Here is a 275,060-nt window from a genome sequence, read left to right on the forward strand (position 1 = left end):
GCACAATAACAACAACCATAACACAGCACCTTAACTGATGTGCTAGTAATTACTCACTCACTCACACACACACACACACACACACACACTCATTTACACACTCACTTACGTACTGACTAGGGTTATTTAGCCCTGTCAGTTTGCCTTCTGCGTCTTCTTTGGCAAGTAAAACAAAAATAGATTCAATAAGTTCAACAAAAAGTTGTGCCATGACCCATCATTGCTGTGAAAAGTGATTTTTTTTGGTGCATTCTCCTCTTATACCCAATCATGATTCCCTCACCTGTTAACAATTCATCAGTTCACTGTGGTACACTGTAACTTGACAATGCTATAAAACTTTCATTCATGCAAAGCATAAATACACCCTTGGACATTGTGCTAACGCAGCACAGAATAACAAACATTTACAAACATACATACTTTAGAGTTGCCAATCTTACTTGCATCTTCTTGGGAGAGCTCCCATGTGAACATGTGGAGAACGTCTCACAAACAGTGACCATACTCAGGTTACAAAGGTTAAGATTTCTGTCACTTTCAAAAAGGTAACAGCCTTGCTGACAATAAGTAATGAATGTTATGTGACTAGTTCGACTGCATTACAGTGCTGTTCATTATGCCTTTTGAGTTTAGTCTGTTTCAGCACTTCAAATATGTGTTTTGACCTAAACTCAATGTCAGCAAATTAACATATAGATAGATAGATAGATAGATAGATAGATAGATAGATAGATAGATAGATAGATAGATAGATAGATAGATGATAGATAGATAGATAGATACTTAATCCTGAAAGAAATGAAGAATAAGATAAACTGCTGCGTCTGCAAAGCTTCCAAGAAGACTTACAGCTGTAATTGCTGCCAAAAGGTTTTCTACATAGTGTTGAAATAGATTTCAGTCTTGTATTTGTACTTAAAAAAAAAAAAAAAAAACTCAAAACATGTTTTTGCTTTATCATTATTGGTGATTATGTGTAGATTGATGGCTAAGATGGCAGTGATATGCATTCAAAATCAAATCCACAACACAATAAAGTGTTCAAGGTTCTAAATATTTTTAGAATCCACTGTACATTTATTATTCACCCCAACCTCCCCACCTATTTCCTGTTCAAGGTTGTCAAAATTTCTGTTGTCTAACCAAGCCAGTAATTTCCCCCAATGCATACTTGGCCCTTTGTCCAAGTTATGTCCTTGTAATCATATGGTGTAAATAGGCTAAATAAACTAGAGTTTAAGTCAGTTGCAATTACTTTCATTGGTTACTCTCATGTTCCTGCATTACTAATGCAATTACGATCTCTGCTTTCTGATTGATGGTGCCTGCACAGAGATGGGAAAAAGAGTGCTGTCAGGGTGTGTCTCTCTGTACACAGTGCTGATATATACTCCAAGATGGTGCCGCAGATGGCGACACTGATTAGGAGCTCAGTAGTGCTTTGTTTGTTTTTGTTTGTTTGTTATGGCATGTGTGATCCAAACACACTAAAATACAGCCCAGAAGATCTGCTAAACATCAGGCAGCTCATGCTGATAGTATATATCTATAGTTTTTATACTGCACAGAACTCTGCACCTTTAACCCATAATATGAATTACACATGCTAATTGTTTACAGGTATAAATGTGTGAAGTGTGTGTTAGAGAGACAGTATATGTGTCTGTAAGTGTGTGTGTGTGTGTGTGTGTGTGTGTGTGTTTATTTTTATTTTATTTATTTAACCTTTATTTAACCAGGCAAGTCATTAAGAACTGCTTCTCATTTACAATGGCGGCCTGGCAAAAGGCAAAGCCTCTTGAGGAACAATCATACAAACAGATTTGTTTAAGACTGTCCTTATTGTATTTATCGTGCACTGCTAGCATCTGTATAACCAAAGTCAAATTCCTTGTATGTGTGAGCATACTTGGCCAATAAAGTCTGATTCTGATTATTATAATGAAATATAGATCTGCATTCAATATGATACTTATGTGTCTCCATATTGGTGGGAGTGTCCGTTGTCCCACTTTAAAAATAAAACCATTTCTACACAATTATTTTAATGATTAATTAATGTGGCCTTAAATGATTCTACAGCCTGCCTCACCCAGAACTTTCGGGATCAGAAACTTTTACATGCGTCTCATTGGGCCAAAAAGGAACGTCATTGAAAAGAGAAGAATTTGATTGGGTAAATAAGCTTCATCCCGCCCCTTCTGCTCCTCACTATTGGATAAATTGCATGCTACGGAGCACCAGCGTCATTTCTAAGCTTTGACGTTCGAGCAGCAGCAGCCAGCTGGTAGAAATCGCGTCACTGTGGCCAGCTGATCAGAGACACCGGCGGAGAGAGCAGTACTCTGTGTGTTAGGTGAGTTTTTCTGGTTTCTAAATCGTACTTCGGTTATTATTAGTTTTAGCTCATTTATTTCGGTAAATGTCGTTTTACATAGTTTAAATATCTACAGGTTTTGCCTGTGGGAAAGGCGAGGCAGTTAAACGACTCTGAAGCGAGACTGTACGAGGTGGGGCGTTGGTTTAAATATAAACGGTTTATAAACGTGTCAGGACTGGTTTCAAAACTGTTAGAACTTAACTAGTTCATCATTTGGTTTAACATTTCTTCTCTTGTGTTATGTTTAAATGTTAAAATCAGCCGAGTAATCGTTACATAATCAGAATCAACCATAGTGCCCAAACTTAGACAAGCACACAGGACAACCACTGCGGCCCGGAGTCTGCGGGTTTAAACCTATATTAAAAATATAAATATAAATAATTTAAATAAAAAACCCTGAGCCCACAAGTTTTCCAAACTAGCTAGACAGCTGGATAAATGGTCCTGTTCACTGGTTCAGGGTCTTTGCTGCATTACAGGTTTTTAGGTCTTATTTCCTTCCCTATTTGTTTAATTCTGAAATCAGATAAATAAGTAGGGGGAAGAACATGCAAAACTCGCCGCAGAGAGTAAGATTTTCATCCACTTATCAGTCATGGGTGTGTCTGAAAAAATAACTCAAGAATACAAAGCAGTGTCCACATACTTTTGGGCATTCTGTGCAGTTTCCTGGTCTTTTTAAACCAGTACATACCAAATTAAAAACTACACGACCTTTGTCAAAGCCTGAGATTGTAAACTATAATTTAACACTATGCTATATTAACTTCTTTTTTCTTCCCTGCTGCTGCTTTAAAATTAGACACTTTAGTCACCTTTTCTGAGACAAGACTCAGCAATTCATCTAATGGTTGAGTGTTTAAACCCCATCATAAAGGCATCTGACGAATGCCAAAAATGTTAGGTCACATTTTTTCATACTGAGCTCCCAACATATTACCCATACAGTTGATCTTTATCGCCGAGTTATATAAATTGTGTTAATTTCATGGTTAAATGACCATCCTTTACTGTTTCAGATGCAGAGATGGTCAGTGCAGGATTTACTTTTTTTTATTTTATTTGACAACAAATTAAATCTCTGTGTATATTAGGCCAGCTGCAGAGTCACACTGTGACATCAGTTTAAAACATGTATAAAAAAAGTGACCATTTACATTAAAGAAGTGCAAGTTCCTATTTGAGATGTGAGCAAACAAGTTTGGAGTGGGAAGGATTTGACCTGTGTATGAGTCATGTATTAATAAAGATCATCTGTATTGATCACAAGGCCCTGAGGTCTTTGGGTACCATAATAGATCTGTACATTCAGCATGACTCGTGGCATTTAGCATAATACTGAAGTTATACTTTAAGTTAAATGATTCACTCACAAAATGTAAATCTTCTGCTTCAGTACCTAACGTGTCAGAACCGAGTCATGATCGTAGCGGCCGTGCTAATATTATAGTTACACAATAACGTGAACTGTACTGCTCCTGTACTGTTGCCAGCGTGTCTGTGTGCTTAGCACGCTTTTCCTGATTTGGATTAGAGACAGCAGTTCAATGTGTCCTTATGTAATTCTCTCCATCCATTTAAAAGAGCAGGGGGAGCAATGCCTTAATGTCTACTTCTTCGGAAGTTATACTATAGATTGTAGGCTATAGTAAAATGTTATGATTAAGTCCTTGGATATTTTAAAATGTATAGCATTTTTAAAGATTATTTGTACAACATCTGTACATTTCAAATAATAATTCAACATTTAAAATACATTTTAATTTTGCCACTGCTTTTGTTTAGGCTGTTGATTTATTCTGGGATTCATTTATGGGATTCATTTAGTTGTTCATTTATATTTTGGGATTTCAAACTGTCACATTTTCTAAGACATAAAGTCCCAAAATATTGGTCTGCCTAACTCTTCATACAGACTTTAAAACGGTAGACACATATGTTAACCTATTTTAGTTTTAAATAACCTTGTCACACTTATTTAATACAATCTTAAATTTAAAAGCCTTTTACTAGCTCTAAATTGGTAAATTACAAGGGCATGTTTAAACAACTAAACCACATTCAAACCAAACCTCATTGGGGCTGTTGTATGTTATAAAGAAAACAAACATCATTCCTTATTCAGTATCATTCAAACAGTTTTTCTGTTCAAATTTCACATTCTACACAGCTCTGTTGAAAGTTGAAACCTCTGATTTTAAGGTATTTTTGGTAATTGATGTCTGGTGGGTTGTGTAATTTTATCTTTGGTTAATCAGTTAGTGATTCAGACTCTGGGAATTCAAAATATGTCCACTGTAGTCCCAGATGAAATGAAGTAAAGCTCGATAGCTTGTTCTGCTTTAGCAAATTCCACCTTGAAATACCAAGGCTTTAATGTCAAAATGGGTGCCCTCTAGTATGCTCTGCACATGTTCTTGTTCTGCTGTGTGGGTGTGGTTCTTCACTCCATTTATAAGTAGTGTGATCTGGCATAAACCATATTTTCTGCCCTAAAGCTCCAACTCGACCTCAAAGAATGGTGAGATTAAAATGTGCACTTTTTACTGATTTTTGGCAAATTACTTCTATGGGGCTATGGGAGGTGCACTGACAAATTTTGATAAATTTTACTAAGATGCCTGTAAATCTAAATTTTACTTAATATTAATTAAAATTAATATTACGGTCATTAGCCATTGCTTCTGTTTGTGGGTTTCAGATTTCAGGGATTTAGGTGGGTCAAATGAGGCCTCAAATCTTGGCATAGCTAGTTGGGTAAAGTTTGCACAAATGTTATGGACCAATTTGTTGGTTCAGGCGCTAAAGCAAAAGGCTTCTTGCCATTAAGCTGTGGATAAGAGAGAACCTGCTATGTTGATCCTGGCACACTGAGTTGTTGAACAGTACAAGCAGCTCAAAAATATTTGCTTATAACGGGCTAGGCAGTATTCTGGAGAAACAGACCCTTGCCTTCTGGAAAGGTTTTCCATAGGATCTTGGAATCTATCTGGGAGTCTCTATGGAATTTACAGACAAAAGAGCATTTGTAAGGTCAGACACTTTTTAGCACAACAGTCTGGCTTACAATCAACATTTCAGTTCATTCCAGAGGTGTTTCAGATTCAGGTCACAGCTCTGTGCAGGTCACTGCAGTTTGAGTGGCAAACGTGTATACCTTTTGTGTTATAGGTGGGTTATTAGAGCCTCTCTGTAGATTGTAACAACACTTTACAAAAAAGTAAAGAATTTTTTTTTTTTTTTATTATTATTTTTTTTTAAACCAATATACAATATTTAGCCTCACTTCAAGTTTATTTTTGTTTGGTTTTTTTAAGGCATTTAATTGTATTGCACTTTTAATCAGATGGAATTTTCCAATTAAAAGTTAGGTATAGCCAAAAAGTCCCAGCTAGATTGCTGGTTGTGGCACAATACTGGACTATTTCTGGCTTAAACTCCTATTCTTAGCTTGTCCATGCCCACTTTGTAAAGCAATAAGTATGGCATATAAATGTGGACAGAAAAAAAAATTGCAACACGTAATGTAAACAGTAGTCCTTGTATTTACATCCTTCAGTTTATTTATTCATCCTGTAGGTAGTTGGTTGGGCTCAACACGTAAGTAGAGAAAAGAAATGCAGTAGTGGCTAGAAAATTGGAGGTTTTATTGGTGTTATGTTTACAGTGGAACAGTCTAGGACCTATTCAAATAACTCCATTACAACCTGACCTGGTCACCAGACCATGCAGTCAGATTTTAGTCTGTTTCTCCAGCTTTACCTCAGACCAGCTAGAGAGGCTGTTTAGGGACAGGTGGCTCTGTTTCTTTTGCTCGGAAAGGAAGTTTGTAATCAGCTAGTCTGATCTGATAATGAATGAATGAGCTCAGACGGTCTGTGGAAGTTGGTGAGTCACTGCTCACATGTTCAAAGCTCCATTTTTGGAAGAGGAAATCCTAGCTAAACTTCCTTGATGCAACAGGATAGCATGTTTTGAACTAAACACCTCATCATTGTGCTGTGTATTTACCTCAGCCACTTGGTTTGTAGCAGTTTATCTATCTGATATTGTTTTTTAAATTCAGCTTCTGTTAAATTGATGCTATGATCTCTTCTAAACTGAACAGAGTGATAAAAGACATCTTGGCTGTTCTGTTTCTCCTCACATGGCAGCAAAAGCGTGAGGCCATAGTTCAGGGTGTGGCTTGGTTTAGAAAAGCATTGATGTGATGTCTCATGGGCTGCATTTGCACTGCATGCTGAAGTGACCCGAATGACGCTGCACTTTTTCCCCCACACATGGCGTGCAACGTGTCGCATAGCAATTTCAAATACAATCAATCTGGTGCAAATTCAGTTTAAGAAATACTAATCAGGCACTTTATATGGCTTGATGGCAAAGTGAATTACTGCTGATAATTACTAAATGGGCTACAGACAACACTTCTACTTATCAGTCATTCAAAACAGGAGGCAGTTCTCAGGTTGGATGTTGGTTGCATATGAATAGCTGGGATTCAGTGTCACCCGTGTAATATCGCTTTGTACCAGTGCTTCCTGGAGTGTCTTTATACTTTAGGAAACCACAAAACTCTTTTTACATAAAATACAACACAAATATTCTTCAATAATGTTACTGGTCAGACCTTCCAAGAACCCTCCAAACTTTCTCTCGGCATCTCTTTACTTGCCAAGAGAAATACTAGGGCATGTTAATACGTACAATAAAAAGTGATGTAGTAGGATTTGTTAGCAGAAGACCAACACTAGTGTGCCATTTCTATTCTCCAAAAAATACTATGGGTCCAGGAGTCACTTAGGGTTGATTTATAAGCATGACTTGACTGTGTGGTGTGGGGTTCTGTAATTAAAGAAGAACCGTTGATAGGCAACGGTTAGAATTGTAAAACTCAATTTCAGTATGCACAAGGAATAAAATGACATCAGTTTACATACACCCTGATTATATATTTTTGCACACTAAGACTGGTTGGCTTTATTGTGGTCACATGTTTGCTTGCTGAACTAAATATTTCAGGTTGGGCATTGCAGACTTGTTCACACCCAAATGCTACAGCAGATCTGTCGATCAGCTGATAATGGGAGCAAAAGGGCAGACGAGTGCAGTTTAAATATGCAGACTCTCTCGATCAGCTACGCTACCCCCCCCCCCCCCCCCCCCACACACACACACACGTACACCTGTTTTTTTTTAGTGTATTTAATATTCATAATGAATTGGGCTCACATGTGGATGAAGGTGCTGTATGGATAAAGATGTACTAAAGTCATTTTGAATGGCTTTTCTGCCTCATTCAGCAGACGTCATTTATGACTCAAAGTCTGATCCGGATAGAGCCGGTCTAATAGGACAGTGTGCATCATTCTTTTTAATGGCGTGCGTTTCGTAAAGCACAAAGGCACGATGCCGTGTGTCACCGGTGTGCTGACGCAGACAGCCTTATCTTGTCCAGTGGCCTCCCTCTGTCTGCATGCTGGCGCTACCATGGCAGGGGGAGGTGTGGGGACACTAAAAGGTATAGACACATTATTAGACATTTTCTTACCAAATAGATCAGTTAAGGGATAGGTTGATTTGCTTAGTGCTTGTTGTAGAGGTTTGATTTATTTGATTTGATGGACTGATAACTGATGCATTTGCAAGAACCACACTTACCACAACAATCAAGTCCCGAAGCATAATTAGCACTGTGATTGTGATGATGGGCAGTTTACTGAGCTTTTGAAAATGTTAATCTGTGACATTTTGCTCTGCATTAATTAAATCTAATGTTCAAGATCGAGCTCAAAGAAAACCAAGATTTTAAATGACATATCTGGTCGTGTTGGTGCTGCACGGCTCTTGTGGACTTGGTTTAATTCTCACTTACTGGAACTGTCCATGTTCTATGTGCCCCTATTGGGTTTTTTAATATGCCAGTAAGCTGCTGTAAACTACATCCAGGGTGTTTTATTTTCACTTAAAGCCCAGTGAAAATGGATAGGCTCTGGACCCATCACAGCCCTAATCAGAATATAGTGTCTAATTTCTTAGACAACACAAAACACACAAAAAAAACCTCTCATTTAAACAACTGTGGTGCTTTTAACCCTTTAGGACTAACACACAACCAGTTACATGTTTTAAGTAAGGTGGGTGTGGTTAAAGGGTAGAGAGTGAGGAATTTTTTAACATGAGCAGAAGGAATCTTTGGAATTCCAGGCATTCACATCTCGCAGTTTGTGAAAGGAAGGAGGTACTTGTACAGGACATTCAGTTCTTGTTTACAGGCTTTGCCTGTTGCTGGGTTCCCAGTATATTAAATACAGCTGTTTCCAAAACTTTGGATACTTTTTGAAACCAGTGTGGGTGTCGGTGAGTAAGATGATGTGGGTTTTTGGAAGCAAAGTGAGTATTTTTTTAGGGACTCTGTATGGTCACTCAAAACACTAAACTACTGTACATGCGTGATGTTTCAGCTTTAGGAATTTAGAAAGTCTTAACATTTCTTCATGCTGCATAGGCACAAGAAGTCACCAGTTCACTGTTAAAGGTCTGTGTAAACAACAAATCATATTTACAAATCATAGTGTCCACACACTTTTGGCCATATAGTAAATCTTTGCTATATGGGGCACAATCTTTCTGGAACAGGAAATGGCCTTCCTCAAACCATTGGCACGAAGTTAAAAGGATATGATTTGACATTGCGCATACACATTGTTGCTGGAAACATTCTCACTCCTATAGCTGTAAGGAAGTTCTAAGCAAACTGAATGAAGTCCCTAGATGGCTGTGCTTCCTCCGATTCATGGTCAAGTCGTTCCTAAGGTGCAAACAATGCAGATGGCCGTATGTGGAAGATATGGGCATGGACATTCCTGGCATAATATCTACTGCGGAGAGCTGCAGGTTTATTCATTTTTATGTCTGTGTATTTTTGCTTGTTTCATTACTCTTTCTCTTCCAGGCAGGTGTGTGACCATCAGCAGGAGAAGATGGATCTTGCATATAAATGTTGGCTAACCTACATCAGTTCTTCTCTGGCAAACTTTATGTTCCTATTTACATGCTAAAGCTGCCAGCTGAAGAGCTGTTGTGGTCAGCTCGGTCCTGCTTCAGCCTGTGGACAGAATCAGAAGCTGCTGGAACACTACAGAAGTGAAAGTGAAAGTAAACAAAAGTGGAATAAAGCAAATGAGTTTATGGGTAAACAATTTATTTTGCAAGTTGTAATATAATTATGAATTACTTTTGTCTGACATACCAGTTGGGTTTGAATATCAGTCAGCCAAGTATTTACACAGACATGGTTGGGGATGTGTGAGGGGTGGCTGAAGCCTTGTGATGGATTGGCTCTCTGTCCAGGGTATTCCTGCTTTGTGTCAAGTGTTTTCCAATGAAAACCGACCCATCATGACTTGGGGGTGGAAAGTGATTGCAAATGCAGAAATAAATGTAATTGCTTTTAAAATTTAATTATGATGGTGTGCAATTACTGTCCAAAGATGATGTGGGTGTTGGATAATTTTGTTTCTTAAATATTAATTTTAACAATCTTTTTACTCAAGTTATGAAATGTGTTAATGTAATAAACAAATATCCAATAAATGGTGTCAATTAGATATGTTCATTCTGCTACGGGCATTTATTAATTTTTTTATACTATTACAATGGATGAACGTTGTTTTGGTCCAGTTACTGAATGTAGCTTCTGTAGCTCTGAACACTTTGACAGATTAGAGCTGTTTCTATGCACATTGTGTGTTGATCTTGCTCTAGTATTTCATTAGTGGACACTTTAATCAAAGTATGCTGTTAACTTTGTTAATTCTCTTAGCACTGGCATTGTGGTGTCCAACACTACTGCATCTATTACACTGATTAGAACAATATTCACTACCATGTTAATGGCATTGCTAAGAATGGTCCCAAATAACCAATCTGGTCAGTGAGGTCCTATGAGATCCCTTTTGATTGATAAATAGGTTACGGGGACAGTGACTGTGTATAATGGTGTGGAAAGTCTTGATAGTCTTCCAGTTGTATAGACTTACAACTTCATTAACTATTTGGGTCTAAACTAAATTGTGAGGACGGGTTAGGAATCGTCTGCTGATTCCACAGTGTAGGTATTTTTTGACTCTTATGCCAACATTTAATGATCATATGTCCCTCTAAGCAGCTGACTGAATATTTTAAAATGAATCCAGCTGGTGTTGAGGCATATTTTTAGAATTTTTACTGCCAAAATGTGTAAAACTGTAATTTGTCAAGAACGAAGATCATAAATTAAATAATTTAAGTCATAGGCTGATCTAAGTTTTTAAAATTTCATCACAACTGTTTATAATGTTACTTAGTAGTGAATATGGCCCCTATGCCTGTATTCACTCCCAAACGTTTGGGCATGCTCCTGATAAGACGGTAAACGGTGTCTGGGTAACTCCTTCCAGACCTGGATCAGGTCATCAGTGATCTGAACAGTCTGCGGTGCAACTTGGCTTCACTTAATTCACCAATACATAACGTCAGAGGAATGTGAGGACCAGGCAATAACATCAATGCCATTGTCATAACCAACTGGTCTAAGGGTGTAAACATGTTTATACGTGACAATTACCTTGTTAATACTATTTTTATGTTTATAAATTATAAAGTAACTGTGCATTAACGTTTGCAAAAAGTAAGACTTTGTAAAAAAAAAAAAAAAAAAAAAAGCAAGTTTTGTGTTTACTTATTCTCACTTCAAAATCATCAAAATACATACTTTTGTCAATGGTGCCCAAACTTCTGCATTCAACCATACAAGGAGGTAAGTGATTAAAGAATAAGCTGTTGCCATAAATGAGAACACATGAACGTTTATATAGCTAACTGTTACACTTGATAATTCGTTTATATTGAAATGTACAGTAGGAACCACCAGGGGGCCGTGTTGCCCTTCAACTCGTCTATGGAAACTGTGTTTGTGCTCCCAAATTCTGTACCACGTTTCTCAAACCATTTTCCAGATGTTCATACAGTGTAAAGGTCTGTTGCCTCCAAAATGTTACACCAAAATCATACATTTACTGCACTTCAAAATGCTAAGCACAGTTATTACCAGTGGCGGCTCCAGCCAAATCTCTCAGGGGGGGCAATTGTTGCGATGATGGCTAAGGTATATAATGGGTAAATTAAAGCTTAAATAATTAAAATCTTAAGTCATCTGTCAGTTTGCCCTCACAAATAATTTTGAACATGGAGAGAGACCAGCTTTACCATTAATCATAAAATGAAGTAAAGCCTTCACACTAACAATTTAATTCAGTCTTCATCAGATAACATTTTATTTTAGGTGCAGCAGATTGGCATCGGGGCTGATGTGCAATGAATAAAGAAGTACAATTAAACAATTGGGGAAATACAATAAGTGCAATCACAATTCACAATTTAAAAATTATATTACTTACTTGTAATATACTTGTAACTTATATGATTTTCCCCCTTTGTAGATACTTGATGTTTAAATTTGGTCTGGGTGGCCCTAATTTATCCTGATTACTACGATGACTGAATGTTATTTCCCTTAATAACACGATGGAGTTGCTCCGAACTGAGGTAATGGTAGTCATGGTGACGAGATCGCGACACCACGTGTGACGCAAGCACGTAAGTGCAAGCCCTCCCGGAACCCATTCAGATTGTATTGCAGCGCCTGCAGTTCGAAAAAAAAAAAGAGCCTTAACATGAGTCTATGAGAGCAATCCGGGGCGATTTTCAATCAGACTGAAATCGCCCTAAAAGGAACACAGCTCGACGCTGATTGGACGATATTCAGAGACAAGACAAACTGTCCAGAACAGTCACAGCTGTGATAGAAAAATTTCTTCCCTTTGGTGGTGCGTCGCCCGATCGCCCTAAGGAACGAGCCGCCGCTTGGTTATTACACTTGGGTAGAAAACACTTTAAAAAAAGCCAAGGGCTAACAATTCAGTTACAAAGACAGAATTAGATTAGGTTATACAATAGTGATCAAATTATTTTTTTTCCTCTTACATTTATTTATTTCCACTAACCGTTTAATCCTGGTAGGAGTTAGTGTAACAAGCCATAAATACACCCTGGACCCCACGGCCATTCATAACAGGGCAACACTCAATCACCTGTTACCTACTTGCAAGTCAGTTTATATTTGTCAGTCCACCTTCTGCTTGTTTAAGAAGACAGGGAAACTGGAATACTCGGAGGAAAGCCAAACGGCCACACAGAAAACGTGCCACTATTATAGGCCACACAGTAGTATGGGTTTCCCATTAAGGTGGGTTCTGGGGACCTCCAGTTACTACTCTTGAGAAGCGTGTTTTCCCTGTGTCTGTGTGGGCTACCCAAAATTAAGTGGTTAGTAATACTACATGTATAATAGTGTGCAATGTGCAGCATATCTTGTACTGGGACATTATGGCTTTTCAAACACATTTAACAGGACCCTATTGAAGTATCGTAATGGTCTACAGTGTCACCTAGTGGTCAAAATGTGTAACATATGGTCTATTTTTAAAGTTTTTACTCGTTTCAGCCACACCCTATGCAAACAGGTGTACACAATTGCTTAAATATAGTAAATTATATGCTTTTTTCTCTATGGCAGCATTTTGGGGAAGGGGCTTTCCGATTTCAGCATGTCTGTAACCCAGTGCATTAGGGGTGGCATCATCATATCAATGCCTCTGGGTGTAGAATAGTCGTCTATCAAGCTTATGGACAGGTGTCCACATTCTTTTAGCTATATGGGTTACATTAGTTACATTACATTAGCAGAAAAACAATACAATGTAAACCCACTGGATAGCAGGGGAGTCCTAACCACTGAATTAATGCGTCCAAATTGCACCAATCAGATGGTGAGCAGGGTACTTTCTCACTGACCACTATAAAGCATTGGAACCCACTTTAACACACAGTTCTCTTTCCTGTAAGCAGTTTTAAATGCAGGATATGGGCTACCTGTCTCTGCCTGTCCTGATATAAACTCTCCGCCTGTCCCAGTATAAACTGCGCTTACTCAAATATTGATGAGGCAGGCTGATGTGCAATCGGCTCTATCTAGAAGAGGTTCTCTTGATTGGATTTAATAAAACGAACTGTATATGTTGCATATAGAAGAGTTCCGAATTGTTAGATCCAGTTCCGAATTTTCTACCCAGAATCAGTGATGGCTATTAATACAGATGCATCATTTGAGAGGAGTACTAGTTTAAACGAGGGTGGCGGCACATCGGATTTTGCGGACACTCAGAAACTTCTTGGTGTGACGGTAACAGATGGGAAAGAGGGACTCGAAAGGAGCTGTTCGGAATCGCGCCGGGCCAGTGTAAAGTCTTCAGGAGGGGATCAGGTCAGTCACACATCTGGTGGTACAGGAGAACCTCAGTCTCCCCCTCTGTCTCCAGAACCGGACGGGAACGCGCCCGAACCCCGCAGCTACATGTGGATCGCCTTGCTCTCCTGTTTCTGCCCAGCTGTGCCCTTTAACATCTTCGCTATCTACTTCTCACATGCTGTAAGTCTGCTTTTAAAATTAATAATACCAATAAACATTAACTTGTTTTAACCACAACTTTGCACATTTGCAACCTTGTAGTTAGAAACATTGTGACAACCTTATTTAGGTTTGCTCCTGGTCATTTATGCACATGCATGTCATGCATTGGGTCTTCAACACATCCTGCCCAAAGAATATGATCACACTATACATTCAGATATGCTCATTAATAAAAAAAAAAATCCACTCATGAGCTTTGTGAATGACAGGACAGATTTGGTACCCCCAATGTTCAGTGCGGGCTGTGGCCTTGTCCTGCCCAATAGTTTTGCAATTTGATGAAGTATCATAATTGTAATTTGAAAATGTACAACAGTGAGCCATCAATGATACAGCATAACAGTGGATGATTTGCATTGAGTTTAAAATCTTAATAATAATAATAATAATTGCATGTTGTAATTGATTTGAAAATGACTACTGGACAAATTACACATGGTTATTGGACAAAAGTCTATATTGCTTTCCAATACAAAGATTGGCTTTTTAAGAGAGCTGTGTGCTGATGGTTGAAATGAAATTGTGGTTGTAATGATAAAAAATCAACTTATGAGCTTTGCAAATGACAGGACACCCCCTCCCAGATTTGGTACCCCCAATGTTCAGTATGTGGCTACGGCCTTGTCCTGCCCGATGTTTTTGCAGTTTAATAAAGTTTCATAATTGTAACTTGAAGATGTACGAAACTAGTGAGCCATCAATGATACAGCATAGCAGTGGATGATTTGCTTTGAGTTTAAAATATTAATTAATTGTTATAATAATTGCACGTTTTAATTAATTTGAAAATTATACATGGTTATTACACATATACGTACATACTGGACATAAGTCTACATTGCATTCCAATATTGACTGGCTTTTTAAGAGAACTGTGTCCTGACTGTTGAAATGAAATTGTGGTTTTGATTATACTGGGCAGATGCATACTTAAATCCCACTACAGTATGCACACACAGATTCTGACATTTGGTTGTGGATACAGAATTATTTTGGTTTTTGCTGAACCTTTGTCCATGCTGAAAGTGGATGGTTGAGAAGTTGCTAAAACCAGATATGTTTAATTTAAGAAGGTAGCTGTGAGTGAAGTTTCTGATGTAGGGATTTGTAACAGCTACTATTTGGCAACATTAACTAAAATGTAGCTTTCAAGATTCAGCTGCATTTCCAGTTTTCCCTCTGCTAACTTATATGATAATCACACTGGTAAAAACTCACATCTCCAGCTGAAAATCTTTCTCTTTCATAATTTGTTGTTTTCTAAATGTTTCCTTCCTTCATTGAGCCAATTTTGATTTTGGAGACCTCTCAATTAAATTAAAAAGCAAATTATTTAGACTACCATGATATGCATAAACCACTTTTTGAGGGCTGGATTCGATTGGTAATGAAGAACAAAATTCACATATGGTAATGTCCTATTTTAAATTCATCTCTAAAGTTGAAACAGTTACTATTGTAGTAAACTACAAGATCTCATGCAACAAAGAAAAATATTAGTGTTTGTTGGCCCCTGCTTGGTGGGCCCTTGCAATCATCCTAACAGCTACTTGCCATTATGGCAAAACATGAACTCAGTACTAGTCATTGGTTTTGTGACCTGTGTGCTTTTCTAGCATTTGTGAGTCATGATAAAAGTGAAGTGGAACTTCATCAAATATACCTAAGTTAGAGAACAGTATGCTCAGTTAAATAAATGTAATATAGTAAATGTACTGGTTACTACTCACCTCTAATCATCACAATCAGTTTAGCCACCTATCATTAGCACTAATTGACTATAACATCACATTTCCTTGAATTTAATATGAAAAATCCTCATCCGCTTTTTAAAAACATGACAAAATTGACACACCAAATGTTTGTCTTGATTTTACCTTGATCAGCCACATTTGATAGGCATAAACTAGAATAACTGTGGTTAAATCTTTTGACGACTGTTCTTTGTAGAATGGAATGCGCTAGAGCTTAAGCAAGTTATTGGTTTTCTGGCATGTACTTGACTTTTTGGTACATCCCACATATTTGGATAGGTTTGAATTCAGGACATTAGGAAAGTCATTACTAACACTAAATTTTAGTCTCGTTTAGCCCAAACATAGAGTGTTTTGGATTATTAAACTGCTGGGTCAGCAAATACTAATGCCCATGGTTTTATAATAGGATGTCCAACAAGCTCATGGTCAGGTGTCTATGTACTTATAGACATATAGTGTATGAAAACCAAAAATTATGTATATAGGCTATAAGCATAAGCAAAGATATGTTTTTAAGACAATTTTGCACCTGGTTTCATTATAAAAGTAGCAAGCAGCAATCATTATAAAGTAGCTTCTAGAACTGTTTAGGTTTGACAGCACTAGAATAGAAAAGGCTACAGAGCCATAGCAAACACTGTAACCATCCCTGTCAGTACAGTTGTTTTAATATGCAAATAACTGAAAGGTTCATGGAACCATAAAGTATAAAAGTATTATAAAAGATGTTGCCATTGGCTGAAGAAATTGTACAAATGGAGTAGCAATTACATTAAAGTTCTCATAGCCAAAATAACCGAACAACACATAAAAAACAAAATGCTACAGAGCCATAGCAAACACCAATCATTCCTGTCAGACAATTTGATTGCATTCCAACTGATTAAAAACCAAACACCCCCCAAACATCCAGTGGATCAAGTGCTTCCTCTAAAGTTGTCTGTGTGGGTGTGTATGTTGCAGTCATGCTCCATGAGACAGACAAATGACTTTGAGGGAGCAAGAAGACTGGGACGACGCTCGCTGCTCTTCAGTATTATAGCCATTGCTTTGGGTTTAGGTATAATCCTTTATCTCGTGATTACAGGTAAATATAAAAAAAAATACCACACATACATGTGTACATGGCCAAAAATATGTGGACACCTATATATCATATTTACATGTGCATGTTGAACAGCTCATTTCAAACCCATGGACAGTAATACTGTATACATTGCTTTCTAAGGTAGCACTTGATTGTTGGTATTTGCTTCCAATCACACAAGAGCACAAGGTTAACATAAGGTTGGGCACTGTTGAGTACAGTTTTAGTCAAAACCACCTTTTGTTGAGTCTTAGATACCTCCAAGACCAAGTCTTAGTCAAGACCATGTTCAAATTAAAGCATGACTAAATCTTTAACTGATTTAGCTTTAAGATCTACTCTTTCATTGGTTCCTGTAAATATGTAAAGAAGTATACAGTCACTGACCACTTTATTATAAACACCATACACCATACAAATACTGGGCTGGACTCTCCCTAGCTTCCAGAACACATAATCCTATGTTCTTTGAGTCCTACAAGATTTAATATTTAGGTCCATGTTGGCATGAAAATATTCCTCACACCATTGCACCACTACCACCAGCCGCCTGAACTTGTAACACAGGGCAGGTCTAGTTTTAAAAAGCCAGTACCCACTGCTGACTCATGAGCGTAATTTTATGTGGTCTTCTGTTGTTGTAGCCCATTCAGCTAAAGGTTCAACATGTTGTGTATTTGGAGACATCTTTCTGCTCACCATGGTAGTAAACAGTGATTCTTTGAGGGAGTGTAGCTTTCTTGACAAATCAGGATCGTCTTCTGTTATGAACAAGGTGTTTCTGCCATACAGATCTCATTGGATCTTTTTGTTCTGTGTAAACTGTAGAGACTTGTTTTAAAAGATCAGGATACCTGGTACCAACAACCATCCAGCAGGGCATCCCACATTTAAACATTTACTTACTTTACTACATTTTTCAAAAGTAGTCAGTCTGACTGTTGTGTGTAATTAAGAGGTGGGAGGAAACCTGTGTGGCACTTACCACCATGTAGCCCATTCCAATACCAGAACCCACTAATTAAATGGGGTGGTCCACACAGTTCTGTCAATGTTGTGTATACACAACCAAATGTCTTAACATTTTATGTCTCCAATGTTTTTTTTTGTTTTTTTTTCTGTTTCCTAGAGAGTTGATTGGGTGGATTACAGATGTAAACTGTGTCCTCAGGACTGAAAACCATGCACTACAATAAAAAATGTCATTCCTCATTGTACTCTGGGCACTATGCAAAATGGTATGGATTTCTCATGCATGCTCTGCCTCTGTTAGATAGCACACATCGGATGCATAGCATGTCTTATTTTAAAGCACTTTTTCTATGTCGAAACAAAATCCGCCAACACAGTTACAAAGTTGTGTATACATGGACATTCTTGGCATCCAGCTGAAAATGCAGTGATATGTATTACTGGTTTGTGGGTGGAGTTTATTTTTCCACATCAGTGAAAAACTCTCAAAGCACATACTATGTACTCTTTTTATTAACGCAAAAATAAGCTGTGTAAGCGACTCTAGGGCGTCTTGTTCCCAGCCCAGAAGAGGTGGGCTTACCTGCACCCTGGAACATTAATGATTCAGTGTTTGCATCAGAAATTCTCATCAGCAGTCTATAAATTATGCTCTTGGGTCGGTCAAAAAACTGCCCTTTGGCCAATTGAGTTGTGATGCTAGGCAGAACTGGCATCTAGTTAGAGGTAAAATGATTAAATATTTATGGCACTGTAAGCAAACATCTCCATAGTCCAAAAGTCCAAATACTTACTAAAAATTCAACATTTACAGAAAATTAAATAGTGGTTGAATGAATGAATAAATGTTCATGTAATAAAAAAATCATATGGTTTGCACTGTACTAGACAAGTATGTATCCACAAATATTGACATCCCTGGCAGTCAGTGAACTGTACCAAACATTTTTAATTGTCATTGATCTTTCATTCAAAATTGGTATAAAAAAAAGCTATTAGACGTAAAATTTAAGTATTTTATTAAATCTGTGTGCCAACATTAAATTTCTTTCTTTCGGTTTTTGTGCTTCCAATGCTGACTAGCATTTTGTTAATAGTTTAAATGAAAGACTAAAAGAATAAGCAATGAAAAAAAAGTAAAAGCTGGTTGTGTTCATGTTTTCCAGGGGTGCCAATATGTGTTGAGAGGACTGTATATGGTTAAAAATAGCTTCAGTGCCTGCAGCAGACACAAATTGGCCATCGTGTCTGCTGGGTGGGGAAATGACCGGACTAAGTGGGTGGGATCTTCAAACGCTATGCAAGGACCCTGGTTAGTAGACCAAGGCTTCTGCACAGGTGTAAAGAAGGGGTCCGCTACTGTAGCCTGATATAAAAACACTGAACGCAATCAGGGATCCACAGCAGCGGAAAACAAACTGACTACGCTAAAATTGGGAGAAAAAGGGAGCAAATGCATAAATAAATAGAAAATAAAAATTGCTTAATTAATTCTAAAACACTAAAGGGAAAAGGTTATGTACAACGAAGAAAATATCTATGATAAAAACACTATTATTTTTACACACCTGATGGGAAAGCACACCACAACATTGCTCCTTTATACCCTACAGCAACGAATCCTTGTCTCCATTGGCTGACATGATCACGTCAAAAGTTAAACTTTTAACTTTATCAATACATAAAGAAACATAATTATTACACTGGCGCGTTCTGTCATTGCGTTTTTAACAGATGCTAATAATGTCCTTGTGAATGCAGCCCGAGTTAAGAAATTTACAGGTGTTTTTACTCTACAGTTTGATTTTTCCCACTTTGTATTTTGATACTTTGTATCGCTAGTCTTTTTGTATTTCCTTCAGCATGTTGCAATTAACTTAAAATAAAAAATGTTAATTCTGTAAACTATTTTTCTTAACTGTTTACATTCAGATAAAGTGTGCATTTGTATTTAAATGGCATTACATTGAAAATGTGCACATTTTATACACATACAAGTTGGGAACTGAAGAGCAAATGATGGTTTCCAGAATGCTGTTGAAAGGGAATGTAATGTTGAAAAGTATATAGATATATAGAAGGTGGCTGGTCCGCATTCTGTGCCATTTAGGCATTGAGTCCATCTTACACTATATATATGATACATATGGAAATGTAGTATAAATACTGTATGCAACATGCTGTAAAAGCACTTGAATGTTTCATTGCATCTGCCTTAGCTTACAAGGTGCAGTGTTCATTCATTTTTGCATGTCTTGAAATAAAGTGAACAATGTCTGGTTTGTTAATGTGTTTTTATTTTAAAGCACCACTGATTTCTCTTCACTGTGATAAATATGGCCACACCTGTTATCAGTTAAAGGTGCAAAAGCTATGTTATCAGTGCCCATGGCATGGGCACTTTCCATATGTGTGAATGTACCACTGATGCAGAGGTGTAGTTTATTGGAATGTCGGCATCAAGTTGATGTCTTTATTCGGGAAGTCCATAGTTATTTCAGCAAGACAAAGCGAGGCCTCATTCTACACATGCTACAGCAGCAGGACCTCACAGACACAGAGTGTGTATGCTTGACTGGCCTGCCTGCAGTCCAAATCTGTCTCCTATTAAAAATGTTTGCCGCTTCATAAGGCGACAAATTCCACCCTCTGCAACAATTAGTGTCCTTAAATCCCAAATCATTACAAAGTCTCATTAACAGAAACACTGCCTCTGTCCCATTTTTTTGTGTTGCAGGCATTAAATTGTAAATTAGTTTATATTTATAAAATACAATAAAGTTGATCAGTAAAAACACTGGAAATAATTTTTTTCTACTGTTGTCAGTTAGATACAGATTTAAGAGAATAAACAAACCACAGACTTAGTTTTTATTGCATTGCAACCTTCCAAATTCCAAACACTTCCATAATATGAATAAAAATCATTAAAATATGTAAACACAAAAAGCATGAATTGTGAATATCACATCTTGTACACTATAATATCAGAATCCAAGAAACCATCCAGAAGGAGATCATTTTAAATGATAGTTTCAAATTTAGAAATGTATAAGCTTGCTGTCTCTCATATTTTAAGCATAATTTTAAAATCCATCAAAAATTGATTGTTCCACTCTTTCGATTGCTACATAAACCCATGAAACCTATAAAAATGCGAATGCAAGGGTGAGAGAGGATGTTAGGCTGATGGTATCAATTAAGCATTCAGGGTTGAGCAACACAAAGAGAGGAAGAGACGAAGGCAAGTCCAGAAATCAATATGCTGTCTCCATAAGTGCACTCCTTTCACGTGTCTGCGCATTTAGTCATTACCAGCTATAATGTGGCCAGTGGCATGGGTAAACCAAGCTTGCTAATAGGATACTACAGATGTATTTGCCTCAGACTGTGTGCTGGAATTGCAGGGTGATTACAAAAACGATTACATTTGAATTGTTATTGTGACTGTAAGAAAGCTTTAAAGATGTTAGTGGTCACTGGGCATGCATTTAAAGCTGGGGAAGGCCTGCTGTAAGAGCAATAGAATGTATCATTTCATGATAGCAAAACTACTTGGCTAAAAAGAATGTGGACAGCATTTGAATCAGTAGGTTTTGCCATTTATGGTCAACATATCTGGTCAGCAAAAAATAAGCATAGACAAACTCTGGGCATAAAGGGGTTTTGGGTTTTACCCTTTCATTAAGAGCTGTTATTGTTATGTGGAAGCATCTAAGAACAATATCTACTCAGCCTTGAATTAAAGAGCTCAAACAGAACAAAAAACAGCTAAATTGCAAAGCTGGTCAAAATGGTCTGTTCCTATTTGTCACACTCACTACCGAGTTCCAAACAGCATCTTGATTGAGAGCTTAAGGAATTAAGTGTTTGTGGCTGAGCAACTGCACACAAACCTAAGATCACAATGCTCAATGTTAAGCATCAGCTGCAGTGGTGCAAAGCACTCAGCTATTGGACACCATTGGAAACATCTAAAAAATGATGTTTCAATTAATCCAAAAGGTCCAATAGGGTTACGGTCAGGGTTTTGTGCAGTTGGTCAGAATCGAGGTGGATCTGGATCCACCAGAAAACACTAGGTACAAGGCAGGGGCCATCACCCCCCTCAGACATAGCCAATCATATCCGTGTAGACATTCAGCAGGCCGAAAGGACCACTGAGATTCAAACCCAGATCTCATTGGTAGTGGGCTAGCATAATAGACCACTGCGTCGCCAACCTTACAGTTTATTTACCATCCTGGTTTTTAATTTTTTGATATTAACTACAGTACATAACAATGGCTCTACTTTTTTCATTTACTGTGATTGCTGCAAGTTGTGAATGCCCAGAGATGAAATGAACTGTGACACTATATGAAGTTCTGCATTGTTGCGTTTTTCAACAACATATCTAAGAGATGTGATGATTTTCATTTCTGGTGCTATAGCGTTTTTGCATTTCTAATAAGCTCAACCACAAATGTTATTCCTGCACACTCTAATATGTAGTATTGTATTAACTTAGTGTGGTTCAGTATTTGAATAATCTATCCAATGTATCTACCTGATCCCGTCCATCCATCTTATAAGTATGTTTACACCCATGGTTTTAGAATGAGTTTTTGGTTTTGCTCATGTGGTGTATAATAGAGACCATTTATTTTGTGATAGCTTAAAAGTACTAGATCTGCATTTTAAGTTCATTCTTTCAATCCTTTGTTGCAGGTCTTCATGACAAAGCAGGTATCATTTCCACAAAACCACAGAGCTGTATAGCTCTAGGAATCGATAAACAATCTCGATTTTCTTTAATGCATATGTGAGCGATCATAAGTGGGGATAATGAGCATATGCCTTAGTGTAAATGGCTCTTCTGATGGAGGCGCAGAGGCTAGTATGGATTCATTTTTGGTTAGGTCTTAGTTTCACAGTAAAACTGTTTATATGAATAAATTCACGCTCATGTAATGTAGTTGTGTAGACATGTTTAATCTTGAGATCAACTGTTACCTTTTTATTACATACATGCCACAGCCAGGAAAAAGTTTTAGACCATGATATTTCCCCCTTTATTTATTAAAGACTGTGTTGTATAAGAGTGCTAAATGGTAAGAAAATTGATTGACACTTGTTAGCCACTTTTATTGCCAACAAGTGCATAAATCAAACATTCTGTATTTCCAGACAAACAATACAAGGTGGACTAAAAGGCTTTTATTGACTTCTGTACTGGTAGACCTGACCGGACCCAACCTTGCCAATTGTGTGTGTGTGTTAATGCCTAATCCAGAATCTAAATCAAATTCCTTTGGTATGGTTTATCAGTTTGGGGTATGATTTTCATTCAAATTCACTCTTGGGCATCTAAATAGATAAAATGGCACTCACTTTGGGATTTACCACTTCAACCAACATTTGGCAATGTACATGGTGTTCCAGCTTTACACATGACTCCTTGGCCTATAAACAAAATGCATTAAGTTCACAACCAACAGTTCCAGTTTGCGCAGCTTAAGTCTTACAAACGGAGCCATTGTTGCATTAGGATGCTTTCACTTTAAAATAACAGCACTTACTGTTTACAGTGGGGAATCTAGCACCAAAGACATTTGACAAACTGACCTGTTTAAAGAGTTATAATGCCAGGGTGTTTTTACTGTAACACACCACTATTGTATGCTGTTATACATTTAGCAACTGTGCCAAACCATAAAATAGGTTCTGTATACTTTGTATACTTTTTAGACATGTTTTACTTTCAGAGAAAGTAAGTGTTTTGTGATTTTTACAGTGATCTTGTCAGTAAGTTACAGACATTACTGAAACATGCTAGCTTTTTAAAGCCTATTGTCAAATTAAGATAAGCATAAATTGCATAAAGGATCAACTAAAGAGTTGTTACAGGGGTGAAATGTAAGAGCAATTCCAGTAAACTACTAATGCACTTTTATACTCATGTCCATCCACAGCCTCTCTTCTCTCTGAATGGAGTCATGGCTAAAAGCCAACATGCAGTTTCAGTGTGAACTGTGGATGATTTAATATATACAAATAAAATAATTATTCACATAAACAAGTAAAGAGAATTTATAAGTAAGTCAATGATGATTGTAAAATATTGAAAGCCTTGCAATTAATACGGTTCCTGCCTACTAGAAACCCATACAGGTGCTGGACAACAATCTAAACTAATAAGCTAATTAGCAGTAGGGCCAGCTTTCACTTTCACCTTCAGAATCCTTTAATGCTTTCACACATGTCCTAAATGATTGGGCAGAATGTTGAAGCATTCCTCAAGAAGCAAGTCTTTAAGTGTAGTTTAAAAGGTTTAATGTTACTGTCTAACTGGCGGCATAGAAAGAGCTTGACATCATAAATGTGGTTATAATTAAACCACTCGAATTATTTTAGCAGCATTTCAGGGCATTATTATATATTATATATAATGAATATCGTCACCTTCCTAAAATAATGGCCTAAGTCATTTTTGGACCAAAATGATATTTTTGCCTAAATCACCTCCTCACCATGCTGTCCACCTCTGGTAAAATCGCCTATGTCCTTAGTTTAACAGATCATGTGATTCTACCCCTGTAATAAAATGGCCTATGTCAAGAGTGTGACTTGGGCAATTTTATTTTGCCTAAGTCAAAAGACAATATGACTTAGGCAATTTTAGATGCTTTTTTAAAATGGCAGCTGCTCTAAACAGAACAAAACTCTACCCAGCCCATGAAGTTATTTCCATTGTGTTCAGTTTTTTGTGTTTCCTGAAAAACCTGAAAAAATTACTTAGGCCATTATTTTAGGAAGGTGACGATATGGAAAAATCATTAGGAAAGTGTGTTTGCACCATAATTGTTGGCTGTTATACAGCAATTCAAGGCTAAAGCTGACTGAACCACCATTATTGATCCTCCACTTGGCAGCAGAAATTGTGGGGTGAAGGCATCCTTCACAAGCATCAAGTTGAGTACACATATGCAGGAAGTTGACTCATCAGAACATAGTTCTTACTCCCCCTCCCTCACCCACCCTGGTTTAGTGCTACACGCACTAAGAAATTATTCTTTGCATATGACTTTAAAACAAATGTGAAATGTGAAGAGCAGCCTGTTTAATTTTGCTGAGACTGGGTCATAGGGCATTTTTGTCTAGTTTTAACATTTAGCACCATCAAACTTCAAAACAACATTTAATTTTCTTTTTTTTTAATTACTGCCAATATTTTTTTATATTATTGGCAGTAATTAAAAAAATTACAATTAATTATTAAAAATTAATAATTTGTATGCATTTTTTTTGGAACGCTGGTAATTGCATTAAAAATGTTTAAACAATCCATATAAAGTGGTAATTGTTGGATCCCGTTTCTAGCTCATACATGAACTTTTCATGTTTCATCACTGCTTTATCCTGATCAGGGTCACGGGGAGTCAAGTCCCTGTAATCACCAAACGCAATGCAGCAACACACCCCGGACAGGATGCCATTCCATCGCAGGGCCTCGTCCATCCCCCACCCCTCAGACAAAGCCAACCATGTCTGAAAGTACACGCCCGACCAGCCGATAGCACTGCTGGGGATACGAACCCTGGATCCCAACGGTAGTGGGCAAGCATAATTTACTGCTGCATTACCTGTGCGCCCGCACTTAAATAGTAATTAACCTAATAAAACTCACTGATGCAGCACTTTGTACATAACTTAATTACTTCCAAATCAAGCTCCTTTTCCATGTAGAATGTGTTCTGTCTACCCCTTGTTCTCACGTTTACATTCACTGCTTTCTCCCCACTCTTCCCCTCCTTCACACTTACTGGAAATGAGCACTGTTGGGAATTCCTGCATTACTGATCTGCTTTCCCACCACACAAATACCACTTCATCTTCATTTACATACACATGAACACAGAGTACTTTGCTCTGTAATCAGTGTCGTCTCTCACCACAGAATTAACCACACAAATGTAATTGTAAAATACTAATATCTACACAGAATGGCCCATGATTATTATTTTATTACTAAAATGGAACCTCTCTTGGTTTTAACACTATTTAAAAAATAATCATTTGCATCAGTGTGATGATGGATCCAGACACTACCTAGAAGCTCTGTTTGGAAGGCAGGACTCCACCCAATCCATTATAGGGCAATCAATTATCCACTCAAATTTAGAAACAATTAAAAGGATCCTATGTACCTGTTGCTTTTAGGGGTAGAAAAGATTGCCTGGAGAAAACTAATATAGGAAGAACATGCCAAATATTTCCCAACATTAATTTGTAGCTTTAAATTCTCTAAGATAACTTGAACTAAGTTTTTATCCAAAGCAGCCTTAGCTACAAATTTGGGTGTATCCCAAATGCAATACTGTTTTGCCAAATACAATAACAAATTACGGCACTACATATGGTGTACATGCTACTATGACATTCTACGCATAGTATGTGGTTTGAGACAGTGTTGTATTAATCTTAGCCAAGTTGCTTTCTAACTGCTAATAAGCAATTGGTCATGTGTAGACAAGATTGGAATTTGAGTATTGAATAGTCACTAGGCAATGCATAAAAACGTGCCAAATTGTCTTTAACAATATTTTTGAGACAAGGAAAAAACAATGTCAGCATATTATGGCACTGCTGTACATATCTGAAACTGAATAAAGAAATAAAGGATTCTTTTCCAAAATATATTCTCTTATTTGGGGTTTTATTTTTATAACCATATGTAAGTGGGTATTCACAACAAACTTATTAATACAGCACACATTAAATGTGCAGAGCTTAAAAATATAACTGATACACTTACATTGTTTACAAGCAGCAGCCAGCACCACTGCTTGGCCTTGGTGAGTATTGTTTTTCTGAACTCAATAACAACAGATAATGCCTTCTGATGTGAGGACAAATTCACCTGAAAATGAGCAAAAACAATATAATCAAAAAAGATAATAAAAAAAAAACAAGAGTGAGAAATTGTATTGCTTACACCACCACCTACTGGACACCGGCATCAACCAGGAAAGATCTCAACAACCCAACCTTAATCTGAGTTGATCCTGAAAGCCCTGAGCCTGAACACTGAGCTGCTGAGTTCCTGGAGACAGAAGTTTGTGGAAAAAGACTTGTAAGTCTGTATGTATAAAAACAGAGTCATTCACTCTGATTACAGCATCAAATACAGTCCTTTATGAATTTAGCAACAACAAACAGAAACGTTAATTACAAAAGATGCCATTTTACAATGCCAATTTACAATTATTTTACAGATTGTAAATCACAAGAAACAGGAAACAGAAAGCCTAGGCGGCAACACACAAACTCACTAGTGTCTGAACAATTATATGCACTGCATAGCTGCAACCTGACCGGGTGATGCTAATAAAAGGGACAGTATGTGTATATGTGAAAGTATTTTACATGTGATGTGCAGAATGTAATGTCACACTGGTGAGATCTTTAAGCCCACTGAAAGCAGCAGATGATGTAAAGCTGTGCTGACCTCCAGCAGCATGGCAAACAGAGCTGTCCTGTGTTCTACCCAGAGTGAGAGCAGCTGTAGAGCAGGTGGGTACAGACAGCAGCCAGTGTACACTGTGATCTCAGAACATAAACTCACATCCAAACCAAAGCACATTTTTACAAATACAGTCAAATTTTACATGGAAATCCACTTGTTCCAACCAATTATCAGATACTGTGATGGACCCTGTACCTGTAGTGTATTTGAATTGCAAGTGATTACTCTCAGAGGTCATACCAAAATATGTAGCTATATATTTTGAGCAGTTTTTCAAGTAATTTTGGCCCAGACATGGCATGTAAATCACTAAAAACCTTACTATTTTTCTATCTTGTTATATCTGCCAATCATATTTGCAAGCTTGATCATTAACAATGCATTTGTAATTTGTATTTGTAGGCCCCCTTAGGTTAGAAATGGTAGTACCCTAGAACCATTTGAGCAAACCCTATCTAAACAAATATCTGGGGTTAATGCTAACTACTCCTACCAGTTACCAATATCAAACCACATGGGCTTACAGGAACAAGGAGTTGTATAGCAACATTGTATATTTACATATTCATAGAAACTGGATAAGTTGATTAGGGTAAAAGAGTGGTCACGTTTTTGTGCTCATTTGGTTGGTAACTAATACCCAACAATTGTTCTATACATAAAACAAGTGTGTGGTTTCCAATGGATCAATTAACACTATGTATTGAAGATAATTTCGTATTGATACTAGTATTTTGGCCTCATGATGGACTGGTGTCTTGTCTGGGGTGTGTTACTGCATTGCGCCTAGTGTTGTTAACGACTGTTGTGTTGTGACCCACTGCAACCCTGACCAGGATGAAGTGGTGCTAAAACATGAAAATGAAATGAAAACAAAATGTAGTTTTGCACAATTGGTCTATTTTCCTTTTGTATTTCTTACCCAGCTGCAAAGGCATGAAACTGGTAAATCTCTTGAGCTAAAAGCCTCCAGTACTGTCCTTGCTGCTAGTGTGTACTTTATGCCTGGAGTCTTCTATCACTATGGTGGCATTAACAATAGATTGACCAGACTGGGCATCAATCACTCTTCCCCTGACAGAAAAATGAACCTGACAAGAAATCAAACCACAAAGTTCAATTAAAAACCACACCTGCATTACAATCAGTAAATTATGCATGTAGTATGACATCATTTCTGCTACATAACACTAATAACTCAAAGTCTTTGAGTGAAGATAAAAATGCATCAATAAAGTATAGCGACGATGGGAATCTTACTTTATGCAGTCTTACGAAACAATTTGGCCACACACTGGTCAGATTCCATTTAATTGATTTCCCAAACAAAACAAGTTAACACATTCTCTATAAGGAGCAAACATTTGCACATTTAAATTCACATTTTCTGCTCAATTGCTGAGTGTAACATATTTGGGAAGAAAATAGTTATGGTTTATGCCCTTAAAATCATTACACTTCAGTTTTACTTTTTCTTCTCTACATTCAGTACATTTCTCCCGTTTCATAAGAAAGTAGAGACCATACCTGCGTCCAAAATCATATACAGTAGTTCCATACTGAACCGTACGCGAGAGCGAGTTGTGTCCAAATACGTATTATTCATTAAACAGTATGCGAAAAGTACCCGGATGACCTACTGCATGGGCAGCCATTTTTGACTATGCAAACACAGCACACTACTGCCCAATTATCTATCACATAATTCAACTTGAGCTAATAGATGGCAGAGAGCAAGAGTCAGCTCTTTAAAAGTGTAAGTAAGTAAAAAACACATGTTCAGCTCGTATAAAACCACCCATCTTACTAATATTTTTTCGTTTCTGAATACTTTGCTTTGCACATACAGAAATAGGGTCAAATTCATGGAAATTATAGTGTAAATTATATGTATGTAAAGTACAAACGCACCTTACGCAAATTCATGAACTATGCTAAAAACGTAAGTCAGGTTCGTGAATCGGAGCATGCGCAGTAAGGCTCTCAATCCGTGTTCGTGTTTTGGTGAATGAGAGCTCTTTTCTTTTTACTTTGTGCTTATAAATGTAAACAGAATAGCATCTATTTTTATTTTAAATTAACAAGGGCACACATATTCAACCACATATGTGGTTTATAATTTTATATTTAATCACCCAGCAAAGACTACGTGGTATGAGTTAGCCGCTTGGTGGTGATACACCATGATGGTAACTTTGTGAGAAAGTAAAGCACCAGAAACAAGAAATCTGACCACTCTAAACAACTGAATTTATCTACAACCCTACTGAGAGCAGCTACTTACAATAATGTATGTATTACAATATTAATATGATGGAGAATTATAAATACAAAGGGCTTATAGAAACAGAAATCACTGCAATTAGCTTATCAGCTAACACTAGCGACTAAGCTAACAAGTACCGTGTTGCTGATCTTGGATATTAACTAGGGTTGCCAACCGTCCCGTAAAATACGGAATCGTTCCGTATTTGGAAACTAAATGTCGCGTTCTGTATTGAACTGATACGGCTTTGTTCCGTATTTTTATCAATGGGAGAGAAATGCTGCAGATTAGACTGTTCAATACTAGAGCTGGGCGGTTCCTGAATCACCCGGGTTAATGATTCGAATCTTTGTACTGAATCAGGAATCACGAGTCCGAAATCTTAATTAACCCGGATCCTACGAGTCCTCTGACTGGCTGCTGCTAAGTATACAAGGCGAGTGAGCCGACTCACCGGAAACACCTCTGACTCAGATGATTTGGCTGAACCGGCTTCACTCCAGTCTATGAAGCTAAGTAATAAGTTAAATATTACAATAAACAGCGATTACACACACTGGTGTTCGTTATGTGGCTGATTTTATGCACATGCTATTATTATTATTATTATTATTATTATTAATCAGTAGTAGTGGTATAGATTAGTAATGCAGCATATTTTCTTGTAAGCAAAAGAACATAATATAGTTATATTATTATTAAAATGCAAATGCTTACAGGCTACTTTAGTACTGTACTGCTTAAGGAGTATCATAGCCCCCATGGTAATTTTAAACCCTTGACCCATTAATATACCCATCTGATTGGTAGGTGAGTCCACCCTCCTCTCCCGCATGGTCAAGATTTCACTTAAAAAAAGTGTCAACTTGTCACTGACAGGAGAAGTGTGAGGTGCCAAGAGAATTAAGAGAGAAGGATTTATTTACAGAAGATGAGTGCATGGAAGACAAGTGACTCAAGTGACTCAAGTGACCCAAGTAAACATTACTGAGTGACTCAGATTAACCAGAGTGCATAAAATGAACTGAATTTACCACCACTATAAATACTTCACTGTTTGAGTAGCGCAGTGGGCAGCGCGCATCGCGCACGTTCTTCTGCCCTAGGTTCGAATCCGGCTTAGGGCGAAACTAAAGTAACACAAGCAGGGCCGGCGCTATGAGGGGCGCTGGGGTGGGCATTGCCCCAACCCTCCCCCAATTTTCTTACTGCCCCCCTAAGCAACGCAGTCCAGAACCGGGCTGCATGTCGGTGTTAAGATGGATTATGTAAAAATGTTGTTTTCACTATTGAGAAAAAATGTTACATGATGTTTATGTTTATTCTTTTACCTAAAATATGGTTCTGATTTATCATTAAAGAATGAAAATAATATATGTTAAACAGCTTAAATTAAACATTTTGATAATGTTCCTATGATGGTGTAAGACCCGTTATATTGTTTACAGGTGCAACCCTAACACCCCCCCCCCCCCTCCGCTCAGGTAAACAGGGTGTTCCTTATTTCCAGTTCTGAAAGTTGGCAACCCTAATATTAACTCACAGCTGTAATGTATTTTGTATAGTTAATGTACTGTCCACAGTGTAGTGTACAAAAAAACCTTTATTGTATATCTTTCATAATAATAATAGTGATGGTGTATGAGTTATTTAAGTTTTAGTCAGTACCTCAGCTGTTAACTAGTTGGCTAGGCTAGGTATTGACACCACACGGCTATTCTAACCTTATTAGTAGGGGTAGGCGGATCGTTTCAAATGTTGATAGTAATACGTTGGTATTGAAATCGGATCGATACCTCTTTTCTTTCTCCGCTATATTCAGTGTGTTTCTCTCGTTTCATAAGAAAGTAGAAACCATGTCTGTACACACACCGGTGTTCTGTCGATTTATCCTACCCATCGATTTGTCCTACTGAGCATGCGCACATCGGTTTTGACTCGTTGCGGGGAACGCCTATAATTCTGTGCTACCTTTGCCTAATTTATTTGTTCTAGCGGTTAGTAACGTATGGTTTCGTTTTAATTCTTTAAAAAGTTTAAAGTTTAAGTGTATGTATATGTAATGCTGTTATTATGTGACTTTAAAAAAAAAAAGCTATATAAAAATATTCAAAGTGCTTAAATGAGCTGTACTTGATTGATTACAGTTAAATAACTGTGTATCTTAATAATGCTGTGTTAACGTTGTATTTAACCACGTTTATACATGCCTTTGGTAATTTTAGATGCGTTTTTCATACATCTAGAAAAGCCAATCATTTTTAAATAACCATCTGCGACCTTAACATTATGACAACACAAAATGTATTAGGTTATTTTTCAGTTTTGTGCTTTATTAGCAGTTCAATATGTACAGTAACGGTTGTTTGAAGTTAAAGTTGAGTTTAAAGTGAATTACTGAATGAATATGTTGAGCATTTATTACGTTTTTTATGTACTCAGTTATTTGTATATGTACAACTATTTTTTGCTGCTCCCCTGTCAGTTTAGTTCTAATTATTTGAGATTAAGATGTTCTTCGGGTTAGAATATTATTTACTACAAAATCAAAATGTACATACATCATACATACATCATACACACATACACATATATATATATATATATATATATATATATATACATACTGTATATACATATAATACTCACTACATAGCCAACACTACATATACACACTACATAGCCAAAAGAACTCGCTTGTAGTTCTACAATTACTGACTGTAGTCCATCTGTTTCTCTGCATGCTTTGTTAGCTCCCTTCATGCTGTTCGTCAATGGTCAGAACCCCCACAGAGCAGGTATTATTTAGGTGGTGGATCATTCTCAGCACTGCAGTGACACTGACATGGTGGTGGTGTGAGTGGATCAGAAACAGCAGTGCTGCTGGAGTTTTAAAATACAGTGTCCACTCACTGTCCACTCTATTAGACACTCCTACCTAGTTGGTCCACCTTGTAGATGTAAAGTCAGAGACGATCGCTCATCTATTGCTGCTGTTTGAGTCGGTCATCTTCTAGACCTTCATCAGTGGTCACAGGACACTGCCCACAGGGTGCTGTAGGCTGGATATTTTTGGTTGGTGGACCAATCTCAGTCCAGCAGTGAGGTGTTTAAAAACTCAGCACTGCTGTGTCTGATCCATTCATACCAGCACAACACACACTAACACCATGTCAGTGTCACTGCAGTGCTGAGAATGATCCACCACCTAAATAATACCTGCTCTGTAGTGGTCCTGTAGGGGGTCTGACCACTGAAGAACAGGGTGAAAGCAGGTTAAAAAGTATGTAGAGAAACAGATGAACTACAGTCAGTAATTTTAGAACTACAGAGTGCTTATACATGATAAGTTTTTCAGGATGAACTCAAGTTCATATGCATGTATAAATAGCTGGAGGTAATATTGTTATTGAATATTTTAAACTAGTTAGAATTTTGCTAAACCAGATTTTGCCACTGTCTCCATTAATTAATAGGAATTATAAAGCCAAGTGAACTTCATGACAGCAGGGCTGAGTGGTGATTTAAGACAATGCAGAGGATTACTGCATAAGTTGCTCCATGCTGCAAGACAGAGCTGACAAGAGCATGATTGAAATGATAGATATTTAGAGCAGCTATATTATACAGATATACAGATATATTTTATCTAATTTTACCTTTATTATTAAAAAGTTATTGTGAACATTATTTACTGATTTGTACAGCATTGTTACCTGTTTTACTCAGGTGCAGTGTGACAGTAGATGGGTACATTTTAATGTGCAGAATATAACAAATCACACCCAAAATACATATGTAAAAAATGTAGACACATCCACCAGAGACTCAGGATGTGTTGTTGTTAATAAACTAGTTTAAAAATTACACAATTATTTGAGATGTATGGGCTGTATAGTGGCTCAGTGGGTAGCTTTGTTGATTCACAGCAAGAAGGTCCTGGGCTCCATTTACAGGTGGATTCTTTCTGTGAGAAGTTTGCATGTTCTCCCCATGTGTATGTGGGGTTTTTTTTCCGGGTGCTCTAGTTTTCTCCCACAGTCCAAAGACATGCAAGTGAGGTAAATTGAAGATACAAAACTGTCTCTGACTGTGTTTGATATTAAATGTGTGAACTAATAAATCTTGTGTAATGAGTAACTACCTGCCCTGTCATGAATGTAACCATGATGTTAAAATCCTAATAAATAAATTAAAAATTAAGATAAATGTCTGAGAGACAGGTCAATAAATCAAGTGTGCTACCTATCATTTGTAATAAAATATAAGCCCATCGAGATGTGCTAACACTATTTATAATAAGACATAGATCTATCGAGATGCGCTGTCTATTGTTTATAATAATATACATACCTATCGAGATGTGCTACCTATAGTTTATAATAAGATACATACCTATCGAGATGTCCTACCTATTGTTTATAATAAGATATAGAGCTATCGAGATGTCCTACCTATTGTTTATAATAAGATACATACCTATCGAGATGTCCTACCTATTGTTTATAATAAGATACATACCTATCGAGATGTCCTACCTATTGTTTATAATAAGATACATACCTATCGAGATGTGCTACCTATAGTTTATAATAAGATACATACCTATCGAGATGTCCTACCTATTGTTTATAATAAGATATAGAGCTATCGAGATGTCCTACCTATTGTTTATAATAAGATACATACCTATCGAGATGTCCTACCTATTGTTTATAATAAGATACATACCTATCGAGATGTCCTACCTATTGTTTATAATAAGATACATACCTATCGAGATGTGCTACCTATAGTTTATAATAAGATACATACCTATCGAGATGTCCTACCTATTGTTTATAATAAGATATAGAGCTATCGAGATGTCCTACCTATTGTTTATAATAAGATACATACCTATCGAGATGTCCTACCTATTGTTTATAATAAGATACATACCTATCGAGATGTCCTACCTATTGTTTATAATAAGATACATACCTATCGAGATGTGCTACCTATAGTTTATAATAAGATACATACCTATCGAGATGTCCTACCTATTGTTTATAATAAGATATAGAGCTATCGAGATGTCCTACCTATTGTTTATAATAAGATACATACCTATCGAGATGTCCTACCTATTGTTTATAATAAGATACATACCTATCGAGATGTCCTACCTATTGTTTATAATAAGATACATACCTATCGAGATGTGCTACCTATAGTTTATAATAAGATACATACCTATCGAGATGTCCTACCTATTGTTTATAATAAGATATAGACCTATCGAGATGTGCTACCTATAGTTTATAATAAGATATAGACCTATCGAGATGTCCTACCTATTGTTTATAATAAGATACATACCTATCGAGATGTCCTACCTATTGTTTATAATAAGATACATACCTATCGAGATGTGCTACCTATAGTTTATAATAAGATACATACCTATCGAGATGTCCTACCTATTGTTTATAATAAGATATAGAGCTATCGAGATGTCCTACCTATTGTTTATAATAAGATACATACCTATCGAGATGTGCTACCTATAGTTTATAATAAGATACATACCTATCGAGATGTGCTACCTATTGTTTATAATAAGATACATACCTATCGAGATGTCCTACCTATTGTTTATAATAAGATACATACCTATCGAGATGTCCTACCTATTGTTTATAATAAGATACATACCTATCGAGATGTGCTACCTATAGTTTATAATAAGATATAGAGCTATCGAGATGTGCTACCTATAGTTTATAATAAGATACATACCTATCGAGATGTCCTACCTATTGTTTATAATAAGATACATACCTATCGAGATGTCCTACCTATTGTTTATAATAAGATATAGAGCTATCGAGATGTCCTACCTATTGTTTATAATAAGATACATACCTATCGAGATGTCCTACCTATTGTTTATAATAAGATATAGAGCTATCGAGATGTCCTACCTATTGTTTATAATAAGATACATACCTATCGAGATGTGCTACCACTAGTTATAATAAGATACCTATAATTTATAATATGATAGACATAATTTTAATAAGAACAGATCGATAAAACTTTAATATTTACTACAGGAATACATTTCGATAGGGTAGGACAAATCGACAGATAGATCTATAAATCTGCGCTACGGTAGGAAGTTTCGATAGGGTAGGACAAATCGACAGATAGATCTATAAATCTGCGCTACGGTAGGAAGTTTCGATAGGGTAGGACAAATCGACAGAACACCGGCAACCTTCTGTTTACTAGTCCAGTACCTTAACCACTGAGCTATCACTGACACATCATTCATTTTATTGTGTATTATAATATTGCGTATTTACATTTAAATGAAATTATTGATTGCAATTCCATATATAAAAATAATAATTTGTGCTCGTTATTTATGACAGTTTTGATTATAAACGGAAATTTGACCAAATGAAGCGTTTTCAGAATGTTTGTGGTGTTTCTGCGCCATCATGTGGATCTTTGCTGAGGTAACTTGTACAGTTGCTAGCTTGGATTAGCTCGTCCTCCGTGGAGGTTTAAACATTAAACAATGTGGCTGCACCGCAACAGCGTCTCAAATACTAAAGAAAATTAAATTCAACACGTTTCCATGTGTTTTGAGCACTGATGAATAACGTGTTTCACTAGAGGAAAAAGCAGTGTTTCACTGTCAAACTGAACAGTGAAGGTGAGCACAAGAAACCGGGTGGTTTTATACAAACTGAACGTGTTTTTACTTCTTAAAATAAGATGTATAAATCACGCATTGAAGACAATATGGCTGTTTTCTTCTTTTGATAGAAACAGTTAAGAGTGCAGTGCTAAAATACCCGTACATGAATGATAAACATGTGCATTTATTATCGACTGAAGTTCCACTTTTCTGGCTTTTAATGTAAAATAAACAAAATACACAGAATTATCAAATAACAAAAATCATTTTTCATACAATCATATACAATAATATAATAACAAAACAAATTTTTTACTGTACTTCTGTGGTACAGTTTTATTCTTCTGTGGTACAGTTTTTTTTCAGAAAATAAAGTAAACAAAAATATTACGGGAGAACAAATGTTTTAAACTTTAAATTCTTTTTTATTTCATTTCACGTAAAATATCCCCCCACAGCTCCTCTCTCTCTCTCACTCTCTCTCTCACTCTCTCTCTCTCTCTCTCACTCTCTGCTACATGTGTCGCTTAGTCACGTGACGGTACCACAACAAAACCCAGCAGATCAGGAGGAGTGAGGTGAGCATGTAAGATGTGAGAGGAGCGGCTCTGTACACACATGGTTTCTACTTTCTAATGAAACGGGAGAAACGTACTGAATGTTGCGGGGAAAAAGTAAAACTGAAGTAAAGACCCGATTCTATTACCAACGTTGGCATCGATACTATCCATATTTGGATCAGTCCGCCCACCCCTACAAATCAGCAGTCTGGATCCCGGCTGTGTGAGATGAGCAGTTTCGTGCTCATGCATTTGACTGGATTTGACTGACATATTTAACCGACAGCATTAATTGAACAATGACTTCTTTGTCAGTTATAGGGTTTCCAGGTTAATCATTAACAAGCTCAAGGCTTTAGAAAAGTATTGCTACATCACTACAGTGAGAATACTACAGTAATAATACTGCTACATTAAAAACGTAAATATAAAGAACACGAAAACAGAACCTTATGAGGGACAAATTCTGTGGTTCCAGTGCTCTTTCTGGTTATGTGCTTTCTGTAGCACATAGCTTGAACGACAGAGGGCGGTGTAGAGCTTCATTACAATGGCACTGTATTTGCAAAGTGGCTCCACAGTTTTCTTGTACATTTTATTACTAGATTTCATTGCATGTATATAAATAAGGTAAATGGGATCATTTGATCTGCTGTGTAGTGAATTTTAAAATATCATCTATACATATTTTTCAACTGCTTCAACTGCTTTATCTTGGCCAGGGTTGTGGTGGGTCCAGTTCCACCATAAACGCTGGGCGCAAGGCAGTCAGGAATACCCTGGATAGGGTGTCGGACGTCAGCAATCCTACACAGTAGCATTAACAGCACATTAAGGTAAAACAACACTAGAACTATTTAAAATGTCAAATGTAAATATAGAAAATATATACTTTTAATGTCATACTAACGTGTGTGTTAGTGTGACAGTACTTTATTTTAGAATAAATTACAGTAACACAATTGTGGTGTGCTTTTTTTTTGTGTGTGTGTGTGTGTGGGGGGGGGGGGGTTAAGTAACTTCCATTTCACTGTCCCAATTTCCTTGCAACTTGCCCCATGCCCCCTCTAACTGAAGCATGTTATAGACTATAACGTGCCCCCTTTGATATATTCAGTTGCAGATGCTTCTTTTCACTCACTAGCAGCAGATTCTCATTGAGTGCTAAATCATGTACAGAAAGTAAGACTATGCCCTCTGTGCATCAGCCACTCTGCAGGGGTCACAATTCTGTGATGGCATAGCTTGACGTTTATGACAGCTGTGTTAATTTTTAAGAAAAATAAAGCCAAATCTTTATTTATATTATATATATTATTTTTTTTAAATCAAGAGGGAAAACCTTTCCAAAAAAGGCCATAAATATAATAAATAATCTACATAATTTAAACCATGCATTGGATGTACATAACATCATTATATACATGTAAATAACTATAGTTATAACTTTATATTCATATTAATCATAGATATATGTTACTGATATTCTTTGTTTTTTGCCCAATGCTACTATTTGCACTTCTGGTAGATGCTAACTACATTTCGTTGTCTTGTACCTGTACTGAGCAATGACAATAAAGTTGAATCTATCTATCTATATAGCAATTAATGTTTTTTTTTTTTTATATTGCTCAACCATTTAGAATTGCAGCAGAACAGAATATAAAACCACAGTGGCAGTGATTTGTGTCAGTTTCAGCTTTGACCCTTAGTTTAGTTGGAAGATGGTGTGATAGATCTCTGTCCCATGTGATATCTTGTTAACTGAGGTGTGAAAGAGAAAAGCACAGTAAGAAACGTAGATGGGAGGAAGATGAGGGACAAACGTGTGATTCCGCTGAAGGACAGTTCAGGCAAGCGTGAGGTTCCAAGAGAGCAGCAGGGGGGCAGAGTCCACTCGTCTATATCCAGAGGGGGGCATGAAGCTAATGCTGAATCAGTCATGTCCCTGGGCAGTCATCCCCATCCTCCTGTCCCTGTGGGTGGGTGAGTCGGTGGACATTGCCTCCCACTGCACATCTCGAAGAAATCAAGGTAAGGACAGATCCAATCTAAAGCAGTAGTCCATAGCTCACTTTACAGAACGGTTTAACATAGTGTAAAATGGTTAAACATTCTAAAGTGACAATTAATCCATGATATCCAAAATAGTAGGGATGCTGTTATGACATACCTGTTTGTTGAAGCACATTACCTATGAAACAGTCAATTAACCAGAGTTACTGTTTACCTGAATGGTTATGCCAATAGCAGGAATGACTAAGAAGCTCTTTTATATAGATAAGTAAAAGGGAATGGTGGGCATGAATTGAAAATCAGGTTTAAAGTTATTTAAACTTTAGTAGACTTTAGTTAACTTTTAGTAGACTTTAAGTAGACTTAATTTAATAAAATACACAACTATAATGTAATTATCTATATGTTTTGAACATGCACATGGTAAAGAAAAGATTATTTCACTCTTTAATGTATTTATTTTCAGTAATAACATTATCCTAAACAGGGGCACAGGGGGTACAGAGCCTACTCTGAAAAACTGTCTGCACAGTGAGAAACCACACAGGACATTGTAACAGTCTATTACTGGACAGGCAATTTATTTTGTATCCAGTTGACTGGCATGCTTTTGGGAGTTTTGGGGAAACCCACTCCCACACACACTCAGGAACTACAGCTAAAATGACTATATACAGGGCTGAGAATGGTCCACCACCTAATTAACATGAGGGCCTATGGGTGTCCCTTTCAAGTGGAGTAAATGGGTGACAAAGTGTACCAGTCAGTCATCATACTACTGACACATGATGCTCTGTGAAGTATCTGTTTCACTTAACTGAAAAACTCAAAACAGCACCAACAGGCAAAACTCTTAATCATATAATTATGTGTCATTTTGAACCAGTCCATTTGTTTATATCCAGTCAAAGTGATTAAGCTCTTAGCTTTTGACCACCTGCCTTGTTTTGTGATCTGTCCTCATGTTTTAATTTGTTTTATTTCAAGATTTGTGTTTTGTCTCATTTTCTTATTTTGTTTTAGGATTGGTAATTGTGCCTTAAGTGTTGTTTTGTCTGCTTAGCTGGAGAACTTGTCAATATAGTATTAGAGTGAGAGAAAGAAACACTCTTTCTCTATCAGAACTAGAATTATGTTTACAGTATAAGAACAGTTATCTAAGATTTAATGGATAGGGTGCCTACATCACATGCTCTTTTCAAGAACATGTATTCCTTTTTTATGGTTTATTGTTTATAGTGGTTTCTCCACACCCATTACAAGAAATGTTCGGTCTCACACTGTTAATCACTAAAGCTGAGCTGCACTTCTGGTCTTTACAGTCCCATAAAGTTTCTATTACACTATCATCAGATTTGTAAAATAATAATGTTGCCTTGTGTCAAACAATAAATGCTTTACACTTGCGGGCACAATGTATTTATGGACTTGTGCTCAGTGATTTGTGATAAGGTAAAACAGACTTCTAACCAAAACTGATTTAGATTTATTTATTTTATGTCTTTTATTGGTTTTAAGCAAAACTATTGTTTTGTCAGTGTCTTCCAATTAATGTCGCCAAAATAAGGTAAGTCTTTTACAATTAAAATCTTTTTTAAAACAAAACCTTTTTTTTTTTTAGCAAGTCCACATTTGTTTTAAACACCAAGCCCAGAAAAAGGTGGCTGCTTCTAGTGCTGCTTGTACAGTATGATGGTTCTGTTAAGCCAATCATGTAACAGACAGACAAGGGGCAGAATTTAGACAATTTGTCTATGCTGGCTAAAGTAGTAGGTAAATTTAATCACAATTGGCTCTGAATGAGAAAACCCACTGATTCAGGGATCCGTATTTTTGTGGTAATAATATTAAAAACTATTACTTTTATACCACAGTTGTTGTACACATCACATTTGAAATAGAAATACGGAATAACGTATTTATTCCAGAAAAACTCCCTGCTCTTGGGTTTTGGCTTTTATGATATTTACATCTCAGTTTTTTTAATATTAGATTAAAAAAATTATAATTTTTTATTTTTAATTGTTACAATTGTTTTTATACCGAGTGCCTTGCTATCCATTTGCTGCTGTAACACTGTGAATTTCCCCACTGAGGGACTAATAAAGTATTATCTTATCTTATCTTATCTTATCTTATCTGATCTGATCTGATCTGATCTTACAAATCAGTGGCTTTGTTGAAGTTTGGTAATCTCTGTAATACAACTTCCATATTTGTATTGTAGAAATGTTTCTACACCACTAGTCAGATTTTACATGAATGAGCTTTACCTGTGGTTAGAACAGAAACAGATCAGACCGAAATGATTTAGGGATGCAAGCTTGTTAAATTTTGTCACAATATCTATTCAGCCTACCTTATGTAGCTCTGGGGGAAAACTCTAACAAATCATTTATCCAATTCTGTTATGCTTCACTGAACCTTTTGCAATGAGGCTTGTTTCACATCCTGGAAAAAAATATGTAATTTCGTTAAGTTTGTTATTAACTTTTGTTAATCATTGAGCATTAACCTTTTGCTGCCAAAATATTTGAAAAAAGTAGACAGCCAGTCTACATACAGAATTAAATCAGTATCACAAGCATTAAATTGTAAATGCAGAGCACAAACTACATATGTTTGTACAGTGTAATAGCATCAAATGATTATATTTTTTAGGTTGTGTCTTATAAAATGTAAGTTGTAAAGGTGTATTTAACATTTGACTATAGGAAAGTATGCTCCTGCCCAATAAATATTAGAGTTCCTGTGTTAGTTAGTAAGTGATAATTGAAATAACTGATTTTAATGTAACATTTTGTCAGAAAATATTTTGGAGTTGCTTAACAACCATGCCAGTATCCTTTAATTGAAGAAAATAATCAGCAAAATTTTAATATTATTTGTTATTCTATATTTTTTTAAATGCAATTTTGTGTTTCACAATGTTCTGTTTTAGAATAATTGTGCTCACAGCTATGTGTACATTTGTAAACATAATGATGGTTTTTACTATTAAGCTGCTTACACACTATAGTGTTTAAAAAAATATTGTGTAAATATAAACAACTTTTCCCTTAGCTTTAATAAAATAGAAGTAGTAACAGTGGGTTATCTTGTAGGTTCATTTTAAACTGAAAATTCAAATATGCAAGATCCGATGGTATGAATGTTTTTTTTTTTAACGTATCATATTTGTTAAAATATTAACAACAATAATAATACAATTTTTCTTTATTATGATTATGATTATTATTATTATTATTATTATTATTATCTGACATGTTCTCTCTGAGTATAGGTTTTACTCTTTTTTTTAATTAATTAATTAATTTATTTATTTTTTGTTTGTTTTCCAGTAACTCCAGACAGAGCACAACTCTTACGGCTTAAGGTTTCTTTGAAAATGTTTAAATATATAAATTAACAACAACAACAATAATAATATACTGGTCGAGTGGATGCTGAAAAGAAACATAGAGCCTAGGAAGCTTGGTTCTATACCCCACCCCCAGCGTTTATTATTATTATTATTATTTTACGTAAATGTATTTTACATATCTTAATTTCACATGTGAAAAAAATATTAATTGAAAGTTTTATGATATAATCCTGTACTGTTTTTATGCCGTTTATATGTAAAAAATTTATAATATTTTATTACTGTTTTAAACTAAAATGATATGCTTTCTTTCATGTTTTAAAAAGAGTTCATGGAAAAATATTAATAGTTTATTTTAAAAGATTTATTTTACGATATAATAATGTACTGTTTAAAATGTATTATTAGTTCAATAAATAATGGTAATAATAATAAAAAATATATAATAATAACAATAATTTCCAAGGCAAGACTAGTTGCTTAGCTCCGCCCACAACACAAGGTGGGACGGTAACTCAGCAGGTGCATTTATCCATTTGAGTTAGCACAGAAGTGCCTTCACTTTAAACTGCGATTCTGACTATTGGTAAAACCCGTGTAAACGTCCCTCCTTACCTTATTTACGCTTTAAACCGCTTTTAGTTGGTCTAAGCCGCGGGGACTCGCTGCCGGCTTGATGTTTACTGACATGGTGTCTCAGTTAACGGCTCTTCAGCAGGAGTTACTAAACGCATTGCTGGACTCGGGACTCACCAAGGAGCTGCTGGTTCAGGCGCTGCATGATCTAGACCCGCGTCCCCCCAGCTTCCCTATCAAAACCGAGAAACCTTTATCTCCTGCCAGCGCAAACGGTGGCAGCGATTCGGATTCGAAGCCGGTGTATCTGACCCTGCAGGGCAGAGGGAGTAAAGTGTCCGGGGATGAGGGCTCAGATTCCGGGGAGGACTTCGACACGCCGCCCATCCTGAGAGAACTGCAGTCGCTTAACACCGAGGAGGCGCATGAACAGCGCGCCATGGTGGAGCGCATGCTGGCGTGAGTCTGCACTATTCATACTTAATTTCAATATAGGCAATTCATTCTACTCATTTAGCTTTAACAACATTCGTAGATTACACATAGGGCCTACCTTTAAATGTATTAACACACTTTTAAGTGACGTGTGTTATGTCAGACTGGGGGATTTCAGGGATTTCTTTTACTTTTCTGATATTTGACTGATGGATTGAACCACATCTTTTCCAAAAAGACTTTCTTTACGTGATAGAAAGTTCTGTAATGTTAGTATTTTGTGGTCTTTTGACATGCTAAAAAGAAATTTGTCTGTGTGGCCAGGTGTAATGCAAAAACAAATTACTTCTAACAATTGACAAGTAACAAGAAAGCCATGCCATAAAGTTAAATTATAATACAGATTTTTCAACATCCCAATTATGGATTTTAGTTTCTGTGCTGTTGGTTCAGCAGATTTTGTCATATTTGTAGAAAACCTACCAAAATGGACAAAAAATAAGTGTTCCAATCAGTGTAGTCACAGGAAGAGTTGCAGAAATCGTTGACATCCCAAGAATTCTATAAGCAACATGTCCCTTACGAGTGTTTTTACATTGTTGACTTTAGCTGAACCGTTACCTTAAGTAAGATCACAGGATTTTGCACAGTGTACCAAGTGCCCCAGTGGGCATAGGAACCAAGGAGGATGGCAGAGACACAGTATTTAAAGTGACCTTTGTGCCACCTCTTTATTGTTGAAATGAAGATTTGAATTAAATTATACAACAATGCTTTATATATAATAACACACTATATAATAATATGCATGTAATTAATGATATTAATATACATTGGTATGTAGGCCTTTAAGCTTTGTGAAACATTGTGGTGGAAGCAGGGTTAATAAACCAACAGAACCATTAACATAAACATGGCATCCAAAAAATTTGTTGTCAGGAATGGTGCACTTTATTGTCTGTCATGAGAACGATACAAAGAACAATTATGTTTATAAAATTAATTATGTTTATCAAATTAATTAACAATTAATATTGTTTAAACAACATATATATATAATAGAATAGAATGCCTTTATTTGTCATATATATATATATATACACGTGTACAGTACAACTAAATTCTTTCTTCGCATATCCCAGCTTGTTTGGAAGCTGGGGTCAGAGCGCTGGGTCAGCCATTGTACGGCCCAACAGTGGCTGCATGGCAGAGCTGGGATTCGAACTCTTAACCTTTCAGTTGATAACCCAAAGCCCTACCTACTAGGCTACCACTGTACCCACTGTAGAAGCTTATCATTTGCAATTTAAATAAAACAAATAATTTTGTTATTACTCTGGCATTACACATCCATACAGATTCTTCATACTGTGCATTTTGTGCATTATCTTTATATACATAAAGATTTCCTCACATCCACTGATCCACTTGTGTACTCAAATCAAGTATTTTAGTTACAGCCCACTAAAGCATCATGAGTGTGAGTTTGGAAACTGGGTCTGTGTAATCTAATTATGGCAAAAGAAAAAGTCTACAATAAAACACAACAAGCAGACGAACTGGTTTAAAAATATCAGTCAGCATAAGGACTCAGAAAACGAGGAAGGTCAAGAATGAGCTGGATTGACAACAATGAAGTTGCATTATCAGGGGCTAATCTGTTACAGATGACATGAGAGAAAGCTGACCCGTCTGTGCAGCCAACCATCGCAAAGCGATAACAGCGTAGTGACATGACATACATAAAAACTCACTAAATATACATTTACTTAAATCTAAAACGTAGAGACATTTTTATCTTTTCCTACATTTGTCTAAATTATCTAATCATTAGTAATTGTCTTTATTGCTTCTTTCTGATTGCAGTTATTACTGTGTCAGAAAAGAAGTAGCTGCTTGTACGTATACTTTAGAATACATATTAGATTGTGAGATGACTCTACAGCATGGCTGAGTAATAATATGTTATAGTATATAATTTAAATATCATGTAGGCATAAATACAAATACATGTTGAGCATTAGGATCATTGTTAAATCATACAACTAGCTAGTTACAATTATTAGAGAATCACAGCTATTGGAGCAAATTTGGCAGATTGGCCAGTGCCTTCACTTCACAGCAAGAAGGGCATGGGTTTGATTCCCAAGCCAGGGATAATATGTACCAGGGTCCTTTCTCTGTGTAGTATGCCTGTTCTTCCTGTGTCTGCATGGGTTTCCTCCGAGTGCTCCTGTTTCCTCCAAAAAGTCCAAAGACATGCAGTCAGACCAAATGGCCCATAAGTGTAAGTGTGTGTGCTTGTATGTGTGCGAGTTTGTCCTGTGATGGGCTGGCAACCTATCTGGACCTTTTGCCCACCTATCAGACCCACCGTGACCTGACCATTTATTAATGGATCAGAATTTATCATCAGTTAAAATGTCATAATTACGACTGGCCTTACTATAGCATTGACTTATAATGACGAAGCAGTCTCAATGTTAGTATTTATAGTCCCGCTGATCTATAGATTTTTGCTCTGTGTTCTCTATATGACAGTGAGGATCCGTGGCGAGCAGCACGCACCATTAAAAGCTACATGCAGCAACACAACATTCCTCAGCGTGAAGTGGTGGATGTGACAGGCTTAAACCAGTCTCATCTTTCTCAACACTTGAATAAAGGAACACCTATGAAAACAACCAAACGTGCAGCACTGTACACCTGGTATGTCCAGAAACAACGAGAAATTGACCGCCGTAAGTATGCATCTTAAATGTGCAAGGATTATTATTATTGTTGTTGTTTTAAAATGAATCAACTACACTAATATTTAAATTTAATTGTATTATACAATACAATGACTAACTATTCATAGTACAATTAGATTTTTTGGTAATATTTAATAACATTGTTCTCATCTAAAAGTTTTTTTAAACAATATTTTAAGAACATACACTGTTAAATTCAAAGAGAAATCAAAATTAAGTTTTATTACAAAACAATATTTTAAATGATTCATGATTTAGTAATAACTCGGTGGTAGGGTGATCAGCGTTTCAATCTCAGTGGTGCCATCGGCTGGCCAGATCATTGGCTGTGTCTGGGTGTGTAGCTTGTGCCGGATAGACGCCCTATCAAGGGTATTCCTTCCTTCTGCCCAATGTACCCTGACCAGGATAAAGAACGATTAATGGAAATTAAATGATACTTGGTGTTAATTCCTTTCTCTGCTGTGCTCTGCCAGTGTCTTACTGTCTTATGTTTTATTTCCACAGAGTTTGACTGTGTTCAGGGCTCCGATCCAAGTGATTCAGGCAGTCAGGATCAGGTCCTGTTTTTTTTCCCAGAATTCCACCATGGTGGGCAGAACTCTGGTGCTGTGACTGGATCACAGGCAGACGATGGCGTGCCGGGTTCCAAGAGAGTGAGACGGAACCGCTTCAAATGGGGGCCAGCTTCTCAGGATATCCTGTACAAGGCCTATGAGAGACAAAAGAACCCCAGCAAAGAGGAGAGAGAGGCACTGGTGGAGGAATGCAACAGGTACACTTGATTTATGCAAACTACCTATTTTAATTGGAATGTCCTGGTGCTGGACTTTCATATTTTGTTGTTGCTTTGGTGTGCTTATGTTCTAACTTAGTAAAGTGTGGGCTTTCATTCATACATTAGCCCTCTCTGTAATAATTCAGGAATTGTACTTGATCTTGATTTGTTGTTGGATCTGTCTTCATGGCATTTTCAATTTGGTTCACACTCCTATATGTATCTCCATTTTACTAAATTGCCTGATCTTTGTGTCCATGAGTCCAAATAGCTTTAGATTTAAATCAGTTTCATTGGGATATTTAGAATGCTCATGGATTTGTGTATGATTTTCTCAGGGCTGAGTGTGTACAGAGGGGAGTATCACCCTCTAAAGCTCATGGTCTCGGCTCCAACCTAGTTACAGAGGTTCGCGTCTATAACTGGTTTGCTAACAGACGTAAGGAGGAGGCTTTCCGACAGAAGCTGGCCATGGATACGTATCCAGTTCATGGTCTGAACCCCTTGCTGTCTTCCACAAACAGCCATCACCACCACAGCAGCCCAGACACAAGTAAGATTTAAGGTTTTCATATTGATATTGTGCCATTACAGCTACACTACATTTGTTCAACAGATTTTAAGTTGTTACATTATTTTGTTCATATTTATTCCATAATTTTTATGTTTTACCACAGCTTTATTCTGGTCATGTTGGGTTGGTTTTTTTTTTGGGTGCAAAAGACAGGATGCCAATCCATTGTAGGGCCACGGCCACCCCCCACCAACAGACATAGCCAATCATGTCTGTATGTAGACCCCTGATAAACCCCTCAAGGTAGATATTAATGCATGTCCCGATAAAATACGGAGGGTCACATTAGGACATCAGGAAGGGCATCTGTCAAAAAACCTAATCAGGTTTACAGACCACAGTGAGTCCTGTGGGTACAGATAGGGAGTAGGTGATACCACACTCAACTGTTTGCCCAGTAGAAAAAACAAGGGCATTCTCTTCCTGCTGCATTGACATACAGCTGATGTGATGAAGGAACCACCACTGACAGCTATCAGTGCCTCTATGCCAGACCTGGGCATTGTATGAGGTCACTGGCAATTAAAAATCAGACGTAAATAAACGTACATTGCACCTATAACAGGATTGTTTTTATTTTGACGGTAGCGCTCTTTCTTTACATTTCCTCAAGTTTTGATTTACGTGTGTGTGAGACGAGTGTGTCCAGCTTTACCGTGATGTGTCGGCGAACGAACTGAGCGTGACTGACAGACACGATAGAGTTTTTAACAAGACATGAACTTCAAAAGTCAGGTGTAAAGCTGTTTAAGGATTACAATTTAAATCTAGGCTTTATATCGCAGTTACGATACTAAACACAGAGAAATACAAGAACTTGAACGATGCAGAGCATCACATCTGAAGCTTTGCTAACTATACTGCAAACCAACATGGACTTTTTATGAAGTTTTACACATCCAGGACTGGAGCAGTTAAGATCAGCTTTGTGATATCCAAATAGCAATAGCACTTTGTGTAAATGTAATGCACATTTTGTTCACATTTGTTTTCAAGAAAGTTGGTTACATAGTGAAATAATGTTGATGTTTTTACTCTGCCTGCTTTTCATTTTTTGATTGGGTCCAGCCCTCCAAAACAGTAACAGTTTCTTATGTGGCCCCTTGGAAAATGTAATTGCCCACCCCTGCTCTATGCCCTCTGCTGGCCATAATGGCATGGCAGGTGGGCACTATTCTGTAACCTGCGCTCCTATCCGTAACCAGTCTTCCTTCTTGTGACAATAGCCTCCACACTTTTAAGAAGGATTTCTACATAGTAACAAGAGTCCTGGTAACTTGGGTTTGATTCTCATGTCTCATGTCACTAGCTGTGAGGAGTTTAGCATGTTGTCTCAAGGTCTGCAAAGGTTTCCACCAGGCACTTTGGTTTTCCTTCACCTCTTAAAACATGCAAAGGTAAACCGGCTGCTCTAAATGAACTCTATATGAGTGAGTGAAGGCGTGAGTGTGTGCTGCTTTGCAATTGATTGGCATCTGGTGTAGCATTCTCATGTGCCAATAGTTTCCAGGGGGTGCCAGATAATGATAAATGACTGTATCGATTCCATTCTATTAAGCCAAAATAACATTATTAGGTTTAACTACCTCTTTGCGATTGGACAGACAAGATTCTTCTGGCATCTGTCAAACCTAGATTTGCCAGACAGTGAAGCATATTTCACCTGTTCAGAATAAATGCATTAACATTTCTCCAGAGTCTAATGGTGATTTGCTTTTTATCTTGCTAGCCAACATTTGGCATGGCTCATAATCTTGGACATGTGTGTTTGTTTGTTTATTAGGATTTTAACGTCATGTTTTACACTTTGGTTACATTCATGACAGGAACAGTAGTTTCTCATCACACAAAGTTCATCAGTTCACACAAGGTTATATTGAACACAGTCATGGACAATTTAGTATCTCCAATTTACCCCACCTGCATGTCTTTGGACTGTGGGAGGAAACCGGAGCACCTGGAGTAAACCCACGCAGACACAGGGAGAACATGCAAACTCCACACAGAAAGGACCCAGACCGCCCCACCTGGGGATTTAGCCACCATGCCACCCCTGGGCGTGTGTGTGGCTGCTCAACCACTGAAAGCCATTTAGCATAAGCACTTTTCTTGGCTTAAGGGCAGATTATAACTACGTACTAAGCATTGCAACTGAGGACAATAAAGTTTTACACACTGTGTGCTTTAACACCCTAAAGTCCTGTTCTGTGAGTTTATGTAAGCCGCACTGTAACAGCACTTACAATTTACCAAGGAAGCTTTAGCTGGGAAGAATTTAAATAAAATGACTCTGGTACAGACCAGCCTCTTGATTACACACACTTAATGGAAAAGCATAAATATTTATTACCTACTGAAGGAGAAAATCTGAAATGTAAAAGGAAAAGCAAATGAGCCAGAGAGCACACCAAACCGACTCGTTACGTATTTGTGTTCCTGTGTGTGTGGATAAGCACAAATTCCTTTCTGGGCCAGCACACACACAGCCACACCTGTAGACACCTTAAAGAGCGGGCACATAAAAGTCTTGCCACATGCTTGGGGTCAGTTCTCGGTTAACTGTGGAAGCAGGGCTTGGCAGACACAAGAAGTCAGCTAATGCAAATAAAGCTCCTGGACAAACATGAATCAGTCTTTTAGGGATACATCAGCTTTAAGAACTAAATTAGTTTAGGCTCTGGGTGACATTTATTTTACCATATTGAGTGGGTAAACAGAGTGTGAACATACGGCTGTGAAACAGCGAGAATTTTGCTGAATGTTTGCAGTTGGATTGTGTTTTTACATCAGCGATATGTGGCATCAAGCACTAAGTACCTACATGTACTGTGTCTTCCACAGCAGTATCTAATCTTACATTGTTGGAAAATGGTACTTGTATTGCTGCCTGATTACAGAGACAGAAATAAGCTCCTTAAGTTACATTGATTTTAGAAATAAAATAAAGTTTAAGGCATTGGGTGACTGCAGTGAGAAAATGAAAGCGAGTTTGAGAAAGGGCTGTAAAAATGTTCACTATTGGTTATAAGGTGTGTTTGTTCGGTACAGACTCTTATCTATTAGCTGATACTAAAGAATGCACTGAACAGTAGATTATATATACACTCCTGGACTGAAACTCATGTCCTCTCTCGCTCTCTCAAACACTGTCTCTTTATTTTGTACTTTCTCTTCTTCCTTTTTCTCACTCCCACAACAGAACTTAGATACAGCCAGCAGGGAAGCAGTGATGTCACATCAACAACCATTGGCCATCTTGGCAATAGCCAGTCAGTGCTGCAGCAGGTGTCTCCGTCTGGCCTGGATTCCTGTCACAGCCTTCTGTCACCTGAAGCCAAGATGGTGAGTAGTGGGTGTAAAACCAGTGATCAAAATATAGTCAGTATCAGGATAATTAAATAAGAAGTAAAGAATAAACTGAGGAGTACAATGCGCAGTGGTAGCTCAGGGGTTTAGGTTCTGGACTAGTAATAAGAAGGGTTGCTGGTTCCATCCCACGTACTTACTGTTGGGCCCCTGAGCAAGGCACTTAACCCCTTAATTGCTTGATTTGTATTTAGTCACAATTGTAAGTTGCTTTGGATAAAGGCTTCCACTAAATGCAGTAAATGTAAAGTTTACATTACAAAAAAGGAAAAAAGACAGAAAGAAAAAGTAAATTGATTAGAAAGACAATGCAGTTATTCAGATGTGAGATTTGTAAAAAAATATACAATACACTGATCAGCCGTAACATTAAAACCACTTCCTTGTTTCTACACTCACTGTCCATGTTATCAGATCCACTTACCATATAGAAGCTCTTTGTAGTTCTACAATTACTGACTGTAGTCCATCTATTTCTCTACATACTTTTTTAGCCTGCTTTCACCCTCTTCTTCAATGCTTAGGCCCCCCACAGGACCACCACAGAGCAGGTATTATTTAGGTGGTGGATCATTCTCTGCACTGCAGTAACAGTTGCTCCACCTTGTAGCTTGCCCACGGGGTGCTGTTGGCTGGATATTTGTGGTTGGTGGACTATTCTCAGTCCAGCAGTGACAGTGAGGTGTTTAAAAACTCCATCAGCATTGCTGTGTCTTATCCACTCATACCAGCATAACACACACTAACACATCACCACCATGTCAGTGTCACTGCAGTGCTGAGAATCATCCACCACCTAAATTATACCTGCTCTGTGGTAGTCCTGAGCATTGAAGAAGAGGGTGAAAGCAGGCTTAAAAAGTATGTAGAGAAATAGATGGACTACTGTCAGTAATTGTAGAACTACAAAGAGCTTCTATATGATAAGTTGAGCTGATAAAATGGACAGTGAGTGTAGAAACAAGGAGGTGGTTTTAATGTTATGGCTGATCAGTGTACTGTATATATATGCAATAACTTTGGCTGACTTGAAAAAAAACCCCCAGAATGAAACAGAAAATTCATGTAATAAATACTAAACCTTAAAAAAGTTATGAAAAAGTATTGAAAGTTTGTGAACAATTTTCTTCACAAATCGGAGTTCATTCTCACTGGTTAGGTTTCACCTGTCATACGATAGCAATTAATCTGGGGAGAGGGGTGATGAAGTAAAACGTGTTGCATGACCTGAGTCACAGAGAACAGCATGTGTGGACAGAGCCCATAACAGCATACTGTTATTACTCAACTTTATGGCTGGCATGAATGTGGCCTCTAATAAACATGATTCATGCTGTGTGTTCTCACCCCTCTTATACACACTTGAGCTCAATGCTTGCAGCTAGACAGGATGTTTGTTCTTTAAGAACTGAGAACCCATGCTATTACTTCCATTATGTTTAAGTGTCTTTTAAATGTATTTACCATGTTTGTGTGTGTGTTCAGATCTCAGCTTCAGGTGGAGTCTTGCCCCCAGTAAGCACTTTGACCAATATTCACAGTCTGTCCCAGTCCTCTCACCATCACCAGCAAGCCCAGAGTCTGATCATGACGTTTGCTGCTCAGAGTGAGTTCATGATCAGTTAATTTCTCTTTGGCTTACAAAAATGTGGCCAAAAGTATGTGGACACCCTTCCTCTTAATTGAGTTCAGGTGTTTCAGTCACACCAGATAAAATTGATGATATAAAATGAATCATATGCTTCCAACATTGTGGCAGCAGTTTGGGAAGATTCTTTTCTGTTTTGAGGTCCATAAAGTCATGCTTTGATAAGGTTACTTTAAAGGAACTTTTCTCTGCCCATATCTTCACTGAACACATTTAAGATTAATTGGAATTTTGATTACGCGTCAGATCATCTCATCTGAAATCAGTGGCTGACCTCACAAATGCGCTGAATGGGCACAAATGGACTTTTTCAATTCAAATGAAGGCTGTTATAGTTCCAAGAGGGTTTGCTAATACCATGTTAATAGATTTGGAATAGGATCCATAAAGCTCATGCTCATATGTCCACATACTTATGGTTATAAAGTGTTCATACGCATTAGCACAGTTTTAAAAAATGTCTAACAGTGCCACCTTTTTTCTTTCAGGCTTGGGTGCCCCCCCATCTCAGAATGTTCCCATCATTAACAGCGTATCTGGCTTGACAGCGCTACAGCCAATGCATTTTTCGCATAGCCCCGGACTCACGCCGCTTACCACCGCACACCCCTCCCAGCAGTCCTACACACACAGTGAGTGTATAGAACAGTGACACACATACACACAAGAAGAGTCCTTAGATACCACTAACTGTCATCAGATGCTCACACATCTATTGGCATCTAAAGTTGATGATTGACTCAGTGTTTGGTTTCCTCCTCAGTGTACTCGCCCAAGCAGGAACCTCCTCAGTACTCACATGTTTCCCGATTCTCCCCCATGGAAACCAGTACAATCTCTTTAGGCTCCAGCAAGCAGGTAATTCTTTAGATGCCTGACTACTTCAGCACCGCTCAAAGTTTTAGATAAAAAAAAGAACACTTCAGATAGCTCATTTAAATTGACAGATATTTGTACTGATCACATAAGTCTTTCCAGATTTGGAAAGGATTTATGTTTATTTTTTTAAATAAACCATGTGAACACAAGATATTTGGAACAACAGCTAATCTGTCATGTATTATTTTCTGCATATTAGAATAATCTGTAATAAAATGCTAAAATAAACTGAAAAATAAATTTTCTTAATTAATTTTCTTAATAAACTTTAATGCTTATTAATTTAATAATAAAAATAAATGTTATTTGTTTTTCCATTTTTAAAATCACTTTATTTTGGTCATGGTCATGGTGGGTCTGGTTTCCTTGGAAGGCAGGAAATAGCCAACGGTGTCTATGTAGGCAGCTGGCTGGCGGTGGTGGTGGGCTAGTGTAATAGATTGCTTTGCCGCTCGAGTGCCTGAAAGGATTTAAATAATTATACATTCTTTAACTGTCTTAATATGGAATATATATATATATATATATATAGTTATAATAGTTATAATAATAGTTTTATAAAGAACTATTAAAGAACTATTGTATAATAAAGATCAAAGAAGATGGTGACATTAATACAACTCTTATTAATAGTACAAAATATGTTAACCAATATACACTACATGACCTGAAAGTGTCTAGAAACCTCCACTAATATTCCAATTCATCCCAAAGGTGTCCAGTGTGGTTGAGTCTAGGCTCTGTTAGACCTCTGGACTTTCTCCACACCAGACTAATCAAAATCATAGTTTTATTGACCTTGCTTTGTGGTCCATAAACCGTTCAAGGGCACAGTCATGCTGAAACAGAAAATGACCTTCACCAAACTGTTGCCTTAAAGTTGGAAGCACAGAATTTCATATAATTGATTGTATACATGTAAGCAATGGGTATCAATAAGGACTTTCAGTCACATAGTGCAGCTATACCTCTATACCCATATACCACCATAACTCTATCAATATATCATTTACACCATCCGCTTATATACAGTGTATCACAAAAGTGAGTACACCCCTCACATTTCTGCAGATATTTAAGTATATCTTTTCATGGGACAACACTGACAAAATGACACTTTGACACAATGAAAAGTAGTCTGTGTGCAGCTTATATAACAGTGTAAATTTATTCTTCCCTCAAAATAACTCAATATACAGCCATTAATGTCTAAACCACCAGCAACAAAAGTGAGTACACCCCTAAGTGAAAGTTCCTGAAGTGTCAATATTTTGTGTGGCCACCATTATTTCCCAGAACTGCCTTAACTCTCCTGGGCATGGAGTTTACCAGAGCTTCACAGGTTGCCACTGGAATGCTTTTCCACTCCTCCATGACGACATCACGGAGCTGGCGGATATTCGAGACTTTGCGCTCCTCCACCTTCCGCTTGAGGATGCCCCAAAGATGTTCTATTGGGTTTAGGTCTGGAGACATGCTTGGCCAGTCCATCACCTTTACCCTCAGCCTCTTCAATAAAGCAGTGGTCGTCTTAGAGGTGTGTTTGGGGTCATTATCATGCTGGAACACTGCCCTGCGACCCAGTTTCCGGAGGGAGGGGATCATGCTCTGCTTCAGTATTTCACAGTACATATTGGAGTTCATGTGTCCCTCAATGAAATGTAACTCCCCAACACCTGCTGCACCCATGCAGCCCCAGACCATGGCATTCCCACCACCATGCTTGACTGTAGGCATGACACACTTATCTTTGTACTCCTCACCTGATTGCCGCCACACATGCTTGAGACCATCTGAACCAAACAAATTAATCTTGGTCTCATCAGACCATAGGACATGGTTCCAGTAATCCATGTCCTTTGTTGTTATGTCTTCAGCAAACTGTTTGCGGGCTTTCTTGTGTAGAGACTTCAGAAGAGGCTTCCTTCTGGGGTGACAGCCATGCAGACCAATTTGATGTAGTGTGCGGCGTATGGTCTGAGCACTGACAGGCTGACCCCCCACCTTTTCAATCTCTGCAGCAATGCTGACAGCACTCCTGCGCCTATCTTTCAAAGACAGCAGCTGGATGTGACGCTGAGCACGTGCACTCAGCTTCTTTGGACGACCAACGCGAGGTCTGTTCTGAGTGGACCCTGCTCTTTTAAAACGCTGGATGATCTTGGCCACTGTGCTGCAGCTCAGTTTCAGGGTGTTGGCAATCTTCTTGTAGCCTTGGCCATCTTCATGTAGCGCAACAATTCGTCTTTTAAGATCCTCAAAGAGTTCTTTGCCATGAGGTGCCATGTTGGAACTTTCAGTGACCAGTATGAGAGAGTGTGAGAGCTGTACTACTAAATTGAACACACCTGCTCCCTATGCACACCTGAGACCTAGTAACACTAACAAATCACATGACATTTTGGAGGGAAAATTACAAGCAGTGCTCAATTTGGACATTTAGGGGTGTAGTCTCTTAGGGGTGTACTCACTTTTGTTGCCGGTGGTTTAGACATTAATGGCTGTATATTGAGTTATTTTGAGGGAAGAATAAATTTACACTGTTATATAAGCTGCACACAGACTACTTTTCATTGTGTCAAAGTGTCATTTTGTCAGTGTTGTCCCATGAAAAGATATACTTAAATATCTGCAGAAATGTGAGGGGTGTACTCACTTTTGTGATACACTGTATATATATTTTACGAGTGCAGGCCACACCCTTAACTGTAGTGAATAAAGAGTTACTATGAGACTGTAAGGCAAGGGAGGGAAACTCTGAGAATGTTGGACTGGAGTTCATGGTGGCTTCCTCTTTGTGTTGGGCAGCCCCTTATCATTTTTTATTTAATTATTTAGAAAAACAAAAAATAAAAGCTGTAAAAGAAATTGGAAAGGTGGGTGCAAGCATTCATCAAGGCAGAAAGAAGGGAATGATGGGTAAATATACAGACATACAGTTGTGTCCCATCCTCTCAAACTTATTTATTGGAGGCTTTTGTTCATCAGATTTATTTTAACGAACACTGCTTACATTTTGAGATTACATAATAATAAACTGTTATCTTTTACCAGGCTGTTCTAACATTGACTTTCTTTCTTCTAGTGTCCATTGCAGGCTTGGTGAGACACATCAGTGAAAGTACTTCCCTGGCAGCTAAGAACAAGAGTGCCTTACTACAATAGCCATGAAGACTTCTTAAGCCAAAGAACTATTAACAAGAGCACTGTGATTTCATCAGATGATAAATGTAGAGTTTTAGTTGACAGTCGTGAGGTGGTGCTGTTAGAAGTAGCTGGAATGTTTGGTGGACTGACACTGCAGCATGATTTTTGCTTTGTTATGAGCAAATCTTTTAGCATTTCCTGCTCTTCAGAATGAGCATGCAGCCTCTTTACTGACCAGTCATGAAATTCACTGTTTTAGCGGGTATCCAGATGCTAACACAGCCTTATGGAGCTTAGTTTAAATCCTCTGTACCACTAATTCAATGTTTGCTAAAATGTCCATATTATATTGGCATTAATAGTCTAAGATGCAACTGTAACTTAAGATTAAGAATGAAATATGGATTCAGATAGAGAATAAGGTCAAGCAAGTTTTTTTTTTCCAAATTACAATTTTTTAATGTAGTATGATTTCAATGACAAATTAGTTCTGTACAATGAAATTTCATATTTGTATATTATTGTATCATTTTTAGGATACAAACTGATCTTCTAAATATTTTTCCTCTGTACATCCAATGTACTTAAACATAATGAACATGGCAAAATGCAACTAATGTAATAATTTCTCAGGGACTGATTTTACACTTAGCTTTTCGTGTAAATTCTGGAATTGTTTTAATCATCCTGTATTTATACTTCTGTAAAACAGTTTGTAAGCTTATCACCTAGTATTGTGTCTTATCTTCAGCATTATAGCACTGATATGTATGGTTGAACGTGTTCGTATATGGAAACGTATGTGAACCTGGGCTTGCTATTCCAAAAGTCAGATCCTCAGCTGGGATGAGGTTGTAGAGGTGTAATGGCGTATATAATGGCACACAAATGTGGGTTAATACAAATATCTGTTCATGAGATTCATACATAGATGGAAAACTATTTCACCAGATCCTAGAATAGCTATAAGCAGGCATAATGCTGGAAAAGGTTTTACTAGCATTTCAATACACTTGATTGTTCAAGCCACAAAAATATAAATTGTCTACAAATTGAGTAAATTTCGCATCATTGTTACAGTCCTAGGAGTCACCATCCTGTAAAGATCAAATCAAGATCACAGGTTGCAATGCTAAAAGAGGTGAAAAACTCAAGGGTAGTAGCAAAAACCTTGCAAGTCTACACAGAGGAATTTACTGTTGAATAAAAATACATAAATAAATAAAATTAGAATACTGCAGTATGTCAAGTAAATAGATATGACACAGAAATGACATTTTCTTGCATAAATGCACAACACTTTTTCACTAATATACGATTTCAACCTCATTTTCACTATTATTAAAGATTATCTTGCTTTTTTTTACTATTATAAAATGCCCTACCACTCTTTTTCAAAGATTATAAAAGCTTATGCTGCTTTTTACTATTATAAAAGGTTCTACCATTTTTCTAAAAGGGTTTGCTTACCGCCCCCTCTTTTTTTAATACTATTTTAAATGGTCCTGTCTTTGTTTCACTGTTAGAAACAATAAGCTCGTGTTATTTTTTACTTTAAGTGCCTCATACTTGAATTATTTTAGCTTTATTTGAGCCATTTATAAAATAATTTAAGTAAGAATATTGGATACGTTATACAGTGCTGCATTGCCGGGATTAGATTCACTTGACTGCCTGTAGTTTAAGGGGGTTTGTGAGAAATTGACCTGGATGGGGGGTATGTTTTTTTAGATCTACCCCATTAGGTCTATTTCCTGTGTCCTGGCCCGCTGGTCAAAGACTGTAAAGAAATCACAGTGTGTCCACTGTTGGAAAAAAAATTTAAAGTCATTTACCTTACATTGAATGGTCCTTTAAGACTGTGATTAATATGTATTTTCTCCCATATGCAAACAGGCACAATTCATTTACTGTAAAAAAGTTTCACAATATTTAAATACAAAGAAATAATCTGGGATCAACTAGAAAAGGTTTTAAAAATAAAAGGACTACACAACACAATAAAAATGTTTTATAAGCACAAATATCATTCATTAACATAGATACACAACAAAAACATTTTACACAAGAGTACTGTAGCCTACAGAATAAAAACAACTGTAAAGACATACATGTTAGTTTTAAGAAATTATTTAGTAGATGAATGTGTTTAAAGTTGATAGTACAATTATAATAAGTGCATTATAGTCTAACATTTTGATTTATTACAGTTGTAATCAAACTTGCTTATGCATTATATTGATTTTTTTTAGTCACAGATTGTCTTAAAACGTTAAAATAGAAACTGTGCAGTCACCAGCAGAGGGCTCTCAGAGAAAAAAAGACAGCCATACTGTATACTGAATAACTGTTTACACACACTGTACACACCCATTTAAACTGGATAAATGTATTTCAGCCCCACCCATTGTAAGCAGATAAACCAAGCGTACAGCAATGTACTCTCCATACACAAATACGGGCAGTCCTGCTGAAAAGATCAATGATGTGGCACTGTTATATGATACCAACTAATCAGATTTCATTTTAAGAGGTGCCCAAGTCAATTGTAATTGAATGTATTCTAAAATAAAAATATATGTGAGCCAGCAAATGATGCTTGCAAATCCTATACAAGCTCACAGGAAAGTTTCCCACGGCCGGGCTGTCACACACAAACCTGAGGTGAAACATGTGCTCTGGCTGTTTTGTATGATTTACCCATGTTTTTGATGTGATGCTCTTTTTTAGGAGTCCATAACCTGGACAAAGTGTGTTTGTAGATTAGAGGTCCTGATATCAGGTAAGGCCTAGTTGCCGATAAAGTACAGTAAGATTAAGAAAACATTTTGTGACTCTTTTAGTTGTTGATGTAATTGGACAACAATGTGATATTATCTCTAATTTAACTTGAAGAAATCCAGGAAAAAGAGGAATCAGGCAAAAATAGCAACAATAAGAAAAACTAAATAAAAATTGTAACTAAAACTAAAATGTTTTTGTACTCTTAATTTCATCATGTCTCCATCTGAACAATGTAGTTGGTTTAAACGTGTATGTGCTAAACAATATGAGATTGTTATGTCTCTGGTGGTGCCATATATTATATTATATTTTATTTCCTTCTCAAATGACATTTCTATGTGCTGGTAAAGCCATAAAGTGAGCCATAAAGTGACTGAAGAATTCTTTCTCTCACTGATGCAGGTGCCGTGTCTAAACAGCAGGTAAACAGCAGGTGACGCTGTTGCATTGGCAATGATCCCATATTGCATTTGGTCTTTCTTCCCTCAGACACAGCCAATTGTTCCTGCAGAGTGCCTGGCCAGGCCAGTGGTACCAGCGGGACTTGAACTCAGTTCTCATCAGTGGTGGGTAAGCGTAGTAGATGTAATATCTTGTAATATGTTGTAATGAGAGTCACCATGTCTTTTATTGCCACTAATTTTGACAATTGTAGGCATGAAAACAGGTACAAGGATCACTGGTGTTGGTTTATAAAGAAAATCTCTCCAGCATTACTTTAGGTAATAATACTTTCCCTCTAACAGGTTTGCTGGCATTGGTAAAAATTAATGTGAAACTGCCAAAAGTTCATGTTACTTCTCTCGCCTCTAAAAACAGATATTGTATGAAATTACAGTGAATTCACCGAGAAAAGAAGAGCTATATTATAATAAACTTCTTCTACAGTCAAGTTCTGCTTGCCCAGAGAGAATAGGTTCCTCATCCTCTGGCCCTTCTTTAGTCCCTAATGCCAGTCTCAGTTTCTGCCAGAAGATCTTTGTATCTTGTCCAGGTTTGGGCCATTTGAGGTAGGTCTTCTTCTTCACCAGCTTACGCATTTGGTAGTAGGGAGACAGCTGGTGGGTTGGAATATCCTCAAGAAATACAAGAATCAGCACATCTTTTTGCTCATCAAACAGTCGAAAGTTAGCCATCTGAATTTCTTTGGAACACCAGGTGCTCCTCAAGTAATTGTTAGTGATTAGGCAAATGGTCTTACGACTGTTGTATATTCCATCCATGATGTTGTCTATGATGGACCTTCCAGGCTCAAAGTCTCTATGATGCAGACACAGTCTCCAGCCCTGTTCACCCTCCAAATTGGGGAGCAGCTCCTCCACAACCCAAGATTCATCCTTGGCATGGTAGGAAATAAAAGCATCATATCCGAATCCTTGTTGTTGATGTATCTGTTTGTTTTTGCTATCATACAGGTAGGCAAGGAATAGGTAGTATGCATACAAAAGTTGCCAGTAAAAAAATTGGTGAATGAAAGAAATCAATATGGTAAATATTATCATTCCAGAGCTGCATACAAAGCAGATGAAGTTTATATCCACTGTACAAGATTCTGTGTTAAGGTCTAACAGGCTTGTGCCTCTGAGGGAAGGTGGGTAGCTACAGGTGTACCTGCTTAGGTAAAGAACCTGAGTGTAGTTACTCTTCAATGCCCAATCAATGAAATAAGCATTGCTACAGTCACCAGTGAAGGTGTTTTTTGTCAAGTCAAGGTATGTCAGACGGGGAAGTGACTGAATCCATGTTTGGTTGATGACATCCAACATATTTTCAGAGGCTTGTAGGACTGCCAGTCTAGAGAGATTTGCATTTAAAAGGAAATCCAATGAATGCACCTTAGTTCTTGAGAGAATGAGTTTAGAAAGCTTTGGAATTGGATGGAAAACTTCTGCAGTAATTGACTTTTCCTCTGAGAATGTATTCTTTGAGAGTTCCAAAAACCAAAGTTTTGGGGTAGAGTTAAATGTATCAGGGTGTAAATAATTAAGATCCATGTTTCCACCATAGAACATTTCCAGAGAGGTTAAACCTTGAAGCAGATTTGATGGTAGTTTACCAATGCCTTTCCTTTGACTGTTAATAGACAAAATTCTGAGAGACTTTAAATGTATGAAAGGTGGTCTCTTTAGGGTATTCTCTAAGTATAAAATCACATTGCTGAACAGGTCTAGTCTTTCCAATTTATGTAAGTCTGAGAACATTGCTGGGTTCCCTATAGTTTTCTTTGTAATTCTGTTTGAAGAGAGCAATAACTCTGTTAGGTTCAGGAGTCCTGCAAATGCATAGTCCTCAATCTCTGAAATACGATTGTCAGAAATGCTCAAGGACTCGAGGCTAGTCAAACCTTTAAAGATTCTATTTGAAAGTGTGCTTACCATATTAAGGCGCATTTCTAAATACTTTAAGGAAGGTAGACTTTTTTCAAAGACACTTCCAACTGTCAGTAATTTATTACTCCCGAGCTTTAGGATTTCAAGGTTTTTCAAATCATTAAAAACACATGATGGAATTTTAAAAATTCTGTTGCTGTACAAGTAAAGGCAATTTAATCTTGTTAAACCGGCAAAGTCCGAACAGGTTAACACTTGAATTCTGTTTCTACTGAGATCTATAAATTCAAGCATTGATAGATTTTGAAAAGAGTTATTAATGTTGGTGATTTTGTTGCGTTGCAGGTGCAGTAACATTAGCTGTTCTAATCCTTCAAATATGGATGCAGAGATATTGGATATTTCATTATCTGACAAGTCAAGTAGTGTAAGAAAGTAGCACGGTTTAAATATGCGATCTGTCAGCATTGCGATATTGTTGCTCATCAGACTTAATTCTCTAAGACTGGGAAAACAAGCATACTGCACAATATCCTCTACATTTATCTGCTGATATTTACTTGATCTGATTTTATACAGTGAAGACCAGGACAAGCTCTGAAATAATGCAAGAATGCTCTTAGTGGGGATTTGCATTCCACTTAAATAAAGCAGTTTTACTGAATTTAGAAATGACTTATCTGTTATATTCCATAGCATGTTTTTATTGTGACCACAGTATGATATATCAAAGTGGACAAGTTCTGGGAATATGTTGTCAGTTATTTGAAATTTGGTCAAAGGATTGATAGAAATTTCTAGTCTTTTTAGTTGCAAAGGTGTCCTTGATAGGTCATATGAGTTGAACACGCTCAAGTTGTTGATTCCAATAAACAGTTCCTCCAGATTTGGTGATAAAAACACTGGTTTAATTCTGGAAATATGTTGAAGCGTATTGTTTGTAAGGTTCAGCACCTTTAAATTTAGAAGGTTGTCAAAAGCATACTGATCAATGTCTTCAATTCTATTGCCATCAAGGCGTAGCACCATTAGGTTACTTAGGCCTCGCAGTAGACCTCTTGAAATTCTTTTTAGCTTGTTGTTGGCCAGGTTAAGATCAATCAGTTTGGGAAAATGTCCAGTGGTACCTTCTTGTATCCATACGATTCTGTTGTCCGATAAGTTTAGATATCTCAAGTTCCACATGTCCTGAAAATGCCCAGTGTTGATTTTTGAAATGGAGTTGTAGGAGACATCTAAATATCTGACCTTGCTGGGTATTGGTGCAGGAACTGTAAAGAAGCCCATGTTGTAGCAAAGAACTTTCAGTTGGCCAGTGTCATTTAACGCACCTTTGGCAGTGCAGTTTGATAATGAAAATGCACCAACCTGGTTATTAAAAATGTGTATAGAAAGAATAAATGTTACCATGGTTACTTTCAAACATCTTTTTTCCAAAAATGATTTCATCCTTAAGCAGCGGAAGCTAGTCACTATTTGATGACTTCCTTCAGTAAAGTCCAACAAATCCAGATTTACTTTGTCCAACCTGTTTAAAAAATAAAGTCAGGCACATGTTTATGTTGTTGCACAAAGTGCATTCAGAACATAAATAATAATGAATGAATAATTAAAGCCACCAAATTGCAATTAAAATATGACTGCATATTATTTTTAATAGAAAAGGCATTTTTGTCTTCCTTTTGGAATTAAGCTACCCCATCACGAGGCTTCTGTGGAACAGTGTGAGAAAGGTCTCGCTATGCTTCTTTGTCAGAGGAGTATTTCTGTGTGAAATGTGGGACCTGAGATAAGCACAGTGCAGTTTATTACTTACTGTTGTAACTGCTGGCTCATCCCTTACGTTTTATTGTTAGTCTCAAAACTTGGTGTGAAATCTTGTGTGGTACACCTATCTAGGAACTATTTGTGACTCCATGAACTTCCTATTTGTAGATTATGGAATCAGTTGTACCTAGAAAAATGTTGCTTTTTTCCATTCAATTGTTGTTTGATCATTTTGAATCTATGAATGTATGAAGCTTTTTTTACACCCACATTAATTGCTACTGGGTGCATTTAATATTCTCACTCATTGGTATATTTTATTAAACCAAAATGTATGAAGAAATGTAAATACTCATCAAGCATTTTTGATCCCTCATGGCCTTCCAGGATGATGATGGTGTTATCATCATCTTAGGAGAGACCACTGCCATCGTGATATACAGTAAATGTTCATTATAATCAGGTAGAATAACTTTGTATTAACTGAATAATTGTATAATACTCTTAGTCACGTCTTACAAAAATTGATGTATTTTTGTTTTGGTCTGTGTTTTTGTTTCCTTTCCCTACCTGTCATAAATTGCTGCTGCCAACAGCTAATAGCAGCTGACTGCCCTGTTGCATCTGCACAGTGTACAGTATTAAGTCTAATTTGACTTAAGGTGTCAGAGGGACATTCCCTATTACCAGCGTATTGAAACCCTCTCAGAACTATGTGATTCTGGGTGCTCGGGTGGCACATTGGTCTTACTCTATTTTATTTACTCTGTTTACTGTACTTACTGTACTTACACTGTGCTGGAGCTGCTGTAACACTTGAATTCCCCCCATGGGGATCAATACAGGAATCTTATCTTATCAGAGCCCATCCACAGAAAAAAAAAACTGTGCAAATATAAATTCTAGCCAAACCGTTCTTCATATTACACCCAAGATCTCCAAACATTAATTCTTGCAAGTTTTACCTGGGTTTCAGCAAGAAAAAAGTGAGGGGAGACCACATTTGTTCCTGTTTTACAACCGAAACAACGGAAGGAACCATAATAAATGAACTGCTCTGCAGTTATCTCAGTTTCTACACTCAGTGAGGAACTCCTTAGTTACAAAGAGGCAAAAGCGTCTAAAATCTGTATACAAGCATTCATACAAATCAGAACAATCTTTAGATAAGTCAATAATAGATAAAGTGTTATCTATTACTAACTTAAATTGATAAAGGATTCTAAAATTGAAAGTCCATCAGAGAGATGTCCTTAATCAGTGCTCTATAGGTATGAGCCAGATTTGAACCATGATGCAAAAAGCTAATTATTTTACTGTAGACATGTAAAAGCTTTAACTGGCAACAACAGCCTTGCATTAAAGAACAAATACTTTTCCCTACTTTTTTAAACGATATTTTTGCTTATGTAAGCCATTAAATACATTTACATTGTTAAGATTTATACTAAGTACAAGTACAAAATTAAAATCTATTATATGCTTGAATTTAATATGCACTTATTGCATATTTAAAAAAAGAAACAGTGCATATTTAAAAGAAAAACAGTGCATATTTAAGAAAATCAGTGTACTGAGTGTACTATTTAAAGGGAAAACAGTAGATTGACTAAACCTTCAGATCAGGTATTTTAAAAATCTAAGTAGACAATTTAATAGTCTCATAATAAAAATAATTTTGACCATATCAGTTGCAAATGTACTGTAAAGAGAAATAACCTGCTTACTTACCTTCCTACTGTTTTTGTTTAACTTTTCTCTTAAGGTTTGTTTAACAGTGAAAATAGGAAGTATATTGAACATTCTTTAAATAAAGCTTTCACAATGATTGAGTCACATCCTGGGGGGCCTAATCCCATGACCAGAGATAACTGTTAAAGCCAAAAGGTTCCTTACATATCATTAGCTTTAAAATGTTATAATAATTACTTTATATTATAAAAAATGTGACATGACTCATTTGTTTTTATGACCTGATTACACCTTAATTTAATCTGTGCATATCAGCATAAGATATTATTTAATACAGCTGGAAAACACACTTCTTCAGAGTAATTTTGACTTCACTTGTCCATAAAGTTTTTGTCTCTGTCAGACACCACCTTTTATACTCTTAATAAATTGGCAACATCCTTTAAAAAAATTTAAAGGTTATAGGTTTTTTGCTTCAAAAATCAACAGAATACAGCTATGACAGTAGACTATCTAGTGACTTACTACAAACAGTAACATAGAATAAAAATATGTAAATGTAAATAATATAACTCAGTACAGTGTTGTCATTTTGTATTGTTTCTTTAACATACACAGTGTTAAACAATGGGTACAATGGGAGCAAAAGAAACATGTGGACCCTGTTTTGATACATTGTCCCTGTATGTTAGTGAATATATGAATTGCCACAATGCTCTGCAATAGATTGACATTCAGTCTATGTTGTATTCCTGCCTTGTGCCCTGTTTGTGTCAGGACCCATCACCTACCTGCTCAGGACCATTGCTCTCATAAACATTTCAATTTCAATTATTTTTTAAAGATTCCACAATGACAAACACATTCCTTTAAAATACAAACAAACAAAAATTTGCAGCATAAAACATGACACACAAGAACAAGCTGATATTAAATCCAAACCTCAGTTTTTAAAAAACAAAAGGGAAACATAATATAAAATGTGAATCAGAACAAAAAGCAGTGATTTGTCAATTTACTTTGGCATGTATTTAAATACAAAATTTAGCATGTTGTAATTACATTACTTTGTCTAGTGGGCTAATTTTACAATAGAAAAAAACTCTGGTTATTTAGCGTGTTAATTCTGACAGATTAATAGCAAATCAGCATTTTCTTCACATTAAAAGACCTCTTCTACAGTCAAGTTCTGCTTGCCCAGAGAGAATAGGTTCCTCATCCTCTGGCCCTTCTTTAGTCCCTAATGCCAGTCTCAGTTTCTGCCAGAAGATCTTTGTATCTTGTCCAGGTTTGGGCCATTTGAGGTAGGTCTTCTTCTTCACCAGCCTACGCATTTGGTAGTAGGGAGACAGCTGATGGGTTGGAATATCCTCAAGAAATACAAGAATCAGCACATCTTTTTGCTCATCAAACAGTCGAAAGTTAGCCATCTGGATCTCTTTGGAACACCAGGTGCTCCTCAAGTAATTGTTAGTGATTAGGCAAATGGTCTTACGACTGTTGTATATTCCATCCATGATGTTGTCTATGATGGACCTTCCAGGCTCAAAGTCTCTATGATGCAGACACAGTCTCCAGCCCTGTTCACCCTCCAAATTGGGGAGCAGCTCCTTTACAACCCAAGATTCATCCTGAGCATGGTAGGAAATAAAAGCATCATACCCGAATCCTTGTTGTTGATGTTTCTGTTTGTTTTTGCTATCATACAAGTAGGCAAGGAATAAGTAGTATGCATACAAAAGTTGCCAGTGAAAAAACTGGTGAATGAAAGAAACCAGTATGGTAAATATTATCATTGCAGAGCTGCATACAAAGCAGATGAAGTTTATATCCACTGTACAAGATTCTGTGTTAAGGTCTAACAGGCTTGTGCCTCTGAGGGAAGGTGGGTAGCTACAGGTGTACCTGCTTAGGTAAAGAACTTGAGTATTGTTACTACTCAATGCCCAATCAATAAAATAAGCATTGCTACACTCACAAGTGAAGGTGTTTTTTGTCAAGTCAAGGTATTTCAGACGGGGAAGTGACTGAATCCATGTTTGGTTGATGACATCCAACATATTTCCAGAGGCTTGTAGGACTGCCAGTCTAGAGAGGTTTGCACTGACAAGAAAATCCAGGGAACTAACCTTAGCTCTTGATATAATTAGCTTGTTTAACTTTGGAATTGGATGGAAAACTTCTGCAGTAATGGACTCTTCATCTAAGAATGTATTCTTTGAGAGTTCCAAAAACCAAAGTTTCGGGGTAGAGTTAAATGTATCAGGGTGTAAATAATTAAGATCCATGTTTCCACCATAGAACATTTCCAGAGAGGTTAAACCTTGAAGCAGGTTTGAAGGTATTTTACCTATGCCTCGTCTTTGACTGTTCATAGACAAAATTCTGAGTGACTTTAAATGAATAAAAGGTGGTGTATGCAGGGTATCTTCTGTGTATGAAATAAAATTGCTAAAAAGATCTAGTCTTAGTAATTTGGGCATGCCTGCAAAGACTGTTGGGGCTCTTATAGTTTTTGCTTTAAGCCTGTTTGAAGAAAGTGATAGATAATTTAGGTTTACAAGTCCTGCAAATGCATACTCTGCAATTTTAGAAATCTGATTATCATCAATGTTTAAGGACGTAAGATTAGACAAACTATGAAAGCTTCCATTAAGGAGTGAGCTTAATTTATTAAATGCTAGCTGCAGCTCCTTCAAAGAATGTAGGCCATTTTCAAAAACATTGGCAATTGTTAATAGTTTATTACTTCCCAGGTAAAGGATTTCAAGATTTTCTAAATCTTTAAAAACACATGAAGGAATTTTTGAAATTCTGTTGCTGTACAAGTAAAGGCAATTCAGCCTTGTTAAATTGGCAAAGTCCGAACAGGTTAACACATTAATTTTGTTTCTACTGAGATCTATAAATTCAAGTGTTGATAGATTTTGAAAATAATTATTGACATTAGTGATTTTATTAAGTTGTAGGCGCAGAACATTTAGCTGGCTTAGTCCTTTAAATATGGATGCAAAGATATTAGATATTTCATTGTCTGACAAGTCAAGTTCCGTCAGGAAAGGGCATGGTTCAAACATATGGTCTGTCAGCACTGAGATGTAGTTTTTCTTCAGACGTATGACATTAACACTGGGCAAGCAAGCATACTGTAGAAGATCCTGTATGTTAACCCTACTGAGATTACATAATTTTATTTTATACAGTGAAGCCCAGGACACGTTCTTAAGTAATGAAACAATGCTCTCCGGTGGTAGGCCACTCAAGTTAAGTGTGGACACAGAATTTAAAAACTCCTTATCTGTGATGTTCCATAATATGGATCTGTTTGAACCACAAGAGGACATGTCAAGGTGATCTAGAGTTTGGAATATGTTGTCAGTTATCTGGAGCTTATTCAATGGATTGTGGGAAATATCTAGTGTTTTTAGAGGCAATGGTGTCCTTGATAGATCATATGAATGGAAAACATGGAAGTTGTTACTGGCAATGTACAGTTCCTCCAAACTTGGTGACAGAAACACTGGTTTGATCCTAGTAATCAGTTTAAGTTTATTGTTTGTGAGGTTCAGCACCTTTAAATTTAAAAGTGTTTTGAAAGCATAATGCTCAATGTCTTCAATTCTGTTACCATCAAGACGCAGAATCTCCAAATTTGTTAGACCCGGTAGTAGACCTTTTGATACTTTTTTGAACTTGTTGTTGGCCAGGTCAAGAAAGGTCAAGTTGGGAAAATGTTTCATGGTACCTTCTTGTATCCATGAGATTTTATTGTCTGATAAATTCAGATGTCTCAAGTTTGGAAGATCGTCAAACTCTTCAGCTCTGATGTTTGAAATAGAGTTGAAGGAGATGACCAAATATCTGGCGTTTTTGGGTATTGATGTAGGAACTGTAAAGAAGCCCATCTTGTAGCAAAGAACTTTCAGCTGGGTCGTGTCATCAAGAGCACCCTTGATGGTGCAGTTTGTTAAAGAGAATGCATTAACATGGACACTTAAGATGCATAAATAGTAAAGAGTCTGTAACATTGTAACCTTTGAACATCCTTTTTCAGAAGTTGGTGTCATTGTTATGCAAGATGAGTTAGTCACCAGGTGATGAATTTTCTTGTCAAATTGTCACCAATCCAGCACCTGGATTAAAAACAGTCACATATAGCCATGCTGTATTATAGTAAAGAAAACAGTAAACACAAATACCCCTATTTAAAATAAGACTATCTGACTAAGTATGCTAGTATTAATGCTAGTAGTAATATTTCTTTACAATGAAGGGAAAGGTTATTTCAAAATAAAAAGTGGCAAATTGAGGAACTAAAACTGTAACATTTCTACGTATATATATATATATATATATATATATATATATATATATATATATATATATATATATATAGGAACTAAAACTGTAACATTTATATATATATATATATAGGAACTAAAACTGTAACATTTATATATATATATATATGTATAATATATATATATATATATATATATATATATATATATATATATATATATATATATATATATATATATATATATATATATATATATAATTGTAAGTGGAGCTGATAAAATGAACAGTGATTGTACATTATTACCATATAGCTTACTTTGGCTAGACTAGTGAAATCACCTTGTTAATACATCTTTTATCAATTCATGCCAATTATAGTTATATACTGAATAGACATGAACAAGTTACCTATACGTCCTTGCTATTTTTCTTCAACTGGGTCATCCAAGGATTTACATTAAAATGAGAAAGTGTGCACAGCTGTCTTCAATGTACAGTGGATAGGTCACAGCATGGTGGGGCATAATTCTGGAAAATCAGAGATGGCAACAGACTTAATAAAAATTCTTTATCAGTAATATTATAGCTTATTTGTAACATGCATTTTGATAAATAAATATAATAAACATCTGATTTCATTTACAGCCTCATTTATATACATAAATAACTCAGTTATATTCTAGGCAACCAAACCTTTAAACTGGGTGAGCATTCGGAAATGTGAATTGTATCCCTTTTCTGTGTGGATACCAGACTTTTATAATAGACATATTATATTTTCTTAAGTACTATACTAAAACATGTGTAATAACCCTTTTTTGTTTTTAAGACTAACACATAATTTTGCAAATTATCAGAGTAAGAAAGTTAGAACTCTACATTCAGGACTAAAGGTATGTCAGGTATTTAATGCTCTATCCCGTTTGTTGCAAAATTCTTAGACTTACTGAGCTTATTTCAAATTCACAGCCTGAAAAATTATCACTTACAAAAACTACAGAGGTTGGCAGACTAGTTCAAATAACAGCATATAACACTTTCTTTTCAACACTTTCATCTTAAAAAACCTGTTTATTACAACTTGTATTAAATCTCACAGCAGCAATAACCAGTTATCTACCAGTTGTAAATATATTGTAAAAAAGACATTAACTGGTCACATACCTTTAGCCTGGTTTCTCATCAACAGATCACCCAATGTTTGTTAAGTGAAAATAAGGAAGTGAGATTTGGTAATGCTGTTCACATGGCTGGTAGTAATTGTGGGAATGGCATGACTTGCCAAACACTCATAAGCACTATTTATTAGCAATATGAAGAGTTACTTAGGAAACTATCTATTAACGGGAACACAAACACACACACATTGAAAACACAAAAATATTCAACCCTCAAAGAGAAAAAAGATTTCTCTATGATTTCAAATGCTTAAGCTTTTCTGTAGAGATGGATTTTGCTTTAAATTAGTCTATAAACAGCAAATAAACTAAGAAAAGAAAATATATAGTATTTTAAAGTAGCAGGATATTTTCTTACTACCCAAAATTTCATCCAGAGGCTTTAGCAGTTTCATCAGGAAAACGAAGAAAACCCCGATGTTACTGCAAATGACTTACAGGATAATCATATGAAGGCTGGGACAAATGTGACAGTGGCAACCATAAGATCATCATTTAACAACCAAGGACTTTATGACCGCACTCCATGATGCACACCACTCTTTATAAAGAGGCTTAAGCAGAGTTGACTGGAATACGCCAGTAGGAATATGGATAGGTCTACAGAGTTCTGGGAAAGTTCTGTGGAGTGACAAATTGAAACTGGAATTGTTTGGCCTTATGGGTCAGCAGTTTGACTGGTGCAAAAAAAGTCAAGGCTTGTGAGCCGCTTGAACCTTTCTGTACAGTCAAGCATGAAGGTGGATTATCGGTGATGTGGGGATATATTTTTGCAGCAGGAGGTGGCAATACCAAGGAATTTTGAGGAGGAATGTTATGTCTTTTGTGGTGAAACTGAACCTTGGTGTTTCCAATGCTACTCTAAAATAATCATTCATTTTCTTTGTTCATTTGCTGTATTATTCAAATGATAAAAACGGGATTTAAATCAAAATCAAGCTTTACACAAAAGGTTTAGAGAATAATTCAGATTGCAACTGTATGTCTTCGAACACAAATACAGAAAGCATTAGCTGAAGCTTTAGTTTACATGGCGATGAAGCAGCGCACACACGTGGACATCTAAAGGCAAAAAGTGAAATAATCAATCGCCGAGCTGCTCGTCGTTGAAAGCTCTGTGATCGATTAATAAGCTCTTGTACTTCTCTCGTGTTGTTAGCCTCAATGGACGCCGTTGAGCTGTTTAAGAGGCTTGGAGCTGGTGCAAAGTTTAATTTAAAACGCTTTGGTAAAGATGCCGAAAGGTTTAAGGTAATGTCTACATTTATGGCAGTATTACTTTTGAATGGTGTTATAAATATAAGTCACTTGTTGGCGTAGTGTTGTTTTTGCATCCGTTTCTGTTAGCGAAGCATGCTAGCTGTGGCTAACGTGTGTTCTGGTGGTGCCTCACATGCAGAACCATCCTATCACCACTCGCGCTTTTTAAACAAATGACATTAAACATTTTTTACAAAATTCTGGACTTAACCCCCTTATAAACAAGAAGAGGCGAAATAAATCCCCCTAATTATTGCAAGGAAGCACCCTTGAAAGAAGACACATGGATATACACCGATCAGCCATAACATTAAAACCACCTCCTTGTTTTTACACTCACTGTCTATTTTATCAGCTCCACTTACCATATAGAAGCACTTTGAAGTTCTACAATTACTGACTGTAGTCCATCTGTTTCTCTACATACTTTTTTTTTGCCTGCTTTCACCCTGTTCTTCAATGGTCAGGACCCCCACAGAGTAGGTATTATTTAGGTGTTGGATCATTCTTAGCACTGCAGTGACAATGACATGGTGATCGTGTGTTAGTGTGTGTTGTGCTGGTATGAGTGGATCAGACACAGCAGTGCTGCTGGAGTTTTTACATACCATTTCCACTCTATTAGACACCCCTGCCTAGTTGGTCAACCTTGTAGATGTAAAGTCAGAGACGATCGCTCATCTATTGCTGCATCGGTGGTCACAGGACGCTGCCCACGGGGCGCTGTTGGCTGGATATTTTTGGTTGGTGGACTATTCTCAGTCCAGCAGTGACAGTGAGGTGTTTGAAAACTCCATCAGCGCTGCTGTGTCTAATCCACTCATACCAGCACAAAACACACTAACACACCACCACCAGTCAGTCACTGCAGTGCTCTGAATGATCCACCACCCAAATAATACCTACTCTGTAGTGGTCCTGTGGGGGTCCTGACCATTGAGCATGCAGAGAAACATGAACTACAGTCAGTTATTGTAGAACTACAAAGTGCTTCTATGTATATGGTAAGTGGAGCTGATAAAATAGACAGTGAGTGTAGAAACAAGGAGGTGGTTTTAATGTTATGGATGATCGGTGTATGGGAGATAGTGTTGGTGTTTATAGGATAAGTTAGTCACATAGACACCTAGGTGTCCAACGAATTGCTTGCCAAATTAATAAATTAAAATATTGCTTAAACATGACACTATACGTAGTAACAGAACTTTAAATAAATATGAATAAATAAACATAGTTAAATTATTTATAGAATAGCAACTAGTACGTCTTTTATTAAAAGTGTTATAAGAGTACAGCTGATCATTGTAGCTGAATACCAACTTAATTTTAAATAAAGAAATCGGGTGGACTTGTTTGAATGAAAAATAAAAGCCAACATTCATTATTTGATAGAAGTAGGAAAACAGGTGCAGTAATTTTAAATTACTTTTCTTTCATCAGTCAATATGACTGCACAACACAAACAGTTGTGATTGCTTGTTTAAGTGGTAGAAATCAAGGACTAGAAGACACGATTTTCAGTAATATTTGCTTTTTTATTAAGTAAGTATAGGAAACAATGTGACTTCACCAGACTACTTTGCAACAGTTAGTAAGCAATTCTACAAAACATTGTACTTATTAATTTATAATAGTTTTCTTTCTTTCCATACCTTTTACCTTTAGGTGGTGAGGTCTCAGAATAAAGAGATCAGTAACCCTTTGATGGAAATTAGCTTCTTTGGCACCAAGACCCAAAAAGAAAAAGCTGCAGAGTCCAGCCATGATGGTGATCAAGATGACTGTGATGAACAAGAAGTTTCAGAGGAAGATCAATCTGGCATCAAAGAAAGACGGAAGCGTACCAGTGTGGATGAATCGGTGAATACACAGAAGAAGAAGAAGAAGAAGAGGAAAGGAAATGAGAGTGAAACGTCAGGTAGGAATGAACTTTTACAACTGTTGGCATAAATACAGTTTAGTATGAATGTGTGGTACAGTGTTGTAGAATCTTTAACTGCCATGTATTGATTCAGATTTACTGTATATAAGATTTGCATTGGGAAGAATTTTGATATCTAGTGCTGAGGGGAAAATCAGGGGAAATTGTTGTAGCTGTTGACAACTATTTAGTTTTTTTTCCACATAGGATGAAGTTTACAAGTTGTGCATTATTAAATTTAGTTCTACATTTTTCTGTTATTACTTTTGTGTACTCTGTATGCCCAGAAGTGTGTGAACACCTGACCATGAGTTTGCTGAATATCCCATTCCACATTCTTGGGCACTAATACAGAGTTTAAAGCACATCTGTTTTTACAATAGTTTTTTGTTGACTGATCACGTGTGCACCCACCAACAAGCCCAAAATGTCACTAGAACTATACATTTAGGTATTTCATAAATTATTCTGACTTGTGCAGCTATCATTTCCACTGTTGTAATGCTTTCTGATTTACTGTAGACAATTCAGAGAATGAAACCGATGACGGTAGTGAGGAAGAGATAGACGAGAGGCAAATTCAGTGGATGTCCTCACATGACAAGGAAACAAATGGACCCAAGGCAAAGACCAAAGACAAGCCCTCTGTGAAAAGATTAAAACAGCTCCACAAAGAGAAGGTAAAATATGTTTTATTGGTGATTAACTTAAGGAGTGATGTCAATGCTATTTTAAGGTTCTAAACTCTCTTGTATGTTTTAACTGTTTCAGATCAATCAAATAAGGCATCAGAACAGGATCAACGTTCATGGCACAGACATCCCTGACCCACTTGGCACATTTGAAGAGCTTCAGCAAGAATATGAGCTTGATCCAAGGATCATTCAGAACATCAAAGCATCTGGCTTCCAGACACCAACACCCATTCAAATGCAGGCCATCCCACTAATGATGCATGTAGGTTCATTTCTTGCACAGTATGTTGTTGCATGGTGCTAATAGTTACTAGCGTAAGATGAAGTAATTTTTCATTTACCTGCTTAAGCTAAAGTTACATTTTGCTGAATTATGATTTATTTTTACTGTGCATTTCAGAGACGGGAAATCCTAGCATGTGCCCCTACAGGATCGGGTAAAACCATCGCCTTCTGTCTGCCCCTGCTGGCTCATCTTCGCCAGCCACTCAACAAGGGTTTCAGGGCACTGATTGTAGCCCCCACCAGAGAGTTGGCCAGCCAGGTGAGACAGCCAGCCTCACTGCACTTTCCCACCCATCAATATAAGTGGTGGGGAGACTAAAATAGATTAGTGTGGCCCTCCGTACAAGGTAAAGCTCTGTGTGAGCCCTTGCTGCTACATATGGAACAGTCAGCGGTCGTACTGTGACCAGAGTGAAGTGTTGCGAGTTGGAAACAACAAGGGAATTGGAACCGACAAGATTGGAAGTTTAATGGGGAAAACCAAATGATTAATTAGCAATATGGGATGGGGTGGAGTGGTACGGGTCCTTTCTGTGTGGAGTTTGCATGCTCTCCTCCGGGAGCTCCAGTTTCCTCCCACAGTCCAAAGACATGCAAGTGAGATGAAGTGGAGATACACAATTGTCCAGGACTGTGTTTTTCCATGAGATTAAAGACTGATGAATCTTGTGTAACGAGTGTAAAACATGACATTAAAATAATAAATAAATAAATCTGGGAAGCTTTGACAAAAACCTCTTTATTTGGTTTTGTCTCTCTAGACACACAGAGAGCTGCTGAAACTTTCTGAACGAGTAGGCTTCAGAGTTCACATGATCAATAAAGGTGGAGATGCAGCTAAGAAATATGGACCCAAGTCAGCCAAGAAGTTTGGTGAGGTTTTTTTTGGACCTTTGTTTCTGTGGAAATGGTTCAGGTTGTTTATCAAATTATTCTCATCTAATTATCCTTCAGACATTCTGGTCACTACACCAAACAGACTTATCTACCTGCTCAACCAGGACCCACCGGCTGTTGATCTAAGCAAGTAAGTTTAATGTCAGTTGTCAATGAAACAAATAGTTGTTAGAGTAAAATCAGAGAGTAGAGTAAGAGTCATCTTACTCTCGCATCTAAGTCATGCACAATATGCCTAGACATGCAGCTCAGAGTTATTGTTTCGGTGCTACAGCAAAGTTTTTCTCCAGATTTGATTTGTGTACATGCTTAGATTTTATGGTGGATTATACAAAGGTTTGTTGTCTGAAAATATCTGACGTCACCATAAAAACAAGATCTAATCATGTCATGTCAAAACATGAATTACATTGTAACGGATCAGTATTTACATTTACATTTTCGGCATTTAGCAGACGCTTTTATCCAAAGCGACTTACAGTATACAGTTTTAAGCAATTGAGGGTTAAGGGCCTTGCTTAAGGGCCCAACAGTGGCAACCTGGCAGTGGTGGGGTTTGAACCGGCAACCTTCTGCTTACTAGTCCAGCTTACTAGTCCTGCTTGCTATTCCTTTTGGGAGCTCAGCGCTATTCCTTTTGGGAGCTCAGCGGCTGGCTGTTTTTAAAGGTGCTGAACTTTTTTTTTATTTACACAGATTTGTACAAACATTTGCTTGTAATTGTGCCATATTTACTCAGTTTGGGTTTAACAACAATTACAACCAATAAGCAGGAATGCTTTCTTCTCCTAAGCCAACCTGTTCCAAATGTAGCTACAATTTCATCACTATGTGTATGGTCAAAGCTGTGTGCAATTTTAGACAGAACTTAGTTTTGAAACCTTGAACTTGTAATCATGAAACACTCACCTGTTACCAATTCTTGTTGTGGAATGTTTCAAAAATTGTAAAACCTGAATATTGATACTGATGAGAATAAAAGGATGAATGATTGCAGCCAAATTTAGAAATGGCCTTCAAGAATGTTTCCTTCAGAGCTCGTACTGACTGGGTTTGACAGTTTTCATTGACCTGAAGCATACAGGCAAAACCACACTGGACAAGCCACTGGAGGTCATTTAGTGGAATTCACCTTTTTTTTGTGAATAAGACTTTTTAGTGTTTGACATTGTGTGTAATAAAGTGTCGATTGCTGGGTAAAAAAAAGTGTTGACTGCAGGGGTGGTAGGTTTAACTCAAGCCTTTGATCAAGTTACAAGTCATAAATGATAACAGAAGTTAGACCTAGTTTCAAATCCAGGATTTAGGTACTATGTCACCATTCTGCTTTGATTCAGAGTGGAGTGGCTGGTGGTGGATGAGGCTGATAAGCTGTTTGAAGATGGTAAGACAGGCTTCAGGGAGCAGCTGGCTACAATCTTCCTGGCCTGTTCCTCTCCCAAGATTCGTCGAGCTCTGTTCAGTGCCACCTTCACCACAGAGGTTGAGCAGTGGTGTAAACTCAATCTGGACAATCTTGTCTCTGTTAACATTGGACCAAGGTAAAAATGACTTATCACAGTTAATGCTCTTGCTTGTTATTTATTGTGGATTCTTGTGCTCCCTAATTCTGGGATTAGTGTAAATCTATTGGGATTGTATTAACTGGGGTTTGTTCTAGTTATATATTTATAAGCAATTGTGTTAATTCTGTTTACATGTGATGTTTTTTTCTCTACAGGAACTCAGCCGTAGAGACAGTAGAGCAAGAACTTTTATTTGTAGGTGCAGAGAATGGAAAGCTTCTCGCCATGAGGGAGCTGATTAAAAAGGTAGGTAAAATCTGGACAGCTGTGGAAGTTAATGATTTCTTAATGCAGCAGGGTGACTTGTCATTTTTATTTTGCAGGGGTTTCTTCCACCCATGTTGGTGTTTGTTCAGTCCATTGAGCGAGTTCGAGAGCTGTTTCATGAGCTTGTATACGAGGGCATCAACGTGGACGTGATTCATGCTGAACGCACACAGCAGCAGGTCAGTAAAGAAAAGAGTAATGTTAAGTTGTTCATTTGTGTCTCCTGAAAATGCTGAAAATGTAAATTTCACTTTCGATGGACAACCATCTTGTTCTCACTGATAGATTTTTACTTCTTTTTTCTCCTGTGCCAGATAGATCTTTTAAACCAAAGTTATAAATGTTACTGCACTGTATTTTATCTAATCATTTTATCTATTTGGAGTTCATATAAAATTTAAGAATTTACATATACATTATCTGCCAAAATGTTAACTTTTGCTTTCTGAAATGGTCCTCAGCTGTAATTTCTCAGTGTTTCACTGTAAACAGAATTAACTTAAAGACTTGTCTTTTCTCTGTCAATTATTTTAAAAATTCAAAAGTACTTTAGTTGATCCCACAGTTGTATTATAAAGTCATATTGTGATGGTCCAAAATAATACAATTACTATGTTACAACAAGAATCAACAAATCTGATCTGACAATGTTCCATGTTCAACTAGAACTGATGAATCATGTGTAAATTGGCTGACTGTACACTCATGAACGTAACCAGATAGTAAAACATGATGTTTAAATACTAATAAACTAAGCTAATTACTAAGTTACTCTCAGGTGTGCTATCGACCGGTTGGTTTGTGCTATTGCATCCTCTGCTGGCTGGTCGAAGGCACATGTACAACGTGTGACTGTCTGTATGTGATCCTGAGGTAAAAGCTGTTAAATTGGAAGACAAAAGTAAAAATGCATATAAAATATATATTAAAAATGTAAATATATAAATCTTTGCACTTTTGATTCTGCTTGTGCTCAGAGAGATAACGTGGTAAACAGTTTCCGTGCCGGCAAGATTTGGGTGCTCATCTGCACGGCTCTAATGGCCCGAGGCATCGACTTTAAAGGAGTCAACCTGGTGGTCAACTACGACTTCCCCACCAGTGCTGTGGAGTACATTCATCGCATAGGTAAGTCACAAAGAGAACATGGACAATGCACATTTCTGAATCTAGTTATTGAGATTTAAGTTGGCATGTCATTAGGTGCACCTACAGTATATTGTGTCATGTGCCATGGGCCAGTAAGGTTCAGATTGTATTGTAGTGGGTAATCGGAAATGATGAGATTGAGAAAAAAGAGTGTGCATCTTTTGACTGGACTATGCTAACACCATATTAATGTGGAGAAGTAGAGTTTAGAATGATAATGTTAATGATATAGTGCAGTTGGTAACTGCCTGATAAATGGTAGCTCAGCAGTATAGGGACTGGACTAGTAATCATAAGGCTGCTGGTTCAAGCTCCACCATCGCCAAGTTGCCACATTTGGGCACCTGCAATTGCTTGAATTGTATTAAGTGATTCTTGTAGGTCGCTTCGGATAAAAGTGTCTGCTAAGTGCCGTAAATGTAAGCGAGTCATTAAAATGTGAAAACATTTAAGTGCTTAAAACTGCTTTATAGTGCTATATCTTTAAATAATGTAGGTTATTTTACTTATCTTTTCTCAATCATATTATTGTTCTTAAATTATTTTCTATTTTGATGGATTTCTCTAGGCCGCACAGGAAGAGCTGGTCATAAGGGAAAAGCTGTTACCTTTTTCACAGAGGCTGACAAACCTCTTCTACGCAGGTAACCATGATGGTGCAAACTCTATTCATTTTACGTCTTGCAAAGATTTAGAAGTGTTTAAAAGCTCTTTACTGTGTTTGAATGTCTCATTTTATCTGCTTTTTTCTATTCTTAGCATTGCTACAGTAATAAAACAAGCTGGATGTCCTGTGCCTGATTACATGATTGGATTTAAGAAACTAAAAAGGTAAAACGTGTAATTTTTTTAGTCGGCTCAGAGCGGTTTTAATTTTCCACTTTGATCTTCCCAAGTAGTTTGTCTGTCTGTTGTTGATAGAAATGCCTACTGCCAAACCAAAGTTGGTTTCAGTTCATATTCTCTTTAGAGAAGTTATTACAGAAGTATGTTATTTTTCTAACAGCATATAGTGTGGTTTATTTTTTCCTTACTAAGCTTTAAAACTTCTTCACAGCAAAGAAAAACGGCGGCTTGAGAAGAAACCACCAAGGAGGTCAACCATTTGCACAACACCTCGCATTCTCATGGAAAAAAACACTGGCAAAGGGAAAAGGTAGTGCCATTAGTCCCAACAACCAAAACTACTCTCTGGTGCATTTGTGATCATAAGATGAAACAGAAGCTTTTTATAAAATGTCCAAGTGCACAATAAATGCAGTAAATGTTTATTTTTAATGAACAATTTATTCACTAAAATGATGGAGCTGTAGGTAAGTTTACTGATCATGGCTGTGTTTTTTCTGCTCTTTCTTTTTAAGGCACAAAAGCAAAACCAAGCCCAACAGTACTGGAGACAATCTGGAGGAGAGTAATAAGAGCTGATATGGTTTGATCAATTGTGAACAAAAAAGATTTGTTTAATAAAATAAAGTTTCAATTATTAATTTTGTTTGTTTTTAATCAGTACCATTCACACTCTTAAAAAAGCACATTAACAATTTAAGAGTGTGTAAAAATTTAAGTTAATATGGATAAGTGCAAGGTTAGTTTCTATTTAAGTACTTAGTAAAGATCTTAGTCTTTAGTCAGCTCTTGAAGAGTGCAAAAGACTGCTGTTCAAACACACATTAAGATTTTTTCCACCACCTGGGTACTGGTGTAGATGAGAGCTTTGATGATGTTTTCTGTCGGTCCCGAGGGAAGCCAGACCTGAGGTTTGAAGGCTACAAAGTTCAAACCTGGTTTGATAAGTGCTTTTAAGGTGGGTTGAGCTAGTCTGTCTTTGGCTTTGTAGACAAGCACTATTATTTTGAATTAAATGTGAGTGGGTACAATGGATGGGTGGAAGCCAATGAAGAAAGTGCATTTTGGGGATTTGGAAAGATTTGAAAGACATGGAAAGTTACAACTTCAGAAGAGTGTGTGTCTAGAAGATAGGAAGAGACCAAGTACAGAACACTGTTGGACTTAATGCATGGAGCAGATGTAGATCCACTTCATGACACCAGATAAGATTGATTAGGGTATAAGGATTACATGTACATCTGTTAGTTAATCATCAAAAAGAGGTTTTAAACACAATCCTAAGTAAAGATCTTAGTCTTTAGTCATCTTTTGAAGACTGCAAAAGTCTGCTGTTTGCAGTCCTAAGTAGACATTGTGTGACCCGGATGGCTCCAGCTGGAAATCAAGCACAGAACCTTCCTGCTGTGAGCCAACATTGCTACCCACTGAGCCACCCTGCCACACAATATCATTTATCATTTAACATGTATGTAATGTTTATACACCTGGTAGCAATTGATTTGGCTAAATAAAACAGCTAAATTCAGTCATCAGGTGGTGTCCACATAATTTTGACCATACTGTATAGTAAAGGTTGAGTAGTACAATGAGTAATAAGGGTCAGTAATTATGTCTGAAGTGCCAAGTGTGGACTTTTTAAAAACTGGGATGTAAAGAGGCTGTTGATTATTAAATTGGGGACTTTGAGTGTCTTTGCAGCAGTCAAATCAGATGAGAAATTTGACAGTAGATGTGATGATCGCCAGCCAACGAGCAGGCCGGGAAAATGTTTCTGGTTAGAAAGGTCAGAGATGACTTGTTGAGGAAAGTTGTTGGATGACTGGGAGGAAGGAAACAAGATTTTACAGGGTGGCTAAATACAGGGTGTCCCTAAGGTCTGGACACAGGAAATGTCACTAACTATAACTATATCTTTACTAAAATAAGCACACATACATATTGCATCACAAATAGTGGAAAACACATTGAAGATGTTATTAATATTCTAATGAAATAAAATATTGTTGAAAAATGTATTGAAATTTATTTAAAATATGCATTTACCTATGTGTCCAGACTTTAGGAACACCCTGTAATGTGTTGGATACAGGATGGACATTAAGATAAAGAGAAAAAGACAAACTGATGATCAGAGACATTGAGTATGATAAGGTTGGGAGCTGAAGAGTGTGAAATAAAGACTTGGTTCAGAAGTCGTGGGTAGATGAGGGTGTTGATTATGTGGCTCTTGTATTATGACTGGTGCACTGGTCTAGTGCATGCAAGTTTGTAAAAAACAGGAAATGAAAAGATCAATCTAATACATGTTTTGCACTTTGATGTGTGAGTGCTACCACATTCCTGAACCAGAACATGGTTTCATAATTACTTTGGAGACATTTTTCTCAGACTCTCAAAGGTTCAGCATCTTTGCAAGACTCTGAAATCCATTTTTTAAAAGATCTTTTTTTAAATGATTTTTTACTTATTTTAAAGATTTTTTGGCTTTTAGAAAAGGACTATCCAAATAAAATCTGGTTAGTATTTTAAGGATCAACTAAACAGGAGGAGATGACTTTTATTATAAATCAGTATTTAAGGATTACACTAAACTGCTGTTGCAGAATCTTCTTAACTGGCTGGATTTCAAAGGAATAATTCAATAATGGGTGAGTTTTGACAGGACAGCTGGCATCTTATAAGGGCTGCTGTGCTTTTATGTATTGTAATGAAATAAAATGTCAACCTGTATCGTGTTGATAGGTTTTTCTTTTTAGATGTAAGGTGATTTTAGGATGACCAAATAAGGCATGGTGGGTTTCAACAGCTCTGATCAATGCTCTTCAACCGGTGTTCATATTCACAACTTTTAAATGTGAATCCAACATGTAATTTCTCTAGGCTTTTTAGTCTTTCAGTAAGGGACTATCAAATTTTATTGATTAAGGTTTAAGGATTGCATGTACATCTGCATGTTAGTTAATCCAAAACCCCTTGAGAGCTGCAGTTCAAAAGGAAGGATTTTATTTCAAGACTTTAAAGTTCGGCGAGTTTTAATTGGATGGCTGGTATCTTGGAAGGGCTACTGATCATATATTTCAAAGTAAATGCATATGTATTAATTAGTTGAGTTTTAAGATTTTTTCTTTAAAAATGGACCAAGTTCACTTATTCATTGACATTTCTGCATGGGTGTTTTTAAATCTAGGTTATTACAGTATTTTCTTTAGTTTCTCTGTTAATATAAACCTTTGTTTTGGTAATATTAATCATAATGCCTTTATTTAGCCTTTTTTTTTTCTGTAAGAAGAACTTTAAAAATCATTTAAAATAATGAGCCTATTTTTAAATATGACAGAAAGTTCCTCAGTATTACACAGTTTCACAAGGCTAAACTATTAAAGTGGTAGATTATAGATTTTGTGTGTGTTGAGTTGCAGGATACAAAAAAATTTATAAACACTTTAATAAATACCCCCCCCCCCCCACCCCCCACCCCCCACCCCACCCCACCCAAGAGGATGTGGTTTATCGTAGAAGACAAGTTACAATGGTGGCGGTAGCACTGTCGCCTCACAGCAAGAAGGTCCTGGGTTCGATCCCCAGTTGGGGCGTTCTGGGTCCTTTCTGTGTGCAGTTTGCATGTTCTCCCCGTGTCCGTGTGGGTTTCCTCCGGGTGCTCCGGTTTCCTCCCACAGTCCAAAGACATGCAAGTGAGGTGAATTGGAGATACTAAATTGTCCAAGACTGTGTTGGATATAACCTTGTGAACTGATGAAACTTGTGTAATGAATAACTACCGTTCCTGTCATGAATGTAACCAAAGAGTGTAAAACATGATGTTAAAATCCTAATAAACAAACAAACAATGGTGGCGATTCAGAAAAAATTGACTTTTTCACAGGTTTCTCTTTTGTTAAAATATGCATACATTGTTTTGTCCCCCTCAACATGTATATGAGCACAATATTAGCACAATATTGTATAGTACGTACATACATATATATATACTGCTTTAAATAAGGGCGTGAAAGAGTCATACGCCATCATACATCCTCATACACGACCATACGCAATCATACGCATACATGCTTTAACAAAAAAACTGTGCCAACTACGCTGCAATACGTGTGAAATGGTACGTTTTACATGACTGATTTTTTAAACTTGAGCGTTTAAATTCTTACACCATTAGACTAAATATTTTTGTTTAATAATTAATTAATAATTCTTTTTTAATTATTGTCATGATTTTACACGTTAAATAGCTCGCAGTTAGGTCTTTGTCTTTGCTAGGCCTTTGGCAGGCCTTGTTTACCTTGGCCTACATCGCAATTATTGTTAATTACTTGAATTGAGGTTTTTTAAAAAAAAAGCTGATAAAATCATGCACATGTTAAACATTTTTGGTAAATATAAGTAAAATATTGAGCATTTTGCAACCTCAGCCAGGTCTTGTATATGTAGCACTTAGCATGCATCGTAATGTTTTTTACTTCCATATAAATGAGATTGCTAAACTGTACAGCAGGAAAGCATGTAACATTTAACTTTTAACAGTATTTATTTTATTCTTAGTTACTGCAACATGCACCAATAGTTTTGTATTAAGTGAATGTGTCTGTACTATAAAGAAGATAAAGTCTGCACCATAATTATTACCACCCATGGTAAAGATTGGTAGAAAGAGTTGGTAGAAATAAAAACATATAGCTGAAGCGTGTTCTAATTTTTTCAAGTCATTATTATGAATATAAAGGTGGATGATGGTTTTGAAGCTGTTTGTGTGTTTGAGAATTTATTTGTACTATAGTGAACAATTTAAATTGTAATTCTATTTATATAAGACAATATTTGGTCACAAATAAATGTAATTTAATTATTTGATTGATTAAAAAATAAAGTTGTTTGAAGTACATTAAAGTAGTAGTTTTATTTTAACAGTTGTGAGCTTTCCTATATAAACATTAAATGTTTTTTATTTATTTTTGTTCTGTAAATTTAGGGATCGCTGTGTTGCAAATTGACACTAAGCTTGCCTGAGAGCCTGAACCCTGCTAAATATGATCAGGTATGTTTTTTTTTTTTTACCATCTGTACTAGTTTGCAGTGAATCCAGTCCTGTTAACATACAAATCCAACCTACAGAAAAGTGCAATAAAAACTTCAATATTAACTTAAAAAATTAACTTGAACCTTTAACAGAAACTATTAATAAGAAATTATTATTAATGTTTTCAGTTACAAACTTAATTCTATTTGTTAAATATAAACTAAACTTAAGAAATTGATGCCTGCAACACTAAAAAAGTTGGGACCTTTTAATTGTCTGGGAATTGAAGATATGCATTGTTGCAGTTTTGCACGTGGAAATGCCTATTCTTGCTGTATACAAGCAATACATTTTCAATAGGAAGCAGATCTAGACTGCGGGCAAGCTAGGCAAGCACACGCACTCTATGTCTGCGAAACAATATTGTTGTAACTCATGCAGTATGAGGACTGGCATTGATCTGCTGTAATAGTTTTGTTTTTGTTTTATTAGGATTTTAAAATCATGTTTGACACTTTTCGTTACATTCAAGACAGGAACCGTAGTTACTCATTACACAAGGTTCATCAGTTCACAAGGTTATATCCAACACAGTCATAGACACTTTTTTATCTCCAATCTTGCATGTCTTTGGACTGTGGGAGGAAACCGGAGCACCCGGAGTAAACCCACGTGGACACGGGGAGAACATGCAAACCACACAGAAAGGACCTGGACTGCCCCACCTGGGGATCGAACCCAGGACCTTCTTGCTGTGAGGCGACAGTGTTACCCACTTAGCCACCGTGCCACCCTCCTGCTGTAATAGAGTTTGTGGCTAAAGACGTCATCTCGGCCAATATAATATACCAATGTAATCCTCCACATTAGTGGTAACTTCACATATAACCAGGATTTCTGCACTAAATTAATACATGGCTTCATCTTTGCATAATACAGCTTCAGGTTGCATTTCTTGATGCAGCGGCGAACTGTTAAGGCACAAAGATTTTCCAAAGTACTCTGAGCGCAAGTGGTATCACAGTAGCATGATGGTTTCTCAAACTCTGACTCCCTAAGTCTTTTCATGATATTATGAACTGTAGATGATAAAAGACCTAAATTCTGTCAGTCTGTGCTGTAAAACTGACTGACCAGTTCTTCATAAAGTTTAACTCAGTGGTGAACCACCACCCATTTGCATTTGGTAGATGCTTTTTTCATAGTTAGTCTTGCTGATCACACCTATTACGAGAATAGTGGAACATTCTGGAATAGTGTTACTTGTAAAACCCTAGTCTTAATTTTCCTGTCACAACTTTTTGGTTGTGTTGCAGGCATCACATTCTGTTGTTGTTTTTATATGTACAAAATACAATTAGGTTTGTCAGTGAAAACACAAACGGTTTTCTTTGTACTTTTATCAGGTTAAAGTTCAAGTGATTTAACAAATTAGTTTTAAGTTTATAATGCATTTTTAGAAAGTCTCCAAACTTGCTGGAAATAGGGTTTGTATTTTCTTCACTGATGATACTTTAGATTAGACTATTACTAATTCAATGTACCTAATTTTCTTAAAACCGGTAGTTCCCAGTTCAATGTGAAGAGAATCCAAATGGAGAGGAAGGTGTTATGGTTTTTGAAGATAAAAACTATCCTATGAGACTGGATCCTCGGGTAAGTGTCCTGTAATGATTGCCTTTACTAATCTTAATAAAAAAAGGGCCTTATAATGTACTATTTATGCTGCTTGATTAATCAGTGTGTTATCATGTTGAACTGATATTGCTGTGCTACTTCAGTAGAGTACTGTACAGTTGAATGAGCATGAATTCTGTGAAATAACTTGAATTTATGCACAAGTTTTTTATAAAATGTGTTTTTGTTATTGACATTATTAAATTCAAATCATTGACATTTCCATCATACAGTCCATGTAAAAGAACAATTGAGCTGATACTTCTTCAAAAGTCCAATGATTTTACAAATGATTTAGGTTAGATTAAGGGTATTGGTTTTAAACGTGCCCCACCCTTTCACAAGACAAACTTTTGGTATTCTCTTAAAAGAAATCTGTTGCTAACAGGGGTAAGAGTGTTATCAACTATCTTTTTTCAAGTGTGTGTGTGTGTGGGGTGCAATATAAGGCAAATAGTTAAATTACATTCATATTTTTTGTAATGAATAAAACCACATGGAATTAGGACTACTTCAGAAAACCTTTGTCAGTAAACACATGCAAGTTAAGACTACGCAAACAACATACAAAACCAACTCAAGTTTATCTGGGGTGGACTGATGCAAAGTAGAAACATGTGCTGCAGTCTAGTGAGCCCACCTTTCAAAAATTAATATTTGGAAATAATGGATGTTGTTGAGCAAAAGAGGAAAAGGACTGTCCTGATTGTTGTCAATGCAAAGTGTAAAAGTCAGCATCAGTCATAGTATGGGGGTGCTTTAGTGCCAATGGTATGGGTAACTTGCACACCTATGAAGGCACCGTTAATAGAGAGGGGAACATACGAGGGATCATAAAAAGTTTCTGCACTTTTGTATTTTGGTTGAAAACGGTGAGGGTGGGAGTAGTAATTGGTCATGTCTGAGAGACTGAGAAATGCTTATAGTGCGGATTTAGCGCCATCTGATTCCCACCATTTTGGACACTCAAAGAAGCTTTAGGGGTAAGAAGATTTTCATGTGATTATGATTTGAAAGCAGCGGTGCATCACTGGCTACGCGCTCAACCAAAAACACTTTTTGCTGATGCATTAAAAAGTTGGTACGATGCTGGGAAAAATGCATTGGAAGACAACTATGTAGAAAAGTGATGTCATTTGTTTTTGAAATTCTTAATAAATAGTTAAAAAAAGTGCAGAAACTTGCTGCCAACTAAAACCTATTTTTACTGCTACTAGACTGGCCTGTCTGCCATCCAAATCTATCTCCCATTGAAAACAAATGGCAAACTGAAGCACAAATATGTTATGCACCTGTGTTATATAAAACAAGAATAGGGGAAAAATTCACTTTTACAGCTTCAACAGTTTATGTTCAAACACAATTTACAAAACATTGTGTAAAAAGAGGGAAATGTGTATCTAACATTGGTACACATTACCCTGGTCCCTAGTTCTAAGCAATATCCAGCAATTTACTGTTGGAACCACTGGCAAAATGTGCTTTTTCTGTCCTTGTTCCATCATAATCCCAGAAAAATATGAATTTATTGTAATTGGATGGTGTAATATAATTTATTATACTGACATTTTCTGTTTTGGTGTAAAATTTCAGGTTCCTGACTGCTGAGAAATGATGATCTGCAATCACAGTGACTAATAAGAACAAGACTTTTACTACAAAAGAAAATGTAATTGGATCGGAGTTGCTTTTTACCATAAAAATGAAAGCATTATTAATATTTATAGACTACAGTTTTGGTAAAAAGTAACCTGCCCTCTGATACTGCAACATTAATAACTCTTTAACACACTTGAACATCAACATTTGGTGCAAATAAAATGTTGAGTTGACTGAAGTGAAGTGGTGGTGCTTTATTTCGATACATGGTGCTTACAATAGCAGTTCACCATCTAGGATTTAATATAATATTCCCCAGACTAATTTATAAACATGTAGTGGTACAGTTACTGATCACACTAATGAGATTGTAGCAATCATACTTAATACTTAACCCTCCATAAGAAAATAAGTTGAATAATATAGCTAATGAATGAAAAAAATGAATGATGTAGTATTTGGAACAGCAGAATCCACAAAGTTGAATCAGTTCATCTGGACACAAGTTTGTTGTAGAGATACGTTTCGTCACTCAATCCGAATGACTTCTTCAGTCTGAGCTGGTGTTGAATACCCCAACCTTATATGCAGTTGATTTGCATAACGACCGATCACCACCATTGCATAACAATGGAACTGGTGATCAGGTCCATATGAAATTCACAATGACCCTTAATTACAATGGTCATGTGTGTCTTTCACACATGATTGGGGTAAAGCTTTACCCCAATCATGTGTGAAAGACACACATGATTCAACACCAGCTCAGACCGATGGATTATTGAGCATGCATCAACAGAACAGCAGGATATTTTGTTAATACTGCCATGTCACAATTATTCAACCCTTGCATAACATTGCTGTTGTAGTTGTAGCAGTTAAGGTACTGGACTAGTAATCAAAAGGTCACTGGTTCAAGCCCCACCACTGCTGGGTTGCTGCTGTTGACCCTCAATTGCTCAGACTGTATACCGTCACACTACTGTAAGTCACTTTGGATAAAGGCATCTGCTAAATGCTGAAAATGTAAATGTAAATGATTGTAAAACCTACTGCTAGTCTGCATGACCTAAAGTTAGGTTACAACATTATTTAACTATTGTGAACTCAATAACGACACTTAATTTGCTTCAGCTGTTATTTGATATATAAACACCATATCTGCGTCCGAAATCACATACTACCATACTAAACAGCAAATGCGAAAGCAGTTTGCGAGAGCGGGTAGTACTTCCGAATAAGCAGTATACATTAAACAGTATGCGAAACGAAAAGTAGCTGGATGACCTACTGCCTGGGCAGCCATTTTTGATTATGCAAACGATGCACACTTACGGTCTGATAATCTATCCCATAATGCAACTGGAGCTGCAAAGGAGTTCGTAGCAAAAAAGAAAGATGGCAGAAAGCGAGTAGGACAAACATTAAATGTTATGATTTAGTACAACCCTGAAAAATGTTATGAGTAGCTTTGTGGAGAACGACAGAATTAATTTTGTTCATTTTAAAATTTTTATAACTGTGACAATGAGACGTTGTGCATCACGTGACATTAGTAAGATGGCGGACGTAGTACATACGGGGTTACATGCATACTGCACACTTGCATACTGAAAGAGCGTACTGCTTTACCGGTCAAGCAGTGTGCACTGCCTCGAAACTAGTACATACTGTTTAAGTATGCGATTTCGGACGCAGCCCATGTTATGCGTTATAAACATGTTCAAAGTGTGTTGCAACCACAGTGAAAACTAAGGAGCTCTCACACAAGCTAGGAGAGGAGATCATTCCATTGCACCAAAAGGGCAATGAGAGTAAGAAGATTTCCAAAACCTCGAGCATACATATAGTAACACTACTGGGAGTATTGTATGGAATTTCCAAAATGCCTGGCCATGGGAGTGAGACCAAAATGTTATACAGATTCTGCCATGTTTTTCTTTATTTTTTGGGGGTAGAAACCACGTCTCTCTCCCCATTGTAACAACAAAGAGTAAGATGGCGATTTGTCTTGCACGTGATATTAAACTTTGACCCCAGACAAGATCAGAGTTATTATATACAGTACATAAAACATTTTTGTTTTTAGAATTTCATATTCACTGTTGTCATTTCAAATCCACATCAATGCAAGTGTTATTGATTCAAAAACAGCAACACAAATACAATTTTTAGACGGCGCTCCATGGTGACGAGTGCTACTTTTAGAACAAGCCCTGTGGGCGACCAGATGCCCGCGGGGGCACCATGTTGGTGACCCCGGGCTTACAGGATGACCCAATGAAACACAGGATGACAAATGTGTCATTGGCAACCAAGATCATCACTTAACAAAAAAATGAAGAATGCATTTTGTGGTAAAATTGAACCTAGGTGATAAGTGGATTTTCCAGCAAGACAGTGATCCCAAACACACTTCCAAGTCATCAAAGCTTGGTTAGGTAATCAGTCCTGTAGTATCCTGGAGTGGCCGGCCTACTAACTTTTTTATTTCAATCCAAAAGAAAACTTGGTGGGATTTAAAGAGCTGGAAGCTTTAGCACAGAGGGAATGGGCAAAGATTAAACTAAAGAGGCATCAGAAATTTGTTAGCACTTACTGAAACTGCTTATTACAGATTATTAAAAAAAGATTTTCAACCAAGTGCTGAGGTTGGGAATTGATTAACAGTGCAATAGGGTTTGCAAATATTTTGCCAATTTACCAATTGCTAAATTTTTCTAAAATGTTAACCCACAGTTAAATTGCTAACTGAATCACAGTGGTGGAAAATTTCCATCTGAAACATCCAAGTCTTGGCCTGACCCTTTCCACTTCAACTGTGACCAGTCCTTGAGCCCACAATTTATTGGACCCCCTTCTTTTGACCCCAAACCCCAGACTGCGTATATTTGATCTGTAGCTCCATACTAACATTACTTGCTAACTCAGCTTCTCCACCATGTTTATGGCTATTAACCTTCAGTTTTGTTTTTTATCTGCCTCTGCCACCTTCTTTCCAATAACATATGGATACAACATTTCTCCTTATTTTTTCACTCTTAGTTCTGTAGTACTGCTCAGTTAATTATCTTCTGCACCACATCAATAGACGCTTTGATAAAGATTGCATTGTCCCTGATGTAGTTCCTCTTCTTCATCTGCTCATGCGAGATGAATTTCGGGTAGCCAAAGCCCAGCAAGCTTTCATCTAGGCAGCCTGAGCGCACGCTTCCCACTGCTCCAGGCTGAGGTCTCTGGAAGTTCGGCCAGGTTGGATCTGGGTTGAAGCTCTCTGTGATGTGCTGTGGTTTGGAGAGGGCTGGGTCGCTTTGGTCCATGAGTGAAAACGTGACTCGAAAGGGGAACGGCCACTCCAGCAGGCCGTCGTATTCTCCTGGAAGAACCCTGATGTAGACAGACAGGTGCATTCCCTCACCACTGCCGTTCCCATTGGGGAAGGCAGATACTTGGAGGCGATAGCCATAGCGATGAGAGTAGAAGGCGGGGCTGAATAGTTCCGAGCTGCCGTTCGAGCCATTTCTGGCCTCCTGAAGGTGGCGGCTATAGCAAGGGATTTTCCAGAGCAGAGTCCCGTCTTGGCTTCCGGAAAGTTCCTCAACTCTGCGACGAAGCTCCCGTAGCTCAAGTCTTTGGCGATTTACTAGGCCGCACAGTAAGGACAAGTGGGAGTGGGCAGCATCTTCCAGGTGATGAGGCACTGCAGGCTTGGAACACTAATGGCAAAGAGAGAAGAGGATATAGCAAGAAATAAGTGATGAGGAAATGTTTTGATTTGGCAGTCATTTTAGTATTTTATTCATCAAGCAGTTGTTAAGTACTGTCTTATTCAATAGTACAATAATGAAAAATGTAAAATAAATTTAACTGCCAGGTTGCCACAGTTGGGCTCTTGGGCCCTGAACCCTCAATTGCTTAGACTGTATACTATAAGTCACTTTGGATAAAAGCGTCTGCTAAATGCTGAAAATGTAAATGTCTCACACTTGAAATATTAAAGACCTCATGCTGGCACCTCAACCAGACATTAGGAAGCACTGTTCCAACAACAAGGAGGTCATTCCCCATCCGACCTTTCCTTTCTCAGAGACTGGGTCTGTTAAACACCCAAACAGGCCAATCACAGGCCTGAGACTCAAACACAGGCCTCTGAGACATAAGTGCAACAACCAACCACTTCTTTTCACCTGCCTAAGGCAGGTCCACAAGAAGGCAGGCCACCCAAGAAGGATGGGCCCTGCTGAGTCTGGTTCCTCTCAAGGTTTCTTCCTGTAATTTTCAGGGAGTTTTTCCTTGCCACAGTCGCCCTCGGCTTTCTCAACAGGGGTTTTTGTATCTGTTGGTCCGGCATTTTGTAAGGTTGCTTTGAGACAATGTATATTGTAACAATTGGGACCTCCATTGTTCATCATCTCTGTGCAGGTCCCGTCAACCAGCCAGCAGAGGCCGCAATCGCAGCAAAAATGAGCAATCCCATCCCAACACCTGTTAGCAATGTGTGTGGCTAAAGCGCCTCAATTTAATATATCAGACAGGTGTTCACATAACTTCGGCTATAGAAGATCTGACATATCTGCTCGCCGCTTCAATCTAGCAAATTCTATTAAAGTTAATAATGATGAAAAATGAATCCTCACTCTGTATTTGCAGCCAGCTTCTTTAAACGGACAAAACATCATGGCAGTTCCACAGCCTTCCTTAACATGAGTTATCAAATCTTCTCGGGTAATGCCAGGTGTCCCACACTTGTTGGGGCACTGTACTGGAAAGCGAGGGCACTGATTCTGATGATGCTGTTAAAAAAAGTAAAAGGTATAACAAAAGTTATATATTAAATTGTGTTACCATGTAAACATTCATAATAACATGATTCTCATGATGCTGTTAAAGATGAAAAGGTATAACAAATGTTATATATTAAATTGTTACCATGTAAACATTCATAAAAACATGATTCTGATGATGCTGTTAAAGATGAAAAGGTATAACAAATGTTATATATTAAATTGTGTTACCATGTAAACATTCATAAAAACATGACTGTTCCCCTGCTATAGTAGTAGCAATTTACCCTGCATTCAAACTAAAAAGCACCAAGCTTGTGCTTCATGCATTCTTACAATTCTTCATGCAAGGTCATTTAAAATGTTGTGTTTGTTGAAAGGCACAGACTCAAATTTGGTATTAACATGTTCGTTCATTTAAACCACTTAACTTTTGGAAAGACCATTAGTGCTAAGGTTTATCCTTTGGATGTTCATAATGAGGCCTGTGACAGAATACATTAACAGTGTGGCAATGTTAACTTGAGCTCACCTGAATGGTGTCAAAGAGGAACTCCTTGTTGCAGTATTTGCAGGGAAGCAGTCGTTTGGGGCATTCAGACAGACTGTGCTGGGTCATCAGTCTGCGCACCATTCGAGCCCCACACTTATTCTCGCAGTACATGCTCTCCTCTGGACACATATCCTGGTGCCTCTGTGGGTGAAAAGGTACATCAAGTAAGCTGTCCATCAACACAATCATAATTTATTTATTTTATTAGAATTTTATTGTCATGTTTTACACACTTATTAGTTACTGGTTACACAAGACAAGTGTGTAACCAGTCATGGACAATTTTGAATCACCCATTAACCTCATTTGCATGTCTTTAGACTGTGGAAAGAAACTGCAGGTCCCGGAGGAAACCCACACAGACACGGGGAGAACATGCAACCTCCGCACAGAATGGACCCGGACGCTCCACCTGGGTATTGAACCCAGGACCTTCTTGCTGTGAGGCAACATTGCTACCCACCGAGCCACTGTGCCGCCCCTCAACCCATTTATAATAGCAATACAACTCTTGTGTTTTGTGGTGTTTTTTAATTAGGGAAAATAAGTTTAATTGTCAAACATAAGCAGTTTACTTTCAAATAAGAGAGGGCATCAAGTTACTGACACAATAGCTCTTATATATAATTAATTTTTATATCTTAATGTACAGCATACAGACTGAACTTCTGTAAGCTTAATCCTTTTAAAACATAATTGGACGTTCGTGAGGGAGTGGAAGCTGGGTGAGTAACCTCCTTCCCTATGCATTTTGGGGGATTGGGCTTGATTATTAGTGATTTGAACTTAGTCTTTGTGAAAAGGCTTTAGAGCAGTGTACTGGTAAATAATAAAACTGCACAGATTGGTACACCAGCACCCCCTATTGGTAGTGCAATCAAATGCCATAGTTTTGAAATTGTTGGTAAAAGCCGCGTCCTATCTAGCGACAAAAATACTCACTTGGATAAGCAGGTCCTGCTTCTGCATGTTTTTTATTTTTATTTTTTTACCCCTTTTTCTCCCCTTTTTAGCGCATCCAATTGTTCAATTAGCATCGTGCTTCCTCTCTGTCTATGCCGAACCCTGCCCTGACGGAGGTGATTGAAGCTAACCCGTATCCCCTCCGAAACACGAGCAGCAGCCAGATGCATCTTTGCCACCCACACATTGACGAGTTTGGCGCCACCCAGCGTTGCATGCGGAGAGACACACCCTAAGGGCACCCTCTCTCATCTCTGTGCAAGCGCCTCCAACCAGCCGATAGAGAACGTAATCGCATTCTGACAGAGAGAGACCCGCATCCGGTTCTTTGTCCCCACCCCCCATATGAGCAACCGGCCGATCGTTGCTCATATAGCCACTCAGCTTCGAACCGGTAAAGCAAAGCTGGATTCGATACCACGTTCTCAGAATCCAGCCCTGGTTGCAGCGTGTCTCTTTTTACCGCTGCGCCACCTGAGTGGCCTTCTGCATGTTTTTAAAAAATTCTAAACAGACACTGACCGGAGGCAGGGTTTCAACCCAGGTTCCCAGGACCCTGGTGCTAAGTGCTAAGTGGACCACGTTACTTGCTGCAACACCCTTCCACCCTAATACTAAAAAAAAAGCAGAACTCTATTTTGTTGTGTGTGTATCATGACTGACCTCGTGTGCCTCGCCGGTGAACTCCTCAGCGCAATGATCACAGCGAAGTTTCCTCTTGGTGCAGTCATGCTGCAGATGCTGAGGTAGATCCCGGCGTAATAACTTGATCGAGCAGCGATTAGGACATGGGACCACATTATAAGCACATACTGACAGATGAGCCTTAAAGAAAGAAAGTATACAAATCTAAGAGAAGGTCTATACTGCACTGAATATGCAATCCATATTTTATCCAAAAATTATTATCTAAAAATCTAAGCTTTACAGACGTGTGTGTACCCTGGGTTATTAATCATAAGGTTGAGCCCTTGAGCAAGGCCCTTTACTCACTCAACTCAGGAAGTGGGAACAAGGCAGGGGTACAGCTCACCTCATTTAAGCAATTCTGTATAAAGAGTGCAACATTTCTTCACAGAAATGTGAACAACTGATCTACAGTTATTAAAACATTTGGTTCCAGTTGTTTTTGTCTTGACGATTTGAATAAATTAAGTGTGTCAAAAACAAGGCAGTCCGGATGGGGACACATACTTTTCTGCAGCACTGATTTTTTGTCTGTAAAATTAAAAATATTTCTTAAAAAAAAAATCCCATCTCTGTTCATTGTATTATTATTTTTTTGTTTACAACAAGGGTACGGCTGTGATATTTGTGATATCTCCAAGTATGATTGTAATCAAGGAAAAACAAAAAACTTTCAAACTAACTAGTCTGTTTGTTAGGCAGTTATCTGTGGTGGTAATCCTTTGGGTATGGTGTTCTCTGGGAGCATGACGTAATATAGATTATAGACACAGTGGTGCCTATTAGCAGCTATTTTAAAGCCACTTATTCTGACTAATTCAGTCGATTTTTTGCATTGTAGTCTGACATCAAGTGAAGAAGAACTGAATACATTCTGACTAGACACATCAGCTAACAAAGTCTTTGGTGTGTGTGTGTGTCTGTCTGTCTGTGTGTGATTTACCTGTAGTTGTTTATTTGCAGATGCCCACCGACAACCTTCTTCACTATGAATGCAGCGGATGGGCAGAGTCAGAATCTGCTGCTCCAGCTCTACATCTGGAAAGATCTGCATAACACATTTCAACCTATTATTTTGGGTTATAGAAAAATAAACAGTCTGTTTACAACTAAGCTGATTTGAGGTGCTAATAGTGGTTGACTGGAGTACCAGAGCCTTAGAAATGTCTGTAAAACTCCTAATTGAAACAGTTAATTTCTTTGCTTGCTGAGTCCTTTAAGGTGTCAAATCTAATTGATAAAGTAAATAAGGGGGTGATTTATTTTCCATATCATTGCTTTCGACTGCTCCTGTTAGGGGTCACATTCATCTGCATATTTGAGTTCGCACAGCTTTACGCCAGATGCCCTTGCTGACATAACCCTCCTATTTATCTGGGCTTGGGTCCGGCCTTAAGGGTGCATTGATGTGTGTCTCTGACTAGGTTCTTGTAACGCCATATGTCTTTTGTGTTTGTGAGCCCAGCCTAGGATTCAAACCTTTGGAACTCAGGCACTGCCATTTTCAGCAGCGCGGCTTACACCACAAAAGTTCACTGTCAGTTAATAATGCAATTTTGTATATTAAAGGGAAAAAAAGTTGCGTTTACACTCAACTACTGCCTTTGCTACTACTTTGTAAGCTACAGCATTAGTCAACACTAGTGATGTAATGTTAATGAAATACTTACTTTAGCATAATCAAGAGGCAGCTGATCTTCTGGGCACCTGAACACACCCTCACTGTGGGAAAACAGAGGAAAGAATGCTGTAAGTAAAGCATTAACAGCACTAACTGATAAACACTGGTAAGCTTTAAAATGCGTATTTAAAAATCAAAGATTACTTTGGATTTACTGTGTGAATGGGATGACTGGATCTGTAAACATCAGTAACTTGACTATGATCAACAAATTGTGACTTTGGCCATTTGTACAGTTAGCACTGAAATAATTTGGGTCTGTTGGACACATGGAACTTGTGACCTTGTGTATTAGAACAAAGAGCCCCCCTAGTGCCACACCACCCTTTTTTAATGGGGTTTAGGTCAGGTGAATGGAATGTTAATAGTATAAACTTGATTTTAAGCTCACTGAACCATTTTGAGTTAATTTAGAAACATGTTTGGGATCATTGTCGTGGTGGAAGAACCAACTATGAAGCAGAGTCATTTAAATTATTCTGATACTTGGTGTTCAAGTGGCACAGTGGCACACTATTATGTTAGATCTGGCTTCAAATCTCATTGGGCAGCCAGGTGTCTACACAGACATGATAGGTTATGTCTGTTTAGGAATTGGGGGTGTCTGTGATGGATTGGCGCTCTGTCCAGGGTATTCCTGCCTTGCACACCTGGACTCAATGAAATAAATGAAATGAATTATTTGAAATCTAACAGTTGTGATCATTGAAATATCAGCACTGCACTGAAATGCACTACATGACCAAACGTGTGTGGACCATGAGCTTGGAAAACCATGGAAATATATGGTCATTGGGCCATGCACAAAGGTCCTTGTGCCCCTTTACTACCACATTTCCCCCCTTCCTGTCAACTGCCAGCCTTTTTAGCAATGACCTTCCGTAGATTACTCTTCTTGTGGAGGGTGTCAATGATCATCTTCTAGACCAGGGTTTCTTAAACCCTGGGGTTGCCAGGCAAAAAAATGGGTTGCAGAGAAAAATACTACTAATAAAAAAAAACTTGTACATGAATGCCCCCTTGTGGAGGCTATATGTTACATCTTGTAAACCACAGTGGGACCAAACAGTAAGATGCATTGCTTGTGTTGCCTGGGTCGTGCTCTAGACAACTGACAGATTAGCATTTATCCCCATGATTGTGGTTGTGTGTGCTGAACTAGACAAGGAGATACATGGTATTTATACTGTTTAAAAAGTAATATAAATAATAGTACATAATTTGTTACTGTATATTATACAATTAATTTTATCTACCTGTAGCAATAGTTGTGTAGTATGTAGGTTGTCCACATACTTTTGGCCATTCACATGCACACAGAAATACAAATGCTTATTCACATTAAAAAGACATGTTAATTCTTGTCAGTGAATGCTCCTGTTTGCTTTTAGTTTTCCTTAATCCTTGCTCCTTCTCCACCCTGATCTTTCACAGATTATTAGAGTTTAAAATAATAATAAAAATAAAATTGTACAAAGGAAAATAAAAATAGAAATGTACTAAACAACATTTAAAAACACTTATTCATTAACTGCATTAGAGGCTGGTGTAAAGAACACCACCAAACATTGATTTTAGATCCACTGTTTCAGCTTTAAATGGTCTAAAAATAGCACTGTAATATGTAAGATTTCTTCAAGAGTAAACTTTTGAGTTCCAAAGAAAAAAGGTCAAACAATGTGAGCCTAAATCACATTTGCATTAGTCACAAAATGTCTTTAAAACGTCATGGCAGTTCATGTTAGGTAAAAAAAAAAACAGTGGCCTACCCTTATTCACCGACATGGACACATGAACACATTACATCATAATTGCTAAATTTTACAAAAGTACAGCCCCAAAATCAACACATAATTAAACGTACACCCCTATAAACCACGCTTAACAAAATCTGTTTGTCATAAGCTTCACAAAGCTTGATATCATGGCAGGACTGTCATATGGACACACTATATTTAATTAGCAGACACTTTTACCCACAGGAATTTATTTATTTTATTTGGATTTTAACGTCATGTTTTACACACTTTGGTTACAATCATGACAGGAAAGGTAGTTACTTTTATTATGTCAAACACAGTCATGGACAATTTAGTATCTTCAGTTCACCTCACCTGCATGTTTTTGGACTGTAGGAGGAAACCGGAGCTCCCAGAGGAAACTCACGCAGACACGGGGAGAACATTCAAACTCCCCACAGAAAGAACCCAGACCGCCCCACCTGGGAATCGAACCCAGCACTCTTACTGTGAGGCGACAGTGCTACCCACCGAGCCACCGTACCGTCCCCCAAGGCAGTTTATAGTGGTGACAGATACAAAGCAATGCTTAAGGGCCTTGCTCAGGAGCCAACAGAGCTGGGGCTTGAACCAGCAACCTTCTGATGATTAGTCCAGTGCCTTAACCACTAAGCTTTCACTGCCCTATAACTGGGAGTATTAAGAAAGGTTAAGAAAGGTATGTCCTGGAATAATTTAAAATCATTTAGTCCAATGATTGTTCTGCATGGTTAGATAACAGCCCAAAAATAGGTGCACCCTATGGTGCAAACACCCCCTCAAAAACAACAAAAACAAATGTTTTATTGTACTAATTTAATGGTGCCATCGGAGACATCAGGATTAAAACACCACCAGGATGTAAAGCCGTTATGAGCCCAATTACACAGTAACTGAACTTCCTTTAAGGCCATGTGCCAGTAAGAAAATATTAATAATATACATAAAGCCTAATATTGGGCATTCAGCTCCTAAAAACACCTAAAACACTTCCAAGGTTCTCATTTGATCTTTGGAATTAGTCCAAATGGTACCCATTCATCTTTGTGTACATACGCTGTTGTTTGTATTGTGTCCGTAAATGTATTTAAACTGCAGAGCAGAATCAGGTTTTCCTGGTTTTCCTAGTTCTCCTAACTGTTCTATCCCTTTGCATATTGAATGACATAGAATATGGATTCGCTGTTAATGGCCATGTCAGCCGATCTGAAGTTTCGTTATGACCCTGACCACTATATTGTATTTAGGCTTTTTGTAGTTAAACATAATACAATATTTTAAGCATTATGACAATCATCTCAAAAACAATGATTGTAGTCTGGACTGATTCTATCAGCCTTCTACTGAAGTGGCATTTACCAGATAAAGCAGATAAGATGCATGAGTCAAGAAAACAACATTTATGAATAATAGCATTTATTCACTGTATAAGTAAAAGCTAAAACATAATAAAATTGATCAGATCAATCGGAACTATACAGTATAATCAGGGTGTACAAACTTGTAATTTTTGCAAATTTTTTAGGGTTTTTTAGACAGTTAAGTTTGCGTCCTTCTTCCTGGACAAAGTGATTTGTGATTGCTGAAGCATGAGGAATTCCTCAGCCAGAGGATTTGTTATTACCATGTCAAAGCTAACATTGACAACATTGACATTTCGGAGCGTCCAGGTGGCACAGCGGGGTATTCCACTAGCACACCAGCGCCGAGATTCTGAACTCCTCTGTTTGAAACTCGGCGTTGCCACCAGTTGGCTGGGTGAGCATAACTGCCAATGCCTGCAGCAGACACGGTTCTGCTAGGGCGGGATGACCGGACTATGTGCGTGGGCTCTTCAAATGCTGTGTAAGGACCCTGACTGGCAGATAGAGAGGCACCTGTGCAGAGTGCATAGGTGAAAAAGGGTTCCGCAAAGGGCTGCACGCGGGTCGGAGGAGGCGTGAGCAGCAATATACACATATACAGTGTGCAAAGCGAAATTAAATACAATAGTACTCCCCAGTCCATGGCAGATACATTCAAGACCCCAATGGATGCCTGAAACCTTAAATAATAACATATCATATACATAATGTCCTATATTTGCATCCCTATGAAAAAGTTTCTTTTATAAATTATGCACAATAAGACATTAACAACAATAACTTATAATAAAATAGAAACTCATAATATTATCTACCAACATTTTAGCAACCACAGCATATGACCTTTTTTAGTTGAAAGGTAAAAGTGTGATAATGCAACAATTGATTTAAACGCTCAGATGGCTAACACTAGTTACTGACAGTCTATTAAAAATAGTTTCCTAAATTTGCTTTTGAAGAACTTGACTGGTCTGGACAGAGTCCCAACCCTAAGCACCAAATCACCTCCAAATTGCCCAGCATCAGGGCTTGTGTCCACTAATAACAGTAGTGGTTTATAGTAGTGCTGTTATACTAGCAAAAGGTGAACCACCTTTATTTTATTGTCATGGTTAATGTCAGGTAATGTGATAAATGAATGTCCACACATTTTTGCTTGTCATTTAAATGTTCTTTATGGTTTCTTCTTACATTTCAAAACAGTTGCAGTGAGATTCTTTCCTGGTCCAAGCGTCATTAATTCTTAAAAAAGACAAGTCATGATTTGTTCTCAGTAAGTGAGATTGAGATAACATGCATTCATGGCATGTCTAGTCTAAATTCCTGGCATGAGGCTTGTGGGAATTATGCCAACATTGATGTTATGCTAATGGTAAGCTCAGCACATGAGCATAAATATCTAATAACTAAAATTAATATTTGCTGCTATACTTCACAACAACTTACTTATTCAAGACAATTCGTGATTTCAGAAGCTTTCTGCAGTGTATTAATCAAGTTATATTATGAAATATATATTATGAAATAGGCTGAATTACAAGGGCGTGTGATTGGGTTCATTTTCGACCTACATTGACAATGAAAGTAAAAGGAAGAAGCATCTTTACAAGTAAACCTGCACAAACAAAAGTGATCTCACCCACACTACAGCACAAACCAGTTACTGACGGTTAGGTATGTACTACACAGATAACAGGAATGAAACTAGTCATTCATCACTCAGATAACAAATGCATGAACAATGAAGCTTGTTGTTTAAAAAATGTGTATTTTGTACATTTGTACATTGAGCATAAGAAAGAAAACCTGCACAACTGCATGTTCAATCTTGGGTTGTTTGGTTTCCAGTTTAGTGATGTCATTGCCTGTAAATGTCAAACCAGTAAAGATTGAACTGGGACAGGGGTAGCTCACTAGTCAAGGTACTACAGTACATTAGAAATCACAAGGTCACTGGTCCAAGCCCTTGCACTGTAGAACCACAAACACCACAGTGCAATAAAATAACTATTAATTTAATGATTTGTTTTATTTAATGATCTGTTTCATTACAATAATTTTTACCAAGACAAGCAAAGAATATACACAAACATTACCATTCAATGGTTTGGACCTGGTCAAATGGGGATTTTTTGGTTTTGACATCGTTACTATAAAATAAACTGTGTGGAATTATGCAGCAACTAGACGAATCAAACATTCAAAATAATTATTTATTTAAAATGATCACCTTTTGTCTAGATACAACTAAAAAATCTAGCCAACTCAGATTTGTTTTAACCAGTTTATGTGATGATTAGTTGCAGTGTGTTTTCAAAATTTTTTAACATTTTGGCCGTCTGACTAAATGGCCATCAAATCCCACTAACACAACGCCAACATTTTTTACAAAAGAGTGAAGGCTGTCAGCATCGTAAAATACGCTAATCATCAGGGTTCTAGAAGGGCCAACCCACTTATTTCTTAGTCATACCATAAAAAGAGCATACATTCACAAACTAATAGTTTCAATTATCCAATCATGGTAAAACAAACAGGAATAATTAAATTACCCAGGCTTTGAAATACACTGTTTAGCCATTAGACTAAAACCACCAGTCCAATATTGTGTAGGTCCACGTTCATGCTGCCAAAACAGCCCTGACATGACAAGGCATGGACTTCACCAGACTTCTAAAGATCAAGGCACCAAAACATTTGCCACATCCCACAGATGCTCAATCAGAGTGAGATCCCAGGAATTTGAAGACCAAGTCAACACTTTAAACTTTTAGTCATGTTCCTCAAACCATTCTTGAACAACTTTGCAGTGTGACAGAGATGCAATAATCTGCGGAAACATGCCACTGTCAGTTTAGGAAGGTGATGCATTTTAAATTAACATCTATATGAATAATAGGACCCAAGGTTTTCCAAGAAAAGCATAGCCCAGAGCATCACACTGCCTCTGCTGGCTTGCCTTCAATCCAGAGCCAGGGAAGCGAGGTAAACACAACTAGCCTCACATGGTATAAAAGAAAATGATTTATCAGACCACAGCCAGAATAAACTTTTTAAATGGAATTTGTTCTACTGTGACTCTTCTGTGTGACAGGCAGGTTTTTACACTCCATACATATCACAGAACCTTAGGCGCTCATGATCCTGTCTTACCATGGACTACTTCTGGTAGGTTTTAACCACTGTAATGCAGTGATAGTCATCTTGCTTTTATAAATGTGGCCCTTGGTAAAGAAGTTCAGATCCTACACTTGCCCATTTTCCTGCTTCCAACACACCTTTAACTTTAAAAAACTAACTGTTCACAGGTGAAGATATAACAATATTGTGGCGCCGGCCCCGCCGCAAGTGAGCTGCCTTTGGCAGGTCACTCAGTGGTTTAGGGACAGACACCCATTCATACACACATACATTCATACAACAGACAAACATATAAGCTACTTACCCAACCCTCACCGCAGCCACCCCACTCCCAACAACGGGATACACGGCTACGGTGAGCTTAGACACCACTGCCGCAAGGCTTTCTGGGTAAAGCCCGTGCCGGCCCCCAGTAGCGACGCTACACTATAATCAATGTTAATTAAGTCAGCGGTCAATGTTTGTGTAGCAACATTCTGGTGTAGCACTTTTGACTGAATTTACACCGAGTGTTTATCATACTGTAACAAAGAGTGGTGAAGTCACGTGACAACATCAACAATAAACACAGTGAGAAATGGCAAACAAGAGTATTAGTTAGAATGTAAAAAATAAGATACATTCTTTTGACACAATTAATACAGTAGTTCGTAGTTTTAGTCGCACCAAAACAACACGAAAAATGACAGTATATGTATAGTAGATAGGAAGATAAGACACACAGCCTACTTTATAGTTCCCAAAGGAAAGTTAGCAAATAGATAACTGTTTACAAGAGGTCGCTTATATAAAGTTGTTCAGTTTGAAAGTTGTGGTAAATTGACTAATTTGTATGTTTTTAACTTACCTGAGAAACTCCTGTAGGCAGGTATCGCAGAATCTGTGTCCGCAGGTGGAAACCTGCACCGGTTCCCTCATCGGTTTGTTACACAAAGGACACAGAATGCGGCGCCTCGGTCTCTCCAGAAATTTGTAATCTAAACCCGGCATTTTGCCCTATTTGTCCTTTTAATTCTGACTAATTTAAAAATGCAGTGCGCAAAGTCAAGTTAAAACAAGCTTTTGTTAATAAACAATCGTTAACTTGTTAAAAACACTCGGACACACTCGGGTTAGCGTGCACACCTGGCTCACTGAGTTCAGCAGCTTCGTGGTTGCTGTGTGACATTTCCGGAAGCAAGGTACACCAGGGAATATGAAATCTGACACATGTGATCAGGTACTACCCCACCCTTCTACTGAAACACTATGAGACCTGCTTTATCCCCAAATCCAACACCATTGTCACTTAAACATGAATGCTCGTCCTATTCCCAGTTCCCAGATTATTATTAAGTAGACTACATCTTGTTGAACCTTCATTTAGTGTTTTTTCCTAACAGTCGCGCAGTGGATCGGACCCACCGCGACTTTGACCAGGATAAACCGGTGGTAAAACAGACAGTGAATGTATTTGTGTGTGCGAGTATACTTTTTAAACTTTTTAAAGGGGGGGGGGGGGGGGGGGGGGGGGGGGGGGGTTATTGTTGCGATTATGGCCAAGGTGAACCGTTCAATGGGTAAATTAAAGCTTAAATAATTAACATCTTAAGTCATCTGTCAGTTTGCCCTCACGAATAACTTTGAACATGGAGAGAGACCAGCTTTACCATTAATCATAAAATGAAGTAAAGCCTTCACACTAACAATTCAATTCAGTCTTCATCAGATAGCATTTTATTTTAGGTGCAGCAGATCCAGAATAAAGATCGGCATCGGGGCTGATGTGCAATGAATAAAGAAGTACAATTAAACAATTGGGGAGATACAATAAGTGCAATCACAATTCACAATTTAAAAATTACATTACTTGTAGTTTACTTGTAACTTATATGATTTCCCCCTCTTTGTAGATGCTTGATGTTTAAATTTGGTCTGGGTGGCCCTAAATCTTAAGTTGCTAATTTATCCTGATTACACGACGGAGTTGCTCCGAACTGAGGTGATGGTAGTCATGGTGACGAGATCGCGACACCAGGTTACGTGTGACGCAAGCACGTAAGTGCGAGCCCTCCCGGAACCCATTCAGAATGTATTGCAGCGCCTGCAGTTCGAAAAAAAGAGCCTTACATGAGAGTCTATGAGAGCAATCCGGGGCGATTTTCAGTTAGACTGTAGTCGCCCCAAAAGGGACGGTACTATACGGAACACAACTCGAAGCTGATTGGACTACGATATTCCGAGGCAAGACTCCAGAACAGTCACAGCTGTGATAGAAAAATTTCTTCCCTTTCGCCCTTTGGTGGTGTGTCGCCCGATCGCCCTAAGGAACGAGCCGCCCCGAGTACTACCATTGGTAAAAAGTACAAGCAGCACCAGAAATGTGTCCCAAAAAACAATAGGCAAACATAAGTTGGTGTAGAGAGCACAAAACCCAAACTGCAAAGTAATCACCCATAGCCCCACCACAAGGAATGGACTGTTATTTATTTATTAGAATTTTAACGTCATGTTTTACACACTTTGGTTACATTCATGACAAAAACGGTAGTTTCTAGTTACACAAGAGTCATCAGTTCACAAGTTTAATGTCTAATACAGTCATGGACCATTTTGTATCTCCAGTTCATCTCACCTGCATGTCTTTGGACTGTGAGAGGAAACCGGAGCTCCCGTAGGAAACCCAAGCAGACACATGGAGAACATGAAACATCGAACCCAGGACCTTCTTGCTGTGAGGTGACCCACTAAGTGGTATAATATTTGCTATAATAATTCCATTTAAACACACAATGGTCCCAAACCATGCCACCAGACCCCAACCATGTGTTGTTTCAAGCATTCAGGCCTGCACAGTTTTTTTTTATTTTATGCCACACATGCCATAAAACATTAGCCAAATGAACAGTTGTTGTGACAGAAGATTCTAGCATCTGCACCACTTTAAAGGTTTGTTCAAATATACTTAGCTGCTTTTCATCTTGACATTTTACACTAGAAACAGTTAATGTCAAATGGGCCTGCAAAACATTTTGTGTAATTGTTTAAAAGCATATACATTTGTCATTTACTCAATTAGTCACCCACCTATACAATTGGCCCCCATTTTTAGTAGAAATGGCAGTGTCTATTTTAAACAGCTTATATATGCATAATGCTTATTGGTGACTACTGACTAAACCACATTTTTCTTCATTGTTTACACAGCCACTCGAGCATAAAAACGGTCTATTGACATCCTAGAAGGTACCTCTGGGTGCTTTGATTTGTTGGTTTCATCGAAACAAGTTCCAGCTTGTAGAGCCAGTTTTGCTTCCTAGTTCCTCACAGGAGACGTGCAGTTGAGCGCAGCCTCAGTGCAGCTTATTGCACGTATGATTCATGATTCATGTAGAAAGTATAAAGCATAATTACTAGGGCTGTCAAACGATTAAAATTTTTAATCGCGATTAATCTCAGAATTTCATATAGTTAATCGCGATTAATCGCATTAAAAAAAAATCTGTGTAAATGTTATAGAAAACAAGGATTTTTAAGTGAAATGTTACAATTAAAATGGTGAACACATTTTATGCTAAATGTACTTATGTTAAAAACTGCTGGGACAAGAGAAAACTGTAAGGGAGTTTATTCACTCACATACTAGGCAGTAAATGTCAGATTGTAGGTTAGAATTTCTCCATCAGCAAACATTGTAGATCAGCGGTGCTTTAGGTGGGATAAGGCGTAGTTATTGTATCAGACTTGTCTGTGGTTGTATCGTGACGATGGTTTGATGGACGTTTCTACACGAAGTGAGTGTGTTTTGACCCTTTGGGGCTTCCATAGTTCATGAACTAACGTGCTCGACTCAGCTTTCCGGTATTCGGTACAGAAGAAGAAGTTAATTAAGTGTAATAAAGTGTTCTGCTCCCGACAACTTGTGAATATAGCGTGTATTTATTTCTTTATTATGCAAGTGCATCACTACCACGATCGGTTACATTATGTTAACAAACCGCAAATGAAAAACGGTGGCAAGTCCGACATTAAAACGTTTGTTCTACCAGTCAAGTGTCAACATGAACTAGAATTTGCGTTAATGGCACTAATTTTTTTAATCGCGTTAAACTGAGGTCGCGTTAATGCGTTATTATCGCGTTAACTTCGACAGCCCTAATAATTACATTAAAAACATACAGGAAGTCAAACTTTTGTTACTTGTGTGGGAGCAAAAAATTAACGGATGACGATAATTATACTAGATTGTAGTAGAACAACAAGTTTGCATAGTATAATACTAGTACACACATAGAGGTAATTTAGATGACTCACCCTGGTACATCCGATTGTTAAAAAAGATTTATTTCTGAAAAGTTATTTTTAGTAAGTAAATGACTTACTATGATTTTTTTTTTTTTTTTTTTTTTTACCAAAGTTTGCAAATAATAACACTTCACAAAGTGCAATGTGAAAAATCACACAACTGTAATTTGTTTATAGTCTCTTAAACAAGGACAGATTAAGGATAGTCTGGGCCCCTGGGCAAAGAGTTGCCCAGGGTCCCAAAACCCCGTGCGCCCCCACCCCGTGCACCCCCCCCCCCCTCCAAAAACATAAATAAATTAATACATTAAACATCCTGTCAACAACTAACCCTAACACAAGAATCTATTTTATAGAAGTTTCTTTCTACTCTTCTTTCTTGCAAAGTCATCCACTAATTCATCAAAATTAAGCTGTCTGACCAAATCTGATTCAATGGCCAGAAGTGACAGTGAGTTCAGGCGGTTTTGGCGCATCCTAATCCTGAATGAAATATGGTAGCTTGCCTGGCAATTTGTAGGTCCCTAGAAGTCAAGGAGCCATGGTAAACGACTTCTATGGAAGTCAAGGGCCCCATAGCAGGGGCCCTCGTGATCAAGGGCCCTCTAATGGTATGCCCTGCTCTTCTCTAGGGCCCCCTGGTAGGGGCTCTCATAACCAGGGCCCTCTAAAAATATGCCCCCCTCTTTCCTAGGACCCCTAATAGCCAGAAGTCGAAGTCAGAGCAGTGCCACAACGCCTCATCCATTTTCATAAGGGGCCCAAAAGCATGGCTAGGGCCCCCAAAAGCATGGCTAGGGCCCAAAAGCATGGCTAGGGGCCCCAAAAGCATGGCTAGGGCCCCCAAGAGGCCCGGGGGTCAAAGTCCCTAATAGTCAGAGGATCCTTAAAATGGAGGGCCCTCGGAAATAAAAATATATTGTATCATAAATGTTGATAGGCATCGCAAAATGTTTTGTGCCAGGGCCCCCCCAGGGCCCCCTGACCCCTGACCTGGGCGCTGGCCCCACTGGCCCGGTCAGTAATCCAGCCATGCTCTTAAAATGTACAGGTTAAAAGACAATCCACTTAAAACAATGACTTTCGTATTTATTTACTTATATTATTAGTTTAGTATAAAATATAAGATGGTTTAGAAGTTATCATGAATAAAAATATCAACATAAGTGTTTCTTTACACCATATTTTGGTCAATGTGGACACATTATACATCAAATAAACTGAATTATTCACATAATTTTCAAATTTGTAGCTAATTAAGTTATTATAAAGTTAATAATTAGTTAATAATAAAGTTCAATAATACTTAAAATGGAAAAAAGTTCAACCACATTGTCCTGAGCCCAGTGATGTCTTTGAGAGGCCCTGTCATAACACCATGCAACCTTAGAAAAGCTGTACTCCACCAACGTCAAAGTAACCTGGCAGAACTTGAAGATATTTGACAGGATAAATAATATAGTGGCTTAATTGTGTTGTGTAAAATTAATTAGGGATACTACATGTAATAGGTCTAACTAGATACCAATTGATGAAGGACTGATTAGCAACAAATTGTTGACTTACATTTTTATCTTTACTGAAAATTCATTTGTCAGTGCCCTCTTAGTCCTTGTCCCAAGCCCGGATAAAAATATTAGAGTTGGGTCAGGAATGGCATCCAGCTTAAAAACTATGTCAAGTCTGGTATGTGGACCAGATCCACTTTGGCGGCCCTTACATACTGGAGCAGCCAAAAAATATGTTGTAGCTCAGAAGTAACTGGACTAGTAATCAGAGGCCTGCTGGTTCTATTGGACTTTTAAACGAGGCCCTTAACGATCAAATGCTTAGATTGTATTCGGTCACTTCTAAGTCACTTTGAATAAATGGCTCTGCTAAATGCTATTAATGTAATAGTAATTTAAATTACATTTGTTAGTCAAATTGATAAAAATCCCAGTAAAATAAATAAAATGACATTTATGTGATAAAAAGGTTGGGGACTGAATTATTTCTGCTTAATCAGTGTTGTGTATTTTACCTAAAAAAAGTGCAAAACTTAAATCTCTGTAAAAAATAGTTTATTTTTACAGATAAAAAGTACTTTTCACATTATTAAAATGAACAGATTTATTAGATGTTTTAACAGACATATTTGAAATAATGAAATGGAGGACTAAAATGTTGAAAAATGTTCAAATACTCTGTGCTCACAAACAGTAAAACTCTGACGGAAATGATTAACAGACATGAACAAGCATGAACTACAGAGAGTTCACTTCAGTCCTTTAATGCCACAGTACTGCACAATTTAGTGTTTTACACATAGTCTGTATTGATAATGTTGTGTGTGTGTGGGGGGATGTATTGATCTTTGCAGGTTTTCATATAGCAAATTTTATTTTCTATCATCTTCTATCTGCTTATCCTGGTGAAAAGGATATATAAATAATTAAATGAAAATATATGGCTTAATACAGCTTTATCCCAGGCCACTTGTTCAGTAAAATTCATCAGTACGTCACCAGGAGCTTAATGTACCTAACAAAGTGACTCCGGTAAGGGTTGGGTGCAATGCCAGTCAAGCAGCACACATATTGGACAGTTTTGGACCGACTAGACCTTGGCAATGAAAACTGGCCCTGGGAATAAACTGCAGACTGATTGCACAATTTAAACGCCAAGTTTGATCTTTGCAAATAAATGATTACACATAGTATGGAGTTTGAAATGCAGCCCATGTGAAGGTTGGCAAGTGTTGTTGCCAGGTTAATTATTAAATACAGCAATTTTTTTACATGGGCTGTAGACATCATTAGCACTAGTCTTGGGTTTGCCACAATCACAATTTGGCAAATTTGGTGTAAAGCTATGGTGGTCAAGAATGGCAGCAGGCAATAAAACAGTTAATGTGGCAATGTGAAAGACAAAAACACATAAATGTGCAGTTCTGGAGGTATTTTTCACTTCTCTGAGCAAAGTTCTAAAACTCTACTGCCTTTAATGGACCCAATTCACAACCATGTTTTTTATTTTTATGTTAAAAATATCATTTAACATAGAATAATATTAAATTAAGTTGTGATTTTTAAAAAATAAACATACCATATTATATACGTACAGTATGTGCAGATGAATAATGCTACATTAATAATATGAAAAAAAAATTTCCTTCAATAAAAAGTGGTCCTAAACAGAATAAAAATGTATTACAGCTGCCATGAATATAAAGATTACAATTATTTTTTATATTAAAATGATTTTAGCAATAACTTCCTTTAAAGACCAGTGTTAGTCTAAAATCCTTCATTAGATGCACAATTCTTACAAATCATGATTTAAAGGACCTAGTTTAAAGTCTGTTGAAACATTTAGGTTAAGGCAGGGAGGTGGTGCAGCAGATAAGCAGGGCCACTCAATGACCTGATCAGTCGTTGAGCTCTCAGTCAGCAAGGTACCTCTGTAAATAAAAATCAGAAATGAAGCCATCATTTCATTTAAATTTGAATTACATTTCAAATGTTATACATTCTTTTAGTCCAGTCATAAACATTCTATATGGTCAAAGGTATGTGGACACGCCCTCTAATTAGTGGGTTTGGCTATTTGTGTTACAGGCATAATGGTAAACGTACATAAAAAGGCTAGCAATCAAATGTTTCATTACAAAGACCTCACAGTGACTTTTATTGTGGCACTATTCTAGGATGCCAGATCTCTATCAGTTTAACAAAGCTAGAGCTGTCCCAGTAGAGCACACAAGCTCACAGAATGGGACTAATACTAACTATGCGGTCAGGTTGATTCTGACTCCTGGCAACCATATAGGTAGTGTTTCTCAAGAACACTTGTCTTCTGTTTGGGTCTTCAGGCTTCTTAATGGCTGGTTCTTTGTTCCTATAATTGCATTCATTTATTGAGTTGCTGGACCTTCTCATCCTCTTTTCCAGTGAACTGGTTCTTCTAATAATGTATACAAAATAAAAGTGCTTCAGCTGGGTTCAGACTACAGAATTAAACTTCAGAATTAAGGTTTCTATGGCCAAATATCTGCACAAGACTCCATAATCACCAAGCACAATATCAAGCATCTCCCGACATGAATCAAAGAATTGGAACCTGGAGTAGTAATCATACCCTTACATCTGGCCGTCCGATGGACAAATGTGCATGTGATCAATGTTAATACTCCATTAAGCATGCATGATTCTAGTTGTAACATTTGGCATACTGGATTTATAATTAAAGTTGTTTGGGATGGATATAGTCCTGACCTGGCCTCAACACTCAACTCTCAAAATTTCAAGTGAAACAGGAAAGGGTCTGAATTATTCCATTGTGAATAATAATTTTTATTTAGTCTTTAAACAACTGTAAATACACGTTTTCACTTTATTAGTACAGATTAGTGATTAAAATACCATTTGTATCTATTCTAAATCAAATCCACAACACAATTAAGTGTGTAAGGAATCAAAGAATCCATTGTAGTTGGAGATTTATATGTTTTATGTCAATATAATGAATGTATTTTTAGAGGCACAGAATTGATTTCATAAACCTTTCATACTCCTGCCTAAAACACCTCATCGTAACGAGATCCACATACTTTTGGCAATATAGTGTGTATTAACTGCAAACTGTATTAACAATTGCCTTAATTCTTGAAATAATTAATAGTGTTCAAATGGAATTGTATCTAGACGAATCTAAGAGAGCAGCCAATTTTTACCTGAATCATCACAGCGGCGACAGCGATCATTAGAGCAAACAGAGCCAGGCGGCCCAGCTTGCCCATCTCCACCTGTTTGAGGATGAAGAAGCGAGCCCAGCTGAGTTTCTTTGCTGTGTGTGGTGGGTAGCGCATATTGTTCACTCCCTCCATCTTTAGCTGCTTGACGAGGCAGCCTCGCAGGTGACTAAGCTGGTCAAAGGTGAACCTACCATGGTAGGAGCCCATCCCACTGTTTCCTGCAGGGGAAGCCACAAGCCTAGTTATAAATCTGAAATACCAAACAAGCCTAAAAAGAAAGAAATCTGAATCTGTACTGCAAGAGTTTATGTATAACATAAATGACATTAATGTTATTTATGTGGAGACCCGAATTCGACTGGTCTTAACAGACACAACTTTTTGTATCTGAGGGGAATCAGGGAATCACCTCCTTGCAGCTTCAACAAAGACTTCTAATGTCTGGTTAAGGTGCCAGATCAAGTGGTGGAGGAATACAGAGACAATAGCGTCATCTTACTTATGTATTAAGGTGCTATGTAAAAAAGAAGCAGTCAGCGGCTTTAATCGTGTTGGAGTCGGAAGCAAGTGCTATACAGCAAAATGCATTTGGGGAATTAGATATGTCCAAATTGGGACAATACAACAGGGATAACATGCAACAACAAGAACAAAAATAGAAGTACCTGTTTAACAGGTTGTGACTACATGTAAAATAAAAATAAAAATAAAATTTTGCTCACCAACACCACCAAAAGGCAGAGAGTTGACTGAAAAGTGGACCAAGCAGTCATTAGCCAGGACACCTCCACTAGAAGTCTCTGAGATCATACGCTTGATGAGCTAAACCAGGCAAAAATGGAAAAATGTAAAATGTAGAAATCCCTCAGAACTCAACACTAAAATAATTATGTTCGAGTCATTTGAAGACACAATTAAAAAAAATCATGTAAAGTACATAAATTGCATTAACATAAAGTGTTAATGTGAATATAACTTCTTATATTGTCTCTTTATGATGACCCTGTCTCAGGTCAAGTTTTTGCTTTAATTACAGAGGCACATTTTACCTTGTTGTCTGTGCTGAAGATGTAGAGGGCCAGAGGTTTCTCTCTTTGGTTGATAAAATTGATGGCCTCATCTACACTCTTAACGGTCAGGATTGGCAGCAGAGGCCCGAAAATCTCCTCCTGCATGACCTTTGCCTCTGGTTTTACATCCCTTAGGATTGTAGGGGCTGTGTGGGCAAGCACAAAATATAATAAGCACATTATACATTCAAGACTGGTGAAGCATTTGAAAGTGGAAACAACAATGCTTATAAATACAGATACTGTTAAAGCCAACAGGATGAAATATAATAACATTCTCTAAACTATTTGTGCTTCTGCAAATATACGCATCTTTGCCTAAAGACGCGAAAAATAGCTTAACACCTTCGAGAGTAGCAGAAAAGCTGAATGCATTTACCAATATAGCATTCTGACTCATTATTTTCTCCTCCCATAGCCACAGTGCTGTCTTCCATCAATGCCATCACTCTCTTAAAGTGGCGCTGGTTAATGATGCGCCCGTAGTCTGGGCAGGTTTTGGCATCATCAGTATAGAATTCCTTGAAAAACAATGAAACCCACCAACGTGAGGAAGACATCAGCTTAACACAAATTAAGAAAAACATGTAGTCATGATTCTAGTAACAAACATACCTTCACATTCTTTTTGATTTCCTCAATAACTCTGTCTTGGATACTGGGGTCACACAGGATGTAGTCAGGAGCGATGCAAGTCTGACCACAGTTTGTGTACTTTCCCCAAGCGATACGCCTAAAAATGTATAACAACTTTGTAATAAAAATTTAATTCACATTATTAAACTATATGGCCAAAAGTATGCAAACACCCTTTCTACTTTTTCAGCTACACTGGTCATTGTGACAAAAGTTTAGGAAAGGCCCTTTCCTGAAGCAGCATGTGCACCATTCACAAAGTGAGGCCCATGAACACATGGTTTAACATATTTGGTGTGGACAAACTCCAGAGGTCTACACAGAACTTTGGGGTAACGTGTAATACTGACTATGAGCCAGGCTTTCTGGCTCATAAATGCATGTATAACTAAATGTTCACAAATTCTCACAAGCACATTCCAAAATCTTGTGGGAATCCAAGAGGAGGCTGTGGCTTTGATAGCCTCAATAAGGCAAATATATATTATTGATCATAGTGTAATATCTAACCAAATGTCCATTGTTGGCATCTACATACATTTGGCTATATGACACACATCTAAATGTAGTTTAAATAAACAGAATGGTACTGTTATGACACATGGGGACAAGGTGGGGCTGGGGACACTTTTGGGGTATGTAGGGGCTGGGCGTGGATAAGACTGGGGTACATTGGAATGGGGCATATTTGGATACATGGGACACACTGAGGTGTCGGGGCATGTGGGAATGGAACAGTGTCTGTGTATGAATATACAGTATATGAAGATGGCTGTGTAGTGGAGCTTGAGTAATGGAGACAGGGTGTGAATGGTTTTGTGGTACATAAGGACAGGGTGTGAAAGGTGTTAAGGAACACAGGGTTGAGGAAAGGATGTTGCTGGGGCATTTACGGATGGCTGGGAAAGGATATTGATATCTCAATTTAACAATAGACATTGATTCTTCCGGTCTGAAAGGACTCACCGACAGGCGATGGTAAGATCACAGTTCTTATCAATGTAGCAGGGACTTTTTCCACCCAACTCCAGCGTGACAGGGGTGAGGTGTTTTGCGGCTGCTTCCATGATCACTTTGCCGACTGAGCAGTTACCAGTGTAGAAGATGTGATCAAATCTCTGTTTCAGCAGCTCCTGAGTCTCTGGTACTCCACCAGTAACAACTGGAAACAGTTCCTAAAATAATGAGCACAGCCACAAAATAGACATTTATTAGTAACCTACACATAAAACAGCACAGTTGACAACAAACCAAATTCACTGATATGAAGATATGAATGGAATTTTTACAGGCTCAGGTATTGATCATTGTTTACTGCCCCTAGCCATTAGTAATGTCAAAAACAGTAGGTGCTTGTGTGAATGTTTAGGTTTCCCCTTTCACCCTGTCTCTTTGTTTTTTGTCTTTTGATTGTTTGCTATGATCGGTCTGTTTATATGCAGTGAGAGTCCACAAGTATTTAACCACTTCAGCATTTTGTATTTAATTTATGATTCCACTGCATGAAGCTATTTCAGCTATTTTCAAATGTTTTAAAACAGTTGATAAAAAAGTTGATAGAAAGACACTATCACTTACAATGTTTTTCCACTTTTTCCATTGCAAAGCAATGACACTCTGACTTGAATAGTGAGCCTGCTTTTTTGTTTTTCTGCTTCTAGCAATTGTTTTTATTTCTGTTCTGTTTTCTGCTTGTTAAATATTGATTATTAAATATTGATCTCAAAGATTATTTTGACTGCTTGAAAACTCCCCTTTGTCATGGATTTGGTCCAGAAATGTTGATATAACAAATGAATAATGCATTCTTTATATACAGTAATATAGCCTAAAAGCCAAGATTCAATTTTAAGCAGCTAATTTACATTTTTAAAACAACCAGAGCTGTAAATCCTGCCTGGAGGAAAAAAACCAGTGTATTATATCCAGACATTTAGTGAAGCAGATAATTAAAGAGGATAAAACTTTTTTTTTCCTTTTGGGTCAACAAGTATTAACATCTATACATCCATGACAACAGAACTATACAGAAGGAGTGCTAGCATAAAATGTAGATAATTAAATTCATTGAATACTATTAGAATAAGGTACTGTGCTTAGATCAGACAAAGATGGACAATATTGGATGTACTGTATTTTGCTGGTTACCAGAAATGTAACAATAATAAATCTGTGAGAAAAGGCTCATATTACTCAGTTTTCTCTATATCGTGCCAGAAAAGATATCCTTTATTTGTCATATATACATATACAGATGTACAGTACAATGAAATTCTTTCTTCGCATATCCCAGCTGGTGTTGGAAGCTGGGGTCAGAGCGCAGGGTCAGCCAACTTACGGCGCCCCTGGAGCAGACAGGGTTAAGGGCCTTGCTCAAGGACCCAACAGTGGCTACATAGCAGAGCCAGGATTTGAACCGCCAATCTTCCGGTTGATAGCCCAAAGCCCTACCCACTAGGCTACCACAGGCCCCAGAAAAGCAGTAGATTTTTTTTTATATAAAAGTGAAAAGCAGTAAAGCAGGGGTGTCCAAATCTTTCTTGTTGCCAGATGTATTACAAATATGCAAGGACGGCCACAGACTCGTAGGCCTACGTCTATCCAGAGGTTTAAGAACATTAAGAACATTGTTTTGAATTATTATGAAAGCAGATAAGAAGCGTTTTACATTGGTTTATAGCGACACCCAGTGTTCAAACTAGGAATTTCTTTTAAAATGCTATCGGGCCTAGTTTTGTTTATTTTCTAAAATACCTCACGGGTCATTTTAAAAAATGTTAACGGTCTGGACACCACTGCACTAGAAAATAAATAAGTTACTATGATTGGTGATTTCAAACCTTGTCCAGGTACAATGGCAGAAGCTCCTCCATAACTTTGGAAGTGTGAACACACACCTCAGATGGCTTAATAACAGCAGCATTTCCTAAAAAATAAACACATACTCATTAATATATATAAACAACTGCAAATAAAGTAAATAAGAAGTATACTTACGAACCTGTGTAAATTTGCTTTATTAATAAATCACACTGTCAAGTTGATGCTAACAATGTGACTAAACCCAACCCGACTGAACTACGTTGCCAATAGCGCCCCCTTGTGGACAAATCTGCTCCCTATGAATGACTATGAGAGAGTCAATTACAAAAACTTACAAATTTACAAAAAAAAAAAAAAAAATTCATGAGGTACTTTGCATCTGACAACGCCGAACACTCTAAACATTTTCTAACTAAAACAAAACAAAACAAAATAGTAAGATGAATCAAACCCAAGCCTTTCTTGCTGTGAGGTGACAGCGCTACCCACTGAGCCACACCAGACAGTAATAGTCAAATACTAAATGAGGAGATTTTATGGTAAAATAGACAATTCACTTAAGTACTGTTCAGAGGAGATACATACCACAAAATGATTATTAATGACGACTGCTTTAGATGTGATAAGAGACAATCTAAACCACAGACATGAGTATGTCTACAGTGATCTGTCCTAAATTCACACACTATACGGCCAAATGTAAGTTGACACTTCACAATGAAATTGTTGGTTCTCTTTGTGGCTAGAACATGCCCTATAATTGACATGAAGGATTAACGCGGGACAAAAAATCTAAGACATTCCCAAAAATTTTTTAAATCACCCAACTTTACCATGTGGAACTAAATCTGTCTGAGTAGGGCCTTGGTTGCATTGTCAGTGCTCTGCTTGATGTCTCTTTTTGAAAGAACACTTCACATTCTTTAGTATATTGACAGAGACGCTACATGTTCTTATGAAAAAGAATGCTAATAGAAACATTTGCAATTCAAACTTACATCCAATACATCCATCTTACATATGCTAATTTAAGACACTAAAACTCCTGGTGTGAACCTATCAAGCTTTGTCCTTAATTTAAATAACCCTGAATAATGCAGAAGCTGGCTGCTCAGTGAAAGCTCGAGGAATCTCAAGGTTAAGATGCACAGTGTACGTTTTAATGACTGATCACTGTGAACCTTAGCATGCATATATGGGTTATCAAGCAGAAAACTGAAGCCTTTACCTCTAACCTTACTGATAAGAGATACTAGGTGGGAGACTAAAGTGTACTCTGATCTATTAGCAAACAGCTGTTATGCAAAACTAGTACAAAGTGCAGTACTCTGCAATAAACAAAGAAATCCACTAGGAAATGTAACTGAATAAGTGTCTGTAGTGTTCTCAGAGGTGCACAATAATGAGATAGGAATATAATATTGAAAAACCAATACTGTAACTGTTTTTCATGCAGGTTTGATTTTCAATAATAAAGCATTCAACATTCTCTAATGAATGTCCCCACAGAGAACGATGACACTGCAATAGTAAACCACTACTTTTTACAATGAAATACAAATATGACAAACGTTAGCTTGACATCAGATACCATGGGTCATTAAACATGAAGAAAGAAACTGAGGCTGCATCCCAAACCACACAACACTACACTAACATCAAACCAATAAGGACTAAAAAGTATTGAACAAACATTATGTAACAGCAATGCTGAAACTTTGAAATGTTTCATGTTTGCAAAGGGTGGCTAACTGAAAATTAAACAAAGAGCTAATCAGATTTTAAAGCATTCAGCTACAATTTATACGTGGCATGATTCAGAGTGACTTGCAAATTATAATCTCAATAATCTCAAAATGAATTTAAGCCCCTAATCTTCATTCTTTTTTTGTACCTTTGTCTTAAATATTCATGCATTTATCATGAAGTATGGTTTAAAATGGGCTTTTTTTGCTCCCCTATCTTTAAAGTTTTTCACAAATGTTTGGCAAGTTAGTTAGTTAGAATTTATTTTGGCATGTACCAAGTTATTGCACACCAGTGGGCCAGTGAGATTTGGTGATGTGATGTGTCAGTAACTGTAATGTAGTGTGTAACTACGAATGATTTTGTTGTGGCACTCCACTCAGACCACCACAAGACAGCAGGATTATATGTAGGAGTAAAAATGGTCACATGATTGTGATTTATTTTATTACCTTTGTCCGGCTCATCCTGCAACAGGAAGGTAGATCGGCCAGTTGTAGTTCTAAACAAACTACTACTCTCAGGAGCTGCAGTGCTAATCAACACTAGCACACTGCACCTGAAATCTGGGCTACTTAAGCAAGCCTTAGAGTTGGTAATGTAGTGGACTGGGGGTGAGCTACTTCTTGCTTTTGAAAGAGATCTCTATTGCTTGCTTCTGCATTACTGGAAGCCATCATTCTTGGGATTTGAATCACCTGCAATATCGGTTCACTGAACCAACTCCCTTTTGTTTTCTTGCTCTCTTGGCCACTTTCTGGGAAGAAAAACATTGGTGCTTCAACTGGAAAAAAGTCGACTCTCCAAACCTTTTTCCCTTGCTTTGTCAAATGATGGGCCAGGCAGCCGTTTAGTTCAGGCTGCAGAGAGTTGGCTTCAAGGCTCTACACTAGTCTAGCATCAAATCCCGCCTCAGACGGCTCATCACACCTTTCTTTTCCATTGTGGCCTTTTTTTTTAATTGAATTTCTGGTATAATTTATTTCCTTCTCTCATTCTGATTCTGACCCAACTTCTGCACTTGAGCCAAGAATCAGTTTTGTGGTATGTCTTCTTCCATGATTTTTCACCAACCCATTACAATTTATCATTTAAAAATGTAATAAATGATTTAATGTGATTAAGGGACAGTTATCAAGATTTCAACACAATTTGAGCTATTATTGTGCAACTCCACATGCCACCATGAAATCATTTCTAATTACTGTACTGTCAGTATGTATTTTCAAGGCCTGGCTTTACTGATGCCAGTTTAATCTTATCACCATAAGATCATATAAACCAAACACTGCTCACTGATATGAATGCAAAAATGGCACCTGCTGCAATGGCTCCAATCAGAGGTTGAAGGGTGACAGCCCATGGATAGTTCCAGGCCCCAATAATGAGCACCACTCCCAGTGGCTCCGGGTGAATGTACACCTGATCTGAAAGTGTCAGCAGGTTTTTTGTAACTGGTCGAGGGGCAGCCCACTCGGCTAGCTTGCTCACGGCCAAGTTGATTTCTCCTTCTAGACCCAGGGTCTCATAGAGTGGGGTGCCAAACTCGCTCTGTCAACAAGGAAAGCAAGGTTAAATATTAATGCCAAAACAAAGGAAAATGGTAACATTCCATTTTATATGGTGCATTTCAATATTTACATTTGCATATTAATTTGTTCTTTAAAAATACATATGTACAAGGTTATGTTGGGTTAAACAAAGCAAAATGTTGGATTTAAACTCTTTTAAGAGTCTAATTATTTTAAAATGTGTTTAAAATAAACTTGAACATGTCACTTTAAATTTGGAAGAAAAACAATACAATCACTGCTAATATGGTAAAAAAATGTTTTAACATTGTTGCTAAGCAACTGCAAAATAACTTTCTCAATATAACTGAAGTATTAACCAAACTAATAATCAAGCTAGCTATCACAAAGCCAACAAGTCTATTATATTAAGTGCATTATGTAATTACTGCATAATAAACGTTGAAATTAAACAGTCAAAAAGAAATAACATGTACAAAATATTAAAGGAAACCTAAGTAAGGTAATTGCTAGGGCTTTTTGTATTTAGAAAAGGTGTACTGACAGTGGAGTTAATTACTAGAGCTAACAATTTAGCTAGCTTGCAACTAAACTTTGAGAAGAACAATGTAAAGGTACAGTCACTGTTGAATGAGGCATAAACAGAAGAGAATGAACAAATTAAAATATTTGCATTAGCTTTAAAATGTCTTTAAATTTTTCCAAAATTAGCAATAAGTAGTGATCATTCTGACTTCTGAATGTACACAGATAGTAGAAACAATTTTAAGTGTTCACAATAACAATATTCAAATATAAAGTCAAACAAACAAAAGAAAAAAAGATTTAAGTGAGTCAAGGGACAACAACTTATCCAAAGTGACTTACAGAACTGGGACAGTAAACTGTCTTAGAAATTGAGGGTTAAGGGCCTTGCTCAAGGGCCCAGCAGTGGCAGCCTGGCAGTGGTGGGGCTTGAACCAGCAACCATTCAGTTACTAGTCCAGTACCTTAACCACTAGACTACACTATGAAAACTCGGTTATCATCAATGGTGACAAGATTCTCATATGTCCATGTTAACCATATTACATGGTGTATCTATGTGATACTGGATACAGTACATAGTAAGGCAAGTAAAGAAAATAATACATTTACTGTATACGATCTAAAGGCTAAAGTATATTCCTGTAAACAGCATTTACAGCTAATCCCACCTTGTTGAGGTCTTTTTTGAGAGCATCTGCGATTTCCTTCTGCCTCTCCACTACAAAGCGCTGCAGATTCTTGAGCTGACCGATGCGGTACTCCAGCGGTTTAGAGCGGCCAGTACAAAAGGCCTTTCTGGCACGCTCCACTGCCTTTTGCTCTCGAGACATCCTGTGAAAAGAGGAGACTGTTTATTTTATGATGATTCTACTTCGGTCACATCTGAGTTCGTATAATTCCATTCCAGACCAAGAGAGCCAGCTGAGGAAGGTTTTCCGCTAGTCAAAGCTTTATACAATTCAAAGCCTAAATAAGCTCATTTATTACATTTAATCAATCTAAAATGTTAATATTTAAAGTGAAAGTGAAGAAGCCCCTGTGTTTCCTGGATGAACTAGACCTGCCATGACCATGACCAGGATTAAGCAATTGATTACGATTAAATAATGTGTCAACTAACATAAAACCAAAAATGACTAACTCTTGTTAATTAATGACTTAGGACAAAGATCATGCCCCATTTTGGGTACTTATTGCAGAAATTCATATTTCTAACGCAATGTTTAGAACGATTTCCTTTTAAATGTATAATATATATAGTGTCACTTCATATGCTGTTGTGTACTCTTCTTCACAGTATAAGGGAAATTAACAGGTATATGCAGCATCTTTAAATGCAAAATAAGAACTATAGTATGTTCATAGGGTTTTGAATGTTATTTTGTAGGAAGACAGAAATATTGGGTAAGACTGTTGTGCTCAGTCAGCTTTACTTATTCTGTGCTGAACTTCAACATGTTGCAACAACTAAAAGAATGGTGGCCTAAAGCTAAAACATCATGTTTGAATATAGTACATTGAACAGAAATGACATGAATAAAATGATGAATTTTATGATGAATGTAGTGTTCAATGTTCAGTGTTCCAAGTGTACATGTTTGAGATAAGAAGGAGACAGAAACATCTGACAGCCAATAAGCCTATTTCACCAGAGCCGAAATCTGGCAACAGCGGTAACGTCGATTTAGTAATATTTACAGTGAGGGTGGATATTTCATTACCTGTTAATAAAGTAAATTACAGTAAGTAATAAGTCTTATGCAAAAGTTTGGGCACCCCTGGCCAAATTCCAATGATTCCTTTCAGTGAATATAAGTACATAATTACATGGAACAAACATCTTCACTTGCCAGATGTTCTCTGCCCAATTTTTGCAAAGTATAACAACAGGGAAAATGAAACAATACATTTTAAATGTAAATATAAATTAAAAATCAGCAAATAAACAGTAATTATGCATTTATATGTGCAGAAGTTTGTTCCCTGTAGAAACTATGTAACATATTTTGAAGTGAATCAGCAATATAAGATCTGATCAGAGGGGTCCAAATTTTAATTATGCTAATCTAGACATTTGTAATGATCATTTCTATTGATTTGTTTACTTTGATGGATCTTACAATCCAAAGGCTTACAGATTTAGCTTATGAATGCATTACTAACTGCACTGCACAATAAATATAGTAAATATAGTCAAGGGCACTGTTGCAGCAGAACTACATCATGTGACAATGACATTTGTTTTAACTACAAATGACTAGCACAGGAAGGTAGATGATAATAACCAGCTAATAAACTAATAGCAGTGAATAGATATTTAAATGAATAAAGTAAATGACGCACTTTGATCTGCTGCGGAAGAGCACACTACTAATATAAAGCGTAGCGTAAATACCAGGACTGCTTAAACACAACAACTTCCAAACAACAGCAATGACAACACACATTTAAGAAAACAGTAAGCGCAGCGGGTTCTAAATACCTTACATACCCCATTGTACTGGTGTATAATAGATTTTTACCTTTCTGTTTAGTCTGATCTTCTGTTGAAATGTACCGAACCTCCTTCGTTGCGCTGGTAGATCAGTCCGCCTGGACGTTGCTAGAGCTCAACCATGCTAACCATCATCAACCCGTTAGTACTAGCGGAGGGGGAGGAGCCAAATAAAGAGGCAGGGACTAGAGGCGCACACTACCTCACTGTGTGAAGAAAGGACTCGACATGGACAAAAGTATTCGGACACCCACCCAAATTATTATTGTGTTTTAATCACACTTATTCCTAACGGAAGTATAAAATCCTTTATATAAAATAAATTGTATTCTTCTATCTTTCTGTCGACAGTTTAGAAAAGACTCCTTTCTGTTTTAACATGACGGTGTCCCTATGACCAAAGGCATGTCCATAAGAAAGGAGAAATAAAAAAGCTTTTCTTTGTATATAACCATATATATATGAGCAGAGTGCATGGTCAGCCATTGTTTGGCATTCCTGGAGCCGAGAAGGTTACGGGCCTTGCTCAAGGGCCCAACAATGGCTGCATGGCAGAGCTGGGATTCAAACCCACAACCTTTCAATTAATAGTCCAAAGATTTACCCACTAGGCTACCACTGTCCATTGTCCAAATTCTCATAGCAAGCACTTCCGGAAGAGTGGAGGCCGTTACAGCAGAAAAAGGTTGTCCAATATCCATTTGTTCTGGTTCCACATATTTATGGTCTACTGGTATGCTAGTATGCAGTCTGTCATGCTACCATTATATGTGCAGAACCGACAAATTTGCAAACCAACCAGCTGTAATGCAATATTTCTGTTGACTGATGCATTTAATTAATTAACTTTTTTGAAGGTTTCTTTTTTACTTAATCTTTACTTGAAACCTTTACTATATCGTAAACACATGGTGATGTTTGTAAAATGACTGGTACATGAATTAACACTTAATTACAATAAAACATTAAAATAATACAACAAAATAAAATTACAGACATAAATAAAAGGTTTTGTTAATTATTTTATAAGAATTATCCTATTAAACATTTTATGCAAAACCCAGCTGTTCATTTTTTAATATTAAGGAGAAATTAGGTTACATCTAAGCTGAAAATGCCCCCACAATGTCAGTTTTTGTAAAACATTTCATTTGTCAGAAAGACAGAACTACTGAATACTACTTAATATTTCTTTCTTTTCTTGCCAAGTCTAATATTCACAAAAGTAAGCACATTATCAAGGCATAAATACTCATTGGACAGGCCACCAATCCATTGCAGACCATTACACACTCACCCACACTCAACTGCAGATCTCATAACTGTCATGTATGATGTATGAACAATTTAACATACAGCATAATGTTCTGTTCTGTCTGCTGTTGTTGATGTAGCAGGGCTTCAGGGCTTTCTAAACCTGCTACACAGTGGGCATTTGAGGGTTAAAGATACATCGGCGTGCAACCTGCGTTTATGTACTGTGGGCCTATTATTTCTAAACAATAATGCATGTGCACTGTACACAAGACTAGTCTTTGTTCAATGTTAAACATTAGTTCAGTATATGCACTTACACATTTAAAATGAGATTAACTTGCACATTTATTAAAACTCCAATAAAATTGCTGGATGATATATAGTTGTTGAAACTAGATTTACTATAAACCAGTAATGATATATGAAATTATGTTTTTGCTTCTGGTTCACCGGGACTGAAAAGCAATTCATTCAAAACCTAAACACAGCTATTCAAACACATATTTAACACAGATTTGTCTACCATCAATCATAGCTCACAGCTCTCTTTCCCTTTGAGTCCAATGGCATTATCTTGGACTGGTATCAAAAATCTACTAGCACCGTCCCCCTAAAGCATGCAAACTGGCGAGTCTGTTTGAGATTTTTCCGTTGGCTGACAGGGTATATTGTTTGTGTTGCCACATCAAACAGAGGGCAGGATTCAGGTGTTTGCATAATGTGGAGAAGAGAGAAGCGTAGTGACCATGGCACGTCATGAGCACCTGTGTGTCAGGGATGTGTCCTCAGACATTCATTCAAAAAATAAAAAAGACATTCATTGAAATAGTTCATTGCCTTAAAATCAACACACACACACACACACACACACACACACACACACACACACACACACACTTTGGGTAGTAGATACCTTTCTTTTCCATGTTTTTGGAAGGATGCCAGAGCACCTGGAAGAGTAACCATGTGGACACATAGAGAATATGCAAAACTCCTCAAAGACAGAAAGCAGGTCAAATACCACACCAGACACCAGAACCAAACTGTTTTTGATTTCCTTCAGGATCTAATCCATCATAATTTAAAATACTTTAGTCTTTTTGTTATTGTGTTGCTTCTACTATAACTCTAGTTCAATCTATGTCTGCTGTGCTGTGTAAAGTTTTTGACAAACGTAGTAAAAACCTTTTTCAGTTTCAGTGTGACATTATTCTCAAGCAGAATCTGAGGTCCATTAAGTGATTTGCCAGAAAACCGGAGTACCTGAGGTAAAGCTTAGCGTTAGTTCTTGCAAGATTAAAATAGTCTAAAGTATGAATAATTTCCCCTTTCTTACAGATGGTTGCACCTTTGGGCAATACAGACTCTTAACTGTTCAGTCTAATGAACCATACAATTACTTTAAAATTAATTTGTAGTTCATGAATGAATTACCTTTAACTTATTGGATAATTTGTGGAAACTCATGCTGATGAACTCAGAAATCACTACTGTAGTTTTGTGTTTACTTCACCAGTAATGACCAACAGAGCATTTTTTGAAAGTCGAAATTTTGACCAGCAGAGGGAGCAGCTGTGTCAGGATCGCAATAGGCTACCTAATAAATTGGAGGTCTTTGTGTTTGAGCTTCTAAATTGGTGATTTTGCTACAGACAAACTTGAGATTTTACTGTCAACACCACTTATATATCAGGTTTGTGAGATAAAGCTTGATAAGTGTTGATAAGATTCGAGACTGTAAGGAATTTAGCATGTTTCCCATGTGTTTGTGGGGATTTTCACCAAAAATGGCAAAAGTAAACACATTTCTTACTTTGGAATATACTTGATTTTTGTACATTAATGCCTAAGGTTTATTTCATTGTTCTTACCGCCAAGCAAAGAAGCAGCAAACGCAAAAGTCTTATTACTCTAGCAAACAGTGATAGCTTGCATTTTGTCAACGTTTTGTTTCATTGAATGTACGTATGTGTGTGTTGGTGTGCGCGTGATTTTACCTGACCTTTGGATCTTAGGTATTTTGGATGAAGGAAGAGATGAAGGAAGCGATGTTCCGTTTATTACATATTTTAAACATTAACATCCAACTAATAAATGTCCTCTTAATTAAAACAGTCATTAGTTCATTGTGGACTTTCTACCATGTCTTGTTCATGCATACACAATTTGATATATTTCTAGTATTAGGGATATGAAATCAAGCATCAACAACAAAGCTTAATATTTAGTGTTTATTGTGTATAGCTGTGAGTTAAAAGCGACATTTTATCTTTTCTCTGCCAGGTCCTCCTCTTTACATCCCAGCCAGTACTTGGCAATGGATCTTGGATAGGGAGGGTCTGCATAATCAATCCTCTTGGACTTCAGATCCACTCTGTAGTATTTATCTGCGTAAATGGAATATTGCATGTTTATTAGAATAAGAGAAAGCCAAAAACATTCAGAAACACCACCGACTTATCTTGTCACAAGCTCATCTAAAAACGGACTGATGCAAAAGAGAAAACGTGGTGTGGATTGATAAGTCCACCTTTAAATTGTTTTTGGAAATAATAGTTGTTATGCTGTCTGGGCCAAAAAGAAAACAAACCATCCAGATTGTTACTAACATAAAGTTCAAAAGCCAGTATCTGTCATGGTAAAAAAGTGTTAGTGCCAATTAAATGAGAAACTTGCACATCTGTAAAGGCACCTTTATTATAGCGTTGTCACCTCACAGCAAGGTCCTGGGTTTAATTGCCAGATAGAGCGGTCCTAGTCCTTTCTGTGTGAAGTTGTGGGTATATATGTCCCTGTGTCTGTGTGGGTTTCCTCTGTGTGTGTGTGGGTGGGTGTGTTTTGCCCTGTGATGGACTGACAACCTTTCCAGGGTGTTTCCTACCTTTCATGCAGTAAGTCAGACCCACCATGACCCTGATTAGGATACAGTGGTGGTAAAAGAGACAGTGAATAAATTAATGTATATTCTGCCATCCAAATGTGCTTTAGCAAGACAGCATGGCAGGTGAGCATAATATTGTAGTCTACACTCCCAACCGAGTCATATAGCAGGTGGCCCTGTTACTTTCCTTTTGGTGGAGTGGGGTAATTACCACATAAAATTGCATCTAGAAGCATGGTCACTATAGCAGTAAGTAAACCATATAAAGCAAATCATACCTTTCTGAAAGAAGTAGACATTTTGCATTGGCGTTCCTTTAATCTGCCCTATGTTCTGTGTTTCATCAGACTCCATGGAATCATAGATGTAGTCAAAAAGAGATGGACGTCTGCTATGGTGTTTTTTCTTATTTCGCATTTGAGCCCCAAAATACCTTTCCAAAAGAAATTTATGATTAAATATTGCCAAACAAGGTCAGTCACTGATGTGTAGGTTACTTTGAAACTTTGATTTTTAGTCTAAACAATAACAAAATAGCAACATACACAACACTACTGTAATGAAAAATGTAAAAATGCTTTTGAAGTGCAGTTGAAAGAAAGCTGCATATTCTGTTAATAAGCGCCTCCACTCCCCTACTGGCCAACATGGGCCTGAAAGGTGAGCATGTTACTGCAAATATTGGCACTCCTGAAAAACATTAACAATTAACAATAACATTAATTGGCTCAGCAGACAAAACTAAGCAATTAAAGTTCATCTACTCAACAGAAGCATGTTTCAGTTCATAGATTCACAGCCATTGTTAACCTATTATCAATATGGGCATGCCAAATACAAATGATTTTGTTTGAAATGTTATGCTTATTATATGTTTTCTAATTTGCCAATATACAGACACCACCTACAAAACCTGTGGGCTGAGCTGAAAAGGAGATTCTACTAATGTAGACCTAGAATACTGAATGATCTGGAGAGATCCTGTATGGATTAATGGTCTCAAATCCATTATAAGAGAAGACTCCACGGGAGACTGCACAAAGTACTAAATAACTGGTTGCCAATCATTGTGGCACTTAAAGATTTCAATAAAAACGAATTTATGATAATACAAACAAAAACGAAAGCTCAAAAGGCTAAGCAATAATCAGTTTTCCACTGATATTCCAAATATTCATGAAGGGCACTACATGCATGCATGTAAAGTTTTTAACCATAATTTCAGAATGACATGGTAAATCAATGCTACAGTCTAATGGTGGTGTGCTTTATACCTATTCATCAGACTTAAGACTTGAGAGAAGCTACTTGGCTATGATAGCTCAATTTCTGAACCTTCTAATGAATGGTTTGTGGGTTGTGATTGAATAAACATAACTGCAGAGTACTAAAGTGTTTATAGTATAAATATCATCTGTCCTCACTATAGATTTTTAAGACTGCCTTAATAAGCAATGCTAGCCTGGTTATATTCACTGATGAACCCCTTAATATGAATATTAATATATATAATAATATATATACAGGTCCTTCTCAAAAAATTAACATATTGTGATAAAGTTCATTATTTTCCATAATGTAATGATAAAAATTAAACTTTCATATATTTTAGATTCATTGCACACCAACTGAAATATTTCAGGTCTTTTATTGTTTTAATACTGATGATTTTGGCATACAGCTCATGAAAACCCAAAATTCCTATCTCAAAAAATTAGCATATCATGAAAAGGTTCTCTAAACGAGCTATTAACCTAATCATCTGAATCAACGAATTAACTCTAAACACCTGCAAAAGATTCCTGAGGCTTTTAAAAACTCCCAGCCTGGTTCATTACTCAAAACTGCAATCATGGGTAAGACTGCCGACCTGACTGCTGTCCAGAAGGCCATCATTGACACCCTCAAGCAAGAGGGTAAGACACAGAAAGAAATTTCTGAACGAATAGGCTGTTCCCAGAGTGCTGTATCAAGGCACCTCAGTGGGAAGTCTGTGGGAAGGAAAAAGTGTGGCAGAAAACGCTGCACAACGAGAAGAGGTGACCGGACCCTGAGGAAGATTGTGGAGAAGGGCCGATTCCAGACCTTGGGGGACCTGCGGAAGCAGTGGACTGAGTCTGGAGTAGAAACATCCAGAGCCACCGTGCACAGGCGTGTGCAGGAAATGGGCTACAGGTGCCGCATTCCCCAGGTCAAGCCACTTTTGAACCAGAAACAGCGGCAGAAGCGCCTGACCTGGGCTACAGAGAAGCAGCACTGGACTGTTGCTCAGTGGTCCAAAGTACTGTTTTCGGATGAAAGCAAATTTTGCATGTCATTCGGAAATCAAGGTGCCAGAGTCTGGAGGAAGACTGGGGAGAAGGAAATGCCAAAATGCCTGAAGTCCAGTGTCAAGTACCCACAGTCAGTGATGGTCTGGGGTGCCATGTCAGCTGCTGGTGTTGGTCCACTGTGTTTTATCAAGGGCAGGGTCAATGCAGCTAGCTATCAGGAGATTTTGGAGCACTTCATGCTTCCATCTGCTGAAAAGCTTTATGGAGATGAAGATTTCATTTTTCAGCACGACCTGGCACCTGCTCACAGTGCCAAAACCACTGGTGAATGGTTTACTGACCATGGTATTACTGTGCTCAATTGGCCTGCCAACTCTCCTGACCTGAACCCCATAGAGAATCTGTGGGATATTGTGAAGAGAAAGTTGAGAGACACAAGACCCAACACTCTGGATGACCTTAAGGCCGCTATCGAAGCATCCTGGGCCTCCATAACACCTCAGCAGTGCCACAGGCTGATTGCCTCCATGCCACGCCGCATTGAAGCAGTCATTTCTGCAAAAGGATTCCCGACCAAGTATTGAGTGCATAACTGAACATAATTATTTGAAGGTTGACTTTTTTTGTATTAAAAACACTTTTCTTTTATTGGTCGGATGAAATATGCTAATTTTTTGAGATAGGAATTTTGGGTTTTCATGAGCTGTATGCCAAAATCATCAGTATTAAAACAATAAAAGACCTGAAATATTTCAGTTGGTGTGCAATGAATCTAAAATATATGAAAGTTTAATTTTTATCATTACATTATGGAAAATAATGAACTTTATCACAATATGCTAATTTTTTGAGAAGGACCTGTATATAATTTTCATGATGCCTTGTTTAACGAGCACATAGATTTTATGTTTGGTTGTCAACATGCTTTTGATGATGTAGTGTATGTATTTAATAAGGACCATACCTTTCCTCATAATCCAACCCTAGATCTTCCCAGAAGGTGGAGCGGCTGACTCTGACTCTTTTGTTCTTGGTTTTCCTTCTGTGACCACCTCGGGTTCTTCCACGACTTTTTTCTACAGAAGGTGCTGATGAGGAAGAAGGTATCTCTCTATAGTCGCTAACATATAGTCGGCCCAACATTGCTGCATCTACTGGGGGTTTGATTCCTTGCCAGTCTATGTTTATAAAACCTGGGCCTGTATGGTGTCCTGGTGCTGGTGAGACAATGGACAAGAGAGGATAATTAGAACAATAAGCTTAATCTCACACTGCAAATATATTATGTGTGATGAATCTGCCTGGAAGCAAGGAAACTTTATTTTACCCCAAAAGTAAGGGGGTCATAACATATTGAGGTTACCAACTCTTCTAATTTACTATTAGACTTGACATTCATGCTAACAATCTGTTCAGAGTGTGCCAGAAGAAAACCTGTATTCTTATTCAAGCACAAATGTAAGTGTCTGGAGTTTGTTTGACGCTACTACAGCTTTGACTGGAACCAGGTTTCATGATTGGATGAAATTTTTTGGCAAAAACACTTACTCTTAAAAAGACAAAAAATAAATTCTTTGCTGTTAAGTAAGTGGACTACATAAGATGTTTTGAGGCTGCTTTTGGACTTCAGAAACCTTGTTATGACACATGACAATGCGGATTCCATTCAAGGAACAGGATGGATCTTTTGGCTACATACATAGTACTGGGTTGAAGATAGATCTTCCCATAGGTCAATAATCCAAAACATGACCACTTAGAATGTCCACCCTATTCAACTTACCTGAAAGCATTTAAACACTACAAGAGAGGTCGTATAAGCCTGAATCATCTAGATTGCTCAATGTCATCAATCATTATAGGCAAAGACCTGTTGCTGGCATGTTGGCAGGCAAAGGGAGGTTACACAAACTTTTACAATTTCTACAAATCTATATGTAAAGATTTATGTGATTTCGATTATGGCAGGTGATACTTACTGCCTCGGAAGATCAGGTTAAACAAATCATTTAGGTCGAAGTCACAGTACACATCAGTGTAGTGGGTAAACATAACAGAAGGAGAGGACTTTAACATATTATTACACTCCTCATGAGACGGCTGGTGCTTGAACTCGTACTGGTAATACATAGAACCTGTAAATTCAGTGGAGATCATTAGCATTGTCATATTCTTAATATTTTAAACAAATTAGAAAACTACAGTAAAAAAATTCCACCATCAAGTAGAAAGCACTTAGGCTACAAACCTGTAAAGAAGTACGCTTTCTCTTTTTTGCGGTGGCCCACAGCAGGTAGAGCAATTGCAGCATCAACATCATCTGGAATGTTGTCAAACCCCACTGAGATATTTCTTGGGTAACCTGGATCAAGGACATGACCATCGAAACGCCAGTACTTGTTACCCTAAATGATGTTATGCACACAGTGACAGTAAATGAATGTACGCACACAAACACACAGACACAGACACACACACACACACACACACACAGGGACTAAAGTGAACAGCCCAAACAAACAATAACTATGTTGCAGCAATGCTACTATCAAAACAATGAACTCTATCCCAGCTGCTGTTAGACGTGCTGAATAATGGCCTAATAACAGCAGTTTTGTTAATAATCTAATCTCCTAACTGCATTTTGCAGCACCCACACTTCCACACTACTGTATGTTACAGTAATAAAATAGTTAATACAAACTTGAGCTTGAGGAAGTTTATAAAAATGAAATTCTGTTTATGAACTTTTTTTTAAATTTTTGTAAATATACGCTTTATTTGAAATTAGTGTAATGTCTGCAACACATTCAACATGTGAAATAAAACTTTATCTGCAGTGATTATTTGTCTTATCCACACTGGAAAGACCCAGACTACTGCAGACCATCACATGTTTATTCTCACAGTTCTCACACCCAGATGCAATTTAGTTTGTACAGATGTGACTCTCCACTAAGAGGAGTAGTGGGCTTTATCTACATGATGTCTGCTTACAGCATTTCATTTCTCCACACAGTTTTTAAGTTTTTATTTTAATCAAAATACTCAAGTCATTAAAAACACTAGCAGCAAACTTGTTATTTTAAAGCACAACATGGTTGCACAATGCATACCTTGAATATGTAAGATTTCCCTTCGCAGTTGATTCGAGTAAAGGCAGCATCGATGGGACCAGGGATGCCCCACACATCCTTTATGAGTTTGGGATAGCCTGGCATCACAGCCTTTTCATCCAGCTCAAAGAAGTATTCACCTAGCACACAAATTAATGATGTAAACCACGCTGATGGAATACTGACTGCCATTTAGAACGAAGAACAAATAATTATTCCACCTCTGAAGGCGTAGATGGATCCATTCTTCATCTGCAAAAATGCATCAAATGCTTGTCCGCTGCAAATTTCTGCATTAGAGTCCGGAGCTGGGTCCTTATTGTTGTACTCATTGGTATTTACTGTTGAATTTGATTCTAGGGTGAGATCCTCTGAAATTTCAAATGTGTCTCCACGGGCAACTAGAGATAAAATCATTAATCTTAAATTAGATAATGAGTGTCTTATTGGCCAAAGGCCCCTTTTTTACACTCAAAAGTGTAAAATACCAAGTTCTCTTTACTGGTAATTCTTAGCTTTGCACCCTTATACATGAGTCAGATGACACTGACAAAACAAATTACACACACATACATTTAAAGTTTAAAAGATTTTAAGCTTATTTTTTATCAGCAATGTCTTTGTTCTGCTAAACTACTCATTGTCACTCATTGTGTAATTCACTCAACGATTACAGTACAGTACACACAACAGTAATGAGTGATTTTTATATCCAATTTATTCCTAGTGTTTGTATTGTTTCAGACTTAGTACACCATTACTGAAATGATTAATATTATATTGAAATTTTACTTCAACAATATATAAATTAATGTTACCATAAATTAATGTTAGATGGTCCATGTCCAAACACTTTTGTGCATTTTCTGAAGTAAAATGGCACTGTATGTATAAAGTACTGTTATTGTTCCCCACAAAACAAAATCTTACCAGGGACCCAAAACTAACAAATAAGGGAAGACTCAAATAAACCATCATATTAGTGGATTCTGGGTTTCTACATGCTAGTCAGCTAGATCATGTTTTGTGAAATAATTACAGATGTCCTTCCATTTCATTACCATACAGATTTTTTTTTTTTTTTTTACACAAAGCAACCACATAACTGGCAATTGTACTCATGTTTAACCCTTTACACCCCGGGGTGCTAAATACATAGCCCCTACTTAATAAACTGCCACTGTAAACATGCAAAAAAAGTGGCTTTATGATAAAGCCAACAAACCATGATATATAACCGCTGGTTTATTAAAACATACAATATGCATTGGTGTGTTGTTCTCAGTACTTACTCTTTGTTCGGCATGTAGTGTCAAAATCCACACAGCAGCTTTCATAGTACTTGCACATAGTATCACACTGGCATTTTTGTGTGGGGTCAAAACCACTCTGGCAACGTCCATCGCATGAATCTGTGCATTCAGAACATATTGGCAACATGTATAATACTTTCACGTTACTGTAAAGATTAAGACTAAACACTAGGACCTGGATTTACCAAGAACTCAAAAAAAAACAAAAACAAAAAAAAAACTAAGCACTGTTTGTGTAATGCACTTCTAATCAAGGGTCACAATTTAATACAATACGTGTACAACTGAAAGAAATACCTTTTTTTTATATTCCATCACCAACAAACTGTGCAAAATGCACATCATATTAGTACCTGCTCTTTAACAGCATTTTTTAAGCAGGCATCCCTTAAGTCATGCACAGAATGCAGCATTGTATTACCACCTGACATTTTGCACTCTTAACAAGAAATTAGCTAATTCAAAAATATGCAACTATCAAAAAGTCTGATAATAAATTGACTGGCATTTTCCCCTCAAAAACGTTTCTAAATGGTTATTTGCTAAAATTTTTTTTTTTTTGTAGATATTAAACATTTGTTATGTTACTTACGTAATACGTGTTAGTATAACGTCCCTAAATAAGAGTAAAGGTTTGTTTGGACTTTGCTTACTGCTTAATCAGCTTTTTATAATATTTCCCAAACCGTTTTTGTTGAAATAATGACTATATTAGTGCTCACTTATTTACTAAGAGAAGACATAATATTTATACATGCAGGATTTACCTTTTTGTTAAGGATAACCACAGAACCACAGACTTGTCCTTGGCTTATTATATACAGTACCAGTCAAAAGTTTGGACACACTTTCTCATTCCTGTGGTTTTTCTTGATTTTTTTTTAATTTTCAACATTGTAGATTAATAATGAAGACATCCAAACTATGAAGGAACACATATGGAATTATGTAGTAAACAAAAAAGTCTTAAACAAACCAGAATATGTTTTATATCTTATATTCTTTAAAGTAGCCATATTTTGCTCTGATGACAGCTTTGCACACTTTTTGGCATTTTCTCAATCAGCTTCATGAGGTAGCCACCTGGAACGGTTTTCAATTAATGTTTGTGCTTTGTCTAGAGTTAATTTCTGGAATTTCTTGCTTTTTTAATGTGTTTGAGACCATCAGTTGTGCTGTGCAGAGGTAGAGTTGGTAAAATATAAAACATATTCTGGTTTGTTTAAAAATTTTTTGTTCACTACATAATTCCATATGTGTTCCTTCATAGTTTGGATGTCTTCAGTATTAATCTACAATGTAGAAAATAAAAATAATCAAGAAAAACCACTGAAGAGAAGGTGTGTCCAAACTTTTGACTGGTACTGTATATTTTAATTAGAACCACTTACCTTCTGCCGCAAAAGCTGTCGCCACTGCAAGCAAAAGAAAAACCACAAATTTCATGTTGAGAAGCTCATGCAGTGTGTCTCTTCATTAGTGTTCTGTGTGTTCTGTTTTCCAACTTTGGAACGGTGATGCTTTTATGGGATTTATTGATTGCTTCAAAAGTCATTCACCACATTGTTTGCTTACTGTGATTTATCAAAGTAATCATTAATTACCCGTGACCACAAATCTTACTAATAATGTGTCTAAAGAGTCAGATACCTTCTATTGCATCTACAACTAATAGCATATTTGAATCAAAACACACTGATAGTTAAAAAGATTGGCTTTAATTTAATCTGTTTGGTTGGCATCATGTGATCTACAACAAACGATCCCTGGCCACAGTCAACTTTGCCTTTGTACTCACAGTTTCCACATCGCTGCATTACTCTTCACTGTTATAAAAACATTTGAGCTTTTTATAAATAAAATACTCCAAGGGACAATGTTAATGAAAAGAATCAGTAAAAAGTAAATCCTTAGATTTTTGAAAGCAAGACTAGAATGCTGGCTTAAAAAGATGGTGAACCAAAACATTGCACTATCAAAAAGGCCCAGAAAAAATAATACAAAGAAGAAATAATTCAAGAAATGTAGAAAACATTGCGACAATCATATGCATATATATATATATATATATATACAGTGTATCACAAAAGTGAGTACACCCCTCACATTTCTGCAGATATTTAAGTATATCTTTTCATGGGACAACACTGACAAAATGACACTTTGACACAATGAAAAGTAGTCTGTGTGCAGCTTATATAACAGTGTAAATTTATTCTTCCCTCAAAATAACTCAATATACAGCCATTAATGTCTAAACCACCGGCAACAAAAGTGAGTACACCCCTTAGTGAAAGTTCCTGAAGTGTCAATATTTTGTGTGGCCACCATTATTTCCCAGAACTGCCTTAACTCTCCTGGGCATGGAGTTTACCAGAGCTTCACAGGTTGCCACTGGAATGCTTTTCCACTCCTCCATGACGACATCACGGAGCTGGCGGATATTCGAGACTTTGCGCTCCTCCACCTTCCGCTTGAGGATGCCCCAACGATGTTCTATTGGGTTTAGGTCTGGAGACATGCTTGGCCAGTCCATCACCTTTACCCTCAGCCTCTTCAATAAAGCAGTGGTCGTCTTAGAGGTGTGTTTGGGGTCATTATCATGCTGGAACACTGCCCTGCGACCCAGTTTCCGGAGGAAGGGGATCATGCTCTGCTTCAGTATTTCACAGTACATATTGGAGTTCATGTGTCCCTCAATGAAATGTAACTCCCCAACACCTGCTGCACTCATGCAGCCCCAGACCATGGCATTCCCACCACCATGCTTGACTGTAGGCATGACACACTTATCTTTGTACTCCTCACCTGATTGCCACCACACATGCTTGAGACTATCTGAACCAAACAAATTAATCTTGGTCTCATCAGACCATAGGACATGGTTCCAGTAATCCATGTCCTTTGTTGACATGTCTTCAGCAAACTGTTTGCGGGCTTTCTTGTGTAGAGACTTCAGAAGAGGCTTCCTTCTGGGGTGACAGCCATGCAGACCAATTTGATGTAGTGTGCGGCGTATGGTCTGAGCACTGACAGGCTGACCCCCCACCTTTTCAATCTCTGCAGCAATGCTGACAGCACTCCTGCGCCTATCTTTCAAAGACAGCAGTTGGATGTGACGCTGAACACGTGCACTCAGCTTCTTTGGACGACCAACGCGAGGTCTGTTCTGAGTGGACCCTGCTCTTTTAAAACGCTTGATGATTATGGCCACTGTGCTGCAGCTCAGTTTCAGGGTGTTGGCAATCTTCTTGTAGCCTTGGCCATCTTCATGTAGCGCAACAATTCGTCTTTTAAGATCCTCAGACAGTTCTTTGCCATGAGGTGCCATGTTGGTACTTTCAGTGACCAGTATGAGAGAGTGTGAGAGCTGTACTACTAAATTGAACACACCTGCTCCCTATGCACACCTGAGACCTAGTAACACTAACGAGTCACATGACATTTTGGAGGGAAAATGACAAGCAGTGCTCAATTTGGACATTTAGGGGTGTAGTCTCTTAGGGGTGTACTCACTTTTGTTGCCGGTGGTTTAGACATTAATGGCTGTATATTGAGTTATTTTGAGGGAAGAGTAATTTTACACTGTTATATAAGCTGCACACAGACTACTTTTCATTGTGTCAAAGTGTCATTTTGTCAGTGTTGTCCCATGAAAAGATATACTTAAATATCTGCAGAAATGTGAGGGGTGTACTCACTTTTGTGATACACTGTATACAGGGGTTGGACAAAATAACTGAAACACCTGGTTTTAGACCACAATAATTTATTAGTATGGTGTAGGGCCTCCTTTTGCGGCCAATACAGCGTCAGTTCGTCTTGGAAATGACATATACAAGTCCTGCACAGTGGTCAGAGGGATTTTAAGCCATTCTTCTTGCAGGATAGTGGCCAGGTCACTACGTGATGCTGGTGGAGGAAAACGTTTCCTGACTCGCTTCTCCAAAACACCCCAAAGTGGCTCAATAATATTTAGATCTGGTGACTGTGCAGGCCATGGGAGATGTTCAACTTCACTTTCATGTTCATCAAACCAATCTTTCACCAGTCTTGCTGTGTGTATTGGTGCATTGTCATCCTGATACACGGCACCGCCATTGGATGCACATGGTCCTCCAGAATGGTTCGGTAGTCCTTGGCAGTGACGCGCCCATCTAGCACAAGTATTGGGCCAAGGGAATGCCATGATATGGCAGCCCAAACCATCACTGATCCACCCCCATGCTTCACTCTGGGCATGCAACAGTCTGGGTGGTACGCTTCTTTGGGGCTTCTCCACACCGTAACTCTCCCGGATGTGGGGAAAACAGTAAAGGTGGACTCATCAGAGAACAATACATGTTTCACATTGTCCACAGCCCAAGATTTGCGCTCCTTGCACCATTGAAACCGACGTTTGGCATTGGCACGAGTGACCAAAGGTTTGGCTATAGCAGCCCGGCCGTGTATATCGACCCTGTGGAGCTCCCGACGGACAGTTCTGGTGGAAACAGGAGAGTTGAGGTGCACATTTAATTCTGCCGTGATTTGGGAAGCCGTGGTTTTATGTTTTTTGGATACAATCCGGGTTAGCACCCGAACATCCCTTTCAGACAGCTTCCTCTTGCGTCCACAGTTAATCCTGTTGGATGTGGTTTGTCCTTCTTGGTGGTATGCTGACATTACCCTGGATACCGTGGCTCTTGATACATCACAAAGACTTGCTGTCTCGGTCACAGATGCGCCAGCAAGACGTGCACCAACAATTTGTCCTCTTTTGAACTCTGGTATGTCACCCATAATGTTGTGTGCATTGCAATATTTTGAGCAAAACTGTGCTCTTACCCTGCTAATTGAACCTTCACACTCTGCTCTTACTGGTGCAATGTGCAATTAATGAAGATTGGCCACCAGACTGGTCCAATTTAGCCATGAAACCTCCCACACTAAAATGACAGGTGTTTCAGTTATTTTGTCCAACCCCTGTATATATATGTATATACAGTATATATACTGTATATATATATATATATATATATATATATATATATTGTTATAATATATTGTTCTGAACTACCCTGTGCTGTAATATATACTTAACCAGGAGATTGCACATTGCTTGCAGTAGCTCACACTACTTATGGGACCTTGAACCATGGAAGGCTTTCAGTGCTGACCAAACAAAACAAGTTTTACACTTTTCTAAAAATATACACATACACATAAAAACATACACACATACTCTCCAACTTAAGTCCAGACCGAGACCCATTCCTGTTATTGATTTCAGGTGTTTTGGTCACTCATTGCTAACAGGTGTATACAGCCAATTAAATAAAATAAACAGTAAAAAAAAAAGTTTTTAAAAATACAATTTGTAGAAGGCCCTTTTCTGTTCATCATTACTGTGCTCCCGGTGTGGCGAAATTTCAGTTGCCCTGAAAAGCCTTGACCCTAATCCCATTTAATACTTTTGGGATGAACTGAAATGTCAGTTGTGAGCCAGGCCATCTCATCCAACAACAATATTGAAAAAAAAAACTCCAAGATGTGTCCACATAATAAGTTCAACTAAATGAAACATTGGTCTATTTAACAGGCAACAAGAGCCTATTTTTCAACAGTTGCTTCTGATAGACTCTAAAATAAAAAATATTAAGCAAAAGTTATATTTAATAGCATTACAGTAAAAAAGCAAAAAACTCAGACAGTAATGTATTGTAAACTGTCTACAGGCATTTAATTTAAAACTGGGATTTTTCTTTTGGCTGCTTCCAGATTTTGGGGTCACCAAAGCATATTTTCTCTGCATACCAGACTTGGCTCAGTTTTTATGCTGGATTCTTTTCCAGGCGCAACCCTCATTTTTATTCAGGCTTGAAACCAGCACTGAGAGTGCAGTGACAGGTGTATTTACTAGCTAGGCTGTTTTTGCCACCCTCCTTAGACACAGTCAATCATGTCTGTGTAAAAACCAGACATGTGTAGTCAGTATGGCTTCTAGGAAATTCTCTAGTGAGAATGGGGTCCAGAATGTCTGTTGCAGGAATCCAACATTTACGTTTTCGGCATTCAGCACACGCTCTGATCTATAGTGACTTTCTCAGTAAACAATTCCTTACTCTATTACAATTATCTAAGAACACAAATCTGCTGCAACCCTGTTAGAACAATAGTATAGGTAGAATGTTTTTTCTAAGTATAGAAGATTAGTGCAGGTTTCTATTTTAGTGCTTAGGAAAGGGGTGGGTCTTTAGTCGTCTTTTGAAGATGGTGAGAGACTCAGCTATTCAAATAGCCAGGAGAAGTTCATTCCACCACCTGGGTACTAGTGTGGAGAAAAGCCTTTCTGTCTGTCTGTCTGTAACTCTGAGTGGTGGATCAAGACAAGCTAGACTTGTGGCTTGAAAGGTGCATGGTACAGAATGAGTTTTATGAGTTCTATAATGAAGACTTGCTTGTCCATGTTTGGCTTTGTAGGCAGGCATTTTTGGTTTAAAGTGAATGTGGCAGCTACAGAATGCCAGTAAAGAAAGCTCAGTGCTGGGGTAATGTGACAGTGTTTGTGTTGAAAACCAGGAAGCATCAGTTGCAGTTTGATAATGGAAACAAGAGCACCTGCCAGGAGGGATTTATGGTAGTCCAACCTTGAGATTACAAGTGACTGGACAAGAATCTGGATGGCTTCCATGAAGAGAAATGCTGTAAGGAGGCTCTTGTCATATGGTACATGAGCAGAAAAGGATAGCTGGCTATCCAGGACACAGGGATTTTGTATATTATCAGATGGTTTACCCTGGGAGTCATTTAGAGAAATGACTAGGTCCTGGCATGGACACAGATCTTCAGGAATGTACAGTTTCAGATGATAAGCTGACCCAAAATGAGATTTCTGCCAGACATGTTGAGATGCAGGCTGAGACATGCATGGGTCTTATCTTAGTTATTTCTTCGGGACACAATGTAGGATTTGTATACACAAATAATGTTTACCAGAGAAATTATTAAACATATTTAGGTTTAAGTTGGAATGAACCCAGTGTGTTGTGTCTGAAAGTTTTTCCAGGACTCTTGATGCTTTCAGCTACCTTACTCAAAAGATTTACAACAGTGTTTGAAAATCCTTGTGCAACAAACATATTAGTGTTTTCCTTAGTTTAAACGGCCAATTCCATACTCATTAATGTGCTGATAATGAGCAATACAGCAAAAAGTCCCACTGTACTGCATACTCATGGGCCACTGACAGCAGCAATGATGCAGTACACTTTGAAGACCAGTGCTGATAAGCACGGTTGAACAGAACAGATAAGGATATTATAAACCAAGACAGGCTGCTGAAGACATTCTACTGCAATCAGATACTAATAGAATGAACACAATCTCTAGACCATTTACAACTGTCTCATTTACAACAGAGCCAACAGGCATTCATATTACCCATTACTTCAATAAATAAATGAACATATCCTTCAGTCATACAGTCTTTAAACAACATCGTTCACAAGCCTTCATTTTATGTTCACTTGTTTAGCATTGCTACTGAGCACATATAATATTACAAGAAATGCAGAGATAAATCTCACTGATTTACAAGTGCACATTCTTTAACATTAACTTAAATAGCCAATCATTTCATTTCTCACAAATAAAACAAAATACTTAGTGTTTATGTTATTGGCTGTTATAAAAGTAGTTAACTTTGGTGTCGTGCAATGTATATATGTATTTTTATATACTGTACTTTGTACCTCATACTTACAAAAAAAAGGTATGTATGAGGTGCAAAGTACAATATGTAAATTAGACTAGAAAACGTAGCAAATTAAACTAGAAAGTGTAGCATAAGTCAAAATGTTTGGCAACAATCCTATTTTATGTCCTGCACCACTTATGTAATTATATTTTCCTTATTGCTCTTTCGTTGTACTGTATGGCTGTCTTGCATTTTACTACATAGTTTTCCCCAGTTCCCTCCCCTTCACTTTAAAGTTAATGTTTAATTTACACCATGTGATCAGACTTATAAACACAAAATGCATAATGTTCTGTCTTTAACATTTCTCTTTCATCCTACATAATACAGGTCTTCTATCTATCATACAAAATGAATTTGACCATGGACTGCACCCCATTTATAAGATGCCTGAAGAAAACGGGTTGGTTTCTATGGAGCTATCGTAACTACTTGATCATCTTAATCACCCCTTTACTCATACTTCCACTGCCATTGCTCATCCCTACTGCGGTAAGACGTATTCTGCATGCCTTGTTTCTTTATTGATCACTCTCTACCTAGAAAGAAAACTAGATAATCTATTACATTTCTAATATTTAATCCAATATTTTGAAATATTATGTTCTAGTATATAGACATGTAATATAACGCCAATCAGCAACAAATTGACAATTTTCAGAAGTGTGAAGACAGTGTTTTTAACTAGATAAATCAGTTTAGTGCAGAAATGTATGTAGAAATTAATTTGCTGGGGAAAAAGCAAAAGGAAAGATTTTTAAAGCTGTAGTACAGCAAGAGTTGTGGTCTGTGATTAATATAATTAATCTGAAATTTAATATATAAATTTATGAATAAATGATTTGGTAGATAATCTCTTCAAGAAACAGAATATTTGTTTAATAAATTCTTGTTATTTACAAATATGAATTCTGAAATACCAATTAAGTATTATTTGATCATTTTAAAGGAATGTTTGCTGAACAAAATATGAATTATTAGGATATTACCAAAAAATATAGCTTATTATTTCTAGCTGCTATATGTTCATAGTGAGGCAGTGGTAGCTCAGTGGTTTGGGTACTGGGCTAGTAAGTAAATGTTAATAATTGTGACTGTTGTTTGAGCTCTTATGGCCAAATTAAGACATAAGATTAAGCCATAATTAAGGTTATAGTCTCAGCAGGGTCTCTACAGCAACAAAACACTAATAAGAAGCTTAAAATTAGATTAAAGAAAAATAATAATAACGGATTGTATTCTTTGTTGCAGGAGGCAAAATGTGGCTTTGTCATCATACTAATGGCACTATACTGGTGCACAGAGTGTATGCCCTTGGCTATCACTGCTTTGTTACCAGTCATTCTTTTTCCCATGCTGGGCATCATGGAGTCCGGAAAGGTAACTTGTGATGAATGTCTACCCTCTTGTTCATTGTTAGTATTAACTCAAATAAAATAGCGTTTTTCAGGAGATTTGAATGGAGAATATAAAATGCCTCTAAAATAGTCATAATAGTAATTGTACAATGACTCAGGCTTCTAGTGAAGACAAGAGAAAAGTTCATAATTTTCTGGCATATGCTCAGGAAATTTGTCAGTACTTTTCCATCCTCCCGTTTTATACGGTGAGATTTTATAGCTCATAAACTTTTTCTACATAGAGTGCAATCAGTTAGTACTTCACTGTAATAGCAATGAAAGTCTCACACAATGTTCCTGTACTGATTTATCAGGTACAAAGTGCCAAGAAAATTAAAATAGAACTAACCTTGATATGAACTGACATTACCTTTGCTGAAAGCATATCTTTATCTGCATCTCAGTCCTAAAAGTGTTATCTGCATCTTAGCATGATAGGTTGGTTTAATTGATGCTGCTTGAGTGTTTTTTTTTATTTCTTTTTTGCACTATCAAGTGTGTAATTGAAAGGGAAGTAAGTTATTATTTCATTAACTTATTCTATCAGGGTCATAATAAGATCCACCTGATAACATTTGAAGCAATGCAGGAACATCCGTGGATAAGGTGGTTATCACAAGCCTTTTTTGTAAAGATTTCTTGTGTGACTGATTTGACTTTTCATGCACTTAGGAAGGACTTATTAATTATGAGCTGAACAGGTGTGTTTCACTGGAGCTCTAGAGAGATCAGGATTGCTATTAAAAAGTAAGAATCCATGAGACATGTCCCAATGTGTGTTAAGATAACATTATTGGCTGGCTATTGTGTGGTGTCCTGTCAAATACATGAAGATTTAAATAAAATAAGGTTGTCAGTTATTTGGACAAGATTTCGTTGCTTAGGAATTAAGCACCAACAAGTTTCTGTAATTGGCATGTTTGTTCCGTAAAACTTGTGCAAGAAAAGGTCAGTGGACAGTGGACAGTGGACAAGGACAGTGAGTAAATGGTTAATGGTTAAAAGACAAGATTCTAAGCCTTTTCTTTAGGTTGTGAAATAAAATTCCTCAGACTATCTGAACGCATGTCTTTAAATCATGTTAAAGACCTACCTTTAAACTAAATATTTAAGTGAGCACTAATTTAACTAATGATCTTACATGCCATTTAAAAAACCTTGACACTTTTTTTTTTTCAATTTTTTCTTCAAACTAATTCCCACCACAGTTGTTTCTACATTTTCTTTTAAACTCCAGCCTATTTATAGAGCGAAAAAATGTTTACTAAGAGCAAAGCACTTGAGTAAGCTGCCCTGGACGAGACCTTAATACTGTTATTAAAGTAAATGTAAATCAAAGTGTCAAGCAGACATAACAAAAATCCAACATTAACATAAAATGTCTGTAGCACAAAACACACGTCAGCTCTCTGTCTGTTTTAGGTGTGTGTGCTTTACCTGAAGGACTCCAATATGCTGTTTATTGGTGGTTTGCTGGTGGCCATCGCGGTGGAACACTGGAACTTACACAAACGTATTGCCCTGAGGGTCCTGCTCATAATGGGGGTCCGACCTGCTCTGTAAGACCAGTCTGAACAACCTATAATGTATACAGTACAAAATCTAAATAAGTATATGTTAGCTCGCCTCATTAATTTTATGCCTTTCTCTGTTTTCCTTTAGGTTAATGCTGGGATTTATGATCGTTACAGCATTTCTCTCAATGTGGATCAGTAACACAGCAACCACAGCCATGATGCTGCCTATAGTTCAGGCTGTACTGGAACAGCTCAGTAAAGCAGAAGCTGAAAGAGACGAGAAAGAACTAATGGAGGGCAGAGACAACCAGGCTTTTGAGCTGGCTGAGATCACCACCACCAAACTTCCCCCGGGCTATACCAAAGAACAAAGTAAATCAATTAGCACATATTTTACAAGTGCAATTTCTGTTTTTAATATTGTGTGTCCATAGTTTTCTTTGAGGATATGCACACATGACTAAACTTGCTGGAACTAGTTGCTGTGGATAGCTCCAATTGGAATTCAGAAGACAATACATTTTTTTTAGACAAGCTTGTTTTACTTGAGAGGATGGAGAACTGCAATTTCAGTTCCACCTGAATCAGTTGTAATTGATTTTGTTTCTACATACTGTGTGTTTCTGTTATCTGGATTATGGTTTTGTATCAGTTATGAAAGAAATTGTATTAAATAACTCCAGGTTATATTTTCCAACAGATATCTTGTGCTAAGATTACTTAACTGACATATGTTCAGGATTTTTGTCCTGTCTGATTGGTACTTTAAATTCACAAAGTGCAAATGCAATATTATAACTTGTAACCGTTACAAATGTAAGACACTATGTACATAATTAATCCTGCTAAATAGGCATTTAAAAAACTACAAATCTGACCAAGTGTGTCTGTTCAAAGTCTGCCCTGGCCGGTAGCCCCGGAAATACAAACTCAGAAACTAGACAGCAAGTGTATTTGACTGCTTTGCCAGTTAGTTCACTTTTAATGTCTGCAGTATAAGAAATATAATCTATAACACTTAAAACATCCCAGTTTAACAACCCTAGCAATTGAAATATTCATACACGTTTCTTGGATATGTGATTTGTGTTATGTGTAGTTTGGAACATATTGTATCTGTACTGTGTAATATGCACATTTTTTAAGGTTACCCATCAAAAAATCTTAAAAATGGCCAGTCCCAAACTTAACATTTGTTACATTTGGCATGTGTTCATTTCAAGCCCTTATTATTAAAAATAAATACATTAAATTACTACAGAAAATATATTGACACAGTCATTATGAAATTGCAAACTGGACTGTTGCATCTTTCCCACACTGCATAATGAACAAAGTCTTTCATGTTCTATGGGTATTGCAGAAACATCATTGGTCATGGCAGTTTTAATTACAACCATTTTAATTCTCTTACTTTTTTTTGTTTTGGATCCTAACAGCTGAGATCTCAGATCCAGAGTGCCACACAGATCGAGTTGCCGAATACAAGAAAAAGGTTCTAGAGCAGAAGTATCTATGGCTGAATAAAGGGATGAGCTTGAGCGTGTGTTATTCTGCCAGCATTGGTGGCACTGCCACCCTTACAGGCACCACGCCAAACCTCATCCTCAAGGGCCAAATGGACGAGTAAGGCCTTTCATCATTTCATCTTTTTCATCAACACCCGTTATTATGCCTCAGCATCTCTTATCAAAATGTATAAAACAGTTAAAAGAAACAAGTTTTTAAAACTTGTTGAATTACCTGATGCTCTGGTCTTAATAATACAACTAATATTATTCTAACTTGAACATCAAAGATCACTTTTTAAGACCTTTTTGCAACAGTTTTTTGAAATATTTGCCAGTCTATGTTGAATTCCTTTCTAACCATATTCATGTTTGTGTAGCATCTTCCCAAGAAACCCTGATGTGATCAACTTTGTCACATGGTTCGGCTTTGCCTTCCCCAACATGGTACTGATGCTTCTCCTCGCCTGGCTGTGGCTGCAGTGCATGTATCTGGGCTGGAAGTGAGTCCCGTTGTGAATGCTTAATTGATGAATTTAGTGTTTTTATATTTCTTTTTCTGATGACTGAAATTTGTTTCTTTATAGTTTTAAGGAGTCGTTTGGCTGTGGCCTAAACAAAGAAGGTGAACATGAGGCTTACAAGGTGATGAAGGATGAATATAAGAAGCTTGGCAGTATGAAATTTGCTGAAGGAGCAGTGCTTTTTATCTTTGTATCACTGGTGGTGTTGTGGTTCAGCAGAGAGCCAGGTTTTATGCCAGGCTGGGCAGCCACTTTAAACGAGAATGGACAGTAAGTGCAACATTATGTTTTGACATTGGACACATTTGACATTTTATCTGGGGTTTTTTTTTTTAAGAGAGCTGCTTTTTCATTTCAATGCTTGATGCTTGAACCCAGGGGTGTAGGTTGTGAGTGTCACAAAGATAAAGGGTTCTGGGGACCTGGGTTTAGAGCCACTGTAAATCTGATTAGAATAGTTGGTAAAATGAATAAATAATACATTCATTCCTAATTAAGAAATTGTAATCATGTGGATGAACGTGTTGCAGGTTTGTTACGGATGGCACTGTAGCCATTCTTGTATCAACTCTGTTCTTCATCATCCCTTCAAAACTGCCATGGAGCTCAAGCACTAGTTACGAAGATTATGGGATTGGGCATCAAGGAACCGAACAAGGTCAGCACTTTTTACCCTGATTGATAAAAATTAATGACTAACTGAATGTATTTAAGTTTACACCTTGTACACGAAGTGTGCAAGATCATCTAAAAATGAATTGAAATGCTGGTTTGTGCCACATGCAGAAGAGAACACAACAAGGTCTACACAGAGCAAAAGCAAGGCTCCTCCAGCTCTGCTAGAGTGGAAGGTGGTGCATGACCGAATGCCCTGGAACATCGTCCTACTCCTGGGTGGTGGATTTGCCTTAGCGAGTGGCAGTGAGGTAAACTTACATATTACACTACACGTTGTGATGATTTCCCCACATTGGAAAGAAGGGGATGATGTTAAAACGAGTGTTGATTTTGGTGCATCAGCCAGTAAGTCTACTCACAAACTGCGTTTATTAAACATGGTCAAGTGGCATCAGTGGTCCATGTCATTTTTAACACATTTTAAAAAGTACTTTTAGGTATATAAAAGCATATTAATGACATAGTAATGTTATTGTTGTTGCAAAGGTTTCTGGGCTGTCGCTGTGGTTGGGTGAGAGTTTGGCCCCACTAAAAAGCATTCCACCCTTTGCCATTTCACTGCTGCTCTGTCTACTGGTGGGAACGTTCACTGAATGCTCCAGCAACACAGCCACAACCACACTCTTTCTTCCTATCCTTGCTTCCATGGTAAGATTCTATGAATCCAGATTCAAAACTATATATAAACAAATTATAAATAATACAAATTAAATTATATATTATGTAAATTTACAATATAAATGTTCTGCTGCAATGCCATTAGTCAACACTGGCAGATGGAAATTGGTAATTACTAAATTGGAAAAATATCTTTAAGAGACATGGACAAGTATTACCTGGCCCTTTGTGTATTGTCTGTATTCAGGCTACAGCTATAAAGCTCCATCCACTGTATGTCATGCTGCCCTGCACTATTTCTGCTTCAATGGCCTTCATGCTTCCTGTAGCAACTCCTCCCAACGCCATTGCATTCTCCTACGGCACCCTTAAAGTGGTTGACATGGTAAAGACCCATTTACACCATTTAAAAATTTTTTTTATCAACTTTATCAAAGGTACTCAACATAATTATAATGAAACAACTATGTTTCTGAAAGCTGTTAAACTAATTTAGCCTTTCATTAAAATATCAATATAATTAGAATTATTACAATAGTTACACTTATCTGATTTGTGTGCATTTTTTAAAGCTGATTAAATAAAGTGATTTGTAAAATTACACAACCACAGAGTGGATGAAATAGGGTTCAGTGCTTGACAAAGGATCTTTTGTAGTCATGTGATTTTAACTTGGAATTTTATTCACTTACCTGACCAGCAGATGTCACTGCAACAGTTTCGTATTGTACAAATGTCTTGCGCCATCTTTCAGTAAAGCAGTCGAGTTGCATGTCCTTCATTCCATTTTAACATTTTGCATCAGCATCTTTCCACAGAATATGACTGAATCTGGTGTAAAACATAAGTTCTGTGACTGAAGTAGAACATTATCCACAGAGTTGACTTTAATTCACCTAATAGTAGGGTCGCCAGATTCATACTAACAAAAAGGAGGACATTACACCCCAAAAAGCCGGACATTACACCCAAAAGACGGACCTCATATTAGGAACAGGGGGACATGATACTGCAACACACAGAATTAATCCAGAACCCATATAACAGAGTTTTTGACCAATTTAAGCAAGAATTCTATGACAAATTATTGTTTTACTCACTAAATGTTGTGTCTACTTTTCATATTTAAGTCCATTCCTCGCTGCCTCCAAAAGTTTACTTTTTGGCATTTTCACAGCGTTCCTGAGCATGAGAACTGAGTGATTGACTCAGGTAGAGGTGTTTACAGAACAGAGAGGGCGGGCGAAATTCAACCACCCAATCACAGACTAGCATTTAGAGGGCGGACCTTCTGCGATTGGCCAGTGGTAGCACTGTAAGCAGTGAAAGGAGGCTGTTAAACCAATGAAATACAAAGCATTTGTTCTGACATGTACCTGAGCCAATGACAGATAATATTAATCAAAAATGAAACCAGTTTACTCCAAAAGGAGGATTTTTAAGTGTCCGTCCTAGCGTTGCGTGAATGGAGGACTGGCAGCTGAAAAGCCGGACTGTCCGGCCTAAAACCGGACGTCTGGCCACCCTACCTAATAGTGCAGTACAGCCAATGTTAGCCAATCTTGGCTAACAAGGGAATTGATGTGACTATTAATGGCAACTACAAGGCCTGAAAAACACCATACTAATTCATTTTAAGGTTCAGTTTAATAATATAAAATAATAATAAAAAATTGTAAATTAGTTGAACCCGCATGACATGGCAGTGTAGCAGTTAATGAACTCTATCTCCAACCATATGTGTGAAAGAGCCAGTGAAGTGTCCTGTAATGGACTGCTGCTGGAGTGTATTCCTTCCCCTGTCCAGTGTTTCCTCAGACTGAACATATTCTTTACTAGGATGTATCAGAGAACATATTAATTTTATTTCTTTAAATAACAAATCTATATTTATTTTTAAATATGTGCTACATATACAGGTATTTGATAACCATATATATATATATATATATGGTTGAAATTATTTTTGCAATTTATTTTCAAGCCCTCTCCCTGGTGGTATAAGCACTGGCACCTAATAATTGGATAAAATGTTTTTTCTTTATACAAAAAAAAATATTAAAGTTACCAGCATAGATTATTCTATCTTTATATACACCTGGAACCAACAAATATTTTGGTTGATTTAAACCTGTTTACAATATTAATAATCCCATTTCTTCATAAAAAGCAAAGACAGATTGTGCATTCACTAAACTTAATACTCTTTGGAACCAAGCTTGGCTAAAAAAATCTTGGTCTCATGAGATTACCTATGTCACCCAATCATACTCCTTCTCCACTTTAAAATGATACATTACATCATATAGAATGCTGCATTATCACACTCTGAATGCTTGGTGACCTTTTTGCACCTTTGCTGCCCAAGAATTATTTGAGGCCTTTACACTATTGATCTCACATGGCTGCATACAGAACAAATATTTTAAAAAAATGTAAAAACACATGAAATATTTGACTTGATATACAACTAATGTAACCTGTAGTGATCACCAATAAACTTATTTTATCTTTTTTGTATTAGCCATTAAAGCAAAAAATATATATATATTACAAGAGGTAATAGTAAATTTATGTGTACGGGAATTTGTAATATAAAAATACTAAAGAACTAAAACAAAAATGAATGACAGTTTTAGACTGGTGCACAATTGCATTATTACAAATGACGTTTATATACATTTTTTAATGTTTTTTTTAAAGGCAAAGGCTGGTGCCATGCTCAACATCATCGGCATCCTGTGCATCAACTTAGGAATAAACACGTGGGGAGCAGCTTTATTTGAACTTCACACTTTCCCCGTATGGGCCAACTTTACAAATGGAACGGTATGAGAGAGCTTTCCAGAGAGCTTGATTTAGTAAGGCAGCGATGAGGAGGCAGAAAGCAGAAAGTGAAGAGTCAAAGGGAAGCAAATGCATCTCAAATGGGGTTTAATTGACTATGTGTAGAGGCTCTCAGCAGCTAGTCCACAGGTCCAACCAAAACTAGAAAAATCTCTAGACCCTTACCATTCACGTTTATGTATTCATTCTGTTTTTTAGCCAATTTAATCACTGCAGGTTATTTTACTTTCTAAAAGTGATTATCAAATGTTTACATTAAATATTTGACTTACAAAAAAGCTTTTTTTGAAGCCCAGCCTGCTCTTGGTCTTTGGCAGTGAATTTTGTAGAGTAAACAAGTTAACCAAGTCACCATTTTGCATTGCCATTTGTGCATGTCTGTTTTGTATAGATTTATCCTTTTTTACTTCTGTTTTTATGTTTAAAAGTTCATGGTCTATGCATTTATGTGTATGCAAAAACAAACTGTAAGACAAGAGCTGTATAAATAAGTAGTCATGTTTTTTGTATTCATTTATGGATTATGAAGGTCCAGTTAATGGATGTGGATTGTAATCACATAACACATTTATGCTGCTATAACGGCAGGCATTTGCTTGTGAATAGTCTGGTTTCACCTGCTAGGAAAACTATAGATTTGCCCCAAATTCTGCAGCAAATTCCATGCAAACTGTAAACAAAAAGTCTATGTGGATAGACAGAACTTACCAAGTAGTTATTTAAAGTAGGTAACCAATTAAAGTGTTATGATGAGCTTAATGGAGAAGTGTGATTCCTCGTTCTTTTCCCCAAAATGATACTATAATAGAACAGAATGCTTTTTTACTTTAATTTATTATATTTTATACACATATACACATGTACAGTACAGTGAATGTTTTTCCCACATATAGCAGCTTGTTTGGAAGCTGGGGTCAGAGCGCAAAGTCAGCCATTGTATGCCACCCCTGGGGCAGACAGGGTTAAGGGCTTTGCTCAAGGGACCTACAGTGGCTGCATAGCAGAGCCTGGATTTTACCCTAAAGCTCTACCCACTAGGCTACCACTGTCCCATGTACTGTATGTATATAATGTTAGTATAACACAAATCTTAGTAAAAGGTGCCACAAAATGTGATTGGATTTGATAAATTATAAAAAATGCAAATGGTTATTGTGTGGAAATGAAGTGTCTGTGTGCACATGTGTAAAAACAATTAACCTATTAACAAATTTTAGATTATTTGCTAATAGATTAGACAAAAATTCTATTTATATAAACAAATGACTTATTTTGTGTGCCAGTTGGAAGTTTATATCTGTGCAAAATACAGAGCTGGTCCAATGCAAATACATTTAGCACTACAGTGTTATTTACTACGACCAAATATCATTCTAGTGAAATCCAACAGCCTGTAAATAAAATACTGTTTGTTGTTCAATGATTTGTGTTTTAAAATCTGTTTAGCTATTATTATTGGATGTATCATAGAGATCTATCCAAAGTCTTAGTGTCTCCTTATTAGTGTGTCTGCAATTTTTGCAGTCAGAACTGGACAGGGTAAATTACTGCTACTCTTTACCATTGTGTGTTGTGGCGTAGCTCTTGCTCTGTCTTCTCATTGAAACTTGATAATCACAAGCCTCTCGAGTCTCGGTGCAGTTTGTTTGTTTAAAGGATTCTGTAACAAGTCCTGATTCCGAGTCTCTGGGGTTTGAGCATGAGCTAGTGGCCCAAAAGCTGAAAGCCACAGGGGCCCCCTTAGCCAGAGATTTACTGTTACTAAACCATGGGTATTAATCTGGATTTGTCCTGACCTTCCCTGTAGCTAATGCAGTCTACAAAGGCATTTCTCAGTGGAAATGTGGGCCACTGATTTAAAAGAACATTTGTTCTTGAGCTGCGGATGCTCTGATGTTAGCTGAGAAGTCAAACCAAGCTTGTCAAACCATGTGTTTATGGGCCTTGCTGTGCGAACAGGGGAACAGTTTAGCTCAAACAGAAGCTTCTCCAAATTTGGAGGCACATTATAATATTAAATTTATACCTATTGGGTGTGGCTAAAACCCCTGAAATTGTTTGGAAGCTGGGGTCAGAGCGCAGGGTCAGCCATTGTATGGCACTCCTGGAGCAGACAGGGTTAATGGCCATGCTCAAGGGCCCAACAGTGGCTGCATAGCAGAGCCTGGATTCGAACCGACAGTCCTACAATTGACAGGTCAAAGCTCTACCCACTAGACTACCACTGTCCCATGTATGTATGTAGTGTTAGTATGATAGAAATTTTTGTAGAAAGTGTCACAAAAATGCAAATGGTTAATGTGTGGAAATCAAACAGAGGCTGCTACAAATTTGGAGGCACATAATTCATTTTATATTATTTTATTTATACCCATTAGCAGTGGGTTTAGCTGAAACCCCTGAGCTGATGAATTCGAAAAGGGTGCCTAAAACAAATAAATATATTGACAAACATTAAACAATTCACATATATATTTTATTTATCTTTCATTATAGACCAACAGTGTTTAAAACTTTACATTTTTTTTAATCATGTGCAACAAATTACAATAATAAATAAAGCTTTTAGGTTTTAACTCAAATAATTATTTAACTTAATTAAATAGAAATTATTGTAAAATTAGTTTTCTAAACAGATTGAATACAACAAGTCCTTGGATAAACAGTAGCTCTACTTTGTTCTGTACTCTAAAACCTTGCTCAACTGAACAGGTAAGAAAATAAATGCTCATTTTTTATTTGAAAAGTACAAAATAAAAAAATGCCTTGTGTTCTGTGAGACAGATTATGTACTAAACACTACTTGGCCAAAAGTATTTGGACACCAAATCATTGGATTCATATGTGCTTGTAAAAGCATTTGATTCTAAAGTCAAAGGCATTCATATTTAGTTGTCACTCTGTGTTGTTACTCCCACTCTTTCATTTTAACATGATAACATGATTTTGAAACAATAATTTCCAAATTTCAATTTGAAACATAGTGAGGTGGTGTTTGTTGTCTGTGTTTGTACGGTCTGGCTTGCATTCAGCATCCCAATTCACCACAAAGCATAGTCAGTTTCCTCTGTACCAAACCAGCCAAGCTATTTGTTTATAAACCTCACTTTGTACACAAGACACAAGAAACAGTCATAAAACAGAAAACAGTTGGTCTTAAATAATGCATTAATCCTATCAAAAATGTTTAATGAAACACAAATACAGACCTAATGTATCAAATATTCCAGTCAATATTTTTACATTTCAACATTACAAAAGTACAGGAATGAAATCTTATTATCCACCTTGTAATTACTGAGAGAACCTTAATTACAATTGTATCTCTTTTCAGTGCAATATACATTTAAATACACACAAGTAAACAATCATCAGTCAGTCACAGAGTGAATCATTACTCAAACACACACACACACACACCCTTAACCCTCCTACCTTCTCACCCCCTCACACACATCTGCACAGTGGAGCAGTCAAGCATATAGCCCTCATTATAAATTCTGCAAACAAGTGACATTCCGATATTGAACCCTGTAAAGTGAGACAGAATCTGACTCCACCTGATCCAAAATATGTTCCCTAAAGTTAAGATTATTTTCCTAAATAAAAGTATTCACATACAAATTCCTGCTGGTGTGTTGTGAGAAATGTTGTCAACTACAAAACTATGTAGATTTAATCACTGTCAAGGTCCAGCCATGATCCAGTTTAAGTCTGATGTCAGTGGCAGTCTGATTTTCTTATGTATCTTGACAAACTTTTCAATGCTGTCACCAAAAAAGCCCCAAAGCATCATAGATTGTTGTGTTGTCTGACCATGGTACCTGCTCAGTGTCAAATTTAGGTCATCTAATGAACCAGTTGCTTACATAGGTGTTAAGTGAAAATTAAACCTTTTCTCTGGCACAACCTCCAAACTGTTTACAGTATGGATATGAAATCTAACTGCAGATTTAGACACCAGGCGACTTCAAAATGCTGCCATTTTTTCCAGCTGGAATCCTTGGAGAATCCTTAGAGAAAGTTTTGCCTCTAACCATCCACCACACTGTTCATAAGAGTTAAATTCACTTGTGCCCCCTTTTTAACCTTAGCTATTGTTTTTTCTACCCATCTTTGCCAAGCAAAAAATAATTTTGGAGCTGACTGTATGTTTATTTGTTGATATGTATATGTGTGAAAAATCACAATGATTTATTACTGCTTCGTCTCACACAAACAGGCAATAATGTTCGGCAGGCAGTCGACAGTTGACATGCACTCAGGGACAGTATGACCGGTGCACACAAACACATCTGAGCCGGGTCTTCTGTCAGCCAATCTACCCGTCCCCCTGTGTCAGCCCACTCTGAAAGCATCCATCCTATGGCCCTCCGCTGTAAGAGTAGTCTGCCTTGTTGTGCATGACAAGTTTGTTGTCCACAAAGTAGAAGCTGTCGGACTGTGTCTCGTATGGGTGTAGGATCATCTCACGCACTGAAACAGAAATGAGACAGAGCACAAATTATCTAGAAATATTTGGAGAACATTGGAGAAACAGAACTGCTGTGGGGAAAAACAAAATTGAACTTCCCTTCTTTAAGTCACATTATGAATACACTCACAAGAAGCCTTTTACTATACCTCTGCTTTACACCAGAGTGTGGTATGACACATTTTACTGACAAGCAATACTGTTTTTTTTTTTAAACTGACCAGTCCTACTGCTGTAGTGATGGTACTCTTATCTTAGATGCAGTCCAACTAGTTACAAAGTCGGATAATCGAATCTTTACATCAGAGCCAAGATTTAAAGTCTGATGTCTAAAAGAAAAACACACTAAACAGTAGGATAGGCCAAGCAACATCTGTGCAAGATTATAAACTTAAAAATTATAATCTTAATAAAAATACTGACTCTTTCTCTGTGCTACTGACCAGGCAAGCACCCAAACAGACACAACTGGCTGTGCCTGAGGGAGGGAAGGGGTTGAATGGGTTCCATTGCCACTGTGCAAGTGTGACCTTTGCTGTCTGGTCAAGATGCCTCCAGAAGTGGTGGGGTATTTGCGGAGATCATAGCATGACTCTCCAGGTGTGGTACAGTTTTCTGTGTGACTGGCAGTTAAAAAAAGGCAGCCCAGGAACTACGCACAATTTATTTATTTATTTTAAATATGTAACAGCCAGTAACATCAGCTGGTCCTGTGTGATCTAATTAGTAATACATTTTTTGACTAACTATATGAGTAGACCAAGGACTCATTAGTGCCAGCCTTGTGGAATCTAAACATAATTTAATTATAACCTTTGAAACAATGTGATGCAGACTAAATGCCACAATCAACAGAAACATAGAAAACATAGGAAAAGGGAATTCAGTGAAACAAAGTAAGAACCTTTATCTCCAAAAAACACATGTACTCACTGATCTCCTCTGAGAGTGGAGGAAACTCGTAGATGTGCTCGCAGGTGTTCTTGCTACTCGGGATGCAGAAGCCAAACTCAAAGTCAAAACTCTTCAGCAACTGGTTACGGAAGTAGTGCCTCTCAATCATACGAAAATTATTGATGGGAATATCACCAACAGTGAACTCAACACTACAACACAACAAAGAGGAACAAGAAATCAAATGAAAAATCTAATATAACACAACCTTATAAAACCTAAATACTTTTATTCTACTTATTTACTTTATTTACTTCTACTTATTTACTTTTGCCATGATATTGTTTTTATGCACTATACACTATACCTGTCTGTTTCAATTTCCATGAAAGAAATGAAAGGCCATCATTTTAACAATCTTTGAGTCTGTTCATTTTTAAGGGATGTCAAAGATTTAATCATTGTTTATTTATAAATTTATAAAAGATAAACCAAGTAATTACATTTGTTTTACTTACGTGGCTCCAACCTGGCGTAGTTGCAGAAATGCAGGTGTGAACTGGTAACGCACAAAACGACCAGCATCAGGGTCAATGTCTCTTTTTTCTCCCCTTTTGTCTAAAAAACAAACAAAAACTTACACAACCATGTATTTAGGTGATGCTGACTGTTTACTTCTGACTGAGTGTTTAATGAATTAGTGTGTTGGTTGAAGAGGAGAAAGGTCAGCATCCTGAAAGAGGCTTTTTGGGTAGTTTTTATTTTTCAAATTAAAAATTTGCTCTGCAACTACAAAAGCAATCTTCAGAATAACCTAGTAATGTAAATCAGCTGCCATGTTCCTCACACCAGGTCAAAGTAAAAGCAGAAAAAACCGCTTCCCTACAGTACGAATGCAGGATTTTAAATAAGGGTAGAACTATTAGTATTCATGGTAGCCAATTATTGCCAAATTGGTAGTCAAATTGTGGCTAATAGCTTTTGAAATTTTATAATCTGCTTATAATATGTTGTTGATTTTTATTGCACATAAATAAAAAGCCTCGTCAAAACATAATCACAATCTTACATTATTTTTTTACAACTATACAATATCCACTATGATTTAGATAAAACACATTTGGTTTATTGACTCTGTAGCTTAATTTAATTCAAAACAGTCCAGACAACAACAACCAAAATTAAGTCAGACTCACCAGTTGCTGGAGGCTTTTTAATCTCGAACAGCACTGTCCCTGTCTCCATGTCTCTTATCTTAAAGCGTGTAAAATCAATGCTGTACACATTGTCTTCTGGACTGCACAGATAATCTAAAATAATGCAGAAGATGCAGGTCAGTAAAGCAATGCAGACAATGTACAATGTTTTTAACAGAAATGGCTACGCTTTTTAATAATTTTGATTTTGTGTGAACTAATGAACATGAACAGGTATCTTACATTTCCATGCACTGGCAAACACCAGGTTGACATTTTTTGAAATAACCACATCACCATGCTATAATTTAAACATTATTGTTGGGTAATTTATTAAATTAAGACAAAACCCTAGCAGGCACAATAGGTAGTGCCTGCAGCAAACAAAATTGGCCACTAAAGTCTGCTGGGTGGGAAAAGACCGGACTAAAATAGGGCGGGGTCTTCGACTCTGTGTAAGGACCCTGGTTAGTAGCCTGAAGCGCCTGTACAGAGGTGAAGGGACGTGGAAGTCAGTAATTGAGTGTGAAACGAGCCTCACGTGCAAATCCACCAAAGTATGGGCAAATAAAAAGGGGTCGGTGGACTGTGCACGCGTCGGAAGGACCGTGTGTCATGCAAATATACCCTGCTCAAATGCGATCTGAGTTTCCAGCAGTGGAAGACAAATTTGATATGCTAAATTGGGAGAAAAAGGGGGAGAAAATACCTAAATAAAATAAAAAAAAAGTGTGCATGTATTTTTTTTTTATGAAAACACTTGAGTATCCACAAAACCAGTTCTTAAATACAGTGGCTAACATTTTTTCAGTAATTAATCAGTGAGTAAAATAAAATTAAAAGTTTACATTTATTATCTGACAAAAAAGTCATAAGGGAATGAGAATAATGGAAAACCCTGCTTTCCCGTGTTGGTTGTCACAGTACCAAAAAGTGCCCAGTCACTCCAACGCAACCCAGAGATACAACCTTTCTTCCTACCAAGGAGAACCAATGTGCTAGCATTCTTAGCAATCCTTGAACATCAACCTGATTCCAAAATGTACAACACATCATCAGCAGTGAAGCCGTCCTTGAGGGGCTCGTTTTACTGCATCTTTTACATTCTATTTATTAATATTTTCATTATATTACCTACAGATATTTAAAAATAGATAAAACAAGTTCCCAGAGAGCACTTTGGTAGAAAATGTAGACACTAAGACAATTATGGAACAGCAAATTAATTTCTGTATAATTATAAACTGTATGTTTATAATTCATGCAAGCAAAGAAGTGATTTTCAAACCATTTACAGTCTTCACTTACAACCGTTTTCATGGTTGTATAAAAGTCATTTCCTATGCTGACATGTATGTGCTGAGTCCAGATTAAGCTCTAAGCTGCTTATGGTTGTCAGCATCACAGGGCAGACTGGGACAGAGATTTACCAAAAAAGTTTAGTTAACCTCTCTCTGACAAAGACACTGTCTTGTATAACTGCTACCTATAGCAATGCAAATGTTTTACCTTAATAAACAAGGATGATTTGAGGCACTTTACCAAGTAGTCTACACTTTACGCCACACACATTGACTGCATGTTCAAAAAATGAAGCCTACAGTCAGTGGAATGAATCTTACTAAAAAGGTCAGTAAGTTTTGAAGGTGCATGGTCAGAGAAATATACCCAATTCCTCTTTGCACTTTGACTGCTCCCGCTGTTTGCTTAACATTGTCATTGGTTAAAGAGGGTTGGAGGCTAGCACAAGCCTCCTTTGCCCCATGAAGCCACTGGCTGCTTCTTTACACCAGCCAATACACAGAGCCCCAACATGTATGGATGAACAAGCTATGCCCCCTCATGATAGTGGCTAGACTGGACAATTGAAGTAAGTAACACTGAAGTTGAGCAGGGTGGCACTGTCGTGTAGATGATGGAGTGATTCTTTATTTGATTCTCACCTGTTATTTATGACTATAGGGGATATTTTCTGGAATATGGTAATATTCTTAAGAAAGTGTGTGCACCATAGGTTGGGGGGCTTTTTTACGACCTCTGCTGGCTAATTGATGGCACCTGCACAAAGTTGAGGGAAAATGTGTCGATCAGGGTGTGGCTTTCCGTACACAAAGCTGATCCACATATAAACTGGCCTCGTGCAGGTGAAAAGATGCACACATGTCAGAGGGGGTATGTGTCAGTCACGCTCTCCTCAATCAGGGTGGGGATCGGCATCAGTAGAAAGGAAGCATAATGCAATTGGGTAATTGGATATGCCAAAAGTCGTGAGAAAAAGGGGAAAAAAATGCATAATAAAAAAACACAGGCAGCATAGGAAAACTTAAGGTCTCCTAGGACCAAAAGTTTAACGCCATGTCTCTATGTAGAGTTGTACTCCACAAACTCATTCATATGGGTGAAGTGAATAGCTTTTAGCTAATTACTGACTCACCACCAAATCTCAAACCTTTATTACTATCTGAAGTTTGCAAATCACTGTTGATGATCAAGGCTTGAAGCCTGCCTTCTGTCACTGTTACAAAAAGTTATGCATGTTCCCCCCATGACTGTGTGGGTATGAATAGAATAAATACAAGGAGCAGTTAACATCAAGTAAATCAGGACAGACATTATATAAGAGGAGGTAAGTAATATGTAGTCACATAATATTCAGAACAACCAGGCACCAGGCCGAGAAACACTGTACAACAACATACACAACTAATATTATAAAGAATGAAATGAAGTAAACAATATGATTGTTAGAGTAACTGTAATAAAACACTAAAGGTTCATTTCAGAACTATTAGTGTGGAGATTTTTGTTGACTTCTGAGATTATATTTTATACAATAAACAATTTAAATTGAACTAAAAAGAAATATGTATAAAACAGAAATGTGTTTAATGACAGCTGGCCTGATTATGGATGCATCACTTCAGTACTTAGAGTAATAAGTGTGTTAAGTTCAGCCACATTAAATGCATGGTCACAACCGGTTTCTGAGTCAATTTCATGCTTTGATTTAGATTTGTTTGCAGCATGGCCGGCGCTGGGGGTGGGGCTGTTTTGGGTTTTGCCCCCCCAGGTTTTCTCACTGCCCCCCCCAAGCGCAATGCAAGCAAAGGCTATTTTTTTTATTATCTCTGAACCAATCACAAAAACGAGTTTTGCTGTTCAGTGTGTATAAAACAGGCAGACTGCTTCAAGCAGCTCAATAGCTCAGACAGGTTCTGTCAGTGTGAACAAGAGAGGCGATTCAGATCAGGGCAATTTAATACACTTCTTCAAGTTTAAAATCAGTTCCACATTGTAACATTTGCTTAACATGGTGATTCGTTGCTTAATATTACTTACTTTTAATATTTTTTACATTATTTTATTAGCAGTTAGCTGCTAGTAGCATCTAATTTGTCAGACTTAACTTTACTTGATACTTTTCTGTATGTATTTTTGTGTGTAAATTTTGCATTTAATAAACATACATTGTAGGAAAACCTATAATGCATTGTTTCCTGATTTTAAAAAAATCATCCGGACTTGCCAGTGTCACATCTGAGGGCTCCTCCATGTCAAGTCAGACACCACCAGTTTATTTCTTTACCTCATATTTCAATTTAAATCAGTATCATTAGCTCTGCTGCCTCCACAAATCAAGCCCTGAATAAAGTTCTGGCTTTAAAAATATGATGACATGCCCACCCATTATGTTTTACTGCTCCCCCAAGCAAAGCAGTCCAAAACCGGGGCTGGTTTGCAGTGATCAGTGATCTTGCATACGTGTGGCGCTAAAAAATTCTCAAGCAGAGTGTTTAACTACACTTAAATACTGTATGTATAGTCCTCCAGCAAAAGATACGCCCAAATACAGGTGAAATATGGAATTTTAATAGTTTACTTCAGTAATTATGGTGAATGAATTTACTCAATCACCTTGTGAATAAAACCAGGCAGTCAATCATAAGACAGAAGGCAGGATTTGGCAAATAAAACCACACCTCAGCAAAGAACAGGAAAGGGCCTTCCCCAGACTGTTGCCACCCTTTCTCACATATACAGGTTCTTTGCAGCATCGTTCCATCATACATTACACAACACACTCCATAATCTGCACTGGACCACTGAAAGCACACCAGGAATTAAAAGCTCTTTGCAGATTCTGAACAATCTGAATGATTTGAACAGCATGAAACCCCACAATCAGCAGCAGGAACAACATGTTTAACACGTCTCCTCGCATTAAATGGTAGGAAGCAGTAAATCTGTCAGCTTGTGCTCCCTGTAACAGCATGTGATTATTCACATACGAGCACTTATTTTTTTAAAGGTTTAACGTCACAGACTGAAAAATTAGCATTCTGGAGCACAGCGGTATGTGCATTTACACTTGTTTATGACTCATTCACATTGTATTAGCTGATGACTCACAGTCGGAAACAGTTTTAGTGCTGAACCTAACCTGTGTTTCTTGATTTCTTTATATCCTCAAAATAATTTGGACATTATATTCCTCAGCAGTGGACAGCTCTTCTGGGAATGTTTTTTGGTCAAAATTCTGGGAAATGGCTGAAGAGAATTGAACTTAATCCATCACTAGAGCATGAGTGAAGTCAGACAGCAATGTTGGCTAATAAGGCCTTATGGGTAGCTACACTGATCAGCCATAATATTAAAACCACCTCCTTGTTTCTACACACATTGTCCATTTTATCAGCTCCACTCCATATAGAAGCACTTTGTAGTTTTACAATTACTGACTGTAGTCCATCTGTCTCTCTGCCTGCTTTGTTAGCCCCCTTTCAAGCTGTTCTTCAATGGTCAGGACTCTCCCAGGACCACTACAGAGCAGGTGGGTCATTCTCAGCACTGCAGTGACACTGACATGGTGGTGGTGTGTTAGTGTGTGTTGTGCTGGTATGAGTGGATCAGACACAGCAGCGCTGCTGGAGTTTTAAAACACCTCACTGTCACTGCTGGACTGAGAATAGTCCAACAACCAAAAATATATTCAGCCAACAGCGCCCCGTAGGCAGCGTCCTGTGACCACTCATGAAGGTCTAGAAGATGACCAACTCAAACAGCAGCAATAGATGTGCAACCGTCTCTGACTTTACATCTACAAGGTGGACCAACTAGGTAGGAGTGTCTAATAGAGTGGACAGTGAGTGGACACGGTTTTTAAAAACTCCAGCAGCGCTGCTGTGTCTGATCCACTCATACCAGCACAACACACACTAACACACCACCACCATGCCAGTGTCACTGCAGTGCTGAGAATGATCCACCACCTAAATAATACCTGCTCTGTGGTGGTCCTGTGGGGGTCCTGACCATTAAAGAACAGGTTGAAAGCAGGCTAAAAAGGTATGTAGAGAAACAGATGGACTACAGTCAGTAATTGTAGACAGTGAGTGCAGAAACAAGGAGGTGGTTTTAATGTTATGGCTGATCAGTGTGTATTCCTCAGCAGTGGACAGCTCTTCTGGGAATGTTTTTGTCAAAATTCTGGGAAATGGCTGAAGAGAATTGAACTTCATCCATAACAAGAGCATGAGTGAGGTCAGACAGCAATGTTGGCTAATAAGGCCTTATGGGTAGCTATGGTTGGCATTCTAAGTACTTCTAAAAATGCTGGATTGGATGAAGGTCAGAGCTCTGTGCAGGCCAATCCAGTTATTCCACACCAAACATGGAAAACTATTTATTTATTTCTTCGTTGTGAAAGTGGGTTTTTTAATCTTAAACAAGGATTGAACTTTCATAAACTGTATAAGATACTTATCTCAGAGTAATTTACTAGATTGCTTGTGTGCAGCTGCTTAGCTGTGGACATAATATGGATAAAACTTACCAAGGGCACTGACACATTCCCATACCATGACAGACCCTGGCTTTCGGTCTTGTTGCTGATAACAGTCTGGATGGTCCTTTTCCTCTTTGCTCCAGAGCACACGGAGTACATTTTTCCAAAAAAGACATGGAATGCTGATTTATCTGAGCATAATACACATTTCCACTGTGATGGTCCATCCTAGATGCCTCCAAGCCCAGAGAAGTCAACGCAGCTTCTGGACATGGTTAACATAAAGCTTCTTTTTTGCACGTCCCAACTTTTTTCTGATTTGGGGTTGTACAACAAGTAACTCTGATATGTTTATATATTAACAGATACATCTGTGTTATATATCTGTGTTCAGACAGTTTTTAGATATAAAAACGGTTGGCTTGTGTGGTCTTTCATTGTGTGATTTTGCTGTTGTTGCTCATGAACATTTCTACTTCACCAAAGCAGATAAATTCAATTTAATCTCGGTATTTCCAGTAGACGTGTTGGAAGGGTGCCATCCTATGTGAGTTACTCAGTAAATGTCACTAGGCTATTTTTACAACCTATTTAACTGCCAGTTTTTGTCTGTTGACAGTGCGTGAATGTTTGATTTACATCTGCTGATTTAATTAATGTTTGATTAATTATCTACAGTGTGTATGTGTGTGTGTGTGTGTGTCTTTGCCCTGTGATTAATTGGTAACCTGTCCGGGGTGTTTCCTACTTTTCGCCCAATGAATTGCACCCACTGTGACACTGAATAGGATAAAGTGGCATTAAAACAGACAATGAAGGGGCACTCAGGTGGCGCAGGGGTAAAACACGCAAGTACACCAGAGCTGACATTTCAAACTCGTCAGTTAGAAACTCTGCCATCCAGCTGGGCTGGGCGCCTACGTGAACAACGATTGGCTGTTGTTCATACAGGGTGGGAGCCGGATAGGGACCTCATAACTGAGGCAATTACGACCTCTGCTGGCTGATCAATGGCGCCTGCATCGATCAGCCAGTCGAGGAATAATGTTGATCAGGGTGTGGCTCTCCGTACACCAAGCTGATCCGCATATGAACTCGCCTTGAGGAGAAGAAAAGATGCAGTTGGCTACTGCTCGCGTGTCGGAGCACGCCCTGTGTGTCAGTCTCACTCTCCTCAGTCAGGGCGGGGATCGGCATCAGTAGAGGGAAAGCATAATGCAACTGGGTAATTGGATATAATAAAGTCGGGAGGAAAAGGGGAGAAAATGCATAAAAAATTTTTTTTTGCTCACTGCCTGACAGAGCCAAGTAGAAGCAACAAAATGTTCAACTAATACATCAACATTTTGGCTTCCTCATTTCCTTCAGCTGTAGTTCCCCATCTTTGTTCTTCTTTTTCATCAACTCAGTCTCACTCTTCCCTCTGTTCTGCCACTAGCTCGCCTCCACTCGTCTCTCTTCTCTACACTCCTACACACAACATTCTCTTATCGTTTGAGCGACACGATTTCCCTCAGAAACTCAACCAAAGCAAATCAGGACTTTCTAGTGTGATATTTTTATTGAGCTTATTTTTGCTCTGGGTAGTTTAAAATTCTAAAATCCAACATCTGGCATTTGCTTGACAATTCAGTTTAGCAATAAACTATAGTGGTTTTTTTATTCAACCAAAAACAATGGCTGTTTTTGATGGAAGTCAGTTGCTGAAGCTGCTGGCACAACATTATGCTTTTACAGAAAATCTAAAACCACAAACAAAAGGTAGCCAGCTACCTTTATTAGCTAGCTGTCAGGTGATCATACTTCTAAGGTCTAACAAACATCTAGTTTTGTTTAGCATGCTAACATCTAGGTATCCAGAGAAAGTAAAATAGTAGTTAATAGTTTGCACCAAGCTAGAGTACATATTCTTCTTTAGTAAACCTCTAAATCCAATATGTAGCTACCTATATTCTACCAGAAGGTTGAGCTAACAGTAAACTGTGACCTGTCTTGGCCTTTGTCTCAAACACTTTAGCTTTGGTCTTGAACTCTGGTTTTATTTTGTTCTAGTGTATGTTTTTTTTTGTATACACCAAAAAAACATACACAGAATTGCTCGATGTGTGTTATCTTCCAAACCAATGGTGCAAAATGTGGTGGCTCAGTGGGTAGCACTGTCACTTCACAGCAAGGTTTTGATCCCCAGGTAAGGCGGTCTCAGTCCTTTCTGTGTGGAGTTTGCATGTTCTCTCCATGTCTGCGTGGGTTTTCTCTGGGAGCTCCGGTATTCTTCAACAGTCCAAAGACGTGCAAGTTAGGTGAATTGGAGATACTAAATTGTCCATGACTGTGTTTGACATTAAACTTAAACTGATGAATATAACCAAAGTGTGTAAAACATGACGTTAAAATCCTAATAAATAAATATGTATGTATATGTATTACATATATACGTTTGTAACATAGCGTCTACATAGTTTTCCTATAAATTATCTTTTTAAAAACACACTTAGAAGTACAACATTAAAAGACTTAATTTAAACATATATTATTGTACTTTTTGTAACAGAAAAATGTTTGAGCAGGAATTACACATTTATTCATTTGTTTATTTATTTTCTCTAACCGTATCATACTGCTTAGGGTTTTTATTTCTAAATATATATTGTATTCTGGGATCCTGAAGCATGTGTCAGGCTATGGATAAAGTCAATGTGTTGAAAATAGGTAGCAGCCATTTATAGAGCAGTAAGCTGAGATTAGCTATCTGAAGCTGAAAGGTGGTGGTAGAGGCTGTAGCAGATTTTACAGAAGTAACACACAATTAAGGCATCACTTAATGATTATGGAATTCTAATATGCTAATGCTTAATATAGGGATAGAAACACAAAAGTAACTCACATTATTGATCATTACAAAAATCCCACAAAAAGCATGGACTAAAACCTTCACACAAAACACTAGCTGATAATAGTAACAGTGTTCAAACTCACAAAAAAACTAATCATATATAAGTTCTATTTAAATTTTGCTTTACAGCCTCAGTTTTCTTTTAACATGAGGTAACAATTTAGATTGAGTGGTGCATGGGTTGTGCTGTGGTACATTATGCTAGCCCACCACTGAGTTTTAGGTTCAAATTTCAGCAGTGCTATAGGCCCGGATGAGCATCTACACAGACATGATTAGCTTTGTCTGAATTGGCTGGGTTGGGCTTACTGAGATGATGGATTGGTGCCCTGTTTAAAATATTTCTGCCTGGTGCCCAATGTTGAATTCCTAACATAATCAAGATACACAAACCTTGTGCAAAAGCAATAATACATTGTCGACGGGAGTCGACTAATCTATCTCAGAGCCTTGCTCACTTAACTATTCCCTCATTTACACCAAAAGTTAATTAAGGGAAGCCAATGAACATAGTGGAATGTCTTAGTAGGTACAAGGAAATTTTAGTGTTAATATAAACCCACACAGACCCTGAAAGAATAAGCTAAAGATTGACTGGCGCAGCAGTCTAATGCACTAGCACACCACTGCTAAGATCTTAGCTGTGTTTTCAACCTGCGTCCAACAGGCACAATTAGTTGTTTAGTCTGCAGCAATAAAGGATTTTCCATTGGGGAACTACTGTAGATATGACTAGACTGGGAAAAAAAGGAGTAAATGCAAAAACAGAATTAGAAAAACAAGAAGCTAAGAATTTTGTTTAATATTAAAATCACAGTTATGTGAATACAATCATTCACCTATTTTAGAAGCAAAATAGATATCAATATCACCATTGGCACTTAGGCAGTTAAAAATCCCAACAACATTGCTGCACATGATACACTTATAACAGAACAACACACACTACTGTGTCATTGCCATGTTGATGTCATTACAGCACTGAGCATTAACCATCACCCAAATAACAGCTGGTTAGCTTTTGAGTGATTAAAGGGGTACATAGGGTGACCCAAGACATGTGTCCCTGAAAAGTGCTCATAAGTGTAGTGTATATTTTATAGATAGTATTTAGACACCAGTTTTCATAATCCTATTATAAATAATCATATTTTGATCACAGAAATAATTCCTGTCGCTATTTATGTTTAACAAAAATGTCATAAATCTCACAAAGAAGAAATGAAATAGATAATATCAAAGAGCACAATAAAGCAGTAGGTAGTGTTGTTGCTGTGCTACACCAGGGTTCTGAGGACTCTCAAATCTTGACCCCGGATGCAAGCTGTAAGGAGTTTGATATGTGGGTTTCCAAATCTGGCTCCCTCTCACCTCCCAAAATATGCAGAAAGCTGCCTGGCTAGCCTGTGTTTGAGTAAGATAGTGGGTGAAAGAAAGTGTGTGGTGGTGTGTGATAAATTCAAGCGCTGTCCAGAGCGTATTTGCATTGTTGCCAGTGTTTCAGGGCAGCCCACCACAATCCTGATCATAATGTGGTTTTATAAGAATAAAAAATTAATAAATAGATATTGGTTAAATACTATTTATAAAGGACATATACGTCACACCATAAGCTTTTGTTTTAATAACATAACTTTTATTTATTTATGTCTTTGCATTTTTCCCAATTTTGAAAATCTAGAGATATCCAATTACCTGACTGCATTTCTCTTTCTCCACTGATGCTGACCTCCACTCCTGACCAAGGAGAGCCGTAACTAGCTCACGCCCCTCCGACACGTGTGCAGTAGCCGACTGCTATTTTCTATCTGCAGGAGACATGTTCATATGGGACTCAGTCTTACACACTGATCCCCATTATCCCCCATCTCTGTGCAGGCCCCATCAATCAGCCAGTAGAGGTCGTAATTACATCAGTTATGAAGCATCTTCTCCAGCATCCAACCCCATGGACGAGCCAATCAGTCCTTATAGGCACCCAGCCTGCCAGAATAAGAGCCCATGAGTTTGAGATGTCAGCTCTCGTGTGCTAGCGTGTTTTACCACTGTGCCACCTGAGCATTTTACTAAATTTAATTACACTTAGTACAATGGTGCACTCACAGCTAGATGCATGTATGTTACTTACTTTAATAAATTTATTGTGTCTTCATTTATTCGCTACTGCAGACTGAATTTAATCAATGCCTGGAGCAGACGGGAAAACAAGTAGCCACGAGATGCATCACGAGATGTGAAAACAAATAATCATATAAATTACACATTAATACTGGTAATGTTAGTGATCGTAATAATCAACCAAAGTCAGCTAGAAAGGCACAATTTTACCAAAGTATGTGGACACCTGATCATGATGATCATGTTGGAAATCCTAGTCCAAAGCCATGAGCATTTATATTGAGTTGGCCCCACAAGATTTTGTATGCATATGCAATTAGAAGAGTAAGGCAAGGCACTGATTTTGGATAAGGACTGGCTCAGAATTAACATTCCATGTTTTAATAATTAAATTTTTATGGGACTGAAAATGCATACAGAAATGGTAAACAAGTAAATTAATAGAGAACAAAGCAATTCTTTGTTCCAAAATAAATACATTTTAATAATGGATGTGTTTAAAACAAAAGAAATCTGAAGGATATTTCAGTCCATTGGAGCTTAACTGCTTTAATTCAGATTAAGTCATGGGAGAAATCCATCTAAGCAAAGGATACTGCAGGTACGAAAACAACAGGAACAGAAATAAAGGATCCATGTGGTCAGCACTGGGAAGGAAATGAAACATTTAAAAAACAAATGGAAATGCCTGATTGCACTGGCTAGAGGAAGCATTAGGGCATTGGGCAGGTGTCCATATACCCAGGATTGTGTAGTCTAAAGATAAGATTCCAATAAAAGATGGTACCAAATTTAACCAGCAGCAGTATTGTAGTGGGATTGCAGCACAGCTATGCATGTGTCTGACAGATAAAAATAAATCTACATTGTGCACTGAGAAAGAGTGAGTAAATTATAGCTTTGTTAGGACTCGAGACATGGCCTGGACTCTGGGTGACACTGATAGTTCCTCCATTGGCTTTTTTAAAATTGCAGGGAGTCAGTTCATTTAGCCACAATAGCATCCAGTTTATTAACTTCTTTTATCCAAAACTTGGCAAACCATTTTATGGACGTCTCATTGTACACAAGGACATCATCATGCTAAAAATAAAAATGTCTTCAGTCACTGTTGCCACAATGTTTACTCTTTAGAATACCATTGTGTGATGTAGCATTAAGGGTCTGTCTGAAAACCTAGTGAGCTGCCTTGCTGCCTGCTGCCTGCCCAGGCATCTGCCTAAGTACAGAGGATTCTAATAAGACATAAAACTCATAAGGCAGATTATTTAGAGGCACTACTTAGACAGCAATAACAGCAATCACATCACCACAGTTTTCTCTTACTAAGCTAACACAGTTAGCCTCAGGCCATTCAAACCAATGGGCTGAGGTGGCACAACCTGCTAGCATGCCAGATAACATTTTCCTTCATGTACCGAAATGGTTAAATTGTCACTGGCAAGCCCGAATATGCAAATAAATGACACTTGTACACCTTCATACAAATTAAAAATCAATAAAAAGTCATTTGAACTTGATCGCTGCTCCACAAACGTCCACCCTATTTGTAATTTGTAATTGTAAAAGTTGTGCCGCACTGAATGCTGGGATTGCCTTTACCGCTAAGGAAGCTTATCAGATTATCACTTAGAATTAAGGCACCTCATTATTGTCTATGTAGAGAGCTCACTAGGTTTTTAGTCCAGACCATCATTTCTCCTGATGTTTGATATTGTGAATATGATTCTATACTTAGGCTGGTGTGTGGTTGCTTGCACAAAACAATCTATTAAAAGTCTCCTGTGAATAATTATTGTGCAGACAACTTAGTAGTAAGTTTAGGAACTGAGGACAGACGTCTATATGCTTTGCACTTAAACACTTGGCAAATTAATTTTGTCAGGTTTTGTGACCAATTGCTTTAAGAATAAGGTCATTGTCTTGACCTTTTCACCTTCCAATAACTGCAATTATAGCTGATAGTTGCAGCTTTAGGGGCAGATATTGGACAAAAAAATCATGACATTGTTCTTTAACAAAAATAGCAGGTCTGTATGTCGTGTACAAATGATCAGTTAATTGATTGTATTTTTTTTGGATATTTAGATTTTGGCCTTGGATTTAAATAAACGGTTCATGGATGACTAATACATACATATATGATGTTTTTTATTGAGTATAAGGAATCAGTTTCAGTAATAATCAGATGTTATAAGCCAAATATAATTCAGACATCTCTTCTTATTCCTGCTTTTCAATAATATTTTGAAAATGTCATACCAAGAAACAAAAGGTGCCAAAACACATGATGATCTCAGTGAATATCCTCTGGCCTTGTGGTGTATCCTCTGCTCTAATGCTGATGACGTAATTTAATGTTGTTAAGCTCAGTTCAAAAACAGGAAATGGTGGTCAGCATTCATTGTTATTGCCTCTCTACCATAAAGACAAGGGATATGAGATTTGTAGCTCCTAAGTTGTGTATAGTACCAGTACAATTAAAGTCAGAAGTTGAGCTGTTCTCAGACTTATGAGTCTGATATTTTATATACAGAATAAAACATCTACATGTATTTACTTGAAAACAATACAAAGAAGACATAATTCCTAAAAGTGTTGATACCTGCAACACTTTTCCAAAAAACTGAAATGGGGCAATGTAAGTCTAGGACATTTGTGGAACACTTGTTCTTTTTAACTAGATGAGGGGATCCTTCTAAAACTTCTTAAAAGGTTTGAGAATTCAGAGAAAATGCTGTGCATAAACATGCTGTAATTTGACATGTGGCATTTGATTTATAGATATTAATATGATATTCATCTAGATATGAATCAAAACCCTCACTAAATCCAAAATATGTTTTTAATCATTTTTTAAAATCATTTCCACTTGCAATTTTACTTGCCACCTGCACTACCTGAAGAGCAGCACATCAGCCAGAGAGTCGCACTATTCTCTATGTGAATTCCACCCCACTCGTTTTTGCACCACTAACAGCTGCAAAGGTTGCATCACATAATGTCAGTAAGGAGAAATCCCATTCAGCCTTGCCTCCCTCAGACATGGCAGATTATGTCTGTTGAACAGATGGCCATGTCTGTAGCACTGCTGCTCCGTTATGGTAAGTTGCCTCACAAAATGAATGTGCTTAAATGCTCAAAAAGTGCATATGCATGGCCCAAAGTGAGTTAATAACTGGAACCCCGGGATGTGGTCCTAAACAGATATAGACACAAAAATGTTTAATGAACAAGTTTTGACCTTTTAGCGCTTTTTTGCCACATTAAAAACATTATACTAGAACCAGTGCCTATATTTATATGTACCTAAACACTTTAGAATAAATTCAGCAAAGCATATGTTCAGTGATGTAAAATCTATATCTTTTAAAGGTCTTCTAACTTATTTTTAAATAAAAATGGTAAATGGAAAAGTAACAAAAGTATCTGGATTCAATGAGTTACAGTGATTTTTTTTCTTCACAGGTGTGTCAGCTTTAATATTGTCTGAAGAAGAAAAACATATCTTGTATTACTGCTAACTCTATGATATGAAGGAAATATGATTATTTGACTTATTATGATTATTTTATTACGGAAATAAGCAAATCAGAAGTGCATCAGGACATTACAACAGTAGTTTGTGCATCCAATCTTGGGTTGTATAGAAACAGACCACATCTTAAGCACATTCTCCTTTACCAAGGAGAACCCTGGGTAGCCAATCTTGCCTTCTGGTTCTCTCATAGAAGCTTTGTGGCTTTAAAGTTTGAATCCAACCAAAACTTTCAAGAGTAACAACTTCAAAGGGTCCCAATTTAAAAATATATTGGTTGATATAAAGTACGGGTTCGAATTTAGGTTTCTTTGAAGAAGAGGAGGAAAATCCCCCCTATATTCCTTAAGTCTGTAAAGCCACTGATACAGTGATGCTAATTGTAAGTAAGCAAGTGAGTGAGTTATGTCACAAGCTAAGTCCATAAGGTTCTTTGCATCTTAAACATCACACAGCACAACATTTAGCAAAATAACTTTTACAATATCTTTAGAAATTCCTTTATAAAAATACCACAAGGTTTGGTAAATAAGACCCCAATCACTGTGCCAAAAGGACAATAACTTTTTATAAATTAATAGGAAACCCTGTTCCAGCCAAAGTTCAAGCAGCAGTCGCTCTTTCAAGCTTGACTTCTTCTGAGCTCTGTAGAGCATGTAAAGACGTGCCAAACTAAGATTTTCCTTGATTAAAAGTGTAAGTGACAGAATTATAATTTTCTTAAAGTGAAGAGGCCATGGTTAGCAAATCCCCATGTCTGAGATGCCACTGATAACTAATACAGTGCTTCCTCTAATAAGAAAAAAACCCTGCCCACTAATTGTGAGTTATAATGTATGTTCATAAGGTTCATCCAGGAATCTAAAAAGTTACATAATGCACCTTTAATGGACATGGGTTTTGAGCAGCTTGTACATTAGACATGTGGGGGGCATGGTGGCTTAGTGGGTAGCACTGTCGCCTCACAGCAAGAAGGTCCTGGGTTTCCTAGGTGGGGTGGTCCGGGTCCTTTCTGTGTGGAGTTTGCATGTTCTCTCTGTGTCTGCATGGGTTCCCGTCCAGAGTCCGACAGTCCAGAGACATGCAAGTCAGGTTAATTGGAAATACTAAATTGTCCATGACTGTGTTTGACATTAAACTTGTGTACTGATGAATCTTGTGTAATGAGTAACTACCTTTCTGTCATGGATGTAACCAAAGAGTGTAAAACATGATGTTAAAATACAAATAAATAAGTAAATACATTAGACATGTAAACAACAGTTTAAAAAGCAGTGATTTCTGATGGCGCACCAACTGAGATGCCAACGCCACTTCAAATGGCACCCAAACATAAGCAAATGAGCATTCTTATAATTAACTACAGTATATTTACAACATATCAGTGTACTTTTGGCTCGGGTAAACACTGTATAGGCTTAATTAGTTTATGGACTGTTAAGTTAACGCCACTTACTTTGCGTGATCTTCTGCAAACCCAGCACGTCCTCCGGAGTGATGATGGTGTTTCCAAGCAGCTCCTCCTCGGTGGTAACAGGGACCCCCAGGTCGGCGGTGTTGCAGCCCTTCTTGACTTTCATAGCCTCGACTGGATCTGGGTTGCTGGGAGTGCTGTCGGGGCTGCTGGCGCTGCTGCTGCCGTTCACAGTGGCCGGATTAACGCAACCGCCGCCACCGCCGCACTGCTGTGAGCTCGATGGGTCCTGGCGGTTGCCTACGCTGGTACAAGAATAGCTCATTATCCTCTCCCTCCTCCCCTTCCCCCTGCTTCTCTAGCCCCTCGGTCCAAACAAGATAGGAAACGGTCAGCCTTCGTAAGCTTAAGGGTTTATTTAACCTCAGCCCGCTTACTTAAATCTCTTCAACAGACTGTCTCACTTCAGCCAGCGGCAGCAGTAACTGCACTCCAGCAGCCGGGTGAAGTGAACAGGGGGGCGGGGTCGCCAAGCAACCTGCACCGCTCACATATACAGGGGTTGGACAATGAAAGTGAAACACCTGGTTTTAGACCACAATAATTTATTAGTATGGTGTAGGGCCTCCTTTTGCGGCCAATACAGCGTCAATTCGTCTTGGAAATGACATATACAAGTCCTGCACAGTGGTCAGAGGGATTTTAAGCCATTCTTCTTGCAGGATAGTGGCCAGGTCACTACGTGATGCTGGTGGAGGAAAACGTTTCCTGACTCGCTTCTCCAAAACACCCCAAAGTGGCTCAATAATATTTAGATCTGGTGACTGTGCAGGCCATGGGAGATGTTCAACTTCACTTTCATGTTCATCAAACCAATCTTTCACCAGTCTTGCTGTGTGTATTGGTGCATTGTCATCCTGATACACGGCACCGCCTTCAGGATACAATGTTTGAACCATTGGATGCACATGGTCCTCCAGAATGGTTCGGTAGTCCTTGGCAGTGACGCGCCCATCTAGCACAAGTATTGGGCCAAGGGAATGCCATGATATGGCAGCCCAAACCATCACTGATCCACCCCCATGCTTCACTCTGGGCATGCAACAGTCTGGGTGGTACGCTTCTTTGGGGCTTCTCCACACCGTAACTCTCCCGGATGTGGGGAAAACAGTAAAGGTGGACTCATCAGAGAACAATACATGTTTCACATTGTCCACAGCCCAAGATTTGCGCTCCTTGCACCATTGAAACCGACGTTTGGCATTGGCACGAGTGACCAAAGGTTTGGCTATAGCAGCCCGGCCGTGTATATCGACCCTGTGGAGCTCCCGACGGACAGTTCTGGTGGAAACAGGAGAGTTGAGGTGCACATTTAATTCTGCCGTGATTTGGGCAGCCGTGGTTTTATGTTTTTTGGATACAATCCGGGTTAGCACCCGAACATCCCTTTCAGACAGCTTCCTCTTGCGTCCACAGTTAATCCTGTTGGATGTGGTTTGTCCTTCTTGGTGGTATGCTGACATTACCCTGGATACCGTGGCTCTTGATACATCACAAAGACTTGCTGTCTCGGTCACAGATGCGCCAGCAAGACGTGCACCAACAATTTGTCCTCTTTTGAACTCTGGTATGTCACCCATAATGTTGTGTGCATTGCAATATTTTGAGCAAAACTGTGCTCTTACCCTGCTAATTGAACCTTCACACTCTGCTCTTACTGGTGCAATGTGCAATTAATGAAGATTGGCCACCAGACTGGTCCAATTTAGCCATGAAACCTCCCACACTAAAATGACAGGTGTTTCAGTTTCATTGTCCAACCCCTGTACATACAGTTCACTGTAAGCTTCATGACATGTCTTACAATTCAGCTTACACACAGCACGTTTCAGCATTTATCACATGCTTTTATCCAAAGCGACTTACAAAGGGCCCAACAGTGGCGACCTGGCAGTGGTGGGACTTGAACCACCACCAACCTTCTAATGACTGGTCCAGTACCTTAACTACTAGGCTACAACTGCCCTTTTTAGGTACAAGTTACAATGACTTACAGTTGTGACAGTATACAATCTAAGCAATTATGGGTTAAGGGCCTTGCTCAAGGGCCCAGCAGTGGCAACCTAGCAGTGGTGGGGCTTGAACCGGCAACCTTCTAATTACTGGTCCAGTACCTTAACTACTAGGCTACAACTGCCCTTTTTAGGTACAGCGACTTACAGTTGTGACAGTATACAATCTAAGCAATTGAGGGTTAAACACAGGACAAACACACCAACACATGCATTAAATAACTTACATACTCAATTAATTCCTAACTCACACATTTTAAGGCAGCCAATTCAACATACAAAGAAATCTTTTTTTTTTTTTTTAATTGAAATTGCACACACAAACAATTTACAATGTACATTGTAAAACTCACACAGTACTGGTAAAGTCAACATACAAATAATTTTGCACATTTTTTTTTACATCCAACCACATGACCCACATCCCAAAGGCTGTGGTATAGAAGTAAGATTGTTAGGATGAAGATAAGGTGAATGACTGACAATGAGAAGAGCAACTAACATGTGGTGATTCTGTGTTTTATCTCACAAGCCAGCTGACATGGCTGCTTTCTTTGTGATCAGCGTGGCTGCTCAGCAGAAATGTACACACATGCACATACAGACAGTAACTTTAAACATACTGTATGTCACACACAGCCTTAATCTTTTAGCAATGTGCTGACAACTGTGGAGGGTGTACAGGTATTATTCAGCTGTACACAGGCAAGCAGGTAAAAAATAAAGTGTTTATTCATTTAATCTCCATCAACATTAATCTACTGATTTGTTGGGTCACACCTTAAACCACATAATTATGACATATTTTTAATACTGAAAGCAAGCAATGAAACAAAAAAACCTTTGATGTTACTTAAACTACAATTCAGAGAGAACAGATTAAAAAAAAAATTCTTTATTTGAATACATTAAAAACCACCACCTATTTACTGTCATAAATGTAAATAGTAGACAAATATAACTGATATATTAGTTCCTCAACCCTCCATGTTCAGCATCAGTGCCTGATCTTATGAATGCAGTTTTGACTAAATAGGCACAATATGCAGCAAGCACTAGTGAAAAGCCTTCCTAGAAGAGTGGAGGCTGTTATAGCCACAAAGAAGGAGGGAACAACTCCATATTAATGCCCATGGTTTTAGAATACAGTGTCTGACAAGCTTATGATCAGGTGTCCACACATACATATATTTTCTAAAATGTGTTTACATAAAGGCATGATCTTTTTATTTGTCACGTATTTTATATATTATTTTGAAACAATTAATAGGTACATGTAAAGCATCTCATGTAATTTATTGTGTACACCCTTAGTAGGGACTGGGCTTGTTTATCTCAGTTTTACTGCATGTTTAAATACCATATTATGTACTAGCAAAGATGTCCAAACCAATGGCAACTTCAGATCAAATACAAAGAAGGCTCATTATTTGGGCCAAAGTAATTGACTGGGGTTCAAGCATAGAGACCTCTTATTGTATCTTACATATTGATGTTATTAATAACGTTGCTGCCATGAAACAATAAGTAAGCATCTAACTTATAAGATATCTTTCCTGTATGTTTGTTTATTGTAAGTATAATTGTTATTTACTATTATTAATTTTGTAGTGATTTTACTGATAAGGCTGCTTATTTCTTCTTGATTACTTTATTCATGGTTTAGCATATCTGAAATGTTTTACTAAATCCTATATCCAATTTTATTTGAACTCTGTTTTTTTACTGTTTACATTTTAAATCTGTACTGTGCTCACATTTGCATTGATTTTATAAATGTTTTGGAGATGGACGGTTTTACAAAATCCGCTTAGTCCATACAGACCGTAAAATACTTTAGTACATATCATCCAAAAAGTGTGTGTTAATTTCTATCTTTATTTGTTGAACAGCCATGGCATTGATCTGGGGAACTGCTAAGAGCAGTCATCTGTACTTTTGCAGTCTTAAGCTACACAGGCCAAAAGAGGCTAGATGTTTTAGGGCACAAATGTATCAGTGTATCAGTAATAAAGACAGGCAACATTTATATCATACACTACAACAGGTAAAAACCAGCATATATCAACCACATCATGGTTTGGGTTAGAAAAGTGTTGCGTTTTTAGGGCTAGCTTTTTGTGAGAAGAGAGGTTTGAGAATTGAGGCACAAAGCTCTGTCTAGTCACAAAAGAGTGGCAAAGCAAAATGCTGACAGCAGCCAAGGTCTATAAGCTGTAGCCCTCATTCACCCCAGTCCTGTATAAATACCCCCACACATGCCCGGCCAAGAGACCACTTGGTGAAACCAAACGCACACGGCTAATATTTGGGGTAAGTCTTTTAAGCAGTCACAATTAAAGAGAGGCTATATTTATAAAAAAAAAATATGCTTGTGATAATCCTATGTAATCTTTAATAGAATTTTATACAAGAGCGAGAAACAGACATAAAAGATTTGTTTTTAGCTAAAAATAGATTTGGCAAAATGCATCCAAGCAGCAACACTGATATAATAAAGAGAACAACAGGGGTATAATAAAGAGAAAATGTTTTAATTGTTTTAGTAAAGCAATTAAATTGACTTAGCAGTAAATAGATGCCAACATTCTAAAGAATGTGTAATTAGTTTCACAAGTTTACAGTACATATTGATAAAAGTTTGATGGAGTACAATATGTGTACAGAAATGTTTTATTATTAATTTAGTGGTGTGGAAAGTAAGCCAACAACCACTGAAAACAGATTTACCATTAATTAGTACCTTGATTAGTACCCATGTTGGAACATGGGTGACATTGTTCACATTTGCCATGAGCTGAGGGTTTTGCAACAAGACTTTAATTAAAAGCTAAAATACTGCCACACAAACCAATTGTGTGGGTCTAACACCTGCCCTAAAAGAATTGTTCATTTTGCCAACAGATCGGTGCGGAATCACACATAATGTCTCAGACAAACCAGACGAACATGCCCATGGGGCCATGGAAGGTAAAGTCCCCAGTCTGGGACCTGGGATTTTCTACATTTAGAAAATGACATCACTATCACTAAGCTTATTATGGCCAAAAATAAGCATGCCATTGTATAAACATTGGCAATTTCTTATGGCATTTACAAGTGGTTAAATGCATGTGTTCTCCATCAGATCACTGTTTATGACCAGGAGTACTTCCAGGGCAGGTGGTGGGAGTTCACCTCCTGCTGCAAGAACATTATGGAGTTTGGTATGGAGAACGTTCGGTCCCTGAAAGTGGAATGTGGAGCGTGAGTAGTTACACATATTAAAACTTTATTAAATAACAAAACAGCCTAAACGTAGTTTAGTAGGTAAACGTTTAAGCTACACTTACCAGCCAGTTTACTAGGAATAAAACTGAAGCAAAGTGGTGCACTGTTACCCATTAGAAACAATGCAATAAAGTACATTAGGCCTTTGGAATATGTCTGAGAAAACTGAATTTACTAGTAAACCTCCTTAAAAACATTTCATCTAATGTTTGAAATCATGTTTTTATTGTTATGGATTAAGCCCACTTATATTAGAGTTCTGGAAAGTCTGTGGACATGAACACACTAACCAACTTTTGCTATTACCTTCCCCATACATAATCAATTTTGAGATCACTGCTGGCTCCTCAAGACAATTAATAATCAGACGATCTTTACATTCAACTTTTGCTATTGCATTTGTTTATGTGTCCTATGTTCCTTTACCCAGCTGGGTGGGTTTTGAGCATAGCAGCTTTAACGGCCAACAGTTTGTCCTGGAAAAGGGAGACTACCCTTGCTTCGAGGCCTACATGGGAAGCCATGGCTATCGTGTTGAGAGAATGATGTCCTTCCGCCCCATTTATTCAGCGGTGAGTGATGCTGAAAAAAAACCTGAAAACTTTTTACCTGAATATGAATATAATATGAACACTTCAAGTTTAGTTAACTTACATTTTATTTACTGACTCTAAGCATTATGAGGGTATTGAATGTAGGCAGGGATCATAAGCAAGTGACAGGATTTAAAGTCCTACTTTGTGTTGAAACAGTGCCACAAGGAGTCCCGCATGTGTGTGTGGGAGTGTGAGAACATGATGGGCAGACGGTGGGAGCTGTGTGATGACTACCCTTCCCTGCAGGCAATGGGCTGGCACAACAATGAAATTGGTTCCATGCAGGTCCAGAGTGGCGCGTAAGTACCTTCTGTAGCTTCCTGATAAGTAAATAAAACACTTTAGTTTAAAATAATACAGGAATGGTCTAATTACATTATTAAAATTATTAAAATGCATTGAACAACAGTCATTGTGGTTCTCATGTTATATTAGTTTACCAGAATGTTGTAAAAGCTTCAGCCCGACTGAATTATGATTTTTTTCTTATTAGTTAAAATATACAGTGTATCACAAAAGTGAGTACACCCCTCACATTTCTGCAAATATTTCATTATATCTTTTCATGGGACAACACTATAGACATGAAACTTGGATATAACTTAGAGTAGTCAGTGTACAGCTTGTATAGCAGTGTAGATTTACTGTCTTCTGAAAATAACTCAACACACAGCCATTAATGTCTAAATAGCTGGCAACATAAGTGAGTACACCCCACAGTGAACATGTCCAAATTGTGCCCAAATGTGTCGTTGTCCCTCCCTGGTGTCATGTGTCAAGGTCCCAGGTGTAAATGGGGAGCAGGGCTGTTAAATTTGGTGTTTTGGGTACAATTCTCTCATACTGGCCACTGGATATTCAACATGGCACCTCATGGCAAAGAACTCTCTGAGGATGTGAGAAATAGAATTGTTGCTCTCCACAAAGATGGCCTGGGCTATAAGAAGATTGCTAACACCCTGAAACTGAGCTACAGCATGGTGGCCAAGGTCATACAGCGGTTTTCCAGGACAGGTTCCACTCGGAACAGGCTTCGCCAGGGTCGACCAAAGAAGTTGAGTCCACGTGTTCGGCGTCATATCCAGAGGTTGGCTTTAAAAAATAGACACATGAGTGCTGCCAGCATTGCTGCAGAGGTTGAAGACGTGGGAGGTCAGCCTGTCAGTGCTCAGACCATACGCCGCACACTGCATCAACTCGGTCTGCATGGTCGTCATCCCAGAAGGAAGCTGACGCACAAGAAAGCCCGCAAACAGTTTGCTGAAGACAAGCAGTCCAAGAACATGGATTACTGGAATGCCCTGTGGTCTGACGAGACCAAGATAAACTTGTTTGGCTCAGATGGTGTCCAGCATGTGTGGCGGCGCCCTGGTGAGAAGTACCAAGACAACTGTATCTTGCCTACAGTCAAGCATGGTGGTGGTAGCATCATGGTCTTGGGCTGCATGAGTGTTGCTGGCACTGGGGAGCTGCAGTTAATTGAGGGAAACATGAATTCCAACATGTACTGTGACATTCTGAAACAGAGCATGATCCCCTCCCTTCGAAAACTGGGCCTCATGGCAGTTTTCCAACAGGATAACGACCCCAAACACAACCTCCAAGATGACAACTGCCTTGCTGAGGAAGCTGAAGGTAAAGGTGATGGACTAAACTCAATTGAGCACCTGTGGCGCATCCTCAAGTGGAAGGTGGAGGAGTTCAAGGTGTCTAACATCCACCAGCTCCGTGATGTCATCATGGAGGAGTGGAAGAGGATTCCAGTAGCAACCTGTGCAGCTCTGGTGAATTCCATGCCCAGGAGGGTTAAGGCAGTGCTGGATAATAATGGTGGTCACACAAAATATTGACACTTTGGGCACAATTTGGACATGTTCACTGTGGGGTGTACTCACTTATGTTGCCAGCTATTTAGACATTAATGGCTGTGTGTTGAGTTATTTTCAGAAGACAGTAAATCTACACTGCTATACAAGTTGTACACTGACTACTCTAAGTTATATCCAAGTTTCATGTCTATAGTGTTGTCCCATGAAAAGATATAATAAAATATTTGCAGAAATGTGAGGGGTGTACTCACTTTTGTGATACACTGTATAATTATAATTGCTTTTATGTATACAGTTTATGTACTAAAAAAACATTAACATTGCTATTTATGTTATAACCATGCATCTTAAAAGCCCTTTATCAATAGCTTTACTACTAAAATAGCTAGATAAATAATACTGTGGTTGTGGGAGGAAAATTTAATTATTACATTTTTATTAAATATGTACTAGAGCCAAAATTCTAATCTATGCACCTATCAATTATTTTAATTTGAAACTACACTCAAAATATTTCTTGTCTTTCCGGTGTGACTTTCTTTACTTCCTCTTCCAGCTGGGTGTGCTACCAGTACCCTGGTTATCGTGGCTATCAGTACATTATGGAGCGCGACTGCCATGGAGGCGAGTACAGACACTACAGGGAGTTTGGCACTCATGCTCACACCCCCCAGATCCAGTCCATTCGTAGAATCCAGCATTAAAAACAGTCTGTGTACTTTCTTCATCTGTTCCATTTTTCCATTTCCAGTCTAGCCATCGCTCCATTCTTAGGCCTGCAATACAGGCCCAACTGCCAGGGCCACCAGCTTTCAAACTGATGCTACATTCATGAATCATCCAGAGTGTGTTGAATCCTATTCCCAAGGAAAGACACTACAGACAGAAGGAATGATGAACCAAGAATATAAATCATGAAAGGTTTCAGCTGCAGTCATGCTGTAGAATTGTATGACAACAGGGGCATGCTCTTCTTTAATGGTCTTCATTTGCATCAGAAACTTTTGTGAACTTCTGTATGAGACTTGGTAAATAAAAAGAGCAAGAATGAGCCAAGAAAATGGATTCAAGTTAATCATGTGTTGTTCTTTTGAGATCTCTCTACTGAATGGTTGGAGTGGCCATTCCAGAAAAAATGATGTGTTTAGGCTTAGCATGATTATTTTTAAGACAAATGTATTAAGGCTAAGAATGGCACCTGACAAATAAATAACAGCTAAGACCGAAACAGTGGATGATGTAGAAGGTAAATATATGATTTTTGTTTTAGTGATTCCAAAACATTTTGAAGTCTGGTACGCCCAAACGTAAAAAAATTAGGGACCTTCTAGTCAGTTGCTCAAACTCTGTACATACACACATTCATGGGAACATGTTTTATCTTTACATATGAAAGCCTTGTAAAATCAATACCTAGTAATTTACAAACCTTACTTACACACACATCATAAATCAGACACACACATCATTATGATTTATGATTATTAGAAAAAAAAGATGTGCTTAATATAATAACTAAGGTGTCTGACATGCCTCTGCAATGGTGTGCTGATTTTTTTCAACCAGATATTTACAGTTCTGCTGTAAAGTTTTAAACTGCTAAAGAAAGTAACTGAGACCATGGAGCATGCCTGCACCACACTGCCATTCTGTATCAGAATCAGATTTATTGGCCAAGTATGTGGATACACACAAGTATATAAGTACTGTATAAATACAGTAATGTACAAGTTGCAGACAATGCAAACTATAAGACTATATACAGGCAATATATAGAAAATGTATGGACGTGTTCATGTATGTACAGTATTCAGTGACAAATGTAAGCAGAGGTACACAATATATGGTATTTAATTGGTTTACTGTTTAATACAAGAAAATTGCTAGAATAAATAAGTAAATTGCTCAATAAGTAACCTTTACTTATTTTTTATTAATTTTAGGTACATATTTTAATTCCACAATAAAAAAAGACTTTATATAGACTTCATACACAAAAAATTTTGGTTAGACTGTAACAGTCAAAATGTAATTATCATACTTTGAAAAATCAGGGATCACTTTGGAATTGGGCTCTATAGTTATAATAAATCAGCTGAAAAAAATTATTTAGCAATACAGTATTTAAAGTTTTTTTTGTAAATAGAAAGAATAGTTTATTTTCTCATCAGGTTCATGAGTCAAAATGCCAAATACTTATGTTCTTCAGAGACCCCAGACTCAAATCTAGTAAGAAGCCGTCCTATATAAGTGGAGGCTGTTATACTAAAACATAATTTATCCATTTCATTGCACTTCTCTGAAATTATCCCCACACCTCGCTCCTCTCTCTCAGCCTATTCTCTCTCTCTCTCGGCTACATGTGTTCAGTGCCGCTCAGTCACGTGACGGTACCACACCAAAACACAACAGCAGGGCAGGAGCGAGGTGAGCATGTAAGATGTGATAGTGTATATATTATGTACAGACATGATCTCTACTTTTTTATGAAACGACAGAAACGTGCTGATGTAGCGGAGAAAAAGTAAAACTGAAGTATCAATACTTGGATCCGCCCACCCCTAGAAATAAGGTTAGAATAGCCGTGTGGTGTCAATACCTAGCCTAGCCAACTATTTCACAGCTGAGATACTGACTAAAACCCAAATAACTCATAAACCATCACTATTATTATTATGAAATATAATAAATACGTGTGCATTGTGTGCAGTACATTAATTATACGAAAGAATATCAAAGGTCAACAACACCTGTTCTTGTTAGCTTAGTCGCTAGTGTTAGCTGCTAAGCTAAATGCAGTGATTTCTGTTTCTATAAGCACTCTGTATTTATAACTATATCATATTAATATTGTAATACATACATTATTGTAAGTAGCTGCTCTCAGTAGGGTTGTAGATAAATTCAGTTGTTTAGAGTGGTCAGATTTCTTGTTTCTGGGTGCTTTACTTTCTCGTCACTTCTGAGGTAAAACGTTCATAGCGTATCACAACCAAGCGTACAAATATGTACATTTTTAATAGTGACCGAATACATGTGTCCCTGGTAATTTAAAATAAAAAATAGATGCTATTCTGTTAACAATTATAAGCACAAAGTCAAAAGAAAATAGCACTTATTCATCAAAACAAAAACACACGGAATGAGAGCCTCACTGCGCATGCTCCGATTTACGAATCTGACCGACGTGATTTTGCGTAAGGTGCGCAAAGTACGTAAGATGCGTTCGTACTTTACGTACATATGATTTACACTATAATTTCCATACATTTGCCCCTTTTTCTGTATGTGCAAAGCAAAGTATTCAAAAGATCCAAGAAAAAGTTTCAGCAGGGAGATTGATATATTCTCCTGCTAGCTTTAAAAGTGGCATTAAAGACACAAAACAAAACCATGGACTAACATCAGGACAGTAATCAAGTACAGTTATGTAAAAATTCAATATGTACTTTATTTGTACTTGTAAATAGACACAGACAAAAAAACTAAACACTCAAAATAACCAGCATGAACAACACAAACATTTCTCGCTATAACCGCAACATTGTCGCTGTTCCACCTGCTCGCAACCAACTTAGCTTATGAATGCTGTTAACAGATGATCATTTATCCAAACAACAATCCCTGGCATCCTAGCTGAGTTTGCCTCGGTATGGTTTCCTCTCATTTCGCTTCTGCTTCTCCAGCTTTTACTGCTTTGAAATAATAAAAAATAAATAATGCACATGTCTTTACTGCTACTTTCACTGTATCGCTAACAAAAACAAAACATCCACAGTGGCGCATCGGTGACGTCACAGGCACTAAACACACGAGCGACTAGTAATAAACTGAATCACTAAACTGACTCAGGGTTCACATCATTCATTTTAATGCGTATTATAATATTGCTTATTATATTTCAGTGAAACAATTTATTGCAATTCCATATATGAAAATAATAATTTATACTTATTGTGTATGACAGTTTTGATAATAAAAAGAAATTTGACCAGATGAAGCGTTTTCTGTCAGAATGTTTGTGGTGTTTCTGCGCCATCATGTGGATCTTTGCTGACGTAACTTGTACAAAGAAAATAAAATTCAACACGTTTCCATGTTGTGTTTTGAGCACTGAGGCATATCGAGTGTTTTGTTTCACTGTCAAACTGAACAGTAAAGGTGAGCACAAGAAACCGGGTGGTTTTATACGAACTGAACGTGTTTTTACTTCTTAAAATATGATGTATAAATCACGCATTGAACACAATATGGCTGTTTTCTTCTTTTGATAGAAGCAGTTAAGAGTGCAGTGCTAAAATACCCGTACATGAATGATAAACATGTGCATTTATTATCGACTGAAGTTCCACTTTTCTGGCTTTTTGTAAAATAAACAAAATACACAAAATTATTAAATAACCTAATTTCCTCCTTTCACTGCACTTCTCTGGCTAACAAAAAATAAAGTACACAACGTTATTATGGGATAACAAATGTTTTAAAACTTACATTCTTTTTTATTTCATTTTTATTTACTGTCGTTGTTCTGTCGATTTATCCTACCTTATCAAAATGTCTTACCGTAGCGCAGATTTATAGATATAGTAAATATTTGTAAGTTTTATCGATTTATTCTTATTAAACCTAAACTACAGGTAGCACATCTCGATAGATTTGTATCTTATTGTAAACAATAGGTAACTCATCTCGATAGATCTATATCTTATCATACACTATATGTAGCACATTTCGATAGCTCTATATGTTATTATAGCACGCGTTTCACGCGTCGAAACAGATGTGCGCATGCTCGGTAGCACATTTCGATGGGTATGTTGCCAAAGCATTACAACGATTATAAAATTACAAAGGAAGCAAAAAATGACAGTAAAACAATAAACAATAAAAGTGAATAAAGATAAAATAATAAAAAAATAAACAAAACTATTTTAGCAAATTTACAGATAATATATAACTGTATTCTATAAACATATGTACAGTTAAGGTCAAAATTATTAGCCCCCCTTATGAAATCAAATAAAACCCTTATTCTTCCAATGACATGGGCCATAACCTTAAGTGGTTATAGTTTGTGTGCGTCCACAAGAACAAAGACAACATCTGCATAAGGTCAAATGAACATTTTTATTGGTTTGCTGAACTGAAACAGAAAAAAAGCAAAAAATGCAATGGTCAAAATTATTAGCCCTCTGACAACTAATAGTCAATAGTGTAGCCTTTCTGATCCAAAACTGACAACAACCTCCTCTGGTAGTTTCTAACTAAGTTGGCACATGTCTCCTGAGGGATTTTAGCCCATTCTTCCTTGGCAAATTGTTCAAGATCATGCAAATTGCTTGGTCTCCGAGCATGGACCCGAACCTTGAGCTCCCTCCACAGATTCTCGATAGGATTGAGATCAGGGCTCTGAGAGGGCCACTCCAGAACCTTGATTTTGGTGTCTTTCAAAAAGTTTTTTACTAACTTTGATGTATGCTTCGGGTCATTGTCTTGTTGGAAGACTCAGCAATGACCTGACCCTAGACTGGCAGCACATGTCTTGATGTTATTCTTCAAAATATCCACATAATCTTCTTTTTTCATGGTCCCATGCACCCGAACTAGGTTTCCTGTCCCTGAAGCAGCAAAACAGCCTCACAGCATTATGCTTCCACCAGCATGCTTCACTGTAGGGACAGTATTTTTAGGGTTGAAGGCCTCGCCCTTTCCTACGCCAAACAAAAGCAGCATCCATATGCCCAAACAGCTCAAGTTTGGTTTCATCAGACTTCCAAAACTCACCCTTATGTTTCAGATTGTCTCTGGCAAAGGTTAGTCGGGCTTTGGTGTGCCGCTGTGAGAGCAACAGGGTTTTTCTTGGACGATGACCACAAAGTCCACCACAATGAAGAGCGCTCACAACAGTCTTGCGTGAAACATCAAGTCCAGAGGAAGCCAACTCAGCAACAATCATCTTTGCAGAGGTCCAGGGATTCTTGTTGACATCTCTGATTATTTTTCGCTGCAAAGTTTTGGAAAACTTGCGTTTTCGACCACGGCCAGGTTTATTTTTAACAGACTTTGTTTCTTTGTGCTTTGCGATGATGCAATGCACAGCTGTTCTAGAAACCATGAAACGCTTAGAAATGGCAGTATATCCTTCCTCCTGAAGATGAAGGTCCACTATCTTCTGTCTGAGGTCCAGACTGATTTCTTTGCTTTTTGGCATGATGATATTGCTTCTTACAAAAATTATTGAGCAACCCTAGAGTATCCCTTTCATTTAAGCAGTCAAATGATACTAACTCTGCTTCTTGGAGTCACTTAAATAAGATTCAGTGCTAATTGATTGCTCAGGTGTGTTTTCAAACCTAATTGACTGCTCAGGTGTGGTTTCAAACCCAGTTCATTTGTTCTGAAAGCACAAAATCACATGGGGGCTAATAATTTTGACCATCTCAGTTTTCACCAGATTTTTCATAAAGAAATCTTGAATATTTATTTTACATTTTAAAGTGTACCAAAATGGGGCCACATCATTGATGAATGATTTACTATATGAAATTTTATGAATATTGCAAACATTGGGCAGTATTTTAGGGAAATATTTAAAAGTTCCTAGGGGGCTAATAATTTTGACCTTAACTGTAGATCTCTCTCTCTCTCTCTCTCTCTCTCTCTCTCTCTCTCTCTCAACCATTCAAACTCAAACTAAAAGGAAGCTTTACTGGCATAACAAATAAGGACATTCGTATCGCCAAAGCTCAGTTAAAGCTCAGTCAAAGACCAGCAGCACTATACATTTCTTTATGGGGCACAGAAATGTAGAAAATTACTTTAAAATTTGACAACATAAAACCCATATCACTAACTTAGTATTTGTTTAATAAAAATTATATTATATATTATAAGAATATTTGTCACTGAATTATTATTAGTTAAATTATATCATTATAATGTAATGTATTGGTTGTGTGGTTAGATAATGTAAAAACACAGATGGACAAGCTTTTTAACATTGTTATTTATGTTATAAACATACACATCTTAAAAGCCCTTTACTCTATTAATTAATCTCAACCATTCTCTCTCTCACTGCTACATGTGTCTCAGTGCCGCTTAGTCACGTGACGGTACCATAACCAAACACAGCAGAGCCGAAGGGAAGGAGTGAGGTGAGCATGTAAGATATGAGAGGAGCCGGTGTTCTGTCGATTTGTCCTACCCTATCGAAACTTCCTACCGTAGCGCAGATTTATAGATCTATCTGTCGATTTGTCCTACCCTATCGAAACTTCCTACCGTAGCGCAGATTTATAGATCTATCTGTCGATTTGTCCTACCCTATCGAAATGTATTCCTGTAGTAAATATTTAAGTTTTATCGATCTGTTCTTATTAAAATTATGTCTATCATATTATAAATTATAGGTATCTTATTATAACTAGTGGTAGCACATCTCGATAGGTATGTATCTTATTATAAACAATAGGTAGGACATCTCGATAGCTCTATATCTTATTATAAACAATAGGTAGGACATCTCGATAGGTATGTATCTTATTATAAACAATAGGTAGGACATCTCGATAGCTCTATATCTTATTATAAACAATAGGTAGGACATCTCGATAGGTATGTATCTTATTATAAACAATAGGTAGGACATCTCGATAGGTATGTATCTTATTATAAACTATAGGTAGCACATCTCGATAGCTCTATATCTTATTATAAACTATAGGTAGCACATCTCGATAGGTATGTATCTTATTATAAACAATAGGTAGGACATCTCGATAGGTATGTATCTTATTATAAACAATAGGTAGGACATCTCGATAGGTATGTATCTTATTATAAACAATAGGTAGCACATCTCGATAGGTATGTATCTTATTATAAACTATAGGTAGCACATCTCGATAGGTATGTATCTTATTATAAACAATAGGTAGGACATCTCGATAGCTCTATATCTTATTATAAACAATAGGTAGGACATCTCGATAGGTATGTATCTTATTATAAACTATAGGTAGCACATCTCGATAGGTATGTATCTTATTATAAACAATAGGTAGGACATCTCGATAGGTATGTATCTTATTATAAACAATAGGTAGGACATCTCGATAGGTCTATATCTTATTATAAACTATAGGTAGCACATCTCGATAGGTCTATATCTTATTATAAACAATAGGTAGGACATCTCGATAGGTATGTATCTTATTATAAACTATAGGTAGCACATCTCGATAGGTATGTATCTTATTATAAACAATAGGTAGGACATCTCGATAGGTATGTATCTTATTATAAACAATAGGTAGGACATCTCGATAGGTATGTATCTTATTATAAACAATAGGTAGGACATCTCGATAGCTCTATATCTTATTATAAACAATAGGTAGGACATCTCGATAGGTATGTATCTTATTATAAACTATAGGTAGCACATCTCGATAGGTATGTATCTTATTATAAACAATAGGTAGGACATCTCGATAGGTATGTATCTTATTATAAACAATAGGTAGGACATCTCGATAGGTATGTATCTTATTATAAACAATAGGTAGGACATCTCGATAGCTCTATATCTTATTATAAACAATAGGTAGGACATCTCGATAGGTATGTATCTTATTATAAACAATAGGTAGGACATCTCGATAGGTATGTATCTTATTATAAACTATAGGTAGCACATCTCGATAGGTATGTATCTTATTATAAACAATAGGTAGGACATCTCGATAGGTATGTATCTTATTATAAACAATAGGTAGGACATCTCGATAGGTCTATATCTTATTATAAACTATAGGTAGCACATCTCGATAGGTCTATATCTTATTATAAACAATAGGTAGGACATCTCGATAGGTATGTATCTTATTATAAACTATAGGTAGCACATCTCGATAGGTATGTATCTTATTATAAACAATAGGTAGGACATCTCGATAGGTATGTATCTTATTATAAACAATAGGTAGGACATCTCGATAGCTCTATATCTTATTATAAACAATAGGTAGGACATCTCGATAGGTATGTATCTTATTATAAACTATAGGTAGCACATCTCGATAGGTATGTATCTTATTATAAACAATAGGTAGGACATCTCGATAGGTATGTATCTTATTATAAACAATAGGTAGGACATCTCGATAGGTATGTATCTTATTATAAACAATAGGTAGGACATCTCGATAGCTCTATATCTTATTATAAACAATAGGTAGGACATCTCGATAGGTATGTATCTTATTATAAACAATAGGTAGGACATCTCGATAGGTATGTATCTTATTATAAACTATAGGTAGCACATCTCGATAGGTATGTATCTTATTATAAACAATAGGTAGGACATCTCGATAGGTATGTATCTTATTATAAACAATAGGTAGGACATCTCGATAGGTCTATATCTTATTATAAACTATAGGTAGCACATCTCGATAGGTCTATATCTTATTATAAACAATAGGTAGGACATCTCGATAGGTATGTATCTTATTATAAACTATAGGTAGCACATCTCGATAGGTATGTATCTTATTATAAACAATAGGTAGGACATCTCGATAGGTATGTATCTTATTATAAACAATAGGTAGGACATCTCGATAGCTCTATATCTTATTATAAACAATAGGTAGGACATCTCGATAGGTATGTATCTTATTATAAACTATAGGTAGCACATCTCGATAGGTATGTATCTTATTATAAACAATAGGTAGGACATCTCGATAGGTATGTATCTTATTATAAACAATAGGTAGGACATCTCGATAGGTATGTATCTTATTATAAACAATAGGTAGGACATCTCGATAGCTCTATATCTTATTATAAACAATAGGTAGGACATCTCGATAGGTATGTATCTTATTATAAACTATAGGTAGCACATCTCGATAGGTATGTATCTTATTATAAACAATAGGTAGGACATCTCGATAGGTATGTATCTTATTATAAACAATAGGTAGGACATCTCGATAGGTATGTATCTTATTATAAACAATAGGTAGGACATCTCGATAGGTATGTATCTTATTATAAACAATAGGTAGGACATCTCGATAGCTCTATATCTTATTATAAACAATAGGTAGGACATCTCGATAGGTATGTATCTTATTATAAACTATAGGTAGCACATCTCGATAGGTATGTATATTATTATAAACAATAGACAGCGCATCTCGATAGATCTATGTCTTATTATAAATAGTGTTAGCACATCTCGATGGGCTTATATTTTATTACAAATGATAGGTAGCACACTTGATTTATTGACCTGTCTCTCAGACATTTATCTTAATTTTTAATTTATTTATTAGGATTTTAACATCATGGTTACATTCATGACAGGGCAGGTAGTTACTCATTACACAAGATTTATTAGTTCACACATTTAATATCAAACACAGTCAGAGACAGTTTTGTATCTTCAATTTACCTCACTTGCATGTCTTTGGACTGTGGGAGAAAACTAGAGCACCCGGAAAAAAAACCCCACATACACATGGGGAGAACATGCAAACTTCTCACAGAAAGAATCCACCTGTAAATGGAGCCCAGGACCTTCTTGCTGTGAATCAACAAAGCTACCCACTGAGCCACTATACAGCCCATACATCTCAAATAATTGTGTAATTTTTAAACTAGTTTATTAACAACAACACATCCTGAGTCTCTGGTGGATGTGTCTACATTTTTTACATATGTATTTTGGGTGTGATTTGTTATATTCTGCACATTAAAATGTACCCATCTACTGTCACACTGCACCTGAGTAAAACAGGTAACAATGCTGTACAAATCAGTAAATAATGTTCACAATAACTTTTTAATAATAAAGGTAAAATTAGATAAAATATATCTGTATATCTGTATAATATAGCTGCTCTAAATATCTATCATTTCAATCATGCTCTTGTCAGCTCTGTCTTGCAGCATGGAGCAACTTATGCAGTAATCCTCTGCATTGTCTTAAATCACCACTCAGCCCTGCTGTCATGAAGTTCACTTGGCTTTATAATTCCTATTAATTAATGGAGACAGTGGCAAAATCTGGTTTAGCAAAATTCTAACTAGTTTAAAATATTCAATAACAATATTACCTCCAGCTATTTATACATGCATATGAACTTGAGTTCATCCTGAAAAACTTATCATGTATAAGCACTCTGTAGTTCTAAAATTACTGACTGTAGTTCATCTGTTTCTCTACATACTTTTTAACCTGCTTTCACCCTGTTCTTCAGTGGTCAGACCCCCTACAGGACCACTACAGAGCAGGTATTATTTAGGTGGTGGATCATTCTCAGCACTGCAGTGACACTGACATGGTGTTAGTGTGTGTTGTGCTGGTATGAATGGATCAGACACAGCAGTGCTGAGTTTTTAAACACCTCACTGCTGGACTGAGATTGGTCCACCAACCAAAAATATCCAGCCTACAGCACCCTGTGGGCAGTGTCCTGTGACCACTGATGAAGGTCTAGAAGATGACCGACTCAAACAGCAGCAATAGATGAGCGATCGTCTCTGACTTTACATCTACAAGGTGGACCAACTAGGTAGGAGTGTCTAATAGAGTGGACAGTGAGTGGACACTGTATTTTAAAACTCCAGCAGCACTGCTGTTTCTGATCCACTCACACCACCACCATGTCAGTGTCACTGCAGTGCTGAGAATGATCCACCACCTAAATAATACCTGCTCTGTGGGGGTTCTGACCATTGACGAACAGCATGAAGGGAGCTAACAAAGCATGCAGAGAAACAGATGGACTACAGTCAGTAATTGTAGAACTACAAGCGAGTTCTTTTGGCTATGTAGTGTGTATATGTAGTGTTGGCTATGTAGTGAGTATTATATGTATATACAGTATGTATATATATATATATATATATATATATATATATGTGTATGTGTGTATGATGTATGTATGATGTATGTACATTTTGATTTTGTAGTAAATAATATTCTAACCCGAAGAACATCTTAATCTCAAATAATTAGAACTAAACTGACAGGGGAGCAGCAAAAAATAGTTGTACATATACAAATAACTGAGTACATAAAAAACGTAATAAATGCTCAACATATTCATTCAGTAATTCACTTTAAACTCAACTTTAACTTCAAACAACCGTTACTGTACATATTGAACTGCTAATAAAGCACAAAACTGAAAAATAACCTAATACATTTTGTGTTGTCATAATGTTAAGGTCGCAGATGGTTATTTAAAAATGATTGGCTTTTCTAGATGTATGAAAAACGCATCTAAAATTACCAAAGGCATGTATAAACGTGGTTAAATACAACGTTAACACAGCATTATTAAGATACACAGTTATTTAACTGTAATCAATCAAGTACAGCTCATTTAAGCACTTTGAATATTTTTATATAGCTTTTTTTTTTTAAAGTCACATAATAACAGCATTACATATACATACACTTAAACTTTAAACTTTTTAAAGAATTAAAACGAAACCATACGTTACTAACCGCTAGAACAAATAAATTAGGCAAAGGTAGCACAGAATTATAGGCGTTCCCCGCAACGAGTCAAAACCGATGTGCGCATGCTCAGTAGGACAAATCGATGGGTAGGATAAATCGACAGAACACCGGCTCTTAAACTGGTTTAGGAAATGTATTAGCAAAAGTAATGCGAACTTTTGAGGCGCTGGTGAAGTGTTTTGCAAACTGCGGTGAAGTTCAGGCTTTAAAAGTGAAACTACTTTATTAGTCATGGGAATGTACAGTATGTTTCAGCACATTACAGCACAGTTACTAACAGAACAAGTAGGACGGAGTTCAAGGGCCACTGTTTATTATCAAAATATTATGACTTCATTTTCCACTTGTACTATGTTGCCCTAAAACACAATGTCTTATGTTCATTAGAACGTATATGTTATTAATATGAATAAATATAAATTAATTTAAAGTTTGTAAAAACACATGTAGCCATGTGTGTATGTACTTGTATGCACATGCATGCAAACGTATATACAGTGCCTATAGAAAGTCTTCATACCCTATCAAAATCCTTGCCTTTTGTCACATTATACCCTGAAAATGGAAAGAAATTATGTCTAACTTTTTCCAGCTGTATTTACACATTATAACCCTCTTCATCAAAGTGAAAATTACACTTTTAAAAAATCTGATAAATTATTATAATTTTATTAGTAAAATACCTGGTTTGGATAAGTAACCAGCCCCTTAGAGTGAACATTATAAACTTGCTCAGGTACAACCAATCACCTTCCAGATCACACACCAGGCTAACTGGCCCACACCCGACATCAATTGTACTGGTTTTGCTTACTTCAGAATAAAACCAGCTGTTCCTTGATGAGTCCACTACTAGTAGTGCATGGTAACACCATGGTTGGAAAGGTGCTTTCAAAAGAGCTCCGTGATAGAGTTGTGGAAAGGCACAAGTTAGGAGAAGGATACAAAATGTTTTCAGCAGCTTTATTTATCCCTCTGAGTACTGTCCAGAGCATTATCAAGAAGTGGAAAGTGTATGGCACCACCAACACCTTGCCAAGATCGGGCCGTCCCTCCAAACTGGATGACCGAGCCAGGAGGACATTGATCAGGGAAGCTACCAAGAGGCCAATGGCAACAATGTTGTATGGCTGAGGTTGGTCGGCCTGTGCATGTGACAACAATCTCGCACGCTTTACACAAAGCTGGCCTGTATGGCAGGGTGGCAAGAAAGAAGCCACTCCTAATAAAGTGCCATGCTAAGTCTCGTTTGCGCTTTGCCAAAAAAGACTTGGAAGATTCTAATGACATGTGGCAAAAGGTTTTATGGTCAGATGAGACCAAGATTGAACTTTTTGGACTGAACTCCAAGTGGTATGTTTGGCGAAAACCAAACACAGCACACCACCAACAATACACCATACCTACTGTGAAGCACGGTGGTGGCAACATTATGTTATGGGGGTGTTTCTCTTCAGCAGGAACTGGGCAATTGGTCAGGATTGAATGGAAAATGGATTCCTCCAAGTACATCCAAATTCTTGAGGAACACATGCGACCCTCTGCTAGACAGCTGAAGACGGGTAGGAGATTCATCTTCCAGCACGACAATGACCCTAAACACACTGCCAAAAAAACAAAGTAGTGGCTTAAGGAGAGGAAGGTAAATGTCCTTTAGTGGATAAGTCAGAGCCCTGACCTAAATCCGATATAAAATCTGTGTATGGACTTGAACAGAGCAGTGCATTACCGGTCACCAGAAAATTTGACTGAACTTGAACAATTCTGCAAGGAAGAATGGGCAAATATTCCCCAATCCAGATGTGCAAACCTGGTAGGGACATATCCAAACAGATTCATGGCTGTAATTAAAGCAAAAGGTGGCTCTACAAAGTACTGAATCAGGGGACTGATGACTTTTCTAACGCTGTTATTTTACTTTTAATTTTTTTTTATTAATTTTCAGAACCGTTTCATTTTTTCTCATTGCTTGAATGTTGTATGGCAAAATACTGTATATAAATAAAGCTGGTGAAAGATTTCTTTGTTGTGAGTTTTGATTTCAGGCTGTAAGACTAAAAAGTGACACTTTCAAAGGGGTATGAAGATTTTCTATAGGCACTGTATACAGTATATATATATATGTGTGTGTGTGTGTGTGTGTGTGTGTGTGTGTATTTGCATATGTGTACATGAGTATATATGTGTATGTATTTGCATGTGTGTATATGTCTGTATATGGGTATATATGTGTATGTATATATATATGGCTATATTGGCCCCATTGTGCAATATTGTCACGTCACTTTACTATTTAATAATTTAATTACTATTCAATCTTTACACTAAAACTATACCTCATGCATCATTACAGTCACCAGTTACTCTTTTTATGTAAATTACAATAAATACTTAGTTCTAGTTTTTCTGTTTGCTTTTGTTTTGTTTTGTACTGTTAATTATTTGTTGTATTAGCTACTGGGGCTTTAATGTCCTTCGGGATCAATAAAGTATCCATCCATCCATCCATCCATCCATCCATCCATCTATCATGTAATTCACAAGTGAATATTAACACAAGTTCTTTTTGTTAGGGAGTGGTGCAGTTGGTTGATTGGGTGCCACATAGTAACGTGAGTCCACTTGGTTTTGTCCGAGTCCTTCCAGGTCCTTTCAAAAGCATGCCAGGAGGTGATTGAGGTGTTAGTGCCCTAAATGCAATTTAAATTTTAACCTTTGGACAAAATTTGCCATTTAGATTTGCTATAAATTTGGAATAGCCTACCAGAATGGTACTTTCACTGTAACTTTGACGTTTACTGTAAGAATATACTTACATGTACTTTACACCAAATTGCAACATACTAGCTTGAACTGTATTATAAATGACAGTATGCTCACATGTACTGGATGAGTGAATACTGAATGACTGTATACTCATTGTAAAATAAACTGAAGTATAATTAATTACAGTATACTCAGATGTACTGTGTAATGAATTACAGCACAACTACATTACTGTAAAAAGACCCCACATGTACACATTGTACTCACAGTGGCTGTATATGAAATGACAACTATTTCTAATGATTTAAGATGAGCTATTCAGAGGTACGTAGATTCAGTCGTTGCAGATCTAAAGATAGCCGTGTTAGCTGATTTCAAATTTAATATGGAACACTTTCCTGGCAAGACCATTTGACTCTGACCTTTGAGGGTAGATAGAAGAGTAGTAATGAGTCTCTCTCTCTCTCTCTCTCTCTCTCTCTCTCTCTCTCTCTCTCTCTCATACACACACACACACACACACACACACACACACAAGCACACACACACACACAAAACAAACAAACATACAATATATGATTCAATATATGGCCAGAGTATCAGAGTATGACAGTGATCCCTGTACTTTTTTTATTTTTTTAGGTAGGGACAATGCATGTGAAAAAACCTCCTACATGTTCCTGAGGAAAGAACTGCCAGTGCGTCTGGCTAACACCATGAGAGAAATCACTCTGTTGCCTCATAACCTGCTAAATCAGCCATCCGTCCAACTGGTCCAGAGCTGGTGAGGGAATGGGACTGGGCTGGGTAAAGATGACCTTGTAACTAACTTATAATTAAATATAATTGTTATATATAATTGTTGGTGTGATGGATTGGGCCTTTAATGTCTTATGCAACAAACTGAGGCTATAGTGAGAGCAGGATTGTTATTATGGAGGCTCTAATCCCGTCTCAAAAAATGGCTAGAGCAAACTATAAAGCTTGGTAAAATTGCACAGAAGCACGGGGTCTACTGGCCCAAGCATTGTAGAACTCACAAGAAAAAAAATATCTTTTTGTGAGTTTTTATTATTATTTCCAAATTCCTTCATATACTACAGATTGTAATGGGTTAATATTCCATTTATGTTGAAATATATTTGAAACATAAAATTTGCTGTAATAGGTACAGTCAGAGCTTTGAGGAGCTGTTAGACTATGAGAACCGGAGTCCAGAAGATCCACACACACTTAATGAGTAAGTCATGTGTTGCAGTAGAAAACCAAGAATGTATAATGTATTGTGTTATGTTATACAGTACATCTACTGTTAAAACAGTTAATCTATTCATTTTAATGTTTATGCTTTTTAAGATCTTTAATTTCTGCCACACATATAAGACGCTTTGTTAGTTCTACTAAATTGGGACCACTTGTAGTGTTTGAACATTATATGTACTTTAAACAACCCTTAGAATAACCATTTAAAACACCAGAGATGTAATTTGGCAAGATATCATTAACATAAACATATAAGGAAAACATCATAAAACCTCAACACAGAGGGAGAGGCTGTGACACAACTCATTACATACACACCATTAATAATGGGGATTAAGGCATAATGTTTCACTGTCATCTAATTGTTTTTTACTGTAATAAAACAGAATGAACAATCATATTTATTGGCTTACTATAAATTAAATACCTACACTGGGGGTTATTAAATCTCTTTTATATTTGTTGAAATATTAACTTTTACTAACTATTAACAAAAATGCTTTAGAAGCAAAAACAAAAATATGTTAAATGTTTTATAACATTATACTAAATAGCTATACATAGCACATTACAGTATACTGTATTATACTACAGTATTATTCTAATATTCTAATATTATTTTTAATTTATAGCTATATAGTTTGTAAATAATGTTCTATATGTTTATGCTGCCAAAAAATTATCCTGCAAAATGCACATGGTAGCCTTCATGACATGTAGCCATCATAGTGAAGGTGTAAATTTGTGATGTAAGTTTTGTCCTGTAGTCTTGTTTAAAACATTGTTCCAGAACTGATGCGCCACACAAGATTAGACAAAATATATTACTGTGACATATAAGCCATGCCCTAAGTGACTTTATTCACTGTTAATTTAACACGCTATACACTCTTAAAATTGTAGGTACAACAATTTATCCTAGCTTCTTATCCTGTGGTCTGTAGGACATCTACCTTCTAAGCTAAAGTCAAATTATTCCCATATATTAATGCATTTGTGTCTGGCTTTTGCTCATTGTTGCAGATCATCTGATAAAAAAAGTAAATTAAATGAAAACGGTTTTGTATATCAAAATAAATGAGTGAGTTTCCTACTTTTCAATAGAACTGATGTCTTAGAGCCTCTTGAGTGGCAACATGTCTTTATGAAATTCAGTCACCCTTACTTACAAACTAAACATTCTTTCTCAGTTTCTTAGACATCCTTTTGAGGATTCGGAACAGACACAATGATGTGGTTCCCACTGTGGCCCAGGGAGTTATTGAGTACAAGGAGAAGTTTGGCTTTGACCCTTTTATTAGCAGCAATGTGCAGTATTTTCTGGATCGTTTCTACACAAGCCGAATCTCCTTTCGCATGCTCATCAACCAGCACAGTGCGTATGACCATACAGTAAAACTAGAAATGAATTGATATTGCAGTATGATTCTTTACTAACATTATAAAAAGCTGCCATATGAAGTTAATACAAGTAATCTAAATAACACCATATTATTATGTTATTTATGCGACTGCTTTTCTCTGAGAGTAAATGATAAGAACAGAAGCTTTTAAATAATGGCTACTGTGGTGGTTCTTAATTCTGACCTACATGACCCAGTTTGGGTATTTTTTAATTCTGGCAAAAAGAATACAGTTCTATGGACTTTGTACTTCCTTACACTTGGACGCAGCTGTAACATCTTCAACATCATCACATTAATACAGTTGCTAAATTTATACAATTGATATTTCATATTCAAGTTTGTTGTTTGTTTTGTTGACAAATAAACATTGTTTCAATTGTTTAGTCACAGAAAAAGAACTGGTAATTGAAATCTCAAGACCGGCATGACATACAGTGTATCACAAAAGTGAGTACACCCCTCACATTTCTGCAAATATTTCATTATATCTTTTCATGGGACAACACTATAGACATGAAACTTGGATATAACTTAGAGTAGTCAGTGTACAGCTTGTATAGCAGTGTAGATTTACTGTCTTCTGAAAATAACTCAACACACAGCCATTAATGTCTAAATAGCTGGCAACATAAGTGAGTACACCCCACAGTGAACATGTCCAAATTGTGCCCAAATGTGTCGTTGTCCCTCCCTGGTGTCATGTGTCAAGGTCCCAGGTGTAAATGGGGAGCAGGGCTGTTAAATTTGGTGTTTTGGGTACAATTCTCTCATACTGGCCACTGGATATTCAACATGGCACCTCATGGCAAATAACTCTCTGAGGATGTGAGAAATAGAATTGTTGCTCTCCACAAAGATGGCCTGGGCTATAAGAAGATTGCTAACACCCTGAAACTGAGCTACAGCATGGTGGCCAAGGTCCTACAGCGGTTTTCCAGGACAGGTTCCACTCGGAACAGGCTTCGCCAGGGTCGACCAAAGAAGTTGAGTCCACGTGTTCGGCGTCATATCCAGAGGTTGGCTTTAAAAAATAGACACATGAGTGCTGCCAGCATTGCTGCAGAGGTTGAAGACGTGGGAGGTCAGCCTGTCAGTGCTCAGACCATACGCCGCACACTGCATCAATTCGGTCTGCATGGTCGTCATCCCAGAAGGAAGCTGACGCACAAGAAAGCCAGCAAACAGTTTGCTGAAAACAACAGTCCAAGAACATGGATTACGGGAATGCCCTGTGGTCTGACGAGACCAAGATAAACTTGTTTGGCTCAGATGGTGTCCAGCATGTGTGGCGGCGCCCTGGTGAGGAGTACCAAGACAACTGTATCTTGCCTACAGTCAAGCATGGTGGTGGTGGCATCATGGTCTTGGGCTGCATGAGTGTTGCTGGCACTGGGGAGCTGCGGTTCACTGAGGGAAACATGAATTCCAACATGTACTGTGACATTCTGAAACAGAGCATGATCCCCTCCCTTCGAAAACTGGGCCTCATGGCAGTTTTCCAACAGGATAACAACCCCAAACACAACCTCCAAGATGACAACTGCCTTGCTGAGGAAGCTGAAGGTAAAGGTGATGGACTAAACCCAATTGAGCACCTGTGGCGCATCCTCAAGTGGAAGGTGGAGGAGTTCAAGGTGTCTAACATCCACCAGCTCCGTGATGTCATCATGGAGGAGTGGAAGCGGATTCCAGTAGCAACCTGTGCAGCTCTGGTGAATTCCATGCCCAGGAGGGTTAAGGCAGTGCTGGATAATAATGGTGGTCACACAAAATATTGACACTTTGGGCACAATTTGGACATGTTCACTGTGGGGTGTACTCACTTATGTTGCCAGCCATTTAGACATTAATGGCTGTGTGTTGAGTTATTTTCAGAAGACAGTAAATCTACACTGCTATACAAGCTGTACACTGACTACTCTAAGTTATATCCAAGTTTTATTTCTATAGTGTTGTCCCATGAAAAGATATAATAAAATATTTGCAGAAATGTGAGGGGTGTACTCACTTTTGTGATACACTGTACATGTTTCTTTTAAATAAATGCAAATGTTTGACTGTATAACAAATCAATACTTCTTATGTTTAATTGCATTCCTTTGCAGCTCTCCTCTTCAGTGATGACATCAACCATGCACATCCCAAGCACATTGGAGGCATTGACCCAAACTGCAATGTGGTTGGGGTAGTACAAGGTTTGAAATTATTTTTAACTGTAACCACTAAAATAAACATGATTAGGGTACTGTGCAGTAACATATAAATTGAACATCAACTGTATTATACTAGTCCTGCTACATCATTCAGTACACACTGATGATTTTGCTGTAGTATATACAGTATGTCTCCTTCTTTTAGATGCCTATGAGACAGCAAAGATGCTTTGTGAACAGTATTACATGATGGCACCTGAACTAATAATACAGGAGATTAATGGTGAGTTTGTGAAAAGTAGCTGTTTGAATCTTGAATTGCATTAAGAATAATTTTAGTTCTGGCAATTTGTTTACTTCTTGACTTTACCTGGGAGCCTTACATACACTTGTAATAGTTAGTGGAGGGCATCAAGGAGAGCCCCAGACACTCAGGTACATGTTTTCCTTTCCATATTTAAATACACATTTATACGTACACACACATACTCACACAAGTAGATATATTTATAAAATAAATAAATCATAAAAAGGGTTCCTTTAAAACAAAAGAAAATGTGAAAAAAGAAAAGCAGACAAAAAAGTTATCAAAGTAGAAGAGAAGATTAAACAATACAAGGTACAATACGGTATACCAAGTACTAATAATGTTTATAATGATGTAAAATATAAGTGCTAGACAGGAATATTGCATGGCTAAATTAAAAACAGTATAATACATGACTTAGTTTGTAACTTTGATTCACTTTGATTCACTTTGATTCATTCTGAAGTGAAGAACTCCAACAGGCCCATTCAGGTGGTCTACGTGCCATCCCATTTGTTCCACATGCTCTTCGAGCTCTTTAAGGCAAGTGCGCTGAGACGACATAACATGATCTTACTCGGTGCTTGGACGAGGTCAGTAATGATGGTTCATAACACAGGCTTTTTTTTGTAGAATTCCATGAGAGCTACAGTGGAGCTTCATGAAAACAACACAGAAGGACTTCCCCCAGTAAAAGCACTTGTAACTCTGGGACAAGAAGATCTCTCTATTAAAGTAAGTGCTCTGTTAGGGAGTAGATGGCAGTAGATTAGCAAATACTAATGTTTAGGTATGTAGAAAATGATGTAAGAAAAAGGAGTTGCCAACTAAAGTGTGAAGCAATGCAGTTCAAATGAACACACACACACACACACACATACAGCGAGAGAGAGAGCTGCTTGGCAAAACTATGAACTACAAAACTATGAACTGTCCTATCTGCTGTTACAGGTGCTGAATAATCGAACCCTTTCTGAGCAACACCATTGTTATCAGTAATGTCATGTCCTATGTGACAATTTGATGTTCTGCTTTGATGAAGCTTTGAAAATTTTTTATGTCCAATTGTGCAGAACATTTGGATGAAGATGTGCTTTTAATTCAATATCTAAACCAACGTTAACAGTGCAACAAAGTGTGGATTGTGGATGCAACACACCTGACAACCTTTGGGTTATTTTGTGTGTCGATGCTCTTAATCTGAGGAGCTGTGTTAATTTTAATTGTTTAGTCTATTTTTATCTGTTTTATTTTGTCTCTTACTCTGTATTTTTATTTGGTTCTTACTTTTTTAATATAATGTTGTGTTATGTATGCTTATTCGATGTACAGCACTTTGGTCAACGTAAGTTGTTTTAAGAGTGCTTTATAAATAAAATTTACTTACTTACTTACTTAATCGGCAAGTACTGTTTAAATAACATACTTCCTAAACATATATTTAATTAATATATAGTACAAATATCTGCCAATTCTAAAAAACCAATTCACAATCACACAATCAAATTTGAAACTGTTTGTCTGTTTTTTTCTTGTGTTGTTTTTGCCACAGTAACTGCAGCCATGGTATGAAATGCATATCAGATTAGTCCCTTTAGTTGTATTAATTTACTCTAGCTTTTGGCTTTCACAGATCTTTGTAATAAGGACCTCTGTATTTGTACTTATTTTGGCAGATAAGTGACTGGGGAGGGGGCGTACCTTTAAGAAAGATTGACCGACTTTTTAACTATATGTACTCCACTGCACCTACACCAACACTAAATGGGTCAGAAAACGCTGCACCACTGGTAATCACCCATCATATATTGTATTGTTATTAGACTATTAAAGTGTGTGGTGAAGTAACAACTCCTTACTTTATACAGGCTGGTTTTGGCTACGGTTTGCCCATCTCAAGACTATATGCACGTTACTTTCAAGGAGACCTTCTCCTCTACTCTATGGAGGGTGTAGGAACTCATGCTATTATCTATCTAAAGGTTTGTTTGTTTTCATATGAAATGCATTTTATTTCTTACAATATGGTCCAAGGTTCAAGGTTTGCTCTTGATATTGTTTTATAGCTTTACTATGACCATGGCAATTACTGATCAGCCAAACTGAATTAAACTTCATGTTTAAAGGCACTCTAAAATGTCCTCCACAGGCTCTGTCCAGTGAGTCTTATGAGCGTCTTCCAGTCTACAACCAGTCAGTGTGGAGACATTATCAATTAGGGCCAGAGGCAGATGACTGGAGCAACCCCAGCAGAGACCCTCAGGATGCCTCCACATTCAAAGCCAACACATAGCATATGCTTATCACATGCTTATCACTGAATACTATTTGACATGTGTAGCTGCAAAGTCTTTATAGGGCTACAAATGCCTTTTACAGCATGGTAACACCTATTTGAGTAAGGTTCTGAGCTAGCAGCATTTACTTGTTGAAAATCAGTATTTATTAAGTCAACCAAAGGCTTTTCTGAATGTTTGTATTGTTGAAATATTGAGGAATAACTCAACTCTGTAGATTTGTAAAAGGTCAGATGATAAGGCTTGAATGTACAATATGTTTACAGAATTACACTTCTGTGTAAATGCAGTTGCAATTGCTGCTAGAGTCATAAAAATAATTGCATGTTATTTAGTGACAGACGTTTTTGGAAAAAAGGACTATCATTCTCAGTAAAAAATGACTATAGATTCAGATTAGATTTGTAATTAATTTGTTTTAAATTAAGAGGGCTGCTCATGTGAGAAGTCCCAGAAAATTTCTCATCACTAAGCAAGTCTAATCAACAGCTATAAAACATGTTTGTTTGTATAGAATGTTATATCAGTTATTGAATGTTAGTTTACATACCTTATCCAACCGGAATTTTAAAACAAATACATAAAAAGTGCATTTGTTGTTTGTTTTTTTAGTTTAGGTAAAATGTGTTTGCCTTTTTATGATTCGGATGAATATAAAAAAGAATTTGTTCACATTTACATTTACGGCATTTAGAAGACGCTTTTATCCAAAGCAACTTACAGTTGTGGCAGTATACAATCTAAGCAATTGAGGGTTAAGGGCCTTGCTCAAGGGCCCAACAGTGGAAACCTGTCAGTGGTGGGGCTTGAACAGGCAACCTTTTGATTATTAGTCCAGTACTTTACCCACTAGGCTACATCTGCCTTATTTATAATTAATTAATGCAGAAGACATACATTTTACCTTTTCCATGCATAAAAGTGCCACAATAATGCTTGACATTCAACTTTATTTTTCAATGAATGTGCAGATACACACATTTAATTTAAATCTGAAAAAATAAGAAAATGCTTTTTAAATGGGTCGAAACAAGAATGCATATACAGTGTTTGTTATGGGAAATGATTCTAAACCTATTTTGTAATATAAATAAATATTGTTAAATAAAATTACAGTTAATGGCATGTCAATGTAGAAAATTACATTATTATTCATATAGTGTAAGTGTTGTTGTCCCTTACATAATTAACAAATACAAATCAATAAATTATGGTCAAGTTAGTAATACAAGAAATATATAATGCAAAGTAAGTTGAATGTCACATACCATGCCACATACAGTGCTTTCAATAATTCAGTTAGTGGATGAAATTGTGGAATGCGGCAGTAAAGCACTGACATGTTTTATGGGGTGCATGTGGGTTGATCACAAACTTGCAAGGGCTGTTAGTATGCACGTAAGTTTTATGCTGGAGGACTGAAAGGTGTTTAGGTATAATTGATGGTGTATAAATGTGTTTACTGCCCCCTCTGTTACTGGTGGTGAGCTGGTTGAAGCTTAGAGGGTCGGGGTGAGAGAGAGCGCTCTCTTGTAGGGCTGCTGCTGGGAGAGGTGCGGGGAGACTGGTACGGAGACAGGGCCTGCAGCACACGGCCACTCCGCTCCTGAATCATGTGCTGAAATGAAAGCAGTGCATAAGAAATTACTATGTCAGTGTTGGTAAAAACACATGCACAATAATGATGGAGCAGAAAATGGCCTATCCATACTGTTGGCACAAAGTTGGCACCATATCATATATTTTATACACCTGTTTGCAAAGGCACCTTTCTGTCTCAGTTTTACACTCACCCACGGTCCATCAGGGCCAAAGAGCTCCAGGAAGTTACCGATAAACTCACGAGATTTTTCCTCCCATTTAAAAATGAGGTCATGGCTCTTCTCCTCCACCCGGTGGACTAAGTGTTTGGACTTCTCTTCCACTGTCTTCACCTTTTCCTTCATCTTATCCACCTGGTTCTGCAGACGATACTTGTTCTCCTGCCAAAGTAGAGGGGAAATTATACATTATGGAAAGAAAAAGCCTAGATTGTAGGATAGTGGACAAAGAACAATGTATAATGTGGCAATTTGAACCCATTGTCTTTACATTGATGAAGCTGACGTTCAGTTCCCGGGCTGTGTAGCCTCTCTGCAAGTTCCGTCTGACATAGACATCGTAGTCTTTGACAATCCGTGTGATAAGGTCAGAGGTGGAAATACCTTCTGTCCTCTGAGTGGGTACAAACATTCCTAACACACACAACATAAAGCCGTCCTGTCCATATTGTAATTAATAAAGCTGTTGTTCTGTGAGATTTTGGGTTTGGGTCTACCTGCTGCTTTGATATGTTTGTACACATCTTCTGATCCTGCTGAAGTGTATGGGATATCATCATGGGCCACAAAGTCAATCTGCATAAATAAAGAAATTGTTTAATGTACTAACTGCAAAAAAGAAGTCAGTAAAAAGCAGCCCACATGCACTGAATCATCTACAATTGTATGTCAGTCATAGAGAACATAATTTTGTCACATGCTACTGACCCTATGTTTTTTCAGGAACTCAGGTGTGATTGTCCATGGAGCATCTCGAACGACCTCATCTACATAGCGGCAGTGGATGAGGGCCTCGTAGCGCTCTGACTCAGTCATCACGGTGTAGCCTTTATACCTGTGTGTCAACTTGTCACTGCAAACTAATACACACAAGCATGGTTAGGCCTCCTGGGCTCTTGTTTAAAAAAGCAAGCCTAATACCAACAAAAATGTGTAAACTGTTTTACATGTCTCATTTAACCTACACTACCCAGTAAAAAAATAGTAGTCTTTGTTTTACATATTACCTGCAGCACACATACTGTTCTTCTTTATTTTGGTAATTGGTCAGGTCAACTTAGAGCTTCTACATTTACGGGCAATATCAAAAAGTTTGGACAGAGTGATTTTACAAGATAAGAGATATTTAATGAATAATTCAGTAGTTCCAGAACAACATTCCTTAATGAGCAAGAAAGGGGTGTGTGCTAAGTATGGTCATTCTCGGTCAGGGTAGGGATTTGTAGCAGAGATATAACCGGGTTATTTGGTAATGACTACATTAAGAGAAAAAGGATTAAAAAAAAGCATACACAGAATAAAATACCAATCAAATTACTCAGATAACATAGAGAGAATTTTGTAGAGAGCAGAAATAAGAAATTACAGAATCACAATTGGGGTAAACATTAAGTTGATAACCATTTCCCCTAGATTCTTATTTATGTAGCTGTTACTCAATTATTATTCTCTCATTATTATAGTTTATTTGTTAAGTAACAACACTTTTGCTCTGTACAGGGTCTTAGTCTAGACGTTTGAAGATAGACAGTGTACTCTACATGTAAGTACTTGAGTATCTAAATGTAAATGTAGCTTACCTCCAACAATCAAGCTTGTGTTTGGAAAAAGATTCTTGGCCTGCATTAAAGCTCTTGCATGACCAGAGTGGAAAAGGTCAAATATTCCATCAGCATAGACCCTCACAGGTCGGTGAGCTAAAGAAAAACATGCAAAAGATTTAACTTCACCAAACCCTTTACCATCCCATTTTTAACATAATCTCTGTTTCAACTTTCATCTTGAGCAAGGTGCTTTTATCATACAGCAAAAAGAAGGAATCTTACCAGGTGTGCCACGCCGGGCATGGGCTAAAGTCACCTTATCATGAGTGACATCAGAATCTGTGCCCAAACCACAAGAAAAGATTGCTGGTTCTCTTAGAGTCTGTCAAAAAGGATACAACGATTGCAATGATGTCATGGTATGCTAGGCAGCAAGAAGGTGTAGTTGGAAACATTCGATTTGGAAATATGTTTTTTGAACGTGTCTGGGTGGGTTTTATCCAAGTACTTCCACCCTTTTTCTTCCACCCTTTATAAACATAAAGAAGTGCTGGCTACTTAAAAATCCTAGTTGTGAAAAGTCTAAACAAATAGAGTGGAATATATGTTTCTTTTACATAGATTGAAATTAAACTCAACTGACAGCTTTGCTTAAAATCAAAAAGATGTATTTAGTTTGTGTTAATACTAGCATAAACGTTTTGTATTATTAAGAAATGTGAAAACAATTCAGTGATACAAAATGTTTATTTGTTTTAATTAACTATGACATATGAAGCTTTTTCACCAATAAGCAGCAGTCACCCAGAACCTGTGGCTCTGTTTTGGGTATTACTTTTACTTTACTGATACCTAGATGTCTGATGCCTGCTACCTGACTGCTGGAGAAAGAGATGTGTGTACTAAAGGTTTGTATAAAGTCCAGTGCTCTCTTCCATTAAAAACATGTTACACTGTATCGGCTAGCTGCCAGACTTAAAATATGTCATTAGGTTATTTACTCATATAGCAATAAATACATTTTAAAGACAGAGCTAGAACTTCTTCATTATTTTATTTATTAATGTTTAGGTAATTTGGCAGGATTTCTCCAGTCTTTCTGGAGACCTTTCCATCTTCACTGGCATTTACACAACAGCTGTATCTACGGTCATACTACCATATTAAAATTCTTTTTTATGAACTACTTTAAGCATGACAAATAATTTATCCATTAACCGATATAATATGTAATGATGATGCATGCCATATACATTTGATATTTCCAGTCATGTCAGATCACTGTCAAGATTGTTCTCACAAGAGTATTTGATAAAAACAAAAGTTTAGATGCTTTTTCTTTCTCTATTTTTCGATTACATTTCTTACCAAGAGGATGCCACTATTGAGTATTCACAAATGTTCAAAACTTTATTATTGTTATAGTATTAAAAATGAAAAAATGCTATTGAAACATTTCTAGTTAAGAAAGTCTATTGAGCTAATTACAAATTCTGAAATTCAGGAAACGATTGGTGTCAGAGTTTACTGCAATGTTTGCTGACTCAGTGGTTGTCCTATCTGGAATCAGATAAGAAACTGCTCAACAGATACGTAATAAATACACAGATGTACATGTACTCTAACTTATTTGTGGTGTTGTCAGTGTCCTTTGGACCATCAGCTGTTGAGAGGACACAGAATAGCCAATTGAAGACTGGCACATGAAATTAAATGACAAAGTCAGTATTTTATAATGGAGCCCTGTTCATTATAAAAATGATCTACCATCATTTTACATTAAAAATATATTTTACATTATATAAAGCTCTAATTCTGTGTATGTTAGAACAAATGCACATAACTAGCAGATATTGTTTTATACAATTTAATTTGCATTTGTAGGTAAATTAAAGGAACAATACATATATTCAATACGTTGTTTAACTTGTTTACCTTTTTTACATATCACAGTTCATAATATGATATCAACTTCTATACTGTATTATGCATTACATATGTTGTCCCTACCAATCAGTTAATTAATATATTTTTTTAACAAACTAGGAATAAATCTGTTACATTTAAAAGTTTCACTATGACTACTTTTAGGATAAATGTTTACCCAGAGCCTTTTGCTTAAACACAGGGCCTAAGGCACAGAATAATTCATCACATGTTCACACCTCTTTGTAAACCTATTATGCTGTCTTGGATTGAATATCTATTAATATTATTATTATTATTATTAGTAGTAGTAGTAGTAATATTAACTTGTAACAAACTGGAATTATGAAAGATGTTTAGAAACTGAATATGTTAGTCAAGAACCAGAGCCTAACACTCTCTCTATATATAAATTGTGTGGAAACAAGACTTTTAACCAAAATTAATTGATTTCTCTTAATACTATGTTCCCAATTAATGTAACAATTGGATATTGATGTATATATATATATATATATATATATATATATATATATATATCATCTATGTATTTAATGTGAAGACATCTGATTCATCTTAAGAAATAAGTTCAGTTGTCTACAACTTTAACCAAACTAAGCAATCTCAGACTTCAACCTGTTCTTGAATTGAACTTACCTTGGCAGCTGGTGGTCTGTGTCTGTGCTGAGCATGAGCCTGCTGGCTGCGAGATCCGTTTCGCCTCCTGTTAACCATGTTGTTAATGTTCAGGCTATAGCCAGGCTCAACACCACCACAACCTTAACAGACCACTGAGCTCAAACTCACACCAGCAAGTGCAGGTAAGGTGATTAATATGGAGCTAATGTTCAAAGTCCGAAGAGTCTATAGAGATCACGTCACTACATGTCAGTTTATAAATGACCTGAAATAACTCTAACTTCTTCAGATAATTTTTATTTTTATGGAAGCTTTGAACTATTCATGCCTAAAGTTGCTCAAGCATGATTAACTGCTATATGATGACAACACTGGCTATATGATGGCAACATCTATCTGGAGTTGATCACCTACAGCACTGACGTGAGAGTTTACCAAAACCTTCAGACTAAATTTTCTGTACAACCCCCACCCCAAAAGATATGTGTATCACTAGCATTGATTAGCTTTTACAAAAATGTCCTGTGCATATTTCTCTTATCCATAAGATCAAATGCTTCTGTGAAATATTCCATTTAACTATTATTAAATTATTAAGCAGCTTGTTAGTTTACATTCCTCTTTTTATGTGTGAAGTTAAACATTAACTTGAAATTCAACTGGTCCAAATATCTAACTTATTCTTCAAAAGTGTATACCCTAAACTCATCAGTTCTTTTGGGTTCACCTTTTGGGATTTTTAATCAACTTTTTTAAATCATCTTTTTTTTCCCTTTTACATCAGAATGCTACCTCAGAACGCTTAAAATTTACCCCTCTCTTAATTTTACGTAAAAGCAAATACTCTACTGTTCAACTTAGAAGTAATGTAATTACTGTAGGGTGATACAATTTTGAATTATTTGACATTTAAGTCATACTGCACACGGGTGTACTCACTTCTGTTGTATACTGTATGTCTGTATACTGTATGTATGTATATACATCTGTATGCAGTGTTGTGTGGTTGTGTGCCCTGGGTATTTTGCAAAATTTTATAGCATGTAGATATTCATATTTTCCACATTATTCATTAGTCTGTTGACTACATGTTGCTTTAGGTTCAGATTCAAGTGATGCATGCAGTACACTAGAGTGGACGTATGAATAACTTCATGGAAAATGTTTGTTTAAAAAGTTAAATTATAATTGCTTTTTTCATGCCTTGCTAAAAAATAAAAACAGGAAAAAATCCTGACTCATGATATCATAATTCATGCGCCACAGGGTTAATAACACAGTGCTGTCAGTGCGAGCTATTAACAGCGATGCTGAACAGAAGACTGTGACGTCATAATGTAAAGGCTATAAATAGCGGTCCGCACACGCTGGATGCCTCATTCTGCGTTACGTCTGGTCAGAGAGAGCAGCTAACGGGTATTAACGGATAAGAGCATCAATCTGTCTATCAGTTTTCTCTTAGCATTCTGTGGTAAGTTTCTTCTGTAAGAGCAGTAGATTGTAATAGTGCGCTAGAGTTGATATCGATGTGGTATTATAATCAGTTAAATATACAGTAGTTCATATATTAAAAGACACTTATTCTGTTCTGTTGATTTATTTTACCCATCGTGATGTGCGAGCATGCGCACATCTGTTTCGACTCGTCAAGTAAAACGCCTATAATTTCGTGCTGTAATAAGATATACATGTATCGAGATGTGCTACCTATAGTGTATGATAAGATATGCATCTATCGAGATGTGCTATCTCACATTTCAATAGATAAACCAAATATAAAATACATTTTCCAGAAACTGATGTAATTTCTCTTGATCACTTAAATGCTTAAAAAAAGTGTAACATACGCACAGTATTGTTTCTGATATATTTTCTTGTTGTTCTTGTTTCCTTTTGCATGTACAGTACTGTATACAGTGGGTAAGTATGTGGATACAAATGATCCGGAGGCTATTTGGTAAGCGCACCAAAGTCCGTCCTTTTACTGTGAGTAAAATGTTTATTCTTGTTTATATTTGACCTACCATTTAAAACTACACACTGTATTCACTTTATTCATTATGCTAATTTTGTTTTAATACTGTAAAAGAAGGAGAAGGAGGAAGAGAAAGAGGCAAATGATTTGAAGTTGGAGGAATTTGTGGATGGGAAAGAGGAACAGAAGAACTTGGTGAAAAAACAAGAGCACCTGCATGCAAGCACCCCTCAAAAGAAACCGGTGGAAAGCCAGGAGGTCCTGTTATCAGTTCACAGGATTTTGAAACAGCATGCAGAGTGCTCTGGGCACCTTTTAAAACGAATGGTCTCATTGCTAGATATTTTTGAGGTTTGCAGACACTTGAACAGCATACAGTATTTTAATGTTCTCTGTAAATTTTATCCAAACATTTCCTAGTTCTAAAAGTAATAAAAAATATATATGTCATCATCTTTGTCTTATAACACACAGAAAATAGCGAGTGCTGAGAACGAGTCTGTTGTTCATCCAGTTAGTCAGGCTGGCACACCAATAGAAATTCTCCAGGATTCATGTGTGGACTCCATTATGATTTCTGGCACTGAGATAAACAAAGTTGAGCTGAAAACTGTGGATGAGCTATCCACAAAGGAAGAAACCAAAAGTCTTACAATCGACAACCTTCAAAATGAGCCGCTTGATGATCAAATACGTCGTTTGGAGATGGAGTGTCATGCTGAGATAGCTAAATTGTCCAAGTTTGAAAAGGAAGAGAAGCTAAAACTAAAACTTGAGATGGCTGAGGCAAAGCAGAAAAGACAAAACCAAATTGAAGAGCTAAAACTGAAGATGAAATTACTGGAAAAGGAGGCAAAACGTGAAAAGCAAGAGGGGAAAAAGAAGCTAAAGGATCTGGAAAAGGAAATAAAGAATAAAAAATCAGTGCTTCTCATCAAACTGAAAGAGCTAAAAAATAATCTGAGGATGAAGAAAAAGGAGGAGGGTAAGAAGGGAAAGATGGAAAATAACAAGAAGGATGATGAGAAAGTGGATGAAACAAAAGACAAAAATGTCATAAAAAGCAAATTTAGAAAGGAACTGAGAGTCAGGAGTACCAAAGTAAGGCAGCATCATATCATGTCATGCCACTGCAGGATGTAAGTACATGCAACCACAACACTAATGAGCTGGTTTGTAGAAAAACTATTCTAACTGAGGTGAGATCTAATGCCACGTTTATTGGCACCTGTTTAACTTTTCACTAATAGTTTTTTTTGTGTTTTCACAGAAAACATTTTGGGCGTCTATAGGCAGACCAGCAGACCATTCAGCCAGAAGAACATGCAAAGATAATCTGCAATAAAAGCAATGCATTAAAAACTCATTTAATGGTCTTTTTTATTAACCAGCTTCTTTAACCATTGCACCACAGACTGAACAAAAGGTTCAAAATCAACTCATACTTTATATCCTGAATTATATCTACAGAATTAGAAGATATAATAATAATAATAATAATAATAATAATAATAATAATAAAAATCAACAGCAGTCAATACAACTTTCAAACACATTTTTATATTAGGCTGTACTCTTTAACACGTACTTCACAAAGCACTGGATGCTTTGTAGACATTTCATTTTATTTATTAGGTTTTTAACGTTATGTTTTACACTCTTGGTTACATTCATGACAGAAATGGTAGTTACTCATTACACAAGATTAATCAGTTCACAAGTTTAAACCAGAGCTCCCGGAGGAAACCCACACAGACACGGGGAGAACATGCAAACTACACACAGAAAGGACCCGGACCGCCCCACCTGGGGATTGAACCCATGACCTTCTTGCTGTGAGGCGACAGTGCTACCCACTTAGCCACCATGCTGCCCTGCAATTACTGTAGGGCAATACAATTTTGAATGATTTTACATTTAAGTGATACTGCACACGGGTGTACTCACTTCTGTTGTATATGTCTGTATGCTGTATGTATGTATATACATCTGTATGCAGTGTTGTGTGGCTGTGTGCCCTGGGTACTTTGCAAACTTTTAAAGCATGTAGATATTCATATTTTCCACATTATTCATTAGTCTGTTGACTACATGTTGCTTTAGGTTCAGATTCCAGTGATGCATGCAGTACACTAGAGTGGACTTATGAATAACTTCATGAAAACTGTTTGTTAAAAAAGAAAATTATAATTGCTTTTTTCATGCCATGCTAAAAAACACAGGAAAAAATCCTGACTCATGATATCATAATTCATGCGCCACAGGGTTAATAACACAGTGCTGTCAGTACGAGCTGATAAAAGCGATGCTGAACAGAAGACTGTGACGTCATAATGTAAAGGCTATAAATAGCTGTCCGCACACGCTGGATGCCTCATTCTGTGTCAATGGTCGTCTTTTGGACAACTGTCAAGTCAGCAGTCTTCCCCCCATGATTGTGTAGCCTACAGAACTAGACTGAGAGACCATTTAAAGGCCTTTGCAGGTGTTTTGAGTGAATTAGCTGATTAGAGTGTGGCACCAGGTGTCTTCAATATTGTACCTTGTCACAATATTCTAATTTTCTGAGGTACTGAATTTGGGGTTTTCTGGGGTTGTAGTTGTCAGTTATAATCATCAACATTAAAAGAAATAAACATTTGAAATATATCAGTCTGTGTGTAATGAATTAATATAATATACAAGTTTAACTTTTTGAATGGAATTACTGAAATAAATCAACTTTTTCATGATATTCTAATTTTATGACCAGCACCTGTATATGGTAAACAAGTGATATATTTGAGATTATACAGTGCTTAAGCTAATTATGTACAGAAACTTAACTCAAGCCTTATCTATAAAACATATAAAAGACAAAAACAAAACGTTATTGTGAAATTAATTATAAATCTCCTAAGTTCTCCCGAGTTTTACTCATTACACTATAACAGTGAAGATGGCGCCGGTCACGTTCCTTCCACTCACTGCTGTCAGCAGGTTCAACTTTCTTAGCTCAATACATCACATTAATTAGTTTAAATACTTGTCTCACACAGCCAACTACACATCTTGTGATAAACCTTAAATAAGTTAACATTTACATTCTTAATGTGATAAACAAAAAACATGTTAAATATGAACCTTTTATTTAACAGCACATACTGTATATATGTGTGAGAAAGTGGATGAAGCAAAAGACAAAAATGTCATAAAAAGCAAATTTAGAAAGGAACTGAGAGTCAGGAGTACCAAAGTAAGGCAGCATCATATCATGTCATGCCACTGCAGGATGTACAGTAAGTACATGCAACCACAACACTAATAAGCTGGTTTGTAGAAAAAACCCCAATTCTAACTGAGGTGAGATCTAATGCCACGTTTATTGGCACCTGTTTAACTGCAATGCAAGCAAAGGCTATTTCTTCATTATTTTTGAACCTGTAACAGGGTGAATGGCTTCTGTCGTTACCATGGGAATTAGAAAGCGTTTTGTTATTATTTTAAGTAGTATTCACTTTTAGTCTTAGTGTGTGCGCAGGTTATATAAGCATTACAACGTGTTTAATACATCGTTGTTTGAGTAGCACAGTTGGCTGAGTGCAGCACACATATTTTTCCTAGGTTCTAGGCCCTAGGTTCGAATCCGGCTTGGGGCGAAACTAAAGTAACACATGCAGGGCCAGCGCTATGGGGGCACTGGGGTGAACATTGCCCCCCCAGATTTTCTCACTAACCCCCCCCCAAGCAACGCAGTCCAGAACCGGGGCTGCCACATAGACATTCTCGCTGGTGAAGCTAATGGTGGCACTCTGGTATCCACCATCACTCCCCAAACCACTGATTTAAGTTTTATTGTCAGGCACTCCCACGTCACACTGCACTCCAGGGAAGGTCCACAAAGGCTTGCAGTGCTTTGTCTACTAGGCAGGCAGCCAACATAACAGTACCGGCCTGTTTGTTCCAGCTGCTTGTACATCACAGAGTTGCAAATAACATTGTGCAAGGCAGCTATGGAGGACAATTTTCCTCCACAGGCTTTGCCACCTTCTGCTGCACTTGCTTGCCCTCGTAGCCAATCAATCTCACTTGTGACACCAATGTAGCGTTGTGGTTCAAATGAACTACCAAAGACACAGTTAAGCATTTATAAACAGAAAGGCTCTTTTAGGAGGAACAGAATTGCTGTACACGACTATCATACTTTAAGCCAGACACACATATACATTAAATTCAGCAGTCCTCCTAAATAAAATGAGAAACTTGAACACAATATTTTTTATAATTAATTTAAATTTTTTTTTGCTAATGTTAATTCTTTTATGAATCATTTAATTTTCATATAATTTGTAAAAACGCTTTCAAATAGAAGCACTTATGTAAACACTTTTCTTCAATCAGTAATTACAAACACAGATGCCATGATGGAATGGCTGGAACAGCCAGTTTTCCGGAAGTTGTTAAAGGCATAAAATGCATTTTTAACCTTTTTATTTATTTATATATATGTCATATGCACTGATGTCACGTAACGCGTTACTTAGTAACGCGTTACTCTAATCTGACCGCATTTTTCAGTAACGAGTAATCTAACGCGTTACTATTTCCAATCCAGTAATCAGATTAAAGTTACTTATCCAAGTTACTGTGCGTTACTATTTTTGTCATTTTCCTTAGTAAAAAGATATATTTTTGCTTTCTTTTTGCGTCTCCGGAATCGCATACTTAAGGCCTCAGCATACTTCCAGCGAAACTAAACTCGCGAGCGTTGCGCGAAGCCGAACGCGCCTTCGCAAGTTTACAAGCTGGCATACTTCTAGCGGTTTCGTTTTGCCTGTCGCGTCTGCTCCACAGCTGCAGGTGACGCGGTGACATTTATAATGTAGTGACAACCGAAAAACGATGGCTGTGTCCAAAATCGCATAGTTAAATTAGAGGTAGTGCGCACTGCTTGCCGGTACAGAAGTAAGCTCTTTTAGTACGCAAGTGTGCTGTGTTCGCATACACAAAAAATGCTGCCCAAGCAGTAAATTATTCGGATATTTTTCGTGTACTGCTTAATAAATGCTTAATGCTTAAAAATGATTAATAACTGCATACTTTTCAGTATGAAAGTAGTGATTTCGGACGCAGCCCGACGGGGACGTGATGACGTAATATCACCATAGTCACCATAGTTACAGACTCATTACAAAACCCACTCGCCAAAATTTAGGATATTTATCGTCTTTTTGTTATTTATTTGTCTTTAAAAAAAATTATTTTATTTATCTTACTTACACTTGTGAACAGAGGACTCTTTTTCCGCGTCTTTCTTGTTTCTTATTCCGCTTCAATCGCCTACGCAGCTCCAGTTGCATTACGGCAGCTGCTGAATGTAACTAATAAAGTAACTTGTAATCTAACTTAGTTACTTTTAAAATCAAGTAATCAATAAAGTAACTAAGTTACTTTTTAAAGGAGTAATCAGTAATCAGTAATCAGATTACTTTTTCAAGGTAACTATGCCATCACTGGTCATATGTAAGTCAACAGGGAAACAGGCTGATGTTAAATGTTAGTTTATTATGCAAGCTGTAGTTCTAGACCATATGGGTAAACTGAAGAGAACTGGTGACATCAGTAGGGAGATAAATAGTTTAGACGCTACTCATGTTTTAAACACACACAGACACACAGACAGACACACAGACACTTCATAAGCCATTTCATATTTAAAGGGGACAAAACTGTAAAATGCACCTGTTATAATAGAAGAAATATGGCTTTAATACAGACGTTTCAGCTTAAGCCCTGTTGCCCCCGCTTTTGATGGACTTCCTAAACTCGAATATTTACGGTAAAAGCAACTGGCGCAACTATTTATTATTATTTTTATTTACTTGTACTTCCTAGCATTTTAACCTCACACTGTTATGTAATCCAACCAACATTATTAAATGTATACAAAAATATATAATTATTTATCATTTTCTTAAAAATGTAAGTTCTAGGTGCTGACGTCCAATGATAGGCAGTGACGTAAGTTACTGCGCTGATCTGTTTCCCTCCATCGATGCTGTTCTAAAGTTTCATTATTTAATGTCTGAACTCAGTATTAAAACTGCACTTTAACTCTCAACAACTTCTTCTGAATTCGTAAACGATTCCTCGTTCATCTAAGCTAAGACATTGTGAGCAGAGAGAGCAGGAAACACGGTGAGTCAAATGTTTGTTTTCAAATCGTGTCCTATCTCCGTTAGCACGTTAGCTATATTAGCACTGTGTAGTTTTGAAACGTGACTGTCTACAAAGAAACTTGTTTTAGACACATTATTCTTTAAACATCTATGTACATTGTAGTCTCTGTAAAGTCCTACAAGCTTTACTGAAAAGGTAAGCGTTAGTTGAGTTGCTAACTAATATGCTAACGCTTTAGACGCAGAATTGCGTAGAAACTAGCGTTAGCTCAATTAGCAAAGGTAGCTAACATTCTCCGTGCTCTCGCTAGCTACATTTGCAATACATGTGACGTTAAACCGGTTCTCAGCTAGGTTACATTTTGGTGTATTGTTTGTTGTTAACATGGACGCTTATTCACGTTTGTCTGTGCGTTAGTAATAAAAAACTAAGCATAACTAGCTCACGTGTTTAACAGTTCAAAATGGACGCAGGCGGTGAATACAAACTATCATTCCAGTCAGCAGGCCTGTCTCTGACGCCCAAACCAGACTTTACTCAGCGATAGTTTGTTTTCAGTTTTAAGTACTTAACTTAATTTCCTTGTATTATGTCCTTTTAGATTTGTCATATAGTCGCCTAATTTTAAATACCTGGGCTAGTCATGATTGTTAGGCACAATCGCAGTAAATAGGTTTCATAATAATTTATTTTTATATTAAGGCATTTAAATTGAGGAATAACGTAAAATCACAAGATTCAGTTTATTTCTCAGAACGCTTAAGTGTTAAATAGATGTAACTAATAATTAAACTCTGTTAATTTAATACGGGTCAGTAAAAATAATACTTTTTCTCGACTAACTACATTTTTTAATGTCCCCTGGTCAGTATAGCGTGAGTAACTACAGGATGTGAGTCTAAAACTTAGAAAAGAGCAGCTGGGTAGAAAAGGTAAAATGGGACAGTCAGAAAATGGTACACTACTGTATGGATTTCTGATAACAAACTTAATATTTGTCTAATTGACTGGCCAAAACTAATCAAATTACGGCCTGAAACGAAACAAGAAGTATGCAGAATTAATAAAACACTGTAAAGGAAAATGTTATTTGTAACATATTTTGGTCATTTGGTATTTTGTATTTTAAAAGAGGCTCATGCAGTCTCCGCAACGAGAAAACTTAAACATATATTTAATGTCTATTGCACATTTATGAAAATTCAATTGTACTGATACTATTTATATGCTGAATGTAATCCACTAAATGAAATCCTAAAATAATAAAATATTTACCAGTATATTTGGCAAGTGTAGAGACGTTACTATTATCCTGTACATATGTCAGTAGCCTTTCACTTCATCCTTTAGTGACTAGAAGCAGCCACTAACTTTTTAATATAGCAGTAAGGATACTTAAATCCAAAAACAGTGTTGATGCCTATGCTAATCTGAAAATGTGACTTGGAATAATGGAACAATATGTACTTAATCTTTTTTGACACAGATTTTTAAAATTCTTTACTATGGGTCTGTAGGTATTAGTTTAGTATACGTAACTATACTATTTTTAAGTTGCAGTTGATTTTATTTTACTTTACAGAGATCTTTGTGTTTTTGAATTTTTTGTCTTGGTGTACTGGCTACTGTGCTAGCTGTCACAATTGGCACAATTGGTTGTTATACTCTTGCACAGCTATTATTTATGTAAGACATGTGTTTGACAGACATATGCAGGGACTATAGCAACGCAAGATGTTCAACAAGTCGTTTGGTACTCCCTTTGGGGGAGGAACAGGAGGATTTGGGACTTCGTCCACATTTGGACAACAAAGTAAGTTGACTTTTTGTGTTGACCTGTGAAGCTTTCAGTGTTCCAGTGTTAAGTCCTAGGACTTTGTTCTGAGTGTCTTTTAAAACTTGAGATGAACAACATGTTAATGTACAGAATGAAAACAAGTGATTTGCTGTATTCTATGGTATGACAACTCTTGTCAACCCTTTGATTTGAAGTCATGTACATGCTGTATTATATAAATGTGTAATGTATGCTGTTTGATAAACAAAAGGCCAAATGACATTAGAAATTATTCACTAAATAGTAACACCTTTTCATTTCGTTTTAAGACGCAGGGTTTGGAGCGACTGGTGGTTTTGGTGCCTCTGCTTTCGGGACAACAAACAACACTGGAGGTCTTTTTGGAGGAGCACAAAACAAACCTAGTAATTGTCTTAAAATTTTCCTGCTATTTTTACTACAGTTTTTTTTTCCCACTGGGCAAACACACAGCTCAGCTAATATGAACATCAGCTTTACTTGTTTTCTCTGCTTTTTCTAGGTGGGCTCTTTGGGTCCAACACATTTAGTCAACCTGTCACCTCTTCAACCAGCAGTGGGTTTGGGTTTGGTGCTACAAGTGGTACCTCCAACAGCCTCTTTGGAACTACCAACACACCAGGTGGAGGTCTTTTCTCCCAGCCGAACAATGCATTTGGAGCCAACAAACCAACCTCATTTGGGAGTAAGTTTAGTTAAATCAGATGTATGATAATTGGTTGGAATATAACATCTATATAACTAATAAGAACATATAAATAACTTTATAACTTATATGAATATGACTAACAACTACTATAAATTTTGTTTTGCAGCCTTTGGTACTAGTACCAGCAGTGGTGGCCTGTTTGGCAATACCAACACCACCACCAATCCATTCGGCAGTACCTCGGGGTCCCTGTTTGGCACATCAAGCTTTACTGCCACCCAGCCTGGCACAACCATTAAATTTAATGTACGTTTTGCCATATGATTGTTCTTGTATTGTACAGTGTGTGTGGATTTATGTAAGCTGATTTCAGTGTAGATATGATTAATACAGTAATGTGTTTACACTGAAAACTACAAGGTTGTGTGAGTCTTGTACTCTAGGTACTACAGAAAATGGAAAAGCTTAATTATTGTTTTGCTTTATGCTACTAAATATGATTCAAAGTGTACACAATTGTTAATTGCAAATTGCAAGCATGGAAAATCACTTCTATACAATCAAAGTGCATATCCGATTGAAGGTGTAAATTTGTTAAATAACCCAACAATTGGTCCCAAAATGAGTGCTTCTCTTTGATTTTTTAAAGTCTAGTAATGGATTAAATCAATTTCTTTCGGGATTAATAAAGTATCTATCTATCTATGTTAAGAGTACTACTGAATCATCAAGGAATTGCTAAAATCAGATAGTGCTAATCATGTAAACCCAGTGTTCATTGTGCAATAATCTGTTAGATTTTGGTTTTGTTAATCTTTTACTCTATTATTTATATTTTTTGTTTTAGCCACCAAGTGGGACCGACACAATGGTAAAAAGTGGCGTGACCACCAACATCAACACCAAACATCAATGCATTACAGCCATGAAGGAGTATGAAAGCAAATCCTTAGAGGTGGGCACATTCTCTTATTGTTCTTAGGGTTGGGATCAATATATGTCTTTAAAGTCTGATATTTTGGGGTTTCCTGCAAGCTTTTGTAATGTAATTTTTTTACTGTCAGTAATAGAGTTTTATCTCTTTAGTGCCATGCTATTTTAGGCGTCATGTTTTACATGCTGTTTGGCATAAATTATATTTTATTTATACAACAAATTTCTGCTATGGCCATCATTTGGGGATGTGAGAAAACTAGAACACAGTAAAAGAATACAGTGGGTTCAAGGAATTGTTATATCTTTATTGTTTCATTAACTAAGGGTAAATTAAATCATATTAAAGAGCTATAAGGCCATGGCAAGGAATTACAGGATTTAAAAACCTGCTTTCTAAAGTGGCCCTTTTATTATAATTATTATTATTAGAGCACAAGTGTGCTGGATAAGACTTGAGGATTAAAACCAATACCTTTGCTCTAATCTGGTAGAACTTTTAGATTTGCTGCTAAATGTACATAGGACAATTTTGGATTTAGTGGTTACAAGAGCAGTTGTCATTTTTCCCCACCAACCATAGTGTCATGAGATACTAGCCATTATTTAAGGAAAGATTAGGGTGGACTAAATAAGTATATATAATCTATAAAACATTCTGCCAGTTGGTTTGTAAGAGAGCTTGAGTTGAACGATTCTTTGCTTTTAGGAACTGAGGTTAGAGGACTACCAGGCAGGCAGAAAGGGTCCCTCCAACCCAATGGCAGCCAACACGGGCAGTCTGTTTGGGGTTACACCAGCAGCGACTGCCAGCACTGCTACCGGCCTGTTTGGCTCCTCAGGTGGCGGCTTCAGCTTCAACCAGAATAAGACCTCCTTTAACACTGGTAAGTAGAGGCTGGTTTGAAGGCTGAGAGGGTCTGGATTGTAATTGTTGTTCCAGTTTATTTTAAAGGTGTTTAATGAGTTTGAGATCAAGAATCTACAGGTACATGTGTTTAACATGGTGTAAAAATCCCAAATAAATAAAATAAACTCTACAGGTAATTGGAGTTTCTGCACACCACAACTGGTGAAACCATGTAGGTTTTTAGATGTTGATGTGTGCATAATCATGTTGGAACATGACTATGTTGGAATATAACTGCCTTTTTTATTTTTACAGTAAATGGTAATTGTAATTGGTTTAGATAAATTTATTGGTGTGTCTACATAATTCCGATTATGCTGTGTGTACTACCACTTTTTTAATGAGTATAGTTATATAAAACATGACCTACTGTTCTGTAGGTACAGGAGGCTTTGGTACAAGCACTGGTGGTTTGTTTGGCCAGCCGCAACCGCAGCAGCAGCAGCAGCAGCAGCAGCAGCAGCAGCAGCAGCAGCAAGCTAATAGTCACTTTAAGCCATTTGGTCAGGCCACCACAACGCAGAACACTGGCTTTTCCTTCGGTGGCATAAACACCATGGGTCAGGCCAACACCAGCAGCATGGTGAGTACTAGCAAAGCCACAACACGTCCCTTATTTAAAAAATTTTTTTATAGTGTGTGTGTGTTTGCATGCTATGTGGAGTTGGATTATTTTTTATATATATTTTCTGTGTGCGTGCGCAGGGCCTGTTCGGGAACACTGCTGCCTCACAGGCAGGGGGACTGTTTGGAAACACAGCCAATACAAGCACAGCCACAGGTTTCGGCACAGGCACTGGGCTGTTTGGGCAGCCCAACGCTGGCTTTGGGAATGTGGGTACACAGGTGATTGGGAAAAGGCCTCAGACTTGAGTGCTGAAAGATCTCTGTGTTTTTTTTTTTACTTTCCTCTGTTTGTATAGAATTTCATTTATAAACTATTTGTGGTGCCTAATTGCATGTTATTTTTAATTATATTCAGAATTCATAACTGCAATAGTAAATTCAATCTCTTGTCCTTACAGAACCTGTTTGGTAATAAGCCCGCTGGGTTTGGTACCACCACAACCAGTGCTCCCTCATTTGGCACAGGCACTGGCCTGTTTGGCAACAAGCCCACACTCACTCTGGGCGCTAACACAAACACTTCCACCTTTGGTAAGTATGAGTTATTTTAGATTTTTCATACAGTCCCTGACAGAAGTTCTGTCGCTTATCCATGTTGTGGAAACAAAAGCTTATAACCTGACTTAAAATTCATCCATTGGTTTTAGAAATGACTCATATGAAAGCTGAAACCCTCCCAAATGAGGTTTAATTTACGAAAATAAATTTGCTTCACTGCAGAAATATTGATCAATTAATGAACACAGAAAGGTCAGATTTTGGCAAGACAAAAATTTTGTCGCCTTGTCATATAATGCACCCAATCCTAGTTTACAGCCTCACCTGTGCTCACTAATTGATCGGTTAATTAGTGGGTGTGTATAAAAAGAACCCCAGCACCCCAGACCTTCACTTGAACTGCAACTTCACCTCTGACAACATGCCAAAAATCCACCCTGTGACCAAAGCCTTGATTATCAAGAGGCTGAAGACCAGATCCACTGCAGAGGTGGCTGGCACCTTTAATGTGTCTCAGCGTCAAGTACAAAGAATTAAAAAAAGATTTGAAGAGACTGGAGATGTTTTTGACAAGCCCAGGTCCGGCAGACCCCGCAAGACGACTGCTAAGGAGGAACGTTTGTTGGTTAGAAAATCCAAAGCCAGCCCCTCTTCCACTGCAGCAGAGCTCCACCAGGCCTGGTCACCTCAAGTCCCTGTGTCAACTAGAACAGTTTGTAGGATTCTGTCTCGAAATGGCCTCCATGGTCGAATCAGTGCCCAGAAGCCAGCACTAAACAAAAGGCAATTAAAAAACCGTGTGGCATTTGCCAAGGCCCACAGCCTGCTAAACGGATGGACGCTGGAAAAGTGGCAGAAGGTGGATTTCTCAGATGAATCTTCAGTTGAATTACACCACAGCCGCCGCAAATACTGCAGGAGACCTACTGGAGCCCGTATGGATCCAAGATTCACCCAGAAAACTGTTAAGTTTGGTGGTGGAAAGATCATGGTCTGGGGTTACATTCAGTATGGGGGTGTGCGAAACATTTGCAAGGTGGAAGGCAATATCAATAGCCTAAAATATCAAGAAGTATTAGCTACCTCTTACATTCCCAATCATAAAAGGGGTCAAATTTTGCAGCAGGATGGTGCTCCATCTCATCCATCCATCTCTACATCAAAGTTCCTCAAGGCGAAGAAGATCAAGGTGCTCCAGGACTGGCCAGCCCAGTCACCAGACATGAACATCATTGAGCATGTTTAATGTAGGATGAAAGAGGAAGCTTGGAAGACAAAAACAAAGAATCTTGATGAACTCTGGGAGGCATGTAAGACTGCATTCTTTGCTATTCCTGATGACTTCATCAATAAATTGTATGAATCATTGTCGAACCGCATGGATGCAGTCCTTAAAGCTCATGGAAGTCACACAAAATATTAAATATGGCTCTAATAGCACCACAACTTCATTCACCAATGTTGTGAAACATATCTTTGGATTTGAAGTAAATTATTTGCTTGATTTTCACATTACTTTCTGTGGGCGACAAAACTTTTGTCTTGCCAAAATCTGACCTTTCTGTGTTCATTAAATGATCAATATTTCTGCAGTGAAGCAAATTTATTTTCGTAAATTAAACCTCATTTGGGAGGGTTTCAGCTTTCATATGAGTCATTTCTAAAACCAATGGATGAATTTAAAGTCAGGTTATAAGCTTTTGTTTCCACAACATGGATAAGCGACAGAACTTCTGTCAGGGACTGTGCAACATTTAGTAAAAAGTTTGTCTAGTTTGCAATGCAAAAGGCCTTAAATGCTAAGTGTTGTGTTTTTGTAGGTTTTGGAGCAAATACTACTGGAGGTCTGTTTGGAAACAAAACTGGCCCTGGCACAATTGGAACAGGTCTCGGAGCAGGTTTTGGAGCAGGTATATGCTGTGTGATGTACATGCTGTATTTTCAAGCTAGCTTAGAAACCAGCTTTTATACATTTGTAATGGAACTAAAGAGCATCCTCTTGATTTCAGGTGTTGGCACAGGGCAAACATCTCTGTTTGGAAATAATCAGAACAAGCTGGGCTCTGGTCTGGGCACAACAGGGATATATGGGGCTCCAAGCTTCAACACAGGATCCAGCGCACTGAATTTTGGCGCACCGCAGCAACCTGTCGGTCAGTGTTACTTTCGAATACATTGACTTACAGTATTGTGGAGCCTAGTATTAAGTACTGTTTTGCATTTTGTGAAAATAGACTGATGTATTATCAGCCTGTACCCGGTTTAAATTCTGTATAGTCTGATAAGATGGCAAATTTAGTGGAAAATAATTAATGCCGTTTTGTTTTCCCTCTTTCAGCCCTGACTGATCCCAATGCTGTGGCCCAGCAAGCTGTGCTACAACAGCAAATCAGTGCCCTTGCCTATGCACCTTTTGGAGATTCACCTCTTTTTAGAAACCCGCTTTCTGACCCCAAGAAGAAAGAGGAGGTAGATAACCATTTTCTTTAATTGTATGTATTTTTAAAGTATTTTCTATTGCAGTAACTGTTCTGGCAGAAGAGAATACCATTACCATAATGTCATTCTGTTCCTCACACTTTAGAGTTTCCATTTCATCATTGTAGCTGCCTGATGCTAACCATTTGTATTGCACAGAAGAAAGACTTTATTTAGCAGATATTAAAGTCGGTAGCCAACAGTCCATTTCAAGACAGGACTTTCTAAACACGCTAAATAAGGGCAGTGATAGCTCAGCAGTTAGGGCACTGGACTAGAGGGCTATCATGGAAGAATATTGTATGCTAAGTACTGAGGTTGTCTGTCTATTAGTTTGTCTATAAGTGTTAAAAAGGGGGAAAGAAATACAGCATGGCTAATTACCGTTACTGTTTTGATGTTTACTTGGTTGGTGTTCATATTTAAATTACACCCTTTATTTATCTACCCTTTATTGGAGTTGTCGTGTGTACAAATGTACATTAATTTTGCATTCACAAACTGATTCAGTAAGAGAAAGTCTACTAATAGCATCAATTTAGTATGCTATGTGAACTTTTTATTTTATTATTTATTTACTTAAAACGGTTCGTTAATAACAGGTACAATTTAATTAATATCCCATCTGCTGTAGGTTGGACCACCTCAGTTGTGGATGAGTATGATACCCATATTCTCAGTTTGTAATTTATTATCTTCTACTCCTCAATCAGCGTCTGAAGCCTACAAATCCAGCTGCCCAGAAAGCCCTGACAACCCCGACACATTATAAACTGACCCCTCGTCCTGCCACACGTGTACGCCCAAAGGCTCTGACCTCTTCAGGCTCTTCAAAGTCTCAGCTCTTTGACGGCCTAGATGATGACGAGCCTTCTCTCACCAATGGAGCTTTTATGCCTAGGTAAAGCATGATTACCTACAAAAGTTTATATCAGTGCATCCTGTATTACATCCCAACTACAGAATGAAAGTGTTGCTCTTACATTTTGTGTTGTTAGGAAAAGCATAAAGAAGCTGGTGTTGAAGAATCTGAATGGCAGCAGTCTGTATGGCAGCCCACTAAATCAGGAGGCTGATGACTTGAACTCTCCTTCTGAATACCCACAGAATGGCCTCAGGTTAGATTTTATATTGCTTCACCTGTTCAGTTTTGGAGCTGTTATAGCATGCTGTCATATTTAAAGCCCTAACAATTACACTGGTAATGTAATATTTAATGTTTGGCTTTAAAGGATGTGTTTGCTTACAGCAGTATACAGTGTTAACATTCTATGATATTTTTGATAGTGTTGTATTATTATTTTCTTGAACAGCGTGATGACTCTAACCTTTGATTTAAATTGGTTTTTAGTCTCAGATTAGATGCAGATGAAACTCAAGATGTTGAGACAGAGGGTGGAGCAGAAGATGATCTGCAAGTCTCTAAGTTCTACACCAACCCAATTGCTAAGCCAATTCCACATAACCAGCCTAGCCCTTCACTGCAAGATACCATCACTGAGCTGAACATGAGGAAAGCCAATGCCTGTAATGGTCTGGAGCTCAGCAGTGAGGAGATCTCTCTGGGAGATGATTCTGTTCAGGAAGACAGAGATGATGACCTTGAGGCCCAGAAGCCTCCTCATCCTGCTGGTAGGTTTTTTTTTTCCCCACATTTTATTTTATAGTGGTTTATTTCCTAGGGCTTTAGGCTTTACCTGAGGAACTGGTTATTTGTCTGTTTGCTCCTTTTGAACATACATCATGGATTTCTGGTTATTTTTTGTTTGCAGGTATAGTTCTCACTAGAGTGGGCTACTACACCATCCCTTCCATGGAGGAGCTAGGAAAGATGCTGAATGAAAATGGAGAGTGTATTGTGGAGAACTTCACAGTTGGGAGGAAAGGTACTTCACACCTTGACACGGTTTGAGGTTTTCCAAACAATTTATCCAGGCAATACAGAAATTCAGGATTAAAATTAAGCTGTGTAAGCATTTGTCAAACAGCTTACCAGTATCTAAATTTGCATCAGATAAAACATGACACTTACATTTTAATTTTTTTTTTTTAACTGGCATATATAATATACCAAACCACACTTGTTTTTTGATTTGTTTAACGCCTATTGATTACACACATTTTAAGCCATTCATTTTAAATCATTTTGAAGGTTTGAGGTCTCTTGGACATTAAACAGATTAAGGGTCACTGACTTCAGTTTACCCCTCTTAAAAAAGTAGCTAATGGTGAAAAAATGTGGTTTATATGTAATTATGAACATCTGTGTCTCAGGCTACGGGTCAGTTTTCTTCCCTGGCAAGGTAAATTTGACAGACTTGAATCTGGATGAAACCGTGCACTTCAGACGAAAGGAGGTAATCATCTACCCTGATGACAAAGACAAACCATCCGTCGGGGAGGGTCTCAACAGGTAAGCGACATTATCACCAATACTTACTATACTTTCATGGACAGTTTGTTTCATCTAGTCATTTATCTGATTGGTTAATTTAAGAAAGGAATTATTCAGATGTATGATTTGGTCTGTTAGTAGTATTTTTGTGCTAATTTTGCTTGCTGTTCATAGACGAGCAGAAGTGACTCTTGATGGTGTTTGGCCAAATGACAAAACATCCTGTACTCCGATCAAAAGTCCTCAGCGCCTGAGTGAGTTGAACTATGAGGAACGACTAGAGAATGCATCCCGCAAGCAAGGTGCTCGCTTTCTGGAATACAGACCTGAGACTGGCTCCTGGGTGTTTGAGGTGAGATTTCTTCTTGGATATTTCTCCCTTTATCTCCCAAACTAGTCACAACCCCTGATCTGATCAAGGAGTGCTAGATCACCACATGTCCCCTTTGAAGTGTCCAAGCTCCGGCTGGCACTTATCACCAGTGTTGGGTTCATGTGCAGAGAGCCAAGATATGCTCCATGGAGCAATTAGGCACATGCTTAGTACTTTTAAAGTTAATGTATTTGGGCTAATATGTCCATAAGTAAATTCAGCAGTCTTCAGGCCTCCCACGGAGGATGGGTCCCCTCTGAGTCTGGGTCCTCTCAAGGTTTCTTCCTGTAATTTAAGGGAGTTTTTCCTTGCCACTGTCCCCCTGGGCTTGCTTAACAGGGGTTTATGGTCTGTCGGTCCTGGATTCTGTTAAGTTACTTTGAGACAGTGTGTATTGTAAAAAGTGCTATACAAATAAATTTGACTTGAAATTTAGTCAAAAAAGTTAAAGCTGATCATTTCTTCTCCAGGTGGCCCACTTCTCCAAATACGGCCTGCAGGACTCTGATGAGGAGGAGGAGGGTCCCCCAACTAAGACTGACCTGAAGAAACTCAAGATGGCCCTTCCAGCTGGACTGCAGCAGATTCCACTGTCCCAGCAGCAGCAATTGGCGCCACAAGCCCAGGTAGACTGAGCATCTCACTCAGTCTGACACAGTTTTTTTCCTGCCTTTGTGACTTTTTGGCCCCCATCTGTGCATTTGTTGGCTGATAACTAAAGATAGAGTTTATGCATTACCTGTACTCTTGGAAACTTATATAATTATATCCAATTTTTACATATCCAAGCAGTGATTTGTGAGAGGAATGGGTGGCGGGGTAGTGTGTAACCTAATGCATAGTGTTTGCTCTGAACAATTATCATCATAACTTGCAAATTATATTTAGCTTCTATGACTATGTACGCACATACACTTGTCAGCTGCTTTGTTAGCACCAACTGTACACATATTTAGTCAGAATTTGGTTTTACATTGCACATTCTGTGTCAGTGGTTGACTGTAGCCTACCTGTCATCAGCAAGACCTTTTTGCCTGCAAAACCTCCATTAACTGGATTGGTTGTGAGTTACAAAAAATCCCAGAAAATCAACAGCCCATCTGGCATCGACAACAATTATGCCACACGCAGTAATTCAGATTTAATTTCCTTCCCATTTTGGTGTTCGATATGAATATCAACTGAAGGTTTTAATCCTTGTCTGTATGATTTCCTGCATTACACTGCTGTCAGATTATCTGACTAGATGATTACATATTTGAGCAGGTGGACAGATGATCCTAATCAAGTGACAAGTGAGTACATTGCATTGGAATGTTTAAAAGCGTTGTTGCATTGCTATTTTTGAATCGCATTAGAAAATTTTACCTGCAGATGTGCTGCTGTTTATCAAACCAAGTGATAAGATTTTTGCAGATTATTACATAAATAAACTGAGATTGTCTAAGATTGAATTGAGGTATTTGTAGATGCTTCAAATGTGTAGTAGCTTATAATTTAAATGAATGGTTGTTGTAAGGATTTAATTGTTGTAAGAAATAAAATTGCAATAAATAATTGTCTGTCAGATTGTTGTGCATTGATCTGCTAAGGGAAATCTGTTTTTTGTTTTCTATTAAAAAAAAGATCAAATGTTATAATAAAACTACAGTTTTTTTCATTAATGCTTGCTCTAAAGTTATATAGCTTACTCAGTGTGTTTTTGCACATACGTGTAGAGTACAGCAGTGCTGGAGCTTCTGAGCCGCGTGTCGGAGCTGGACAGTGACATGGCGGACTTTACTCAGGAGCCGCCAGCAGATGGATTGTTGTGTGAGGAGGATGAGAGCGTGCTGGAGGATGACACCAGGATGGCTGTAAGAGCAGAAACACCTGCTGAACTTGAGCCCATCTCTGCCTCCAGCCAGATTGCCTCCTCGTTAGGGATCAATCCTCATACCCTTCAGGTAGTGCACACTTTTAGCAGCCTTCTCATCCTTTCGGCCCAGGATGTCTAATAAAGGTCTACTTACCAGGCAGTATCTATCATCATTGTCTTTTTAAAATATTTGTTAAAGCATGTGGTTACAATCTCAATACAATACAGACATACACATAAAAAGGCCAAGTGTAAATAAATTCCAATTTTTTTTAATTAATTTTACAAAATTTTAATCCTCACACACAATGCTCTGTAACATATTTAACCCAGGTCATTATGAATAAAACTCAAATAGAATAAGAGAATTCATCAGTCGTTTCATATTTAGCTGGATAGGCATGGAATGAAGACATATATCATGAAATTTGTTGCCTACTATTTTGCTAATGGATTTTAATTAATTTTGTTGTTTAGTTGATTCATCCATTCATTGTCTGTTTTACCACCACTTTATACACCACTGTTTGGTTGTTTTAGCCCTACCCAATTGTATCTACAGTTAGTAATTTAAAATCTTTTGATCTGATTTTCATATCATGTGAAATTCAGCAAGAGCATTGGACCATCCAGTACCTGTTTTGTTACCATGGTCACTTAGTATTCGTAAGTTTGAAAAAAGGCATCAACTTCAGGAGTTAAATTTCAAAATGGCAAAGCTGTTTAAATTTTTAATTCAGTGGTGACCCTGAATGATGGTGTAGCAAGCGCTAGTGCTGTGGGCTTATGTTTTAGGTGGCGTTTGGAAGATGCATCTTAAAAGAAAAATGCATTTACACTTGTTTAATATGTATTTTAATGCACCTCTTGAGGTGGTTTTAACTTTTAGATTAAAATCCAACTGGAATTTGGATTTGTACGTTAGACACCATAGGATGCGTGGCCAGTTAAAGAGGGGAAACACCATGTTAAACAATGCACCCCTTTCAATAAGGTCTACCGGCCTCTGCAATGGATTGCCAGAAAACCAGTCATTTAAAATGTATTCCCTACATTAGATTTTTAATGATGCTATTTGTCTAACATACTTGCCCAAATTACTTTACTGGGTGTTTCACTGGGCTGAGATCTAATAAGTTAAAGACTGTAGCATGTGATTTTTAATACTCATTCAATGCTTACATTTATTCAGGCTTTTCTGTTTTTTGCCACCAGTCTTAGGTAAAATGGCAATTATTTCACTAATCTGCGCTTAAATAAATTTCAGTAAATAACTTATTTAAAAAAAAAATTAAACCAGACCATAACTATTTCTTACTATACCATTACCATTAGTATTCTTTACTATGTGTGTTAATCTTCTATTAACAATTTCATAAGCTAATTATCAATAATTGGGTGCCAATAAAGGAATCCTGTTTAATAATATCAAAACAAAAGGAACAGCAAGATAAATCACTGACCACTACAATACACAGTGATTCACTACTGCAGTTTTTCATGGCCTAACAAGCAAACCTACAAACTGCATTTTTAGAAGGAACATGTTAATATTAAATACAGGTATATAAAACAGTATTTTCTTTGCTTTATTATTATGTATACTATGCATATATTCTGTTAAAACACTCAAGGATTTATTATTACAACAAATGCTGCTTAACCAACCAACCAGCACAAACACAGTTGTATAAATATTGCATACTTAAACAGATAATGAAGGCATCCTTGTTTATGGGCGATGATGACTGTGACTTGTTCCATGAGCAACTCCCTTCGAAAGTCTTGGAGGAAGTGGCATCTCCCCGGGTGTTACTTGGTAAATCCCAGGGCAGACTGTCAGGTAAGTACATTTTGTCACAGACACAATCACAGTTAATATGTTTTATCAAAGACCAAGTGAACACTAGGATATATTAAATCATTTTTTAAATATATATTTCATTCCTGACAGTTGGTGGCCTTCTACAAAGCAAGTTCACCTCAGGTGGAGGCCTTTTTGGACAGCTGCCAGAGTTACCTTTTGGAACCAGCCCTCAGAAGCTAAGCAAGCCAGCATTGCCAGAGTCCCCTTGGCCCTCGCTGGGCCCTTCAATCCTTCTTCCTCCTCCAGTCCCAGAAGTCACACTAAAGACTGTGGGCGCACGCAGACTTGGGGGTCCAGTGCCTCTTGAGAACTCGATAACCATGGGCAAAGGCCGTCTGTTGATGGATTCAGCTCTCTACATGGGTCGCTCATTTAGGGTGGGCTGGGGGCCTAACTGGACACTGGTGCACTGTGGAGATTCTCTCAGCACAGCACCAGAATCAAAGGGACAAACCACAGACACCATGGGCTTTGGCTTCTTGCCCAAACCTACAAAGAGCAGACAGTGAGTAAAACAGTCATTATTTTTTTTACTGATTCATCTTTCAGCAAATAGAGCTCATCCATGACCACCCTCATTTTAGCCTTTCTTACTGTATTTTGTGTTTCAATGAATTAATTTAAAATGCATTTAAATGTCAACAAATCAGCTTAGAATTTGATTTAAAGTACTTTGTTTCGTTAAAGATCTGATAGTATTTTGACTAAAGTTGAAATTTTACAGTAGTAGATCATGTTTAAACATTAAAAGTCTGATTTAGAATGAACTATGAATGAAATGATGCTAAGACTAATTCATGATCAGCACACTGGAAGAACACTGGTGAGCTCCATTGAGTTTATGTTAAATATGTGTCCCAAGTATTGGAGGCACTGATACTTTTTGAATATTATTTTTTTTAATTATAGAATTACTGAGAGCCCCTTTAAAGTTCACATTGAACAGGTAGTAGGAATGGAGCCCAAAAAGACGAAAGAGAGCCTGGCAGTGTACCAGCAGCCGCTTGAGATTGAGCTCCAACACAGTTTTATTAGCACAGAGGAAGTCTGCCCTTTCATCTGTCCAGAGAATGGATTGGATGCCCTGCATGATTACGCCAAGTGGATTGTAGAGGCCAACAATGAGACTGGACCTGAAAATGGTAAGTTGATCATCAATTTTATTATGTTCATTAATTTAAATTATAAACACTGATAAAAAAAAAAGTGTGATAGCTTGACAGTAACAAGACACTTGGACCACATTAATGAAAGTAATTTATCAGCTTCATTGGGTGCAAACACACACACACACACCTTTAGAAATAGCAAGCACATAAGGGATTCAAAGTTATCTGATGGTCAAAAGACATCTGTCATTTACTTAAACATTGTAATAAAAACACTGAAACAAATGCTTCACTTTTCTACTATGACAGCAAGCAGTTCTTAATGCTTATCTCTATGTTGAGCCAAAAGACTAGTGATGATTGCATAAACAAACTGAATACTTGATCAAGGTTTAACGTTACTCCTTTCTTGTTCACCTACAGGTACTTAAAACATACATGACAGTTCAGATAGTGCCAGTTGAATGTACTGCATTAAACTAGTGTCCTTTTCTGTTTACCACCCTGTCAGTCCTACTTGGTCACTGGCAACAGGTGTGGCTGCTGTGTGCTGCTCTTTGGGGCCGACTGGGCAATCAGGACCTGGAGGCAGAACAAGGTTGCAAGGCATATCAAGAACAGTTGGCACGAAGGCGAAGCTTTTCTCGCTGGTTAGCCGAAAGCGCTGCCTACCGCATCCAGGAGGAAGTTTGTCAGGCTCAGGGACACAATCATGTCAGTGCCATTTTTAGCTATCTGACTGGCTGCTGCATAAGTGAGGCCTGCAAACTAGCACAGAAAAGTGGTGAGATAAATAAAAGATCCCTTTCATTGTATATACTTTGATTTTCTCGTCTTAATTTAATGGTGTGTTTGCCTGTGTAGGAGACCATCGTCTGTCCCTTATGCTGTCCCAAGCAGCGGGCTCTCACTTAAGCAGAGACCTTTTGGGTCTGCAGTTGGCAGACTGGCACGGAATGCAGACTGACTCGTTTATTCAGGAGGAGAGACTGCGCATTTTCACTTTGCTTGCAGGCAAACCTGTAAGTCATTGAAGTTTGTACTGTGTGTAAATTAAAAAAAACTTTTTTTGTATGGTTTGATTACCTTTGTATTTACTGATTCTAATTTTCTATTTGATTACTGTCTCAGGTTTGGGAGTCAACAGACTGCTATATAAACGTGTGTTCTGAGCTGGACTGGAAGCGCTGTTTGGCTGTGCACTTGTGGTACATGCTGCCTCCCACTGCTTCAGTGGCTGATGCTCTTGCCAAATACGAGGCTGCTTTTCAGGTAAAAACTTTAATAATAGTAGTCACGATCAAAGAATGATTAGGACCCAATCAGGCAGTAAAGTGCATTAGGTGCTTGTATTTACAAATCCTAGTAAGTAACATCAGGTATTGTTTTTGCAATTCTCTTTTGTCAGAGCTTAGAGGAGGGAACAAACTATGCTTGTGCACCCCTGCCTCCTTATATGGATGACTTGGAGCTGCTGGGTATGGATGCAATGGAAGACACAGATTCTAAAAAAACTCTGTATGACATCTGCTTTCACCTGCTCAAACTGTACAGCGACAAGTAAGTGGTTTGTTTTTCAGTCCTTGAGATTAGAAAATGAATAATGAAACTGAAAAGATATCCTAAGTAGTAATTTGATTTTTGAAACATACTGTCCAGTTTTTAATTGTACCAAGATCATGGTGTGTTTATTTTCAAAATAGATAACCAAATTCCCCTCATGTGGTGAACTCTGTTAAACTTCACAACTTATATTTTTCTCAGGCACTATAGCATGCAGCAATTGCTGGATCCCAGCACAGTGACGGCCGACCGACTGGACTACAGACTGTGCTGGCACCTGTGGAATGTGCTGCAGCAATTAAATTATACTCATCTGTCCGAGCCCTGCCAGGGCATCCTGCATGCCAGCTATGCTGCACAGCTTGAGAGTGTGGGCTTGTGGGAGAAGGCAGTTTTTGTTCTGCTGCACATCCCTGACCCAACGTGAGTAACCAGGTTTCAGTAGGCTTGAAATTTGGGGGCAGGTTTCAGCTGATGCACCTGACTGAAAAAAATAATTTACTGTTACCAGCCACTTGTCTTATGAGAATGATAATGGCTAGTCTGTGTCTGGGCACCAATCCATCCCCCTCTCAGATGTAGCCAATCATGACTGTGTAAACAATTGGCCTGACTATGTAATATAAGATTCAAACTCTGATCTCAGCAGTGGTGGGCTAGCCACTCAAGTGCTACATAGAATAAAATGCATTTTAAATTGTATTTTTATCAACTCCACCCCTTCATCTGCACAATACAAGTTATTACACAATACAAGCCTAAATCCCATGGTGCCATAACCTGAAGATCTCTTTCTAAAGATGTCATGTAACATTGTTTTGTGCTTGGTATATCTCAGTATTTGTTTTTGTAACCTGCTGTGTAGACTTCGTGAGCATGCTGTGCGAGAGATGCTGAACCAGCATTGCGTTCTGGACAACACTGAGGAATCAACGGAGAAGGAGCACTTCCTCGTCAACAAGCTGCTCATCCCTGTGCAGTGGATCCATAAATCCAAGGCCATTCGGGCACGCAGAGAAGGAGACAAACATTTGGAAGCACTGCACCTCTTCAGGGCTGGTGAATGGAATCACTGCCACAGGCTCGTTATCCAGCACCTGGCTTCAGGTTTGTACACTTGTGGAGTAGTGGAGGTAGTGTAATGTCCCACAAATTAGGTTAGCATACAAAGGGGTTGGTTATTCATTTAAAAAGCTTTGTGTTTAGTCACCTTCACTTACTACTAATAAGCCTGCCGAATGTCCTAGCTTTTGACGTCCATCAAAAGTAAATTCTTCAAGATGTATGACTAATGAAGAAAGTTTACTTATTAGACCATACTTATATAATGTCTAGTCACATGTAATGGCAGGGCAAGTTCTCAAAAAGAACTAGTTGGTTTGAAAGGGGGTTTACACAAAAATTCATTATTGCTATGTTACTTTAATATTAAGTGAACCTTTTGTTGTTGTTCTGCTCCTGTAGACTGCATCATCAACGATAATCACAACTACCTGATGGAGTTCTTGGAAGGTTTGGCATTACCTGAGCGCAGTGCTCAGATCCAGGACTGGGACACGTCAGGTCGCGTCTACAGGGACTACATCCATGTTATTCAGACCCTTCAAGCCATTCAGCAGGTACCTCAGCTAGTGATGCAAATATTTCAAATTGCCAAGTTTAATTGACTGCATAAAATGTTTAATTATTGAATACAGTAGACTGACCATGATGGAATGGTTATTTGTGTTTGAATTATTTTAGGCTATTAAAATATATTTACATATGAAATTGTCTGTGTTTAGATGGACAGTCCAGGATATGAGCTGGAGCGACTACACAGTGATGTAACATCTTTGTGCAGCAGGATTGAACTTCTTCCCTGTTCCAAAGCCAAAGACAGACTTGCCCAGTCAGGTCAGAGCCTAGAATTCTACCCACTCTTTAAATTCTCTCTACACGTGCCTGCATAAATGTTATAATTTAATGAAACATTAGACATTCTGAACTGTTTAGTTTACTTGCTAGGGACTGGTGTTTTCCAGTGTAATTAAGGTTGAGGTTGAACCTCAAAGGTATATTTAGTCTTAAGTGGCCATATGGTGACTGACTGCTTCATTAGAAATGGTTTATTGTGGTTTATAGTCTTCACCTTTCCACAACCAGTGTGCCAAAATGTAGTTGCATGGTTGCTGCCATCTAAAGTTTTAATGTAGTTATTGAAATGTCTTTTATTGTTACATGCTAGAATATTAAATATTCTTGCATAATGAAAAGGTTAAAGGGATCCAGTAGAGACTCCGAATATGTTTATTTAAAGCCTGACAACCATTTAGCAATACTTAAGCATAATTTATTGGTTCTTGCTTGGTAGCTTGATAATGTCTTGTAATGACACTTAATGTTCATGTTTACTTCATGCCACTGATTTGACTCAGACACCAGTCCATTTCTGTGTACCAGATATCACTGAAGAACACAGTTTAAAAAAACAAAAAAAACTTTTGTCTGTATTTTGTATCAACTGGCGCTTTCTTCAGGCTCTAAAAAACTGGCAAATCTTTGACAAACTGCATGAAAGGGTGTCCTGAAGTTATAGTGAGTTTGAGGCTTAAAAGGTATTTGAAAAGCTGCAGGACGGACATAAAGGCGTGGTTGAATTCGTGAGAAGACTGCAAAGCTCACCTAGAAGAAATGACATTATATCTAAATCTTTGTCTACTAAACTTATAATTCTGTCCATATTTTTGCATCACAGTATTCACAGGACCTTTGTTATACTTTTACATGGTCTTAGGTGTTCTGTACGTAATTCATTAAAGAATTTAGTAAGTTTTCACTAAAACATTTGATTTAAATTACATATCACAATCTCTACTTGCAGAAGTGGCCAAGCGTTTGGCTAACATCCTGCGGGTGGTGCTAAGTCTTCACCAGGGAACCCCCGACCTTCGTCAAATCCCCCTGTGCCATCTTGCACCCCACATTGGACGCCTGCCTATGCCTGAGGACTACGCTCTGGAAGAACTGCGCAGCCTTACCCAGTCTTATTTGCGCGAGTATATCACCAGTCACTGAGAAGACGAGAACTTGCATGACTTGGAGTCTAATTCTCAACAACTTGGCTCTTAAGCCAAAAAGGCACAAATCTACACAATGAGTAATAAACACGGTGTGTTTATTTTGGATGCTCAGATATGTCAGAGTGTGCTTTACTGATTCATTATTACATTTTAAGGAATCTTCCTCATGTTATGGCTGCTGGTGAAGTCTTGCTTGCTAACCATCTTGTTAAAAACTGGATGTGAGATAAAGCCCACAGCGGTCGCCAATCTCGGAACTTTTAATAAACATCATTTTGTTAGTTAGCTACATCTCAGATTTTATATGAAGTTTTTGGTCAGTGTTACATCAACTGATGGCCACACAAACCATACAATTAGGCATGTTTTGCTTTATGGATGTGATTCAAAGTTTAATTTTGTTACAAGCTGGGTTCTTCTTGGGGAACCTTATCCCAGTGATTGTGCTCTCAGCACCAAACATTGTTAAATTAATAAAAATGTAAATTGGCTTTGAATATCTTTATTTTTGTAATGTTTTGTACATATGCCAATCAGCAAAACTGCAGTGCTTATAGGTTTGTGTGTAACAAAACAAAATTCTAGTGTGGCAAGACATTAGCATGTCAAGAGTTCATTCATTTAATTTTATACAAGTTATTTTGCGCAATCTGCCAATAATGTACTTTCACTTCAATTGTAAGTTTTAATTATTTGCTTGGATGTTATTGGTCTGTGATGCTTACTTTCTTATGGCTGGTGTGGAGTGTGGATGTCTGTTGTGTACTGCCAGTTTTGCTGAGCATGGTTGTGTAAAAGACTTTTCTTAAGGTAGAATAAAATAAAAATATTGCTTTTGTCTGTATGCCTATATTTTTATATACCACAGAATCATGTTTTTTTTTTAATTAATATACATTAACCACACTTTAATAACATCTGATTTATACATATTGTCAATACCTGCTACATCCGGGTAAGGGCAGTGCTGGGTCAGTGTGCAAGGCAGGAAAACTTACAGGACATGGCGTGAATCCATTGCAGGGCAACTCGCGCACTCACTTATTCATACCATGCTGGGAAATTTGGAGCAGCCAATGTATCTTCTGCATGCTTTTTAATATGTGTGAGAACTAAAGATCTAGAGGCAGGTTTGTTTGCTGTTAAAGCACTTTAAAAACTAGAAGGGGGAAAATATTTCTTATTTAGTGTATTTTTTCATGTCACACTAACAAAAATGTTATATTTTATCCAAATTTAATACATGACCGAGTAAACACAATTTGTAATTGTTAAATGATTATTTCAAATACAGAAAGAAGTTTTCAACACCAGCTGGTCATGCATATGTAGGGAAAAACCCGTTAATAATGTAACTAACAAAATGTAATTGTGAAATGTTTGATTATTTGGTTTAATTATAATAAAAAGACCTTCCAACAGTGTGCATTAAGGTAAAAAGTTTCTTAAGTAGTGTGTTGACAACCTTTCCAGGAAGTCTCAAGAACCCAGAGAAAGATTTGAGGACCTGTCGTCCTCACCTGCCTCAGGTAAGGTTACACTGTAAAAAGGACACTGTGAAATGTACAGTAACTTGCTGGCAGCAATTAGCCGGTAAGTTGCTGTAATACATTTTACAGTACGCATACTGCAAATTTAATTACAGTAACTATAAAATACTGTAATATTTATTACAGTAATAATCACAGTACGGTAGCTCTTATTACAGTAATTTCACATTACTGTAACCTATTACAGCAGTAATGCAGTCTTTTAATTACAGCAAATATCAGACTACTTTAAAGACATTACAGCATTTAACACTAAAATAATATTCGAAAAATAACTATACATTGTAAAAATTAAGACACTGCATTTGTAACAAAAATCATTTATTGAATTTCAACATTTTAAAACATGTTTTTGAAAATACATAGATAATTAAATAAATACATTCATATTTTTGTAAACACTGCTGTTTTGAACAAAACCATAAAAATGTGCAAGTGCTTTGTTTTACATTTGCTGGAATCCACATCTTGGGCTAAAGTTTTCTTTCCTGCACTGTAAAGATAAAACAAGGAATTACTGTTACTGCTGTAGAAATTTATATACAAGACTGGAGACTGTTGTAATATACCTTTAGGATGTTAAAGGGTTAACACATAAAACAGAGTTATGCTTGATGTCATATGCGCATGCGTGGGTTGAAGGGCAATAAAAACAAAGCTCTACTAAATAGTTCATCTCCTGTTTTCTTTCAAATAATACTTCAGAGACTAGGACAGTTTTGTTAATTCCTAACCTCCCATTAGAGATATTACATTAATAAACACATTCTGCTATTAAAAATGTGCTGTTTAAAATTCTTACCTGTTTTGGTAATGTTATGAACGCTGGCTCTCTAGTGTATCACTTTTGGCTAGACCATTAGCTAGTTGTTTATCAACTGGCCGATTAGTTCTATGTTTAGCGAGCTAGCTCGCTTTCTGTCTTAATAGCGTTTTAAAAGAGTAGGTGACTATTATCAAGTAATTCTAATTTCTGTACCTGTTACTGATGATATAAAGATGTCTTTCTGTCTGAGTGATAAAAAAACTAATATTTTTGTTAGATATAATGCAAACTGTACTATTACCAAAGACGGATTATTGTTTAAACTGACAGAAAAGAACAATCCCGCTTAAACTTACAGTATTGTGATTCACAGCAGAAATATGCTTACTGTAAAATTCGTTCACCACTGAAACTTGACCATGATCCTTTGCAGATCTACAGTAAAATGCTGTGTACAGGTTCTACAGTAAGAATTTTATCATTCTACAGTAGTAATACTGTAAAAACTACAGAAATTTGTTAGTGTAGGATATATGATTTCACCAACAGAATTGAGACAAAGCAAAATCTGTAAACATGGGAGAGTGGCAAGTGCAAAACTACTGCCAGCCCAAACTTGCATAAAGCCCTGTCTCACATTTAACAAAATATATATATTTTTTTCAAACAATTTTGAGAATAAAAAAAAGTAAAACTGGATCTTTTTTTAAGGTCAGCGCCCTGGGCTGCTTGCTGTAATTGCCACTACCGTAAATTATGTTTTCTGGAGGTCACTCATCAGACTATCGATTAGAAGCTTAAGTGCAACTGGGTTATACAAAAAGAACAAATCAAAGCACAATAGCAAGTTCTTTTATGAATCAGTAAAAAGAAAGGCGGTACTATTTAGTCCACACTTGAACATTAGCAAGATGCTGTTGGGTGTAAATGGGCAGTTCATTTTGCATGCTCACTACATATCTTTGTGGATTTCTCCTAGGTTCTCTGGTATCTGGGTGTGTGTTGCTCTTTGTTAAACTAAGGGCCCTACAAACTGTGTGTTCCTATAACAAATGTTTGAGTAATGTTTTATCCTTTATGATGGGATACAGTGGTTTGTGTAAATGAATGAATGAATGGATATTAAGTTCTGTCCACCGTTTTATCATCCACATCTTATCAGACCACATAATACAAATAGGCTGACGAGCACACTGTTGTAGATGCATACTAATACCCTTGACACTTTTCAAGTTCATTTTAGTCTCATATTAATGAGTCTCAGGAATAAAACAGTTAATCACCACTTTCACCACTTTCCTTGTCAGCAGAACTGGTTCCCTTATCCTTAATTTGACGAATAAAAGTTCTCTCTAGGATAAAGCTCAGAGATAAAGATTCCACCAGGGGGCAGTGGCATAAAACAAACCACATTCAGAACCCAAACATCCTACCTTCACCATTAAAATTAAGTTATTTTGTACTCAAATACAAAAACAGCTCTGACCTGTCGAGGCATGGACTCCACAAGATTTCCAAAGATATGATGTGGTATCTGGCACCAAGACATGCAGCAGATCCTCTATGTCCTGTAAGTTGGAGCAAGATTTGAGGAATTTGGAGGCCAAGGCTTTGTCAGGTTCCTTAATCCATTAGTGAACTGTTTTTATTGACACCACCATTAGGGAGTACATTTGCAATAAAGGGATTCAGTTCTGATACTCATGTGCCCATTGTAGGCACCTTCAGTGGTGGATGGGGGTCAGCATTGGCACTATCTTTATTTTTTAGCAGTTTTTGCTACAGTAGCTCTTCTGTGGGATCAGACCACACAGGCCAGCCTTTGCTCCTAATGTGCATCAGTAGGCCACACATTGACCATTCTAGCACCACTTTTGATTGATAAATACCAATGCATGCTGGGAACAGCCCACAAGACCTGCCATGTTGGAGAACCTCTGACCCAGTTGTTTAGCCGTCACAATGTTGGGCATCTCTTTCAGAAACCATGAGCATTGGCATGGAGTTCCACTCACAAATTCCCCACCCCCGACCATGCGTTTGTGGGAATCTGCCTTTGCAGTCAAAAGAGCGTTTGTTAAGGGTCATAGTCATGCTGTAACAGGAATGGTTCTTCTCCAGTTGCCACAAATTTGGAAACATACCATTATTTAAAATATAACAGATGTTATACATCTGTTAGCAATGAATGTGGCTGAAACATCTGACTCAGTAATTAAAAGGGGTGTCCACATAGTTTTAGCCATACAGTGTATTTAAATTAAGGGAGAAGTTGTAATCTGATCACAGCATTACTCATGCCATTTACAAAAATGTTTTTTAGATCTTCCTTAGAAGACAAAATCAGTCTGACATCCCAGGGCACCCCCCATGCTTCATGCTTTTCATCCTCCAGTTCTGAGAAAGTTGTGCTTTGCTGTGTTTTGCTCATATTTAAGGCTTTACCTTCTACAAATTACACGTGTAAAGTAATTTTTGTATGTTTTTTTTATTCATACAAGGTGTTAAAGTATACATATACATACATTTAAAGTATATGCTTATCACTTTATAAGTTGTTTATTTTAACCTTTTTGCCAATGCCATTGTCATGCACATTAATTATTTTTCTATATAACAATAACTTTTATTAAACTGGATTAAAACTGTATATACTTAGTCTCAAAACTAACTAAAACCAAACATACTTTTCTTATCAATTTTCGTAAAGAGCATTTCTCAGAAACTCATTTTAACTCTAGGCTTATTAAAAGTAGGAACTATCTACAAAGTTCAGGCAGAATTTCATATGGATTTGGTTAAAAGACGACATCAATGAATTAGAATCACATGTAAAGAAATAGGGTTCTTACATGCAACATAATAAATAAAAAAGTTATTAGTAATGTAATATAAAACAAAGCCCCCACAGACAGATCATTAAAAATACTAAAATAACAACTACATTAGTAGTTAAGTTAGTTTGAATACATTTAAAAAAAGTGTAAATATGTTTATATGATGTCCTACAGACATGGTTAGTAGCATAGTGGCATTATTTTTGTTGTATTATTGTTATATTACAGCATTTCCTTTTAATACACAATTTCCACATTAGTTTTTGAGTTTTTTTCCCATCAAAGAAAAAAAGTCCTTTGCTTCCCTATTCTTAAAACTTAACTGAAGCACAACACTTATATTCTTAAATTCTAACTTGATATCTCTAATGATTTATTTTACAGTTATTGCTTAACATAGGATTGCAACAAAGAAGCCCTTGTACTATTTGGCAATATAAGCTTGACTGACGTTGGTTGCTAATCACATAAACATAGAAAAAGCAGGAGCCTTAAAGCTCTCAGCAAAGTCAAGCAATGTCAGCAATGTGTTTCAGCAGCTTCTTAATTTTCTCTAGTCAAAATACATGCACAAGATAAGATTCTAATAAGTCTGCTCTTAAAGGGTCTTGTTTTTCTGAGGTAAAAATTCTCTTGACAGTTTTAGTTGGCTATTTTCTTGTCTTTGTAAATGTTTTATTTTAATCAGCAGTCATCCCTGCATAAAGTAAGACGATATGAATTTATGTTTATGTAACATAACATTGTTTATGTTATTTTTATGTTTCTAAATAAATTTGCTGAAGCAAACGTTATATAGCAATTAGTGGCTTCAACAGTGAGTGGTCAAGATCTTAGGACTGTAAATCAAACCAATTAAATTGTTGGTTTTCTCGCAATGACTTTTTTAAAGCACTGATCCTGCCTTTTTAATACAGTTCTCACATTTTTTATTAGGGTGAGGTCTGGTTTTGTTGTATAACACAATTGCATACACGATTCAAGACTTTTGAGGTAATATACCTTCTTGGTTATTCTGTTTGTTTTCTAAGATGGCAGCAAAACATTTAAGATATAAAATGATACCTCGAACTTTTCTTTTAAGTCTTGGCAAAGTGAGCAGTATTCAAATGACTTTGTACTTTGTATTTTTTTCTATAAATAAACATTGTGCATTAAATGGGCAGAAATGTGTATGCTGTAAAGAATTTTTTACTTTGACTAAGAAAAAAAACATTTTACCAAGAGTGTCCAAACTGTATATGAACACCCGGTTAAACATCTGGTTAGTGGTGGTTTTATGGTGGTCCCTTTCCGTGTATAGATTGGGGGTGGTGGTGGTGGTTAGACAGACAAATTGTAAATTGCAAACAGATGGATTACAGTCACTAACTGTAAATCTACGAAGTGCACTCATATGGTAGGAACCAGATAAAACTGAACTATAAGTTATAAGCATTTGCCTGAGTGCATGAGTTTACTTTTAAAACAGAATGAGTTAACCTCATTCACAGTCTTGTCCTCACTCAGTGCAGCTTAGGTTGTGCAATATTCCCGCCCCTAGTTTAGAAGCTTAGTTTAAGTGGTGCAAAACTTCCTTAAAGTGAAAGCAGGACAGACCACATTCAACTCCACAGTAAGTGCATATCTATTACTCATTGTGTTTTGTGGCTTGCACTTGTAATAATGAGAATGAACTTTATTTAATCATGATTTGATATTACAATGACTGCAATGACTATTACAATGATCTTTTATCGAAAATAATTGTAGATTTTAAAATTATAATACATATAATTAGTGCATTTTTAATTTATATCTGACTGTATGTATAATGCATTTAAAATATTACAGAGCTATTTTTATGGTACAGAATGCTTTCTAGAATAGGGGGATAAGGAAGGTATTGTATGGTTATATATTTAGATTTCCCAAGTGAAAGCATGTAGTACAAGGAAATGTTCAAGAAAACATGATAACAGCATGTGCACTTATGTGAACTTTGCAAATAAGATTGCGCAACTCTTAGTCTGTCAATGATTTAGCTGTACAGTGTACAATTGTTTGAGTAGCAAACGTTCTTGGTTTTTATATTTCTGGATTAAAACATATGAAGAAGAACCTTTGCATGGCTAACAGGAAGGACAGAAATGCCGTTTCCTCTTAAGGCCCAATCAAGGTGCACTCGAGTGGTGCAGGGGTGCAACATGCTAGTCCACCAATGCTAACTGCGGTCTACACTGATCAGCCATAACATTAAAACCACCTCCTTGTTTCTACATTGTCCATTTTTATCAGCTCCACTTACCATATAGAAGCACTTTGTAGTTCTACAATTACTGACTGTAGTCCATCTGTTTCTCTACATACTGTTTCTCTAATACATACCCACAGGACCACCACAGAGTAGGTATTATTTGGGTGGTGGATCATTCTCAGCACTGCAGTGACACTGACATGGTGGTGGTGTGTTAGTGTGTGTTGTGCTGGTATGAGTGGATCAGACACAGCAGCGCTGGACTTTTTATATACCATGTCCACTCACTGTCCACTCTATTAGACACTCCTACCTAGTTGGTCTACCTTGTAGATGTAAAGTCAGAGATGATCGCTCATCTATTGCTGCTGTTTGAGTTGGTCATCTTCTAGACCTTAATCAGTGGTCACAGGACGCTGGATTTACTTTTGGTTGGTGGACTATTCTCAGTCCAGCAGTGACAGTGATGTGTTAAAAAACTCCATCAGCATTGCTGTGTCTTATCCACTCATACCAGCACAACACACACTAACACACCACCACCATGTCAGTGTCACTGCAGTGCTGAGAATGACCAGCACCCAAATAATACCTACTCTGTGGTGGTCCTGGGAGAGTCCTGACCATTAAAGAACAGCATGAGAAGGGCTAACAAAGCATGCAGAGAAACAGATGGACTACAGACAGTAATTGTAGAACTACAAAGTGCTTCTATATGGTAAGTGAAGCTGATAAAATGGACAGTGAGAGTAGAAACAAGGAGGTGGTTTTAATGTTATGGCTGATCGGTGTATACTTTCTGGTTGAAGGCACCTGCACAAAGACAGGAAATAATGGGGATCAGTGTGTGACTCTGTATGCAATACTGATTCCTGTGTAAACCTGTCCAAAAATACAAAAAATGTTGCCAAGATTTTTCATTTTTATATTATAAAATGGTTACGAAGCATAACAACCAACTGTTCAGTAGTAAATCCTTTGTTAGCACCAGTACAATGCCAAATTGTTTTTTGTTCCAGAGCAATTTCAAATAAAATGTCTTGCAAGTCCAATGACTTTTTCTTTTAAGTGTATTTATCATTTATGACCTTTGGGTGTCCATTGCAATTTATATAAAAAAACAGATACTTTGCTAACTTTTAAACAATTAGCTTTTGAAATATTTGCAGATGTATAAGTGGTGTCATCTGTCTAGCCATCTTGCCAGCAAAAAGATTCTTTCCATTTAGTCATCACTTCTAAAGTAAAAGTAGGCACCAAAAATACAACAAAAAAGTTTCTCTTCCTGTAAATGATGTTTCCACATTTTTAAAACTAAGACCTTTATTCCAGAATCTCAGACACTGGAAAAATGTTTCTATTTTGTAGTTATTGTTAAACCTAGATATTTTATTAGCTAGATTGGGTGTAAACAAATCAAACAAGACTGGAATTAGTGTAAATCATTAAGTGAACCTTAATGTGGTAGTAATTAAGTAAAACATGTTGTTTTACATATAAATTGTTAGTATTTTTGTTGGAAAATACAAATCTCTACCCCCTTTAACATTATTTACTTATTTACTTAGTAAAGTTTGCAACATCCCTAACGTTATTTATTAATATTATTAACTTATTTGCTTACTAAAGTTAGCAACATCCCTAACATTATTAATTAATGTTATTTACTTATTTAATTACTAACGTTAGCAGCATCCCTAATGTTATTTACTAACCTTATTTATTTATTTACTAACTAGTAGCGCTATTTAAGTAAAATGTATAAATGTATTCATTCTTTATTCTTGCTAAAAAAACCAAGCCATTACAAATTACTAAAATAAAAAAGAGAAAAGTAGGATTGCTAATGTTTTTGCACTTTAGACTGATTGAAATTAAAAATTGCAAACTGGAAAGATCAGCCAGGTACCACCATCTCCTGTAAAACATGGTGGTGGTTGCAATGTGTTATGGGTATGCTTTTCAAAAGCAAATAAAATAAATCACTCAATCAAGGGAGCACAGGAATAGTTTTTTAAATCAGATTACTGAGAATCTGACAACAGAGAACTGCTGTTTTCTTTTTCTTTTTATTTCTTTAATAAGCAAATTAGTGTCTCAGACACAGTGAGATCTGGGGTAGTGGTATCTTAGTGGTTAAGATACTGGATTAGAGATAAGAAGGCTGCTGGTTCAAACTCATTTTTGTGAAGTCACTGTTGGGCCCCTGCGCAAAGTCCTTAACCCTCAGTTGCTTGGACTGTATTCAATCACTCTGTCTGCTAACAAACAAGGTCTTGTTCACGTTGAAAAAGATTAAAGAGCTAAATATTATTCAAGCATCAGTTGAACTCTGTCAAATAAGTAAAAAAGATTAAACTGGTCTTGGTTATATTTGTTTATTTATATATGTGTCTGTACCTTTTGGAACCTAAACTGAACACCTGGTTTAACATTGTTTATATTTCCGTAGGCTGTACTTGACATCATTTGATAAGAAAACAGATAACAGATACTGACCTACATAACCAACCAACCACAGCAAGTGACAGCTCGCAGAGTCATGGGCCTCTTTAATAATATTAAGGTATGCTTATCATTCATGTATTCTAAAAATGTGTAATTGCACAGTTGTTGTTTGTTTTCACTCCTTTATATCCTGACAGTAGGGTAATTTATTTAAACTTTCAGCCAGAACTTAATCCTGATCACCAGACAATAACTTTGTTTTACTGTTGTACTGTTATGTGAGTATTAAGCTCGGATGGAACTAAATTTGTACAAAAATACATTTGGATGTTCCTGTTTCATCAATGCAAAAGCAAACATACATTCATCTTTTTTTATTGATATAGTTTAGTGTCTCCAAAACTTTACTGCACTTTAACGAATTAGCTGCCATAACCCCTTCTTTTCCTGTTATTTTTTATTTTATTTTTTAAATTTTGTTTTCATTGACTGGTTTATCCTGGTCCGGTTTCACTGTGATAAACCTGCCGCAATGTAGGAATACCCTGGACAGGGCGCCAATCCATTACAAGACTTTGAACCTTCATGTCTGTGTAGCCTGTACTGTGTAGCCTGTACAGTGCCTGTACACTCTCAGTGGTGACTGGCCAGCATAATAAGCCTCACCGCTGAATGGGGAGTAAATCCCTCGAACACGATCTGAAAGTAATTTCAAGGGACAGAGGGTTGCCATAAAAGTGGACAATATTAAAACCCATGGTTTTGGAAGCGCATGGTCAAGTGTTTACATACTTTTTTACCCTAAAGTGTATGTTAGAAATTTGGTTGTTTATATTTCTGCCTATAGCAGTCATGCGCTGCCTGGAGGTCCCTAAGCTGCTCAGTTGATTTTTTGCATGGGATCAACCCTGCCACAAAATATCATATAACATGTGTTTATGTATTTAAGAATCGGCTGCAAAACTTCTTTGAGTATCACACTAGTCCAGCCTACAAACATTTCCTGAGTTTGACTTCAACTCTGCTGACTGGCCTGCTTTATAAATCCCTGGGATTTGCTCCTTCCTGACTTTTACTGTGCATCCTTATATTGTTTGTTGTTCTTTCTGACAATGAGGGTGTACCAAAATACTATGGCTAAATTGGACTCTTAAAGAGGTCAAATGTGTGCAGTTTGACCATATTATATTCTATCTGGTGACAAATTAAAGTGGAAAGATATTTTAGTTAGAAAATGGGACACCACTAGCCACTGAAACAGTTTCTGTGCATCTTGGAATAGATTTCACTAACTCTCTGAAACTGTAGTGGAGAAATTGAACATTCCTAAATGTGTGTTTTGAAGATAATGGTAGAGAGCACTCTCTAACATATTGGTTTAACCTTAATAAGTGCTTGATTATGTTGAGATCTGGTAACTGGGTAGGCCATACCATCACAAAATCATTTGTTTAATTTTCATTCTCATCAAAACCAAGGAGCACTTGTGCCTATTATGGGGACACACCAGTGGAGATCTTTACCTCTTGCTATCTTGATCCAAAATGAGAATCAACTGTGCCTGCTCAGCATTTTACACATGCCACAGAGTGTGGTAGAATGTTAAATGTTGTAACTAATTTATTAATTACTTTTATGATACAATACACCTGTCTGAATGCATCCTCACTGATAATGTTTTTTATACTATTTAGGATATTACTTTAATGGGTATGTGTTTAATGGGTATGTGTTAATATTACATTTACTGCATATAAGTGAGAGTGAGCTCCAGAATTATTGAAATAATAAATTCTTTCATCTAACCATCTATGACTTAGACTGGAAACTGGTTTCCATGGTCAGATAAGAAGAAGAAGAAGAAGAAGTCAACAAACGCTCAAAGTAATTTTACTTTAACAGAGCAGTGGTTATACAGAACATAATCTAATTCCAACTGTATAGTATGGATCTATTATATTTTCAAATGCTCTGGCAACTGTATAAGTATACATAGTATTATGGACTCTTCAAGAAATAAATGGAAATCTGGCTGCCTCTGTCTAAATACCAAACCTGGTTGGTAATTAAGCTTTAGCCCTGCTCAAGTCACCTGACCTTATTATTAGGTCAATTAGTCCATATATTTTATGTTATATTGATATAATTTACCCCAAATGTTCTTTGATGAGGCTAACTGTATATGTTTAGCAACATGGTTTTATATTACTGATTTCTTTTTTATTTTTATATTTTAGTTTTTTGTGCTGTGCCATGGCATGCTGCAACTTGCTCAGCTGTTGGTATCTGGCTATCTAAAAGGCTCCATATCAACCATAGAGAGAAGATATGGTTTGTCTAGCCAAAAGTCTGGAGTACTGGCTTCTTTTAATGAAGTAAGTAAAAATAGGTAACCAGGAAATGTGTTCTTTATTATAAAAATAATTTTAGTAATATAAGTGTAACATTAGTATGTGTTATTCACATTTTTTGTCATCATATATTCTTTTACCTGATTTTACTTGTTTAACAACTGAAAGCTTTAAACATTAATGTTATAAATTAGATCCTCCTGCTGTCTAAAAGCAGTCTAGTCTGAACATGCACCTTCACATTATCAGCTTTAAAGACATGTCTTAGTTCGAAGCACATGTCATTGTAATTGCATCAATTTAAAATAAGAACAAGCTCAGCATCTGTTAATTAGCCAAAACCATGGAAGAGTCAAGATTAAGCTGAGTGATGGCATCAGTTAAAAGTGAAAACAGGTTGGACATCTTTTGGTAGGCTAAGAACATGAAGGGATGTCAAGATTCAACATGTTTTTTTAAATACATTGGTGCAGTAATCGTCATGCCAATCTGACGTAAAAGATGTGTCTCAATGTCTGCATGTGTACACATGCAGAGGTTCCATAAAGTGGTGATAACACTGACGATTATAAAAGGCATGCACAAAAGTGTTGAAGAAAATTGTACTGGCACTCTGCTGTTTATTCACCTACAGTATGTATCCATCTATTCATACTTATACAGTGCTACGAATTAATTTGAAAGACCTTGGTGTTCATTTATCCACAAAGAGAATTAGTCAGTCAAGTCACTGCAAAGGTCAAATAAATTATACATGTTTAAAAAAAGAAACGTATCATTAAATTCCTATTAGAAATGTTAGTCAAGTACTTCAATAATTAGTTTAAGAAACTGGTGTGACTTTCTCAGGTAATTATGGTTATTATATTAAAATAAGCAAGATATTAAAAAAGTTAAAGATGATTAACAAATGTTTGCAAAAAAGTTATGACAAAATAAACATAAAATGGGCATTTTGTTGGGCATCTGATTAACCTAAGGGGAGCCTTCATTCTTCATTCTGAAAAGTACAGAAGAAATCAAATACATATAAATTTTAGTATATACGAGGGTTCTTCAAAAGAGTTTCTGCACTTTTTCATTTATTAAGAATTTCAAAAACAAATGACATCACTTTTCTAAATAGTCACCTTCTGATGCATTTTTCCCAGTGTCATAACAACTTCCTAATACAATCAGCAAAAAATGTTTGAGCCTGTAGCCACTAATGCACCGCTGCCTTCACATCATCATCACATAAAAATCTTCTTTCCCTTACAGCTTCTCATGTTCTCCTGAATAACTGTACATTTAGAAACCCAGTCCTTCTCCAAATAAAATTCCAAGTATGAAAAAGTGAAACTGTGTAGTTACTGCATGCCCTCATAGCAATCTTGATTGCACCATATGCTCACAACAGTCACAGATAGTCTTTGAGCAAGCTTTTTCAGAATTAGCTCAGATTGTTGTTTCTGGATGTCAAATAACATGCTGTGGATTGGTGGTATATATGTTTTAATTTTGTACTATAGTAGTTATAAAGACATAAGTTAACTGTAGTTTTAAATGTGGAGTAATTTTAGGCCAGAGTTTGTTCCAGATTTATTTTACTGTATGAACACATTATTTGGACCACCAATGTCTACTTGCTTGCTAGTTGAGAATTCCCCTTAGACTTGTATTGAGGTGTATTAGCATGGGCAACACCAATGCTGTGGTGACATTACTTATACAGAACAACAAAGGAAAGGGCTATATATTTTTTCCATTTCAGATTCCATTACAGCTAGCTTTAGCTACCTAACTTGTGCTGAAATTGCAGACCTAACCTTGTCATGGGTTGGTAAAGGAGGTGCTAGGTGTAACCCACAACTGCAATTATAAAGGGGTGAACCCAATTGCAGGATGCTTAATCATAGGCATGAGCAGAAAACACAATGGTGTTAGGGTTCAACTCATTCCCCTTGTGACCCAAACGTTCACTGAAGAGCCAGACAGGAAAGCATAGCAAACTAGCAGAAGGAAAAACATACAAAGCTAACATGCCACCCATGGACAAAACTTGAGAACAGAAAGGGTGCTTGGAGCAGCTTCAACACAAGAATGCAGTGTAGTTAAAAGAGAAGTGCCTTTTTTGGTCAACCTGCACCTTTGGCACGGCAGGTGGGCCAGTTACAAACCTATTAACTATGTCTGGTAAAATGTTTCCAACCTGTTGTGCAAACACTGAAATTGCCAGTCTTGGCTCCTGCTACTTGTTATCAGACTTCAAGATAAAGTGTTACCTTAAAACTGACATTGTTTAACCCCTGCTTACTGTAATGAAGTGTACAGAACATTCTTGTTTTTGTGCCTGCAGGTGGGAAACACAGTTCTTATTGTGTTTGTGAGCTTTTTTGGAAGCCGAGTACACAGACCTAGGTGCATTGGGATTGGAGCAATTATTGCAAGTATGGCTGCATTTCTCATTGCGCTGCCCCACTTTTTTAGTGGAACGTATGAATTCACTGATAAGATAAGCAGTAAGTGACATTTCCAACCTATGTAACATTTCCCAGCCACACTACTTAAAGTTTAAGTCAAATGTTTATATACGCTAGTTTTATACATGAGTTTTAAAACTGCTTTTGGTGACTGACTGAATGATTAAAAAAACACGTGCTTCATTGTCCAAATTAGGTTACAAATGAGATTTTTCAAATAAAAATAATGTTTTTTCACCATAATTAAAAACTGCTTCATATTCAACTCTAGTTTGATCTTTTGAGTTCATCCAAACTTGTTGGTTTATTGGCATGACTTTACAGAATGGTTCTTGATTGCAGGGTTACTGTCAGGACTTTTGAAAGGCCACCACTATGCTTGAAAGCAGATTCAGTGTTGTTGGGTTTAAATGCCTCACATTTTCTCCACCAAATGTACCTTTGGTCATTGTGACCAAACTTAATCTTTGTTTCTTTTAACTATAAAACCCTTCTCTAAACAGGCTTTTTGTCCATGTGATAAGCAACAAATTTGAACCAATACCAATTTTGGAGAGGAGGCTTCTTCTAATACGGCAGCCTTTAAGACCGTGGCAACTATAGACAGTGACACTTGTGTTCCAGCAGCTTCAAATACATAACAAATCTGTTTTGGTGGTTCTTGGATTATATTTGACCCTTCAGATACATTTTCACTCAGCATTAAATGCTGCTACAGTTTTTTTTTTGTGATGTTGGCAAAAAGACCACAGCTTAATCCATGTACTTTGTACTTACAGACAACTGTTTGTATAGATGATCTTGAAAACTAAAGTGAAAATGGTTTCAAGTGACAGTTTATGCTTGGATAAACATGTTCCACTTTCTTATGTTTTCTGTTGTACTTTTCTATAGTAATGCTTGTGGCTGTATCTAATGTTTGCTGTCAAACTATACCTAGTATATGGACACTAAAAAGGCACCAGTTTTGCAATCATAATCCCAAATATGGAATTAGAAGGCTATGCTATATATTAAAAAGACAATTAATAAAAACTGTTCTTTGTATAAATTTAGTCCATTTTTAAAAAACCCTACAATTGTTCTTTTTCTTTGTCAATGTGATCAGGAACAGACGTTAGTCAAACTTTAGGGTGTTAATTTAATCCAGTGGCTTATTCCTTACAATGAAGCCTTCAAGCCCCTGTAAGCACTTTAAAGATTGCTGGTTAACAATGTTCCAACAAATATTAATTTATAGCAGATCATTTTTTCTTCTTGGATCATGTGAAATCAAATAGAAGTTACATCCCAGCATAAGAGTGCAGTTTGGGATTTCTTGGCAAAGACATTTCTTCTACTTTGCTGGCAAGTTATTCCTCTTTATATGGGCACAAAGAAGTCACCAGCTGTAGTCAACCATAACAGCAGGCAATGCCATAAAACTTTGAACCCCTCTTAAATCCTAATAAATTAAATGCTGTATTTATATATTTAACCCAACATATTTTGTCAAATTTGAAAAAGTTCTACATAAAGTTTGTGGTCCAATCATTCAATCAGAGAACAAGAACGGTTGCAGAAATAAAAAATAAATACATTTATTTAAAGTGTATTTAAACTTTTGGTGTTTTTTTTAAAACTTTAATCAGAATTTGAATTTCAGTTTAAGGTTAATGAGTAATGACATTATGCTAAACTTGTATTTAAGTTTGAGCATCTCTGACTTGCTGTAATGTCTTTGATTAACAGGTACCATGGAGAAAGACTCTGGTCTTTGTAAGCCAGTGGGCATTAATCAGACATCATCCAACCAAACATGCCTAAAATATGAGGGACATGCCCACTATGCAGTGTTTCCCATCCTCCTTTTAGGCCAGCTATTGCTTGGTATTGGTGGGGTTCCTATTCAGCCCTTTGGTATTTCGTATATTGATGATTATGCAAACAAGAAGAATTCACCCTTCTATCTCGGTAGGAACTCATACATATGTGTACATAAGTATTTGTTTCAATTAAGAAGTAATATAGTACATAGTAATAGGTAACTGTTATCAAATACTTTTTTCCTGTAATACATTTGAGAAACAGATGACACCTAACAATCACATAACATTTACCAGTTTTATAACAATGTAGTTACTTAAAAAACTTATCACATCGGCAAAATGCTTATTTCTTTATTTTCAACAGGAATACTTTTTGCATTAACTGCGATTGGACCAGCATTTGGTTACCTAATGTCATCCTTCATGCTTCGTTTATATGTTGACTTTAACACAATGTCTTCAGGTAAAGTACACTTTTTCATGCAAACCCAAATTATGTATCATAACACACACTTTCAAACATTGCAAAGATTTTTGCCTCCCAATGTGTTGAGAATTCTGGGACATTACTCAGACAGTTTGCTGCCCAGTTTGCATAGCTTAGTATAAATACCCATATATTTAGAATTTGTACCTGAAGTATCTAGTAGCTGTTTAACATTTTACCTTACCATGTTTTTGTTCATTATTATGCATAAATTCAATCAAACTATCTGTGTTTAGACGAAATTGTTCTGAAAAGAGGGGATCCCAGATGGGTCGGAGCTTGGTGGTTAGGTTTCCTTCTAGCTGGAACCTTCCTCTTCCTTACTTCCCTGCCATATTTGTTTTTCCCCAGAAGCATGACAACACAAGTAGGTCTGCAATATCACTTATTGTCAACAATTAGCCATGTGCACTAAATAGTCAAAAGAATATGGACACAACTTCTATGTAGTTGAATGGGTCTTTTTTCCACATTTCCATAAATAACAAATAAATAAAGTCAACCATACAGCCATGTCATCTCTGTAGACAAATATTGGTAGTGGAATGGGAAGAATATGACATATGATTCTATAGTCATAGATTCATAGCGAGGCACCTTTTTTAATGAAGTTCCTTTGCTGTTCTACCAGAACTGTGTCTTTGTACTCAAAAGCAAGGTCCATAAAGATATCATTACAAGAAGAATTCTTGAGTGTGGAGCAGCTCTATTGGCATGCAAAGAGTCCCTAATTCTATGTTATTTGGATAAAATTGGAACGTTGATTGCAAGTTAGGCTTTCTCATCCAACTTCAGTGTCTGACAGTACAAAAGCTGGTTAGAATGGGCACAAATTTCCACAGACACATCTTGTGGATGGCCTTCCAAATGTGTCAGAGCTGTTATACCTACAATATAGGGTGAGGGTAGCCTTGTTTTTGGAATTGAATGTCCAACAAGCTCAAAGTCCAGCTGTTTGCATACTTTAGGCCACATAGTGTAAAGATCATTGTGATTTATTGCACTTTTGACACTGCTTATTGTCTCAATATCAAACAAGCAAGAGAAAGTAGGTCATGTAAGCTCTTGTGCATGTGCACAAAAAGTGAAAGCATTCAAAGAAATTCAAGAAAATGGAAGGTGGCCAAGCAGGAACACTATTGCTCAACAGGATGCCTGATTAAATGTCATGATAGCATCCCGAGAGACGCAGGCTCAGTGCTGGGAAGAGGGAAAGTTAGAAATGATGTACTGGATAAAGTGTGGCCCAAAACTGAAAATGAAAATGGTTTTATTTAGAATTTTTATTAAATTTATTTTTAATTACAAATCATATATTCAGAATAACAGTTTGAGTTTAAAGTGAAAGCTTTATAAAATCTGTGAATTTGGTTAAAAATGTTATTTTCTTTGTACAAGATCAGATTTGCCACCAAATCATGGTATGGGGGTGCATCAGTGCTCATTTCATGGTAGTGGTGGTAAATTCGGTTTATTTTATGGACTCAGGTTAATCTGAGTCACTCAGTAATGTGATCCGGTTCACTTGAGTCACTTGAGTCATCTGTACTGACATCTTGATTGCGATTGATTTACTGCATGAAAATGCATCCAAATATCACTTGTCTTCCGTGCACTCATCTTCTGTAAATCAATCCTGCTCTCTTAATTCTTTTGGCACATCACACTTCTCTTATCAGTGACAAGTTGACACTTTTTTCCAAGTGGAATCTAGATCAGGGGGGATAGGGACAAAGAGGGGGGAGAGGGGGTGGATTCACCTACCAATCAGATGGGTATATTAATTGGTCAAGGGTTTAAGGGGGACGGTCAACAACAAATTGCCATGGTAAGTTGACCCAGTCAGGCAGCCACAGTGGCACCAAAACAAACAGTCAATAAATTACCATGAGGGAAGGGCTATGATACTCCTTAAGTGGTAACAGTACTAAAGTAGCCTGTAAGCATTTGCATTTTAATAATAATATAACTATATTTTGTTGTTGTTTTGCTTACAAGAAAATATGCTGCATTACAAATCTATACCTTGACTACTGATGATAATAATAATAGCATGTGCATAAAATCAGCCACATAACAAACACCGGTGTGTTTAACCACTTATTTATTGGAATATTTAACTTATTACTTAGATTCAAATCACAGTCCACATTGTTTCCGGTGAGTCTACTCACTCGCCTTGTGTACTTAGCAGCAGCCAGTCAGAGTCATAGGATCCAGAGGTAATTGAGACCTCTGACTCGTGATTCCTGATTCAGTACGAAGATTCGAATCATTAACCCGGGTGATTCAGAAACCGCCCAGCTCTATTTCTCCTTGCATATGACTAAAGGTACCATTGATGCAGAGGTGTATATAAGGATTTCAGAAAAATATATGCTGCTGTTAAGGTCCATGGTTGTTTTAGCAATGCCAGGCCTCATTCTGCACTAGCTACAACAGTACATTTTTTTAGAGTGTGTGTGTGCTTGATTGGCCTGCCTGCAGTTCAAATCTGGCTCTTATTGAAAATATATAAGCATCAAGAAGGGAAGAATTGGTCAACAGCATCCACAAACTGTTGAGCAGCTAAAATAGAAAGAATGGGCAAAGATTCTACTTGCAAAACTTAAACAGTTAGTATCCTGATGTAACGTGGCGGCCACTGAATCCCTTCGGCAGTGAGTCACATTAAAAGTCGTGTCCTTCTGTGTTTCCATTTTGGCCGGTAGATGGGGCACAGAGGCGCTGATGATTAATGTGTCAGTTTCTCTTGCTTGACAATGCCTCATATTAATTTGCTACCAGTGGAAGTTTTTCTATATATCACATTTTTTTCCGTTCACATTTGCCAGTTCCTCTGTCTGACCATGATATCGGGATGCTTGTTCCGGTCTTGTTCTCCACTGGCGTGCAATGGCAGCACACTGATCTCTTTCTGGGAACTCACCCGGTGTTGTGGTGTTTTAGGATTCATGATGTTGATTTTTTTTTTTAGAACCACCGATTTGTAATTTGATTTACTATTAATTAATTTTTGATACTTGATATTGTGTAATACTTTTTCTTGTTTTGCCTTTTCAGGAAAACTGTGAAGCCCCTGCAGAACCCAAAGTGGAGAAGCCAATAGAAAAGAAGGAAGCTCCACAAGACACTATGAGGGAACTTTCGCTTATCCAGTTCCTCAAAAGTGAGTTCAGCTGAAGGGAAAAGGATAGTGTACATGCTTTTAAACAGGGCAAACCACAAAACATGGTGACAGTAAAGCATATATTATTGCTAGATATTACATACAATACCATGCATAATTTCTGTATACAAAGATTGTCAGTAAAATGGTTGCTACTAAAGACCTTAGTGTTTTTAAAGTAGCCTTTTAATGGTATATGACCAGTCCAATGGGTTTGCCAGTTTCTTCAATTACTTCTCTTCAGCTGCCTAGGTCAACTGTTATCCAATCTAGGAGGAAGTGTTTATCAGTAGCCTCAAGGATTTTGATTTTATACATTTAATTGTTCACACACGTCTGGCCATGTAGTTCATGTTTAATGTTTATTTTGTAAGTATTAAATATAATGGAAGAAACTGGAAAATACATAGTGCCAAAACCACCTTGGTACAATCTACAACAAACATTTATTCTAGTTCAGGCTCTGCAATGCAATCTAACCCAATGCATGTAATTATTTTCTGGTGTGCTTTTTACAGAATTTCCACACATTCTGTTAAGAACGCTGAGGAACCCCATCTACCTTTTGGTGGTGCTGGCCCAGGTGAATCTGTCAGCCATGGTTGCTGGACTGGCCACATTTATGCCAAAATTCATTGAGAGACAGTTTTCACAAACAGCCTCATTCTCCAACATGATGATCGGTAAGATGATAAAGAAAATGCTTTATGATAGAAGCAGCTGTATTTAATACGTCTTGATAAAAGGAAACAAGGACATTTTTAGAAAATGATTTTCTTGATTTTAAACCTATCCAGTGATTTGGCACTGTGCTCTGGGTCATTATCTTTCTGAAAGAATAAACTTCCTCTTCAGTTAAAGCTTTCTGCCAGAGTTAAGCATGCCTTTTAATCTAAGATCAGTCTGTACAATGCACCGTTCATTGTCACTACAACATCTACCCATAACACAATGCTACCACTGACATGTATTGCAGTGGGAATAATTTTACCTGGCTGATGTACCTTGTCAGTTTTATATCATAAGACTTTTTTTTTTTAGGAATGTAAGTGCTTTTTTTCAACTGGAACTGCAAGCTTGTATTTGGTTAGTACATGAATATCACCCTAGGTTGCAGTGAGTTGGCAGTTCAGTTAAAGTGACAGTAGACCAGCTAGAAGGGTACCCATTATAATGTCACAACTGATTCCAACTAAGTTTAGAGGGGTAGACTGAACTAGGCATTGTGGCTGTAGCTTTTATTTTTTTTAAACTTTTCTTTCACTATACTGTGTTCTAGGTATATGTATACTGTACTTTAAAATTGTAAAATGTTGTAAAGAATACTTTTTATAGGTTAAATGGTAAAGCTTACAATATTTAAAATGTAAAACAAATACATTGGAATAGTGCAGGGTGCTGAATACTTTTTGTATAACTAAAATGCAAATTTAATCTGTGTTACCTTTAAATGGTTAAAAAACATTTTCATAATCAGTTGAAGATTAGTTCAGAGTTAGGGCAGAGCTCTTCAGAAATGTAATGGACACAGCATCCCTGAGGTTTTCATGGACATTGTTCTTTAGAAAGAAAGTACCAATAAAAAACTATTAAGCACAAAGGATGTCAACAGTTTTAATGTCTGGTCTGTTTTGTCCTTGCAAAAAACAAAGAAAAGCAGGCAAAACAGCAAGTAAACCAGGGATCTTATTACATTTAGAACATGAACACTCAATTGTTGTGCCAGGGATTTTTAAATAAACATCTGAGCTCTTTTTTGTAAATTAGTAACCCGTAACCCGTAACAAAAAAATACCCATAGTCCATGTAAACAAAACTGTAATTGACATAGACTTATAGAAAAATAAAGTTTATAAGCACAGCAAAATGTAGATTTTGACAACTGAAAAGTGAAAGTCAGTCATCTCCAAAAGCCCCCTGAAACAATTCCAAAGGTCATATCAGCTCATGTCAAAACAATAACCTAGCAAAGCAAAACCAGATGTTGAATGCCTAACAGACATTGGAGAACAAATAATCTTTGTTAATGAGAGAACAATGTGAACCAAATCTGGTTTCACCTAACAAAACATGCATAATTTAGCTAAATCTGATTAACACATACATCTGAAAATATAGAACTTTATTTCACTTAATTAGTCACAAATTAAATAGAGATAAATTTAGTTTTTAAGTGATGCTTTGGACATTTGCTGTTTTAAAGGTATGTGTTATTTCTTTGGTAAATCAACATGGTCATAGATCACTTATTTTGAATATGGTGAGGTATTTTTCTTAATTGTATTGTGTAAATATAAACAAATGTCAAATTGGATGCAACACTCCAAAAAAAGAATACAAATTGTTAAATACAAAAGTTTTGCAGGTGAATTGTTTGCCATTTTTTGGTTGATACAAGGCTTTAGCTTCTCAACAGTCCATGGTCTCTTTTGTCTGATTGTCCTTCATAATGCACTCTACATTTTCAAGAGGAGACTAGACTGCAGACAGGCTAGTCAAACAAAGTGTAAACTGTAAGTATGCTCAGGTATCAGATTGGTAAAATTAGAATTTATGTTTTTCCCTCAGGTGGATTGAGCATCCCATCAGCCATGATAGGAATCATGGCCGGAGGTATGATCTTGCGCAGATTAAATCTGTCAGTTAAGGGCTCTGCGATCATGTGCTTCGGAGCTGTGCTAATGGCTCTCATCTTTGCCATGCCACTTCTTTTCCTTGGTTGTTCAACACAGAAGATTGCTGGAATCTACCCTGTCAATTATGGAAGGTAAAATGTCATGTACTGGATGTTATAATTTAAAACAACTTTTTCTCTCTGTGGTCTTGTGCTGTGTATAGATTTGTGGCAGAGCTGTAATTGCTGCTTCAGCTTTACAGTATTTGCACTGAACAGTTCTAACTTGCCAGAGCTTTGACCAGAAAACATGTTGTAAAGATGCTATTCTATGTTCAAAGTCCCACAGATTTAAGAACCATTCAGAGGGTAAAAGTAAAAGAATGATCTTTAATTTGTTCCTGCTGTGCTTAGTGCTTAGCATTACCAATGCTGCTTTTGTTTCTTTGCTGTAACTAAAGCAGCTTTGTTTACCAGGGCTGTCTCACTTCCAAGTACATTCTTGTCCATTGTTTAATGAATGTGGTGCAAGCTGACAGTTTAACACATGTGCTGCTGTTTTTATGATTGTAATTTAGTTATCATAAAAATCTGCCTTCTATTTACATTGTTATTCGTATTTTCTTTTACCTCCTGGACTTAATGTAAATGAGATAATAAGTAACATGGGAGCAGATTCTGATAACTGAGACCTCTAATGACTTGATATTGGCATTGACTGTTACAATAAAACATGTATGTAAAAGTATTCCTTGCTATTTTTGTACAGCCTTAAAAACCATGAGGCTTGCAACTTGACATGTTCCTGTTCTGATGAAGCCTTCAAACCTGTGTGTGGTTCTAATGGCGTAGAGTTCCGCTCTCCCTGTCATGCAGGCTGCGGGACTGTACTCAACTCAGAAATGGTAAATTCTATAAAATTCTCTATAAAAGTCAACTGTAATTAACATGTGTACATTAATTGAATGTTTAGCTCTATTGCAGCAGTACAAAAAGTATTTAGTAATACATTTAAAATGATGAATGGACTCTATCAGTGGTTGGTTTTGGAGTCCACCGGTTGCAATATTTTTTTTAATTGGACATAATTTGGAAAGGCCCAATTGATCTGTAAGGGCCAACAATGTCATGAAATCAATTGATCTTAAACATTGGAGAAGCCTGGCTGGCCAAATTAGGAATGACAGTAGGGCCTTTGTCAACAAGGTAGAAATGAACCCAATGATCACTTTAAAAGAGATACAAAAGTTCTATGCAGAGAAAGAGTATTACTTGGATGAACAACCATCTCTGCAGAACTTGATGAATCGGGTCTTTATGGCTTAGTGGCAAACACAAGAACACATTTTCACTTAGTCATTATGGATGATTAAATGTAGATTGGTGGGTAAAAATGGCAGTTATACTCATTCAAAATCAAATTTACTGCACAATAAAATGTACAAAAAGTTAGGAAGCCTGGAAAATGTTTTATGGTTTCTAGAAGTGGAAGAAGATCACCCTTTTCATCTACAACCACAGGCTCTAGTGCTAAGAAAACAAGCCACCACTAAATGTAAACAAAATTCCAACATTGAACTGTTGCAGAACTGGATCTCATCCTCCTACGAAAATGGCCAGCAAAGCATTTACAAAATATGGTTTTATCTTCACTGAGATCATAAGCAAACATATTCTGCTTACTAATAAGACACAAATGTAACATACTGATACATTATTCAAGTTCAGGCTAGACATGTGTACATTTTTGGACTTGAATTTGTCTAAAACAAGATTTGTAGGATATTCAATGTTCCACATGAACAGATCTCTTTAGGTTATAGCATCTGAACTAGATAAGGTATCTGATTTGTAATAATGAAAGACCATTTTAGAACTTTAGTAAAAGACCTGTTTATAATGGTGGTATTATTACAAATAACATCATGGATTTGACTCACTCACATCTTCACAGCTATAAGTTAATTTGCAACAACACTAGATACCAGTCAAGTACATTTTTGAAGGTAGTTTTGAAGGTAAGTGCAGTCTTCATGACTTGCTTCCACAAACTGCAGTGCTAAAAAATAACAGGCCACCACTAAACACAAAGTTCTGGCTTTGAGCTTTTGCAGGAGTATATCATATCCTCCCCCACATTCCATCCAGTCATGTGCACGGCTGTGCTCTCCCACACTGGGAGCTGCTGACCATTACATTAAGACAGAATCTTTAAAGTACAATGTGTACTTTTATGTTCTAAAAACTTTACATCCAGTTGCAATGTGGTTGCAGGAATCGGTATGATTGTGATTTTTGGAATGACCTGGATTTCTTCATCAGGTCATAAAATGTGTTTTAAGCTTTACCCTGGTCATATAACAAATGTTATCCTCTTGGGCAGTCACTATGTACCCTGGCACTGTTCTCTTAAATTTCCCAATACAAATATCTGTTCAAGTTCACTGTGTTTATTAAGACATCTTACAGCTGTCTCAGCAAAAATGCGGTAAAACATTCCCAAACCATTTTTTTCCGTTTGTCACAGCTGGGGTTAGATTTTATTGCAGCATTGTACATCCAGTTTTGTTTAATATATCCATAGGACATTTTAGAAGCATTGTGGAACCCCAGGATGGGTAAATGTGATTGTTTGATTTTTTGGCAAAGCTGTTATTTTCTCTATGCTGTTCTTGAACCATTTTGTGTTTTTCCCCACTGACCAGTACTGGTCTGTGGCCTGGCAGTTGGGGACCACTGTCGTAGACTATGAATTGAAATAGAATTGTTGGTGGGTTGCTGGTTTAAACAGTTTAGGTTTTAGTATTTAAAGATCATACCACATGTTTTTGTGTAATGCAGAAATCCAACAACACTTTTCAATCCATTGAAGCTGTTTTGTGTATATCACAGAAGTCAGACTTTGGTTAAGAAGGACAAGATACAGCAGAGTTTAGCATTCAGCCATATTTAGCTAATTGGTAAGGCATTCATAAGCTAATTCTGGTATGTTGGAAGTGGAAAAACAAGTAAAAACTGAGTTTGCCATCCCTGGTGTACATGCATAGTTACATAAAGTATTCAGTGAACCAACCATATTTGTGAATTTATTTCTACATGGAGGGTACAACATTTGCCAAAGTAATCATCCAACTGGTAGAGCTGCAAGGCAAGTGTGATTCAGATCAAACATTAATCAACAATGAAAGTACATTTCTCCACCTTACTGACTAAACCTGTTTTATTTACATATTTATTCGAATTCATGTTACTTATCAATATCATCTCATTTTTCAGCAGAACTATACAGACTGTGCTTGTGTGGGGTCTAATGGTTCACCGAATTATGCTGTAGTTGGAAGCTGTGGGAATGGCTGCTCTCATCTTATTATCCCCTTCATGGTTTTGTCCTCACTTACATGTTTCCTGGCATCTCTTTGTCAAACACCATCATTTATGATGATCCTCAGGTACTTGTTTTATACTATGCTTTACTGGCCTCTTTATTAGGAACACATATCATGTTAACACTCATTGTGTATAGAGGTGTAGAGTTAGACACTAGAGTGATTTTCTTTTTTCATGCACAGTGCGTGGTTATCTTCCCCTAGTCTTTTACCAGTGGACGCTAACATTGGCCCACCACCGAAAGAACATTTGTTGTTTTTGGTTTTCAGCTGCTTCAGTGCTAAAACTTCAAGAAGGGAATCTGTGACCTAAAGCTGAATAGGAGTTGAATGATTCAACAAAACATTGCTTTAGTGATTTGGATTTGGACTTTTAGATTTTAAATGAGATGATGTGGCTTTGAACTACAGTATAATTGCAATTACACCCTAATTCCAATAACATTAAAACATCTCGTAGTTGTGCTGCTTTCAACTAAATACCTGTATAACACTTTATCTGTGGTACCACCTTTCTTAAAAATGTAGGTGTAGCACACAGAGTTGTTTCCTGTAATCCTGGCATAATTATAGACTAACTCTGAAAATGATACATACAGATGAGCACTGCCCTAGTTTAAACAATATGTTTTTACCCGTGGCAATAATGTGTTATGTACCCAAGGTCTGGCACCTTTTTACTACTTTGACTTTTTACACCATAACCTTTATTTCCCAGTTTACTTTTTGTATTTTTTTGCTTATAATTTTTAACAACATATAGTACATAGATATGTCCTGTACACATATGATAAAAAAGGAAGTAATATTAAAGCTTAAAAAAGGAATTTATTCTCAGTAAAATAGCTCAGCAGTTGCCATTGTACAGAATAAAGCTAAATGTAAACATGTAAGATTTAGAAAGTGCCCCCGAAGAAACTGCTTGAAGAAAGAAAAACAACTCTTGATTTCCCATGACCAAGATCATGTTTCTAATATGCCTCACCTTCAGCATGCCCTTACAAGTCTGAGATAAACTTCTTTTAAAGATCCTGTCTTCTAGATTTTGCATTTCTTGCCAGAATAAAAAAGCAGTATGGGCATTTCTACTTACGGTTGGCAAATACAAATACAGAACAGAGTCTTACATTTATTACCAGAAATGTGATTAATCATACATTAAAGCACTTTTAAAGGCACGTCACCTGCCTGCAGTCCTTATGAAATGTGTTTAAACTATAACGAATCTGCCAGTTTGGGTAAGATTCTTTGTTTGCTTTTTGATAATACTTTTAATTGCAATTTTAATAACTGGGAACAGGGATTTTATTCTTAGCCTCATGAACATTTAAGAAATGAGACTGGGCACTGATTAAAATTAAATTAAAATGGAGTATAAATCTGAAAATAGTGATTGTACTACAATTAGTCCTAACATTAAATGAAAAAGCCAATCACTTGTAAATGGTAAAAAGATGCTCCTCAATATTCCTGCATAAATGAATTGTAAGAGCTGAACTATAATAACTTTGGAGTAGGAAAGTAGTGCCAAAGATGAGCTGTTCTGATTCAGGAGATCAGTAAATATGTAAAGGATAAACTTGACCTTATGAGAACTTTGTAGTTGATATTAAACCTAACAGTGAGCTAGTAACAAGATGGGCATATTATGATTTGACTTTTTTTCCCCCCTAAAGCTTAGAGACAGCAAGGCAACCAGCCAGAAATATGTTGCAATAGTTTAATCCAGAGGGTATAAACATGTACTTACACCGACGAGGCATAACATTATGACCACTGACAGGTGAAGTAAATAACACTGACGATCTCTTCATCACGGCACCTGTTAGTGGGTGGGATATATTCGGCAGCAAGTGAACATTTTATTGTCAAAGTTCATGTGTTAGAAGCAGGAAAAATGGGCAAGCATAAGGATTTCAGTGAGTTTGACAAGGGTCAAATTGTGATGGCTAGAAAAAAATCAAATTGTGATGGCAAAACTGCAGCTCCTGTGGGGTGTTCCTGGTCTGCAGTGGTCAGTATCTATCAAAAGTGGTCCATGGAAGGAACAGTGGTAAACCGACGACAGGGTCATGGGTGGCCAAGGCTCATTGATGCACATGGGGAGCAAAGGCTGGCCCGTGTGGTCCGATCTAACAGACGAGCTACTGTAGCTCAAATTGCTGAAGAAGTTAATGCTGGTTCTGATAGAAAGGTGTCAGAATACACAGTGCATCACAGTTTGTTGCGTATGGTGCAGCGAAAGGGGGACCAGCACAATATTAGGAAGGTGGTCATAATGTTATGTCTAATCAGTGTATTTTACAGCATAATGTAGAGAAATATTTTTCTTAATTTTGCTTAACATTTAAAAATATAATTGTTAATTTAGAAATGTCCCATGTATGTAAATCACTTAATAAACAAACTCCAAATGTTAAACTCTGGTTCTTAAGTTCCTTAGTGAAATCAGTCACCCTATTTTGCACATGGTGTAAAACCAGAAGACATTTGCTGTTCGCTGAGCACAAGTAATGCTTAAAAATGTATTCTTATATTTGTTTCTTTTGTGTTTATGAATTATAACTTTTGCTTATGACATAACTATTATTAAAGATACTGGTTGGTCTGCTTTTATCTTCAAGCAACAGTTTCACATTTGTTTGTGTCCTTAATTTTACCCAGGACTGTAAAACCCGAAGACAAATCATTTGCCCTGGGAATCCAGTTCATGCTCTTCCGAGTACTAGGTCAGTGCCAAAAAAACACACCCAACTAAAACATGTATGCTTCTGTTATGAAACACCTGACTAAAGGTTTAATAGCAGTTAGAACACCCTTATATTTACTGTAACAAAGACACTGATGACAGTAAAATAACAGTTCTGTATCCTTTACGCAGTGTCGTGATCTTGTTTTGTTCTGCAAAATTGCCATGAAAGCACACAGCGATCCTGAAACCAGCTTGACCTGATATCTTTTCACATCTGTTAAGACAGCAGGATTAGCGGGGCAAGTTTCAGCAATGTGAATACAAACAATATATTTAGTTTTGAAAAATGACACTAAAGGCCAAAGTCAGCACATGGTGAAAATTTAAAACAGTTATTAGCTGCATTGTTTAATAATATGGGGATTTTGAGACTTATCTGCCAAATATTTTGGTAGGTAATACCAGTCCCTCTAAAATGTGATGATTTACCACATCACAAAATGTAATGTAATATCACAACAAAAGCAGTAATGCCATTAAGCACAAATCTCTATTTCTAAAACATATCACTGGTCTAAATACTTGTTATTTAGCAATTTAGTACACGGTGCTTTGAGTAGTTGTAAAGTAAAAGATAAAAAAAAAGATCAGATGTAGTTGATTTCCTGAATATCTTTAATCTTCATCGCTGTTCTGAGTTTTTTAGCATAAAGGCGAGTAATGGGAGTAATAGGAGTTTGTTCTTAACTTGCTGTCAGTTACACTGTATAGTGGTGCCAATTCAAAACTAAAACATACACTTCTATTACTACTTATGTGGCGAGTTAGTACTTCGGACAACCCTGATCTAAGCAGTGCCTAGTCAGTAGTGCCAGCTATCTGTAAGAGACTCTGAACTTGACAGCAAACTAAAAGCAATTAATAAACAATAAGCAATTCATTTGGAATTTTCAGGGTGACTTTTAGCAGAGCACTCACTTTTTTAATAGTTTAAAGTTATGTACTTTAACATAAATTGTAATTAAAAGTTTTAAAAATGTCACGTTGTATTTGTACAATGTGATATTATGTATTTTTTAATAAAAACTATGTTGAATTTGTCTCACTGACAGCATTTCTCCCAGCACCTGTGCTTTATGGAACTGCCATTGACTCGACTTGTATACTGTGGGGAAGTAAGTGTGGGAAGAAAACCTCTTGCAGTTACTACGACCTAGATTTCTTCAGACAACGGTAGGACAATCTGCCTTAACAGCAGTGTTACAGTTTTTTTTATTTATTTGGTACCCCTTGTTGATTTTTTAAATAAAAAGAAGAAAACAACCTGCAGCAAACTATTTTTTTTTAAATATGTGTTTTTTGCAAATGTAATGTACAGTTACTTTAAATGTAATTTATTAACTAAATGTTTGATAAATAAATATAAAACGCATAGTCATTGTGTCATGTGGAAAAACTAAAATAAAGACAGGACACCAAAAAGATTGGGAAAGCTTATCACACACTTTTCTCTAACCCAGCCAGAGTTAGTGAAAGTCTGTTTGCTGTGAAGCCTGCTTGTTAGTTTCCTGAAATAGCTTTTAGTCGTCCTGTCAAATTATGTTATTAGAATTGTTGTGTGCTATTTATTAAGGCAGTAAATGTTTGAATGTTAATATGCTTTATGTGAGGATTGGTCCACATTCTATAAGTGACCAATATAGGAATTCATGTAATTTCTAAGGTTCACAAGTTTGCACAAATGCATGTATACCTTCAGTATATACAAGTACAGTACTGGTTTACTCTTTAATTTTGCAATAGACACAAAACTAACATGCACTTAAACAGGACAATGGTAGCCTAGTGGGTAGAGCTTTGAGCTATCAAATGAAAAGTTGAGAGTTCGAATCCCAGCTCTGACATGCAGCCACTGTTGGGCCCTTGAGCAAGGCCCTTAACCCTCTCTGCTCCAGGGATGGCAGACCCTGCGCTCTGACCCCAGCTTTCAAACAAGCTGGTATACTCAAAGAAAGAATTTCAGTGTTCTGTACATCTGTGTATGTAATGTTCTATTCTATTCTATTGAAGATGCTCAAACAATTTTTAATCAAACAACTACTTAAGTCATGAGCCTGGGTGGCCACTTGTACTTTCACTATAACATAGCTTACCCCAGGATGCTTCAAACAACCTTCATGTATTATTCATACAAAAGAGAACAAAGCATTTACCATATACAGATTGGATACAGATTAACATAAACTACACCAAGTTCTGTGTCTATAAAAGGATATCCTTCCTAAGTAACACAATGTCTCTTCATAATCATAGCCTGCGTTCTTACTATATCTCTGTGGTCATCTCAGAGTTCAACTCTAACCCAGGATTTATGTGCATGCATAACCCCAAAGGTCTCCTCACTCCCGTATTCATGTATCAAACCACATCTTGTCTGTGCATCTTCAAAGAGAAGGCTGACAGCAAATTCACTCTTTCTTTCTCTCTCACACACTAGAATCTAGAATCTTAATAAAAGTCTTACTTGCTAAACATGTATAAAAATTTCAACACATGTTGTTTATGAAAATGAATCTGACATCTTTCATTTTTTTTATTTAAGATTCCTGGGACTGCAGACATTTTTCGTGTTTGGTGGCCTGGTGTTTTTTTTCCTCTCCTTTTTAGTTTTGAGGAAAATGGCTTCATTCCAGCAGAAACCAGCAGATCAAATGAACAACATATCCCTATGTGAGAAAGAACAGGAAAGAAAAGACTCTAAACAACATTTGATTAAGTTAGATGAAAAAAATGGCAAATTAGGAGCTGTGTGAGTATGAGGAGTGAAAATGAGTTGGTGTCAATTTAGCATTATTCCAACTGCAGAAAAAAGAAAGCTTTAAGTGTATTGTGCTCGCTATGCTTTCCAGTCCATTCAGCAATGTAAACTGTAGTTTTTGAGTGGGTACATTTCATGAGACAGAAACAATCCTAAATGTGAACAAGGAGCTGCTGTGAACAGCTGTTGTCTGTATGTCATAATGAAACTAGTTAAATACTTTATCAAGAATGTGGAAGTGCAGTATATGTACTTCAGTTGTTGCTGTTGTGCTAATAACCAAAATGACACACTGTGAAGTCAATGTAGCCTTCTTTCTTTTTCAAATCATTTATTGCATTTATATATTGTAACTAAAGGTGAGTAGGGTAATCAAAATGTTATTTAAGTACCTTTTGATTACCTTTAACTTAACATATAACATCTTACCAACTAAACAAGTATAACATCTTTCATGTAAAGTTACTATCTAAGCTTCACATATACCAGCCAATCAAATTTCTTTTTATTATGTATATCCCCGGAACCCCAAAAGGACAAGGTTATGCAGTATTTTTATTGTTTGACTCTATTTGACTTTATAAATACATCAGTCTAATGATGCAAATTGATACTTTGACAGAACTTTTACTGTTTGTATCATTGCAATTAAGTTTATGGCAGCTAAGTTAAGAGGTAAAATTTGCATCCAATTGCATAAAATATACTAATAGTTGTGCATATTATAAAAACAGGTATGCTATTTTTAAATGACTATTTTGGGAACATAAAGTATAAATAATTGTCTTTACAAAAATAAAATAACCAAAAATATACCTGCAATTTAAATGAAGTTTATAAGGTAAATGTAAAACTGTATAAACAAATACATTCCTGCCCATCTTTATTTTTACATCAAACTAGTTACAAATGTTTAAAAGATAGAGTAGGTGTGCAATATGGGGTTTAGAACTAAATGATTTTTTGTTGCTGATCATAAACAGGGCATTGATTAGTAACTCTGTTAAGAGGTGATTTTTGGTAACTTTTATGCAAAATGCATATTCTTTGCTAAACATGAGGAAAGTCTCACTATTTTTGGTGAAATGTGTTTTATATATTGCAACTTTGTTAATACTGTTTTATTAATGACATACTATGCTAACAATTGAGTTTCTTCTTTTTGGTCTGGTAACTTTTTACACATATACATTTTAGTGCATGTGTATTGTGTAGTCTTTGCAGTCTTTTGCTTATCGAAACAAATTTTTCTAATCCTTAAAAATTAGCTAATGAACATTTTTTCTTAACTGTGACAAGCACACCACAACAAAATGTGAAAAAATTTATACTAAATATTATTTGTCACGAGTTTACAAGAGATTATACTGTAATGTCATTATTTGTCATATATAAACATTTTTAAAAGGCTAAACGTGTTATTTTAGCCAAAATGTTCTATTAAGTAAAGTGTCCAGCAGCAATGTTTGTGTACTGACTGATGATTGATGTATAATCTTAATGCTTTAATCAAGCATAAAAACACTGACATACTCACCCAGTCACAGGGGGTTAAAATAATATAAATAAAGTTTAAATAATTATCATCAGTATATTAAGCTTTAGTAGAGGACATATGAACCTTGTTGGGAAGCTAAAAGTAAATGAGCCATTCTGTAATAGTCACTGTTTCTCATGTAAGTGGGTTTGTATTGTATTGTGTATTTTCATTTATATGCCAATGTTGTTACATGTATCTTGTAAGAAACTTTTTATACAAAAATAAATGTTGTGAAAATCTTCTTTTCATGTTCTACTTTGCAAAGTCCTGGAACAGTGCCATTTCCAGTCATCTGATCGTAATGCAGTAAAGCACATTTGAGATAGTACAAGCTGGAAAGTACAAAGCTGTTCCCAGAATACAGTGCTCATAAAATGTAACTGAGGTCAAACATGGTTTTAAGAATTAACTTTAAACTGACATTATTTCATCATGCTCACTTTATGGCAGCCTCTGCAGCAAGTCATGACTCCCTCTCTGAGGTCAGTAATTTTGTTTCTTTTGTATGATATTAGAGAAAAAAACAACTGTTAAATCATTTAATTCTTTTTGTGCCAATTTTGTAAAAGAGAAAAAGAGGGAAGAATGCAAAGCAAATGTGAAAGTTCACATACTCTGTGGAAGTCATTAGCATCCATATGAGCATCTGTTAATGTCTTCAACCATTTGAGTATTTGATTGGAAACAGCTGGATTTGTCTGTTTTATGGTGTAAAAGTGAAAGCTTATCACACAAAACAGATAAGTTGAGCTTTAGCACAGGGCCAACTGTAAAGGAACATGTCATAATGCACATTTACTTCCACTTGTGGGCAGCACGGTGGCTAAGTGGGTAGCACTGTTGCCTCACAGCAAGAAGGTCCTGGGTTCGATCCCCAGGTGGGGCGGTCCGGGTCCTTTCTGTGTGGAGTTTGCATGTTCAGCCCGTGTCTGCGTGGTTTTACTCCGGGTGCTCCGGCTTCCTCCAACAGTCCAAAGACATGCAAGTGAGGTGAGTTGGAGATACAAAATTGTCCATGACTGTGTTCGATATAAACTTGTGAACTGAAGAATCTTGTGTAATGAGTCACTACCATTCCTGTCATGAATGTAAGTGTAAAACATGACGTTAAAACCCAAATAAATAAATACTTCCATTTGCTGTTTTTTGATAAAGAAAACTAGGGACAAATAGGGTCAAAGTATCTGAAATGTTAAGGGCATTAGTACAATTACAGTGTAAAAAGATTTTACTGCTAACTCAGAAATGAGGTAGATAAGGGATTACCATCTTTTGGCGCCACATTCTGGTTTTTGAAGTCATTACGCCTGTTAATTTAATACATTGTTAAACTATTTTATATCAATACCTAATCGATTGATCTTCATGGCTAAATTACAACTTTGTACAGGTTTTAGATGCAATTTCATGTAGTTTATTAACAAAGTTCGGGCAGAGATGTCCAAATCACAATCCGAGGCATCAGACGACAGGCAAACAATACAAGTAGGGTTGCCAACCGTCCCGTAAAATACGGAATCGTTCCGTATTTTGAAACTAAATGTCGCGTTCCGTATTGAACTGATACGGGACGCGCTTTGTTCCGTATTTTTATCAATGGGAGAGAAACGCTGCAGATTAGACTGTTCAATACTAGAGCTGGGCGGTTCCTGAATCACCCGGGTTAATGATTCGAATCTTTATACTTGGGCCAGTGATAGCTCAGTGGTTAAGGTACTGGACTAGTAAACAGAAGGTTGCCGGTTCAAGCCCCGCCACCACAAAGTTGCCACTGTTGGGTCCTTGAGCAAGGCCCTTAACCCTCAATTGCTCATTGTGTAAGTCGCTTTGGATAAAAGCGTAAATGTAAATGTTGTACTGAATCAGGAATCACGAGTCCAAAATCTCAATGAACCCGGATCCTATGAGTCCTCTGACTGGCACAAGGCGAGTGAGCCGACTCACCGGAAACACCTCTGACTCAGATGATTTGGCTGAACCGACTTCACTCCAGTCTATGAATCTCAGTAATAAGTTAAATATTCCAATAAACAGCGATTAAACACACTGGTGTTCGTTATGTGGCTGATTTTATGCACATGCTATTATTATTATTATTATTATTATTATTATCAGCAGTAGCAGTATAGATTAGTAATGCAGCATATTTTCTTGTAAGCAAAATAACAAAATATAGTTATATTATTATTAAAATTATTACAGGCTACTTTAGTACTGTACCACTTATAGCCCCCATGGTCATTTTAAACCCTTGACCCATTAATATACCCATCTGATTGGTAGGTGAGTCCACCCCACTCTCCCGCATGATCAAGATTTTACTTAAAAAAAAGTGTCAACTTGTCACTGATAAGAGAAGTGTGAGGGGCCAAGAGAATTAAGAGAGAAGGATTTATTTACAGAAGATGAGTGCATGGAAGACAAGTGATATTTGGATGCAAAGTGAACCAGATCACATTACTGAGTGACTCAGATTAACCCGAGTCCATAAAATGAACTGAATTTACCACCACTATAAATACTCCGCTGTTTGAGTAGCGCAGTGGGCAGAGCGCATAGTGCACGTTCTTCTGCCCTAGGTTCGAATCCGGCTTAGGGCGAAACTAAAGTAACACAAGCAGGGCCGGCGCTATGGGGGCGCTATGGGGGCGCTATGGGGGTGCTGGGGTGGGCAACGCAGTCCACAACCAGGGCTGCATGTCAGTGTGAAGATGGATTATGTAAAAATGTTGTTTTCACTATTGAGAAAAAAGGTTACATGATGTTCTTTATGTTGTTTTACCTAAAATATGGTTCTGATTTATTATAAAGAATGAAAATAATATATGTTAAACAGCCTAAATAAAACATTTTAATAATGTTCCTATGTCCTAATGCCCCCCCCCCCCCCCCTCAGGTAAACACTTGGCATCCCGCCAGCCCAGGGTGTTCCTTATTTCCAGTTCTGAAAGTTGGCAACCCTAAATACAAGGGCTAGACTGAAGTCGTAGGCTATAAACAGGAACAAGGTGAAAACACACTAAGGCTACTGAACTAATGCAATTTGCTAATGATATTAGAGACCGTAAACTTAGAACAGCTAAATCCAAAACACAATCAATTAACACAAACGGGTGCAAAATAATGAACATAGACAATGCTTGTGTACAGGGGACAGGGCACTGAGCGCATCCATCTTCCATGGCCGCTGTGGATTGTAGGAGCTGCAGACAGGGTTAACTGTTGCATTATTTGTCTGAGGCAAGGATAGAGCATTTATCTTATATAGAGTTCCATCTATACTCGACAAGAGAACATAAATAGTAAGTATAAAGTTTAGCTCTGTCATTTTTGTGTGACACATGAGGAATAAAGTATAAACCAGCCCTTAAAACATGTTAGAATCCACTGCTGGTCGGTCTTTAGGTGCAGCTGGGAGAGGTCCCCTGAATGTACAAGGAAATTAGCAAATTCGAGACAAAAAGGGAATAAAAATTGGACATGGAGACTTTATTACCCTGTTCAAGATGCTTGTGACACGATGTAAAAAATTGCTCTTAATACAAAAATTAAATTCCCCAGAAAATTCCTTGTAACCATACCACAAGTCTCATCTGCAGCTACTGACGACAGACTTGGTGCTAAATCATATTCTATATCCACCATTAAACTCTAGGTTTTTCGAATCTGAACCTTAAATGATTATTAAATAGTTTGTGAAATTGTGTTTTATTTGTTTAAATAGATTATAAAATAAAATAGTGTCTAAGCTAACTACACTACAGATGCATCTCAATAAATTAAAATATCATTGAAAAGTTCATTTATTTCAGTAATTTAATCCAAAAAGTGAAACTCATATATTATTTAGATTCATTATACACAGTGATATATTTCAAGCGTTGATTTCCTTTAATTTTTATGATCATGGCTTACAGCTAATGAAAACCTAAAAATCAGTATCTCAGAAAATTAGAATATTACATAAGACCGATAAAAAAAGGATTTTGAATACAGAAATGTTGGTCTACTGAAAAGTATGTACAGTACTTGGTCAGGGCTCCTTTTGCATGAATTACTGCATCAATGCGGCGTGGCATGAAGGCGATCAGCCTGTGGCACTGCTGAGGTGTTATGGAAGCCCAGGTTGCTTTAATAGCGGCCTTCAGCTCGTCTTCATTGTTGGGTCTGGTGTCTCTCATCTTTCTCTTGACAATACCCCATAGATTCTCTATGGGGTTTCGGTCAGGGGAGTCTGCTGGCCAATCAAGCAGTGATATTGTGGTTATTAAACCAGTTATTGGTACTTTTGGCAGTGTGGGCAGGTGCCAAGTCCTGCTGGAAAATTTAATCAGCATCTCCATGAAGCTTGTCAGCAGAGGGAAGCATGAAGAACTTTAAAAATTCCTGGTAGATGGCTGCTCTGACTTTGAACTTGATATAACACAGTGGACCAACATCGGCAAATGACATGGCTCCCCAAATCATCACTGACTGTGTAAATTTCACACTGGACCTCAAGCAACTTGGATTATGTGCCTCTCCACTATTCCTCCAGACTCTGGGACCTTGATTTCCAAATAAAATACAAAATAAATTTTCATCTGAAAACAGGACTTTGGACCACTGAGAAACAGTCCGGTTCTTTTTCTCCTAGGCCAGGTAAGATGCTTCTGACCTTGTCTCTGGATCATGAGTGGCTTGACACAAGGAATGCGACAATTGTAGCCTTGGATTTGTGTGTGGTGGCTCTTGAAGCACAGACTCCAGCCGCAGTCCACTCCTTGTGAATACCCCCAAATTCTTAAATGGCTTTTTCTTGACAATCCTTTTAAGGCTGTGGTT

At 37.2% G+C, this 275,060-nt stretch overlaps 15 protein-coding genes and 4 long non-coding RNA genes across 25 annotated transcripts; 10 read left to right on the plus strand and 9 right to left on the minus strand.

The window, feature by feature from the left end:
- The first annotated feature begins 13,565 nt into the window (after positions 1-13,565).
- Positions 13,566-17,976, plus strand: trarg1b (trafficking regulator of GLUT4 (SLC2A4) 1b). The gene is made up of 4 exons (XM_063012133.1): positions 13,566-13,913; positions 16,676-16,799; positions 17,444-17,574; positions 17,929-17,976. The coding sequence occupies exons 1-4, from the start codon at positions 13,566-13,568 to the stop codon at positions 17,974-17,976; spliced, it is 651 nt and encodes a 216-aa protein (XP_062868203.1).
- Positions 17,977-26,469: 8,493 nt separating this feature from the next.
- On the minus strand, positions 26,470-31,410 carry LOC134330792 (uncharacterized). 2 transcript variants are annotated; one of them, XR_010015046.1, is made up of 4 exons: positions 31,342-31,410; positions 28,202-28,370; positions 26,761-26,856; positions 26,470-26,673 (listed from the first exon to the last, which is right to left on the minus strand). It is a non-coding gene; the product is annotated as an uncharacterized LOC134330792 (long non-coding RNA). The 2 variants fall into 2 exon arrangements; XR_010015045.1 differs by lacking the exons at positions 28,202-28,370; positions 31,342-31,410 and adding an exon at positions 27,262-27,433.
- An 11,433-nt stretch (positions 31,411-42,843) lies between these two features.
- On the plus strand, positions 42,844-56,873 carry hnf1bb (HNF1 homeobox Bb). Of its 2 annotated transcripts, none has more exons than XM_063011678.1 (9): positions 42,844-43,211; positions 45,729-45,928; positions 46,448-46,715; positions 47,057-47,271; positions 50,492-50,634; positions 52,144-52,264; positions 52,795-52,938; positions 53,070-53,164; positions 56,271-56,873. In XM_063011678.1, the coding sequence occupies exons 1-9, from the start codon at positions 42,853-42,855 to the stop codon at positions 56,289-56,291; spliced, it is 1,566 nt and encodes a 521-aa protein (XP_062867748.1). In that variant the 5' UTR covers positions 42,844-42,852; the 3' UTR covers positions 56,292-56,873. The 2 variants fall into 2 exon arrangements, with proteins under 2 accessions (XP_062867748.1, XP_062867747.1); XM_063011677.1 differs by having other exon boundaries at positions 42,853-43,211; positions 52,795-52,944.
- Positions 56,874-65,920: 9,047 nt separating this feature from the next.
- tlr22 (toll-like receptor 22) lies at positions 65,921-68,972 on the minus strand. The gene has a single exon (XM_063012279.1). The coding sequence runs from the start codon at positions 68,970-68,972 to the stop codon at positions 66,063-66,065; it is 2,910 nt and encodes a 969-aa protein (XP_062868349.1). The 3' UTR covers positions 65,921-66,062.
- Positions 68,973-71,534: 2,562 nt separating this feature from the next.
- ddx52 (DEAD (Asp-Glu-Ala-Asp) box polypeptide 52) lies at positions 71,535-79,911 on the plus strand. Its single transcript, XM_063011256.1, has 15 exons — positions 71,535-71,636; positions 73,311-73,563; positions 74,089-74,246; positions 74,338-74,523; positions 74,662-74,805; positions 75,308-75,419; positions 75,501-75,573; positions 76,781-76,984; positions 77,164-77,254; positions 77,332-77,454; positions 78,253-78,403; positions 78,993-79,068; positions 79,184-79,255; positions 79,482-79,580; positions 79,786-79,911. Exons 1-15 carry the CDS (start codon positions 71,550-71,552, stop codon positions 79,847-79,849), a joined length of 1,893 nt encoding a protein of 630 aa, XP_062867326.1. The 5' UTR covers positions 71,535-71,549; the 3' UTR covers positions 79,850-79,911.
- A 1,942-nt stretch (positions 79,912-81,853) lies between these two features.
- On the plus strand, positions 81,854-87,770 carry LOC134330950 (uncharacterized). Its single transcript, XR_010015056.1, has 4 exons — positions 81,854-81,921; positions 84,258-84,323; positions 85,872-85,961; positions 87,576-87,770. It is a non-coding gene; the product is annotated as an uncharacterized LOC134330950 (long non-coding RNA).
- A 1,747-nt stretch (positions 87,771-89,517) lies between these two features.
- On the minus strand, positions 89,518-103,522 carry traf4b (tnf receptor-associated factor 4b). The gene is made up of 7 exons (XM_063011613.1): positions 103,380-103,522; positions 96,239-96,290; positions 95,512-95,616; positions 94,545-94,706; positions 92,898-93,059; positions 92,219-92,374; positions 89,518-91,297 (listed from the first exon to the last, which is right to left on the minus strand). Exons 1-7 carry the CDS (start codon positions 103,520-103,522, stop codon positions 90,641-90,643), a joined length of 1,437 nt encoding a protein of 478 aa, XP_062867683.1. The 3' UTR covers positions 89,518-90,640.
- Positions 103,523-108,862: 5,340 nt separating this feature from the next.
- aldh3a2b (aldehyde dehydrogenase 3 family, member A2b) lies at positions 108,863-122,486 on the minus strand. Its single transcript, XM_063011567.1, has 11 exons — positions 122,409-122,486; positions 120,555-120,717; positions 119,146-119,377; positions 116,098-116,183; positions 114,224-114,432; positions 113,237-113,354; positions 113,001-113,142; positions 112,601-112,767; positions 112,274-112,373; positions 111,531-111,769; positions 108,863-110,258 (listed from the first exon to the last, which is right to left on the minus strand). Exons 2-11 carry the CDS (start codon positions 120,714-120,716, stop codon positions 110,241-110,243), a joined length of 1,473 nt encoding a protein of 490 aa, XP_062867637.1. The 5' UTR covers position 120,717; positions 122,409-122,486; the 3' UTR covers positions 108,863-110,240.
- Positions 122,487-125,854: 3,368 nt separating this feature from the next.
- vtnb (vitronectin b) lies at positions 125,855-134,717 on the minus strand. The gene is made up of 9 exons (XM_063011735.1): positions 134,612-134,717; positions 133,200-133,319; positions 132,129-132,308; positions 131,908-132,047; positions 131,040-131,196; positions 130,771-130,926; positions 129,756-130,008; positions 126,797-126,951; positions 125,855-126,024 (listed from the first exon to the last, which is right to left on the minus strand). Exons 1-9 carry the CDS (start codon positions 134,664-134,666, stop codon positions 125,903-125,905), a joined length of 1,338 nt encoding a protein of 445 aa, XP_062867805.1. The 5' UTR covers positions 134,667-134,717; the 3' UTR covers positions 125,855-125,902.
- A 6,604-nt stretch (positions 134,718-141,321) lies between these two features.
- On the plus strand, positions 141,322-151,470 carry slc13a2 (solute carrier family 13 member 2). The gene is made up of 12 exons (XM_063011022.1): positions 141,322-141,450; positions 142,210-142,338; positions 143,781-143,917; positions 144,021-144,247; positions 145,315-145,501; positions 145,764-145,886; positions 145,971-146,177; positions 146,438-146,565; positions 146,694-146,833; positions 147,072-147,233; positions 147,451-147,588; positions 149,907-151,470. The coding sequence occupies exons 1-12, from the start codon at positions 141,322-141,324 to the stop codon at positions 150,036-150,038; spliced, it is 1,839 nt and encodes a 612-aa protein (XP_062867092.1). The 3' UTR covers positions 150,039-151,470.
- Positions 146,956-148,434, minus strand: LOC134330077 (uncharacterized). The gene is made up of 4 exons (XR_010014971.1): positions 148,304-148,434; positions 147,896-148,034; positions 147,422-147,570; positions 146,956-147,261 (listed from the first exon to the last, which is right to left on the minus strand). It is a non-coding gene; the product is annotated as an uncharacterized LOC134330077 (long non-coding RNA).
- A 976-nt stretch (positions 151,471-152,446) lies between the features above and the next one.
- Positions 152,447-172,757, minus strand: unc119b (unc-119 homolog b (C. elegans)). Its single transcript, XM_063011452.1, has 5 exons — positions 172,405-172,757; positions 156,615-156,728; positions 155,937-156,036; positions 155,458-155,630; positions 152,447-154,526 (listed from the first exon to the last, which is right to left on the minus strand). Exons 1-5 carry the CDS (start codon positions 172,685-172,687, stop codon positions 154,414-154,416), a joined length of 783 nt encoding a protein of 260 aa, XP_062867522.1. The 5' UTR covers positions 172,688-172,757; the 3' UTR covers positions 152,447-154,413.
- Positions 172,758-177,359: 4,602 nt separating this feature from the next.
- cryba1b (crystallin, beta A1b) lies at positions 177,360-180,833 on the plus strand. Its single transcript, XM_063011948.1, has 5 exons — positions 177,360-177,404; positions 177,562-177,680; positions 178,135-178,276; positions 178,457-178,599; positions 180,686-180,833. The coding sequence occupies exons 1-5, from the start codon at positions 177,360-177,362 to the stop codon at positions 180,831-180,833; spliced, it is 597 nt and encodes a 198-aa protein (XP_062868018.1).
- LOC134330716 (uncharacterized) lies at positions 178,345-183,206 on the minus strand. The gene is made up of 2 exons (XR_010015027.1): positions 182,993-183,206; positions 178,345-178,620 (listed from the first exon to the last, which is right to left on the minus strand). It is a non-coding gene; the product is annotated as an uncharacterized LOC134330716 (long non-coding RNA).
- Positions 182,533-203,990, plus strand: LOC134330714 (pyruvate dehydrogenase (acetyl-transferring) kinase isozyme 3, mitochondrial-like). The gene is made up of 11 exons (XM_063011949.1): positions 182,533-182,556; positions 196,088-196,229; positions 196,614-196,685; positions 197,899-198,083; positions 200,220-200,309; positions 200,473-200,550; positions 201,041-201,117; positions 201,208-201,309; positions 202,251-202,364; positions 202,443-202,556; positions 202,724-203,990. The coding sequence occupies exons 2-11, from the start codon at positions 196,120-196,122 to the stop codon at positions 202,865-202,867; spliced, it is 1,086 nt and encodes a 361-aa protein (XP_062868019.1). The 5' UTR covers positions 182,533-182,556; positions 196,088-196,119; the 3' UTR covers positions 202,868-203,990.
- Positions 203,805-208,981, minus strand: pcyt1bb (phosphate cytidylyltransferase 1B, choline b). Of its 2 annotated transcripts, none has more exons than XM_063011945.1 (8): positions 208,819-208,981; positions 206,518-206,617; positions 206,272-206,388; positions 205,400-205,551; positions 205,189-205,267; positions 204,963-205,105; positions 204,715-204,853; positions 203,805-204,489 (listed from the first exon to the last, which is right to left on the minus strand). In XM_063011945.1, the coding sequence occupies exons 1-8, from the start codon at positions 208,894-208,896 to the stop codon at positions 204,371-204,373; spliced, it is 927 nt and encodes a 308-aa protein (XP_062868015.1). In that variant the 5' UTR covers positions 208,897-208,981; the 3' UTR covers positions 203,805-204,370. The 2 variants fall into 2 exon arrangements, with proteins under 2 accessions (XP_062868015.1, XP_062868014.1); XM_063011944.1 differs by having other exon boundaries at positions 204,665-204,853; positions 208,819-208,979.
- Positions 208,982-210,169: 1,188 nt separating this feature from the next.
- Positions 210,170-212,141, plus strand: LOC134330712 (uncharacterized). Of its 2 annotated transcripts, none has more exons than XM_063011946.1 (5): positions 210,170-210,271; positions 210,706-210,786; positions 210,890-211,126; positions 211,250-211,914; positions 212,046-212,141. In XM_063011946.1, the coding sequence occupies exons 2-5, from the start codon at positions 210,727-210,729 to the stop codon at positions 212,065-212,067; spliced, it is 984 nt and encodes a 327-aa protein (XP_062868016.1). In that variant the 5' UTR covers positions 210,170-210,271; positions 210,706-210,726; the 3' UTR covers positions 212,068-212,141. The 2 variants fall into 2 exon arrangements, with proteins under 2 accessions (XP_062868016.1, XP_062868017.1); XM_063011947.1 differs by having other exon boundaries at positions 210,893-211,126.
- A 4,641-nt stretch (positions 212,142-216,782) lies between these two features.
- Positions 216,783-237,904, plus strand: nup98 (nucleoporin 98 and 96 precursor). Its single transcript, XM_063012222.1, has 33 exons — positions 216,783-216,952; positions 218,641-218,747; positions 219,041-219,136; positions 219,253-219,435; positions 219,566-219,705; positions 220,247-220,354; positions 221,042-221,219; positions 221,623-221,825; positions 221,948-222,088; positions 222,268-222,400; positions 224,188-224,277; positions 224,377-224,520; positions 224,706-224,836; positions 225,559-225,746; positions 225,844-225,963; positions 226,197-226,477; positions 226,618-226,731; positions 227,120-227,258; positions 227,415-227,592; positions 228,084-228,239; positions 229,332-229,559; positions 231,185-231,314; positions 231,426-231,843; positions 232,248-232,480; positions 232,959-233,231; positions 233,312-233,469; positions 233,579-233,719; positions 233,856-234,007; positions 234,212-234,433; positions 234,876-235,117; positions 235,475-235,629; positions 235,795-235,906; positions 236,874-237,904. The coding sequence occupies exons 2-33, from the start codon at positions 218,669-218,671 to the stop codon at positions 237,065-237,067; spliced, it is 5,460 nt and encodes a 1,819-aa protein (XP_062868292.1). The 5' UTR covers positions 216,783-216,952; positions 218,641-218,668; the 3' UTR covers positions 237,068-237,904.
- A 5,911-nt stretch (positions 237,905-243,815) lies between these two features.
- On the plus strand, positions 243,816-270,477 carry slco2b1 (solute carrier organic anion transporter family, member 2B1). Of its 3 annotated transcripts, none has more exons than XR_010015025.1 (15): positions 243,816-243,840; positions 246,914-247,027; positions 249,147-249,284; positions 251,599-251,761; positions 253,454-253,675; positions 253,895-253,993; positions 254,254-254,384; positions 257,081-257,186; positions 257,705-257,869; positions 259,755-259,953; positions 260,570-260,705; positions 263,077-263,249; positions 265,851-265,915; positions 266,068-266,192; positions 266,991-267,065. XR_010015025.1 is itself a non-coding variant. In XM_063011940.1 (15 exons), the coding sequence occupies exons 2-15, from the start codon at positions 247,004-247,006 to the stop codon at positions 268,689-268,691; spliced, it is 1,953 nt and encodes a 650-aa protein (XP_062868010.1). In that variant the 5' UTR covers positions 243,816-243,840; positions 246,914-247,003; the 3' UTR covers positions 268,692-270,477. The 3 variants fall into 3 exon arrangements, 2 of the variants coding, with proteins under 2 accessions (XP_062868010.1, XP_062868011.1); XM_063011940.1 differs by lacking the exon at positions 266,068-266,192 and adding an exon at positions 268,481-270,477 and having other exon boundaries at positions 266,991-267,111; XM_063011941.1 differs by lacking the exon at positions 266,068-266,192 and adding an exon at positions 268,481-270,477 and having other exon boundaries at positions 263,080-263,249; positions 266,991-267,111.
- Positions 270,478-275,060: the final 4,583 nt, after the last annotated feature.

This window comes from Trichomycterus rosablanca, chromosome 16 (assembly GCF_030014385.1).
Source record: "Trichomycterus rosablanca isolate fTriRos1 chromosome 16, fTriRos1.hap1, whole genome shotgun sequence".
NCBI lineage: Eukaryota > Metazoa > Chordata > Actinopteri > Siluriformes > Trichomycteridae > Trichomycterus > Trichomycterus rosablanca.

Excerpts from the sequence above, each read along its gene's own strand:
- trarg1b (XM_063012133.1), top strand. The coding sequence starts at position 13,566 with ATGGCTATTAATACAGATGCATCATTTGAGAGGAGTACTAGTTTAAAC. Across the intron at positions 13,914-16,675 it reads CTATCTACTTCTCACATGCT|TCATGCTCCATGAGACAGAC; the intron begins GTAAGTCTGCTT and ends TGTATGTTGCAG. Across the intron at positions 17,575-17,928 it reads CGTCTTCTGTTATGAACAAG|AGAGTTGATTGGGTGGATTA; the intron begins GTGTTTCTGCCA and ends TCTGTTTCCTAG.
- hnf1bb (XM_063011677.1), top strand. The coding sequence starts at position 42,853 with ATGTTTACTGACATGGTGTCTCAGTTAACGGCTCTTCAGCAGGAGTTA. Across the intron at positions 43,212-45,728 it reads ATGGTGGAGCGCATGCTGGC|TGAGGATCCGTGGCGAGCAG; the intron begins GTGAGTCTGCAC and ends TCTATATGACAG. Across the intron at positions 52,945-53,069 it reads GTCCTACACACACAGTGAGT|TGTACTCGCCCAAGCAGGAA; the intron begins GTATAGAACAGT and ends TTTCCTCCTCAG.
- tlr22 (XM_063012279.1), bottom strand. The coding sequence starts at position 68,972 with ATGACACCAACTTCTGAAAAAGGATGTTCAAAGGTTACAATGTTACAG.
- ddx52 (XM_063011256.1), top strand. The coding sequence starts at position 71,550 with ATGGACGCCGTTGAGCTGTTTAAGAGGCTTGGAGCTGGTGCAAAGTTT. Across the intron at positions 73,564-74,088 it reads AAATGAGAGTGAAACGTCAG|ACAATTCAGAGAATGAAACC; the intron begins GTAGGAATGAAC and ends GATTTACTGTAG. Across the intron at positions 79,069-79,183 it reads GACAAACCTCTTCTACGCAG|CATTGCTACAGTAATAAAAC; the intron begins GTAACCATGATG and ends TTCTATTCTTAG.
- traf4b (XM_063011613.1), bottom strand. The coding sequence starts at position 103,522 with ATGCCGGGTTTAGATTACAAATTTCTGGAGAGACCGAGGCGCCGCATT. Across the intron at positions 96,291-103,379 it reads TGCCTACAGGAGTTTCTCAG|TGAGGGTGTGTTCAGGTGCC; the intron begins GTAAGTTAAAAA and ends GTTTTCCCACAG. Across the intron at positions 95,617-96,238 it reads TGCCTCTTGATTATGCTAAA|ATCTTTCCAGATGTAGAGCT; the intron begins GTAAGTATTTCA and ends TGTGTTATGCAG.
- aldh3a2b (XM_063011567.1), bottom strand. The coding sequence starts at position 120,716 with ATGTCTCGAGAGCAAAAGGCAGTGGAGCGTGCCAGAAAGGCCTTTTGT. Across the intron at positions 114,433-116,097 it reads TGCCATTGTACCTGGACAAG|GAACTGTTTCCAGTTGTTAC; the intron begins GTTTGAAATCAC and ends TCATTATTTTAG. Across the intron at positions 112,374-112,600 it reads TCTTCAGCACAGACAACAAG|CTCATCAAGCGTATGATCTC; the intron begins GTAAAATGTGCC and ends TGCCTGGTTTAG.
- vtnb (XM_063011735.1), bottom strand. The coding sequence starts at position 134,666 with ATGAAATTTGTGGTTTTTCTTTTGCTTGCAGTGGCGACAGCTTTTGCG. Across the intron at positions 132,309-133,199 it reads CACTACATGCCGAACAAAGA|TTGCCCGTGGAGACACATTT; the intron begins GTAAGTACTGAG and ends TTTTATCTCTAG. Across the intron at positions 130,009-130,770 it reads TAACCTGATCTTCCGAGGCA|CACCAGGACACCATACAGGC; the intron begins GTAAGTATCACC and ends TTGTCTCACCAG.
- slc13a2 (XM_063011022.1), top strand. The coding sequence starts at position 141,322 with ATGGACTGCACCCCATTTATAAGATGCCTGAAGAAAACGGGTTGGTTT. Across the intron at positions 145,887-145,970 it reads TGCATGTATCTGGGCTGGAA|TTTTAAGGAGTCGTTTGGCT; the intron begins GTGAGTCCCGTT and ends GTTTCTTTATAG. Across the intron at positions 146,566-146,693 it reads GCATCAAGGAACCGAACAAG|AAGAGAACACAACAAGGTCT; the intron begins GTCAGCACTTTT and ends TGCCACATGCAG.
- unc119b (XM_063011452.1), bottom strand. The coding sequence starts at position 172,687 with ATGAGCTATTCTTGTACCAGCGTAGGCAACCGCCAGGACCCATCGAGC. Across the intron at positions 156,037-156,614 it reads TAAAAAGCCTCCAGCAACTG|ACAAAAGGGGAGAAAAAAGA; the intron begins GTGAGTCTGACT and ends TTTGTTTTTTAG. Across the intron at positions 155,631-155,936 it reads CTACGCCAGGTTGGAGCCAC|TGTTGAGTTCACTGTTGGTG; the intron begins GTAAGTAAAACA and ends GTTGTGTTGTAG.
- cryba1b (XM_063011948.1), top strand. The coding sequence starts at position 177,360 with ATGTCTCAGACAAACCAGACGAACATGCCCATGGGGCCATGGAAG. Across the intron at positions 177,405-177,561 it reads TGCCCATGGGGCCATGGAAG|ATCACTGTTTATGACCAGGA; the intron begins GTAAAGTCCCCA and ends GTTCTCCATCAG. Across the intron at positions 178,600-180,685 it reads ATGCAGGTCCAGAGTGGCGC|CTGGGTGTGCTACCAGTACC; the intron begins GTAAGTACCTTC and ends TTCCTCTTCCAG.
- LOC134330714 (XM_063011949.1), top strand. The coding sequence starts at position 196,120 with ATGTTCCTGAGGAAAGAACTGCCAGTGCGTCTGGCTAACACCATGAGA. Across the intron at positions 201,310-202,250 it reads AAGAAGATCTCTCTATTAAA|ATAAGTGACTGGGGAGGGGG; the intron begins GTAAGTGCTCTG and ends TTATTTTGGCAG. Across the intron at positions 202,365-202,442 it reads CAGAAAACGCTGCACCACTG|GCTGGTTTTGGCTACGGTTT; the intron begins GTAATCACCCAT and ends TACTTTATACAG.
- pcyt1bb (XM_063011944.1), bottom strand. The coding sequence starts at position 208,896 with ATGGTTAACAGGAGGCGAAACGGATCTCGCAGCCAGCAGGCTCATGCT. Across the intron at positions 205,268-205,399 it reads AGTTCCTGAAAAAACATAGG|ATTGACTTTGTGGCCCATGA; the intron begins GTCAGTAGCATG and ends TTATTTATGCAG. Across the intron at positions 204,854-204,962 it reads TGAACGTCAGCTTCATCAAT|GAGAACAAGTATCGTCTGCA; the intron begins GTAAAGACAATG and ends CTACTTTGGCAG.
- LOC134330712 (XM_063011946.1), top strand. The coding sequence starts at position 210,727 with ATGTGGATACAAATGATCCGGAGGCTATTTGGTAAGCGCACCAAAGTC. Across the intron at positions 210,787-210,889 it reads CCAAAGTCCGTCCTTTTACT|AAGGAGAAGGAGGAAGAGAA; the intron begins GTGAGTAAAATG and ends ATACTGTAAAAG. Across the intron at positions 211,915-212,045 it reads ATGTCATGCCACTGCAGGAT|AAAACATTTTGGGCGTCTAT; the intron begins GTAAGTACATGC and ends GTGTTTTCACAG.
- nup98 (XM_063012222.1), top strand. The coding sequence starts at position 218,669 with ATGTTCAACAAGTCGTTTGGTACTCCCTTTGGGGGAGGAACAGGAGGA. Across the intron at positions 219,436-219,565 it reads CAAACCAACCTCATTTGGGA|CCTTTGGTACTAGTACCAGC; the intron begins GTAAGTTTAGTT and ends TTTGTTTTGCAG. Across the intron at positions 221,826-221,947 it reads AGGCCAACACCAGCAGCATG|GGCCTGTTCGGGAACACTGC; the intron begins GTGAGTACTAGC and ends GTGCGTGCGCAG.
- slco2b1 (XM_063011940.1), top strand. The coding sequence starts at position 247,004 with ATGGGCCTCTTTAATAATATTAAG. Across the intron at positions 257,870-259,754 it reads ATTCTCCAACATGATGATCG|GTGGATTGAGCATCCCATCA; the intron begins GTAAGATGATAA and ends TTTTTCCCTCAG. Across the intron at positions 265,916-266,990 it reads CATGCTCTTCCGAGTACTAG|CATTTCTCCCAGCACCTGTG; the intron begins GTCAGTGCCAAA and ends TCTCACTGACAG.